Here is a 288,358-nt window from a genome sequence, read left to right as displayed (position 1 = left end):
AAGACTCAACCTGCCCTGAAGAGAAACGAGGATGGAACCCAGAGTTGCAGAAAAACGGCGAAACCAAGGTAGCCGAGCTGGCCCGATTATTAAGGGCGAACTCAGCCAAAGGCAAAAAGGACACCCAGTCATCCTGATCAGCAGAAACAAAGCATCTCAGATATGTTTCCAAGGTCTGATTGGTTCGTTCGGTCTGGCCATTAGTCTGAGGATGGAAAGCCGAGGAAAAAGACAAGTCAATGCCCATCCTAGCACAAAAGGCTCGCCAAAACCTCGAAACAAACTGGGAACCTCTGTCAGAAACGATATTCTCTGGAATGCCATGTAAACGAACCACATGCTGGAAGAACAATGGCACCAAATCAGAGGAGGAAGGTAATTTAGACAAGGGTACCAAATGGACCATCTTAGAGATGCGATCACAAACCACCCAAATGACTGACATTTTTTGAGAGACGGGAAGATCTGAAATAAAATCCATAGAGATATGTGTCCAAGGCCTCTTCGGGACCGGCAAGGGCAAAAGCAACCCACTGGCACGAGAACAGCAGGGCTTAGCCCGAGCACAAATCCCACAGGACTGCACAAAAGAACGCACATCCCGCGACAGAGATGGCCACCAAAAGGATCTAGCCACTAACTCTCTGGTACCAAAGATTCCAGGATGACCAGCCAACACCGAACAATGAACCTCAGAGATAACTTTATTCGTCCACCTATCAGGGACAAACAGTTTCTCCGCTGGGCAACGATCAGGTTTATTAGCCTGAAATTTTTGCAGCACCCGCCGCAAATCAGGGGAGATGGCAGACACAATTACTCCCTCTTTGAGAATACCCGCCGGCTCAGATAAACCCGGAGAGTCGGACACAAAACTCCTAGACAGAGCATCCGCCTTCACATTTTTAGAGCCCGGAAGGTACGAAATCACAAAATCAAAACGGGCAAAAAACAGCGACCAACGAGCCTGTCTAGGATTCAACCGCTTGGCAGACTCGAGATAAGTCAAGTTCTTATGATCAGTCAAGACCACCACGCGATGCTTAGCTCCTTCAAGCCAATGACGCCACTCCTCGAATGCCCACTTCATGGCCAGCAACTCTCGATTGCCAACATCATAATTTCACTCAGCAGGTGGAAACTTCCTGGAAAAGAAGGCGCATGGTTTCATCACCGAGCAATCAGAACTTTTCTGCGACAAAACAGCCCCTGCTCCAATCTCAGAAGCATCAACCTCGACCTGGAACGGAAGCGAAACATCTGGTTGACACAACACAGGGGCAGAAGAAAAACGACGCTTCAACTCTTGAAAAGCTTCCACAGCAGCAGAAGACCAATTGACCACATCAGCACCCTTCTTGGTCAAATCGGTCAATGGTTTAGCAATACTAGAAAAATTGCAGATGAAGCGACGATAAAAATTAGCAAAGCCCAGGAACTTTTTCAGACTTTTCAGAGATGTCGGCTGAGTCCAATCATGGATGGCTTGGACCTTAACAGGGTCCATCTCGATAGTAGAAGGGGAAAAGATGAACCCCAAAAATGAAACCTTCTGAACACCAAAGAGACACTTTGATCCATTCACAAACAAAGAATTAGCACGCAGGACCTGAAACACCGTTCTGACCTGCTTCACATGAGACTCCCAATCATCCGAGAAGATCAAAATGTCATCCAAGTACACAATCAGGAATTTATCCAGGTACTCTCGGAAGATGTTATGCATAAAGGACTGAAACACTGATGGAGCATTGGCAAGTCCGAATGGCATTACTAGATACTCAAAATGGCCCTCGGGCGTATTAAATGCAGTTTTCCATTCATCGCCTTGCTTAATACGCACAAGATTATACGCACCACGAAGATCTATCTTGGTGAACCAACTAGCCCCCTTAATCCGAGCAAACAAATCAGATAACAACGGCAAGGGGTACTGAAATTTAACCGTGATCTTATTTAGAAGGCGGTAATCTATACAAGGTCTCAGCGAACCATCCTTCTTGGCCACAAAAAAGAACCCTGCTCCTAATGGCGACGATGACGGGCGAATATGCCCCTTCTCCAAGGACTCCTTCATGTAACTCCGCATAGCGGCGTGCTCAGGCACAGACAAATTAAACAGTCGACCCTTTGGGAACTTACTACCAGGAATCAAATTGATAGCACAATTACAATCCCTATGCGGAGGTAGGGTATCGGACTTGGGCTCATCAAATACATCCCGGTAATCAGACAAGAACTCTGGAACCTCAGAAGGGGTGGATGACGAAATAGACAGAAATGGGACATCACCATGTACCCCCTGACAACCCCAGCTGGACACAGACATCGATTTCCAATCTAATACTGGATTATGGACTTGTAGCCATGGCAACCCCAACACGACCACATCATGCAGATTATGCAACACCAGAAAGCGAATAACCTCCTGATGTGCAGGAGCCATGCACATGGTCAGCTGGGTCCAGTACTGAGGCTTATTCTTGGCCAAAGGCGTAGCATCAATTCCTCTCAATGGAATAGGACACTGCAAGGGCTCCAAGAAAAACTCACAACGCCTAGCATACTCCAAGTCCATCAAATTCAGGGCAGCGCCTGAATCCACAAATGCCATGACAGAATAAGATGACAAAGAGCAGATCAAGGTAACGGACAAAAGAAATTTTGACTGTACCGTACCAATGGTGGCAGACCTAGCGAACCGCTTAGTGCGCTTAGGACAATCAGAGATAGCATGAGTGGAATCACCACAGTAGAAACACAGCCCATTCAGACGACTGTGTTCTTGCCGTTCAACTCTGGTCAAAGTCCTATCGCACTGCATAGGCTCAGGTTCATGCTCAGATAATACCGCCAAATGGTGTACAGATTTACGCTCACGCAAGCGGCGACCGATCTGAATGGCCAAAGACATAGACTCATTCAGACCAGCAGGCATAGGAAATCCCACCATGACATCTTTAAGGGCTTCAGAGAGACCCTTTCTGAAAATAGCTGCGAGCGCACCTTCATTCCATTGAGTGAGTACGGACCACTTTCTAAATTTCTGACAATATACCTCTATCTCATCCTGACCCTGACACAGAGCTAGCAAATTTTTCTCTGCCTGATCCACTGAATTAGGTTCATCGTACAGCAATCCGAGCGCCAGGAAAAACGCATCGATATTACTTAATGCAGGATCTCCTGACGCAAGAGAAAATGCCCAGTCCTGAGGGTCGCCACATAAAAAAGAAATAATGATCCTAACTTGTTGAACTGGGTCACCAGAGGAGCGAGGTTTCAAAGCCAGAAATAGTTTACAATTATTTTTGAAACTCAGAAATTTAGTTCTATCTCCAAAAAACAAATCAGGAATAGGAATTCTTGGTTCTAACATAGAATTCTGAACCACAAAGTCTTGAATATTTTGAACTCTTGCCGTGAGCTGATCCACACATGAAGACAGACCTTTAATGTCCATCCCTACACCTGTGTCCTGAACCACCCAAATGTCTAGGGGAAAAAAAAGGCAAAACACAGTGCAGAGAAAAAAAAAATGGTCTCAGAACTTATTTTTTCCCTCTATTGAGAATCATTAGTACTTTGGGCCTCCAGTACTGTTATGATCTGGTAATTCAGTACCACAATGGACATAGAAGTCAGAGCACATACAGTGACCTGACAATAACCCAAAAACATAGAATGAGCTCTGAGACGTGGGAACTCTGCTGACCGCAATCCCTAATTCTCTCCAACCACACTAGAGGCAGCCGTGGATTGCGCCTAACGCTCCCTATGCAACTCGGCACAGCCTGAGAAACTAGCTAGCCTGAAGATAGAAAATAAGCCTACCTTGCCTCAGAGAAATAACCCAAAGGAAAAGGCAGCCCCACATATAATGACTGTGAGTTAAGATGAAAAGACAAACGTAGAGATGAAATAGATTTAGCAAAGTGAGGCCCGACGTTCTGAACAGAGCGAGGATAGGAAAGGTAACTTTGCGGTCAACACAAAACCCTACAAACAACCACGCAAAGGGGGCAAAAAGACCCTCCGTACCGAACTAACGGCACGGAGGTACACCCTCTGCGTCCCAGAGCTTCCAGCAAGCAAGAAAAAACAAATAAGCAAGCTGGACAGAAAAAAACAGCAAACAAAATAACTTAGCTATGCAGAGCAGCAGGCCACAGGAACGATCCAGGAGGAAGCAAGTCCTATACTAGAACATTGACTGGAGGCCAGGATCAAAGAACTAGGTGGAGTTAAATAGAGCAGCACCTAACGACTTCACCACATCACCTGAGGAAGGAAACTCAGAAGCCGCAGTACCACTCTCCTCCACCAACGGAAGCTCACAGAGAGAATCAGCCGAAGTACCACTTGTGACCACAGGAGGGAGCTCTGTTGTGAATTCTGTGGCTGAGTTCACTTCTGTGGTCACAAGTGGTATTGCAGTCTCTGGGCTTCCTCCCTCAGGTGTTTTGGTGAGCTCGTTGGCTGCCTTGCTATTTAGCTCCACCTGAGTCTGTCTTCCTTGCTCCTTGTCAATGTTCCAGTGTTGGATCTGAGCTACTGCATCTTTCCTTGGGCCAGCTGCTCTGCTAGATAAGTGCTTCTAGTTTGTTTTCTGTTTTTTCTGTCCAGCTTGTTATTATCTTTTGCTGGAAGCTCTGAGAAGCAGAGGGGTGCACCGCCGTGCTGTTAGTTCGGCACGGTGGGTCTTTTTGCCCCTTTGCGTGGTTTTCGTTTTAGGGTTTTTTGTAGACTGCATAGTTCTCTTTGCTATCCTCGCTCTGTCTAGAATATCGGGCCTCACTTTGCTGAATCTATTTCATTCCTACGTTTGTCTTTTCATCTTGCTAACAGTCATTATATGTGGGGGGCTGCCTATTCCTTTGGGGTATTTCTCTGAGGTAAGTCAGGCTTGTATTTCTATCTTCAGGCTAGTCAGCTCCTCAGGCAGTGCCGAGTTGCATAGGTAGTGATAGGCGCAATCCACTGCTGCTTCCAGTTGTGTGAGGATAGATCAGGTACTGCAGTCTACAGAGATTCCACGTCTCAGAGCTCGTCCTATTGTTTTGGGTTATTGCCAGATCTCTGTATGTGCGCTGATTACTGCACGCTGTGTTGCCTGATTGCCAGCCATAATAGTACAAGGAGCCTACCAATGATTCCCAATAGAGGGAAAAAAGAAATCCTGACATCATTTTTTTTTCTTAGCTCTGTCTTCAGTCTTTTTTTTCCCCTAGACATTAGAGTGCTTCAGGACACAGCTGTGGACATGGATATTCAGGCTCTGTGCTCCTCAATGGATAATCTCGTTGTAAATGTACAAAAGATTCAAGATACTATTGATCAGAAATCGATGCTAGAACCAAGAATTCCGATTCCTGATTTGTTTTTTGGTGACAGAACTAAGTTCCTGAGCTTCAGAAATAATTGTAAGCTATTTTTGGCCTTGAAACCTCATTCTTCTGGTAATCCTATTCAACAGGTTTTGATTATTATTTCTTTTTTGCGCGGCGACCCACAGGACTGGGCGTTTTCTCTTGCACCAGGAGATTCTGCATTGAGTAATGTTGATGCATTTTTCCTGGCGCTCGGATTGCTTTACGATGAGCCTAATTCAGTGGATCAAGCTGAGAAAAATCTGCTGGCTTTATGCCAGGGTCAGGATGATGTAGAAGTATATTGTCAGAAATTTAGAAAATGGTCAGTACTCACTCTGTGGAATGAATCTGCACTAGCGGCTTTGTTCAGAAAGGGTCTCTCTGAAGCTCTTAAGGATGTAATGGTGGGATTTCCTATGCCTGCTGGTTTGAATGAGTCTATGTCCTTGGCCATTCAGATCGGTCGTCGCTTGCGCGAGCGTAAATCTGTGCACCATCTGGCGGTATTGTCTGAGAGTAAGCCTGAGCCTATGCAGTGCGACAGGACTATGACTAAAGTAGAACGGCAAGAACACAGACGTCTGAACAGACTGTGTTTCTATTGTGGTGATTCTACTCATGCTATTTCTAATTGTCCTAAACGCACTAGGCGGTTCGATAGCTCTGCCGTTATTGGTACTGTACAGTCCAAATTCCTTTTGTCCATTACCTTAATGTGCTCTTTGTCATCATATTCTGTCATGGCGTTTGTGGATTCAGGCGCTGCCCTGAATCTGATGGATTTGGATTATGCTAAACGTTGTGGATTTTTCTTGGAGCCTTTGCGGTGTCCTATTCCGTTGAGAGGAATTGATGCTACACCTCTGGCCAAGAATAAGCCTCAGTACTGGGCCCAGCTGACCATGTGCATGGCTCCTGCACATCAGGAAGTTATTCGCTTTTTGGTACTGCATAATTTGCATGATGTGGTCGTGTTGGGGTTGCCATGGCTACAAACCCATAATCCAGTATTGGATTGGAACTCTATGTCGGTAACCAGCTGGGGTTGTCAGGGAGTACATGGTGATGTTCCATTTTTGTCTATTTCGTCATCCATTCCTTCTGACATCCCAGAGTTCTTGTCGGACTTTCAGGATGTATTTGAAGAGTCCAAGTCTGATGCCCTTCCTCCGCATAGGAATTGTGATTGTGCTATCGATTTGATTCCTGGTAGTAAATTCCCTAAGGGTCGTTTATTTAATTTGTCCGTACCTGAACACACCGCTATGCGCAGTTATGTGAAGGAGTCCCTGGAGAAGGGACATATTCGCCCATCGTCGTCACCATTGGGAGCAGGGTTCTTTTTTGTAGCCAAGAAGGATGGTTCGCTAAGACCGTGTATTGATTACCGCCTTCTTAATAAGATCACTGTTAAGTTTCAGTATCCCTTGCCATTGATTTCTGACTTGTTTGCTCGGATTAAGGGGGCTAGTTGGTTTACTAAGATTGATCTTCGTGGTGCGTATAATCTGGTGAGAATCAGGCAGGGAGATGAATGGAAAACGGCATTTAATACGCCCGAGGGTCATTTTGAGTATCTGGTGATGCCGTTCGGACTTGCCAATGCTCCATCTGTTTTTCAGTCTTTTATGCATGACATTTTCCGTGAGTATCTGGATAAATTCTTGATTGTTTACTTGGATGACATTTTGATCTTCTCAGATGATTGGGAGTCTCATGTGAAGCAAGTCAGAATGGTTTTCCAGGTACTGCGTGCTAATTCCTTGTTCGTGAAGGGATCAAAGTGTCTCTTCGGTGTGCAGAAAGTTTCATTTTTGGGGTTCATCTTTTCCCCTTCTACTATCGAGATGGATCCGGTTAAGGTTCAGGCCATCCAGGATTGGACTCAGCCGACATCTCTAAAAAGTTTGCAGAAATTCCTGGGCTTTGCTAATTTTTATCGTCGCTTCATCTGTAATTTTTCTAGCATTGCCAGACCATTGACCGATTTGACCAAGAAGGGTGCTGATTTGGTTAATTGGTCTTCTGCTGCCGTGGAAGCTTTTCAGGAGTTGAAGCGTCGTTTTTGCTGTGCCCCTGTGTTGTGTCAACCTGATGTTTCTCTTCCGTTCCAGGTCGAGGTTGATGCTTCTGAGATTGGTGCAGGGGCGGTTTTGTCACAGAGAGGTTCTGGTTGCTCAGTGTTCAAACCATGTGCTTTCTTTTCCAGGAAATTTTCTGCTGCTGAGCGTAATTATGATGTGGGCAACCGAGAGTTGCTGGCCATGAAGTGGGCATTCGAGGAGTGGCGTCATTGGCTTGAGGGTGCTAAGCATCGCGTGGTGGTTTTGACTGATCATAAGAACCTTACTTATCTTGAGTCTGCCAAGCGCTTGAATCCTAGACAGGCCCGTTGGTCGTTATTTTTTGCTCGTTTTGATTTTGTGATTTCATACCTTCCGGGCTCTAAAAATGTGAAGGCGGATGCTCTGTCTAGGAGTTTTGTGCCCGACTCTCCGGGGTTATCTGAGCCGGCGAGTATCCTCAAGGAAGGAGTCATTGTGTCTGCCATCTCCCCTGATTTGCGGAGAGTGTTGCAGAAATTTCAGGCTAATAAACCTGATCGTTGTCCGGCCGAGAAACTGTTCGTCCCTGATAGGTGGACTAGTAAAGTTATCTCTGAACTTCATTGTTCGGTGCTGGCCGGTCATCCAGGAATCTTTGGTACCAGGGAGTTGGTTGCTAGATCCTTCTGGTGGCCATCTCTGTCACGGGATGTGCGTGCTTTTGTGCAGTCCTGTGGAATTTGTGCTAGGGCTAAGCCCTGCTGTTCACGTGCCAGTGGGTTGCTTTTGCCCTTGCCGGTCCCGAAGAGGCCTTGGACACATATTTCGATGGATTTCATTTCTGACCTTCCCGTTTCTCAAAAGATGTCTGTCATTTGGGTGGTCTGTGATCGCTTTTCTAAAATGGTCCATCTGGTGCCCTTGGTTAAATTGCCTTCCTCCTCTGATTTGGTGCCTTTGTTCTTCCAGCATGTGGTTCGTTTACATGGCATTCCTGAGAATATTGTTTCTGACAGAGGTTCCCAGTTTGTCTCGAGGTTCTGGCGAGCCTTTTGTGGTAGGATGGGCATTGACCTATCTTTTTCCTCGGCCTTCCATCCTCAGACTAATGGCCAGACCGAACGAACCAATCAGACCTTGGAAACATATCTGAGATGTTTTGTTTCCGCTGACCAGGATGATTGGGTGTCATTTTTGCCGTTGGCTGAGTTCGCCCTTAATAATCGGGCCAGCTCGGCTACATTGGTCTCTCCATTTTTCTGCAATTCTGGGTTCCATCCTCGTTTCTCTTCAGGACAGGTTGAGTCTTCGGACTGTCCTGGTGTGGATTATGTGGTGGACAGGTTGCAGCAGATCTGGACTCAGGTAGTGGACAATTTGACCTTGTCCCAGGAGAAGGCTCAGCTTTTCGCTAATCGCAGACGCCGTGTGGGACCCCGACTTCGTGTTGGGGATCTGGTTTGGTTATCTTCTCGTCATATACCTATGAAGGTTTCCTCTCCTAAATTTAAACCTCGTTTTATTGGTCCGTATAGGATTTCTGAGATTCTCAATCCGGTGTCTTTTCGTCTGACCCTCCCAGACTCCTTTTCCATACATAATGTATTCCATAGGTCGTTGTTGAGGAGATACGTGGCACCTATGGTTCCATCTGTGGAGCCTCCTGCCCCTGTTTTGGTGGAGGGGGAATTGGAGTATATTGTGGAGAAGATTTTGGATTCTCGTGTCTCTAGACGGAAACTCCAGTATCTGGTCAAATGGAAGGGTTATGCTCAGGAAGATAATTCCTGGGTTTTTGCCTCTGATGTCCATGCCCCAGATCTTGTTCGTGCCTTTCATGTGGCTCATCCTGGTCGGCCTGGGGGTTCTGGTGAGGGTTCGGTGACCCCTCCTCAAGGGGGGGGTACTGTTGTGAATTCTGTGGCTGAGTTCACTTCTGTGGTCACAAGTGGTATTGCAGTCTCTGGGCTTCCTCCCTCAGGTGTTTTGGTGAGCTCGTTGGCTGCCTTGCTATTTAGCTCCACCTGAGTCTGTCTTCCTTGCTCCTTGTCAATGTTCCAGTGTTGGATCTGAGCTACTGCATCTTTCCTTGGGCCAGCTGCTCTGCTAGATAAGTGCTTCTAGTTTGTTTTCTGTTTTTTCTGTCCAGCTTGTTATTATCTTTTGCTGGAAGCTCTGAGAAGCAGAGGGGTGCACCGCCGTGCTGTTAGTTCGGCACGGTGGGTCTTTTTGCCCCTTTGCGTGGTTTTCGTTTTAGGGTTTTTTGTAGACTGCATAGTTCTCTTTGTTATCCTCGCTCTGTCTAGAATATCGGGCCTCACTTTGCTGAATCTATTTCATTCCTACGTTTGTCTTTTCATCTTGCTAACAGTCATTATATGTGGGGGGCTGCCTATTCCTTTGGGGTATTTCTCTGAGGTAAGTCAGGCTTGTATTTCTATCTTCAGGCTAGTCAGCTCCTCAGGCAGTGCCGAGTTACATAGGTAGTGATAGGCGCAATCCACTGCTGCTTCCAGTTGTGTGAGGATAGATCAGGTACTGCAGTCTACAGAGATTCCACGTCTCAGAGCTCGTCCTATTGTTTTGGGTTATTGCCAGATCTCTGTATGTGCGCTGATTACTGCACGCTGTGTTGCCTGATTGCCAGCCATAATAGAGCTCTGCCACAGAATTCACAACAATGATCCCAAACATAAAGTAAAATCTACAATGGAATGGTTCACAAATAAACGTATCCAGGTGTTAGAATGGCCAAGTCAAAGTCCAGACCTCAATCCAATGAAGAATCGGTGGAAAGAGCTGAAAACTGCTGTTCACAAACGATCTCCATCAAACCTCACTGAGTTCAAGCTGTTTGCCAAGGAAGAATGGGAAAGAATTTCAGTCTCTCGATGTACAAAACTGATAGAGACATACCCCAAGCGACTTGCACCTTTAATCACAGCAAAAGGTGGCACAACAAAGTATTAAGTTAAAGGGGCCGAATAATATTGCATGCCCCACTTTTCAGTTTTTGAAATTCCTCAAAAATTTAAAATAACTAACAAATTTCGTTCATCTTCACAATTGTGTTCCACTTGTTGTTGATTCTTTACGAAAAAGTTACATTTGGTATTTTTATGTTTGAAGCATGATATGTGGGAAAAGGTTGAAAAATTCCAGGGATCTGAATACTTTCACAAGGCACTGTGTATATATATATATATATATATATATATATATATATATATATATATATATATATACACATACACAGTGGGTACGGAAAGTATTCAGACCCCTTTACATTTTTCACTCTTTGTTTCATTGTAGCCATTTGACAAATTAAAAAAATTCATTTTTTCACATTAATGTACACTCTGCAGATGGGTCTTGACTGAAAATAAACAGAAATGTAAAAATTTTTGCAAATTTTTTAAAAAAAAAGAAAAACTGAAATATCACATGGCCATAAGTATTCAGACCCTTTGCTTAGACACTCATATTTAAGTCACAAGCTGTCCATTTCCTTGTGTTCCTCATTGAGATGGTTCTACTCCTTCATTGGAGTCCAGCTGTGTTTAATTAAACTGATAGGACTTGATTTGGAAAGGCACACACCTGTCTACCTGGCTAATTTCACATTTGCGTTAGAATCCGCAGCGTTTAATCCGCATCTGCAAGTGCTGGAAAAAACGCATATAAACGTGTACAAACGCGGCAATTTTTAGACGCATGCAGGAATGCATGCGGTTTAAAAAACACCGCGTTTGTACACGCTTATATGTGTTTTTTCCTGCGTTTGCGTTTTTGGTGTGCATGGTGACAAATTTTACAGGAGAAAAATCTAGATAACCAGACACCGCCAATGTGACTACAGAGGGCGTGTATTATGGGATCTCTATATATAGATCCTTGAACAGATGAAATCTTCAGATTTTGCTCCTGTATGCTGTGTCATAATGGATCTTCGCATGGAGAGCTTTTATTTCTACCTGGGTTTAAGCATCAAGCTGTTTCTTGCATGTGCGTTTGCTTGGGAGCAAGACAGAAATCACGAAAGATGGAGAAGGAGACATCGTAGGAGTTTTTGGAGACACCCCATTATCGAACTACGTGAGAGCCGTGGAGCCCATCACACGCTGTATGGCGAGCTTAATGCCAACCAGGAGAAATTCCATGAATATACAAGGATGTCGCAAGACTCGTTCTGGGATTTGCTTGCCCGTGTCCAAGGAGCCATACGGAGACAGGACACCCAGCTCCGTAGAGCGATTCCACCAGATGAACGTCTGCTGGTTACATTAAGGTACGTTCCAAATCTAAACCAATGACAGTCCAAATTTTGGGTTTTCTGACATGTATTTTTTTGTGTATTTTTGTTTTTTCCTTTCTGTTTTTAGCTGAACCACACCATAAATAGAATAGATTGTAATTTTTTTTTTTTATTATTTTCTTCCAGCCGGAGAGAGTTTATCATCCCTCCACTTCCAATACCGGCTTGGAATATCCACCCTGTCCGGAATAGTTGCGGACACCTGCCGGGCTTTGTGGAATGTACTCCGGGATGAGTTTATACCCCTACCCACCTTGGACATGTTGCTTGAAATTGCGGAAAAATTCTGGAGTCTGTGTGATTTCCCCAACTGTTTGGGAGCGGTGGATGGAAAGCACATTCACATTATGAAACCAGCCAGAACAGGATCGGAGTACTTCAATTACAAAAAATATTTTTCTGTTGTGCTCATGGCAATTGCCGATGTGGACTGTCGCTTCATCGCTGTGGACATTGGAGCTTTTGGCTGTGGCAACGATTCACAGACTTTTAAGAACTCTGATATGGGCCGCCATGTGTATGGCAAAAATTTTAATTTTCCACGGCCACAACCGCTCCCCAACACTCAAGGTCCACCGATGCCATTTGTTATGGTTGGGGATGAGGCCTTTCAGATGTGTGAAAACCTACTGAAGCCATATTCCAGTCGGGACTTGAACCACACTAGAAGGATTTTCACAGTACAGAAATAGCTAATTAGAGGTTAATTTTGTAATCGCCGCTAAACTCTAATGTGTGAATAAAACTTCCATTTTATTAATGTCTAAAACAATTAAACACGACAAAGTGAATTAACACCAACACCAATAAACTAAAATACCGAGGCACCTAGAGGAGGTGCCTGTCCCTAAATTAACCTATCTCATCCTGCCTGACAGCGGAGGTTGGCACACTATGACCTGCGCTTTGGCGCCCCCGCTCGTTGGCAGCTCCCCCTGTCTGCCCTAATTGATCCTGAAAATGGCAGGGGGGGTGAAAAAGGATGCCTAAAAGGGTGAGAAGGTAGTAAAGGAGATATGGAATTTGTCTCTTAGTTATTAGCTCTTTATTAAAATAGAACTAGATATAACTTGTTTTCTGGCTCAGCTAAATATATATCTTCTTGTGTAGACACCTAATCACTGGCTTCAGAGTTGGCTCAGCTAAATGTAGGTTGTTAGATGGATATCTTCTTATATGGATACCTAATAACTAGATTCAGAATCCTTAATGGTTCAAAACAAATGCTATTTAAAATTGCGAGCCTATTATTTACTATATGTCTATAGGTAGACGAAACAGAGCAGAAAAAATAGAAGAGATGTCTTATCTTTTTCCTACTGATGGCGTATGGTCCCCATGTGTAATGAACACATACATATATAGGATAACCAATAGGGATCAGCTTAACCCGATATACTCTATGTCAGGGGTGTCAAACTGCATTCCTCGAGGGCTGCAAACAGGTCATGTTTTCAGGATTTCCTTGCATTGCACAGGTGATAATTTAATCACCTGCAGAGAATGATTCCAGCACCTTGTGCCGTGCTAAGGAAATCTTGAAAACACACATGGTTTGAGGCCCTCGAGGAATGCAGTTTGACACCCCTGCTCTATGTTGTATGCTGTTATCACTGTACTATAGTCTGAGTTGACCACCTTTGTGTTGTGACCCAAGGATATAGATCTGGACCTTGTTAATAACACTGATATGGATCCAATATACAAAATGGTTTCAGACAAAGAAAATCAATCATATCGGCTTAGTAGCATAAATGCACATATTCAGCTGCTTGACAGTAGTAATAACCACTGTAACCCCCAGTATCAGCATACCAGAGAAGAATACACTTGTACATATCAGGCCGCCTCAGTAGCTCAGATAGTTTGGTGCACAATAGTACAACATATTCCAATCTCCATACACTATAATAGTGCAGTAAAAATTCAATGTCTATGCACGCTGCATACTACAGTAGTGCAACAAAAAACACACTCAATGCGTTTCCCCTCCACTGAGGTTCATCAGGAGTAAATGGATAATTCATAGCCAGCAATACTTAGCTTTGTTGCAATACTCATGAAGGAGGCTTGATGGCCAGACTACAGAAGACAATCCTCCGTTGCTTTGTGATGGACACTAGAACGATCTTTAACTACAGACTGACCAGGGCCCGAAGAACAGTAGAGTGCACCTTTGGCATTCTAGTCTCAAAATGGCGCATCCTTGCATCAGCCATTAATCTAAAAATGGAGACAGTCGGCGAGGTGGTCAAAGCCTGTGTGGTTCTGCCCAATTACATAATGGCTAAGGAGCGACCCAACATTGAACTGGATGAACCAGTTGCACACCCACTGCCCGATTACCATCATCACCCGCTGCGGTCAACTGCAGCAGTTGGTCACATGCGTGACCAATTTGCCGCCTTTTTTTATTCAGATATTGGACGTGTGTCATGGCAGGACAATGTTGTGTAAATGTCCTGTTGTAATTTTATCTGTACCAGTAATTTTTTAAATGTTAATAATATTTCTCATTAATAAACTTGATTTTTGGTTGTGTTGACCATGTCTCCTATGTATTTCCTCTACAAACCAAGGCTGTCCTAAAACTAGCAGTATTTGGTCTGTATTTAATATCAGTATTTATAATCCAAAACCTGGAGTGGGTGATAAAGGCAGAGGTGCTAGTTATTATGTTAATATCAAAATTTACCTCTAATTGTTCCACTCCTTGTTTTGGCTTACAAATATTGATATAAAACACTGACCACATACTGCTAGTGTGACGGCAGCCATGTTGCTTTAAGCTTGGTGACGTCATTGAGTCCTGATTCTGCTCTGCAGTATCCATTGGACACAGACTGAAGAGACAATGACTGTCACATTAAAGAGATCTATACTCATCAAGTCAGGTGTCAGAAATAATGAATTCATGATGAACCAGTTGCACACCCACTGCCCGATTACCATCATCACCCGCTGCGGTCAACTGCGGACTACACCTCAACAAACCTGGGAAACACACATTCGCCAGAAGACTCGCTACACTCATCAGGAGGGCGTTAAACTAGAAGAAGAGGGGACGGGAAGAAAAACATTAGACTCGAACAAAGACGACCCAGGAAAACATACTCAGAAGGGAGGTAAGAACATTTCTAAAACAATCCACAGTGAGGAGATTGGAACAAAACAAAATCCTCTAAACTGCATGCTCGCAAACGCCAGAAGCCTGACAAACAAGATGAAAGAACTAGAAGCAGAAATATCTACAGGTAACTTTGACATAGTGGGAATAACCGAGACATGGTTAGATGAAAGCTATGACTGGGCAGTTAACTTACAGGGTTACAGTCTGTTTAGAAAGGATCGTAAAAATCGGAGAGGAGGAGGGGTTTGTCTCTATGTAAAGTCTTGTCTAAAGTCCACTTTAAGGGAGGATATTAGCGAAGGGAATGAGGATGTCGAGTCCATATGGGTTGAAATTCATGGAGGGAAAAATGGTAACAAAATTCTCATTGGGGTCTGTTACAAACCCCCAAATATAACAGAAACCATGGAAAGTCTACTTCTAAAGCAGATAGATGAAGCTGCAACCCATAATGAGGTCCTGGTTATGGGGGACTTTAACTACCCGGATATTAACTGGGAAACAGAAACCCATAAAGGCAAAAGGTTTCTGCTAATAACCAAGAAAAATTATCTTTCACAATTGGTGCAGAATCCAACCAGAGGAGCAGCACTTTTAGACCTAATACTATCTAATAGACCTGACAGAATAACAAATCTGCAGGTGGTCGGGCATCTAGGAAACAGCGACCACAATATTGTACAGTTTCACCTGTCTTTCACTAGGGGGACTTGTCAGGGAGTCACAAAAACATTGAACTTTAGGAAGGCAAAGTTTGAACAGCTTAGAGATGCCCTTAATCTGGTAGACTGGGACAATATCCTCAGAAATGAGAATACAGATAATAAATGGGAAATGTTTAAGAACATCCTAAATAGGCAGTGTAAGCGGTTTATACCTTGTGGGAATAAAAGGACTAGAAATAGGAAAAACCCAATGTGGCTAAACAAAGAAGTAAGACAGGCAATTAACAGTAAAAAGAAAGCATTTGCACTACTAAAGCAGGATGGCACCATTGAAGCTCTAAAAAACTATAGGGAGAAAAATACTTTATCTAAAAAACGAATTAAAGCTGCCAAAAAGGAAACAGAGAAGCACATTGCTAAGGAGAGTAAAACTAATCCCAAACTGTTCTTCAACTATATCAATAGTAAAAGAATAAAAACTGAAAATGTAGGCCCCTTAAAAAATAGTGAGGAAAGAATGGTTGTAGATGATGAGGAAAAAGCTAACATATTAAACACCTTCTTCTCCACGGTATTCACGGTGGAAAATGAAATGCTAGGTGAAATCCCAAGAAACAATGAAAACCCTATATTAAGGGTCACCAATCTAACCCAAGAAGAGGTGCGAAACCGGCTAAATAAGATTAAAATAGATAAATCTCCGGGTCCGGATGGCATTCACCCACGAGTACTAAGAGAACTAAGTAATGTAATAGATAAACCATTATTTCTTATTTTTAGGGACTCTATAGCGACAGGGTCTGTTCCGCAGGACTGGCGCATAGCAAATGTGGTGCCAATATTCAAAAAGGGCTCTAAAAGTGAACCTGGAAATTATAGGCCAGTAAGTCTAACCTCTATTGTTGGTAAAATATTTGAAGGGTTTCTGAGGGATGTTATTCTGGATTATCTCAATGAGAATAACTGTTTAACTCCATATCAGCATGGGTTTATGAGAAATCGCTCCTGTCAAACCAATCTAATCAGTTTTTATGAAGAGGTAAGCTATAGACTGGACCACGGTGAGTCATTGGACGTGGTATATCTCGATTTTTCCAAAGCGTTTGATACCGTGCCGCACAAGAGGTTGGTACACAAAATGAGAATGCTTGGTCTGGGGGAAAATGTGTGTAAATGGGTTAGTAACTGGCTTAGTGATAGAAAGCAGAGGGTGGTTATAAATGGTATAGTCTCTAACTGGGTCGCTGTGGCCAGTGGGCTACCGCAGGGGTCGGTATTGGGACCTGTTCTCTTCAACATATTCATTAATGATCTGGTAGAAGGTTTACACAGTAAAATATCGATATTTGCAGATGATACAAAACTATGTAAAGCAGTTAATACAAGAGAAGATAGTATTCTGCTACAGATGGATCTGGATAAGTTGGAAACTTGGGCTGAAAGGTGGCAGATGAGGTTTAACAATGATAAATGTAAGGTTATACACATGGGAAGAGGGAATCAATATCACCATTACACACTGAACGGGAAACCACTGGGTAAATCTGACAGGGAGAAGGACTTGGGGATCCTAGTTAATGATAAACTTACCTGGAGCAGCCAGTGCCAGGCAGCAGCTGCCAAGGCAAACAGGATCATGGGGTGCATTAAAAGAGGTCTGGATACACATGATGAGAGCATTATACTGCCTCTGTACAAATCCCTAGTTAGACCGCACATGGAGTACTGTGTCCAGTTTTGGGCACCGGTGCTCAGGAAGGATATAATGGAACTAGAGAGAGTACAAAGGAGGGCAACAAAATTAATAAAGGGGATGGGAGAACTACAATACCCAGATAGATTAGCGAAATTAGGATTATTTAGTCTAGAAAAAAGACGACTGAGGGGCGATCTAATAACCATGTATAAGTATATAAGGGGACAATACAAATATCTCGCTGAGGATCTGTTTATACCAAGGAAGGTGACGGGCACAAGGGGGCATTCTTTGCGTCTGGAGGAGAGAAGGTTTTTCCACCAACATAGAAGAGGATTCTTTACTGTTAGGGCAGTGAGAATCTGGAATTGCTTGCCTGAGGAGGTGGTGATGGCGAACTCAGTCGAGGGGTTCAAGAGAGGCCTGGATGTCTTCCTGGAGCAGAACAATATTGTATCATACAATTATTAGGTTCTGTAGAAGGACGTAGATCTGGGTATTTATTATGATGGAATATAGGCTGAACTGGATGGACAAATGTCTTTTTTCGGCCTTACTAACTATGTTACTATGTTACTATGATGCACATATAACAGCCTCATGAATTCTTTTTTTCTGACACCTGTGCAGGTGAGTATAGATATGCCGTGTATGACCACCATCGTCCCTTCACTTTGTGTGGAATAGATTACGTACACAGAAGAGAAAATGGAGGTTATCATACAAGGCAGTTCTCTACTCACCAGGTCAGGTGTCCTAACTAATTAGTTTTTTGACACCTGACCTGTTGATTATAGTTCTGCATTGTATTTCCGCCATTTTCTCTTCAGACTGCAACACTAGTCACAGACTAAGCAGAATGAAGAGATTATGGAGATAATACATAAATTAATTTTTTTGCCCACCTCATATCTCTATACTAAAGACACACAAAGCTGCAGTATTTTATTTGCTAACTCCTGGAGATATGATGTGGCCAAAAAATAAAGTGTGTGGCAAAGTTTCTTATTTGGCGCACGGTGTGTGTTGCCGGCAGCGATAGACACAATAAACCAAACATAATTGGGGCAAAAAAAATTGCATTTATTTTTTAACAACAAAAAAATTTCTTTAACTGCGTCGGCTTGGGGTAGAGTGATGTAAACGGGGGTTGTGAAGCACTGAGGCCTGGCAAACCGTGGATGACGCTGAGGTGGCAGGAGAAGGGGCAATGAAACTAGTGGGGTCTGGTACTTCGGGGATGGGGCTTGACACATGAGAGGTTTGAGATGCAGAAGGGTGAGACAAACCTGACATTACAGACACACTGGGAGGTGAAGGGGGAGGAATACTAAAAGTCTGCTTTTTTTCTTTTTTTTTTCCTTTCTGGGATTGCCGGGTTCTGGGAAGCCTCGGTGGGCTCATATGTCATGGCATGGTCGTGGTGGGTGACCTGTCAGGGTCCGGCTGCACTGTGTCAGAGTCCATAGTGCTCGTAGAGCGTGCAGCCATGCTAGAGTCCATAGTGCTCGTAGAACATGCAGCCATGCCAGAGTCCATAGTGCTCGTAGAGCGTGCAGCCATGCCATTGTCCATAGTGCTCGTAGAACGTGCAGCCATGCCAGAGTCCATAGTGCTCGTAGAATGTGCAGCCATGCCAGAGTCCATAGCGCTCATAGAGCGGAAAGCCATGCCAGGGTCCTGCTGCATCGTGGTGGTGGCGGTACGGAAGGCCATGCCAGGGTCCTGCTGCATCGTGGTGGTGGTGGCGGTACATAGTTACATAGTTATTAAAGTTGAAGGAAGACTAAGTCCATCTAGTTCAACCCATAGCCTAACCTAACATGCCCTAACATGTTGATCCAGAGGAAGGCAAAAAAAAACCCATGTGGCAAAGAGTAAGCTCCACATTGGGGAAAAAAATTCCTTCCCGACTCCACATACGGCAATCAGACTAATTCTCTGGATCAACGCCCTATCAAGGAATCTAGTGTATATATCCTGTAACATTATAGTTTTCCAGAAAGGTATCCAGTCCCCTCTTAAATTTAAGTAACGAATCACTCATTACAACATCATACGGCAGAGAGTTCCATAGTCTCACTGCTCTTACAGTAAAGATTCCACGTCTGTTATTATGCTTAAACCTTCTTTCCTCCAGATGTAGAGGACGCCCCCTTGTCCCTGTCTCAGGTCTATGATTAAAAAGATCATCAGAAAGGTCCTTGTACTGTCCCCTCATATATTTATACATTAAAATAAGATCACCCCTTAGTCTTCTTTTTCCAAACTAAATAGCCCCAAGTGAAATAGCCCATCTTGGTATTGCAGACCCCCCAGTCCTCTAATAACCTTGGTTACTCTTCTCTGCACCCGCTCCAGTTCAGCTATGTCTTTCTTAACCCCTTCATGACCCAGCCTATTTTGACCTTAAAGACCTTGCCGTTTTTTGCAATTCTGACCAGTGTCCCTTTATGAGGTAATAACTCAGGAACGCTTCAACGGATCCTAGCGGTTCTGAGATTATTTTTTCGTGACATATTGGGCTTCATGTTAGTGGTAAATTTAGGTCAATAAATTCTGCGTTTATTTGTGATAAAAACGGAAATTTGGCGAAAATTTTGAAAATTTCGCAATTTTCACATTTTGAATTTTTATTCTGTTAAACCAGAGAGATATGTGACACAAAATAGTTAATAAATAACATTTCCCACATGTTTACTTTACATCAGCACAATTTTGGAAACAAAATTTTTTTTGTTAGGAAGTTATAAGGGTTAAAATTTGACCAGCGATTTGTCATTTTTACAACGAAATTTACAAAACCATTTTTTTTAGGGACCACCTCACATTTGAAGTCAGTTTGAGGGGTCTATATGGCTGAAAATACCCAAAAGTGACACCATTCTAAAAACTGCACCCCTCAAGGTACTCAAAACCACATTCAAGAAGTTTATTAACCCTTCAGGTGCTTCACAGCAGCAGAAGCAACATGGAAGGAAAAAAATAACATTTAACTTTTTAGTCACAAAAATTATCTTTTAGCAACAATTTTTTTATTTTCCCAATGGTAAAAGGAGAAACTGAACCACGAAGGTTGTTGTCCAATTTGTCCTGAGTACGCTGATACCTCATATGTGGGGGTAAACCACTGTTTGGGCGCACGGCAGGGCTTGGAAGGGAAGGAACGCCATTTGACTTTTTGAATCAAAAATTGGCTTCACTCTTTAGCGGACACCATGTCACGTTTGGAGAGCCCCCGTGTGCCTAAAAATTGGAGCTCCCCCACAAGTGACCCCATTTTGGAAACTAGACGCCCCAAGGAACTTATCTAGATGCATAGTGAGCACTTTGAACCCCCAGGTGCTTCACAAATTGATCCGTAAAAATGAAAAAGTACTTTTTTTTCACAAAAAAATTTTTTAGCCTCAATTTTTTCATTTTCACATGGGCAACAGGATAAAATGGATCCTAAAATGTGTTGGGCAATTTCTCCTGAGTACGCCGATACCTCATATGTGGGGGTAAACCACTGTTTGGGCACATGGTAAGGCTCGGAAAGGAAGGAGCGCCATTTGACTTTTTGAATGAAAAATTATTTCCATCGTTAGCGGACACCATGTCGCGTTTGGAGAGCTCCTGTGTGCCTAAACATTGGCGCTTCCCCACAAGTGACCCCATTTTGGAAACTAGACCCCCCAAGGAACTTATTTAGATGCCTAGTGAGCACTTTAAACCCTCAGGTGCTTCACAAATTGATCTGTAAAAATGAAAAAGTACTTTTTTTTCACAAAAAAATTCTTTTCGCCTCAATTTTTTCATTTTCACATGGGCAGTAGGATAAAATGGATCATAAAATTTGTTGGGCAATTTCTCCCGAGTACGCCGATACCTCATATGTGGGGGTAAACCACTGTTTGGGCACACGGCAGGGCTCGGAAGGGAAGGCGCGCCATTTGACTTTTTGAATGGAAAATTAGCTCCAATTGTTAGCGGACACCATGTCGCGTTTGGAGAGCCCCTGTGTGCCTATGCATTGGAGCTCCCCCACAAGTGACCCCATTTTGGAAACTAGACCCCCCAAGGAACTTATCTAGATGCATATGGAGCACTTTAAACCCCCAGGCGCTTCACAGAAGTTTATAACGCAGAGCCATGAAAATAAAAAATAATTTTTCTTTCCTCAAAAATGATTTTTAGCCTGGAATTTCCTATTTTGCCAAGGATAATAGGAGAAATTGGACCCCAAATATTGTTGTCCAGTTTGTCCTGAGTACGCTGATACCCCATATGTGGGGGTAAACCACTGTTTGGGCGCACGGTAGGGCTCGGAAGGGATGGCACGCCATTTGGCTTTTTAAATGGAAAATTAGCTCCAATCATTAGCGGACACCATGTCACGTTTGGAGACCCCCTGTGTGCCTAAACATTGGAGATCCCCCAGAAATGACCCCATTTTGGAAACTAGACCCCCAAAGGAACTAATCTAGATGTGTGGTGAGGACTTTGAACCCCCAAGTGCTTCACAGAAGTTTATAACGGAGAGCCATGAAAAAAAAAAAAAAATTTTTTTCTCAAAAATGATCATTTAGCCTGATTTTTTATTTTACAAAGGGTAACAGGAGAAATTTGACCCCAAAAGTTGTTGTCCAGTTTCTCCTGAGTACGCTGATACCCCATATGTGGGGGTAAACCACTGTTTGGGCACATGCCGAGGCTCGGAAGTGAAGTAGTGACGTTTTGAAATGCAGACTTTGATGGAATGCTCTGTGGGCGTCACGTTGCGTTTGCAGAGCCCCTGATGTGGCTTAACAGTAGAAACCCCCCACAAGTGACCCCATTTTGGAAACTAGACCCCGAAAGGAACTTATCTAGATGTGTGGTGAGCACTTTGAACCCCCAAGTGCTTCACAGAAGTTTATAATGCAGAGCCGTGAAAATAATAAATACGTTTTCTTTCCTCAAAAATAATTATTTAGCCCAGAATTTTTTAATTTTCCCAAGGGTAACAGGAGAAATTTGACCCCAATATTTGTTGTCCAGTTTCTCCTGAGTACGGTGATATCCCATATGTGGGGGTAAACTACTGTTTGGGCACATGCCGGGGCTCGGAATTGAAGTAGTGACTTTTGAAATGCAGACTTTGATGGAATGCTCTGCGGGCGTCACGTTGCGTTTGCAGAGCCCCTGATGTGCCTAAACAGTAGAAACCCCCCACAAGTGACCCCATTTTGGAAACTAGACCCCGAAAGGAACTTATCTAGATATGTGGTGAGCACTTTGAACCCCCAAGTGCTTCATAGAAGTTTATAATGCAGAGCCGTGAAAATAATAAATACGTTTTCTTTCCTCAAAAATAATTTTTTAGCCCAGAATTTTTTATTTTCCCAAGGGTTACAGGAGAAATTGGACCCCAAAAGTTGTTGTCCAGTTTCTCCTGAGTACGCTGATACCCCATGTGTAGGGGTAAACCACTGTTTGGGCACACGTCGGGGCTCAGAAGGGAAGTAGTGACTTTTGAAATGCAGACTTTGATGGAATGGTCTGCGGGCGTCACATTGCGTTTGCAGAGCCCCTGGTGTGCCTAAACAGTAGAAACCCCCCACAAGTGACCCCATTTTAGAAACTAGACCCCCCAAGGAACTTATCTAGATATGTGGTGAGCACTTTGAACCCCCAAGTGCTTCGCAGACGTTTACAACGCAGAGCCGTGAAAATAAAAAATCATTTTTCTTTCCTCAATAAAAAAAATAATAAATGACCCCCCCCCCCTTTGTCACCCCCATAGGTAGGGACAATAAAAAAATAAAGAAATATTTTTTTCCCCACTAATGTTAGAATAGGGTTAGGGTTAGGGTTAGGGGTAGGGTTAGGGTTAGGGGTAGGGTTAGGGTTAGGGGTAGGGGTAGGGTTAGGGGTAGGGTTAGGGTTAGGGGTAGGGTTAGGGCTAGGGTTAGGGTTTCGGTATGTGCTCCCTCACTTCCGAGCCCCGACGTGTGCCCAAACAGTGGTTTACCCCCACATATGGGGTACCAGCATACTCAGGACAAACTGCGCAGCAATTATTGGGGTCCAATTTCTCCTGTTACCCTTGAGAAAATAAAGAATTGCTTGCTAAAACATCATTTTTGAGGAAAGAAAAATGATTTTTTATTTTCACGGCTCTGCGTTGTAAACGTCTGTGAAGCACTTGGGGGTTCAAAGTGCTCACCACATATCTAGATAAGTTCCTTGGGGGGGTCTAGTTTACAAAATGTGTTCACTTGTGGGGGGGTTTCTACTTTTTAGGCACACCAGGGGCTCTGCAAACGCAACGTGACGTCCGCAGACCATTTCATCAAAGTCTGCATTTCAAAAGTCACTACTTCCCTTCTGAGCCCCAACGTGTGCCCAAACAGTGGCTTACCCCCACACATGGGGTATCAGCGTACTCAGGAGAAACTGGACAACAACTTTTGGGGTCCAATTTCTCCTGTAACCCTTGGGAAAATAAAAAATTCTGGGCTAAAAAATTATTTTTGAGGAAAGAAAACGTATTTATTATTTTCACGGCTCTGCATTATAAACTTCTGTGAAGCACTTGGGGGTTCAAAGTGCTCACCTTACATCTAGATAAGTTCCTTTCGGGGTCTAGTTTCCAAAATGGGGTCACTTGTGGGGGGTTTCTACTGTTTAGCCACATCAGGAGCTCTGCAAACGCAACGTGACGCCCACAGAGCATTCCATCAAAGTCTGCATTTCAAAACGTCACTACTTCACTTCCGAGCCCCGGCATGTGCCCAAACAGTGGTTTACCCCCACATATGGGGTATCAGCGTACTCAGGAGAAACTGGACAACTTTTGGGGTCAAATTTCTCCTGTTACCCTTGGGAAAATAAAAAATTGCGGGCTAAAAAATCATTTTTGAAAAAAGAATTTTTTATTTTATTTTCATGGCTCTGCGTTATAAACTTCTGTGAAGCACTTGAGGGTTCAAAGTGCTCACCACACATCTAGATTAGTTCCTTTGGGGGTCTAGTTTCCAAAATGGGGTCATTGTGGGGGATCTCCAATGTTTATGCACACAGGGGCTCTCCAAACGCGACATGATGTCCGCTAATGATTGGAGCTAATTTTCCATTTAAAAAGCAAAATGGCGTGCCTTCCCTTCCGAGCCCTGCCGTGCGCCCAAACAGTGGTTTACCCCCACATATGGGGTATCTGCGTACTCAGGACAAACTGGACAACAACATTTGTGGTCCAATTTCTCCTATTACCCTTGGCAAAATAGGATATTCCAGGCTAAAAATCATTTTTGAGGAAAGAAAAATTATTTTTTATTTTCAAGGCTCTGCGTTATAAACTTCTGTGAAGCACCTAGGGGTTTAAAGTGCTCAGTATACATCTAGATAAGTTCCTTGGGGGGTCTAGTTTCCAAAATGGGGTCACTTGTGGGGGAGCTCCAATGCTTAGGCACACAGGGGCTCTCCAAACGCAACATGGTGTCCGCTAACAATTGGAGCTAATTTTCCATTCAAAAAGTCAAATGGCGCTCCTTCCCTTCCAAGTCTTACCATGTGCCCAAACAGTGGTTTACCCCCACATATGAGGTATCAGCGTACTCGAATCCTATTGCCCATGTGAAAATGAAAAAATTGAGGCGAAAAGAAATTTTTTGTGAAAAAAAAGTACTTTTTCATTTTTACGGATCAATTTGTGAAGCACCTGAGGGTTTAAAGTGCTCACTAGGCATCTAGATAAGTTCATTGGGGGGTCCAGTTTCTAAAATGGGGTCACTTGTGGGGGAGCTTCAATGTTTAGGCACACAGGGTCTCTCCAAACACGACATGGTGTCTTCTAACGATGGAGATAATTTTTCATTCAAAAAGTCTAATGGCGCTCCTTCCCTTCTGAGCCCTGCCGTGCGCCCAAACAGTGGTTTACCCCCACATATGAGGTATCAGCGTACTCAGGACAAATTGAACAACAACTTTCGTGGTTCAGTTTCTCCTTTTACCATTGGGAAAATAAAAAAATTGTTGCTAATAGATCATTTTTGTGACTAAAAAGTTAAATGTTCATTTTTTCCTTCCATGTTGCTTCTGCTGCTGTGAAGCACCTGAAGGGTTAATAAACTTCTTGAATGTGGTTTTGTGCACCTTGAGGGGTGCAGTTTTTAGAATGGTGTAACTTTTGGGTATTTTCAGCCATATAGACCCCTCAAACTGACTTCAAATGTGAGGTGGTCCCTAAAAAAAATGGTTTTGTAAATTTCATTGTAAAAATGAGAAATTGCTGGTCAAATTTTAACCCTTATAACTTCCTAGCAAAAAAAAATTTTGTTTCCAAAATTGTGCTGATGTAAAGTAGACATGTGGGAAATGTTATTTATTAACTATTTTGTGTCACATAACTCTCTGGTTTAACAGAATAAAAATTCAAAATGTGAAAATTGCGAAATTTTCAAAATTTTCGCCAAATTTCCGTTTTTATCACAAATAAACACAGAATTTATTGACCTAAATTTACCACTAACATGAAGCCCAATATGTCATGAAAAAACAATCTCAGAACCGCTAGGATCAATTGAAGCGTTCCTGAGTTATTACCTCATACAGGGACACTGGTCAGAATTGCAAAAAACGGCCAGGTCATTAAGGTCAAAATAGGCTGGGTCATGAAGGGGTTAAGGATGATTTTACATATAGACACACCCCTCCCCCTCGCCTATCCATTCGGTCATTTCTGAAAAGGCTATAGCCCTGCAAGTTAACAGCCCAGTCATGGCTCTCATCCAGCCATGTTTCAGATATCCCTACCATGTCATAATTATGCTCCAACAACATTAATTCTAATTTGTCCATTTTGTTGGCGAGGCTTCTAGCATTAGTATACATGCACTTGATGTTCCTCTCTGGACCTCGATTCTTTCTTAAATTATTAACTATTCTAACCCCACCCCCCATGCCACCGCCACCCCCAACTTCCTTATTTGTGCCCAGGTCTCTATCTGCACTATCTTCCCCTCCTATAAATTGAATACCCTCCCCCCAATCCCTAGTTTAAACACTCCTCCAACCTTCTAGCCATTTTCTCCCCCAGCACAGCTGCACCTTCCCCATTGAGATGCAGCCCGTCCCTAGCGTAGAGCCTGTAGCCAACTGAGAAGTCGGCCCAGTTCTGAAGGAACCCAAACCCCTTCTTCCTACACCAATTCTTGAGCCACTTATTAACCTCCCTAATCTCCCGTTGCCTCTCTGGCATGGCACGTGGTACAGGCAATATTTCGGAAAATACCACGTTGGAGGTCCTTGCTTTCAGCCGAATTCCCTGAAATCATCTTTAAGGACCTTCCACCTACCTCTAACTTTGTCATTTGTGCCAATGTGCACCATGACCGCTGGGTCCTCACCAGCCCCTCCCAGTAATCTGTCCACCCGATCAGCGGTGTGTCGGACTTGAGCACCAGGTAGGCAGCACACCGTTCGACGATCCCTGTCTTTGTGACAGATTGCCCTATCTGTTCCCCTAATAATTGAGTTGCCCACTACCAGCACCTGTCTGGTCTGCCCTGCTCTCCTATTTCCCTCCTTACTGGAGCAGTCACTCCTCCGGCTTTCAGAGGACATGCCTGGCTGCAGCAATGCTACCCCTGTACTGGCACCTCCCTCATCTGCCAACTTAGCAAATTTATTGGGGTGTGCCAGATCAGGACTAGCCTCCCTGGCACTCTTCCCTCTACCCCGCTTCCTAACTGTCACCCAGCTTGCTACTTCACTGTCCTGCAGCTCCATCCTACCATCCCCCCTCATCTATCCCATTGAGTGTCTGCTCAGTGAGCAGAAGACTCCTCTCCATATTGTCTATGGATCTCAGTGTTGCCAGCTGCACATTTAGATTCAGAATCTGGGCTTCCAAATGCACAATGTGCTCACATCTCACACAGCAGTATGCACCCTCGACCGGCTGATCAAGGACTGCATACATGTGGCAAGATGTGCACTGGATGGCATTAACAATAGTGGAGCACATTTCCTAATGGGGATTGCACCAGACAAAAGCGTTAAATAAAAATAAATACAAAGTATTAATAAAATACAGACAGCAATTCAGCAATTCCTCCCTTGGAAACTCCCTGAATCCAAAGTCACTGAATCACAAGTCACACTTACCGCCGTTCACACTTACGCTCAGGTCACACTCAGCTCGCTCACACTCGCTAAGCTGGAGATTTAAAGATTTTTTTTCTTTATCCCCTCAGCAGCAAACCACCTTGCTGTTCAATGCACTTCCAAAAAGGGAAGGCCATGCCAGGGTCCTGCTGCATTGTGGTGGTGGCGGTACGGAAGGCCATGCCAGGGTCCTGCTGCATCGTGGTGTCAGTGGAGGAGGTCCAAGCAGGAGCAGCGGTTGTCATGGTGGTGGTGGTGGGCTGTCCAACAGCACTCGGCATGGTGGTGGTGCTGCACTGGTGTCCGACAGTGCTAGGAATAGAGGTGGCCGTGCAGTGGTATGCAGCAGAGGTCGGCATTGAGGTTAATCGTGACAGTGAAGGCACAGGTGGATATCCCACCACTGTCTGCTGAAAATACCGAGTCTGCTGCATAGCCTGCACATAAGCAGCATTGCAGGCCTGCATGACACTCAGCTGGAGATCAGGAGTAAGGTGTTCCGACATGCCCTGCTCAATTTGGTTAAAAAAATTATGTGCTGGCCTCTGGAGGTCGGCTTTTACTTGGTCAAGGTGACCCCCTGGATACGTGTATTCATATGGCTAAGTGAAATATCCATTCGGTCACCCAAAGCCTTGAATCCTTTGTGAAAAACCGAGCTCAAATGCAAAAACTCGGGCATGAGGGACCTGTCCGATGCCCTCCGCCGCTGCCGGGAGGAGCCCAAAAAAAGGGGCAGTGGCAGAAGACTGGGAAAGGGGAACACCTGATGGACCAGCTTCCTGGTCTCCAGTTAGTGTGGCAGGCCCACTTGCTGCAGCGCTGCTGGATGGCTGGGACGGGTCCGTGGCTGTCTGATGAAGGACAGCTCCAGAACCTGGGCCAAAAGTAGTGCTCCATGTGCTGTGAAAAAAAGTAAAAAGGAAATTAATACCAAAAAATAACCATACGCAAAATCCTGTGGAATAGGAACATACAGATTTTGGCAATACAATACAACCTAATCCAAGGCAAAAATACTTCCGTTCTCTGGGCAAGGACCGGTCTTAAAAATTACAGAACACGATGGTATTTATATCTTCGGATCCCTGCTCCTGAACCACTGGGAACATGGCTCTCTTGATGCAGGTCCTTGTTGAAGCGGTCCTTCATCGAACGCCAAAGTGTTTTGACTTTGGCCACTGTTAAAAAACCCCAAAAACATTATGGTCAGAAAATGAACTTTTGACCATGCTCACACAACTGTGTGTGATGAGAGAAACTCCTGAGAGTTTCTTTCATCACACACAGTTGTGTGAGCACGGCCAAGGCCTCTGCTGCTTCACACTGCATTGCAATACTTACCAAATGCAGTTCGGACCAGAGTCGGGGCATTGTCCCAGCCATCCCACATCGCTTTGGCCACCTCATTCCATAGGCGCCGGATCGTTACATTGTTTGAGTGCAGTGGATCCCGGGTGTCCCACAACGGGACTCGCTCCTGGACCAGGGAGATGAGGAAGTCATTCTCTATTATTTCTTCATCCCGTTCTGGAACCTAAAAATGAAATAAAGACATTAATGTTGGGTCAATTAAGGAAAAGAAAGAAAACAGAGGCTGAGAAATGGCATGAATAGGAAAGTCAAGATACAAAAGGATTCCAGAAGAAAAATGTAAAGAAATAGGAATGTAAAGAAAGGAAGATTCAAGAATACTAAAGTGAGGATACAGTAAACAGTCAGTGGAACAAATAGAAGAGAAAATCCAGCTTCCAGAAATATCCAATTTATTAAAGTTAAAATCCAAGGTCCAAAAACATGGTTCACAGGAGAGAAGATAGCAGCATGCTACGCGTTTCGAACACTAAGTTCTTTTTCTTCTATTTGTTCCACTGTTTCACGTGAAGACTGCACGTCATCCGGGCTTCCCCACAACAAATGCCTAGTAGGTGAGCTGGTTTTTTCTGTCCATTTTTTTTTCCTTTTGCTTGAGTCCAGTAAACAGTCAGCCTTGTATACGTACACGCTGCCGCCTTGTCACCCGACCTTGACTCCGCTGCTCTTGCCCAGTCTCTGCCGCAGTAGAAGAAGAGCTCTAAAAAATTAAAAACAAAAATTGTCATATGTGTTGATGTGACAGTGAATACTTACCAATCTGAGGAGGCAAGTACTCACTTCACTGACATGTTCTACTTCAGAAGGCCCAAGACGTTGCTCCTCATCAGAAGAAGAAGACATTCTGATGCATACATGCAGAAAGAAATAGCAGAAATCAGGACATGTAGAGACAGAAAATAGAAAACAAAGGCATTGGCTAGGATATACTCACATTGTTCAGAGGCTTGGTTGCTCCAAGGTGCTGTGGTCCGTCTGTTCTGCTTGGCTGTCTGCTGAGTAGTGACCTGCAAATGTCCACTCCCTCCCTTTATCATCTTGTATGTGGGGGGTGGCTAGACAGCAATGCGTTTTTTTGGCACATTCCTTGCGCAATCGACCACATACGTTTCCAGGCGGCAAATTGACGCCTCTAAAAATTACTACTTGTTGCATTTCCGCGACAAGCCGCAGACGATGAAACGAAGCATGCGTTGTCAAACGCGGCAAAACGCGAACGATCGCAGACGCATGCGTCCCTAATGTTAAAGATAGGAATACACAATGCATGTGGATATTTGCGGAAGAAACGCTGCGGACACAACCGCAAATGTGAAACCGGCCCTTACAGCTCACAGTGCTTGTCAGAACAAGTGAGAATCATGAGGTCAAAGTAACTGTCCAATGAGCTCAGAGACAGAAATGTGGTAAGGCACAGATCTGGCCCAGGTTACAAAAGAATTTCTGCAGTACTGAAGGTTCCTAAGAACACAGTGGTCTCCATAATCCTTAAGACGTTTGGGACCACCAGAAGTCTTCCTAGACCTGGCTGTCCAGCCAAACTGAGCAACCGTGGAAGAAGAGCCTTGGTGAGAGAGGTAAGGAAGAACCCCAAGATCACTTTGACTGAGCTCCAGAGATACAGTAGGGAGATGGAAGAAAGTTCCACAAAGTCAACTATCAACTGCAGCCCTCCACCAGTCGTGGCCCGACGGAAGCCTCTTCTCAGTGCAAGACATATGAAAGCTGGCATATTTGCTAGAAAACACATGAAGGACTCCCAGACTGAGAAATAAGATTCTCTGGTCTCATGAGACAAAGAGAGACATTTTTGGTGATAATTCTAAGAGGTATGTGTGGAGAAAACCAGGCAATGCTCACCACCTGCCCAATACAATCCCAACAGTGAAACATGGTGGTGGCAGCATCATGCTATGGGGGTGTTTTTCAGCTGCAGGGACAGGACGATTTTTGTCATTGAAGGAAACATGAATGCGGCCAAGTACAGAGATATCCTGGATGAAAACCTCTTCCAGAGTGTTCTGGAACTCAGACTTGGCCGAAGGTTTGCCTTCCAACTAGACAATGACCCTAAGCGCACAGCTAAAAATAATAACAAAGGAGTGACTTTAGAACAACTTCTGTAAACATTTTTGACTATCCCAGCCAGAGTCCTGACTTAAACCGAATTGAGCATCTCTGGAGAGACCTAAAAATGGCTGTCTACCTATGTTCACCATCCAACCTGACGGAACTGGAGAGGATCTGCAAGGAAGTATGGCAGAGGATCCCAATAATAAGAATAGCTTAAATCATGCTGGCCTTTTGGTTCAATCTCAGTTTCTTGTTATTGATTTATATCCATTTTTATCACTTAATATTGGGCAAACTTAAAGGGAACCTGTCAGCAGATTTTGCTGCTATAAGATGCGGCCACTGCCATTCAGGGCTTATCTACAGCATTCTATAATGCTGTAGATAAGCCCCGGTCTGACCTGCAAGTGAAGAAAAATAAGTTATATTATACTCACCTGGGGGGAAGCGGCCCTGTGCGGTCTGATCCGATGGGTGTCGCAGGTCCGTGTCCGGTGTTTCCCATCTTCTTGCGATGCCGCCCTCCTGCTTCTTCATCGCTTCCCGGCTTTGGCGGTCCTATGCAGGCATATTTATCCACCCTATTGAGGGCAGAGTAAAGTACTGCAGTGCACAGGAGCTGTGCCTCTCTGACCTTTTCCAGCACCTGCGCACTGCAGCACTTTACTCATACCCACCCTGGCAATGTGGGCAGAACAAGGGTGCACCTTGAGGGTGCCAACTTTGTACAAAGACAGGTCAAGACAGGTATCACTATAGCCTGATGTACTTGAGTCCAAGACTGGGAAAAATCTCCAAGAACAGTATGGATTTTCTTTTCTTCTCCTTCTACAGGTTGAGAAATACTGGGGTCCTTTTCCTCGTCTCTCAATTTGTCAGGGCATACTTTGAGATGATCTCTGGATACCGTTGAAGTTTCTCCTCCATCTTTACTTATAAGGCATACTTTCGTGTTGTCGAAGTTGGAAGGTAGGATAGTATACGGTTCTGCTTCCCACTGGTCATCAAGTTTGTGCATTCTCCATTTACGTTTTAGCACTTGTTCACCTGGTGACAAGGGAATTGTAGGAGCACGTTGTTTATAGTCTCTCTCTTGTTTTTGTCTCGCCTGTGATAGACTTCTTTTGAAACACTCTTGTACTTGGCGGTACTTTTGTTGTCTCTCAGTATCCCAAACTGCATCTGGTCAGGTTGTTTCTTGGGTTAGTTCTCCCATGTCTAGATCAACTGGTAGTTTACTAGATCTTCCTCTTATCAGGTATGCTGGAGTGCAGTTGGTGGAATTGACTGGAATGTGGTTGTACAAATCTACCAAGTCTGGTAACTTTTCTGGCCATAAGTTTCTTTCATTCAAAGGCAAGGTTTTCAGTAAGTCAATCACCACTTGGTTCATCTTTTCACACATTCCGTTGGTTTGTGGGTAATACGGTGTTGTTCTGATCTTTTTGCATCCATACTGGTTGCAGAATTCTTGAAACACTTCCGCTTCAAAGGCATCCGTGTGGTCGGCAAAAGTGTTGCTGGAAGGCTTTGGCTTCTGTCCTTGCTGTCTGGTCCTTGACAGGTACGACTACCAGGAATCTGGAGTAATGGTCCACAATGGTCAGAGCATAGACATAGCCTGATCGTCTTGGAGTTAGCTTCACATGATCTAGCGTCACCAATTCAAGTGGCTGTTTGGTGACTATGGGCTGTAGGGGAGCCCTCTGGCTGTCACGGTCCTTTCTATGCAGGCTACATGGGCCACACTCTCGGCACCACTTTTCGATGGCTTTTCTCATGCCAATACAGTAAAATCTTCCACGAAGTAGGATCTCTAACTTCTTCCATCCGAAATGTCCTGCTCCATCGTGATACGCTTCCAGAACCATTGGCGCATCTTGCCTTGGAACCACTATCTGCCAGACCAGTTTGTGAGTGCATGGGTCAATACTCCTCCAACACAGCTTGCCATCATACAGAAACCGTTTGCCTTTCTCTTTCCACAGCTGTTGAGTCTCTTGTGGAGCATCTGGATCAGGGTGCGAATTGACTTGCGTCAGCAGCTCCGTGACCGGACGGCCCTCGGGGCACTATCCTGCGTCTCCGTCCATCCATGATGAGACAATGGATTCAGCATGGTTTCTTGCTTGTCCTTGCGCCTGTTCCTCACATAATGGGAATACTGAGTCGCCCTGGGGCGAAGGAAAGCTGGTAACTCTATCTCTTCGAGTGTTTCTGAATCTTCTCCCATCTCTGGCAAGTTGGGCATCCTGGACAATGCATCAGCATTCGCATTCTTGTGCCCTGCACGGTACGTAATGGTGAATTCATTAGACAACCGGGCCATCCATCATTGCTCCAAAGCACCTAGTTTTGCTGTCTCCAGGTGTGTCAGCGGATTGTTATCCGTGAAGACGGTGAATCTTGCTGAGGCCAGGTAGTGCTTGAACCTCTCTGTCACCGCCCAGATGATAGCGAGGAACTCCAGCTTAAAGGAACTGTAGTTCTCGTGGTTCCTTTCGATGGGGCGGAGTTTCCTGCTGGCGTAGGCAATTACTCTTTCTTTGCCTTTCTGTACCTGGGACAAGGCGGCTCCCAGGCCCATGTTGCTGGCGTCTGTGTACAGCACAAACGGTTGTTCATATTCAGGGTAAGCCAGTACCTCATCTCCCGTGAGAGCCAACTTCAATCAAGTTAAGGATCTCTCCATCCCATCGTCCCAGTCAAATGGGGTATTATTACCCTTGGTTTTCTTGGATTGGCCCACTAACAGGTCTTGTAGTGGTGCAGCTATCTTGGTGAAGTCTTTGATAAATCTTCTGTAGTAGCCTACCAACCCGAGGAACTGCCGGACTTCATGGAGGTTGCTGGGCTTCGGCCAGTCTCTGATCGCGGTGACCTTGTCAGGGTCTGGTGCCACTCCTTCGGTGCTCACCACATGGCCCAGGTACTGCACATTGGGCTTTAACAGATGGCATTTGGATGGTTTTACCTTTAGCTCAAAGTTTGACAGATCTTCGAACACCTCGGCCATGTGCTTCAGGTGGTCCTCATAAGTCTTGGAGAAGACAATGACATCGTCCAGGTACAACAAGACGGTATCGAAGTTCTTGTGCCTGAGACAGCACGCCATCATCCTCTGGAACGTTCCTGGGGCATTGAACCGTCCGAACAGCATGTAGTTGAATTCACAGAGACCCATCGGTGTGGTGAAGGCCGTCTTTTCCTTATCTGCCTCTGCGACGGGAACCTGCCAGTACCCACTGGTGAGATCCAAGGTAGAGAAGTAGTTAGCAGATTTTAAAGCAGCTAATGACTCTTCTATTCTGGGCAAAGGGTATGCATCTTTGTGTGTAATGCGGTTTATCTTCCTATAATCAACACACATTTTCATTGTGCCATCCTTTTTCCTGATGAGGACCAATGGAGCTGCCCAGGGGCTACAACTATCTCATATTACCCCAGCCTCCTTCATCTCTCATAACATGTTTTTGGCACACTGAAAATGAGCTGGAGGTACAGGCCGGTATCTCTCCTTAATGGGCAGATGAACTCCCGTGGGGATATGATGTTGAATCCCTTTTACCTGCCCAAAATCTAGTGGGTGTTTGCTGAATACCCGCTCATACTCATGGACCACCCGGTAAGCCCCTTGTTTTTGGTGTGATGGGGTAGAGTCAGTGCCCACGTGTAATTTTTGACACCAATCCTCCAATTGTCCTGCAGAGCCATTGTCCTCCGCCTGGTGGGACGGACCAAGGGTTCGGTTGCCTTTATTACATTATTATCAACAGTAAACAGTTTGGCAAGTGTGGCATATCTGGTTAGGTGGACCTCTTTCTCTCCATAGTTAAGGACACTTACTGGTACCCTCCCCTTGCGGACTTCAACCACCCCTCTGGCTGTCAGGATTGTGGGCCTACTATCTGAATACACAGGTTCTACTAGGGCCTGGTAGTCTTTACCTCTAAGGCCTATTGCTGCCTGACACCATATTAACATTTCACTCCTGGGGGGTATTGCGATGGGGATCGAATCACTCACTGTGGCACAGCCAATTTCTCCACCAGATATTTCTACCTGCTGTCTCTGCAACAGAGCTCTGATTTCTTTCTACAGGACACATTGTTCACTGGAACCAGCAGTTTCGGCCACCTGCTGTAATAAGACAACCTCTGTAAGACAATTTTCTATGACATTAGTACCAATGGTCATCATGGGGTTATGTTCACGTCTGTCAATATCAACAATCACCATTCCTTGGGCCTTCAATTGTACTGGCCCCACCTTAATGGTGACCTCTTTGTACCCCACCTCTGGCAATGGCTGACTGTTACTGGCTACTATTGTCAAATCATCATCTGGGCCACGAGTGATGTCCTTGTCAGCCCAGTACCATTTATATAGAATGTAAGGCATAGTTGTCACCTGAGAACCGGTGTCCAATTAAACATTCATCGGGATGCCGTCGATCCCAAAAGGGAGGACTGGTCGTCCTCCGACGTACTTGGCTCGCCAATTTTTTGGTTCTGGTCGTCCTACTCCTGGGGGCTGGCCCTCTGCCTCAGGGGTCGCTCGTTTAAATGACATTACTTCACGATTTGTCCTGCCTGGTCGCAGCGGCGGCATATGGGTCGTCCGTCCTGATAGTCTTCTCTCCCTCTGGTCGGCGGGATCCTCTTCTGTCGTCGCCAGGGGATATCCTCCGGTCTGGAAGCCAGCTTGATCTTCTCCTTTGGAGATTCCTGCAGGGACTGCATGGTCTTAGCTAGTGCAGCTACGCTTTTAGTCAGTTCCTGGACCTGGAGGCGCAGTCCTGCTGAGGGATCATCATCAAGGATCTGTGCGTCAGCCTTAACTGGGACCTGATGGCAGGGTTATACCTCCTGGTGTTACATGAGGGCTGGATGCCTAGGGGGCACTGTGTGGCTGGGCTGAGGTTCGTGCAGCACCCAGATGGCCCTGTCCTTAAATTGCGCAAAGTTCAGGTCAGGGTTTTGCAAGGCCAGGATGCGTAGCTGGGTCCTGTGGGTGCTGGACAGGAGTCCCTCAATGAATTGCTCCTTTAAGAGTTTGTCTCCCTCCTGCATGCTGTTAGGGTCAACTTGTTTGATGGCCCACAGTGCCTCTTGCAGATTGTATTTCTGCAGCGGTGCGGGTGTCAAAGGTGGTTTTAAGTTTAGCAAATATCTGCTGCACAGTTCTTTTTTCCATATTTGGCCAGGATTTCACTTCTCTTAGGGCTGCACCTATCAATTATCCAATTAAAATGCTGACCTTTTGATGCTCGGTCAAGGGGTATACCTCAAATAGGCTGCAGAGTCTTTCCTTAACGTCACAATGTGCTCCCCGAAATATTGTGGAAGTCAGGCCGCTCCAGGAATAGAGGGCATGGACAGCGGCATGATGGGTGCTGCAGCTGCAGCAGAGTTTGGCCTGCGGGTAGAAGCTGCGGGGCCTGGTGGCAATATGGGGCCTGCAGGTGTGTCTGCAGCGGGGCCCGGGGTTGCCATGAGGCTGGCGGCTGCATCCTCCACAGTGTCTTGGGGTATCACAGGGGCTGCGGCTGTGTGCACCGCCATTTCTCCCCCCTGGTCTGACATAGCTTCTCCCCCTTGCTAATGACGCGCCCACAGGGCAGTGGGGTACTCGGTACCAGGTCTGGTCGCAAAGGGGGATGTCACGGTGGCTACGTCCCGGTCCGTGGCCCTGGGCATCAACGTTAAAGGGGTTAATGTTCAATGTTTGTTGTGACGCCACCTGTGGAGTTCGGTCAATAGAGGGACTGACACTGCATTAGAGGGGTCCCCTGGGGGATGCTGCAGCAGCCCAGATGTTACACTTCCCACAGGTGAAGCAGGGTCCCCAGGGGTCCTATGGTGTGTGGCGTAGATGATGTAGCCAATTAATAAATGCAGGAGGCAGGTTTTAAGTATTTACCTGGTTTACTGGCCACAGTCGAGGGTACCAGGCACAGTTGATAGTGGTCTGGCCGGCTCAGAGGCAAGTTAGAGTTCTCTTTCCCCAGTAGAGGTCCATGAGCCTTTCCTACTTTCGCCTTTCTAAGTGAGATCCTTGCTGCTATAAGCTTCCTACAAGGTCCTCCAGTTTTCCCGTCCTGGGACAGGTACCTGCACAGCAGGCAGCTTGAGCCTTTTTACAGGGGCTCTCAGATGTCCCGGGCTCCTCAGGTGCTGCTGCGTCTCAGGCGTGGTGCGGGCATGTGACGTATGGTGCCCTCCAGTTCTGCTCTGTGTATTATAATCCACATAAGCCTCGGGCTCCCGGTTCCCGGATTCTGCATTTCAGCTCCGAGGGGGCCCTGCCACAGTTCCCCTCTGAGCTATGTCTCTCTCCTGTGCTCCTTCCCTTCCAGCTGCTCCACGTGCAACCCAACAGGTTACTCCTTCCCAGAGGCTTCAGCTCCTTCGTGGCTGCCAGGCCTCTCATGTCTGCTCCAGACTCCTTCTCCTTCAGTGTTTCCCTCCAACTCACCTAGCTCCTCCTCCAAACCAGGAAACATAAAGAATAGGGAAGCTCCCCTGAATCCGGGTCTAGAGCTCCCCCTCCTGGCCTGGATTCAGAATGTGTTGCATGTAAATGCCTTACCTAGTGAAGAGAACTCCTTTGCCTCTGAGCATGACATCACCTTCCCTGAAGGAAAAGCAACATCACTGCAGCAACCGGTCACCTGGGGTGCTGCACTAACCTTATAGGGGCCAGCGTCTTTCCTCCGGAGTTTGTAGCAGTTCTCTTATCAGCGGTCTGCAGCAGTTCCTTTGCATGCGGTTGGGCGCTACTCCGGGCCCTCTGCCCAGGGCCTCTGCACTGCATCTTCACTTTCGACCCTGCTGCACGGTGCCCTCACTTTTCGGCGTTTCTCTGGCAGCGCGGCACCTGTTTTCTTCTTCCCCCTCTTTTTGGCTGGCTCCGCCCACGAAGGTATGTCCCTACTTCCCTCGCACTCCTCGTGGCGCAATAATGGCGGTAGTTTTGGCGGCAATTCACAATGCACAGTCTCTCAGCACAACAGTCTTTTAGGCACACATGACCCGATTTGCTGGGTCAGTCCATCCTGTTCGTGACGCCGAGAGGAGTCGCCCGCCAGGGCCGTGGGGTACCCGGTCCAGTATTCACAGGGGGATGTTACGGTGGCGACCCGGTCCGTGGCCCTGGGCGCCCATGTAAAAGGGAAATTGAATTCATGTTTGTGACCCCACCTGTGGTATTCGGTCAGTGGGGACCTATGCTGCTTTAAGGGTTCCTCTGGGGTGATGTTATGGCAGCTAGATGGTATAACTTCCCACAGGTCAAATATATCCCCAGGGCCCCCGGTGTGTAGATTGAAAATGGTGAATGGCACAGTAAAGAACGAGGACACAGGTTTGCAGTCTCTTTACCGGGTTTACTGAAGACTTCAGGCAGCCACAGTACAGGGTACCAGATCACATGATAGGCAGAGTCCGGCCAGCTTCGAGGCAAGTTGGGAGTCAGCTTATCCAGGTGGAGTTAAAAGCCTTCCTCTAGCGCCATGGTGTTGTAGTCCCTTACTGCCTATGGCTTCTGATAAGGTCCTCACAGTACTTCTCTCTGTCCCTCATATAGGATAGGACATAAACCTGTATGACAGGTGTCTCGAGCCTTTTTACAGGGTCTCTATCACGACACGGCCCGGGCTCTATGTGTCACTGTGCCTCCTGGGTATTGAGGCGGACAGGTTAGGCCTCTTTCACACTTCCGTCTTTGTAGTCCCATTGAGATACATCGTTTTTTGAGAAAACAGGATCCTGCAAAAAATTTGCATTTTCTCATAGACTTGTATTAGCGACGTATTACGACGGATGGCCACACGTTTCGTCTGTCGTGCACTGGATCCTGCGGAATTTCCATGAAACTTTTTTTGTCTGCAGTGGAAAAACGTTCCCCGAAGCCTCCTGCGGCATACGTCGTTCCACAGAATGGGAACCTATGGACACTGGATCCTGCGCACACTGTGAAAGTCAGGAATCCAGTGACGGATGCAGTTTTTACATCCAACGTCTCCATTCGCATATGTGATAAACTTCCGTTTCTGGAGAACAGGGGTAGCGATTACAACACTAAAAGTGCAGTTTTTATATGCGCTATATCCCCTTCAAGTATATGACAGTATATGCTGTCAGTTTTGGCTTTCAGACTCCCTTAAAGACTCACTGAAATAGTGGAACTATCTGCTGCTTTTTGACTATTGTACTCCATCTAGGTAATGGCATATGAAAAAAAGGATAATTCTTAAAAATGACTCAGGCAGAAGGCACAAGCTCCTATGTAGGCAAGTCTCTATTTACCCTAGACACACGTTTTGCAAAGTGGAAACATGGAGCAAAGTTCATGCTTTGTTCTTTTAGGAATGATGTCATTATGCGGATCTGACCTCTGTGCTGAAGAAAGGAACAGTGGATTCATTATTTACCCATTTAGTTCCCCCATGGAGAGTGTTTTCCAACCCTCATAACATGGACTGATCTGAGATCTGGGATCTTTTCTACATATTGATACTTAGTTCATTCACACTGACATATTACTGGTACTGTATCTCCATAGACAGCATAGCATAGTTTACTAGGCCATAAGAAAGGTTTCATACAAGTATTATGTGAAAAATGTTTTATGATCCTGACATGTCTACAGAACTGTGCGGAAGCACACAATCGCCGGAGCCCGATACCACGGTGCCTGTACAGATGCGACTCTGGACACATAATATTCACAATACTTTTTTTTTTTCAATTTTTCACCTTAAATACATCTGACCCCTGCATGCTATGGAGACATATTGAGCTACAGTAATGCTTTAAAGACTTCTTTGGGTGTTGTGTGAATAATAATTAAAAAAATAAAGTGTCACAAGTTAAATATTCACCATATAACGTTCTTGTCATTTCAAGTGACTTTTCAGAAGAAGCGGTCATAGTTACCCAGATAATATGGTCCATCAAGTTCAACCAAGGGATAGGAAATTATAAAGTGCAGTCGTATATGTACAACCATTATAGATGAACCAGTCTGCCCTAAAAGAGCAGGTTTTTTCCTCCTACTCTAGTTCCAAGTGCCAAAGTGTCAGAACAAGAATTTTACACATTTGGATAAGGATTTTACTCTAAATCAAAAGCAAACAAAAGTCTAAGCCCTTTTTGAAACCATCGATGGTTCCCACTTTGACAAGCTCATGAGGTAGACCATTCCACAGATTAATAGTCCTTATGTTTTTACTCCAGATGGAGGTAGTGTCTTATTTTTTTGTTTTGCAGAGGTTTTATATGACACAGCTTTTTACCATACTTTTTGTATGGGTGATGTGTGTACTTGAATAAATAATCATGTCCGCTCTTTAGACCTTTCTCTCAAGACTAGATAAATGTAATAATTATTTCAATCTTTCCTCATAACTAAGATACTCCGTGCCCCTTATCAGATTTTAGGCTTTTCTTTGTCTTATCTAACTCCAGGACATCCTTTCTATGAAATGTTGCCCAGAACTGGACTGCATATTCCAGATGTGGCCGCAGTAACCCTTTGTAAAGTGGTAGTATTATGTCTGTGTACAGCAAGGTCCTACCTCAAGAAGACAATATCCTTCTGGGTGTAGAAGCTGCTAATTGACATTGTATGCTGTTATTTAGTCTGTGATTTACAGGTGCAAGATCCTTCTCTACAAGTGACTTTCCTAGTTTTACTCACTCCAGAACAGTGCTACACAACCTTACTTGGTCCAAAGGCAACATTGTCATATTAAACCACTTCTAAGTGCTGCAATAAAAGTGGTAGGGGTATTACTTTTTTAGCTGTTTGTGACATATCAAAAGTATATCCTATAAATGTGTAAGAGATGATGTTGCACTACCAAGACTCCACATATTTGGAGAATTGGGATCCTCTTCTCCCTCAATCAGTACTCTAGAGACCAAGAGACCCCGGCACGCCTGTAACTATGCGTGTTGTAGCTGGCTGCATTTCACAATTCCCATTTTTGGGATTCATTTTGCTTTCCTTGCCTACCTGCTGTTCATTTTATACCTGAGCTAAAATTATTACTTTTTTAAAAATTTTTTTGTAGATTTATTCAGCTCTTGTCGTTTTTATAGTTTCCAGCTAACCCCTCAGATTTATTTTCTCAATCCTCTTTTTTGTCTTTAACAACCTTCCTAAATGAAGTTGTAAGCCATGTGGGGTTTGATTTTGGTCGTCTATCATATATATGACAGTAGCTGTTGCTAGTCAATGTCCTGAAGTGCAGTCTTCAACTTGGGAATTTTGCCCTTTTGGAAATTTAGTGTTGCCCAACTTACTTGAGTTTGTTTTCCATAGTTTCAGAAATATGAAATGACATTGTGGTCACCGATACCAAGTTATTGTTACAAATTAACAGATTGAACAGTGCACCTCCTCTTGTGGGTTCTTCCACAAACTAGTCCATAAAATTATCCCACAATAAGCTGAGGAATTTCATCCTCATTGTAGACGAAGAACCACGACCCCAATTAATACTTGGGTTGTTAAAATCTCCCAGAACCACTACTGCACTGGCCTGGGCCACCTTCACCATCTAATTACGCAGTTGACCCTCAGTGATATTGAAGGGGGTGGGGTAACTATAGATTACACCAAAAATATTTTTTCAGTCTTTACTGAACTTACCCTTTGCAATTCCTCCCACAAGGCTCACACTTCCCACCCCATTGTGCCTATCATGCTCACTTTCATATCTCCTCCTCCTTTCCGATTTGCCATCTGTCCGAAAGAGAATATATCCAGGAAGATTTACAGCCCAATCATGTGAAGAGTATACCCAGGTCTCCGCCACAACAACGAAGTCAATGTGTTCCTCCAGTACCAAAGCCTCAAGCGCTCACTTAGGGTCTGTGCACATGTTGCGGATTTGGCTGCGGATCCACAGCAGTTTTCCATGCGTTGTACAGTACCATGTAAACCTATGGAAAACCAAATCCGTTGGGCACATGCTGCGGAAAAAAAGTGCAGAAACGCTGCGGTTTATTTTCCGCAGCATGCCAATTCTTTGTGTGGATTCCGCAGCGTTTTAAACCTGTTCCATAATTGGAATCTGCAGGTGTAAAAACGCATGTGAAATCTACACAAAAACCGCGTTACCTGTGGATTTTTTAGAATCTGCGTGGAAAAATCCGCACACGAATCCGCAGCGTGTGCACATACCCTTAGAGGGTGATTCATTAAGGAGCATAAGCACCTTATTAAGTTCCATAATTTTTGTGCAACTTGGTAGTTGTGCAAAACTATTATGACTTTTGGTGCTAACATGCCAATCTCGACCACTTATGCCAATATGGGTGTGTTGTGGGCAGGACGGGACATGGTCATGATCACCTGTAAAATTCATCATAAGTTACACCACTAGAATGGCGTAATTTACTCCACAAATGTATGCTAGTACCTTGTCATAACATACATTTCTGGTGACAGCACACGCTGGATACCAGAGGCACGAAAATGTATTAAGTGGCAAACAATGAATCAGGTTGATGTACTCCAGAAAATGCTTTATTAAGTCTTGCATGCGCTATGCCAGTCTCATAAATTACCACCTTTATGTCTTCTTCCAGTTTTCCCACATTCACTTTCAGAAATGCTAACTCTCACAAATTTGTGGACACGTGTTGTGACAACACAGAGTTTACCCTTAATTATGCCAGACATATTATCCAGTAGGTCAAGGGACACGAGCCATTGTTCATATGCACCTATAGCATACTCATGTTGTATGTTAATCTGTGGAATGCCTGCGGATTACGGTAGGTATTCTATCAGCTCCCTCCAGCCCCTGCTGTTTACTAGAGGACAAATATGCAGGGTAATTGAACAATAGAACAATGAGATATTACCTCCTCCTCACTTTTCCCCCAATCACTTGGAATAATGGCCTGAATGACAGTTGTGAGTATAAAAGGAACATATCTTCCTCTCCAGTGAGACTCTACAGAACGGCCGAGGAACTATGGCTTCAAATGGTGGCATACAGATATACTCCACTGCCCATCACTGAACCCATAAAGACATTTGGAGAACCCAAGGTGGGACAATCAGTTCACCTAGCCACATACCTCACTGTACTCAATCAGGTTCCTAATCTTGCCCCTACCTGCTGTCTGTGGGTGGCCATCAAAAGCAGGGTGCTACTGGTTGGGTTAGTTGGCTCTGTATGCCCCGAAGTTGCAGATGTTCAAATACCTGGCAAGCCAGTGGAATGGTGAGACACTGGCATTTATACCATCTTGTTTATTTGCTGGGACTGTACTATATGTTGTTGACTGCTCATGATCCAATAAAGTATTACTGCAGTGTGTTATTCTCATTCTGTGTCATCTGAGTAGTATTATACCCATGGGGAGGCGTACAGGCATTCAGTGGGCTGAGCTCTGGCCCATGCGGTCTTTCTAAAGACAGCCAGACCAGCGGACAAGACCCTTGTGTCTCCATTGGTTGCTTGAAATACATGGAACAACCTGTAGTATAAGAAGACACACAAGTGCTAACGCCCAGAAATAGCCCTCAGGAATCAAGACAGGTAGGTGCCACCACTGTCAGATAAACTACCAATAATAATAATACAGCTGAAACCACGCTCGAGGGATTATTGCTCTAACAGCCGTGCATATAAAGAAAAGTTACAAAGGAATAAACCTGCTGTGAACTCACAAACACATCAAACAAATCCCTGTGCTGCGCACGAATCCAGGAAAATAAATAGTGGTATAGTAATATAATAAACCCAAATGGGTTGATGATCGACGTATTTAATAGATCCTGCAAGCCGCATAAAGTCAACTTATGAAATGCACCTGAGCCTGTACAGCATATAGAAGCAAACCATACTAGGCATCTAGGACACAAATACTAGTGCACCAGGCAAGGACTCACAGAGGTCCGGGTATAACGGTATATGATGCAGCAGTGTCCGGTTCTGCGGTGGAGCGCCCGGCGTATAGGTAGTGAATGAAGAAGCAAGCAGCCAGGAGGAATCAACTGCAGCACAGCGGCACCATGGGAAGGCTGCGCAGAGCCAGGCTCAGGTGCATTTCATAAGTTGACTTTTTTTGTGACTTGCATACACATCTGTCCATGAAATAGCCTTGGAGTCAATTGTCCAATTACTTTTGGTCCCTTTAAAAACAGGGTGGCACATGTTAAGGAGCTGAAACTCCTAAACCCTTCATCCAATTTTAATGTGGATACCCTCTAATGAAAGCTGAAAGTCTGAACTTCAACTGCATCTGAATTGTTTTGTTTAAAATTCATTGTGGTAATGTCTATAACCAAAATTAGAAAAATGTTCTCTGTCCAAATATATATGGACCTAACTGTATGCATGTGTGATAAGATATCCTACTGTGTGATAATAAAAATGTGATTATAACTGTGGTACTGCTTTTGAATGTAAAGAATTACTGGAATTAGGCCTCATTTAGACTTCAGCTTTTATTGTATGTGTGCTGTGTTTTTATGGATGTAACACATACCCATACTATTCTACAGGCCTTAACAAAAGTGTGTTTTTTTATTTTATCTTTTGTCCACAAGAATAAAATAGAATAGGGATATATTTTCTATGGATCTGGTTACTAGATTAAAATCACTCATTCAACTCAATGGGTTTGTGAAAAAAATACCATGATCCCTCACGATTGTCATCTGAGTACTTATTTTTCCCATGTGCAAAAAAAAATAAAATGTATATCTGAATGGCACCTAATTTTACCATTAGTAAAACAATATTAATATATCTAAAATATGATACATAACATATAGAAGGTGGTGAGCTCTTCTGTTTAGCGATGGATAAACTGAAATTGGCCAGAGAAGACTTTAGTACCAAAAATCAAAATTAAAATTCTGCAGACAATAGATAATGACACACGTGCATATATATCAGGATAGGCGCCGAGAAAATCAGCTTTTACAGACAGATCTCGTGCCCTCTCTAGAGGTATAAAGCTACTGAAGGAAGTACGGATCACAATTAGAGGAAACTAAACAGGAAACTGGGACCGTGTGAATGATAATAGAGGATGCTAAAGACTTGTCATATGGGAGTTTGGGACACATTATTAGTGTGACCTCACAGAAAATGCAAGTCGTAGAAGTCTTTCTACACTTGAGAAAGAAAAAAGCTTTTCCACTTTACCCGGGTTAAATGATAAAATGGAAAGAGTCTGCCAGTGTTATATTACAAATTATTCTCATTGTAGGATTTTCTAGCCCTTTATCATTCAATGTCCCCACAGAATATTCTTGAGGTGCTGAAAAATGACAATTTTTCTAGTTGAAAAATACTCCTCCTTTGGAGAGTTTTTGGTGGAGATATCATGAAGCGGTTTTAAAGAAATGTATAAAGTGTTTTGGAAGTCCCCCCCCCCCCCCACTGAATCCCACCACCCACAGATTTATTTGCAGCTTTTACATTGGACAATGCCTAGTTTGGAGCAGATTCTATCAAGAGCCAGGGATGAGGAAAATAAAATGAAAAAGAAACGCTGAATGTATGAACAAGGTGGTTTTACAATAAGCAATAATTCAGGTTACCCTTTTTTTAAAGCAATTTTTCATGTTTTCATTAACTCATCATCTTTCCTTCATCTCATAGATCTTCCTTACCTGACCAATCTATCGCAATTAACGACATCATACTCTCCCCCGTACCGGAAGTCCGCTGCCTCGCAGTAACCCTTGACTCTGCCCTGTCCTTCAAACCGCACATCCAAGCTCTTTCTACCTCCTGTCGCCTCCAGCTCAAAAATATCTCCAGAATCAGTCCTTTCTTCAACCGTCAATCTACTAAAATGCTTGTGTATGCCCTCATCATCTCCCACCTTGACTACTGCTGCATCATCCTTTTCTGTGGCTTCCCTGCTAACACCCTTGCACCTCTCCAGTCCCTCCTTAACTCTGCTGCCAGACTAATTCTCCTCGCTGCTCCTCCGATTCCCCCTCTGCAAATCTCTTCACTAGCTCCCATTCCCTCAGCGTATCCAGTTCAAATTACTAATACTGACCAACAAAGCCATCCATAACCGTTCTTCTCCTAATATTTCTGAACTAATTTCCAGATATCTTCCCTCACCTAATCTCCGATCCTCCCAAGACCTCCTTCTCTCCTCCACACTTATTCGCTCCTCACCCAACCGCCTCCAAGACTTCTCCCGAATATCCCCCATCCTCTGGAATTCTTTGCCCCAACACATCCGACTATCAACCACATTTGGATCCTTCAGCTGGAACCTGAAAACCCACCTTTTCAGGAAAGCCTACAGCAGTGTTTCTCTACTCCAGTCCTCAAGACCCCACAACAGATCATCTTTTCAGGATTTCCTTAGTATTGCATAGGCGATGGAATTAATGCTTGAGCAGGTGATGAAATTATCACCTGTGCAATACTAAGGAAATCCTGAAAACATGACCTGTTGTGGGGTCTTGAGGACTGGAGTTGAGAAACACTGGCCTACAGCCTGCACTGACCCTGCTGCCTCCTCACCACTACTGGAGCTACTGCCTCACCAACACAGGAGCTCCTGCAACCCTCAACCTACTGTCTCCTTCCCCATAATCCTGAAAAATGTAAGCCCGCAAGGGCAGGGTCCTCGCCCCTCTGTATCAGTCTGTAATTGTTAGTGTGCTTACTGTAAGTGATATCTGTAATTTGTATGTAACCCCTTCTCATGTACAGCACCATGGAATCAATGATGCTGTATAAATAATGTTTTTGAAGCAAACGCACTCCCCAAAAAATTATTCAAAAAAGTGTGCACTTATATTTGGATTCCCAAGTAAAATTTTCAGAAACTCAAATGAGAAAACTAGGAAAATAAACATTTCTACAACAAACCTGACGTGTGATTCCACCCTATGCATTTCACTCGCCTGTCTGATCAATATTGGCTGTTGAGGCACGGGGGCACGCTGGCCAGTACAGCTGCTGTGGCTACCATATGTCACCCGGCTTCTGGCAGTTAGAACAGGATTTGTTCACAAGACTGTGGAACAGTTGCCTCAACAACTTCACCATGGACTTTCTGTATCCAACATGAAGTTGGGCAGGAGAACTGCATTATAGAGACTTTCAGATACATGAATGAAATAAGCTTTTCATAGTGTAGGACATAAATATATATTTTTTGACCACCTTTGCAACCATATTTTTATTTTCTCAAAGAATGTAAAATGCTAATTGCTGCAACCTTGGCTGAAAAAAAAAAATCAATCTAGTAACAGATTCTATGGTAAGAATAGGTAATTCTGACTGTAAAGAACCCTTTCCTATATAACTGTCAGACTGTGGAATGCCCGACTACAAGAGGTAGTAATGGCAGACTCTAGGACAGCTTTTTAAAAAGGGCTGGATGATTTCCTCAATACACATAACATTGTGGGTTATAATTACATTAGTGACAAATGTACAATTGGTGGAGAAAGGTTGAATTTTATGGACCGAGGTCTTATATCAACCTACATAACTATGTAACAAACTCCTTGAAAAGCTTCTCACTTTTGAACCGAAACGTCACCATGATGGGCTGTTTAACAAAAGCGGTTTTTCACTCTGAATAGTGTGCTGCCTCCAATTTGTGAAACTGTACATAAGGCCGGTTTCACACGTCAATGGCTCCGGTACGTGAGGTGACAGTTTCCTCACGTACCGGAGACACTGACTCACGTAGACACATTAAAATCAATGTGTCTCTGCACATGTCAGCGTGTTTTCACGGACCGTGTGTCCGTTTGGAAAACATGGAGACATGTCAGTGTTCATGGGAGCGCACGGATCACACGGACCCATTAAAGTCAATGGGTCTGTGTAAAACACGTATCGCACACGGATGTTGTCCGTGTGCCGTGCAGGAGACAGCGCTACTGTAAGTGCTGTCCCCCCCGCGTGTGGTGCTGAAGCCCCATTCATTTCTTCTCTCCAACAGCGTTCGCTGGAAAGAAGGAATAAATCTTTTTTTTTTTTTATTTATTTTTGTTTTTAAAATAAAGTTGCCGGTAATCTGCCCCTGTCACTCCCTTTGCCCCCCCCCCCGCTGGCATTAAAATACTTACCCGGCTCCCTCGGCGCTTACATCCTCTCAGCGTCGCTGCTTGTCCTGTATGAGCGGTCACGTGGTGCCGCACATTACAGTTATGAATATGCGGCTCCACCTCCCATAGGGGTGGAGCCGCATATTCATTACTGTAATAAGCGGCCCCACGTGACCGCTCATACAGGAAGAGCTGCGACGCTGAGAGGATGTAAGCGCCGAGGGAGCTGGATAAGTATTTTAATGCCAGCGGAGGGGCGCACAGGGGGTGGGAGGGGGCAGATTACCGGCAACTTTATTTAAAAAAAAAAAAATAAAAAATTATTCATTCCTTCTTTCCAGCGAACGCTGCTGGAGAGAAGAAATGAATGGCGGCTTCAGCACCAGATGCAGGGGACAGCGCTCAACTCTAGTGCTGTCTCCTGCACGGTCCGTGTGGTCCTCAGTCGGCACACGGCTGCCGCACGTGTGCCACACTGATGTTCAACGTAAGCACACAGACAATTCCGGTACCGATTTTTCCGGTACTGGAATTATCTGGACGTTTGAGACTGGCCTTAGGATTGGTCTTTGCCTGTGGAGTATTTGCACCCAACTTGCGATTTTTTAGTGCTGCTCTTAGTCTTTTGTTTTTTCGATCGCCAGCCAGTTCAGTGAAACTGAGAAAGTCCAGCTGATATACAATGTATATAGCCATTTTAAAGCCCCCATGCACATTAGGCCTCATTCACACGTCAGTGTTGCATGTACATTGTTGGATCATTTTTTTTTTTGTCCACAGATACAGTCATCCCCAGACTAACCTGTGGTGCTATGCGCATGTCCATTTTTCTCCGACAGCACACGACGTTCGTGTTTAACATTGCAAACTATAGCAGAAGCATTATGTCAGTCATTTTTTTTTTCCATCTGTGAAAAACACAGATGACATTGATGGTAAAAACGGTCACACAGATGACACTGGTACAACTAAACCAGATGATTTCTGCTGGATATGACAATCATGTGTCTGGGGGTCTCCAGAGTCTCCCGATAAAACATGGTCAGCGGAAAGTTAAAGCATGTTGAATTTCAACATCCGATCATTTTATTTCCATGGAAGCATTGTTAGAGAGACAAGTAAGCTGCCATTTTCTTCCCGCCCCCGCTCCCCCCCCCCCACTGGTGTCTGAGTTTTATGCCAGACACCATAGTTGCAGACTTTTGACTCCGGTTGCCTCATTATACTGAAAAAGGTGTCATTTGGGTTCTGTCTGATGTTTTGTTTAGCTTTTAGATGGAAGCACCTGATGGAGAAAGCAAAGAAAACTGAAACAGCGAAAAACGAACTAAAAAAATAAATATCACACGGTGCCCCTAGAAATCAGTAAGCGGTATGAGGGATCTGCATTCTTTAATAGTTATATGGAAAGGGACTCAATATACATGAGATGCAGTTTATGGTCACATGTTAACTAAATGAGGCAACCCTTTGAATATTTAATTATTGTATTTTTAGCATTGCAAACAATGTTTTTTTTTTATTTTTTGTAGTGTATATGGTTTATATTTCTACGTATATATTTAATTTGTAAATTAGCCTGTAGGTGGCAGTGTTATTGAAGTCAATGATTTTGGAATTATTTCATTCATGTGACAAGCTCACATTCAGATACACAAAAAAAAAAAGCCATTAAGATAAGCAGAATGAATCGAAGATTGGCGAGAAATTAGCCTTTGCCACAATTTTAAACCTTTCATATATAATCAGTTTCACAATTAAATAAACTTCCCAGGATATACTAGAGCAGCATAAAGGGGACTAATGTAAAAGGCAGATTTAACTTTATAGATTGTGTAATAAGTGTTCAGTAATTTTTATTTTTCTTGATGCAAGATTTTTTTTTTAAACATTTAGGGTATGTGCACACGTCCGGATTGTTAGCGTTTTTTTTGCGGAATTTCGCCATAAAAACGCTATAAATCTGCTAAAAAAACGCTAACATTATGCATCCTATCATTTAGAATGCATTCCGCATTTTTTGTGCATATGTTAGCGTTTTTTTTCCGCAAAAAAAAACGCATACCGCAAAAAAATCCGGACATGCTCTATCTTTTTGCGGATTTTCTGCGGATTTCCTATCAAAATGGACATTCCGGAAAAATCCGCAAAAATTCCGCAAAAAATCCGCGCAAAAAACGCGTCAAAAACGCGCAAATTCCGCGAGAAATCCGCGCGAAAAAAGCACGTGGATTTCTGGCAGAATTCTCAGGATTTTGTCAGGAAAAAATCCGGACGTGTGCACATACCCTTAAAGCCTCAACAAAGTCTTTTTGTGAAATGTACATATTCCATGTGATCATGCCATGCTTTGTGTCCAGAACATAGTCCCACTTGTTGTTTGGACAAGGAGATAAAAGGTCAAGTTTATCATCCTCCGTCCATGGCAGATGGAAACTTGGAGATATTCTCCCCAAACAGAACATCCGAGAAAGGTTGTTATTGACCAAATTTTGCATTTATGACTTCCTTCTTTGTAGATAATTTTACACAATCTGTTTTGCCATTTTTTCCCTTGTGAACATGTAAACATTCATGGAAAAGCGAACGGCATAACCAGTTCTTCCCACTTGAAACGACAAGAAATCTGAGCAGAGCAACCGGACTTGTAAGAAACAAACAGGGAGGCTGCATCCAGTCACTTGACTCTCTGCAATCACAGCTGCTGACAGATGCATATCCAAGTCACTAAAAATATCACAGCCTCCTGGTGTCCAGTTGTCAAACTACTATGCTTGCTGCCAGAACTATTGGAGGTAAAAGCTATAAAGCAAACTAAGCCCCCCAGACAGCCAGGATGTCTCAATGTATTAGCTGCAGCACAGGGCCACATCCCCAGAAAGTGACCTGCCTGCAATGTTAATTACATAGCAGAAGTGTCAGAATTGTCACTGGACAAAAATAGGCTCTCTCCTTAAGCCCCCGTCACACACAGCGAGATCGCTAGCGAGATCGCTGCTGAGTCACAAGTTTTGTGACGCAACAGCGATCTCAGTAACGATCTCGCTATGTGTGACACGTAGCAGCGACCAGGCCCCTGCTGTGAGATCGCTGGTCTGTCGGAATGGCCTGGGCCATTTTTTGATCGTTGAGGTCCCGCTGGGTAGCACACATCACTGTGTTTGACACCTTACCAACGACCTCGCTGACAGGACGTCCCATTGAATCATCATGAAATAGCATCGTTGTACAGGTCGCTACAGGTCGCCGCATCGCTGCTGCGTCGTTGGTGAGATCTCACTGTTTGACATCTCACCAGCGACCACATAGCGACGCTTGAGCGATCCCTGACAGGTCGTATCGTTGTCGGAATCGCTCAAGCGTCGCTATGTGTGACGGGGCCTTTAGAGAGATACGGTAATTTGTTACCAAATCCTTCCTTAAAACAAAAATATATGCAAGAGCTGCAGTTACATAGTTAGTAGATCTAAAAAGTTCAGCCAAGAAATAGAAAAGGACAAAGATATAAGGAAGGAGTATCGGTAAACTTAAAAATTCTGTTTCCTCATTTTGATCAAAAGGCAATAAAAAAAAAACAAAAAAAAAAAACGTAAGAATATCCCTTCTGATTCCAAGTAGAGATGATATCGGAAAGACATTAAAGGTAACCTGTCACCCCAAAAATCATATATGAGCTAAGGCCACCGGCATCAGGGGCTTATCTACAGAATTACAGAATGCTGTAGATTAGCCCCCAATGTAACCTGAAAGATGAAAAAGCATTAAGCTACTTACTGGTAGCAGCATTTTTCGGAGGCCCATGACAGCACTACGAGAGAGGGGATCCGCCCTTCAGGAACAGGAAACCTACAGATACAAAAGGGCGGCACCTCTCCCCCTGCATCAGTTGTATATTAGAGCCTGAGAGGACTACCGCGGTTAGTAGCACACAAACATACATTATATACAGTTTATGTACAAAAATAATCCATCATATTGAACTATATACCACACGTGAGATCTATCTATCTCATTATATACATTATAGGAAGTGCAACCCCCACGTGAATAGGGAGGGAACTAAGGGTGCTGTCATGGGCCTCCGAAAAATGCTGCTACCAGTAAGTAGCTTAATGCTTTATTCGGACTCCCATGACAGCACTACGAGAGAATTACAGAGATGTAAACTACCTTAGGGAGGGACTATAGCCTGTAGCACCCTTAACCCGAAGGTGAGATCAGAAGAGAACCCCAAGTCCAACCTATAGTGCTTGAAAAAGGTGGAAGGGGATGACCACGTAGCCGCCTTACATATCTGGTCGATGGAAACTCCAGATCTTTCAGCCCAGGATGTAGCCATGGCCCGGGTGGAATGTGCCCTCAGATTCTGCGGAACAGGACCTCCACCTGCAGTATAAGCCAGAGAGATAGCCTCCCTAATCCACTTCGCTAACGTGCACTTTGACACTCTAAGACCTTTCCTGGGACCTTGGAAGGATAGAAACAAAGCCTCCTCTCTCTTCCAAGCATCAGTGACTGAAATATATTCTAAGAGACATCTCCTAACATCTAACGTATGGAGTAACTGTTCTTTGGAATTAGAAGGATTAGGGAGAAATGATGGTAGAACTATCTCCTGAGATCTATGAAAATCTGAGACCACTTTAGGTAAATAAGCTGGATCTGGTCTGAGGACTACTCTGTCCTGTAGAAACTCTGTATAGGGGGACAGCCTAGAAAGAGCCTGTATGTCTCCTACCCTACGAGCAGATGTAATTGCCACCAAAAATGCTGTTTTGAGGGATAGTAATTTAAGTGAGGCTGAATGTAAAGGCTCAAACGGTTCTTTAGTCAAAGCAGAGAGGACTAGATTGAGATCCCAAGGCATTGACCTATTCCTGTGTATAGGTCTGGACCTACTAGCTGCTTTGATGAACCTTGATACCCAATAATTACCAGCAATGTTACAAGAAAATAGGGCCCCTAGGGCTGAGACTTGTACTTTTAGCGTACTCGTGGATAGATTTAGCTCTATCCCTCTCTGCAGGAATTCTAGAATCTGGTTAATTGGTAAACCCTCTTCGATATTAAAATTTGAAGAGGCCAGAAACTTCCTCCAAGTTCTAGAGTAGATCTTAGTTGTTATGAGTTTTCTACTCTTCATAAGGGTATCAATGAGATTTGGAGAAAATCCTCTGTTTTTTAACAGTGACCTCTCAAAGACCATGCCGTCAAATGGAGACCCTTCACTTGTGGATGGTTGATCGGACCTTGATGAAGTAAGTCCGGAATGTCCGGCAGTACCCAGGGGTCTTCCACCGACATGGTCCTGAGCCAGGAGAACCAAGCTCTTCGGGGCCAGAACGGAGCGATCAGTATGATTCTCGCTTGATCCTCCCTTATCTTTCTGACCACCAGAGGCAACAGGTTTAGCGGGGGGAACGCATATGCCAATCGGAAATCCCATCTGATCAGGAAGGCATCCACTGCCAGCGGATATTCCCTGGGATTCAAGGAACAGAATATTTTCGTTTTTCTGTTGTCCTTGCTGGCAAATAAGTCCACCTCTGGATGACCCCACCTGCGGACAATTTGGTTGAAGATTTTTGAGTTCAGAGACCATTCTCCTTGTCTTAAGGTGTTTCGACTTAGAAAGTCCGCCCTTATATTTTCCTTCCCTTTTATATGCACTGCTGTTAAAGATAGAAAATGGTCTTCCGCTATCCGGAGCAGGCGGTCCGCTATTTCCATCAGGAACTCGGAGCGTGTTCCACCTTGGTGATTCACGTAGGCCACTGCCACCTGGTTGTCGGAGAGGATTTTGACATGGTGACCCTGTAGATACACGAGGAGTTCCTTAATTGAGAATTCAATTGCCATCAACTCCTTCTGATTGGAAGAGGCTGATGTTTGGGGGTCCCATAGACCCTGGACTACCACGTCACCCATGTGTGCCCCCCACCCCGTGGGGCTGGCGTCTGTTGTGATTACCCGAGTCACCTGAGTCACCCAGGGAACTCCTGCTGACAGATTGTCTTCCTCTAGCCACCATCTAAGAGATGTAAGAACCCCTGGACTCAATGTCATCTGACCCTGCAAGGAACCCTGTAAGACCCTATCATAATGTAGTACGTCAAACTGTAAAGGCCTGGAGTGGAACTGGGCCCAACGGACGGCGGGGATACAGGAAGTTAGGGAACCTAACAAAGACATAGCCTGTCTAAGGGTCATGGATGGTTTATTAATTGCTTTTAACACCTGTTGTTGGATATGAAGCAATTTATCAGGCGGAAAACAGCATTGTTGGGACTCGGAATTTAACAGCAGCCCTAGGAACCTCTGGGTCTTTAGGGGTTGCAATCGGGATTTATCATAATTTATGATCCAGCCCAGATTTTCCAGTTTAAATATAGCTGTTTTAACCTGAGCCAGGCAATGGTCTACTGAGTTCCCCACTATTAGGAAATCATCCAGATAAGGAACAATGAGAATATCGGATTCACGTAAGTGCGCCATAACCTCCGCAACTACTTTAGTAAATACCCGGGGAGACGTTGAGAGGCCGAAGGGAAGGGCTCTAAATTGAAAATGGCGAACAATACCTCCCATAGACACCGCCACACGTAGAAACTTCTGGAAGTTTTCGTGGATAGGAACATGATAGTATGCATCCTTTAAGTCCACAACTACCATGAAGCAGTGTTTAAACAACATCTTTATTGCAGAACTGATTGACTCCATTTTAAACGTGTTATTAACCAGGTATTCATTAAGGGATTTAAGATTGATAATAGTCCTGAACGACTTGTCTGGTTTTTGAATCAAAAAAAGAGGAGAGTAGAATCCTCTTCCTCTCTCTGACTCCGGAACCTCAATCAGTACATTTTTACGGCATAAAGTCATGACCTCTGACTCTAAGGCCGTCTGCTCAATAGTGGAGGAACGCAAGGGGGTTAACATAAACTTATCACGAGGCCAATGAACAAATTCCAATTTTAGGCCTTCCGATACAATACCTCGGACCCAGACACTATTCGTGATGTTAGTCCAAGCGGAAGAGAAGGTTGACAATCTCCCTCCCACAGGGATTGCTAGTCATTGGTCTGGTTTCTTACGTTCTTTTGAGGAACGGCGAAACATGTAACCCGTACCTCTCCTGCGTCTATCCTCCCATCTAAAATTTTCTCTAGAGGGTGAGGATGCGCGCTTCCTTCCACGACCAAATCTCCTTCTGTTAAATGGACGCCGGTAAGAAGCTGATGACAAATTAGGAAATTTCTTCTTATCATCTCCAGCCTTTTCGAGCAGCTCATCCAAGGTTGGCCCAAAGAGATATTCCCCTTTACATGGGATAGCGCATAATTTGGATCTTGACTGGATATCCCCCGACCAACACTTCAACCATAAGGCTCTACGAGCCGCGTTGGAGAGTCCTGCTGCTCTGGCCGCCATTCTGACCGAGTCCACCGACGCGTCCGACAAGAAAGCCGCAGCATCCTGAATCACTGGAAGCGCACCTAGAATAGAATTCCTGGAGGCGCCTTCTTTAAGCTGGGATTCCAACTGTTCCAACCAGACCATTAGGGATCTGGCTGTACAAGTCGCAGCCACTGCTGGCCTCAAGGATCCGGCTGCCATCTCCCACGTACCCTTAAGGAAGATCTCCGCCTTCCTGTCAAGAGGGTCTTTAAGGGACCCCATGTCCTCGAAAGGTAAAGCTGCTTTCTTAGATGCCTTCGCCACCGCCGCATCTAATTTAGGGGCCTTGTCCCAGGTATCCACATCCGTATCTTCAAAGGGATACCTGCGCTTTAAAGCCGGTGGCAAAGAACCTTTCTTCTCCGGTTTTTTCCATTCCCGGAGAATCAGGTCTTGAATCTTATCAATCACCGGGAAGGATCTGCGTTTCTTGTGTTCCAAGCCGCTGAACATTAGCTCCTGACGGGAAAGCTGAGTCTTAGGCTCTTCTAGGCCCATCGTACCTCTGACCGACTTGACTAACTTATCCACCCGGTCCAGAGGCAGACAGAATCGGCCAGATTCCTCTTCTGATGACGAGGAAGAGAGATTTGAGCGATAAGAACCTTCCTCTTTATCTTCCTCTGACGAATCAGAGATCACCGAGGCTCTCTGTTTTGAACTTCCCGCCTGGGACATAGACCGCAGGGATTCCCTTACTTCTGTACGGATCATCTCACGCAGATTAGCCGTAGAAGCAGATTCTTCCGCTACCTAGGGGAGGACAATAAGGGAGATACCATCTATCTAGCCTGATGTCACTCAACCCTTCCACTCCTGTAAACCTCACCGTCTGTTGTATACAGGAGGCACACAATTTTTTAGGGTAGGAATCTGGTAAGGGAACTTCACATAGGGCACACTCCTTATGTTTCGACTTTGCACTTCTCTTCCCCTAGAATGACAAAGTATAAGGGGCCCGCGTCACTGAGTGAACATTCACGTAGGTCACTTACCAGTGTACGCCAAAGAGAAAGGTACCGGAACACGAGGGGGCTCCTTGCCAGTCGAAGCTCTAGATCCTTGCCTGGACGAGCTTTTACGGCTGGACTGGTCACTTCTGATATCCTTTCCCACGGCTTCCTGCCGTACTTTATCCAGAAGTTGAGGCTGCTGCTCACCATCATCTGCCATGATGAAGCTGTGGCCAAAAGCAGGGTTCTATCGCCAACACCTGCTTATATCCCCCTGTATTCCGGTCAGCAGGCCATCTGGCGTGTCCCCATTGGTTCCTGATGATCAGGCTGCAGCTGGGAGGTTAGCGGTGGTAGTACAGAAGAACCGGCGACCGGACCATGGGCGCCGCCATCTTGGAAAGACCGCGCATGCGCAGTCAACCCGCAAACCGGAAGCGCCTGCCGGCTCCACCCCCGGCGCCCCAGCGTTCCGGAAACGCTCAGTGAGCGATGCAGGACGCCGGGAATGCCCAGCAGTGCTCCGGACGGCGCTCCACTTCCGACGCCGCAACCACACCACCGCACCTCACTGCCGCCGTCTGCTCAGGGGGGGGGGAAATGAAACTTACCAACGCCGGCTTCCGGAGACAAGGAATCCTCCGGACCCTGCTCCCTGCTGCCAACGCCACTGACGTGCAGTCCAGCCTGGACCACCGTGGCGTCTCCAGGACTTTCCGCACCGGTCGAGGTAGGAGACCCCCCCGCTACCAGATTCGACCGGCCGGCCTGGGCTCCTTACGAGATGAAATCTGTAGGATCCTGTCCCTCCAGGAACAGGAAACCAACTGATGCAGGGGGAGAGGTGCCGCCCTTTTGTATCTGTAGGTTTCCTGTTCCTGAAGGGCGGATCCCCTCTCTCGTAGTGCTGTCATGGGAGTCCGAATAAATAAAGGTTATATTCTACACACCCAGGGGCGATCCCACTGTGGTCCGGTCCGATGGGCGTCGCGGTCCTGGTCCGGCGCCTCCCATCTACAGAATGCTGTAGATAAGCCCCTGATGCGGATAGCCTTAGCTCATATACGATTATGAAAAATAACTTCATCTACAATCACATAGAAACTTGGCAGAGAAATCATCAAAGTCAAAGGCTTACGAGTGACAATATTGTGTAGATTGCTTCCATCATCTACGATGCTCTTTGCAATTTATATCACATAATCCGGTGGCAGATCAGATTTATCCAGTAAATGCTTTCTTAGATGGGTCCATTAGAACTGATGAAACCACTGTACTTACTTTTATAAACCATGTTAAAATGGCTGTATAATCCTGATAATACAGGTCTTAAGAGTCCAGCTAAAAAGTGAAGGAGTCCAAGTGTATTCTGTACCCATGCAGCCTGACAGCTTATACTAAGCAGTGTGAGGTCAGTAGCAGGGAGGAGGGATACTGAGCTTTTAATCAAGCTAGATGGAAGGGGAGTCAGTGTAAGATTTCATGGAAAAAAAAAAGTTTATGCTGCCATTCTAATGTAGATTTTCAGTTCTCACCCTCCCTGCTGCTGCTGAAATCTTACAATGTTCAGTACAAGCTGCATCTGTCATTCCAGCTTGGACTCCACTTTTTACTGGACTCATAGTATAATCAGGATTTTACAGCCATTCTAGCATGGACTTGTCAAAGTAAAGTGCAGCAGTCATATCTAAGTGATCAATTTAATAATGTAAGCAATTTGTATTGCGAAAACTGATGACATATGCTTTGAAGAGAATCTGTCATCAGGATTTCACCCCCCCCCCAAAAAAAAAACTATTTTGATCTGTATTTAACTCTTTCAAAGACAAACCCAGCAATAACTTTACATGGGCACTCCGTTCCTTCCCAGGTTTTGAGTTAATATACAAATGAGGCTGAAGGACTATGGTAGATCTGAAGTCTGTCACTCCAGCTCTGTTCTTCGCCAGTACCAACTCCTTCTACTTGACAGTCTCTATGCTGTGTGACTTCAGGCAAAGGAGCGGTCAGTGAAACAGGAGGAGTTGGTGCTGGGCAAGGAAAAGAGCATGAGTGTGAGGGTGAAATCCTGCTGACTTCTTCATATTGGATGAAATAAGGAAGCTCCAGCCAATTTTCCAAATAATAATAAGTCCTCTTTTCCTCAGAAGAGGCAACTTGCATACCAAATAAAATGGTAAACTTTGCAACATTCTCCAGTGTGTCCAATTGAATTGAATTTTGTCCTACACATTTCAGACCATAACTAGATCATTTCATGAATAAGGACCTAGTTATGGTCTGAAATGTTTAAGAAAAAAAAAGCGATTCATTTAAACATACTGGAGAATGTCGCAAAGTTTACGTTGGAATAAAGTACTATTCTATTTGGAAAACGGTTGGAGTTTACTCATCCATTAATCTTCACGGAGCCAAACCGGGCAGGAATGGCTTTCTCCGTCCAGAGAATTTTACAATGGCCTTCACAGGGGTGAGCTGGTTATCATTCCTTACTATTGTTGCAGGACCAATATGGTCGCCCGGTGGGTTTGTCGCTCAACTTTCTGAAGGCAGAGACCACATTCAGACTTTTTGCAGCATATTAGCAAATAGTTGTCACTAGACCATGGTAGTTGATTGGAATATTTTGAGATGTATTTACAAGAAATTGCAAAAAAAATTAAAGATTTGAAGTCCCAAGAAATAAATGAAGTGTTTATGTACAAGCCAGCAAATGGAGAATAAGGAAGCATTTGTTCCCAAAAAATCAGCTAGTGAGAAGAGGCTGCCAATCACCTGCCAAATTAGGAAAACAGGCGAAAGGAGTTTTAAGCTTGCTTCAAAATAATCCTTTTTGACAGAAGATCATCTTAATGTCCTCAAAAATGCATTTTTGAACATATTGCCTTTTTCTATTTTCCTAAATGGTTGTGGCAAAGCCTTCTTTGTGCAGACCAGACCCAGCACTGTGAGATAAAACTCATGAGTAGGTTGGTCCATGTGGGTGGTATGCTAGATGTTAAATGTGAGATTCTGAACCAGTCAATGGAAAGTTTTGGGCTCTTGATGTGTTTTTAGCAAACAGCTTAAAGGGGATATCCGGAACGTTACAAAAAAAACTAAAAATGTATCTACGCACTAACAGGCAGGTAATTGCAACTTACCTGCCCGTTGTGCACGACCCAATTCTTCCCAGGCTCACAGCGGTCACAGACTGCTCCTGCCGGGGATTCAGCTGTCTCTGCTGACTCGACGGGGCAGGACTTCAGAGGTAATCCTGATTGACAGTTGGCTCCCCCCAGTTAGGCAGCAGGGATCCGGCTGTCAATCAGAAAGACCTCGGAAGTCTTGCCCAGTCAACAGAGCGGACTGGAAAAGAAGCCTCTTCTCTGTGACCGCTCTGTGCTGGGGAAGAACGGCGCCGTACATAAACAGGAAGGTAAATTGCAGTTAGATACAAATTTAGTTTTTTGTTAATTCCTGGATATACCCTTTAAGGTGTTCACACATACCGCTCACACAGTGATGTGGCACTGTAAAGTAAAATGTTAATTAAATACAGTCTCCAAAGCTAAAATTGATGATGATAAGTGTAAGAAATTAGTACGCCTAACAAAGAAGAAAGAAATCAGTGTAGTTTAATATCAGCCGATAAGCAGTCTCCAGTCTCCTTTGCTCCAATCCTGACATAGAAACTTATACAACATAATGCCTAATGCACACATTTACCAACACAATAAAATCTAAAATTACACAAAAAGTCAGTGCATACACCAAGAGCACTACCATTAAGAGGTGTAGAAGAAATGCTTAAAAAGTGGTGAAGTGACTGTGACGTTATTTCATCAATTTATATGTATCTGTGCATAAATAGAAAACAAATGATCTTATCAGATCGTGGCATCTACTATGAGGGTGCAAACGATTAATTCAGCCACAGTAAAAACATCAATGCTCAGAACTCAATGGGAACAAGTCAGCTCTCCTGACATATTGCATTAAAAATATTTCTCTGCAGGGTTTAAAGCTTGTTGTGCCGTCTCTTTCGGAAATGTATTTATACATTCCAAAAGATATTACCTGTGTCAATACATACACACGCCAATCATTGGCGACAACGTTAGACTGTGTAAAGACACATTCTATTGACCAGGTTTATGCCTTCTCGGGAAGAATAAACAGAGAAAAATATAATACCGAGATCTATGAAAAGATGCTCCAGAATGGTTATTTTAGAATAATAAAATAGATAAAAAAGACATATGTCTAGTTTTAAAATAAAAATGTAAAAATTAAATATAACTCAGAATATGCATACGCATGGTAAATAACTATAACATGTCGGCTATATCACTTTCATACAAGAATATATTTAGGTTTGTGATGACAGTCAAGTGGCATAAAATGTGCTGTATTCTTAATTAGCTACCCAATATCATGGGAGTAAAACTTGATTCTGTATAAAAATCAGTATACATAGCCATTTCATCAGAGGTCTGTTCACGTGGTTAATATTGGCACATGGAAACCCTGCAAGTCTGGCCTCCAATAACAAGAGGGCACACTGGAAAATAGAGAATTTCCATTCTGTTATTTGGCTTGTGCTTAACATCACTTTTAGTCCAGCTCCTTTTGCACTGATTGGGATATTTTACAGGAACCTTAGATAATTGTAATCTGACTTGGAAGACACTAATATAGTTTATGCTCCGTGTGGTAGGTGTAAAATAAAAACAGACCTAAGACCTCTTATTAAAGAAAAAAAAACAACTAAAAATGAAAAAGAACAAAGCTGCAGTGCAATCACTTTCCCAAGAATGAAGTGTGTCCCAGTCCATTAGCACCAGACTGCTCATCACAGTATTGGCTCACTTCCGTGACTCGAAGCCGCTCTCTCTAGACTTTTCATTTCCTTGCAGCACAGGCTTGGTTGGTTTCCGATGGCTAGACAATGAGCCACCAGGGTGTCATTCAGAAAGACTGCAAACCTAATCACAGCACATGCAGAGGTGACAAAACCAACACACACCTCCATTTTTTGTCAAAAATTAACTGTCAATGGTTTTGTAAAAAAAAAAAAAAAAAAAATAGAGTGGTCTGAGCACCTTGTCGACATTCCTGCTTATCTGTCTCTCAGAAAGCAGGCCATGGTGTCAATCATAAGAAAGACGGAAAGACATGTTGTTAAGTGGCTGCTGTGATGAGATGAGGCTGAATGGAGGAAACACGAAGCAGTCGCTGTTTAATGAATGAAAACCACGACCAGGACAATCCACGCTGGATGCAGATTCACTCAAAACGTCGTAGGTGGTTGTAGAGAGACTGCACATAGGTGAACACACACATCGGGTCCGGCTTCCTGCCCATCATCAGCATGTCATCTACTTCAATGAGTCTGTCACAATGAGCCATTTTTCTGAAATAAGAAAATAAAATCATTAACTTGACCATTGATGTATGGGAACAGAATGTAAAACACTGGGAACAGCAACCCATTCTAGCCTACCAGACTGGGAAAAAAAGTACTGTATATGGATGCTCCTTATTAAACGGGATCTGTCTTACAAGTAATCTATTACGTCAGTACTTGGTGTAATGTAATTAATACATACATGTGCTCATCAATACAGGTCACAAAGAAAAAACATGACGGTCTTGGCTTGGGAATCACAATTCTACGTAAAGTACACTGCAAAGTTCATTCAAAATGATTGAACCGAAAACCACTATTAGTGCTGTTACACGTGTGTCCGAGCTGTGGTAGGTGCACGGTTTTGCATCTGAGCTTGCACCTTGAACCATGGCAGGTACAGGTGTTCAAATACAACCATCATTCCCTATTCCCCAGTAGATTGTAAGCCCGAGGGGGTAGGGTCCTCTACCTCTATGTACCGGTCTGAAAAAGTCCTTTATGTATGTGATATGCATGAAACCCCTCACATGTAAGGAACCACAGAACTAATGGTTCTTTAAAAATAAAATACTCCCCCAAAATACCAATGTGTGAAAGTGATCTCAGGGTGTAATCTATATATGTGCAAATCAAATTTGCCTCAATTTTTTTGCAACTAAGGGTACCGTCACACTGAAACGACGCTGCAGCGATACGACAACGATGTCGATCGCTGCAGCGTCGCTGTGTGGTCGCTGGAGAGCTGTCACACAGACAGCTCTCCAGCGACCAACTATCCCGAGGTCCCCGGGTAACCAGGGTAAACATCGGGTTACTAAGCGCAGGGCCGCACTTAGTAAGCCGATGTTTACCCTGGTTACCATCGTAAACGTTAAAAAAACCAAACACTACATACTTACCTACCGCTGTCTGTCCCCGGCGCTGTTCTTCCTGCACTGACTGAGCACAGCGGCCGGAAAGCACAGCGGTGACGTCACCGCTCTGCTTTCCGGCTGGCTGGCGCTGACAGGATGCAGGAGGAGTGCAGAGAAGCACAGCGCCGGGGACAGACAGCAGAAGGTAAGTATGTAGTGTTTGTTTTTTTAACGTTTACGCTGGTAACCAGGGTAAACATTGGGTTACTAAGCGTGGCCCTGCGCTTAGTAACCCGATGTTTACCCTGGTTACCAGTGAAGACATCGCTGAATCGGCGTCACACACGCCGATTCAGCGATGTCAGCGGGAGATCCAGCGACGAAAGAAAGTTTCAAACGATCTGCTACGACGTACGATTCTCAGCGGGGTCCCTGATCGCAGGAGCGTGTCAGACACAGCGAGATCGTAAGGATATCGCTGGACCGTCACGAATCGTGCCGTCGTAGCGATCAAAATGCCACTGTGTGACGGTACCCTGAGTGAATCAAGTGCGTCCCACTCCAGGCTTTATTGGACAATCTTCAGCATCTCCTGTGCTGAATAGAGACATGCCGGCAGGTGTCGGGAGACGCTGAATGCTGCTCAGCATAGACCCCACCGGAGACCGGGAAGAGGCTGTATGGCTGGACAGATGAGGCCCACATAAAAGAATAAAACTGATTTGCATTTAATCCAATTTTCTTGCCAAATTCAAGACAACTGCCAAATCCTAATTTCAGCAGATTCACTAATAACTAGTGGGTTCCCATGGAGTGGTTAAGGTGCAAAACACACACAAAAAAACTACAAGGTTTTACCACTGTGAGCTGCAATGTGGTAGGTAATTGGCTGCGCACTTTTTTTTTTCAAGCTGAAAAAATTTTATATGCTAAATGGCAGTAAAAACCATGGAGAACACGAAAAATTAGCACATCACAAAACTGAAGCCAACAGTGGAGAAACAGCATGTGGTTTTTCAGATATGATCTTACCACCCCTGAACCATTAAGTGTGAATACACCTTCCACCAACCATACCCCTTATGATTGACTGCTCCATGTCTTGGTTCTGGATTGATTATTATTAACAGTTCATTATTTGAAGTTCCTATAAACCTTCTATTATGAGTAATACAGGACATGACAGGTTTACAGCTCTTCCTTCTAACCGCTATTAATTACATCAAACCAATATTTCAGCTTTCGCTTTTATATCAGCTTAAGAACAGCAATTTTGTCCAACAAACTTCTTAACTTAGTTAATGAGATCTCAGCATTTATCTTTTTCTCTGGAAGGTGAATAAACATAATGGTCTCTTTGAAATGCGGCCCCTCATTAGCAGAAGACTGGGTACTGTGGTGTAGATTGTTTTATCCTGTGCCACACTGCTCATTTAAAGCTCAGTGACATCAGTTCAATTCTGACCCAAGCTGCAGATTAGGATTCATAACTGCTGGATTTATGACACCGAGGGCTCCCAAATCTCTGATTACATGGAGGGGATGATGATGAGGGTTGATGAGGCGTTGATAACAATGCCGCTTGCGTCCACCTGCTCTTCATGTGCTTGGATTTAGCCAGTGCTGACAGAGCTCAAGTCTGCAAAATTTAGAGATTTTTGTCATTTTAGATTAGAACAGGCAAGTCAATCTCACCTTAAAATAGGATGCAATCCTATTAGATCTAACAAAAAACCCTAAACCATTTGTTAAATGGGTTATTAACTTTGGACCCTGTGTTTTTGTTAGAAGGCTAGCCCAAATGGTCAGAGATTGCTAGGCTACCCGAATGGTCAGCTGTGAGTCAGGTTGAATTCTCTTGCTGTGCTGTCTCACGTGTGGTGCACCATAGTCTATGGGCTGTATGTTTAACCCCTTAGTGACAGAGCCAATTTGGTACTTAATGACCGAGCCAATTTTTGCAATTCTGACCACTGTCACTTTATGAGGTTATAACTCTGGAACGCTTCAACGGATCCCGCTGATTCTGAGATTGTTTTTTCGTGACATATTGTACTTCATGTTAGTGGTAACATTTCTTCGATATTACTTGCGATTATTTATGAAAAAAACGGAAATATGGCGAAAATTTTTAAAATTTTGCAATTTTCAAACTTTGTATTTTTATGCCCTTAAATCAGAGAGATATGTCACGAAAAATAGTTAATAAATAACATTTCCCACATGTCTACTTTACATCAGCACAATTTTGGAAACAAAATTTTTTTTTGTTAGGGAGTTATAAGGGTTAAAAGTTGACCAGCAATTTCTCATTTTTACAACACCATTTTTTATTAGGGACCACATCACATTTGAAGTCATTTTGAGGGGTCTATATGATAGAACATAATGAAATGTGACACCATTCTAAAAACTACACCCCTCAAGGTTCTCAAAACCACATTCAAGAAGTTTATTAACCCTTTACGTGCTTCACAGGAACTGAAACAATGTGGAAGGAAAAAATGAACATTTAACTTTTTTTTGCAAACATCTTAATTCAGAACCATTTTTTTTATTTTCACAAGTGTAAAAACAGAAATGTAACCATAAATTTTGTTATGCAATTTCTCCTGAATACGCCAATACCCCATATGTGGGGGTAAACCACTGTTAGGGCGCACCGCAGAACTTAGAAGTGAAGGAGCGCCGTTTTACTTTTTCAATGTTGAATTGGCTGGAATTGAGATTGGATGCCATGTCGCGTTTGGAGAGCCCCTGATGTGCCTAAACAGTGGAAACCCCCCACAAGTGACACCATTTTGGAAACTAGACCCCTTAAGGAACTTATCTAGATGTGTGGTGAGCACTTTGAACCCCCAAGTGCTTCACAGAAGTTTATAACGTAGAGCCGTGAAAATAAAAAAATCGCTTTTGTTTACACAAAAATGATCTTTTTGCCCACAAATTCTTATTTTCACAAGGGTAACAGGAGAAATTAGACCACAAAAGTTGTTGTGCGATTTCTCCTGAATACGTCGATACCCCATATGTGAGGGTAAACCACTGTTTGGGCGCACCGCAGAGCTTGGAAGTGAAGGAGCGCCGTTTTACTTTTTCAATGTAGAATTGGCTGGAATTGAGATTGGACGCCATGTCGCGTTTGGAGAGCCCCTGATGTGCCTAAACAGTGGAAACCCCCCACAAGTGACACCATTTTGGAAACTAGACCCCTTAAGGAACTTATCTAGATGTGTGGCGAGCACTTTGAACCCCCATGTGCTTTCACAGAAGTTTATAACGTAGAGCCGTGAAAAAAAAAAAAATCGCATTTTTTCTACAAAAATGATCTTTTTGCCCACAAATTTTTATTTTCACAAGGGTAACAGGAGAAATTAGACCACAAAAGTTGTTGTGCAATTTCTCCTGAGTACGCGGATACCCAATATGTGGGGGTAAACCACTGTTAGGGCGCACCGCAGAGCTTGGAAGAGAAGGAGTGCCGTTTTACTTTTTCAATGTAGAATTGGCTGGAATTGAGATCGGACGCCATGTCGCGTTTGGAGAGCCCCTGATGTGCCTAAACAGTAGAAATCCCCCACAAGTGACCCCATTTTGGAAACTAGACCCCCCATGGAACTTATCTAGATGTGTGGTGAGAACCTTGAATGCCCAAGTGCTTCACAGAAGTTTATAATGCAGAGCCGTGAAAATAAAAAATATTTTTTTTTTCCACAAAAAAGATATTGTAGCCCCCAAGTTTTTATTTTTACAAGGGTAACAAGAGAAATTGGAACCCAAAAGTTGTTGTCCAATTTGTCTTGAGTATGCTGGTACCCCATATGTGGGGGTAAACCACTGTTTGGGCGCACGGCAGAGCTCGGAAGGAAGGAGCACCGTTTTGGAATGCAGACTTTGATAGAATGGTCTGCGGGTATTATGTTGCATTTGCAGAGCCCCTGATGTACCTAACCAGTAGAAACCCTCCACAAGTGACCCCATTTTGGAAACTAGACCCCCCAAGGAACTTATCTAGATGTGTGGTGAGAACTTTGAATGCCCAAGTGCTTCACAGAAGTTTAGAATGCAGAGTCGTGAAAATAAAAAATATTTTTTTTTTTTCACAAAAAAGATTTTGTAGCCCCCAAGTTTTTATTTTCACAAGGGTAACAGGAGAAATTGGACTGCAATAGTTGTTGTCCAATTTATCCCGAGTACGCTGATGTGCCATATGTGGGGGTAAACCACAGTTTGGGCGCACGGCAGAGCTCGGAAGGGAAGGAGCGCCTTTTTGGAATGCAGACTTTGATAGAATGGTCTGTGGGCATTATGTTGCGATTGCAGAGCCCCTGATATACCTAAACTGTAGTAACCCCCCACAAGTGACCCCATTTTGGAAACTAGACCCCCCAAGGAACTTATCTAGATGTGTGGTGAGAACTTTGAATGCCCAAGTGCTTCACAGAAGTTTAGAATGCAGAGTCGTGAAAATAAAAAATATTTTTTTTTTTCACAAAAAAGATTTTGTAGCCCCCAAGTTTTTATTTTCACAAGGGTAACAAGAGAAATTGGACCCCAGAAGTTGTTGTCCAATTTATCCCGAGTACGCTGATGCCCCATATGTGGGGGTAACCCACTGTTTGGGCGCACGGCAGAGCTCAGAAGGGAGGGAGCACCATTTGACTTTTTGAGCGCAAAATTGGCTGTCGTGTTTGGAGACCCCCTGATGTACCTAAACAGTGGAAACCCCCCAATTCTAGCTCCAACCCCTAACCCTAATCCCAACCTGATCCATAATCCTAATCACTAACCCTAACCATAATCACAACCCTTACCCCAAAACAACCCTAATGTCAACCCTAACCATAACCCTAATCAAAACCCTAAATCCAACACACCCCTAATCCTAATCTCAACCCTAACCTCAAACCTAACCCTAATCCCAATACACCCCTAATCACAACCCTAACCTTAACCCTAATCCCAAACCTAACCCTAATCCCAATACACCCCTAATCACAACCCTAACCTTAACCCTAATCCCAAACCTAACCCTAATCCCAAGCGTAACCCTAATGCCAACCCTAACCCTAATACCAACCCTAATCCAAACCCTAAACCTAATCCCAGCTCTAACCCTAACTTTAGCCCCAACCCTAGCCCTAACTTTAGCCCAAACCCTAACCCTAGCCCTAAGGCTACTTTCACACTTGCGTTGTTTGGCATTCCGTCGCAATCCGTCGTTTTGGACAAGAAACGGATCCTGCAAATGTGCCCGCAAGATGCGTTTTTTGCCCATAGTATTGCCGACGGATCGTGACGGATGGCCACACGTCGCGTCCGTCGTGCACTGGATCAGTTGTGTTTTGGCGGAGCGTCGGTACAAAAAAACGTTCAATGAAACGTTTTTTTGTACGTCGCATCCGCCATTTCTGACCGCGCATGCGTGGCCGTAACTCCGCCCCCTCCTCCCCAGGACATAGATTGGGCAGCGGATGCGTTGAAAAACTACAGCTGCTGCCCACGTTGTGCACAATTTTCACAACGTGCGTCGGTATGTCGGGCCGACGCATTGCGACGGCCCCGTACCGACGTAAGTGTGAAAGAAGCCTAACCCTAAATTTAGCCCCAACCCTAACCCTAAATTTAGCCCCAACCCTAACCCTAAATTTAGCCCCAACCCTAGCCCTAACCCTAGCCCTAACCCTAGCCCTACCCCTAACCTAACCCTACCCCTAACCTAACCCTAGCCGTAACCCTACCCCTAACCCTAACCTAACCCTACCCCTAACCTAACCCTAGCCGTAACCCTACCCCTAACCCTACCCCTACCCTAACCCTACCCCTAACCCTACCCCTACCCCTAACCCTACCCCTAACCCTAACACTACCCCTACCCTACCCCTAACCCTAACCCTACCCCTAACCCTAATTTTAGCCCTAACCGCTGTTCTCCTGCCGGCCGGCAGATGGAGACAGATGGCGGGCGCACTGGGCATGCGTCCGCCATGTTCTTCTGCCGGCGGCCAGGAGGAGCAGCAAGAGGATCCAGGGACCTAGGTGAGTATGCTAGGGTCCCCGAATCCCCCTATTTCTCTGTCCTCTGATGTGCGATCACATCAGAGGACAGAGAATTACACTTTACTTTTTTTTTTTTTTTTTTTTGCGGTCGCCGGTAAACAGTTAATTACCGGCGATCGCAAAACAGGGGTCGCTAAAACCGACCCCCGATCATGCTCTTTGGGGTCTCGGCTACCCCAGGCAGCCGAGACCCCAAAGATTCTCCCGGTGCCGGCCGGCGGGCGCACTGCGCATGCGCCCGCCATTTTGAAGATGGCGGCGCCCACCGGGAGACACGAGGAGCATCGGGGGAGCTAGGTGAGTATTGGGGGGCCACCTGGGACCCCTTTTCTCTGTCCTCCGATGTGCGATCACATCGGAGGACAGAGAAATTAAAAAGAGATCGCTTTTTTTTTTTTTTTTGCGATCGCCGGTAAACGGTTAATTACCGGCGATCGCAAATGCGGGGAGGGTTAAAAACCCCCCGAATCATGTTCTCTGGGGTCTCGGCTACCCTCGGCAGCCGAGACCCCGGAGAAAATCGGCCTGTGGGGGGCGCTATACACTTTTTCCACAGCGCCGTTAATTAACGGCGCTGTGGTTTAAGTACCCTTAGCGGCCGCCGTTAAAAGGCGTATCGGCGGTCGCTAAGGGGTTAATGCCGAGTGCCAGGGTGTTACCACTTCACTGCCCAATGCAGCAGCCAATCTTTCCCCTGTGTGAAAGCTCTGATTAAGGCCTCTTTCACACTTCAGTCTTTTAGTTTCCGTGAAAATCCGTTGTTTTGTAAAAAAAAAAGGATCCAGCAAATGTTGCCGCAGGATTGTTTTTTTTTCTCATAGATTTGCATTAGCGACGGATGGCCTTCCGTTTCATCCGTCGTTTGACGATTAGTCGTAAATTCCGTGTCCGTCGCCTGGAGACGGATCCTGCGCTGTCAGTCATTGGCTATAATGGAAGCCTATGGACGCAGGATCTGTCACTGTCCGTCAAAAGACGGAATCCAGTGACGGATTTAGTTTTTTTAAACTGAGCATGCCCGGAAGAATTTCTAATTCCTGTAATTTAACCCATTTTTCCATTCAGGGAAAAAAATTTCTCTCACTCTCTCTCCAGTGCATCAGTTTTTTACAATCTGCACAGGATCCGTCTTTTCAACACTGACAGATTGTGACTGATTCTAAAAAACTGATGTGTGAAAGAGGCCTAATTATTTAGAATAAAGGCCCCTTCACATTAAGCGACGCTGCAGCGATACCGATAACGATTCGGATCGCTGCAGCGTCGCTGTTTGGTCGCTGGAGAGCTGTCACACAGACCGCTCTCCAGCGACCAACGATGCCGGTAACCAGGGTAAACATCGGGTAACTAAGCGCAGGGCCGCGCTTAGTAACCCGATGTTTACCCTGGATACCATGCTAAAAGTAAAAAAAAACAAACACTACATACTTACCTACCACTGTCTGTCCTCCAGCGCTGCGCTCTGCTTCTCTGCTCTCCTCCTGTACTGTCTGTGAGCCGAAAGCAGAGCGGTGACGTCACCGCTCTGCTTTCCGGCTCACAGCCAGTGCAGGAGGAGAGCAGAGCACAGCGCTGGAGGACAGACAGCGGTAGGTAAGTATCTAGTGTTTGTTTTTTTTTACTTTTAGCATGGTAACCAGGGTAAACATCGGGTTACTAAGCGCGGCCCTGCGCTTAGTTACCCGATGTTTACCCTGGTTACCAGTGAAGACATCGCTGGATCGGTGTCACACACGCCGATCCAGCGATGTCTCCAGGGAGTCCAGCGACGAAATAAAGTTCTGGACTTTGTTCAGCGACCAACGATCTCCCAGCAGGGGCCTGATCGTTGGTCGCTGTCACACAGAACGATTTCATTAACGATATCGTTGCTACGTCATAAAAAGCAACGATATCGTTAACAATATCGTTATGTGTGAAGGTACCTTTAGTCACAATCAGTCAAAGTGTTGAAAAGACGGATCCTGTGCAGATAGTAAAAAACTGATGCACTGGATCCATTGATTTGACGGATCTGTCGAAGCAGCCGTTTTACACAGAAAGAAGAGGTATTTGCTGAAAGCATATTGACACCATCACTTCATTACACAGCAGACCCCTAGTAACATGAATTAGCATGTCAATCCTACTATTTAGCACATGCAAATTGCCTCTTCAGAGAAAAAGAGGACTTAAACTCTATAGCGCCACCTGTTGGAAGTAGCGATCCTACAAGTCACAATCAAGCTTTTAACGAGTCGTGCAATATGACTTCAGGTACCTTCACACAACGATTTCTTTAACGATATCGTTGCTTTTTGTGACGTAGCAACGATATCGTTAACGAAATCGTTATGCGTGACAGCGACCAACGATCAGGCCCCTGCTGGGAGATCGTTGGTCGCTGGGAGTGATCAGGACCTTTTTTTTTGTCGCTTTTCACCCGCTGTCATCACTGAATCGGCGTGTGTGCCGCCGATCCAGCGATGTGTTCACTGGTAACCAGGGTAAATATCGGGTTACTAAGTGCAGGGCCGCGCTTAGTAACCCGATATTTACCCTGGTTACCATTGTAAAAGTTAAAAACAAAACAAAACAGTACATAATCACATTCTGTTGTCTGTCACGTCCCCCGGCGTCAGCTTCCCACACTGACTGTCAGCGCCGGCCGTAAAGCAGAGCACAGCGGTGACGTCACCGCTGTGCTCTGCTTTACGGCCGGCGCTGACACAGTTAGTGCGGGAAGCTGACGCCGGGGGACGTGACAGACAACGGAATGACAGTTTCAATGATGCCGAAGTCGTTGGTCGCTGGAGAGAGCTGTCTGTGTGACAGCTCCCCAGCGACCACACAACGACTTACCAACGATCACGGCCAGGCCGTATCGCTGGTTGTGATCGTTGGTAAGTCGTTTAGTGTAATGGTACCTTTAGGATAAAAGCCAAATCAGTATCTCAATTCGCAGACACGGTGTTTTGGGCTGTAGCACATGAATCCTGCACCCTTCAGGTAAGTGGGCACTGAAGAGAGCAGTAATGTTGGATCAATGGTGAGGAGTGATACATAGGAGAGGGCTTCTACCATGCAATCTCTGTTAAAGAGAATCTGCCACCAGGTTAATGCTACCTCATCTAGATGCAGCATAATATAGATGGATATCACGATTCCAATGATGTATTAGTTTACTGGGTGCAGCAGTTTGGATGTAGCAGAGCTAAGAAAGCTGCTCCCGCCCACACCACAGCTTTCTGTGTACACGGTCTACTGATAGTGAGCTACTTCTCAGAGGAGGTGGTGTGGTCGGAGCAAGGCTCACTCAAGCATCAGCCAAGGCAGTGATGAATGTATTTTTTCAGACTATAAGAAGCACCTTTTCCCCCCAAAATGTTGGGGGAAAATGGGGGTGTGTCTTATAGTCCCAATGTAATTCACCAGGAGTCGGGCGATTCTGCTGGCCCTGGGCTGGGAAGAGGGGGTGGTGGGTGGGCTCGAAGCTGTAGGGCAATGATCTGACCTCCATCCCAGGCTGGGATCCCACCCCATCCCAGGTGCAGAGATCTCAATCTGCGCATATGACGCCTCCGGTGGCCATTTTCCCAGAGGCCACTACATTGCCATTTTGTGAACGTACATCCATTGCTGCAGAGGAGCCCGAGCACCAAAGAGCTCCGCTGAACCTGCCGCACAAGCATAGGATGGGAGTCAGATCATCGTCCTGCAATGTAGGACCACCGAACACCTCTTGTGATCCCACGCCACCAGCGTTGCCGATCAACCCCCCCCCCTTAGCACATCAAGATGAATTCAGACAGCAAGTTGGACCCCCATTTGATGCATTAATTTTTTTCCCCCATTTTCCTTCCAGTGCAGATTTGTGTCTGCTTGTTTGTATGCCGGTTAAGTGCCCATTGTCCTGCAGACTTGTTGAATTGGGGCCTAATCTTCATGTGTAGGTCATCAATCACATACAAACTTTATGATATGGGTGCTGTAATACAGTTCCATAAAGCTCAATGCGAGGCCATACAATACAGCCATATGTTTCAGCGTGGATACACAGGCATATTAAGTTTTCAATTTCTGCAGTTACAGTTAAGTCCATATATATTTGGACAGACAACATTTTTCTAATTTTGAATTTTAAACAAAGCAATTCAGATGCAGTTGAAGTTCAGACTTTCAGCTTTCATTTGAGGGTATCTACATTAAAATTGGATGAAGGGTTTAGGAGTTTCAGCTCCTTAACATGTGCCACCCTGTTTTTAAAGGGACCAAAGTAATTGGACAATGGAGTCCAAGGCTATTTCATGGACAGGTATGGGCAATCCCTTCGTTATGTCATTATCTATTAAGCAGATAAAAGGCCTGGAGTTGATTTGAGGTATGGTGCTTGCATTTGGAAGGTTTTGCTGTGAAGTAAACATGCGGTCAAAGGAGCTCTACATGCAGGTGAAACAAGCCATCCTTAAGCTGCGAAAACAGAAAAAAAAACATCCAAGAAATTGCTACAATATTAGGAGTGGCAAAATCTACAGTTTGGTACATCCTGAGAAAAAGAAAGCACTGGTGAACTCATCAATGCAAAAAGACCTGGGCGCCCACGGAAGACAACAGTGGTGGATGATAGCAGAATAATCTCCATGGTGAAGAGAAACCCCTTCTCAACAGCCGACCAACTGAACAACAATCCAGGAGGTAGGCGTATCAATATCCAAATCTACCATAAAGAGAAGACTGCATGAAAGTAACTACAGAGGGTTCACTGCACGGTGCAAGCCACTCATAAGTATCAAGAATAAAAAGGCTAGACTGGAATTTGCTAAAAAAAAAAAAATCTAAAAAGCCAGCACAGTTCTGGAAGAACATTCTTTGGACAGATGAAACCAAGATCAACCTCTACCAGAATGATGGAAAGAGAAAAGTATGGCGAAGGCGTGGTACAGCTCATGATCCAAAGCATACCACATCATCTGTAAAACACGGCGGAGGCAGTGTGATGGCTTGGGCATGCATGGCTGCCAGTGGCACTTGTTCACTAGTATTTATTGATGATGTGACACAGGTCAGAAGCAGCCGAATGAATTCTGAGGTATTCAGAGCCATACCTTGTGCTCAGATCCAGCCAAATGCATCCAAACCGATTGATCGTCGTTTTATACTACAGATGGACAATGACCCAAAACATAAAGTCAAAGCAACCCAGGAGTTTATTAAAGCAAAGAAGTGTAATATTCTTGAATGGCCAAGTCAGTCTCCTGATCTCAACCCAATTGAGCATGCATTTCACTTGTTAAAGACTAAACTTCAGACAAAAAGGCCCACAAACAAGCAGTAACTGAAAACCACCGCAGTGAAGGCCTGGCAGAGCATCAAAAAGGAGGAAACACAGCATCTGGTGAAGTCCATGAGTTCAAAACTTCAGGCAGTCATTGCCAACAAAGGGTTTTCAACCAAGTACTAAAAATGAACATTTTATTTAAAATTATTTAATCTGTTCAATTACTTTTGGTCCCTTTAAATACAGGATGGCACATGTTAAGGTGCTGAAACTCCTAAACCCTTCATCCAATTTTAATGTGGATACCCTCTAATGAAAGCTGAAAGTCTGAACTTCAACTGCATCTGAATTGTTTTGTTTAAAATTCATTGTGGTAATGTCTATAACCAAAATTAGAAAAATGTTGTCTCTGTCCAAATATATATGGACTTAACTGTATATGGAAACAATTCTAATTTAATACATTATTTCTAATGGAAAATACATCCATCAGCAAACCTGTCCAGTCTTGATGCAGAGTCTTTTGGAGTTAGATATGCACCAAGTCCATTAAGGGGCACGCGCCTCAAAAATCTAGCTCATCTTCCAATGTGCATAAGTGTCAGAAGTCTCTAGATTGGAATGGGGGTGAATGAGCACATTTCTACAATAATTTACATTGCATTTGTGACATAAATAATGAATGTGTTGAGGCAGTTTTCAGTATTGCCCCTCCTGCTAATCTCTGCCAATTTGACAAAAAGTTAGTGTCAAGGATCCCCACTCCGTGGTGTCACTAATTCGTCACATGCCCGCGCTCAGCACGTGACTTGGGGTTGCACCTACAAGGGTAAATCTATCTCCCCTCTCTCACTCAGTCCAGCATTCAACCTCTGTCCTATGCTGTAATGGGAGCATAAATCACACACCAACCCAGGCCACACACCTGCTCATACACGCTGCCACCACTCACGAAATACACGGGCGATAAGTCCCGGAAATATTACTACTAATATTGTCTACCACTCACAAGGCTCACACACCTTAGGCTATGGATTCGTTAGAATATTCAAGGTTCAACTTGTTAAAGTTTTATACTTTAACACAAAAAGGTTCAGTGCTTACAGTAAGAAAGGTATAAAAAATATGATAATAAAAAGACATACAGCCATGCAAAACAGAATAACATAAAACAGGAGAAAACTTAAGGTACCGTTACACTAAACGACTTACCAACGATCATGACCAGCGATATGACCTGGCCGCGATCGTTGGTAAGTAGTTGTGTGGTCGCTGGGGAGCGGTCACACAGACAGCTCTCTCCAGCGACCAACGATCAGGGGAAAGACTTCGGCATCGTTGAAACTGTCTTCAATGATGCCGAAGTCCCCGGGTAACCAGGGTAAATATCGGGTTTCTAAGCGCAGGGCCGCGCTTAGTAACCCGATATTTACCCTGGTTACCATTGTAAAAGTAAAAAAAAAAAAAAAAACAGTACATACTCACATTCCGATGTCTGTCACGTCCCCCGGCATCAGCTTCCCGCACTGACTGTGTCAGCGCCGGCCGGCCGTATAGCGGTGACATGACTTAGTAACCCGATATTTACCCTGGTTACAAGTGAACACATCGCTGGATCGGCGTCACACACGCTGATCAAGCAATGACAGCGGGTGATCAGCGACCAAAAAAAGGTCCTGATCATTCCCCAGCGACCAACGATCTCCCAGCAGGGGCCTGATCGTTGGTCGCTGTCACACATAACGAGATCGTTAGCGGGATCGTTGCTACGTCACAAAAAGCGTGACGTTGCAACGATATCGTTAACGAAATTGTTATGTGTGAAGGTACCTTTACAGAAATCATCTAACTTGTAGTCTGCTTTCTGCTCCCTGAGGGTAGGATGAATGTAGATTGTATCACATCAGCTCGGCTGCCCCCATTATGTGAACACGATTCTAGGTATACAGGTCTAATTTATAGCTTTGATCTGGAGGTCAGATCTCTAGACCAGCCCCTCAGGTTAATATCATAATTGCCTGTTTTTGATTGGACCACGGCCGCGCTACCAATGAATATATTATTTTCTCTTGAGATCCTTTGTGTAAATGTTCTCATAGAGAAAGTATCAGGCTGTAATCTTCCAAGAGCTAGGAGGTGTCAAGTGTTAAGCTTTCTACTTGGTCCTAGCTGGACCCCCTGGTGAGATTTGGAGACAGAAGTCTGCTTGTCTCAAGAAAATACATATTAACACCTGGGTGAGACATGCAGCCTTCAGGACAGATGTTACTAGTCACACAATACCTGTACATAGGTCACTGAATGTGTGTGTGTGTGTGTGTGTATGTGTGTATGTGTGTATGTATGTGTGTGTGTGTGTATGTGTGTGTGTGTGTATGTGTGTGTGTATGTATGTGTGTATGTATGTGTGTATGTATGTGTGTATGTATGTATGTGTGTATGTATGTGTGTATGTGTGTATGTGTGTATGTATGTATGTATGTATGTATGTATGTATGTATGTATGTATGTATGTATGTATGTATGTATGTATATATATATATATATATATATATATATATATATATATATATATATATATATATATATATATATATATACACACACATACATATATACCAGACCAAAAGTTTGGACACGCCTTCTCATTTAAAGATTTTTCTGTATTTTGCACTTGTTGGCCCTTTTGCCTTCACTCTGCGGTCCAGCTCACCCCAAACCATCTCGATTGGGTTCAGGTCTGGTGACTGTGGAGGCCAGGTCATCTGGCGTAGCACCCCATCACTCTCCTTCTTGGTCATAAATGATGATCCAACTAAACGCAAATGCATGCCGCTGCAAGATGCTGTGGTAGCCATGCTGGTTCAGTATGCCTTCAATTTTGAATAAATCCCCAACAGTGTCACCAGCAAAGCACCCCCCACACCATCACACCTCCTCCTCCATGCTTCACGGTGGGAACCAGGCATGTAGAGTCCATCCGTTCACCTTTTCTGTGTCGCACAAAGACACGGTGGTTGGAACCAAAGATCTCAAATTTGGACTCATCAGACCAAAGCACAGATTTACACTGGTCTAAAGTCCATTCCTTGTGTTCTTTAGCCCAAACAAGTCTCTTCTGCTTTTTGCCTGTCTTTAGCAGTGGTTTCCTAGCAGCTATTTTACCATGAAGGACTGCTGCACAAAGTCTCCTTTTAACAGTTGTTGTAGAGATGTGTCTGCTGCTAGAACTCTGTGTGGCATTGACCTGGTCTCTAATTTGAGCTGCTGTTAACCTGCGATTTCTGAGGCTGGTGACTCGGATAAACTTATCCTCAGAAGCAGAGGTGACTCTTGGTCTTCCTTTCCTGGGGCGTTCGTCATGTGAGCCAGTTTCTTTGTAGCGCTTGATGGTTTTTGCCACTGCACTTGGGGACACTTTCAAAGTTTTCCCAATTTTTCAGACTGACTGACCTTCATTTCTTTAAGTAATGATGGCCACTCGTTTTTCTTTACTTAGCTGCTTTTTTCTTGCCATAATACAAATTCTAACAGTCTATGCAGTAGGACTATTAGCTGTGTATCCACCAGACTTCTGCACAACACAACTGATAGTCTCAACCCCATTTATAAGGCAAGAAATCCCACTTACTAAACCTCACAGGGCACACATGTGAAGTGAAAACCATTCCCAGTGACTACCTCTTGAAGCTTATCAAGAGAATGCCAAGAGTGTGCAAAGCAGTCATCAAAGCAAAAGGTGGCTACTTTGAAGAACCTAGAATATAAGACATATTTTAAGTTGTTGCACACTTTTTTGTTAAGTATATAATTCCACATGTGTTAATTCATAGTTTTGATGCCTTCCGTGTGAATATACAATTTTCATAGTCATGAAAATACAGAAAAATCTTTAAATGAGAAGGTGTGTCCAAACTTTTGGTCTGTACTGTATATATACACATTTATTATTATTATTATTATTATTTATTTATATAGCACCATTAATTCCATGGTGCTGTACATGAGAAAGGTTTACATCAAAATACAAATATGACTCACAGTAAACAAAACTAACAATGACAGACTGCTACAGAGGGAAATATATATATACACACACACACACACACACAGAAACACACACAGAAACACATTTCACTCCAGTTAGCGGAGCTGCTGTGAAACAAAAACTGTTGCAACATTTGCAAAAGTTTTTGCCCAATGTATTCATTTATATAGCGCCATTAATTCCACAACATCCCTGCCCACATTGAGGTTCACAATCTACATTCCCTATCAGTATGTCTTTGGAGTGTGGGAGCAAACCGGAGAATTTGGAGGAAACCCACAAAAACACAGAGAACATACAACCTCCTACAGATATTGTCCTTGGTGGAATTTGAACCCAGACCCCAGTGCTGCAAGGCTGCAGTGCCAACTACTGAGCCACCCTGCTACCTATTGCCCTAAATGACTACTGCTCAACAACATTTTCATAAGAAATACTGCAGCTACTACACTGCTTCAGATCAAAATATGGAAGTATCCATAGAGTTCTACAGATCAGCAACCCTACAATTCACAAAAACAGTCACCTGGCAGGTGGTCTGTATCTAATATATTCGGCATAGGCCATTAGAAAGAAAAAACAAAACATTTACTGTAACAGAATTGTGATGGTCATCAGTCTTTCACCAAGTTATAGGTAGTTAATAATCATGTTATTCATTCCAAAGATGATCACATTTTGTAAACAGGAGGTTAACGTATAACTGGTTGATCCTGACAAGATCTCGGAATATATTGTATGCCTGCGCCATGCTGAGCCATTTGAGGCCTAGGAACGGTAGTAGTATACGATACATCACACATAGGAGCTGCTGCCGAATGAACAATACTCGGCCTTCAGATGACATTAGGAATAGAGACCCGACAACCGGTCGCTCCTCGTACAACCTACTCATGGTGTCAGTTACACACATCAGGACGTTTATGTCCCACTGTAATGTAGCTGTACTTGACGAAAAGAAAGCGCTCAGAATGGCCACAGACAGAGGAGCACATAGCACACGCATGATCTGCACCTCCTAAGGGAAGAGCGGAGGGGGCTCAGATAGGATGAAGTCATTACGAAAACATTCCTGAAACACAAACACAGTAACGGAGCCCGGAGGCATGTGTACAAAGAGCAAAAGTGATTACATGTGCCAGCCAGGGTTCACACCGATACGGGACAGACTCCGATGCCCCCCTAATTCTGAAATATGTGCAGGTTATGATGGCCCCATAAGATGCTCCATATTAAAATATGCCCCATATAATCCTGCATAAAGGTTAATAATGGCCCCATAAGATGCTCCATAGACACATTTGCCCAATATAATGCTGCAAATGTTGATTATGGCCCCATAAGATGCTCCATAAAGATATTTGCCCCATATAATGTTGCACAAACGTTGATCATGGCCCCATACAGACACTTGCCCCATTTAGTGCTGCACAAAAGTTATGGCCCCATATAGTGTGGCCTGCACAAACGTTATGGCCCCATACAGTGCTGCACAAATGTTATGGCCCCATACAGTGCTGCACAAACGTTATGGCCCCATACAGTGTGTACAAACGTTATAGCCCTATATAGTGCTGCACAAACGTTATGGCCCCATACAGTGCTGCACAAACGTTATAGCCCTATATAGTGCTGCACAAACGTTATGGCCACATACAGTGCTGCACAAAAGTTATGGCCCCATATAGTGCTGCACAAACGTTATGGCCCCATACAGCGCTGCACAAACGTTATGGCCCCATATAGTGCTGCACGAAAGTTATGGCCCCATATAGTGCTGCACAAACGTTATGGCCCCATATAGTGCCGCACAAACGTTATGGCCCCATATAGTGCTGCACAAACGTTATGGCCCCATACAGTGCTGCACAAACGTTATGGCCCCATATAGTGCTGCACAAACGTTATGGCCCCATATAGTGCTGCACAAACGTTATGGCCCCATATAGTGCTGCACAAACGTTATGGCCCCATACAATGCTGCACAAACGTTATGGCCCCATACAATGCTACACAAACGTTATGGCCCCATACAATGCTACACAAACGTTATGGCCCCATACAGTGTGCACAAACGTTATGGCCCCATATAATGCTGCACAAATGTTATGGCCCCATAGATGCTCCATAAAGACACTTGCCCCATTTGCTGTTGCTGCGATAAAAAAAAAAATAAAAAAATCACATACTCACCTCTCCGTCGCTCAGGCCCCTGGCACTTTCAATATTCACCTGCTCCTCGTTCCAGCGCCGCTCCATCTTCAGCGTCTCCTGCACTGACGTTCAGGCAGAGGGCGTGCACTAACCACGTCACCACGCCCTCTGACATGAGCGTCACTGCTGAAGACGAAGCAGCGCTGGAACGAGGAGCAGGTGAATATTGCGCAGCGCTCCCCTCCCCATTATACTCACCTGCTCCTGGTGCGGTCCTTGCACGTCTTTTCCCCGGCAGCTTCTTCCTGTACTGAGCGGTCACCGTTACCTCTCATTACAGTAATGAATATGCGGCTCCACCTCTATGGGAGGTGGAGCCGCATATTCATTACTGTATTGAGCGGTAACATGTGACCGCTCAGTACAGGAAGAAGCTGCCGGGGAAAAGACGTGCAGGGACCGCACCAGAAGCAGGCGAGTATAATTTGACAGTCCCCGCTCCCCCTCCCCTGCCGACCCCTGGGTATGACTCCAGTATAAGCCGAGAGGGGTACTTTCCGCCCCCAAAAAATGGGCTGAAAATCTCGGCTTATACTCGAGTATATACGGTGTGTGTGATATATATATATATATATATATATATATATATATATATATATAATCTATCAAAATTGGAACAGCATCACGTATTACCGCAGGTGTCGTGCAGCGCTTTCCCAACCAATGTTCAAATGGCTTCCAATAATAGAAATAAAAAAAGGAAAACAGCACAAAAATTAAAGAAAAACGGGCTTTAATGCCTGAACGGCATGGCAACGTTTCGGATATAGTATCCTTTCTCAAGCAGTGAACATACAAACATACAAATGAGGTGAGTATATATAGAAAACACACGTTTTTCAATAGAAGATCATTAACAGTTTTTAGCTATTTCAAACATCAGAACAGTAACGATCATTAAGCCAAAAAAGTGCAATCAGTGCCATTGTAGTAAATCTATTCAATATATGACTCATATACAAATATCATAAAGTGCACAGTGATAGCTTTTAAAATTTACCAAATGATCAATCAAATCAATTCAGGTGTCCCAAATCTGTGAAACAAAACATATCGCATACAAATGTAGTCTCACATGTGTTTAAGTCTCCAACGCCCTCCTAACACCAGTGCGCATGTCTATGACATCTGCACAAGACCCAATGAATTATGGTCCGCATTTGCGCACTAATGTGCTGAAGGCACCACATTAGAAGAGGTGCATACCCAATTGTACTCTAACATATTGTTCCAGCCTTCAGCATCTTCTTAATACAAGTGCGCATGTCTGTGACATCTATGCAAAGATCAAAAGGATTATGGTCCGCATCTGCGCACTAGTGCGCTGAAGGCGGCGGCGCCACGTTTTTCTTTAATTTTTGTGCAGTTTTCCTATATTATAATATGTAACAAACAATCAAGATTTCTGGCTCTCACAGACCTGTAACTTCTTCTTTAAGAGTCTCCTCTTTCCTCCACTCATTACCTGTAGTAATGGCACCTGTTTAAACTTGTTATCAGTATAAAAAGACACCTGTGCACACCCTCAAACAGTCTGACTCCAAACTCCACTATGGTGAAGACCAAAGAGCTGTCAAAGGACACCAGAAACAAAATTGTAGCCCTGCACCAGGCTGGAAAGACTGAATCTGCAATAGCCAACCAGCTTGGAGTGAAGAAATCAACAGTGGGAGCAATAATTAGAAAATGGAAGACATACAAGACCACTGATAATCTCCCTCGATCTGGGGCTCCACGCAAAATCCCACCCCGTGGGGTCAGAATGATCACAAGAACGGTGAGCAAAAATCCCAGAACCACGCGGGGGGACCTAGTGAATGAACTGCAAAGAGCTGGGACCAATGTAACAAGGCCTACCATAAGTAACACACTACGCCACCATGGACTCAGATCCTGCAGTGCCAGACGTGTCCCACTGCTTAAGCCAGTACATGTCCGGGCCCGTCTGAAGTTTGCTAGAGAGCATTTGGATGATCCAGAGGAGTTTTGGGAGAATGTCCTATGGTCTGATGAAACCAAACTGGAACTGTTTGGTAGAAACACAACTTGTCGTGTTTGGAGGAAAAAGAATACTGAGTTGCATCCATCAAACACCATACCTACTGTAAAGCATGGTGGTGGAAACATCATGCTTTGGGGCTGTTTCTCTGCAAAGGGGCCAGGACGACTGATCCGGGTACATGAAAGAATGAATGGGGCCATGTATCGTGAGATTTTGAGTGCAAACCTCCTTCCATCAGCAATGGCATTGAAGATGAAACGTGGCTGGGTCTTTCAACATGACAATGATCCAAAGCACACCGCCAGGGCAACGAAGGAGTGGCTTCGTAAGAAGCATTTCAAGGTCCTGGAGTGGCCTAGCCAGTCTCCAGATCTCAACCCTATAGAAAACCTTTGGAGGGAGTTGAAAGTCCGTGTTGCCAAGCGAAAAGCCAAAAACATCACTGCTCTAGAGGAGATCTGCATGGAGGAATGGGCCAACATACCAACAACAGTGTGTGGCAACCTTGTGAAGACTTACAGAAAACGTTTGACCTCTGTCATTACCAACAAAGGATATATTACAAAGTATTGAGATGAAATTTTGTTTCTGACCAAATACTTATTTTCCACCATAATATGCAAATAAAATGTTAAAAAAACAGACAATGTGATTTTCTGGATTTTTTTTTCTCAGTTTGTCTCCCATAGTTGAGATCTACCTATGATGTAAATTACAGACGCCTCTCATCTTTTTAAGTGGTGGAACTTGCACTATTGCTGACTGACTAAATACTTTTTTGCCCCACTGTATGTATATATATATATATATATATATATATATATATATATATATATATATATATATATATATATATATATATATATATATATATTTATATATTTATTAGTAATGGGATAGAAAGAGCAGCATTCCCTCTAAACACAGTCAGGGTATGTGGCCACGAGGCTTATTGGCAGCACTTTGGACGCAGCGGATACTCCACTCAAATCGCCGCCCCCTGTTGTACGCGCAGTGATTCTGGATGTGTTCATTTAGCACATGCGGAATCACCACATCGTATTCATAGACTGAGAATCTCCGCAAGATAAATAGACATGTTGCTCAACACTGCTCAAAACTAAAGACCCTAATCATCTAGCTACAAAAAATACACTCCTAATGTGTACTATCAGGATATGTGCACACATTAATCATTTTCTGCAGACATTTCCGAACTAAAAACGCGTCTCTTGGCAGGGAAAACACTGCATAACAAACGCATGGTTTTCATTAATTATTTTCCCATTCAATAGAATGGCTGAAAATGCTAAAAACAATGGACATGCTGCAGATTGGAAACTGCTTAAAATCTGCAAGGAAAAGATGAGCAGTGTGCACATGAGAGTAATGAAATCATATTCACTTTGCTGGGACAGTAAAATGCTGCGTTTTTCATGGCAAAAACCCGTTGTGTGAACATTCCCTAAAAAAGAAAAACCATTTCATTGAAATTCACCAAAAGTGAACTAAATATACGGTAATGCAATAGTGTATGTCAACATTTACCTACCAGCCATCCATCGACATATGTACCCTTCTATACTATGTGGACAAAAGACTTGGGACACCTACACATTACAGGAACAGGAGCTTTTATCACACCTCATTCTAAATCCATAGGCATTAATTTGGAGTTGGTTCTCACTTTGCAGCTTAATCAGCTTCCACTTTTCTGGGAAGTTTTTCTACAAGATTTTGGTGTCTCTAGGAGATGTGTTGCCCATTCATCCACAAGAGCATTTGGGAGGTCAGACATGGATGTTTGAGGAGCTGTTGGATGCAGTTAATGTCAGAGTTCTGTTCAGACCAGTCAAGTTTTTCTCCTTCGCCTCATTGGGGGACACAGGACTGTGGGTGTATGCTTCTGCCGCCAGGAGGCTGACACTAAGTAAACTTAAAAAAAAAAGTTAGCTCCTCCTCCAACGTATACACCCTGACACTGGCTACCAGAGACTCCAGTTTATGCTTAGTGTCTCAAGGAGGCACATCTCTGGGTCCGGGATTTTTTTTTTTTGGACCCGACTTTCAACTTTTGGATTGAGGGGGCGACGGACCTTTTTGAGGGTCCGATCTCCCCAAATCATCAACGGGCAAGCACGTGTGATACTGCTCCACGTTTCCTTTCCCGCTACGTGGGATTTTTCTCTGGACTTGGCCCTGACCACCCTGAGGTATCTAGACCCCAGGCTGTACAGGTGCTCCTAGACGTCCGTATGTTCCCCCCTGTTTTCTACACCCCTGCCGGGGGTGTTAGCTGGGGTGGAGGACGGTCCCTCTCCTTATCCTGGGATAATGGAGTTTGGGTGCCTGCACCGTCATTTTTTCCACCCCTCGCTGAGTGTGGTGTGTCAGGGGGGGCTCCTGAGTACCTGTTGCGCTGGCCCTGGGTAGTGCGGTGGTCCGGCTCCGGGTGAGGCTGGCGTCCTTTTTTTGTGGATCGGCGGTGGTCCAGCGCTGAGGCGCCTGCGGCTCTCTGGAGCGGCGCCGCGGCATTCGGTCGGCGGCGCCGCAGCGCTCCGGAGCGGCGCCGCGGTGTAGAGAAGATCGGCGCCGCTGTTCCTCCGGAGGCTGCGGCTTTGCCTGGCTCACGGCAGGCGTGGGGCTGTTCCTGGAGCCCGGGACTTCCGGGCGGCAGATCGCGCTGCGGGGCTCCGCCCCTTCCGGCGCGTCACGTCCGGTTCCGGTTTCTCCGGCCTCTGAGGGGGAAATTTAGGCCGCGGCTTCGGGCCTGCTCTAGGCTGCGGCTTGGTTTGGCGATCCCTCCCCCACTATAGCCTGCTGGACATATAAGGCAGCACGTTTGGAGATAGTGCTGTCAGGATCCATTTCGGTATTCGTGGGGACACAGGACTGGGGTAAGTGCTTCTCTCTCCAGCTGGACTGAAGCATTCCTTTTTTTCCCAGTCTCTGGCCCTGGGTATAGCATTACGGATCATTATGTCTAGAAAGGTCAAGACTCACACGGTTCTTTTTACCGGTTGTGTATCTTGTAATGCCCTTTTTCCGCACGCCCAAAGTAATCGCCTCTGTGAGGCCTGTGACCCTGAACATGTCCAGGAGCCCCCCCCTGCCAGTCCTCCAGTAGTCTCTCCAGCCCCGGTCCCTCAGCCAGATGCTGTGGTGGCTCCACCGGAATGGGTCACGTCTTTGTCACAATCCATGGCGTCCCTTACTGAAGCGATCAAATCACTGCAGACCCCGGCGGTCGGGACCGGTAATCCGCCTGTCTCAGAGAGGGCCTCGGGGTCTCAGGAATCTGCGGCCTGCAGGGGGCGCGCTCTCACTCGACAGACGCATGGAAAGCGGATTCGCAAAGCGTCTCCCAGGCACTCAGGTGCTTCCGCATCCTGGAGTTCCGTATCTCGCTCTCCTTCCCCTGCTGAAAGCGGTGAAGTTGAGACTGACTACGAGTCAGAAGGGTCTCTTAATTTTGATAAACCTGGGTTTCAGGAGTCAGTAGACAGCCTAATTGAAGCTGTCAATCAGTCTTTGGGGATAGAAGACGAGCTCGTCTCTTCTTCTGATCATAAGGTCTCATTTAAGCGGTCTAAACGGGCCCATAGGGTTTTTTCCTCTCATCCCGAGTTCGAGGACCTGATTCGACGCAATAGGGAGCACCCGGACAAACGCTTTTCAGGGCAAAGAGCTCTGAAGGCTAGGTATCCTTTTGCTTCGGAATTTTGTAGTGATTGGGCAGAAAATCCTTCTGTAGATCCTCCAGTGTCCCGTTTAGCCTCTAACACGTTACTATCTCTCCCTAATGGCTCATCGATTAAGGATCCTACGGATCGTCTTATAGAGAGCTTGGCTCGTTCAGTCTTTGAGGCCTCAAGCTCAGCACTTTTTCCTTCTTTTGCGGCAACCTGGGTTGCCAGGGCTATGATATCTTGGTCTGACTCGTTATCTAAGGCTCTCCAGGAAGGTAATGTGTCAGCAGAATTGGCTGAAATGTCTTCTCAGGTAGCTATGGCCGGTAGCTATCTGATTAACGCATCTCTGGATGCGGCAGATTGTGCTTCCTCGGCTGCATCTAATGCTATTGCCATCAGAAGGGCCCTTTGGTTAAGGTCCTGGCGGGCCGATTCTACCTCTAAGAAATCCCTTACATCCCTGCCGTATCAGAGTGGTCGTTTGTTCGGAGAAAAGCTGGATCAGCTCATTTCTGACTCCACAGGAGGGAAAAGTAAGTTCCTTCCTCAGCAGAGGGCCAGACAGCCTTTTCGGCGCCATTTTCAGGCTCGCTTTAGAACCTTTCGCTATGTCAGATGGGCCCCAGCATCAAGTTCTCCTGCGCAGGGTCGGCCCAATCAGGACCGAGACGGTCGGACCCCTTATACGGCCAGCCAGGGGGGAAGAATGCGTCCCCAGTCTTCTAGATCTAGAGGATCTAGGACGCAAAGATTTTCGGCCAAGTGACTGGAGGCCTCTTCCGGGCATCTCCAAAAGGGTAGGCGGACGTCTACTTTTATTTCGCCAGGTCTGGCTTCAGGTAATCCACGACCAGAGGGTGGCAGAGCTCATATCTTCAGGTTACAAAATAGAGCTGGTCGGTCTTCCTCCTCCCCGGTTCTTCCCATCCCGTCTTCCCAAGTGCAAATCTCTTCGTCAAAGCTTGTTCAATTCCATAGAGTCTCTCCGTATCAGCGGTGTCATTTCTCCTGTTCCAAAGGAAGAAAGATTCCAGGGCTTTTATTCCAATCTTTTTGTAGTGCCCAAAAAGGATGGAGCAGTGAGGCCTATCCTAGATCTCAAACTCTTAAACAAGTTTGTCCGCGTTCGACACTTTCGGATGGAGTCTCTGCGGTCGGTCATCGCCTCTCTGGAAAAGGGAGAATTTTTGGCCTCCGTAGACATTTAGGATGCTTATCTTCATATTCCCATCTTTCCGCTCCATCAAAGATTTCTCCGGTTTGCCGTAAACAATCTACACTTCCAGTTCACTGCATTACCTTTCGGTCTAGCTTCCGCTCCCAGGGTGTTCACAAAAGTCATGTCGACTGTGGTGTCCATTCTGCACTCCCGAGGTATTGTCGTCTTGCCATACCTAGACGATCTGCTGATCACGGGACCAACATTTCAGTCTTGCAAGGAAAATGTCGACATCACTCTGGACACTCTTTCCCGTCTAGGTTGGTTGGTAAATTTAAGGAAGTCATCTCTACGGCCGTCTCGAAAAATCTCTTTTTTAGGCATGATTTTCGACACCTCTCAAGCCTTAACTATCCTTCCCCAGGACAAGGCCCTAGCCCTTCGGCGGGAAGTGAGGAACCTTCTACAACCATACCCTCATACGATTCGGTCCGGGATGAGGGTGTTAGGAAAGATGGTTGCAACCATAGAGGCGGTTCCGTTTGCACAGTTTCATTTTCGACCCCTCCAACGTGCAATCCTATCAGCATGGAACAAAAATCCTCTCTCTCTCAACCGCAAATTTCGGTTGTCTTTCCAGACCAAACAGGCTCTCGCTTGGTGGCTAAACAGCTCATCTCTACTCAGGGGGAAGCCCTTTCCCCCAACCAATTGGCTAGTGGTCACAACAGATGCCAGTCTCCTGGGTTGGGGAGCAGTGTTCTTCCATCACACAGCTCAGGGACGCTGGTCTCCTCGGGAATCAGAACTCCCCATCAATATCTTAGAGATTCGAGCGGTCCGGCTAGCCTTGTTACGTTTTCACCATCTTCTGGCGGGTCGCCCTGTCCGGATTCAGTCGGACAACGCCACAGCGGTAGCTTATATAAATCACCAGGGGGGCACCCGCAGCAAGGCAGCCATGCAGGAGGTAAAACAGATCCTACTCTGGGCGGAGAGAAATCACTCTGTGATCTCAGCGGTCCACATTCCGGGCGAAGAAAACTGGGCGGCAGATTTCCTAAGCCGTCAGGGTCTAGCCTCCGGGGAATGGTCTCTCCACCCCGAGGTATTTTTGCAGATTTGCCATCTTTGGGGAACTCCAGACGTGGATCTAATGGCGTCCAAGGTGAATGCCAAGGTGCCCAGTTTTGTCTCTCGGTACCGAGATCCCCAGGCTATCGCCGTGGATGCGCTGGTACGGTCTTGGAACCAATTTCATCTCTCCTATCTGTTCCCTCCTCTGGCACTGCTCCCGAGAGTAATCAAGAAGATCAAATCAGAGAGAGTGCCGGCCATCCTGATCGCTCCGGATTGGCCACGACGGACCTGGTATGCAGACCTGGTACAACTTCTAGCCGGGGTTCCTTGGCGGCTCCCCGATCGGCCAGATCTTCTATCTCAAGGGCCGATCTACCACCAGAACTCAGAGGTCCTACGTTTGACGGCCTGGCCGTTGAATCTTGGGTTTTAACTCAGGCTGGTTTTTCTCAAGAAGTAGCTGATACCATGATCAGTGCTCGTAAGTCCGTTTCGGCCAGGATTTATTATCACACTTGGAAGGTGTTTCTTTCCTGGTGTAGAGAACGCGGGCTGCCACCTCTGCGTTTCTCCGTTCCAAACATTCTAGCCTTCCTTCAAGCAGGCCTGGATTCTGGGCTTGCTCCGAGTACCCTTAAAAGGCAGGTTTCGGCTTTATCAGTACTTTTTCAACGCAGGATTGCTCCTAATCGTCAAGTCAGGACTTTTTTCCAGGGAGTCGCTCATAAGGTTCCTCCTTATAAGACTCCTTTGGAAGCTTGGGACCGTAATCTGGTCTTAAGGGCTTTACAGGACGCTCCTTTTGAGCCTCTTCAAGAGGTTTCTTTGATGTTTCTCTCTTGGAAAGTTGTATTTTTAGTGGCCATAACGTCCATAAGACGGGTATCGGAGCTGGCAGCTCTTTCTTGTCGTCCTCCTTTTTTGCGATTTCATCAGGACAAGGTGGTGCTCAGACCAGCACCGTCCTTTTTGCCGAAGGTTGTTTCATCATTTCACATTAATGAAGATATTGTTCTGCCCTCTTTTTGTCCGGCACCTACGCACCGTGTAGAAAAAGCTCTCCATACGTTGGATCTGGTGAGGGCTCTGAGGAGGTACGTTTCCCGTACGGCCCCCTTTCGCCAGACGGATGCTCTGTTTGTCCTTCCGCAGGGTCGCAGGAAGGGATGCGCGGCTTCAAAATCTACCCTGGCCAGATGGATAAGGGCGACCATTCAGGAGGCTTATCGCTCCATGGGCATGACGGTTCCGGCTGGAATCAAGGCTCATTCGACTAGAGCAGTGGGGGCTGCGACCTGGTCTAGTCTGCATACATTTGTCAAACATTATAATGTCCATTCCCAGACCTCTGCAGATGCAAGTCTGGGTAGAAGAATTCTTCAAGCGGCAGTGGCGCATTTATAGACAAACATTATCTGGATGTCTTTTTCTGGTGAGTGATTTTTCCCACCCAGGGACTGCTTTAGGACATCCCACAGCCCTGTGTCCCCCAATGAGGCGAAGGAGAAATAGGGATTTTTGGTTACTCACCGTAAAATCCTTTTCTCCAAGACGCTCATTGGGGGACACAGCTCCCTCCCTGGTAGCCTTATGGCTGCTTTGGTTATATCTGATTACATTAGTCAGTAGGATCTTTTCTAGACATAAGGTTTCTGTATTTATGCTGTTATATTATTTTTTGTGTTTTTTTTTTTTTTTGTTCTCCTACTGCTTTCTGTACCAAACTGGAGTCTCTGGTAACCAGTGTCAGGGTGTATACGTTGGAGGAGGAGCTAACTTTTTTTTTTTTAAGTTTACTTAGTGTCAGCCTCCTGGCGGCAGAAGCATACACCCACAGTCCTGTGTCCCCCAATGAGCGTCTTGGAGAAAAGGATTTTACGGTGAGTAACCAAAAATCCCTATTTTTCACGCCAAACTTCCCCAACTGTGGTCGGCGCTCACAGCAGATGATCCTTTTAGCTACACATGGCAGGGCTGAAGTCCTGCTATGTGCAGCACAGGCCATTGCATGATTGCAGTTTCTAGTCTCCCGTAGAGACTAATGAAATTAGTTAAAAAAAGAAAGTTTTCAAACATAAAAAAAAAAGAATAAATCGCCCCCCCCCCCCTTTCACCCCATTCAAAAAAAAAAAAATACACATATTTGGTATCAGGGAATTCAGAAATACCCGATCATACAAAGCCATCCACAACCTGTCTCCTCCATACATCCGTGACATGGTCTCCCGGTACTTACCTACACACAACCTCCGATCCCCCCCAAGATCTCCTTCTCTACTCCCCTCTCATCTCTTCTTCCCATAACCGCATCCAAGACTTCTCCCGTGCTTCCCCAATACTCTGGAACTCTCTACCCCGACACATCAGACTCGCGCCTACCATAGAAACCTTCAAAAAGAACTTGAAGACTCATCTCTTCCGACAAGCCTACAGCCTGCAGTGATCCTCAACCTACTGAACAGCCACACAGCCAGCTCTTCCCTCTCCTAGTGTATCCTCACCCACCCCCTGCAGACTGTGAGCCCTCGCGGGCAGGGTCCTCCCTTCCTTATGTACTCGTGTGCCTTGTTATCTGCTCATGTTTAATGTATTTGTCTATATTTGCCCCGTATTCACATGTAAAGCGCCATGGAATAAATGGCGTAATAAAAATGTATAATAATAATAATAATAATAAAAATAATTAATCTGATCAGTAAACTGTGCAACAAGGAACAAAATAAATAAATAAAAAAACACCGGCATTACATAATTTTGGTTGCCACAACATTGCAATAAAATGCAATAGCAGGCGATCAAAATATTATATCTACCACAAAATATTATCAATAAAAATTTCAGCTCAGAACACAGAAAATAAGCCCTCACCCAGCCCCAGATTCCAAAAAAAGAGACTATGGGTCTTAGAAAATGGCGTCATTTTTTTCACCACTTAAATAAGGAATTTTTCATGTTTTGTATCCGTGAACTCAATGACCAGGAGAATCATAATGGCAGGTCAGTTTTAGCATTTACTGAACATGGTAAAAAAATAAATAAATAATTGTAGAATTGCACTTTTTTGCAATTTCACCACTGCACTTTGAATTTTTTCTCCATTTTCCAGTACACAATATGGTAAAACCAATGATGTTGTTCAAAAGTACAACTCGTCCCCCCAAAAAAAGCCCAGTCACATGGCCATATTGACGGGAAAAAAGTTATGGCTCTGGTAAGAAGGGGAGCAAAAAAGGGAAAATCCCAAGGTCGAAGGGGTTAAGTTCCCAACTGTTACATTCATGAAAGTTTTTTGAAATGTGTAGGGATAACTGCATGTTGAGCTGCCCTCTTCAGAGAGAATACCCAACTTTCCACCAGGATTCACCAATACCTTACATAAACTAATATTTTAAGAGCCTATTTCTAGGAGAATCAACTTTAATTGCAATGTGCAAAAACGCCACAAGTTTCATCAGTGTTTTGAATCCTATTTTGGTCAGTTTGGTCTTTGTGCCAGTTTTTTACCATCAGGATTTCATCAGCGATTTTCGGCTTTCAGCTTCTCTACATGTGACAGATGTCAAGCCTGATTCACGTTACAGAAGATGCTTCAGGTTGCAGCACCTTTTATTGTAAAAAATGAAATCATCTTCAAAGGCAAAGCAGGGGGTATCCGTGACAGCTCCATGGTAAAAGGATACCAAAGGTATTCTGAGACATGACAAAATGATGTGGAAGGAAACGTTCAGATCAGGTTAAAAAACTATTTTATCCACAATGTTCAAAGGAATTTATTTCCACCCAGTCATGTGTTTTCTATTGCAAAATGTCTGAATCACGATTTGTTTAGCCCAACTTTTTGTTTCTGTAACACAACGACACGGATTTCACATTTCTTATAATGAATAATGATTACATAATATTAAATACACTTTCCTTTAGATTCACTGTCTTGAGTGAGAAATACTTTTTGTCTACTCTACTTTGCACGGATACACGGTCGCCTTCACAATCACAGCAGGAAATGGTGTCAGAAAACAAGTTATTCTTGCAGATGAGGATATTCGGTATCCTTCCATGGATATGTAACAAGAATGTAGCTGAAGGGTGTAGAATGACTTCACTAAGGAATTAAGCAATTTGTGCCTAAACCTGCCTTAGAATGAATATGAACCATTGGATAATCAGCCAATTAGGTTGAAATTTGTAGGTTCCCTTAATCTTTAGATTTCTTCTCTGATACAAAACTCCTTTTCCCCCTGCATACGAAAATCTCCGATTGCTAGAATATATTTTAAGAAACCTATAAATGCCAAACTGACGGATACATTTGAAAAACGTTTTTTGCAAAAATGGGTGACACGTGGCAGCCAGGACCCACAACAAAGGCAAAAATGAGCAGGCCACGTTTTTCTCAGCATCTTTACCCGATGACCGGTTCAATGCGTTTATCTATCTACAAAACGGGTGCTAAATGTTAGATTGGGGAGGCCCAACTGCTGCGGCTACAGTGGTCACAAGGATGGGAGAAGCCACTCCTCGTCTCCTCTGACCATGGCTTACTCGATGGCTTTCATAATTCCTAGAGATTGAGTGGTGACCACGCGTCATCAAGATGGCCTGCTTGTTCTTACTACTAGTTAGATACATAACTTTTACACCATGTTTGAGTAGTGTTATAACGATAAATTCTGGGTGTACTGGAGAGAATATGAGCTGCTGTACATAACTGAAGTTTGCAGATTGCCGTAGGTTCAGATTTTCCAATGATCGGCAAGGTTTTATATTATAAAAAGGTGTTGTCCAGGTGGGACAAGGACTTTAATATTTCTACATTTATAAGACAAATGTGCTCAATCATACCTTATCACAAATAAGATCTCCTGCCTTCAACCTTAAAATAAAATTACTAAACCAGGAAGAATTCCGTATAATAAACGTTTTGCACAATCCAGGGAAATGGTTTTATATAACTGCTGTGACTAAGCAGCCGGGGAGATGTATTTTTCTGCACTTGATTGCATTTCCCATATAAAAGACCATTACGCATAGAAAGTCATAAAATCTTGTTAATGAAAAGCTAAACGATAGATTGGCTTAACAAACAATGATTTTGTTGTGTGACACACTAGATTCCCGCTGATCAGCGCAACGGAAAGAACACACCGTGGAGCCTCTCAGTGCAGCTCATCTTATTGATCTCAACCTTGCGCTCAGAAAAAAGTGCAGCGATCCCCAGATTTGATGCAAAAATTAAAGAAAATAAAATTATCATTCCTCCATCCAAACGTTTTGCCTTACAATACAAAGATCGAAACGCTGCTTGTTTTTTTTGTAAGTGGATGAAGGAACAACATTTTACTAAGAAACCTTGTGAGCACTGTCAATTTTTTTGTATCATTGTTTTATACACCAAATGGATAATTTGGTTTTGTGAATATGGAGCTCGGTCTCAAAAGTGTCCTGCGGAAACCTTTCCTTGTTATCTATCCATACTCCATCATTAGTGTCAAATGCTACAATTGCATTGACATTACTATTGTCATAATTCATGTAATTGGTGCACTGCAAATTCACAATGTTTCCCGCCATAAGAATGATATTAGATTTATAAAAGGAAATTTAAATACTTGTTGTATCATGACCAAATCATCAAGCCCAATTTTACACCAAAGCAGAAAGTCACTGGGTCCAATTCTGTTTTGTCTTTTGTGAACTGAGGTGGCAGAGCAGATGTCAGGCTTACATAAAATATTATCCCGGGTTTTCCCAACTTTTTCTTCTGCTTGGAAAAGCCTGCAATATCACCTTGATTTTCTGTATAAAACTAACTTGTGATACTCAAAAGTCAAAACACAATATAAAAACCACCTACCTATGAGAGGAATATATACGGTTTTAGCTATGTGCAGATACTAAATTATAACCCAATGTGCAAGAAATTCCATCCGATCCTCCACTGCCAAGACTAAATGAAAGCTACATAAAAATGCCAGTTTTTTGTCATGTAAAAAAATAAATAAAACAAATCGTACCAAGAAAAATAATTTCTGCACTTTTCCACCTTTACGGTCACCAATAATCTGTACACATCTATTGAGAAACTCTGAAATCATTTTGATAGGAAAATAAAAACCAAACTAAAATATGGTTGCATAAGTGTGAACACTCTCTTATCATTTATCATTTCCGATTAAGCCCATATAAAGTTTAGCTGTTCTAATAAGGAGTTTCCTGACATTTTCTTAGTTGCATTTTACAGCAAAAAGCCATGGTCCGAAAACCGGTAACAAGACAGCAAGGGCATTTTATTGTTGAAAGCCATCAATCAGGAAAATGGAAGAAAACAAAAATTCCAAAACACCCGAGCCCGGCTATGTTTTGTCAAAGCCTACATCAAATCTGCCAAAAGCATGTGAGAAAACATGGTATAGTCTGCAGTGACCAAGGTTGACCTTTTTAGCTAGAATTCCTAAGCCAACACTTCGCAACACTAAAAGAACACCATACACACAGTGAAACAATGTGGAGGCAGCATTATGCTTTTGGATGTTATACAGCATATGAAACTGGGGCTTTAGTCAAGGTGAAGGGAATTATGAACAGTCTCAAATATCAGTCAATTTTTTATCATAACCTTTAGGTCTCAGCATACTGAAAGGTGAAATGCCTCTTCAGCTTTTTTAGTAAACTACCCTAAGCATACAGCTAATACAGCAAAAGAATGACTCTACCAGAAAAAGATCAAATTTCTAAATGGCCCAACCAGAGCCCAAACTTGAATCCAAATAAAAATCTGTAGGTGACCTGAAGAGGGTACACAGGAGATGCCCCCGCAATCTGAAATATTTGGAGCACTACTGCAAGGAAGATTGGGCAAAGAATGCCAATTCTAGATGAGCCATGCTGATATACTCCTACCCAAATAGAAGGAATGTTGAGGTAACCCTTTGAAATTATGACAGCAAAGTATTAGTTTGAGGGTGTGTATAGTTATGTAAAGAAATTAGTTTAGTGTTTTCTTTTTCCAGCTGAAAAGATTTTAGTTTGCTTTTCAATTGAATTATACAGGTCACATTAAAAAGGTGGAAAAAAAATCTGAAAAGGTTATTCTTGGTAGGTTTTTTCTTTAATTTAACATGAGAAAAACCAGGCATTTTAACAGGGGTGTGAAGATTTTTCAGATCCACTGGAGGAGTACTCACTCAGCTGTAGAGAATGCTTGTTCAAAGTTGTGTCTGTGATTTGAAGGCACCAGGGCATCGTAGTCAAAATCTTCTGGGAAGAAAGAGTGGACCAGAGCACAGAAAGCCATCCCATCACTCCAGCTGGATGAAAAGTTCTGCAGATCAATGTTCTAAAAGACAAAACAAGCTATGGTTTCACACAATTTCAATAAAAAGATTGTGATGGAAAATTGAAATGAGATGCGATTTTCACATATAATTATTTTGGCCAGCACTTCATTATATTGTATAAATTGTGAGTCTAAACAACACCGAGGGCTTAAGGCAAGTATTACCTGTGCATTATGTCTGTGCCATTTATTTAACAAAAAAAAAAAAACTTCCATGGAGGTCAAAGCGCTAATGTCCCAACTAAGATCTTCCCAAAATCGCCATTGGTAAGCAAAGATGACCAGTCCGCAATCACTGGTCCAAGCAAACATGTCACCCATAAGCCAACAGAATAACAAAATGCTTATCTGTCAGCTGATTGGATCATTCATGTGGGCCATTACATATCACATTGCCTCATGTAAACGGTGATGTGCTGCTGACAATACTCGTACTGAACGGGGACAAAATGATCTCCTTAATTATTCTGTCCCCATAAAGTTGTGTTAGTCCTGTTGAACCAAGATAAATGACCACAAATGGAATTCTATATAGACACCACTGTGTGCAGAATAATGCTTACGTACCCAGTGTTTCCACATCTCATCCTTTCTTAAAGTTAAGGGAATTTTTACAATATGGGGAGAAGGGAAAAATAATAATATTACATAAACACATCTGTATCCATGCTGAAAAGACATTTTAAAATGGGAATGTATAATGAAGGGAAATCTCATCTTTTGACACAGCAATTTTATATATATATATATATATATATATATATATATATATATATATATATATATATATATATATATATATATATATATATATATATATATATGTATATATATATATATATATATCTTCATTCTTATTGAATTTTAAAAATAAAGTTACAGAATAGAAAAAAAAAAATTAGAATAGTAGCACATGATACGCAACAGTATAACCTGGCAAGCTACCAATAATAAAGATTGGACTCAACACTGAAGAATCCACACCTTACCAATCATATTTAGACAATGTCACAAGACAATTTCATAACCAAGACTATGAACAATATTTGTACCCAATATGTGTCCCAAAAGTCCAGGCTGCTCATGCGTGCACTGGATCCCAGAAGGGGGAGTACAGCTTTAACACTAGAACCACTAAAAATTTGACATACTTGGAACAACGGCAAAGGGTAATTTTGACCCTCATAAGAAACACACTATAAACTTTCAATTTGGAATTCAATTTTAACCTATTTCAAATTGTCGACTGAATCAACTATAATGACTTTTTTTTTTTTTTTCACAAAAGTTTCACTTTTCTTGTACATTTTCCCACGAGGGCTCACAGTCTGCAGGGGATGGGTGAGGATACATTAGGAAAGGGTAGAGCTGGTTGTGCGGCGGTTCAGTAGGTTGAGGATCACTGCAGGCTTGTCGGAAGAGGTGAGTCTTCAGGTTCTTTTTGAAGGTTTCTATGGTAGGCGAGAGTCTGATGTGTTGTGGTAGAGAGTTCCAGAGTGTGGGGGAAGCACAGGAGAAGTCTTGGACTTGGATGCGGTTGTGGGAAGAAGAGATGAGAGGGGAGTAGAGTAGGAGATCTTTAGAGGATCGGAGGTTGTGTGTAGGTAAGTACCAAGAAACCATGTCACAGATGTATGGAGGAGACAGGTTGTGGATGGCTTTGTATGTCATAGTAAGGGTTTTGAACTGGAGTCTCTGGGCGATATGAAGCCAGTGAAAGGCTTGGCATAGGGGAGAGGCTGGGGAATAGCAGGGAGACAGGTAGATTAGTCGGGCAGCAGTGTGTAGGATAGATTGGCGTGGTGCCAGAGGGGAGGCCAGAGAGTAGGAGGTTGCAGTAGTCAAGGTGGGAGATGAGAATGGCGTGCACTAGTGTTTTTGTGGTGTTGTGGTCTAGGAATGCGCGGATCTGGGAAATATTTTTGAGTTTGAGATGGCAGGAGGATGCAAGGGCTTGGATATGTGGCTTGAAAGAGAGGGCAGAGTCGAGGATCACCCCAAAGCACCAGGCGTGTGGGACTGGGCAAAGTGAGCAGCCATTGACATTGATAGATAGGTCTGGTGGAGGAGTAGAGCAAGATGGGGGAAAGATGATGAATTCTGTTTTGTCCATGTTCAGTTTTGGAAAGCGAGCAGAAAAGAAGGCCGAGATCGCAGACAGATAATGCTGGATTTTGGTAAGTAAGGAGGTGAGGTCAGGTCCAGATAGGTAGATCTGCGTGTCATTGGCGTAGAGATGATACTGCAAACCGTGGGATTCTATGAGCTGTCCCAGGCCAAAGGTGTAGATGGAGAAGAGTAGGGGTCCTAGAACAGAGCCTTGAGGGACACTGACAGACAAGGGCCAAGTGAGGAGGTAGTGTGGAGAGGGAGACACTGAATGTTCGGTCTGTCAGATATGACGAGATCCAGGATAGGGCCAAGTCTGTGATGCCAAGAGATGAGAGGATATGAAGCAGAAGGGAGTGGTCCACAGTGTCAAAGGCAGAAGACAGGTCCAGGAGAAGGACAGAGTAGTGTCGCTTGCTCTTGGCAGTTAGTAGGTCATTCGTGACTTTTGTTAAGGCAGTTTCAGGTGAGTGATGGGGTCGGAAACCAGATTGTAACCGGTCAAAGAGGGAGCAGGAGGAGAGGTGGGAGGACAGTTCAAGATGGACATGTTGTTCCAGTAGTTTTGAGGCATAAGGGAGAAGAGATATCAGGTTATAGTTAGATACAGAGGATGGGTCGAGGGAGGGCTTTTTGAGGATGGGTGTGATCTTAGCATGTTTGAAGAAAGAGGAGAAGACACCTGTTTTGAGAGGTTGAAGAGGTGTGTTAGGGTTGGGATGAAGACCGTGGCAAAGTTGGGTATGAGGTGGGGCGGGAGCGGTTCAAGCGTGCAAGTGGTGAGGTGTGATCTTGACAGGAGGGTGGAGAGCGGATCTTCCATCATGGTGGAGAAGCTGGTTTTGGAGGAACAGGGTTGAGCAGCTAAGAGGGGCATTGGGCGCTGTGACATTCATTTCTGCAGACAACTCCTCTTCCTTTGCACCTTCATTCTCATTTGTTTATGATACAAAATTACCCTCTGAAACAGATACATCACTTTCTGATTTAACATTAAAATTCTCTAGAAAAGATAAAATCGTTTCCCTAGAGATACGAAGTTGATAAGACATGATTGAAGGCAAGATTACAAAGTCTAAATGATAAACTGAACACAATGAGAACCAAGACAAGTTTAGACCTGCTACAACAAGTGTCAACATTCCCTGCTGTCTGAAACATTATACTGTAGCATTCAAAGGAGAAATTTCACTGGGGTCAAATTGATCCCCGACCCACTGTTCTAGTTATAAACAAAAAGTCACAAAGAAAACATATATTTCGTGGGTTGCAATATATATTGTAAAGAAAACAAAAAATAAAGTCACAGTACTTGGAGGAAAATGGTAAAAAACTGAATACATTTTGTAAGAATTTGCTCAGAGAGACAAGCTGCATCAACATGAAGGAGACATTATACAGCAGAGCTGAGCTGTCTTAATCTGAATAAAGCTCTGATGGGAGACAAGTCACAGAGCTCTGCACAATGTTTTTCTGTCTGCCTCTGTGCATCGCCTTCCTTCTCCATAGAGTATAATGGTTTGTGTCACAGGACACCGACTGTCTCCTCTAAGCACAAAGAGCTTGAGCTGTACTATTGATTTATGCAAAAGTTTGTTGAAAGTACAGTTCATTTTTAAATACTTTATCTACTTGATGTACACCAATGTATTCTAGAAGTATATGGTTATGAAAACTCTTCAAAAGTCATATCATAGCAGAGTTTATAGAGTTAAACATGGACCTCTATGAAATAGGTCATGTAGTTAAACCATCATAGTAGCAGTATTTTTGTGAAACTATGTAACAATAGAAAATAAACTAGAAGTAATTTTTGTGTCACACTTTGTTTATATACAGTTGTGAAATAAAAAAAAAACTCAGACAAGCAGCTGGATTACACAGTAGTCGACATCCTACCTTGTAACCAATGGTTTTAGAGCGGCACCATTCCAGGAGGATCTGTTTAATGCTGCTGGCACTGGCGACTCCAAAACTCTGAGACCTTTTCAGCTTCACCTTGGATTCCCCCTTGCTTCTATGAATAGCAACAAAAGGAGATTAATAATCAGAGGCTTGAATTTGCAGCACAGAAAGCTATGCTTTTATATGTTCTTCTGAACGATTTCGTAGCGAGAAGTTTTAGGAAAGAAAAAGCCAACAAATCACCATTTCAATAACTGCCATGCAGGTTGTCTAGCTTAAACACCCTATTAAATGGAAAATCCTCAGTCTGATAATGGAGTAAAAAATGTACCCATATTGCTACAGCTGGGTTAGAAGAGTATATACGGTACTTGCAGACCAAATACTTCTGGACGTTTCCTACAGATGTAACTATCCAGTGTCGGCCATACTCTGAATATAAAAACATTTGAAGTACATATCCCTCACTTGTCCTGATCGTGAAAGAGTAACTGTCGTTTTGATTTTTATTTCATAAATCAACAGTACACGTGAAATTAAGCAACTTAGAAATCTGCTTCTTTCTCTGCCAGAATTGATCAGTCATTATCAAAATTCTCAATTCTTGAGGTTAAATCTGTATTCAGTGAAGACAGACTCTCCCATTATTGAGATAGGAGAGGGCAGTTATTACTAAAGTTTTATCTCCCTCGAAGATCCTTATACAGTCTCATCTGACCTAGCCAGACAATGATTATTGTCTGCAGGCAACAAAGGCTTTATCCATTCTAATATTGTACAAAAATCTAAAACAAAAATGGATATACAGTACAGACCAAAAGTTTGGACACCTTCTCATTTAAAGATTTTTCTGTATTTTCATGACTATGAAAATTGTACATTCACACTGAAGGCATCAAAACTATGAACTAACAGTCATCAAAGCAAAAGGTGGCTACTTTGAAGAACCTAGAATATAAGACATAATTTCAGTTGTTTCACACTTTCTTGTTAAGTATATAATTCCACATGTGTTAACATGTGTTTTGATGCTTTCAGTGTGAATGTACAATTTTCTGTCTTTCTGTAACTTCCGTAACGGAAATCCCGCATCACTGATTGGTCTCGCCAGCTGCCTGTCATGGCTGCCACGACCAATCAGCGACGGGCACAGTCCGATTAGTCTCTCCCTACTCCCCTGCAGTCAGTGCCCGGCGCCCACATACTCCCCTCCAGTCACCGCTCACACAGGATTAATGCCAGCGGTAAGGGACCGCGTTATGCCGCGGGTAACGCACTCGGTTACCGCTGCTATTAACCCTGTGCCTCCCCAACTTTTTACTATTGATGCTGCCTATGCAGCATCAATAGTAAAAAATGTCATGTTAAAAATAATAGAAAAACAAAAAACCTGCTAATCTCACCTTCCGTAGTCCGCTGAGCCGCATGCGGCCTCCGCCAGCTTCCTTTCCCAGAGATGCATTGCGAAATTACCCAGAAGACTGAGCGGTCTCGCGAGACCGCTAAGTCATCTGGGTAATTTCGTAATGCATCCTGGGAACGGAAGATGGCGGCAGCCGCGCAAGCATCGCCAGAGCTTCGTTGGATCCAGGCGGGTGAGTATATATCTATTTTTTATTTTATAGAAACTCAAAAAAAGAGGCAGCACTCCATTTCTTCAGTGAAAATGTGGAAGATTTAATCAACCCACTTTACTGGGCGACGTTTCGGCTCCATCTGAGCCTTTCTCAAGTAAAGTGGGTTGATTAAATCTTCCACATTTTCACTGAAGAAATGGAGTGCTGCCTTTTTTTTTTGAGTTTCTATGAACTTGGTGCAATCGTTGGACTGGTTGCCTGGGGCCTTGCACCCGAAGATAAGTAATAGTGTTGTGCTGTTCCCTTTTCTTACTATATTTTTTATTTTAAATATTTTTTTAACAGGGATATGTGCCCACACTGCTATATACTGCGTGGGCTGTGTTATATACTGCGTGGGCTGTGTTATATACTGCGTGGGCTGTGTTATATACTGCGTGGGCTGTGTTATATACTGCGTGGGCTGTGTTATATATTATGTGGGCAGTGTTATATATTATGTGGGCAGTGTTATATACTACGTCGCCTGTGTTATATACTGCGTGGGCTGTGTTATTATAGTGCATGGGCTGTGTTATATACTGTTTGGCCTGTGTTATATAATGCGTGGCCACTGTTATATATTGCGTGGCCTGTATTAACACATCGGGTATTCTACAGTATGTATGTATGTAAGTAAGTATATATCAGCCACATAGTATATAGCAAAGGCCACGTACTATTTGTCTGCTATATACCAAGTGGCCTGTGCTATATACTATGTGGCTGCTATATACATACATATTCTAGAATACCCAATGTGTTAGAATCGGGCCTCTTACACCTCTCATTTTCTCCCTTACACTTCTCATTTTCCCCCTCACTCCTCTCATTCCCCCCTAACACTTGTCATTTCGACCTCACATCTGTCATTTTCCGATCACTCCACTATTTTCCCTCACTCCTCTCATTTTGCACTCACACCTTTTCATTTTCACCTCACACCCCTCATTTTCACCTCAGTATATACATGTTTGTCATCTCCCTTATATATAGTATACACCTGTATGTCTTCTCTTGTATATAGTATATACCTGTATGTCATCTCCCCTGTAAATAGTATATACCTGCTGTATGTCATCTCCTCCTGTACATTGTATATACCCATGTGTCATCTCCTCCTGTATATATTATATACCTGTATGTCATCTTTTCTGTATATACTATATACACCTGTATGTCATCTCCTCCTATATATAGTATATACCTGCATGTCATCTCCTGTATATAGTATATACCTGTATGTCATCTCCCCTGTATATAGTATATACCTGCTGTATGTCATCTCCTCCTCTATATACCTATGTGTCATCTCCTCTTTTATATAGTATATACCTGTAAGTCATCTCCTCCTGTTTATAGTATATACCTGTGTATCATCTGCTCCTGTATATAGTATATACCTGTGTGTCATCTCCTCCAGTATATACCTGTATGTCATCTTCTCCTGTATATAGTATATACCAGTGTGTCATCTCCACTGTATATAGTATATACCTGTGTGTCATCTCCCCTGTATATATTATATACCTGTGTGTCATCTTCCCAGTATATAGTATGTACCTGTATGTCATCTCTCCTGTATACAGTATATACCAGTGTGTCATCTCCTCCTGTATATAGTATATACCTGTGTGTCATGTCCTCCTGTATATAGTATATACCTGTAAGTCATCTCCTCCTGTATATAGTATATACCTGTGTGACATCTGCTCCTGTATAGAGTATATACCTGTGTGTCATCTGCTCCTGTATATAGTATATACCTGTGTCATCTCCTCCTGTATATAGCATATACATGTGTGTCATTTCTCCTGTATATAGTATATACCTGTGTGTCATCTCCCCTGTATATAGTATATACCTGTGTGTCATCTCCTCCTGTATTAGACCTCGTTAACACGTTATTTGCTCAGTATTTTTACCTCAGTATTTGTAAGCTAAATTGGCAGCCTGATAAATCCCCAGCCAACAGGAAGCCCTCCCCCTGGCAGTATATATTAGCTCACACATACACATAATAGACAGGTCATGTGACTGACAGCTGCCGTATTTCCTATATAGTACATTTATTGCTCTTGTAGTTTGTCTGCTTATTAATCAGATTTTTATTTTTGAAGGATAATACCAGACTTGTGTGTGTTTTAGGGCGAGTTTCGTTTGTCAAGTTGTGTGTGTTGAGTTGCATGTGGCTACATGCATGTAGCGACTTTTGTGAGATGAGTTTTGTGTGGCGACATGCATGTAGCAACTTTTTGTGTGTCGAGTTGCATGTGACAGGTTAGTGTAGCAAGTTGTGTGCAGCAAGTTTTGCGCATGGCGAGTTTTATGTGTGGTGCGTTTTGAGTATGTGCAAGTTTTGTGTGAGGCAACTTTTGCATGTGTTGCAACTTTTGTGCATGTGGCAATTTTTCCTCGTGTGCAAGTTTTGCGTGTGGCGAGTTTTCCATGAGGTGAGTTTTGCACGTGTGGCGAGTTTTGCGTGAGCCTAGTTTTGCATGTGGCGAGTTTTTCGCGTGGCGAGTTTTTCGCGGCGACTTTTGTGTTTCGACTTATGTGGTGAGGTTGGTGTATGTGTGGTGAAATGTGTGCTGAGGGTGGTATATGTGTTCAAGCACGTGGTAGTTTGTGGTGCCTTTTGTGTGTGTTTTCATATCCCCGTGTGTGGTGAGTATCCCATGTCAGGGCCCCACCTTAGCAACTGTACGGTATATACTGTTTGGCGCCATCGCTCTCACTCTTTAAGTCCCCCTTGTTCACATCTGGCAGCTGTCAATTTGCCTCCAACACTTTTCCTTTCACTTCTTCCCCATTATGTAGATAGGGGAAAAATTGTTTGGTGAATTGGAAAGCGCGGGGTTAAAATTTCACCTCACAACATAGCCTATGACGCTCTTGGGGTCCAGACGTGTGACTGTGCAAAATTTTGTGGCTGTAGCTGCAACGGTGCAGATGCCAATCCCAGACACACACACACACACACACACACACATTCAGCTTTATATATTAGAGAGATATATATTATATATATATATATTACAAGATCCAAGTCTTCCAGTAATTTGGGAACTAAAGTCACAAATATAATATGGCAAGTTTTAGCAGAAATTCTAATTAATAGACAGATCTATAGCAACATCTATCCATTTATCGAATGTGTTGTAAGACTAACATATGAAAGTACTTGTGAGATAAACAAAATTAGACTCAATCCACAGCACATTACAATGAAAATCTATTTTATCCCTCAAGCTAAACAATGACCCCAATGTACAAGGAAAACAAACGGCATCACTTGCATTTCCCATAGGATTCAACACCCAAGCGCACACTGAACTTGTTGAAAATGTCTCCAAACACTATAGCAGCTTAATACAAACATGTATGAGAACAATGTAAAGTTTATAATAACCATAAAAAAGGGAAAAGGCCACCCACGGGAGTAAAAGTACAGATGGTTCATATAACTTATGAATGATCAGACACTGTATGAAAAACAATCCAGAACCCAACAGTGAAGTGTACATTACAAATTATGCCAAACACTGCCCTGCCTGCAGGCAGCTCTGTACAAAGAAGCAAACAGGCAAAATACATCATGCAAACTATCATAAGTGGCATTTAAAAAGGTAAAATAAGTGTTGTGTAAAAAGAGTCAGCACCTAAAAGCAACCTTAGGGTATGTTCACATGAAATTATGTTTCCTAGAAAATTATATATATTTATTTCACATCATCGTAAAATCAGGACTGACATAACGAAGCCAGACTTTAAATAGAAACTGTTCCTGTGATACCTCAGATCGCTCCCGAGTAGCATTGTTACACAGAACCATGTGTCAGATAAATAGGTCCCACGTTACAATGTAAACTACACCCAGGGGTGGAGATATAGTGATCACCTACCCACCCTAACTCTTCACTGCTCACAATTAGAGCTGGCCCCAACATGGCCGATTAACCCCAGACACCTTCCAGGCATCACATGCCCCAGAGCCTGTGAGAAATCAGTAGCATAAAGGAAAGCATATAAGATTTCTCAACAAGACTGCTAATATGAGGCATACAGGTAGGACTAGTTTAACAATTCTATTACCTGCATGCCCATATTAATAGGTCATATACATTATAGACCAAAAGTTTGGACACACCTTCTAATTTAAAGATTTTTCTGTATTTTCATGACTATGAAAATTGTACATTCACACTGAAGGCATCAAAACTATGAATTAACACATGTGGAATTATATACTTAACAAGAAAGTGTGAAACAACTGAAATTATGTCTTATATTCTAGGTTCTTCAAAGTAGCTCCTCTACTTGTATTTGCATATTTGGGGGCAGTGTTCTGGATCACTGCGTTGAGAAACACGTGATGGTGTCTCCGCGGTGTTGGATGTTTTGGTCTCCACGAGGTCAATCATCCGTGCCTTTATAGACTTTCTACTAGGCACTGCTCCTGATAGCCAGTTTCCTACTCCACACTGATGAGGCGCAAAAACCCCGAAACAGCTGTCTGTGGATGGATACCATGCTTGGCATAGGTGGTTTTCCTTTATTGGATGTTTTCCTTTATTGGATGCTGCCCTTCCCTTGGTTGTTCCTTCCCGGTGAAAGGCCTGGCTATTCACTGCCTGCGTTGAGAAACACGTGATGGTGTCTCCGCAGCTCCTCTACTTGCATTTGCATATTTGGGGGCAGTGTTCTGGATCACTGCGTTGAGAAACACGTGATGGTGTCTCCGCGGTGTTGGATGTTTTGGTCTCCACGAGGTCAATCATCCGTGCCTTTATCTAACCCATATACAGTCATGGCCAAAAATATTGACACCCCTGCAATTCTGTCAGATAATACTAATTTTCTTCCTGAAAATGATTGCAAACACAAGGTATTATTATCTTCATTTAATTTTGTCTTAAATGAAAAAACACAAAAAGAATTGCCCTAAAGCCAAATTGGATATAATTCCACACCAAACATAAAAAAGGGGGTGGACAAAAGTATTGGCACTGTTCAAAAAAATCATGTGATGCTTCTCTAATTTGTGTAATTAACAGCACCTGTAACTTACCTGTGGCACCTAACAGGTGTGGGCAATAACTAAATCACACTTGCAGCCAGTTGACATGGATTAAAGTTGACTCAACCTCTGTCCTGTGTCCGTGTGTGTACCACATTGAGCATGGAGAAAAGAAAGAAGACCAAAGAACTGTCTGAGGACTTGAGAAACCAAATTGTGAGGAAGCATGAGCAATCTCAAGGCTACAAGTCCATCTCCAAAGACCTGAATGTTCCTGTGTCTACTGTGCGCAGTGTAATCAAGAAGTTTAAAGCCCATGGCACTGTGGCTAACCTCCCTAGATGTGGACGGAAAAGAAAAATTGACAAGAGATTTCAACGCTAGATTGTGCGTATGTTGGATGAAGAACCTCGACTAACATCCAAACAAGTTCAAGCTGCCCTGCAGTCTGAGGGTACAACAGTGTCAACCCGTACTATCCGTCGGCATTTGAATGAAAAGGGACTCTATGGTAGGAGACCCAGGAAGACCCCACTTCTTACCCCGAGACATAAAAAAGCCAGGCTGGAGTTTGCCAAATCTTACCTGAAAAAAAGCCTAAAATGTTTTGGAAGAATGTTCTCTGATCAGGTGAGACAAAAGTAGAGCTTTTTGGGCAAAGGCATCAACATAGAGTTTACAGGAGAAAAAAAAAAAAAGAGGCATTCAAAGAAAAGAACACGGTCCCTACAGTCAAACATGGCGGAGGTTCCCTGATGTTTTGGGGTTGCTTTGCTGCCTCTGGCACTGGACTGCTTGACCGTGTGCATGGCTTATGAAGTCTGAAGACTGCCAACAAATTTTGCAGCATGATGTAGGGCCCAGTGTGAGAAAGCTGGGTCTCCCTCAGTGGTCATGGGTCTTCCAGCAGGACAATGACCCAAAACACACTTCAAAAAGCACTAGAAAATGGTTTGAGAGAAAGCACTGGAGACTTCTAAGGTGGCCAGCAATGAGTCCAGACCTGAATCCCATAGAACACCTGTGGAGATATCTAAAAATGGCAGGTTGGAGAAGGCACCCTTCAAATATCAGGGACCTGGAGCAGTTTGCCAAAGAAGAATGGTCTAAAATTCCAGCAGAGCATTGTAAGAAACTCATTGATTGTTACCGGAAGCGGTTGGTCACAGTTATTTTGGCTAAAGGTTGTGTAACCAATTATTAGGCTGAAAGTGCCAATACTTTTGTCTGGCCCATTTTTGGAGTTTTGTGTGAAATGAACAATGTTTTGCTTTTTGCTTCATTCTCTTTTGTGTTTTTTCATTTAAGACAAATTAAATGAGGATAATAATACCAAATAATTTGTGTTTGCAATCATTTTCAGGAAGAAACTGAGTATTATCTGACAGAATTGCAGGGGTGTCAATACTTTTGGCCATGACTGTAGCTAAAAAGGCTTTTGTAGCAGTCTCATCCTTATTGGGGTCCTGAAACAATATAAACATGGATGAAGACTGGATGAAACAAAGGGCCTGTATCTTCAAGGTATCCATGAAGACAAATCCTAATGTCTAACTAAAAGAGTCACCTCACCCTGAGATTTTGATTCTCACAGAGAGAAGCGAGAAACATCTCTTGGAGTCTATGAAACCTAGTAGCCACGTTAGGACGAAATGCTGGGTCAGGTTTTACAACAACCCTATCCTGAAGGAAAGGTATTAAATAAACAAAAACAAAACACAGCCATGTGAAAAACGCTATTAACCTGCAGATATGAGGATAATCTGCAGGTTAATAGAGCTTTGAAGCTGTGCCGCCACCGCACTGAAAGCCCAGCTACCAGAAGGTAATGAACTTTATTCTTCCTGGCAGCCTAGGACTTTCAGTCTTAGAGGTGCGGCCAGCATAGCTTCAGTCACCGCTCAGTATACAGTAAGCGACGGTTGTAACGCTGACCCGGCACTGACTGACAGTCAGCTCTACAGTGCACCAGTGCCAAGCCGGCTGTCAGTCAATGACGTGGAGTGGTTAAAGCCGCAGCTTATTATGTACTGTGCGATGACTAAAGCTGCGCCTCTATGACTGAAAGCCCGAGGCTGCTGGGAGGAATAAAGTTAATTTCCTCCCGGTAGCCGGAATGTCAGTGCGGTGGCCGCATGATGTAAGAAGGCTATTAACCTGATTAAATTTATTAAATTAGATTAAATCTGATATGACACATTCCCTTTAAGTTTCTTTTCTACATTTCAATTCCTAAAGCTTTTTTTTCCTGAAAAAAAAAACAAAAAGCCTCCAAATTTGGTCACTAGATTTATTAAAAAGTATAAAAAAAAAGGCTACAAAACCCACAAACGTCTTCACTGTATCAATAAGGCCCTTAAAAGATGGCTTGGTAGATATTTTGGGCTTAAGTTCTGAACACTAAAGTAAGGTATATAAGTAGTCCAACTATGCCATATTAATATTACTGAACTAAAAATACGATCATTTACATGATTGCAATCATTTTGCCCCGATTATGTAACTATGCACACAAAAAACCTGGGTAATACTGCTATCAATGGAGCACTGCATAAAAGGGATAAAAACATGAGCACTGCCATCCTGCCAAAACATCTTTATTCAATTCCATTCCTCTTTACATGGTTCGTCAATGAAGCTTGCTGCAATGAGCCCACTACTTATATTTCCCGCTCTGTGCTGACTGATGTATGGCCGTTGCCTATATTTAGGTTTGACAGTATAATCGTAAACTAAGTTTCCAATTTTGCATCAGTCACAAACATTTTTAAAGAACATAAAAACCACTTGTCTATAAAATGCTAAATAAAATGTAGTCTGCCGAAATATTCTAAGCATGTAGTCACAAGATTAATAGCCAGTGCATATTTACCCAAGAGATAATCATCCTTGACTACTCCTGTACCTGTCTCTAAAAAATGTAGTCATCACAAACCATACAGAGCATGAATTCCATTGCCAAGAGGTACGCTTTCTGACATACAGTGCACTTTCTTAAATGCAAGATGAACGGATCAATGAGAGCATTAGAATTTAAAGCAAACCACCACTCAGAGTGGTTGAATGTGCTACTTCTATACGAAGAAAAATAGTTAAAAACTATGGATGATAGCAGTCCAATATACCGTATATACTCGAGTATAAGCCAACCCGAGTATAAGCCGACCCCCCTAATTTTGCCACAAAAAACTGGGAAAACTTATTGACTCGAGTATAAGCCTAGGGTGGAAAATGGAGCAGCTACCGGTAAATGTCAAAAATAAAAATAGATGCTCCATACCGTTAATTATGGCCCCATAGCTGTGCCATATAATGCTCTGCACCGTTCATTATTGCCCCATAGCTGTGCCATATAGTGCTCTGCACCGTTCATTATTGCCCCATAGCTGTGCCATATAGTGCTCTGCACCGTTCATTATTGCCCCATAGCTGTGCCATATAGTGCTCTGCACCGTTCATTTTTGCCCCATAGATTCTCCATATAGTGCTCTGCACCGTTCATTCTTGCCCCATAGCTGTGCCATATAGTGCTCTGCACCGTTCATTATTGCCCCATAGCTGTGCCATATAGTGCTCTGCACCGTTCATTATTGCCCCATAGCTGTGCCATATAGTGCTCTGCACCGTTCATTATTGCCCCATAGCTGTGCCATATAGTGCTCTGCACCGTTCATTATTGCCCCATAGCTGTGCCATATAGTGCTCTGCACCGTTCATTATTGCCCCATAGCTGTGCCATATAGTGCTCTGCACCGTTCATTATTGCCCCATAGCTGTGCCATATAGTGCCCTGCACCGTTCATTATTGCCCCATAGCTGTGCCATATAGTGCTCTGCACCGTTCATTATTGCCCCATAGCTGTGCCATATAGTGCCCTGCACCGTTCATTCTTGCCCCATAGCTGTGCCATATAGTGCCCTGCACCGTTCATTCTTGCCCCATAGCTGTGCCATATAGTGCTCTGCACAATTCATTCTTGCCCCATAGCTGTGCCATATAGTGCTCTGCACCGTTCATTTTTGCCCCATACATGCTCCATATAAAGCTGTGCCATTGCTGCTGCTGCTGCAATAATAATAAAAAAAAGCCATACTCACCTCTCTTGCTTGCAGCTCCTCAGCGTCTCGTCCCGGCGTCTCTCTGCACTGACTGATCAGGCAGAGGGCGTCGCGCACACTATATGCGTCATCGCGCCCTCTGACCTGCACAGTCAGAGCGCAGAGACGCCGGGAAGACAGAGCGGTGCCCGGCGGGTGGAACGTAGACAGGTGAATATAAAATACCTAGTCCCGGCGCTCCTGACGCTGCCCCTGCCTGTCACACTGTCTCCGGGTGCCGCAGCTCTTCCTGTCAGCGGTCACTGGCACCGCTCAGAGGAATGAATATGTGGCTCCACCCCTATGGGAGTGGAGTCCATATTCATTTCTCTAATGAGCGGTCCCACGTGACCGCTGAACAGTGGAAGAGCTGTGGCACCCGGAGACAGTGTGACAGGCAGGGGCAGCGTCAGGAGCGCCGGGACTAGGTGAGTATGCCTCAGCGCCCTCTCCCCCTCAGCCGCCGCCCCTGCCGCCCACCGTGACTCGAGTATAAGCCGAGAGGGGCACTTTTAGCCCAAAAATTTGGGCTGAAAATCTCAGCTTATACTCGAGTATATACGGTAATTATGTACATTTTCAGTGTTCTGTAAGCATACATACAGTGGCATGTAAAAGTTTGGGTACCCCTCTGGTCAAAATGAATGTTATTGCGAACAGTTAAGCAATCTGAAGATTAAGTGATCTCTAAAATGCCTAAAGTTAAAGATGACATTTCCTTTTTTTGCCTAAAATACAAAGGTAAATTTTTACATTTTAAAAATTACAAAAAGGAGAATGGGCCAATGCAAAAGTTTGGACACCCCTGGAGATTTATGGTCTCAGATACCATTGATCAAGGTTTCAGACCTTAATTAACCTGTTAGGGTTATGGCTTGTTCACTATCATTATTAGGAAAGGCCAGGTGATGCAAATCTCTCAGCTTTAGAAAAACCCAGCCTTGTACCTTGTACCAAAAAAAATAGCAGCCATTAGTTCTTCCAAGCAGCTGCCTAGCACTCTGAAAATTAAACTGGTGGAGGCCCACAAAGCAGGAAAAGGTTATAAGAAGACAGCCAAGCATTTTCAAGTTGCCCTTTCCTCAGTTCGAAATGTAATTAAGAAATAGCATTTAACAGGGACACTGGAGGTCAAGATAAGGTCTGGAAGACCAAGCAAAATTTCAGTGAGAGCTGCTTGTAGGATTACCTGAGAGGAAAATCAGAATCCCTGCTAGACTGCAAAAGACATTAAGAAATATTTAGCAGGCCAAGTTGTGAAACATTGTTCTACTGTTCAGAGACACAGCACAAATATGGCCTTCAAGAAAGAGTTTATCAGAAGGAAACCTCTCCTGCTTCCCCACCATAAAATTCAGCATCAGAAGTATGCAAAAGAACATCTAAACAAGCCTGATGCCTTTTGGAATCAAGTCCTGCGGACCGATGAGGTTAAAATACAACTCTTTGGCCACAAAGATCAAAGGTATGGGTGGAGGAAAAAAGGGCACAGAATATCAGGAAAAGAACATCTCGCCAACCATTAAGCATGGGGGTGGATCAATCATGTTTGGGGGTTATGTTGCAGCCAACGGCACAGGGAACATTTCTAGGGTAGAGGGAACAAAGGATTCAAATGAAATTTGAACACATTATTGATGCAAACATAACACCATCTGTAAAAAAGCTGAAGTTGAAAAGGGGATGACTTGCTCAAATGGACAATGATCCTAAACACATGTCAAAATCCACAACAGACTACCTCAAAAGGCACAAGCTGAAGGTTTTACAATGGCCCTCACAGTCCCCTGATCTAAACCACATTGAAAATCTGTGGCTAGACCACAAAATTGCAGTAAATACAAGATGACCCAGGAATCTCACAGACCTGGAATAATTTTCCAAGGATGAAGGGATGAAAATCCCTAAAACAAGAATTAAAAGACTCTTGGCTGGCTGCAAAGAGTGTTTACAATCAGTGATAATTTCAAAAGAGATATATCTATTTTTTTTTTTTAATGATCTACATTTCAAAAATTACAAAAAGAAAAACGTGCTTACAAGTGTTTGTGCATCCTGCATGGTTCATTCATGGTTCAAAAAAAAAAAAAAAAAAAGAATACACATTATATATATATATATATATATATATATATATATACATATATATTTTAGATATTAAAATCTTTATACATTATCATTAATAATATATAACATAATATACAAGATACATATTTTTACTTTAGGCCCTTTAGAGATCATTTCATCAACTTGCTTAACTGTCCACAATAGCAATTTTTCCCAGGGGTGCACAAACTTTTACATGCCATTGAATTGTAATACGCTGGATTTATAAACATGTCTCATTACACTGTCCAGATTAGGAGAGAATGTTGGCAAATTTATGTTCAATGACAGCAGGAGAAGAACAGAAGACCAGTCTGGAAACTTCTTTCTACTGACCAGTGACTGCCAGACAAAAATGTTAAAGATGGCCGAGATCCTGCCAGATGGTGACCATTTGTTAAAGCATCATTCCAGTGTTCTGTTTTGTTTTACTTCAGAACTGGATTGCTGTCACTAATCTAAGTTCGTTGACCCACCTCCATCTTCAGCTCTTTCAAGCACACAGGTCCAGTGTCGACATCTTGTGACCGCAACTTCTCACTGGCACAAAGTCAGAAGTAAAGGTCACATTTTCTCAAAGTAAAGGCCCCGTCACACATAGCGAGATCGCTAGCGAGATCGCTGCTGAGTCACAAGTTTTGTGACGCAACAGCGATCTCAGTAGCGATCTCGCTATGTGTGACACGTACCAGCGATCAGCCCCCTGCTGTGAGATCGCTGGTCGTGTCGGAATGGCCTGGGCCATTTTTTGATCGTTGAGGTCCCGCTGACATCGCTGAATCGGCGTGTGTGACGCCGATTCAGCGATGTCTTCGCTGGTAACCAGGGTAAACATCGGGTAACTAAGCGCAGGGCCGCGCTTAGTAACCCGATGTTTACCCTGGTTACCATCCTAAAAGTAAAAAAACAAACGCTACATACTTACCTATCGCTGTCTGTCCTCGGCGCTCTGCTTCTCTGGTCTGGCTGTGAGCGCCGGTCAGCCGGAAAGCAGAGCGGTGACGTCACCGCTCTACTTTCCGGCCGCTGTGCTCACAGCCAGACCAGAGAAGCAGAGCACCGAGGACAGACAGCGATAGGCAAGTATGTAGCGTTTTTTTTTTTTTACTTTAACGATGGTAACCAGGGTAAACATCGGGTTACTAAGCGCGGCCCTGCGCTTAGTTACCCGATGTTTACCCTGGTTACCGGGGACCTCGGGATCGTTGGTCGCTGGAGAGCGGTCTGTGTGACAGCTCTCCAGCGACCAAACAGCGACGCTGCAGCGATCCTGATCGTTGTCGGTATCGCTGCAGCGTCGCTATGTGTGACGGGGCCTTAAGTCTATGAGATCCTCGTTCTGACTCTCAGACTTACATGGAGTTGTGACTTCCTGAACGCCCAGCAAACACTGCAACAATCCCGCAGGTCACAAACTGCTGAAGATCGACCGGAGCGATGCCGATAGAAAATGAAGACGGTGGCTGATAAGTGATGAAGACTATGGGCAGGCAACTTGGATCAGTGGTATCACTCCACAGGTACAATACAAAACACCCACTGGAGTGGGGGCTTTAAATTTCACCCCACAAACTTTAGTTCTGCTCAAAAACCACTAGGTTTGATCACCTTTGGATTATATGCATGGCCACCTTCAGTTCCTTCTCAAAACACGCAGAGTGTAGAGAATTTGAGCGGATTACAAGCTGCTGTTTACTGCAACCTATTGCTTGTGAATGGTCACAACACTCAGCAGTTTAGGAGAGGAAGCATACTGGCACTTCAATTTATTTTACCAGCCCTTCTGCATCATTGAAATGCTGCGTCTGATAAACAGTGATTTACACTAGATACATTTTTATATAAAACAGTTAAAGCACCACTCCAGCAGTTTTTATTTACTGCTGCACTGGAGTGGTGCTTCTAGACTAAGGTGACCGCAGTTAGTCTTAAGGTGCTTTCACATTGCGCTGTGTTTCCCCGTTGGGGCATAAGTCCGAAATCGCCCTCAAAAGGAGTCCGGACATATGCACCGACTGGGCCACACAGAGTGTGTACGCCTACAGGAGGCGGACACTCAGACGTAGCAGACTGCGTCTAACGACACTTTGGCTAACTTACCTAAATAGGTTTGAACATAAATTAAAGAAACTTAAAAAAAAGGGATAGGTGACAAATGTTAGATAGATGGATACCCCACTGATTGCTAGGTTGTATGCTGGATTGGCAAACTATTAAAACTCTCCTAAGCCGCAGTCTTGGAGATAGAGGGTATTCAAGTCAACAGTTATCGAAAATGGTGCCGTGAAACTCCCTGTAATCTAGTCACATTTAGGTGATAAAAGATTCTGGCTGGAAAACATACTCCATAGGTCTATGAACTTATGCAATGTAGTATAGTGCTACTTTATAAAGGTGTTGCATTTAAGGAACATTTCTCTTACTTGCTACTATCTTGTTCAAACTTCTCAAAGAAGGCTTTACGAACTTGGGTCCCAGAGGATCTTGGCAAGGTTTGTGATCTCATTAACTCGCGCTTCTTCTCAGGTTGACGACTCAGTGCTGGAGGTGGAGAGTGAGATTTCGGAGTAACATCAAAATATCTGTCTGTGCTGCAAAGCAAACAAAGACAACATTGACTACTGAGCTACGTGAACATCACGTTACAATTATTGGATTGCAGTCGGAACAATAAATCCTACATGATCATTGAAAGCACATGTTCCACCTACTGTTACAACAGACCTTTCCACTCTATGTCAGAAATGAATAATGCACACTGTATTACCAGAACATTAAAATTCATAAGAATACATTTTCCAATGAATGTAACCACGCTATTGTGTGAACTGATCAAAATAAAATCTATGCACATGTATGCATGTATATGGGAATTAAACGTAAAAACACAAAACAAATATGGTTGCCTTACTACAGCTAGAAAAACTCACCGTACATCGAAAGTTAGTTTTTATGCCGAATGAAACACATAACATGGCAAGTGCTATGCTTGAGCCCCCTAGCCGCAATAAACTAATGTCTGAACCCGTCGACAGTGATATGTTTGGCCGACAGACCAATGCAGGGGTGGGAAACCTTTTTTCTGCCTGGGGTCATTTGGATATTTATACCATACTTCAGTGGGGCGGTACAAAATCATCAACTTGAAAATGACCCTGCTATATTTGGTCAAACATTTAATTAACTTGTCTCATCGTAATGGCTGGAGCTGCATCTCTTCGGTGTGACGTGTGATGTTAGGGGCTATGGATAATGTTGCTACTTGTAACTGCTTTCCCAGTCTTACATCAGCCTGGAGCGCAGACGACTCTTTGCGATGATAAGTTTTGTTAAGAATTCACAGCAGTAAGTACCGAACACAGATGTATATTACACTGCAGGTCTAGTTACATTGGGCAATCCATCACTGCTCACAATACATTTATAAACTTTAAGCACTGGGAGCTCTGCAGAATACATCACACAGGAGACATGGAGGCTGCTGTATATACATCACCCAGGAGACACCGAGGCTAGGGCATACACATCACTGGAGACACTGGGCTGGGGCATAAACTTCACTGGTGACACTGAGCTGGGGCATATACATCACTGGTGACATTGGGCTTGGGCATATACATCACTGGAGACACTGAGCTGGGGCATATACATCACTGGTGATATTGGGCTGGGCATATACATCAGTGGAGACACTGGGCTGGGGCATACGCATCACTGGTGACACTGGGCTGGGCATATACATCACTGGAGACACTGAGCTGGGGCATATACATCACTGGAGACACTGGGCTGGGCATATACATCACTGGAGACACTGGGCTGGGCATATACATCACTGGAGACACTGGGCTGGGCATATACATCACTGTAGACACTGGGCTGGGGCATACACATCACTGGTGACACTGGGCTGGGGCATACGTATCACTGGAGACACTGGGCTGGGCATATACATCACTGGAGACACTGGGCTGGGCATATACATCACTGGAGACACTGGGCTGGGCATATACATCACTGTAGACACTGGGCTGGGGCATACACATCACTGTAGACACTGGGCTGGGGCATACGTATCACTGGAGACACTGGGCTGGGCATATACATCACTGGAGACACTGGGCTGGGGCATACACTTCACTCGTGACACTGGGATATACATCACTGGAGACACTGGGCTGAGCATATACATCACTGGAGAAACTGGACTGGGCATATACATCAATGGAGACACTGGGCTGAGCATATATATCTCTGGTAACACTGGGCTAGGGCATAAACATCACTAGAAACAAGTGAAAACAAGTTATGTAATTGCTCTGATTTCTCCTGACATAACTGATGCCTTAGGAAACCTGGAGTATGAATAGAGGCCCATCCTAACTAGACAAACCCTTTAAACCCATACTACAATTTTAATTAATTAAAGTAGGTTTCTTCTTTAGTTAACATAGAATCTGCAGAGTTTATTTTAGTGTTCAACAATGTTTTACCCTCCTTGACAGTGTGTTTAGCTTAGGAAATGGCAGTGATAATTACAATTGTGTGCAGGTAAAAGTGACAGGCTGACAGTTTCTGTTTCCTTCTTTCAAAAGGCCTCAGAGAAAAATTAAACACAGTGTAAACTATCCTATGGAAAAAAGGCATGATGCCTTAGAAGCTGAGGCCTGACTCTAGGGTCCTGTAACAATGTCATTCAATATTTTCCATATGATTACATGCAAGCATTCCAGCAGAGAAGGAAATGCTGCAGCACGTAGCACAAACCTCACTATAATTTGGCAGGGAATTTTAACTGCGTTTTTAACAGGCAGCCCAGGACTGTATGTATGTATGAACATAATTCAGAAATCTTTCGACCCTGTAACAGATGATTTTCAAAGCCATCAGCGTTTTAGAGCGGTTCAAACTTTGTTACACTGATGGCAACACTGAATGATCAGCTAATTAAATGGTCAATGTGGTTTCAAAAACACCCATAGTACAAAATATATATATAAAAAAATAAATTTAAATATATCTCAGAGAAATATTTTTTCCCCATTTATATGCCACATCTTCCCACTCCCGACTGAACTCCTTATCAGTTACTTTGAAAAAAAAAAAAAAAAACTTCTGAAATTCATCTTGTTCACGACAGACTGCCAACTGTGGGAAGAGATTACAGCTGCCTATTGAAGTCAAAGAGATTGGAGAGGCACAGCGAGATAGAAAGGTAGAGAGCAGAAGCAGCTTTCTAGTAAATATTGATCTCACCCCAGAGATGGATTCACAGCTACACTGCTCAGGACTGCAGCATGATGTTTTCCATGCTGCTATTGCTTCTGAGCATGTGCTACATGGGATCAGGAGAGCAGGAATCCCTTATGTTTCTGTACAGTATGTATGGGAGATATGACAGAAGCTAGTCTATACCCAAGAGCTCAGGAACAATAATAATCAGGGACGCAGCCTGCAATTAAAACTGGTAAAAAATTCCAGATACAAGTCATATTATGGCCAGAAATAGCATTATTTAAGTCTGAGTAGAATTAAAATGACAAATCGACTTTAAAGTTCAATAATTTCTTAATTGCACTGAGCTCTGGGTCTGGATATGGAAACCATAGGTCCCACCAAAATAATGTTTTTTTTCTAACATACTGTACATATATAATATACAAATCAATAAGTCGTTTTTCAATCCTAATTAATTAGCAAAAATATTTACTGTAGCTAAGAAAAACACATACATTTACGTGTTTATACATCCAGATGATTTCCGAATGCATAAATAAAATTATATATTATAAAAAAAAAAAATATATATATATATATATATATATATATATATATATATATATATATATTATATATACATATACACACATATACACATACATACACACATACTTACGTTCATATACAATTTATGAGGCAACATCATCTTCTCTTAATAAAATTAAGAGTTTCCCCATAACTTTTTTGCACTCCCATAGTGTTTTTTTTCTCTTAGCAACAATGGTTGTTTTTTTGCCATGTTACTATAAAACTAACTGTTAAAGAACCAGGGAAGCAAATTTTGGACATTTATTTCTTCTAAGCAATTACAGCCCTTTTCAAGGGTTTCAACACAAGTGCCCACAGTACATATTTCATCTTTTGGAGGAAACCTTGCACGGTGTCATCTGCTTTAGAATTTTTTTTGATTTTTAAAGATTGGCAAAGTTTAGATTTGGGGTAGAAGTAGGTTTTAACTGTATTTCTATGGTTAGTGATTAGCAGTGCATTGTAGCTTTCCTTTAACAAATAGGTTTTTTCAGTAAGTTATTCATTGTATTACTTTTGCCAGTAAACAAACTATACCAAATCAGTAGTTGGGCTTTTAAAGAGCATCTGTTAGTAGGATCAGCCCTCCTAATCCGTCGATTTGAGCATGTAGATTATAGAAATATGGTACCTTGATATATGTCATCAATGTCTAATTCCAGAGAAATCCAGGTTTTCCTTATACGTAAATGAGCTGTTAAGATCTATGGACCGGACATAGATCTCCCTGAGAGGCTCATTTAAAATAAAAAGGAGAGTTACCAGTGTGAGACAAGTAATGACAGCCTGCTCTCCTGATCTTCATGTATCACACTTGTAATGCCTCCTTTCATTTAAAATAGGGATTTTTGTGTTACTCACCGTAAAATCCTTTTCTCCGAGACGCTCATTGGGGGACACAGGACTGTGGGTGTATGCTTCTGCCGCCAGGAGGCTGACACTAAGTAAACTTTAAAAAAAAAAAGTTAGCTCCTCCTCCATCGTATACACCCTGACACTGGCTACCAGAGACTCCAGTTTGGTGTAAAAAGCAGTAGGAGAACAAAACTCAACAGATAATATAACAGCATAAATACAGAAAATTTTATGTCTAGAAAAGATTCTGACTAACGCAATCAGATATAACAAAAGCAGCCATAAGGCTACCAGGGAGGGAGCTGTGTCCCCCAATGAGCGTCTCGGAGAAAAGGATTTTACGGTGAGTAACACAAAAATCCCTATTTCTCCTTCGCCTCATTGGGGGACACAGGACTGTGGGATGTCCTAAAGCAGTCCCTGGGTGGGAAAAAAATAACTCACCAGTAAAAGACCTCCATATATTGGTTGTCTATAAATGCGCCACTGCAGCTTGAAGAATTCTTCTACCCAGACTTGCATCTGCAGAGGTCTGGGAGTGGACATTATAATGTTTGACAAACGTATGCAGACTAGACCAGGTCGCAGCCCTGCAAACCTGTTCTGCTGAAGCCTGGAGCCGAATGGCCCAGGAGGCCCCCACTGCTCTAGTCGAATGGGCCTTAATTCCATCCGGAACCGTCATGCCCATGGTGCGATAAGACTCCTGAATGGTCGCTCTTATCCACCTGGCCAGGGTAGATTTTGAAGCCGCGCATCCCTTCCTGCGACCCTGCGGAAGGACAAACAGAGCATCTGTCTGGCGAAAAGGAGCCGTTCGGGAAACGTACCTCCTCAGAGCCCTCACCAGATCCAACGTATGGAGAGCTTTTTCTACACGGTGCGTAGGTGCCGGACAAAAAGAGGGCAGAACAATATCTTCATTGATGTGAAATGATGAAACAACCTTCGGCAAAAAAGACGGTGCTGGTCTGAGCACTACCTTGTCCTGATGAAAACGCAAAAAGGGAGGCCGACAAGAAAGGGCTGCCAGCTCCGATACCCGTCTTATGGACGTTATGGCCACTAAAAATACGACTTTCCAAGAAAGAAACATCAAAGAAACATCTTGAAGAGGCTCAAAAGGAGCGTCCTGTAAAGCCTTTAAGACCAGATTAAGGTCCCAAGATTCCAAAGGAGTCTTATAAGGAGGAACCTTATGAGCGACTCCCTGGAAAAAAGTCCTGACTTGACGATTAGGAGCAATCTTGCGCTGAAAAAGGACTGATAAAGCCGAAACCTGCCTTTTAAGGGTACTCGGAGCAAGCCAGAATCCAGGCCTGTTTGAAGGAAGGCTAGAATGTTAGGAACGGAAAAACGCAGAGGAGGCAGCCCGCGCTCTCTGCACCAGGAAAGGAACACCTCCCAAGTGCGATAATAAATCTTGGCCGAGACGGACTTACGTGCACTGATCATGGTATCAGCCACTTCTTGAGAAAAACCTGCCCGAGTTAAAACCCAAGATTCAATGGCAAAGGCCGTCAAACGTAGGACCTCCGAGTTCTTGTGGTAGATCGGCCCTTGAGATAGAAGATCCGGCCGATCGGGGAGCCGCCAAGGAACCCCGGCGAGAAGTTGTACCAGGTCTGCATACCAGGTCCGTCGTGGCCAATCTGGAGCGATCAGGATGGCCGGCACTCTCTCTGATTTGATCTTCTTGAATACCCTCGGTAGCAGAGCCAGAGGAGGGAATAGATAAGAGAGATAAAACTGGTTCCACGACATAACCAGCGCATCCACGGCAATTGCCTGGGGGTCTCGGTACCGAGAGACAAACCTGGGAACCTTGGCATTCATCCTGGACGCCATTAGATCCACGTCCGGAGTCCCCCAGAGATGGCATATCTGCAAAAACACCTCGGGATGGAGAGACCATTCCCCGGAGGCTAGGCCCTGACTGCTTAGAAAATCTGCCGCCCAGTTTTCCTCGCCCGGAATGTGGACTGCTGAGATTACAGAGCGATTTTTCTCCGCCCAAAGTAGAATTTGTTTTACCTCCTGCATGGCTGCCTTGCTGCGGGTGCCCCCCTGGTGATTGATGTAGGCTACCGCCGTGGCGTTGTCCGATTGTATCCGGACAGGACGACCCGCCAGAAGATGGTGGAAATGTAACAAGGCTAGTCGAACTGCTCGAATCTCTAAGATCTTGATGGGGAGATCTGATTCCCGAGGAGACCAGCGTCCCTGAGCTGTGTGTTGAAAAAACACCGCTCCCCAACCCAGGAGACTGGCATCTGTGGAAACCACTAGCCAATTGGTTGGGGAAAAGGGCTTCCCCCTGAGTAGAGATGAGCTGTTTAGCCACCAAGAGAGGGCCTGCCTGACCTGGAGAGACAACCGAAACCTGCGGTTGAGGGAGAGAGGATTTTTGTTCCACACCGATAGGATTGCTTGTTGGAGGGGTCGAAGATGAAACTGCGCAAAAGGAACCGCCTCTATAGTAGCAACCATCTTTCCTAACACCCTCATGCCAGACCGAATCGTATGAGGGCATGGTTGTTGAAGATTCCTCACTTCCCGCCGAAGGGCTAGGACCTTGTCCTGGGGAAGGATTGATAGGGCTTGAGAGGTGTCGAAGATCATGCCTAAAAATGAGATCTTTCGAGACGGCTGTAGGGATGACTTCCTTAAATTTACCAGCCACCCTAAGCGAGAAAGGGTGTCCAGAGTGATGCTGACATTTTCCCTGCAAGATAGAAAAGTCGGTCCCTTGATCAGCAGATCGTCTAGGTATGGCAAGACAACTATACCTCGGGAGTGCAGAATGGACACCACAGTAGACATGACTTTTGTGAACACCCTGGGAGCGGAAGCCAGCCCGAAGGGTAATGCCGTGAACTGGAAGAGCAGATTGTTTACGGCAAACCGGAGAAATCTTTGATGAGGCGGAAAGATGGGAATATGCAGATAAGCATCCTAAATGTCTACGGAGGCCAAAAACTCTCCTTTTTCCAGAGAGGCGATGACAGAACTGAGCGATTCCATCCGAAAGTGACGAACGCTGACAAACTTGTTTAAAAGTTTTAAATCTAGAATAGGCCGTACCGCTCCGTCCTTTTTGGGGACTACAAAAAGATTGGAATAAAAACCCCGAAACCTTTCCTCCCTTGGGACAGGAGAAATTACACCGCTGAGACGAAGGGACTCTATGGAGTTTGTACAGGTCTTGTCGGAGGGACTCGGACTTGGGAAGATGGGATGGGAAAAACCGGGGAGGAGGTAGACGGACCAGCTCTATCTTGTAACTTGAAGATACAAGCTCCCCCACCCACCGGTCGTGGACTACTTGAAGCCAGACCTGGTGAAATAAAAGTAGACGTCCGCCTACTCTGCTGGAGGTACTCCGAGGAGGCCTCCAGTCACTTGGCCAAAAATCTTTGAGTCCTAGATCCTCTGGATCTGGTAGACTGGGAACGCATTCTTCCCCCCTGGTTGGCCGAATAGGGCATCCGAACATCTCGGTCCTGATTGGGTCGACCTTGCGCAGCAGAACTCGATGCTGGAGCCCATCTAGCATTGCGGAAGGGTCTGAAACGTGCTTGAAATTGGCGGCGAAAAGGCTGTCTAATCCTCTGCTGGGGAAGAAACTTACTCTTCCCTCCTGTGGAATCCGAAATCAGCTGATCCAGTTTTTCACCGAACAAGCGGCCACCCTGATACGGAAGAGTTGTAAGCGAGCATTAGCCGCGGCTGCAGAGGCACAATCTGCAGCATCCAAAGATGCATTAATCAGATAACTACCAGCCAGTGCTATCTGAGATGACATTTCTGCCAATTCTGCTGACAAATCACTTTCTTGACGAGCCCTTGATAAAGACTCTGACCAAGACATCATAGCCTTAGCAACCCAGGTTGCCGCGAAAGAAGGGAAAAGCGCCGAACTTGATGCCTCGAAAACGGAGCGAGCCAAGCTTTCAATAAGACGATTCGTAGGATCCTTAATTGCTGAGCCATTAGGTAGCGATAATAAAGTGTTAGAAGCTAAACGGGACACCGGAGGATCCACAGCAGGATTTTCCGCCCAATTACTACAAAGTTCAGTAGCAAGGGGGTACCTAGCTTTCAGAGCCCTCAGCCCTGAAAAACGTTTGTCCGGGTGCTCCCGGTTGCGGCGAATCAGATCCTTAAATTCCGGATGCGAGGCAAATACCCTATGTGTCCGTTTTGCCCGCTTAAATGTGACCTTATGATCTGAGGATGAGGCGAGCTCGTCCTCTATCCCCAGGGACTGATTGACAGCCTCAATGAGGCTATCTACCGACTCCTGAAATCCAGGACTCTCAAAATTAAGGGACCCTTCAGACTCATAGTCTGTCTCAACTTCTCCGCTCTCTGCAGGGGAAGGAGATCGAGATACAGAGCTCCAGGATGCAGAAGCACCTGAGGGCCTGTGTGACGCAGTGCGAATCCGCTTTCCACGCGTCTGTCTAGTGCGAGCGCGACCCCTGCAAGCCGAAGGCTCCTGAGACCCTGAGGCCCTCTCCGAGACAGATGGACTGCCAGCCCCGACCGCCGGGGACTGAAGGGATTTGATTGCTTCAGAGAGGGACGCCATGCGACAAGGACGTGACCCATTCTGGCAGAGCTGTCCCAGAATCTTGAGGGACAGGAGCCGGAGGGATTGCTGGGGAGCTGGCAGGGATTGCTGGGGAGCTGGCAGGGGAAGGGGGGGGGGGAGGCTCCTGGGCGCGTTCAGAGTCACAGGCCTCGCAGCGGCGATTACTCTGGGCGTGCGGGAAAGGAGCACGACAATCTACACAACCGGTAAATAGAACCGTGTGAGATTTAACTCTTCTGGACATAATTATCCGTAAAGCTCTACCCAGGGACAGAGGCTGGGACAAAAAAATACTGCTACAGCAGGTGGAAGAAGAAGCACCTACCCCAGTCCTGTGCCCCCAAGGTTGTAGCAACGGATCCAGACGCACGCTGCGGAGCAATAGGATGCTGCTTTTATCCTCTTCAGAGCCTGGGCTGATAGGGAGCGGTACCGCCATACAGCGCTACGGCCTGTAGTAGGCCTAACGCCGGGAACTCAATTTTTTTCCCCCCAGAGAGGAAAGGCGGAAACCGGAAGTGGACGCGCCGGAAGGGGAGGAGCCAAATGACGCGGTCTGCTGGACGGAAGCCCGGGCCCTGTGCTGCCCGGCCCGCACCAGGAGAAGACAGAGCGGCACAGCCGCACTCTAGCGCCGCACACCGGAGCGCCGCCGCCGCACGCAGGACCGGCCGCATATCAGCGCCAGCCGCCAGGACAATGGCGTCGGAAATGCCACGCTGCAGCGCCGCAGCACAGCCACCGGACCTGGCGCATGGAGAAACCAGAAGCGTCAGGTAATTCAAAATCAATAGCGCCCTGCCAGGAGCCCCCCAGCGCCCCAGCAGAGGGGGAAAGCCAAAAAGAAAAGACGGTGCAGGAACCCTATCTCCGTTATCCAGGATAAGGAGAGGGACCGTCCACCACCCCATCTATCACCGCAGCAGAGTCGGGGTGTAGAAAACCTGGGGGGAAACACGGACGACTACGGGCACCTGTACAGCCCAGGGTCTCAATACCTTAGGGTGGTCAGGGCCAAGTCCGGTGAAGAATCCCACGTAGCGGGAAAGGATACGTGGACATGGAATCACACGTGCTTGCCCGTTGATGGTTTTGGGGAGATCGGACCCTCAAAAGGATCCGTCGCCCCTTCAATTCGCGTTGAAAAAATGGAGTCCAAGAGAAAGGACTCAGAGGTGTGCCTCCTTGAGACACTAAGCATAAACTGGAGTCTCTGGTAGCCAGTGTCAGGGTGTATACGATGGAGGAGGAGCTAACTTTTTTTTTTAAAGTTTACTTAGTGTCAGCCTCCTGGCGACAGAAGCATACACCCACAGTCCTGTGTCCCCCAATGAGGCGAAGGAGAAATAAGCTTTTTAGGCAGATTCTCAGGGAGATCTATGTATGTTCATAGATTTTAAAAAGGTTGTCCGGTCAAAAATAATGCAGTCACTCTGTGTGACTGCAGACTTACGAATCCTCCCTAGTGCATGCACTGTATGCTGCTTGTGTTTGCTGATTTCAGACCCAGGAACGGAAGGTATGTATGTCTTCAACATACCCGCTGCCAGTGGGCGAGACTTCGCTCCATATACTTGTATTGAGCCAAGGCCGCGCTCCATACAAGCACTCCATACAAGTGTAAGTAGAGACCTCTCCTTGGTCCCAGGTCTAAAATCGGTGAATCCCCACAGTGTACAATGCATGCACTGGGGAGATTCATAAGCCTGCAGTTACACAACCCCTTTAACAGCTCATTTACATATTAAGAAAAATGGGGATCTCTCTAGAGTCTGACATTGGATTGCAGATATTAAGATATTTTATTGAGCTTCCTAAGACCTACATGGCCATATAGATGGCTGAGGAGGGGTTATTCTACTGACAGATTCCCTTTCAATGACATTGCCAATTCCCTGCTGCGACATGATTACAAATAGCTCTTCTGGACCCTAATATTTTGTCACTGAATATTTTGTCATCTCCGGTAGGACTTTCTTTAAAATCCTCAAAATGAATGGAAACCAAAAATATATCTTTTATGACAGGAAAGACCATGCCACCGGGTCTAAATGCATCTTATTTTTTGATTAAAAGACCCAATTCGGAATTTTTATCACCTGATCATTCCCCTGACTTCCCAGAATGCAATGGTAGGTCACCATCTTTCTATTTCCGGTTTGTGTCAGACGCAGTACAGGAAAACAGATAGTGTCTCTTACGTGTGTAGATCACAGAAAGCCAACAACCGTGTTCAACATTATGGGGATTTGCAACGTAGAAAAAAAAAATAAAATAAAAATTGACCTTAAAAAAGTTTGTGATAAAAACAATTAAAAAATAAAGAATGTTCTGATTTTACATAGGCTTGATTAAATACATAAATAATGAAATCTTTAATCAAGAATCTTGCGCAAGCATCTTGTTAATGCGCAGTTGTCATTTCAATAAACTTTTGACATATCTTTTGGTACGCTTCAAAAGTTTTGTTTGATGGGGATCCGTGGGTCCAGATTACCGACAAGACAAAGTAGCAGAAGCTCTCAGCCGATCGCTTCAATCACAAGGTATAGTCTTTCTATGGTGTCCGTCTTCACTATGAAGAGTAGTGCTCGGCTCCGGGCTTCTTAGTGATCAGTCAGGATATCACCAGTAGACTACCACGCTCAAAACATCTGACATGTCTCCATGACTTGTCAAAAAATTTTTTTTTTTAAATGACAGTTAAAATTTAATGAATATACAGGGTATTTGGGGAACTTTTCTAAACACCTGTTTTGTTAGATCTGCACCAGCTCTTGGGATCAGATAGAAACAAGCCTTACCAGCTATTTTCATTATGTACGCAGGGCATAGGTAATTTATGCACAGTGCCTCTCAAAATAAAGATATTATGGTATGAATGCTGCATATATTTCTACTCTTCCCTTTAATTACTGTCATCAACTGTGCAAAATATATTACATGTTCAAATAATTGCACAAAACCCTCGTAAAAAGACTATTTCTCTTAAAAGAAGACATGTCCTTATCTTCAGGCCAAGCCATCAATTATTCCCTGTCACTTGCAGCATTACATATTGGCACAGGCGGAGAGTCATATTGATGTCTTGAATATCCAGAATAACCAGTCTTTTGGGTGGAAGTTCCTTTTTGTTTTCAATGTTTTCTAAAGGTTTGATGAAATTGTTGCTTTGTGATTTTTGCAACTACCATCTTCACAGATGAAAGGAGATGGAAGAACAATTTCCTTTGCGACAAGAATCCCGACTGACGGGGTGCAGAGACTTTGTCACCACTTGTGATAACAGGTCTGGGGATCAATGCTGTTATTTTTTCTTTTCACGGGATTTACAGATTTTAGTCTATAGGATGGGATTAGGTACAAATCCGGAGCTCATTATACAGAAAATGGTCATAGAGGCTTCTTATAAACTATGATAACAAAGACAAAATGGAAACCATAGTGAACTTATGTCTTTCAAGTTCTACCAGGAATGATCTGGTGGAAGGTCATTAATAAATTGCGTAAATCATAAATCAATATGCCTTATAAAAAAAAACAAGTAGAATCAACCCTCCAAAGCCATACATATGGGCATGTAGGTTATAAAAGGCTGAATTAAATGATACCCTAAGGCAGTGCTCCCCAACTCCGGTCCTCAAGAGCCACCAACAGGTCATGTATTCAGGATTTCCTTAGTATTGCACATGTGATGGAATTCTTGCCTTTCCAGGTGACGCAATTATCTCCTGGGTAATACTAAGGAAATCCTGAAAACATGACCTGTTGGTGGCTCTTGAGAACAGAGTTGGGGAACACTGCCCTAAGGCATCACCGATATCAAGGTATGTGCACACGTTGCGGATTTGCCTGCGGATCCGCAGCGGATTGGCTGCTCCGGATTTGCAGCAGTTTTCCCATCAGGTTTACGGTATCATGTAAACGTATGGAAAGCCAAATCCGCAGTGCCCATGGTGTGGAAAATACCACGTGGAAACGCTACGTTGTATTTTAAGCAACGTGTCAATTCCGCAGCGGTTTACACCTGTTCCTGTATAGGAATCCGCAATTGTAAAACCGCAGGTGAAATCCGCACAAAAAACGCTGGAAATCCATGGTAACTCCACGGGTAATCCGCAGGTAAAATGCAGTGCGTTTTACCTACAGATTTTTCAAAAACAGTGTGGAAAAATCCGCACACGAATCCTCAACGTGTGCACATAGCCTTATTCTCAAGAAATTCACTTTTTAAAAAAAATATGTAAAGGAGCTGTTAAAATCTATGAGCTAGACATAGGTCTCCCTGAGAATCTGCCTCCATGGATTAGTCTGATTAAAAAAAGGCATTGTAAAGACATGTAATAACAAATTCCGCAGCGCTTTACAGTTTGCACACATCATCATCTTCACTGTCCTCGATGGGGCTCACAATCTAAATTCCCTATCAGTATGTCATTGGAGTGTGGGAGGAAACCGGAGACCCTGGAGGAAACCCACACAAACACGGGGAGAACATACAAACTCCTTGCAGATGTGGTCCTTGAACCCAGGACTCAGTGCTAACCACTGAGCCACCGTGCTGCCCCATGTAGGTCAGGAGAGCAGACTGTCAGTCATTACATGTCTCAAAATGGTAACGCTCCCTTTTTTTTTTTTTAATAAACTTAGGATTTAGATGTCTGCGCCATAGATCTAAACAGCTCATCTACAAATTAAAAAAAAAATTGGATTTCTCTGGATTGCAGATATCAAGGTATCATTTTATTCAACCTTCTAGGACCTGAATATCCATATAGAAAGCTTAGGAGGGCTGATCTTACCAAAAGATTCCCTTTTATTGACTTTTTACAAAAACCAATACAACCTGTATGGGAAAAGAACGATCATTAATACAAATCAATCAAAACAGAGCTGGCTGCTGTGCATTGTGACCAGGCAATTTTGAAGATCCAATGGAGAAGTATGGCCAGTAACAGAATCCCTTTACCAATAATATATAATTGCTTTATGTTAAAGACCTGACCAGCAGGAACTTGCCCGGTGAACTTCCATAAAAAAAAAAAAAAAAAAAATAATAATCTTATGAATCCTTAAAAAAAAAAAAAGAATCGGTCACCACTTTTTCGTGTGAAATAAGCTTAGGATGATGGACAGTTCTTTATGAGGAGCTTGAGAATTATGTCCATTACTTTTCAAATCCCCAAGTACGAGTTGGAGGCGGAGAGGCCGTTTTATCGGCTTTTAGTCTTATTCCTTCAAGCCAAGGAGATGACAGCTGCAGTAGTTTTTGTTTAGAGAGAAAGTAATGTTTCTCCAGCAATGGTGACAGGGCTTCTTCAAATTCATCCTTCAGACACTTTGCTCAAACGTTGTTTTCCCAGGATATGGATGAGTTAGTCTCATTAATCCATTAAACCACATTGCCCCAGCGAGCACTACATTCTGGACGGTCTATAAAAAGAAGAGGCACGGACACGAGCGATGTTACATACCTTTCAGAGATTATTGAAGAGTTTGAAACACTGTAACTTTGTGTGGATTTTGTAGCGGATATGGTTCTTTCTATAAATAATAAAAAAAAATGTATTAAATCTTTGTGAAATGTAAAATAAATATAAAAATGTGCAGATTTATTTAATCAAACAGGAATTCAAATGTGTGATGCAGAAGTATAAATACCTCACACAAAGGAAGTGCCAACATAACTCGCCTGTTAGGCTGCGCTCACACTACAGAGGCACTGTACAGTGAACACCTTCACATAGAACCTACAGAGGATGGTCGTGTAGCCATCACCACCCATGTTAAAAAGGCTTTTGTTGCCCAGTGTAAAATGTTCAAGATCTGTCTCCATTCTCACGGATAGGAACGTGCCATGCAATCTTTTTGAGTGAATGGTTTCTTCATTAGCATTCTGCCAGCACTATTGGTGCAGAAACGTCCTTCAATTCACTTCCCAGCATGCAATGTTCCTGCCATAATCCAATGGTGGCTTTGCCTGCCTCGAATTTAAAAGTCCACCTTTCTGGTATATCATGACAAAAGGTGCTTGATGCACCCAAAATGCATCAGTGGTTTTTATTGTTCTAAGCCAGTATGGATGTTATTTGGAATTTTAACATGTACCAAGAAAGATGACTTTTACATCCGTGGAGCTGGATCTCTCTTCCTTGCTTCCACCTATCCATTATGCCCTTTAAAGCCCTTTGGAGCAGTGGGACAAAGACCACCTTCCTGTAATCGGTCTCGGCGCCTTTGCTGCTATAAGCAGATTATACTTGACAACAGGCAGTGGACAGGGAGTTCGAAAGAAGGGAGACAATTCGGTCTTGATTCATCAGTTTCTACTGGAATTCTTTTTGCGTATTTACACAAATCATGCCTGGCTTCGCCAACTTTATGGCTGATCAGAGTTTACCTACGGCTACGTTCACATTTGCGCTGTTGGGCGCAGCATCATCGACGCATACCGACGCATGCGTCATGCGCCCCTATCTTTAACATGGGGGCGCATGGACATGCGCCGGTATGTGTTGTATTGCATTTTACAACGCATGCGTCAGTTTGATGCACCAGACAGGGCGCGGAGGATGCTACTTGTAGCGTTTTCCCTGCGCCAAAACTCAGGAACATTAGTACTTTATGACAACGCATGCATCAAAAAACGCAGCGTTGTGTATTGTGTTGTTGGTTGCGTCAACGACGCTGCGCCCAACAACGCAAATGTGAACGTTACCTAAGATGGGGCATTGTAGAGAGCGGCCAGTAAATTAATCATAGTTTATGGAACAAAAGAGGCGTAAATTCTGAAGAAAAAAAAATGTACTTCTAGTGATGCTGCCAGGCAGCTGAAAGATGTACCAAACTGAGCTAAAGTTGCACACTTGTTGACACATCTTACTCCAATGTACCTTTCATTAGGACTGGTGAGTAAAACTTCATGGATCGTAGTGTTCGAGTATGGCACTTTGGAGTAATTTTGGGGGTATATGACAGCATAAATTTTTGATGTGAAAACTCTGAAACAAAGCAGGTGATGTATTGTCTTTTTTCTGCTGCTTTTATTTGGGGTAACAGAAGAGTTATTATAGAATTTATTAAATGCTCCAAATTAAGGGTATGTGCACACGTCCGGATTTCTTCAGGATTTTTTGCATTTTTTTTGCGTTTTCCGCGATAAAAACGCTATAAAAACGCTTAAAATCTGCATGTATATGCATCCCATCATTTAGAATGCATTCCGCAATTTTTGTGCAGATGATGCGTTTTTTTCCCGCAAAAAAAACGCATTCCGGAAAAAGAAGCATCATGTTCATTCTTTTTGCGGATTTCCCGCTATATTATGGCATTTGGAGTGTCTGGGGAAAAATGCAAGAAAATCCCCAGAAAATCCGCGCAAAAAACCCGTAAAACAAGCGCAAAAAAACGCATGCAGAATTCCTGCGGAAAATCTCAGGAAAACCTCAGTATTTTCTCAGGAAATTTCTGCATACTTTCCGAACGTGTGCACATACCCTTAATCTGTTTTTAGATTCATCAGATTTTCTGATATTTCAACCTTCGCAATCGCAAAATAATGGAACTATTGCACTGTGACTTTCCAGATCTTCCTTCTACATTGACAACTGGGTGTTAACAATTGGGGGGGTGTGGGGGTCCCTGCGCACTGACATTGTCCAATCATTGACAGTATCTGTATATGTAAGAGAATACCCCATTCACAGGGCAAACAACCACACCCAGCTGGAAATTATTCATAGATTTTTCTAGAAACAAAAGAGGAAGGTCACAAACCTGATAAAAAATGCTTTAGCGTTTGGGGGGTGGGGATCATTTACTAAAATAAACAGATCCTATATGAAGAGGTTAGAAAAAAAGAAAAATATATATAGCTATAAGTATATATATTTTTCCATATGCTGTCAAAGCTTTTTTGTAAGCATGAATAACTACTGACACGAAACACACTATTACATCATAACTTATGCCAGGTTTAGCTGAAAGAGGAGAAGGTTACTAAATGACAAGCACATGTAGACGAATTCCACCTTGCTGGGATTATGTGTTGGAACTCTGATGCCTGCAGCGCGTTAAATTCAGGCATCAACTGTGATGCTAATAGTTTACACATAATGGCTATATTTCACATGTCATCATATAATCCTTCACCTTACGGCACCGATGGAATTAAGAGTTTGAGAAGTAACACAAGTAAGAATCTCACCTGAGTTTGCCGTTACACCCATTGTCCTGACAACGCTGGCATTCCATGTCCTGACAGCACCTATCAGTTACACAAAGCAGAAAAAAAATAGATACAATGAGGTGTTTAGACACCAACACTTAATCTTCATATTAACCGGGTCGTCTGTGACTATTCACAGTGATATCATCCAAGCAATACCTGTTTCAATGCAACGTTTTTGCATAAAGAGAATCGGTCAGCAGGTTTTTGCTACCTCATCCGAGAGCAGCATGATTTAGGCAAAGACACCCTGAATCCAACAATGTATCACTTAGTTTACTGGGTGCAGCAGTTGTGACACAATTAGAGTTCTTAGATGTAGCATGAAGCCGAGCTCAGAAAGATAACCAAACCCACACCAGGCTCTCTATGTATTGTCTATTGACAGTGAGCTGCTCATCACTGGACAATGATAATGTCCTAGTGATAAAACCTTCATTGTAAAGTAAAAAACAGCACACAGCCTTATAAGTGACACATCACTAAATTCAGTGTTTTAACCCCTACCACATGCTGTCCCCATATTACATGGCAAAAAACAGTCTAAAAGATTCCCTTTAAATACAAGGCTATACCCGTGCAGCAGAGTAACCAAGACAAAAGAACGTATTGCAACAGAGGAAGGTACAGGTGCCGGAGCAACCATATGGTGGCCAACAATTATCATGCACATGTCCAATTAATGAAAATGAATCTATGAAACGGAATGCATGAACAATGCTTGTTGGCCACTGTACAGTTGCCTCAGATACGGTGGAGTCTCTCCATGCTCACTGTCATATCAGATGGGAGAAAATGGTTGGTGGGCCTCTGCAATGTAAAATGTACCCATGCTAATCATCATTAACAGTACTACATTTTATGATTAACGGGGGAATAATGGCCCTTATTGAAGAGACCCACCCAGCAGTGTACGAAGTTTAAGGCTATGTGCACACGTTGCGGATTAGGCTTAGGAATTTCTGGTGCAGATTATGCATCTCTTGGCAGAAAACACAGTTGCGGATTTGTCGCGTTTTTTTGCGCGGATTTTGTGCGTTTTTGGTGCGGATTTGCTGCTGATTTACTGCGTTTTTTACCCCTGCGGATTTCTATAATGGAATGGGTACAAAAACGCTGCAGATCTGCAAAAAAGAAGAGACATGCTACTTTTAATATGCAGCTTTTCCGCACCATTAACACGGCGTTGTTGTTTTTTCATACTCATTTACATTGTACTGTAAATCACTTGCAGATCTGCAGCGCTTCTGCACCGCAAAAAACGCTCCGGATCCACAGGAAATCCGCAGCATGTGCACATACCCTAAGGGTAGGTTTACATTACCCTATTTTGCAGCATTAAATGAACGTCCACCAGTCAGTATTTACCGACCAGCGGCCGTTTAATAGCCCGTTTATTCGGGGCAGGCTGTAATTAACGATGCACACTGAACGGATCTGTATTAGATCATTCAGGGAACATAGACCGACGTTCCCAGCAGAGAGAATCCTGGTCACAGAGGACGATGCGCTGCCAAGAACGATGATCTTGTATGAAGACAAGAAGATTATTTCACCAGTTGAAAGAGCGTTTTGCTCGTTCATCGGGTACTCGGCAGAATGTTCACACTGAAAAATAAAGCGGTCCTAGGAACACTTGTGCTTTTATTTAAGGGCAATGCAAGAGAAAAAAAATAAAGTATGCAAAGTAGAGAATAAAAGACGAGACACCTGTGTGTAGGCAGAGTAGTAGAGTTTCTGTCCCTTATTACAGGGCAGGGTACGGTTTGGCTGAAAAAAATACCTTAGAAAAATCAAAGCTTGTTAACAGAAGCCAGCTGTAGATAAAGATATATTAAATGGTAATGTTCAATGCAAACAGAAAAAATGAAATGCAAAAATACCTATTCAATGATAGGTCTTCAGGTGCAGTCAGTGTCTGTCCCCTTTAGCTGCATGTCCAGTGACACATTTATCCAATCAGTGCTTTGATCTGCACTGATAAGGGGTAAGAAAGCCAAAACCGTTCTCCCTACTAATGGACCTTTCTCTTCCTTTGGGAGGAAACTCTGGTTTGGCTGATAAGCTACTGTAATTTACATGATCATTGATTAAAATTGTTCGGTCGAAAGTACTAAAAATGATCTGTAACGACTCCTCATTGTGTTGGATTGCTCTCAGGTTCATGCTTCAACATTTTCTTGTCATTATTATTATTATTATTTATATAGCACCATTAATTCCATGGTGCTGTACATGAGAAGGGGTACCATCAAAATACAAATATCACTTAAGGTACCTTCACACATAACGATATCGTTAACGATATCGTTGGAACGTCACGCTTTTTGTGACGTAGCAACGATCCCGCTAACGATCTCATTATGCGTGACAGCGACCAACGATCAGGCGCCTGCTGGGAGATCGTTGGTCGTGGGGAATGACCAGGACCTTTTTTTGGTCGCTGATCACCCGCTGTCATCGCTGGATCGGCGTGTGTGACGCCGATCCAGCGATGTGTTCAGTGCAGGGAAGCTGACGCCAGGGGACATGACAGACATCGGAATGTGAGTATGTATTGTTTTTTTTTTTTTACTTTTACAATGGTAACCAGGGTAAATATCGGGTTACTAAGCGCGGCCCTGCACTTAGTAACCCGATGTTTACCCTGGTTACCCGATTGCTGCAGGGGGACTTCGGCATCGTTGAAGACAGTTTCAACGATGCCGAAGTCGTTCCCCTGATCATTGGTCGCTGGAGAGAGCCGTCTGTGTGACAGCTCCCCAGCGACCACACAACGACTTACCAACGATCACGGCCAGGTGGTATCGCTGGTCATGATCGTTGGCAAGTCGTTTAGTGTAACGGTACCTTTACAGTAAACAAAACTAACAATGACAGACTGGTACAGGGGGAAGAGGACCCTGCCCTTGCGAGCTTACATTCTACAGGATTATGGGAAAGGACACAGTAGGTCAGGGGTTGCAGTAGCTCGGATGGTGTTGAGGTGGCCATGTGGTCTTTACAGGCTGTAAGCTTCTTTGAAGAGGTGGGTTTTCAGGTTTCTTTTGAAGGATCCAAAAGTAGTGGATAAACGGGCGTGTTGGGGCACAGAATTCCAGAGGATGGCTGATATTCAGGAGAAGTCTTGGAGGCGATTGGGTGAGGAGCGAATAAGCGTGGAGGAGAGGAGGTGGTCTTGGGAGGACCAGAGATTACGTGAGGGAAGATATTCAGAGATTAGTGTGGAAATATACGGAGGAGAAAGGTTATGGATGGCTTTGTAGATCAGTGTTAGTAATTTAAACTGGATACGTTAGGAAATTGGGAGCCAGTGAAGGGATTTGCAAAGAGGGGAAGCAGGAGTATAGCGAGGAGAGAGATTAATTAGTCGGGCAGCTGAGTTAAAGACGGACTGTAGGGGTGCGAGAGTGTTAGAAGGTAGGCCACAGAGGAGGATGTTGCAGTAGTCGAGGCGGGAGAGGATTAGGGCATGCACGAGTGTGTGCGTTGAGGAAAGGACGGAGTCTGGAAATATTTTTGAGCTGGAGGCGACAGGAGGTGGCGATAGCTTGGATGTGCAGTTTGAAGGACAGGGCAGAGTCAAGAGTTACTCCGAGGCAGCAGATTTTGGGGACAGGGGAAAGTGTGATTTCATTTATTTTGATAGATAGATCAGGTACGGAATATATGCGTGATGGAGGAAAGATAATGAGTTCAGATTTGTCCACATTGAGCTTGAGGAAGCGAGAGGAGAAGAAGGAAGATATGGCTGATAGACACTCTGGGATTCTGGAGCACAGAGAGGTGACATCTGGGCCAGAGAGGTAGATCTGAGTGTCATTGGCATATAGATGGTACTGGAAGCCATAGGACCTTATGAGTTGTCCCAGGCCGAGTGTATAGATTGAGAAGAGCAAGGATCTTAGGACAGAGCCTTGGGGGATCTCAACAAAGAGGGGGCGAGATGAAGTAGTATGGGAGTAGGAAACGCTAAATGTGCGGTTAGTAGGGTATGAGGAGATCCAAGATAGGGCAAGGTCTTTGACCCAAAAGGAAGAGAGAGGATCTGTAGTAGGAGGCAGCGGTCAACTGTGTCAAAAGCAGAGGACAGGTCCAGGAGGAGGAGTATAGAGAATTGTCTGTTAGCTTTGGCTGTAACTAACTCATTAGTAATTTTGGTCAGGGCAGTCTCAGTAGAATGGTGGGGATGGAAGCCAGATTGTAGGTTGTCGAAGAGAGAGTTAGATGCAAAGTGAGAGGAAAGTTCAGCATGGACATGCTGCTCAAGGAGTTTGGAAGCAAATGGGAGCAAAGATATGGGGCGATAGCTGGACATAGCGCTTGGGTCAAGGGATGGCTTTTTGAGGATAGGTGTGATTGTGGTATGTTTGAAGGCAAAGGGGAAGGTACCAGAAGTTAGTGATAGGTTGAAGAGATGGGTTAGGGATGGGATTAGTGTGATGGTGAGGTTGGGGAGGAGGTGGGATGGGATGGGGTCAAGTGCACAAGTGGTGAGGTGTGATTTGGAGAGAAGATGAGCAAGCTCCCCTTCAGTGATTTTGGAGAGTGAAGTTATGGGGTTTGGGCATTCGTCTGGTATACAAAGGGGTTGTGGTGGTTTGACAACAAAGACTTGCCTTGTTTGGCAACGATTAGGGAACTCGGAGGGGGCAGTGGTGGGCGAAGTAGGGAGTTAAAAGTGTTGAACAACTGTTTGGGGTTGTGGGATAAGGAAAATACGAGGGTTGTGAAGTAGGCCTGTTTAGCAGAGGTGAGAGCTGATTTGAATGCGAGTGTTGCTTGTTTGAGTGCAGTGAAATCATCTTGCGAATGCGTTTTCTTCCAACGCCGTTCTGCAATTCTGGATACTTGCCAAAGCTTTTTAGTGATGTTATTGTGCCAGGGTTGTCTATTGGTTCGTCGCACTCCATGACAGGGGCGACCGTGTCAATAGCTGATGCAAGGGTGGCATTGTAGAAAGCAGTGGCAGTGTCTGTGTCGTGAAGTGAGGATATGGATGCCAGTGGTAGGATAGAGTCAGAGAGTGTGTGGGTGTCTAAGTGTGCAAGGTTCCTGCGTGGGTGCGCATGTTACTGGACATGGGTGACTGGTGAGGAGGACAGGGATGAGAAAGTGAGTAGATGGTGGTCGGATAGAGGGAGAGGGAAGGTTGTGACGTTAGATAGGGAGCATAAACGGGTGAAGACCAGGTCTAATGTGTGTCCGTTTGTGTGGGTGGCTGAGGAGGAGGACCACTGAGTAAGTCCAAAGGATGAAGTAAGGGACAGGAGTTTGGAGGCTGCTGACTGGTGTGCGTCAATGGGGATGTTGAAGTCACCCATGATGATGGTGGGAATATCAGCAGACAGAAAGTGAAGGAGCCAGGTGGAGAATTGATCAATAAAGGAAGTGGTCGGGCCCAGTGGTCGGTATATGATGGCCATTTGGAGGTTGTAGGGGGAGTAGATGCGGACAGAGGGACTTCAAAAGAGGGGAGGATAAGGGAGGGTAGAGGTGGAATTGGGTTAAAGGTACAGTTGGAAGAAAGGAGAAGGCCCACTCCTCCACCATGTTTGTTGCCAGGGTGAAGAGTGTGGGTGAAGTGGAGGTCACCGTAACATAGTGCAGCAGAAGAGGCTGTGTCAGAGGGTGTCAGCCATGTTTCGGTGATGCCAAGAAAGAAAACATTACGAGAGGTAAAGAGGTCGTGAATCACGTGGAGTTTATTGCAGATGGAGCGGGCATTCCATAGTGATCCAGAGAGAGGGTGCATGGATTTGAGATGGGCAAGATTTCAGGTGTTTATATTGGGTTGGGAGCGATAGGAGGGGGTAGTAATTGGAGGTATGAGTTGTGGGGGCCCAGGATTGGGAGATATGTCGCTAGCAGTGAGGAGAAGCAGAGAGAGACAGAGCAGGTGGGAGAAGAAGTGTGGGCGACTTGTTTTGTGTTTTATTAGGAGAGATCTGAGGTTGAGGAGCAGGTCAGCAGAGGAGGTCAGGTGGGGAGGCAAGAGGAAAGGAGAGATTATTACTTGGTTAGGTGGTGCTGGGGCTTGAGGATAGCGATGGAGAGCGAGGCGTAATGGAGCCAAAACTGTTAGAGCATATGTCAGCATGGTGAGAGTAAGTGTGGTGGAAAGGGAAAGAAATTTAGTACATTTATTAACAGAGGTTAGTCTTGCCTTCCCTTAACGGGATATTTGGCCTCACACCTCAATGCTTCACTCTGTAATGGTATTTTTTTGCGAACAAACACACACAAAAAAAATGTGTTTGATAAATTGTTGGCATAGATGATTGGTTTTATCCAACTGTTGGTGATGAAGCCTGCAAATTCCAGTTTATTTTGCTTCCTCTTATTAAAATATAGGGGTTCTGCCTAAATCAACATTTTAGGTATACTTGTATGCAATCTTTTAGCGGAGTATTAGCTCACTGATGAAATAACCTATGTATCTGACATGGGGTTTATTATCCTAAAATGTCAGACTTGTCAAGTACAGCACAAGCTCTAGAAGTTCAGAATGTGAACAAACATTTTTGTCTGACATTTTCTTATGTGTGAAAGACCGGCTAGCATAATCTGCTTTATAACGTCATTTGTTTCTGTATTACGAACTGAACTTTTCTAGCAGCCACTGACCCATTCGTGACCCAAAGGTACACATGGGTGAGGCAAGAAGAAGAAACTGCCACACGTACAAGTAGGCCATTGGGTTAAATACTAAATCTAGAGTAATACATTAAAGGATTGTCCTGTACTTAAAAAAAAAAAAAAAAAAAAATGGAATTTCTTCAAAAAGGCACCACATTTGGCCAATAGGTTGAGTGTTGAGCTGCAGCTCGTCCCAATTCACTTGAATAGAGTTGCAATTGTGGATATCACCCATGGACAGAGGAGTCGCTGTTTTTGTAAGAAAGAGAAAGCAGTTATGCTTTTCTAATCCAAGACAACCCCTTTATCTGCTCCTTTCTGGCTTTGCTTGGAGGTTGTTTTTTTTACTGCAGCATAGTCCATCTTGGGAGTTCTTCCATGGGCTAAAAAGATGAAAATATATTACAAAAAAGACTGCATGTGATTTTCTTAAAAGAAAAAAAAAAGTATGATTTTATTAATATTTTTCCAACAACAATGCCAGAGCATTGAATTTGAATAGGCTGGCTTTAATAGTAGCCAATGTAGACGACTCTTGCCCCAAGCGTGGCAGTCTCCTAGCCATATATGAGGCTTTAGAGTTCAGATTAGGAGACAAGTGGCCAGTCCTTGCACTGTGGGCCATACTCAGACCACAAAGTTAAGTGTGAATGCAGCCCAAGTCCATCCATATATAACCTGAGGTGGAGACAAGCCGTTGAAAGGGTATGTTATTGGCTCAGAGGTTAACCCTGTTGCTTTATAGAGCCGAGGTTCTGGGTTCAAAGCCCACCAAGGACAACATCTACATTGATTTTGCATCTTCTCCCCATGCGTTTCCTCCGCGTTCTCCAGTTTCTTTCCACACGCCAAACACAAACTGATAGGGAATAGGGAATGTAGATCGTAACAGGGACTGTAAACTACTGCGGAATATTATGGCGGTAGAATATTGATCAAAATTTCCTTTAAAATACCAGGACTTTATAGTTCTCAAAACTTGGCAATAGTATATGTCCTCAGGTTACACAAGCAGCAGAACCTTTTGGTAAGGAATGTTATTCAGCATATTTAGGTAAAATATTGTGTTGTCACAACACAAAGGCCAATCTCTCACGTCAATGAACTAGGATGCCAAATCAACCACCTTTTAGTCGAGGACACTTGAAATCTCTCCTAATGACTGATCATTTCCACCCAATTATCAGATACAGAAGTGTGATCTTTTTTATCAATGTTATCAATGATACTTAACTAGTTCCAAAGGAAAGCAAAAAGGAAGGTGTCGGAGGGAGAAAGTGAAAAACTGGAGCTGCAGACAATGAAAGGTCTTCTAAACAGAAACCGGAAGACTGAAGACTGGATCTGTAATCCACCATTAAAGTGGATTATTGTTCAAAAGTTGTACGCACACCTTTAAAATACTCAATAATTAGACAAAACTATTCTTGGTGGTAACTTTCAAAATTTACAATAGAGGTATAGGTACTGGATAACAGACGAACTACCCTGCAGCCCAGACAGTGTCAATGGGACAAGGTAGAAGAGTAAAGCGGCACCAGCTTTTTGATCTGCAAATAATAATATGGATGGCCATCCATACACAACTTCTTATAGGATATATCTGGGTGGTGAACAGCTCAAAGCATAGCCTGACTTCAAAAGAAAGAATAGAAATGCAGAAGTTTGTAGCTTCTCTTCTCCCCTGCTTGAACCAGTTTTTACCTGCTCGTTTCGAAGAATGATGTCCATGTGTGTGGAATAAAGGACCATTAATTCAATGGATATGGGCGAGTGCTGCATTTCTATTCCTATTATTTGAAGTGTCTATGGACTTATCAGATATTCCTGGAGGCAGTATAGGCAATGCTTATGGGGATAATGTATGCAGGTTATCACTTCTCCAGAAGGAAGAAAATGCTCCATTAGCAAGACCAAAGTTTGGCTAATATGACATTTCCTTCCTTCTAAAAGGAGATCAAAGTGCTAAACAAAGACCTGCCTAATAAACCTTTGGGCCACCATTAAGATATATAGAGGTCCCGTTCCATAAAATTTTTTTTTTGCTTCGAGTTAAAAGGGTTTCCATTTTGGAAAAAAAAACAAAAAACAACTCTTCCAGGTCTGACCTTCCTTGCGCAAATCTCTGCCGCTGCTACGGATTTGTTACTATTTGCAGCGTTGACAAGTGAACTCAGTGGCTCTTCACGTGTAGAAGGCACAAGCCACTTGGAGCCACTGAGCTCAGTGACTGGTTGTAGAACGACTAAAGTGACGGCAGCGAGGCAGGCAATGACACTGGGAGCAGTGGTGGAGACTTGGCGCTGGACCCAGGGAGGGGGTGTAAATCAGTTTGTTTTTGTTAAACTAACTGCGCCTGTGGACACGGGTTTTCCCACTTAAGCCACCCTCAAACCTTTATTAAATGTTAGGGCTGTAAATGAGTGGAACCCACTGGAAAACTTGAAATGATGCCAACTAATTCTTTGGTTGATCCCAATACCATTTATATGGGCAACTGATTCAGGCATGTAACTTTTCTTCTGTCTGCTCACCTTGTGTACTGCTTTGCTTCGATGGCATTTCCATGGAACTTTTTGGTTCTGAGATTGGTTGACGGATGCTGCCATTGGAAGTGGTAGAGTGGGGGTCTCCACATACTTTCGTCACTGCAGTGACCGGCATGTGTGGCATTCTGACTGACATGGCTGGCAAGTGTCCCTGTGTTGGAGGCGTGGGAGCCTCGGAGACAGAATCCAATGGCATCTTCGCTTTCTCTGTTGAATGTGTATGAGAAAAAGTATTAGGCAAAAAAGTAATAACAAAGTAATTCAATTATACAAGCAGCATAAAAAAAGGACCCTCTCGGAGATTATATATGTTCACCTGGGCGAGTCGTGTCAGGCAAAGTGGAAAAGTATACTTGTTCAAGTATTAGGGTGCTGATCACACCCAACGAGTGGAGGACATGTTAAGTGAAGGGATGAAAAGGGGTGGTGAATCCCGGATATGCTGAAAATTATTCCAAGAGGCAAGGATAAAAAAAAAAAAAGTTTATTCTTGTAATGTGTTTTGGAGAAGAATTTACTAAACTGTACTCCAAAACACATTGCGAGAACAGTTTTTTTTATCCTAACCTCCTGGAATCATTTTTAGCAGCACACTGGATTCGACGCCTCTTTCTATTAAGCATGGAGGCACCAAAGATACAAAGGTACCCAAAAACATGATTTAGAGGCTTACTGTTTTTGCTACCTTCATTGTGCAAAGCGAATGAACGATTAATGTTGCGCTACATCTTCTGTATACATACCCGCGTATGGTTGATGTCCATTTTCCACAACTGAATTAGTAGTTGGCTTTGCAGCATCAACATTGTTGTTTGCCTCTGGCACGACACTCTGCCAAGAAAATGAACCAAATGTAACATGAATATGCCAGCTCATAGCCAATTAGTAATCACGTATAAAGCACAAGGGTACAGATTATGTCAACTTGAATAATAGCAGGATTATAGAAGGCTTACAAGCTAATACACTTTCACACTGGATGGCTAGCCAGGGCTTTATGAGATTTTACTGGAGTTATGTAGAAGAGTGCAGGGATTACATTAATGCTATGCTCAGTCAGTAAAAGATAGATTACTACAGCATCAATGTCAAGTAGTAAGAGCATTTGTGGTGATACTACTAATGCTACATAAATCGCTATTTGTAATGTTAACAGCTGAGGCCAATTGTTACTACATGTACTCCGGAATAGTGAAGAAGTGATGTGACTGTGGGCACTATGCCCAGAGCAGAGCCTATGGGGTGCAGCATGACACTGGGGCTCACTCCAGGCCTACGCTAGACATAACAGTATATACACCGAGCAAACATTTTGGGATGTCGGACCTCTATAATAAAAAGGTACATTTTAGTGCTCTTCCCCATACCCATCTGCTTTTGTAAATATGGGAACAAAGTACATGGATTTGTCCAGTTAGCCTGAATTTAACCACATTCTACATGGCTGTCCAACTTCTAAAAAATATGCTTAAAATAACAAAATGATGTATATTTACTGTGTGTTGTGGCTCCACTGCTGGCTACTTAGGTGGTCTCTACCAGATAGAAAGCCATTTCATCCTGTCTGAGTCTAATCACATTCTGCAGCAGTCAAGTGACTGCAAAGGGGCAGCATCTTCCCGTCCTGGCATAGACAACCATGCCGATGCTGGAGTCTACTTGGATAACTTCTTCTCATATCCCAGGCTTGGTCCTGATAATATAATAAAGCATATACTCACCTCCCGTGCTGGCGCCATTACCGTGGAGTGGGCACTCGCTCTTTTTGGGGCTCCAGTGCGGTATTGTGACACATGACCCCAGCGCCCAATCAGCGCTGGCGTCACAGTCCCCACCCCCTGTTGAATTGAACATGCAGAGGAAGTCAGAGTTCAGCTGCAGCCCGGACTTCCTCTTCATGTTTGATTTGTCCAAAGGCGGAGATAGTTATTCCAGCGCTGATTGGGCGCCGGGGTCACGTGTCACAATATCACATGAGAACCCCGGGGAGATCGAGTGCAGACACCACAGGAATGGTGCTGGCACCAGAGGGGAGTATAAGCTTTATTTCATCAGGGCCAAGCATAGGGTATGAAAAGGGGTTGTTCTAGTAGTGGACGACCCCTCTAAGAATAATTTCCATAGATAAAGTGGGCATTGATGCCTAAGATTAGGATATTTTCTGCTCTTTAACAGAAATAAAAACAAAAAATCCTAAATGGGAGAAGGAGCCTACAAAAAATTAAGATTTCTTAAAGGAAATCTGTCAGCTGATTCATGTTGCACAAACCACGGGCATCATGAACCAGACACTGCCACAGTTATTTCAGCAGTGTCTGTGTTACTCTGAAATGCTGCATATCTTCAGAGAAAACATACGTCGTCCGGGAACTATGCGTCTCAGATGGCAAGTCCAAGGCCGGTATCCAGCAGATTCTTCCTGGCAGGTCTCTCACACAGGTAGGGAGACCTGTCAATCTGGAATACTGGTATGGGGAACAGCCGGACCACTCACCAGAAACACATAGACCCAGATTCATCAAGACATACGTTTTGCATGCCAGTATTGATGAAAAGCGCATTGCACCAAGTTCATTAAAAGGTGTATGCCTCTTAGGCTACGTTCACATTAGCGTTACGCTAATGTGCGTCGCTGTTGCGTCGGCGACGCAGCGGCGACGCGCCCCTATGTTTAACATAGGGGACGCGTGCGTCTTTTTGCACGCGTTTTCCGACACGTGCGTCGTTTTAGACGCTAGCGTCGGACGCAAGAAAACGCTACAAGTTGCATTTTTCTTGCGTCCGATTTCGGCAAAAAACGACGCACGCGTCGCAAAACGCGCGCGTTTTTGCGCGCGTTTTTCCTTGCGTCGCCGACGCAACGGCGACGCGACGCTAATGTGAACGTAGCCTTAATGAGTTAAGCGCATTTTTCAGTTTCACACACCACCAAAATACTTGTACTCCATTTAGGCTATGTGCACACGTTGTGGATTTTGATGCGTTTCCGCAGTGTAGTGTACAAACAAGGTTAGTCAATATGAAATTTTAGGATCTACAGTACATTTCGGTCTTAATTTAAGCACATTTGCCATAAACTGTGATAAAACTGTCAACAGTGTTTGGCCTTGCCCAACTGGCCAAGCTATTCCCATTTCTTCCAAGAGTTGGTGGAGAGTGAAAAAAGGTTAAAAATGACAAAAGTCACAAAATATTGCAATATTACACCAGAAACTCCTTCAAAGATCTCGGCCATGGTCCCCAACCAGCTTTTTAAAGTATACTCGTTTCTCCACTCTAGGAAAAACAATGCGAGTTGGTTTATGTCTGTATTATTTATATTGCTCTTTGCTCAACAAGTTGCCCTTACGTATTTCCATTGTCATACGGTTTAACACGAGTCCTTACAGCGATAAAAAAAACGTACACAAGGAGTGATCAATATTTTGAAACTAGGCAACATAATGTAAAGTATATACATTTGTAGCAGAAGGTGGGAGCCTCTGAATACATCTGTTTCCTGTAAAGAAGGTGATGCAGGATTGTATACAAAGGCTGGTAACAAGCACCTACTAGCACAATCATGCAGGACTGTAGAGCGCCGGCCAAGGAAAGATGATGTTATCACAGAAATGCAATGTGTAACACATTACAGCGAATGTGGGTGTTTAAAGCCATGTATACAATATTCAGTGTATATTGTATATGCGTGTAATAATGTAGGTATAGAAAAGTATCAAAATAAGCACAAAACTTAATTCAAGTTTAAAAAGAAATCAATTATAGACAATATATTCCCAACCAGTTGATATTACATGTTCATTATTTTCTGTGTGCGCGCGCATGTGCGTGGGGTTTACAGCATTCATTGCTCAGTAAACATGACCTTGCAATAGGATTCCCTAGTTTACTATGATTATGGCGACACCAAACAAAAAAAAAAATACAAGTGGCAAATTTTTCTTTCCTACAAGTGTGTTAAAAAATAGGATTCTTGAAACAAAAGTGAGGCATATGCTTGACATACAAATGTACCAAACCCTTCATATAACGAGACCTTTTCTAAAGGGAACCTGTCATTTTTAGGCAGGATGACACGGCAAGAGGCTCCTCTGAAGTGCACAGAAAGCCTTGTTTGCTAGGTGGGTTGCCTTTAGCTTCTCCTGTCCGTGCTTCATTTGGTTGTCAGAAATGTCTCTATGAGAGACCCGACAAGTGGAAGCAGATGGGGAGAACTAAGGTCATGTTCCCACGCTGAGCTATTGCCAAGTTTTTCATGTCGCAGATTTTCTGCACCTATTAGGTTACCTGTATTTTTTAGCACATAAGTATTTTTATTGTGTTTTTGACATTAGTTTTTGTCTTCTTGGCATGTCATCTTTTAACCCCTTCATGACCTTGGGATTTTTCGTTTTTCCGTGTTCGTTTTTCACTCCCCTCCTTCCCAGAGCCATAACTTTTTTATTTTTCCGTCAATTTGGCCATGTGAGGGCTTATTTTTTGCGGGACGAGTTGTACTTTTGAACGACATCATTGGTTTTAGCATGTCGTGTACTAGAAAACGGGAAAAAAATTCCAAGTGCGGTGAAATTGCAAAAAAAGTGCAATCCCACACTTGTTTTTTGTTTGGCGTTTTTGCTAGGTTCACTAAATGCTAAAACTGACCTGCCATTATGATTCTCCAGGTCAGTACGAGTTCATAGACACCTAACATGACTGGGTTATTTTTTATGTAAGTGGTGAAAAAAAATTCCAAACTTTGCTAAAAAAAAAAAAAAAAAAAAAAAAAAATTGCGCCATTTTCCGATACTCGTAGCGTCTCCATTTTTCGTGATCTGAGGTCGGTTGAGGGCTTATTTTTTGCATGCCGAGCTGACGTTTTTAATGATAGCATTTTGGTGCAGATACGTTCTTTTGATCGCCCGTTATTGCATTTTAATGCAATGTCGCGGCGACCTAAAAAACGTAATTCTAGCGTTTTGAATTTTTTTCTCGCTACGCCGTTTAGCGATCAGGTTAATGCTTTTTTTTAATTGATAGATCGGGCGATTCTGAGCGCGGCGATACCAAATATGTGTAGATTTGATTTTTTTTTATTGATTTATTTTGATTGGGGCGAAAGGGGGGTGATTTAAACTTTTATATTTTTTTATTTTTTTCACATTTTTTTTTTACTTTTGCCATGCTTCAATAGCCTCCATGGGAGGCTAGAAGCAGGCACAACTCGATCGCCTCTGCTACATAGCAGCGATCTGCTGATCGCTGCTATGTAGCAGAAATGGAGGTGTGCTGTGAGCGCCGACCACAGCGTGGCGCTCACAGCCACCGGTGATCAGTAACCATAGAGGTCTCTAGGACCTCTATGGTTACCATCCTGATGCATCGCCGACCCCCGATCATGTGACGGGGGTCGGCGATGACGTCATTTCCGGCCGCCCGGCCGGAAGCGGTAGTTAAATGCCGCTGTCTGCTAGTTAACTAGTTAATAGGTGCGGGCAGATCGCGATTCTGCCCGCGCCTATTACGGGCACATGTCAGCTGTTCAAAACAGCTGACATGTCCCAGCTTTGATGCGGGCTCACCGCGGAGCCCTGCATCAAAGCAGGGGATCTGACCTCGGACGTACTATCCCGTCCGAGGTCAGAAAGGGGTTAAAGGGAATCGGTCACCTCATTTTTCGTATATAAGTTGCTGCCACCGCCATCAGGGGCTCATCTACAAAATCCTGTAATGCTGCAGATAAGCCCCCGATGTAACCAGAAAGATGACAAAAACAAGTTAGATTATACTCTCTGGTGGGGAGGGGGGGGGGTATCGGTTCGATGCCTCCCATCTTCATGCGATGACGTCCTTTTCTTTGCTTCCTGTCGCGGCTCCTGCGTAGGCGTACTTTATCTGCCCTGTTGAGGGCAGAGCAAAGTACTGCAGTGCACAGGTGCCGGGCTTCTCGGACCTTTCCCGGCGCCTGCGCACTGCAGTACTTTGCTCTGCCTCAACAGGGCAGATAAAGTACGCCTGCGCAGGAGCCGCGACAGGAAGCAAAGAAAAGGACGTCATAGCATGAAGATGGGAGGCATCGGACCGCGCCTACACCCCCCCCCCCCCCCACCCGGGTGAGTATAATCTAACTTGTTTTTCTCATCTTTCAGGTTACATCGGGGGCTTATCTACAGCATTACAGAATGCTGTAGATAAAGCCCTGAAGGCGGTGGCCGCAGCTTATATACGAAAAAGTAGGTGGCAGGTTCCCTTTAAGCAAAGTCGCTTTATTTATGATACTTTCTGGTATTTGGCTTCGACAAAAACGATATTGATACAGTCATGTGTGGATTGCACACATTTTTTACCTGTGGATTTTCCACATTAAGTGCAAGCCTATGAGGGAAAATCTGCACATAAAGCTCAGTGTATCTGCAAGAGAAATTGACATGCAGCGGATTTGAGACACGCATGAATCGGTTAAAAAGAAGCATAGTGGGCATGAGGATTCTATAAATCTCATCCACTTTGATGTAAGACACAGAGTTTTTGGTGGGGCAAAAATAGAATCAAATTTACCAAAAACTTGTCATTGTCACACAGCCCAAATGTCTTTTTCGGAGACACCACAGCTTCCATTAGGGAAACTAAAATTGAGGATTTCTTCCCCGCAACTTCATGCAAACCAGATTAGGGCTCCAATTCATCAAAACTGGTGCTATGAATGCCAGTCTTAACGAATGATAAGCTGAAGTAAAACATGCCAAATTCAATAAGTCTGGCGCTACCATGAGAAATGTACTGCAGTCACAGACACGAGTACAATTGGTAATACTTTATGCCACATGTGTATGTCAAATTTGTGCCAGTAAGATATACCGCCCTAAAAACAAATGTTGTAAAAAACAAAACAAATCAAAACATCCTGTACCGCAAATTGGTATCAATAAAACGCTGGCTCACCATGAAGCAATTTTTGCATTGCTGTAATCGCACTGATTTGGCCAAATCACATTTCAAAGTCATTTGTACCGCACAATGAATGCCATAAAAAACAAACAAACAAAAAAAAAAACAATGGCATTTTTTATTTTACCACTTCATCCTACTACAAATTTTTCAGTACATTGTACAACAAAATCAATGGCGTCATTGAAAACTACAGCTTAACCCCCAAAAAGCCCTCATACATCTATGTTGCTGGGAACAAAAAAACAAAAAAAACAAACAAAAAAAAAAAAAGGTCATGCCTCTTGAAGAAAGGTGAGGAAAAAACAAAAAAGTGCAAAAGAGGAAAATACGTTTATATAGATATTGAAGGCATCTGTCTATATCTAGAAGTTCTAGCCGCTATTAAACATGATGGTAGGTAGATGACCTCATTACAGAATGAAGTCCACAGCTGCTTTACTTCACGTCAGCCTCCTACTCTGCACCAGGACATGGATTACCCATTAGACACGTTTACTCGGCATACAATAATATGACACCCATCATCCTCAGAAGGGGCCTGTGATCCCAGACCTTTAAAAACTAGAATATCTTATAAAACTTTAATATAAATTAAAAACTAAAATATAAATACTATAATATCTAAAAAGGTTACCAAACAGCCAAATGAAAATAAACAAAAATAAAATGTTTTGTTGTCCCAATTTCCCATCTTTCTTCAAGTCCAGATGGGCTATGGATGGCCATTAATGGTTTAATGATTTAGTTAATTTAATGAAGATCATTTAAAGTAATAGGACGTGTTTACTGGGAATATTAATATAAATGTACAACAACGACACACAAAACCTTATATGCACCGTTTTTCACGCATACAAATTACACCAAGCGGAAACATGCAATGTATTAAAAAGGTTCAGGAAAAATGCAAAAAAAAAAAAAGCAGCAGTGGTAAAATAAAATGTAAAAATTAATTAAAAAAGCAAAAATGCTTGTAATAACGGATGAAGATCAGAGTTTGTTACAAGCCAATAAATAAATAAAAGACCAAAAAACAAGTATGTAAAGAAGGCCTATTTCTAGCCCTGATGGGAGGGTCAACTACTATTACACAAAAATATTTTCTATCAGCTCAGGATCCAGAATTCTTTATAAGAGCAAATAGTTTCCAAAATATCTGATTCCACTATCTCTCCGCCATCTATAATGTTAACTAAAAAATACTAGCCCTAGTATTGTGTTGTGCAACCAGAATATATTACAGTATTGTAGATTAATTTATCTCTGACTTTTTGGTTCTGTTCTCAAAACAGGTTTATTCTGAGAGAGCAGAGCATGTAATGGATGGTGGCTGTGTATTTCGGTCAGTGAGCGGGTCCTTAACCTCTGAAACTTAATTTAAAAATACTTCCCCGATTAGGCTTTAGACTCCATCACAATGTGCCCCGTGTTCACCAAATAAATGTACAATTGTGGGTGTTATCAGGACAGCACATACCAGAGGCCCATCCTCCCACTTACACTGACACTTCTGTTTGGAAGCCTGCCGAGCATCTGCAGCCAGACACCCCTGGCTACACGATAGCACCAGCTTCCTTGTCACCACTCCTGAGCCAACTCCACATAATCAAGACCAGAGAGGAGCAAAATGCATGTGTACTCATCTGGTATATGTAATAAAGAGAGCAAGAAACAAAATAAAAACAGATTTAAAAAAATAAAAAAATTTTTTTTTTGAAAACTGCCATAATCATTGAGCTAACATATACATTAAAGTTCATAAAGTTTGTCCACCTGTTTTGCATTTAATACACACAGCAAAGTTATACCTTTGAAAGTACCGGAACATATGAGGGAATTAACACCTAAAATCTCCCCCGAGTAGAACTATTTGGGACATAGAGAGAGAAGTGATTGGAAACGGACTTCTAAGGGTATGTGCACACGTTGCGGAATTTGTGCGGATTTCGCCCGCGTTTTTACACCTGCGGATTCCTATAAAAGGAATAGGTGTAAAAGGCTACAGAATCCGCAAAAAGAATTGACATGCTGCGGAAAATAAACCACTGCGTTTCTGCATGGAATTTTCCGCAGCATGTGCACTGCGAATTTGGTTTTCCATAGGTTTACATGGTACTGAACAACGCATAGAAAACTGCTGCAGATCCGCAGCCAAATCCGCAACGTGTGCACAAACCCTAAAGGCTGCTGCGCATCCTGTATTCCGTGGATGTGGAAAGCAGAAGTCTGGTTTACTCAACCTATTAGCACCATGAGCAGCCCCATCATTTACCCCGAATTCAAACATAGAATCTGATCCTGATGATGGTTAAATGAGGTGCTTCCTTAATACATTAAAATCACAAACCTAAAAATGCAGAGATTCAATTGAATATTGTTGAGTTACTAGTAACGCAACCAAAGAAAATGCCATTGATTAGTTCTTTGCAAGCTTGTGCATGTTAGCGAAACGCGTTACTGTTAACTAGAACATCCAGAATTACTGCAATACTTCACCCATGACAAATAAAAAAAACAAAACAAAAAAAGTGAAAATGTAGACCGTAAAGAGTAAATGAGTTGTCCCAACCCATTTCGAAATGTAGCCACTCACTTCATCATCTCACAGTAATCACTCCATTTGCAGAAATCCATTGAGATTATCGGATATAGCCTTATATTAGTATTGTTAATATGATATATTACACCTCTACTTTAAGGGGTCTCTGCAAAGACCTTATATGATGTGTAAACTAAACATTGTACCACTATGGCCAGCTAAGTGAATGATCACAACCTTAGTTAGTTATTCTTAACTTTTTGGTGGGTGTTTCCATGTCGCGGTGGTATTACTATATGTTTTCCAGTGATTTTATATAGTACCGTGATTTACATTTTTCAGGTGAACTGAACATAAAAAATTGCAATATATTATTATTATTAATTTTTATAGCGCCATTTATTCCATGGTGATTTCCATGTTAAAAAAAGGGGCATACATAGACAAGTACAATAAACATGAGCAATACAAGGCACACACATGTACAGAAGGGTCTACAGTCTATATTATGGATAAATATGCTTCAAAACTGCTCAAATCTGTCTACAAATCTTCAGTGAATAATGAACTTCCACCTGCTGCTTACAGAAGTCTATAGAGAGGGGACGGCAAGTAACTGGTGAGCGACAGGAACAGAGAAAGCCAAAGTGAAAAGGCTCAAGTTTCTAGTGCAGAGGAGAGGAAAATAAAGTGCTTTAAATGCAGAGTACACACAATGTAATGGCCAGAAACAATGTTATTCCTTATATACACATGCCAACTCATCCTTAATAGTCTCTGAAATGACAGTGTACTTTAATACTAATGTCCATATATTTTTATATATTCATTCAAATGAGCATAGCCATGGTTGTGAGCATAGCCATGGTTGTGCCAAGTCATCATGATCGTTAGCTGCAGTTTACAGAGCGCTCACCTTTAAAGGACATATTCACATGTGGCAGATTTATTAGGTCCATCTGAACTGGGCTTGTCAAAAATCGATGCGCTTCCCATCATTTGGTGAAATACTTTACATATTAAGTCTGCTACATGTGAATTCACCCAAAGACTAGAGTCACACGACCGCTTTTATCCCTCATCCTAGAAAATTGGTCCCATTATGCTGATCAGACTCTTTCCAAGGACCAATAGAGTTGAATGGGTGACACCATCCAATTTTCGGTGGGAAATCGTGCGTGCTGCAATTTTAACCTCGGAAGGGGGAAAAAAAACGGGTGCTATCCGGCAAATCATCATAACACTCATCCTAGTTAGTTTTATGGTCGTGTGCCCCAATAGGAGAATCCCAGGTGGGGAGACTTTACCCAAGATGTCCATATGGCATTTGGAGAAGCCATACCTGCCAAGGTATGCAGTCATTTATGACCGTTGCGATAGAGATGGGTCAGCTCACCTTTCTCCTACTCTTGGTGCTGCCCATGAATGACCCTACACACTGGGGATGTTGATACAAGCATAAGTAAACAGTGACTGGAGAAAAGTGATGTAAATCATCTGTTGTAATGCTATGATGACCACACTGATAAATAGATTTGTTAAACTTACATTGCATTAATGAACAACAGCTGCAAAGATCAATGTTTTACTGTGGCAAATAGATCACCGCTCCCTACTGCATAAATACACAAACTGCGACATGTGTTGTGCTGCCACACTATGGACTCAGACTCCATCTCTTTTTGAGTAGACACAAAAGTTTAAAAGGCAATAAACGGCATTCCTTTGTGTTTGTGATCTCTCATCAATGATTAATCGTACCGTCCTCCTGCGTGCAGCGCTGCGTCACACTCAACAATACTATTTGGATACAGGCCGCAGTAATTTACAGGCCGGCTCCAGCGTTGGCGTACATGTCATAACATTCACAAGTGCTGTGGTCGTACTAGAAGTCTGCCTGGAAAAGAACAATAGTTTATTAATGCTATCATCTAATGTCCTTAGACTCCCAAGCATAAATAATCTCGGGACAAATGCACCACATGCTGACGTAACTTACTGACTCATAAGGCAAGCAGCAGGCTACAGCTTGTGGAGTGCCGAGAAATGTGGAATCGCGTAGCATCCTCTACATAAGTCAACTAGGAGTATATTCACACACAGCAGATTTGTTGCAGACATTTCCATCAAATTTATCCCCCTATCCATAATTTACTGAATGTTGGGGGTTTCCCACTGATCGGACCACCACCGATCCAGCGGTAGACTACCATCTGAATTGAACAAGTGATGTAACTGGGAACATTTCAAGCATACAGGAAAAATCACTGACGTTAGAAAGCGCCCTGAACCTTGTCAAAGTTAGGCTATATTGACACATCGGTGTAACAAGTCCCACTGGTGTCACTACTTTTTCGGACAGAATACTGACCACACAGTGTTAAAAAAACAAACAAAAAAACAAAAACAAATGTGTCTCAAGTCCTTGAGAACCAGAGCAAATACTATCCTCATCAGTTTTACGGATCAGACTCGGCCATTAACCCCTTTCTGCCATTGGACGTACTATTCCGTCCATGTGGGGTGGGCCTTACTTCCCAAGGACGGAATAGTACGTCCAGCGCGATCGACCGCGCTCAAGGGGGGGAGCGCGGCCGAGTGTCAGCTGCCTATCGCAGCTGACATCCGGCACCATGTGCCAGGAGCGGTCACGGACCGCCCCCGGCACATTAACCCCCGGCACACCGCGATCAAACATGATCGCGGTGTGCCGGCGGTATAGTGAAGCATCGCGCAGGGAGGGGGCTCCCTGCGTGCTTCCCTGAGACCCCCGAAGCAACGCGATGTGATTGCGTTGCTGCGAGGGTCTCCTACCTCCCTCGCTGTAGCAGGCCCGGATCCAAAAAGGCTGCGGCATCTGGGTCCTGTAGGGAGGGAGGTGGCTTACCAAGTGCCAGCTCAGAGCAGGCGCTTGGTAAGCCTGCAGTGCTGTAAGTCAGATCGCTGATCTGACAGAGTGCTGTGCAAACTGTCAGATCAGTGATCTGTGATGTCCCCCCCGGGACAAAGTAAAAAAAAGTTTTAAAAAAACATTTCCACATGTGTAAAAAAAAAAAAAAAAAAAAAAAAAAATTCCTAAATAAAGAAAAAATATTCCCATAAATACATTTCTTTATCTAAATAAAAAAAAAAAAAAACAATAAAAGTACACATATTTAGTATCGCCGCGTCCGTAACGAACCAATCTATAAAACTGTCCCACTAGTTAACCCCTTCAGTAAACACCGTAAGAATAAAAAAAAAACCCGAGGCAAAAAACAACGCTTCATTATCATACCGCCGAACAAAAAGTGGAATAACACGCGATCAAAAAGACGGATATAAATAACCATGGTACCGCTGAAAACGTCATCTTATCCCGCAAAAAACGAGCCGCCGTACAGCATCATCAGTGAAAAAATAAAGTTATAGTACTCAGAATAAAGCGATGCAAAAATAATTATTTTTTCTATAAAATAGTTTTTATCGTATAAAAGCGCCAAAACATAAAAAAATTATATAAATGAGGTATCGCTGTAATCGTACTGACCCGAAGAATAAAACTGCTTTATCAATTTTACCAAACGCGGAACGGTATAAACGCCTCCCCCAAAAGAAATTCATGAATAGCTGATTTTTGGTCATTCTGCCTCACAAACATCGGAATAAAAAGCGATCAAAAAATGTCACGTGCCCGAAAATGTTACCAATAAAAACGTCAACTCGTCCCGCAAAAAACAAGACCTCACATGACTCTGTTGACTCAAATATGGAAAAATTATAGCTCTCAAAATGTGGTAACGCAAAAAAATATTTTTTGCAATAAAAAGCGTCTTTCAGTGTGTGACGGCTGCCAATCATAAAAATCCACTAAAAAACCCGCTAAGAAAGTAAATCAAAACCCCCTTCATCACCCCCTTAGTTAGGGAAAAATTAAAAAAATTTATTTATTTCCATTTTCCCATTAGGGCTAGGGTTAGGATTAGGGTTGGGGCTAGGGTTAAGGCTACAGTTGGGGTTGGGGCTAAAGTTAGGGTTAGGGTTGGGGCTAAAGTTAGGGTTAGGGCTAGGGTTGGGGCTAGGGTTAAGGCTACAGTTAGGGTTGGGGCTAAAGTTAGGGTTTGGATTACATTTACGGTTGGGAATAGGGTTGGGATTAGGGTTAGGGGTGTGTCTGGGTTAGAGGTGTGGTTAGGGTAACCGTTGGGATTAGGGTTAGGGGTGTGTTTGGATTAGGGTTTCAGGTATAATTTGGGAGTTTCCACTGTTTAGGCACATCCGGGGCTCTCCAAACGCGACATGGCGTCCGATCTCAATTCCAGCCAATTCTGCGTTGAAAAAGTAAAACAGCGCTCCTTCCCTTCCGAGCTCTCCTGTGTGCCCAAACAGGGGTTTCTCCCAACATATGGGGTATCAGCGTACTCAGGACAAATTGGACAACAACTTTTGGGGTCCAATTTCTCCTGTTATCCTTGGGAAAATACAGAAACTGGGGGCTAAAAAATAATTTTTGTGGGAAAAGTTTTTTTGTTTTCACGGCTCTGCGTTATAAACTGTAGTGAAACACTTGGGGGCTCAAAGTTCTCACAATACATCTAGATAAGTTCCTTGGGGGGTCTAGTTTCCAATATGGGGTCACTTGTGGGGGGTTTCTACTGTTTAGGTACATTAGGGGCTCTGCAAACGCAATGTGACACCTGCAGACCAATCCATCTAAGTCTGCATTCCAAATAGTGCTCCTTCCCTTCCCAGCTCTGCCATGCGCTCAAACTGTGGTTCCCTCCCACATATCAGGTATCAGCGTACTCAAGACACATTGGAGAACAATATTTAGGGTCCAATTTCTCCTGTTACCCTTGGAAAAATACAAAACTGGGGGCTAAAAATAATTTTTGTGGAAAAAAGTTTTTGTTTTATTTTTACGGCTCTGCATTATAAACTTCTGTGAAGCCCTTGGTGGGTCAAAGTGCTCACCACACATCTAGATAAGTTCCTTAGGGGGTCTACTTTCCAAAATGGTGTCACTTGTGGGGGGTTTCAATGTTTAGGCACATCAGTGGCTCTCCAAACGCAACATGGCATCCCATCTCAATTCCTGTCAATTTTGCATTGAAAAGTCAAATGGCGCTCCTTCCCTTCAGAGCTCTGTCATGCGCCCAAACAGTGGTTTACCCCCACATATGGGGTATCGGCGTACTCAGGACAAATTGTACAACAACTTTTGGGGTCCATTTTCTCCTGTTACCCTTGGTAAAATAAAACAAATTGGAGCTGAAGTAAATTTTTTGTGAAAAAAAGTTAAAATGTTAATTTTTATTTAAACATTCCAAAAATTCCTGTGAAACACCTGAAGGGTTAATAAACTTCTTGAATGTGGTTTTTAGTACCTTGAGTGGTGCAGTTTTTAGAATGGTGTCACACTTGAGTATTTTCTATCATATAGACCCCTCAAAATGACTTCAAATGAGATGTGGTCCCTAAAAAAAAATGGTGTTGTAAAAATGGGAAATTGCTGGTCAACTTTTAACCCTTATAACTCCCTAACAAAAAAAAATTTTGGTCCCAAAATTGTGCTGATGCAAAGTAGACATGTGGGAAATGTTACTTATTAAGTATTTTGTGACATATCTCTGTGATTTAATTGCATAAAAATTCAAAGTTGGAAAATTGCGAAATTTTCATAATTTTCGCCAAATTTCCGTTTTTTTCACAAATAAATGCAGGCAATATCAAAGAAGTTTTACCACTATCATTAAGTACAATATGTCACGAGAAAACAAAGTCAGAATCACTGGGATCCGTTGAAGAGTTCCAGAGTTATAACCTTATAAAGGGACAGTGGTCATAACTGTAAAAATTGGCCTGGTCATTAACGTGCAAACCACCCTTGGGGGTAAAGGGGTTAATGACTATAGAGAACTATAGAGAACCATGTAAAACAGATGACACACAGAAGACAAACTTTGTACTTCAGTTTTCCATCAGAGTTTTATCAATTCTTAACTGAAATTTTTTTAAGAGTCAATGGGTTTAAGAAAAAAAAAAAACACTTCAGACTGTCTACCAGCTTTAGTGGGGAAAAAAAATGGATGAGAAAAGAAACTGATGCAACTAGTAGGACACCTGACCGGAAGCCATCTTCTAAACTTGCGGACAAGCGCAGTGCATCTCTGAAGCCAGGAAAAATACAGGGCTGGTTAGGCATGGAATTTACTCCTACACAAGTAGGAGATGGAGATCGCGGCGGCCATTTTCCTGAAGACGAGTTTGCATCTCAACTTCAGGAAAATGGCCGCCGCGATCTCCATCTGCGCACGCGCGGCATCCCGCGGCCATTTTCCTGAAGCCTCGAACAGCAGAGGACTCCATATGCGCACGCGCGGCCTCAGGAAGATGGTCGCCCCCACAGATCACCAGGGAAATAGCGCCGATCGCGCGTTTTTTCTTCTCCTGCCCAGTGGATTCAGAAGATGGGCATGCGCAAACCACTACGCCACCAACGGAAATATATGCAAGATCTGGGGGAAGATACAGCGATGTCGCCACGCCCATCTGACCTGACCAGCCCGATTGACAGGCGAAAACGGCGACTTTGGTAAGTTATTTCGGCAGCTTAGGGGTGGAATCAGGGTACACAAAATACACTATAGTAACGCACAGCTCAGGCCTTATTTAACAGTATTTTTATCTCGTACTGAAAAACCGGGGTGACAGGTTCCCTTTAAAATCATTTTTCAAGCTGGTGTTATAAAGTATTCTAATTTACGGAGATAATGACTTTATGGCTTACAGCCAATGAAAACCCAAATCATCAACATTAACAGAAATAAACACTTGAAATAGATCACTCTGTTTGTAATGACTCTATATAATATAAGAGTTTCACTTTTTGTATTGAAGAACTGAAATAAATTAACTTTTTGATGATATTCTAATTTAGTGAGAAGCACCAGTATGTAGTCATTGGGGCCACAACCCAAAGACTCATCACATCCAGCCTAAATAAACGGTTTAGGTCAAGACTGGACACTATGGTAAATGACAACAAGTATGTGAAGTGTAACTTATGCCATAAAATCTAGTGACAATAGAGAACTGTAAAAGAAAAAAAGCCTCAAAGAGAGACTCATTACTGAGTCTTTTGTTCTAATGGAGTGCATGAACAGTTGTAACCTATATTCCAGATTAGATAAGGAATCTACCAGAGATTTAATATTATTTCTGGAACAGTTCAAGAAGTTAATATTTAATTTATGAAATCAAAGAAAAAGATAGAATCAGACATGAACCTGAGCGTGGTTGATGCATAAGGAACCTTTGAGGACAGCATGCAGAGAACAAGCTTCCACCTGGGGAAAAACTGGCAATTTTGCATTTACAATTGCCATGTTGGTGAAACAGAACCAATGTTTCAAGGGGGTTATCCAGGACTTTTTTATTTCCCGAATTTATGCTAAGCACTTATGAGCAGGTGGTTGCTAACTGTGCTGTCCTGGGACGATCTCTACCAGATCAGAGTGGTCGCAGACAGTTCCAACGATTCTCCAGCTGCCTATGACATGTCAACAGCAGTTCCTTCTCTTCTGCTGTCAATGGGGTATCACTGCTGAGGTCATGTTGATTGACAGCTGGCTAGAGTCTAGAGCAGCAGGGAGTCGGCTGTCGATCAATGTGAGGAAACGTAAAGTGTAGCTGACTGAGGTTTTTAATAGAATTTAAAAGGACTGCATAACATCGCCAGAGAAAACATACTTTGAAAAGCTGGCTGGGGACTAGGCATCTCAGATGACAAGTGTGAGGCTGGTCAATGACCGACTGGTCTAACCATTTGTGTACATGGAGAGAGACCTGTATAAGGGCAGAGAGAAGCTGTTGGGTACTGCCTTCGGACTAGGTCAGTTCCTGTTCCACTTTTTTTTCAATGAGTCTTGGATGTCTAGCCTGAAGCCAGTCCTTGGCTGCTTCTACCACCCTGACACCCTTGAGCGACAAGTCTCTCTCTATGTAGACAAATAAGATGAAAAAGTGTCAGTCACGGGAATTTGGGAGGGAAGACGCTGCCAGGGACCAGTGTTGGTCTAGTCATTTAAGACCCAGTCCTCCACTGGCTTTTAAAAAGTATATTTTCTCTGTAATGATACAATGTTTTAGAGTAAAACATATCAGGCTGCACTAACGCAGACCATGTCGGATTCATGCTGCCAGCGGTTCGTCCAGCATAAATCATTTCACAGGATCCCTTTAAAAGGTTGTCCAAAAAAAAAAAATACACTCACCAATCAGACCCCCAGCATTCTAATGCCATTGTCTGACACCAGTCTCCTGGTTTCCTCTTTTGTTGGGGTAACTTCAAGAGACTGCTGCAGCCAATCAACAGCCACTGATGCCGCATACTTTACATCCATCAGTCGGAAGATAGGAATCGCTCTTCTGGGTAAATTTTCGGAATGTGAAGGCTGCAGCCAATTAGTGTCGTCTCATTGGTTACAGCGGTCACAGGATGACCCCTGGCAAACGATAAAGACAAAACTGAGAGGACACAGGCAGTCATGCAGCCGAAGTCTGCTAGTATATGCTATTAGTTATACACTAAAAAAAAATTATACGGCGAGGTATAGATTTATAGCACAACTTTATAGGCACACAGTTGAATAGAATTGTCTATTTGAGCAGTAGGGCTTATTACTACAGCACAGATACACACAAATAGTCAGTCCCCCAAACAGTGCCCATGAAGAAGTTTAAAACTTAACGGAAAAAAAAAAAAAAAGGGAGAAGGCGATTAGGAATATTTAATTAAAATCTGTTGACATGATCTTGTAACGTGAACAAATGACTATTGGTGCTGCAATACAGGTCCTTCTCAAAAAATTAGCATATAGTGTTAAATTTCATTATTTACCATAATGTAATGATTACAATTAAACTTTCATATATTATAGATTCATTATCCACCAACTGAAATTTGTCAGGTCTTTTATTGTTTTAATACTGATGATTTTGGCATACAACTCCTGATAACCCAAAAAACCTGTCTCAATAAATTAGCATATCAAGAAAAGGTTCTCTAAACGACCTATTACCCTAATCTTCTGAATCAACTAATTAACTCTAAACACATGCAAAAGATACCTGAGGCTTTTATAAACTCCCTGCCTGGTTCATTACTCAAAACCCCCATCATGGGTAAGACTAGCGACCTGACAGATGTCAAGAAGGCCATCATTGACACCCTCAAGCAAGATGGTAAGACCCAGAAAGAAATTTCTCAACAAATAGGCTGTTCCCAGAGTGCTGTATCAAGGCACCTCAATGGTAAGTCTGTTGGAAGGAAACAATGTGGCAGAAAACGCTGTACAACGAGAAGAGGAGACCGGACCCTGAGGAAGATTGTGGAGAAGGACCGATTCCAGACCTTGGGGAACCTGAGGAAGCAGTGGACTGAGTCTGGTGTGGAAACATCCAGAGCCACCGTGCACAGGCGTGTGCAGGAAATGGGCTACAGGTGCCGCATTCCCCAGGTAAAGCCACTTTTGAACCATAAACAGCGGCAGAGGCGCCTGACCTGGGCTACAGAGAAGCAGCACTGGACTGTTGCTAAGTGGTCCCAAGTACTTTTTTCTGATGAAAGCAAATTTTGCATGTCATTCGGAAATCAAGGTGCTAGAGTCTGGAGGAAGACTGGGGAGAAGGAAATGCCAAAATGCCTGAAGTCCAGTGTCAAGTACCCACAGTCAGTGATGGTGTGGGGTGCCATGTCAGCTGCTGGTGTTGGTCCACTGTGTTTCATCAAGGGCAGGGTCAATGCAGCTAGCTATCAGGAGATTTTGGAGCACTTCATGCTTCCATCGGCTGAAATGCTTTATGGAGATGAAGATTTCATTTTTCAGCACGACCTGGCACCTGCTCACAGTGCCAAAACCACTGGTAAATGGTTTACTGACCATGGTATTACTGTGCTCAATTGGCCTGCCAACTCTCCTGACCTGAACCCCATAGAGAATCTGTGGGATATTGTGAAGAGAAAGTTGAGAGACGCAAGACCCAACACTCTGGATGAGCTTAAGGCCGCTATTGAAGCATCCTGGGCCTCCATAACATCTCAGCAGTGTCACAGGCTGATTGCCTCCATGCCACGCCGCATTGAAGCAGTCATTTCTGCCAAAGGATTCCCGACCAAGTATTGAGTGCATAACTGAACATTATTATTTGTTGGTTTTTTTGTTTGTTATTAAAAAACACTTTTATTTGATTGGATGGGTGAAATATGCTAATTTATTGGAGACAGGTTTTTTGGGTTATCAGGAGTTGTATGCCAAAATCATCAGTATTAAAACAATAAAAGACCTGACAAATTTCAGTTGGTGGATAATGAATCTATAATATATGAAAGTTTAATTGTAATCATTACATTTTGGTAAATAATGAAATTTAACACTATATGCTAATTTTTTGAGAAGGACCTGTACTAGTTACATTGATATCTTTGATGAAGAAATCCGCTCTGCTATTCTTATATAAATCACAATTCGCAGTTTTCTGGTAATTAGATTTCAGTGCACAGGGGTTGGACTGTACATGGGGGCTCTTCCCCTGTCTGTCTGTGATCCCCGGCCCCTCTGCCTGCCTCCAGTCTATGAATGAGGTGCCTCCTCTGTTTAAGGCTACGTTCACATTTGCGGTGCGTCGGGCGCAACCGCGGCGACGCATGCGCCATGCGCCCCTATATTTAACATGGGGGGCGCATGGACATGCGTTTTGTGATGCATGCGTTTTTTGGGCACAAGCGTCAGGGCGCAGAGGACGCTTCTTGTTGCATTTTTTTGCGCTATAAAAATGAACGCATGCGTCACAAAACGCAGCGTTTTGCTGCATTTTTGCATGCGTTGTGTGTTGCGTCGCCGACGCAGCACACAACAACGCAAATGTGAACGTAGCCTAACATATCAGCAGTGACCGGTCATTCACAGAATGGAGGGGCCGGGAATCACAGACAAGGGAGAAGAAGACCCTAAGTACAGTCCGGCCCCTGTGCACAAATATCTAATTAGCAGAAAACATCAAATGGTAATTAAAGAAGAATCACAAAGCGGATTTCTTCACCAAAGACATCAATGTAACCAGTATTACAGCACCATCACAGCCATGTCTCTACCGTACATTACAAAATTGTGCTGTCAGGTTCTCATTAATATAGAAGTCACTGTCTCTAGTTTGCATACAAGTGAGTGATTGAAGCCAGATAATTGAACATTGGCTAGACAAAGACGATTATGCCTTGATACTTCTGGCAGGCAGCACATGCTTGCCGACTGAAACCGTACACAAATGAACAGGCTGGTCTGTCTGCTCCTCTTCCCTGTGCATTTTAATAAGATTCCTCCTTCCCTTCCAGTTTACAAGACCCTCTGAAACAAAAGCCTCAGGCAATGACAGGTGCAAATTCAGAGAGGCCGAAACATAACACAGAAGGTCCTTCAAAAACACTAGGTTATTGAAAAGGATTTCTGCTGAAAAGCAAATGTAACCTTTCCCATAATAACGGGCTTAACCCGTCACTTACCAGCAAGTCCCCAGCCTCCTCACTCATTATTTAAGTATTTTAGTACATCACAAGAAATTGGAATCTGCTCAAATTACCGCAGTTCATGAGCCGTAAAATAAATGTGGTGAAAACATTATCCTTCTGGTAACTACTGAAGGTTATGGAGGGGGCAGACTGCACGAGACTGCTGAGTAGGCCGGTACTGTATGGCCCTGCTGTGCTATTTGACCTTGTCACTGAAAGTGCAGTCACCAAGAAGAAGTCTACGGTACTTTATTCTGAGCTTTCTGAGGGGGGAGGCAATTGCACATTTGGAACTTTGTGCTGAGATTTCTTCATTAAAAGAGAGTTGAAAGTTTTATTAAATCTGCTACTGTGACGTACAATGTCTGTCCATATGGATATTCACAGAACGAGGGGGAACAGCAACGTACTCCTCATCTGTGCACAGGCTGAAAATGGTACATTCAATTACATCGAATCAGTCAAACATTACGGAGACTCAAAGCTTGACTGTAACCTTACTTCTTATAAGGCCATGCTCACACTTAGCGGTTTTTACCGCGGAACCTCGGAGATTTTGCCGCTGCGGGTCCACTGCAGTTTCCATTACGTTTACAGTAAAATGGAAACCCTATGCACATGCTGCTGTGCACATGCTGCGGGAAAAACCGTGCGGGAACGCAGCGGTTTACAATCTGCAGCATGTCACTTCTTTGTGCAGAATCGCGACGATTCTGCACCCATAGGAATGCATTGATCTGCTTACTTCCCGCATGGGGCTGTGCCCACCATGCGGGAAGTAATGCGGATAATGTGCAGATGGTACCCGGGGTGGAGGAGAGGATACTCTCCTCCAGGCCCTGGGAACCATATTTGTGTAAAAAAAAAAAAAAAAAAAAAGAATTAAAATAAAAAATAATGATATACTCACCTCCCAGCGCTGTACGCGGCCATCCGGTCTCAGGTTGCTATGCGAGCAGGGCCTGCGGTGACGTCGCAGTCACATGACCGTGACGTCACGAAGGTCCTTCTCGCATAGCATCTTTGGAACCGGACCGCTGCGTGCAGCGCCGAGGAGATCGGGACGTCAGAGGGTGAGTATATCATTATTTTTATTATTTTTAACATTACTATTGATGCTGCATATGCAGCATCAATAGTAAAACAAGTGCAGGAGTAAAACCCGCAGCGGAACCCGCAACACAAACCGCGATAAATCTGCTGGGATAACCGTAGCGGGTTTGCCCTGCAGATTTATCAAATCCGCTGTGGGAAAACCCGTGGGAGAACCCGCAGCCCCCTTCCTACGTGTGAACATAGCCTAAGTCAGGGGAGAGCAGATTTTCACATGGCTATGATCACATGGCTATGTTTTTTTTTTTTTTTTTTTTTTTTTTTTTTACAGTACCAGCAAAAGCAGTGAGATTTCAGAAAACTCGCACACTTTTCTGATAAATTTGAGAACTGGATTTTTGTTGCATTTTTTGTTAAAAAAAAAAACAAACAAAAAAAAAAAAAACACACCAAGGTTACTTACCGGTAGCCGTTTTTTCCGGAGCCCATGACAGCACACCTGAGAGAGGGATCCGCCCAGTCAGGACAGGAAACCTACTGAAATAAAAGGGCGGTACCTCTCCCTTGCTTCAGTTGGTTTTCAGAGCATGAGAGGCCCCCTTGGTTAGTTCACATGTCAATCTACCACCACATTATAATAATTACAAAAAACACCCATCTAAAAGTGCGCACCAAAGGGTGAAGAAAGAAGGGAGGGAATATACAGGTGCTGTCATGGGCTCCGGAAAAAAACGGCTACCGGTAAGTAACCTTGGTGTTTTCCCGTCTCCCATGACAGCACACCTGAGAGATTTTTGGAGAAAAAAACACCTTAGGGAGGGACCACCGTTTGTAGCACCCTTCTACCAAAGGTAAGGTCAGTCGAGGAGGATAGATCTAGTCGGTAGTGTTTAAAGAAGGAAGACGGTGAGGACCAGGTAGCGGCCTTACAAATCTGATCAATCGATACCTCTGCTTTTTCTGCTCAGGAAGTAGCCACAGCTCTGGTGGAGTGAGCCTTGATGCCTCCAGGGATCGGGGCACCACGTGAAGCATAGGATAAGGTAATAGCCTCCCTAATCCACCTAGCAATACGATACGATACACTTTATTGATCCCGTGGGAAATTATGGTATCACAGCAGCACAACTTAAATCATAAAAATCATAAAGGAATTACATAGTTGACATGACAGTTTGTTGACAGTGCCAGTGCCTTTGGATACCCCATATCCCTTCCTGCTACCCTGGAAAGCTACAAATAGGGACTGATCCTTCCTCCACTGACTGGTCAAAGATATGTATTGTAAAATGGCCCTTCTTACATCCAGTGTATGAAATTTTTCTTCCCCTGGGTTCTTAGGATTATCACAAAAAGAGGGTAATACAATTTCTTGACTCCTACGGAATTTAAGTACCCCTTTCGGCAAATACGCCGGGTCTGGTCTCAGAACTACCCTGTCCTCAAATATTTGCGTGTAAGGAGGGGAAATAGACAGGGCTTGCAAGTCACTCACCCTACGGGCTGATGTCAACGCTACCAGAAGCACTGTTTTAAGAGTGAGGAGTTTTACCGATGATTCCTGTAAAGGCTCAAATGTACTCTTAGAGCTTCTAAAACCAGATTCAAATCCCACAGGGGAACCCACTGAAATATCACCGGTCTAGATCTACAGTACTACATGATTTTATAAAGCGGGACACCCACCTATTGGAGGCCAGATTACAATTATATAAAGCTCCTAACGCCGACACTTGTACTTTGAGCGTATTGGTTGCCAACCCTAGTTGTAAACCCGTTTGTAAAAACTCTAAAATAGTACCCACAGGAGCCTCATGCCCCAAAGGTTGCCCTGAAAAATCTAGAAACTTTTTCCATGTTCTACCATAAATTCTTGACGTGACCGATTTTCTACTTTTCAACAAGGTGGAGACTAGCCTTGGTGAAAACCCCTGCCGACTCAGTAATGCCCTCTCAAATTCCAGGCTGCAAGATGGAAGCCCTTCACCTGAGAGTGGCATATTGGACCCTGAGTAACAGGTCCGGAATCTCTGGTAGAATCCATGGATCGGTTACTGACATCTGTCTTAGGAGTGAAAACCAAGGTCTTTTCGGCCAAAATGGAGCAATCAGAATTACTCTTGCCTGCTCCATTCTGATCTTTCTTACCACTGCTGGAAGCATCGCTATCGGTGGAAAAACATAAGTAAGACTGAATTTCCATTGGATTTGAAGAGCATCTACCGCAAAAGGTTTCTCTCTCGGGTCTAACGAACAGAAACTCTCCACTTTCCTTTTGTGAAGTGTGGCAAATAAATCTATTACAGGTATGCCCCAGGCCTGCACTATCTATTGAAACACCCAGGGATTCAATGACCATTGTCCCTGTTTTAGTATTTTGCGACTTAGGTTGTCCGCCTTCATATTTTCGACCCCCTTTATGTGAAGTTAAGTAAATAAGGCAGCACACTGCAGCGCTAAAACATGTAAACTTGAAAACACGAAATTTGAACTGCATTACTGCACCAGAAATATGAAAAATGAGAGCTTTTAGCGCATAAAAATGGCCAATTTTATGTGTACCTGGTAGCCCCTTTACGGCATCTCTCTTATACCAGGTCCTAAACTTGCCTTACCTCGCTGACAATAAACGTCTCCATCTGAATGGGTACATGTGAAAACCTCTTACTAGACTAAAATTCTCTCTCTCTGTGGAGGGGTATTGGACCTGCTGTAATTAAAACACCTGAAGCTAGGAGGCGGAGTGCACGATCAGAAGGCTAGAGAATACATTTAAAAAACCTGACCGGCACATCCAAACATAGACTAAGTGTGAACAGGTGCTGAACCTAGAGTCGCCAACTCGTATATAGTTAAGTAAATAAGGCAGCACACTGCAGCGCTAAAACATGTAAACTTGAAAACACGAAATTTGAACTGCATTACTGCACTAGAAATATGGAGACGTTTATTCTCAGCGAGGTAAGGCAAGTTACATGTTTTAATTACAGCAGGTCCAATACCCGTCCACAGAGAGAGAGAATTTTTAGTCTAAGAAGAGGTTTCACATGTACCCATTCAGATGGAGACGTTTATTCTCAGCGAGGTAAGGCAAGTTTAGGACCTGGTATAAGAGAGATGCCGTAAAGGGGCTACCAGGTACACATAAAATTGGCCATTTTTATGCGCTAAAAGCTCTCATTTTTCATATTTCTAGTGCAGTAATGCAGTTCAAATTTCGTGTTTTCAAGTTTACATGTTTTAGCGCTGCAGTGTGCTGCCTTATTTACTTAACTATATACGAGTTGGCGACTCTAGGTTCAGCACCTGTTCACACTTAGTCTATGTTTGGATGTGCCGGTCAGGTTTTTGAAATGTAACCCCTTTATGTGAAGAGCAGAGAGGGATAGTAGGTGGTGCTCTGCTAGCTGTAGGAGGACAGACGCTGACTTCATAGGGGAAAAGGATCTCGTTCCCCCTTGGTGGTTGATATACGCTACCACTGCATAATTGTCTGACATGACTGGTATGGTGACCCTGAAGGATAGGGAGGAAATTTTTACAGCTCTCTCTACAGCCCATAATTCTCTTATAGTGGACGCCTGATGTGATTCTAGTCGGGACCAGGATCCCTGAACCGAGAGAGTTCCTAAATGAGCTCCCCATCCTGTACCGCTTGCGTCTGTGGTGATGACCTGCTCTATTGGAGTTATCCACTGGATCCCCGACGCCAAATGATCTCTTACTGCCCACCATTTTAGGGAATCTGTTATGTCCAATGAAAGGCGTAGCTTCCCCTCTAAATGCCCTTTTAACCACTTTTGTGCTGACAGGACCTCCCACTGTAACGGTCTTAGATGAAACTGCGCCCATCTCACCGCGGGTATACAGGATGTCAGAGAACGTAACAGGGACATCGCCTTTCTTAGTGTCATTACAGGGTGTTGAATTGCTGACTCCACAAGATTTTGAATTTTGACCAATTTGTTTTATGGTAGGAGACAAAGTTGACGCCTGGAGTCCAGAACCAAGCCCAGAAAAAACTGAACAAACTCCGGCGTCAACCTTGATTTGGTGAAATTTATTTTCCAACCCAACACCTCTAGTGTTGCCGTCACCTCTTATTTGTGCCAGTGTACTGCTGAATTCCCTATTATAAGGAAGTCGTCTAGATACGGAACTATAACCACGTCCCGAGAACGGAGGAAGGACATGACTTCTGACATTAGCTTGGTGAATATTCTTGGCGCTATAGACAGGCCGAATGGGAGGGCAGCGTATTGATAGTGCCTGAGTCTTCCTTGGACATAAACTGCTACTCTTAGAAATTTTTGGTAGTCCCGATGGATTGGGACATGGTAGTAGGCGTCCTTTAAGTCTATAGCCGCCATGAAGCAATTTGGGAACAAGAGCTTTATCGCTGTATTTACCGACTCCATTTTGAAGGAGCAGTTTACAACCGACTGATTGAGATTTTTTAAGTTGACAATAGTTCTTAGTGATCCGTCTGGTTTTCGTATTAAAAAAAAAAAAAAGGGGGGGGAATAAAAACCTTTTCCTTCCTCTTTCCCCGGGACTTCTACCAGAACTCGCTTTAACACCAGTTCCAATACCTCGGTTTCCAAAGCTAGCTGTTCTTCCGGGGATTTTCTTTGGGATGTCAAAACAAAAATCTGTCTCGGTGGATAAACAAAGTCTATTTTTAGGCCGTCTCTGACAAACTTCAGAGTCCAATGACTGGGGGAGATATTTACCCAGGCGGGGAAAAAGAATGAGAGTCTTCCCCCTAACTCTGGCCTGGCGTCATTGGGAGGGCTTTTTTGCTGATGTCGAGGGACCCTTAAACATGTATCCAGATCCTTTTCTGTCTCTGGAGTCCCAATTCCTCCTATCTCCCGGGGGGCGGCCTCTACTAAATTTCCCTCTCCGAAAATAAGGTCTTCTAATGTCCACCGGAAAGCGAGGAAAACCCTTTTTCCTATCGCCTGCTTTTTCTAAAATGTCTTCTAGCTTCTTGCCAAAGAGGAAATGGCCGTCACACGGTATGGAACAAAGTCTATTCTTCAAAGGCAAGTCGCCTGGACACACCTTCAACCATAGAGCACGTCTAGCTGCATTGGATAAACTTGCTGCTCTAGCTGCTAGCCTTACGGAGTCTGCCGAGGAATCTGCTATAAAGGCTGCCGCTCCTTTAGCCATAGTCATATTGGTTAGGATCTCTTCCCTCGGTACTTTAGATTTCAGTTGCTCCTCTATCTGTTGTAGCCAGACTATAAGGGAGCGTGCAACACAAGTTCCCGCAATCGCCGGTTTTAAACCCCCTGTGGTTGTTTCCCAGGTGTCTTAGGAACCCGTCCGCTTTTTTGTCTAAGGGGTCCCTTAATATGCCAGAGTCTTCTAAGGGAAGGGATAACTTTTTAGACGACCTAGCTACCGCACCATCAATTTTTGGAACCTTATCCCAAGTCTCCGAATCTTTCTCCTCAAAGGGGTAACGTCTTTTAGAAGCCGAGGGCAGATTACCCGATTTCTCCGGCTTCTTCCATTCCTTTTCTATAAGGGCTTTTACTTTAGAGTTAACTGGGAAAGTACGCTTCCTTTTCTCCTCTAAACCTCCCAACATAATGTCCTCCAGGGATTTGGCCGCTTTCTCATCTTTTAGGCCCATTGAAGCTCTAACGGCTTTTATTAACTTATTCGTGTTCTCAGTTAGAAAGCACGGACGGCCCCCAACATCGCTATCTGAAGAGGAGCCAGAGGACATGGAAGAGGAGGGGAAGGGAGATAACGGTTCCTCCTGACATTTCTCGTCAGAATGAGAGACTTCGGAATCAGAAACAGGTTCTGGGATTTTACTACCCTTTTTCTTAAGAGCTGATTTCACAGAGCCTTCTACTTCTGCTCTAATTATTGCCCTAAGACTAGAGGCAAAGCCAGGGGTCTCTTCCTAGATAGTCTTTTGGATGCAATCTACACAAAGACTTTTCTGCCACTGGGCTGCCAACGGAACTCTACAGAGGGCACATTCCTTGTTCTTTGACTTGGTGCTAGCCTTCCTCGGCGCCTGCCAAGTAAACAGAAAATGTAGCCCATTACCACCAGGGTGACATTCACGTAGATCACTCACCTCCCGCTGGCCATGAAGGGTACCGGATTCTGAGGCTGAATAGAAGCTGAAGAGTCCTGTGACGTCCGGCCAGGACGACTGCCACTCTTTCCACTTGAGCGGCCACTTCTCTTAACATGTTGATGAGCAGGTGCATCACTTGATAAGGGCTCTTGCTGCTACTGCTGTACTGGCCACAGCGCTCACCGCCTCTTCCGTTATTCGCTATGCACCTCTCCCTCTTCCTGTATCCCGGCAGGAAGTCTGAATCGCCGCCGGCGTCCGTGCCATGGGCGCCGCCATCTTGGATCCGGCGCACAGCTCTGACATCACGCAGGCACGCCCACTCCCAGAGTGCATTGCGCGCAACGCCAGCCGCGCGCCCGGAAGTCACCGACAGCAGAGGGGGAGAGAGCGGCATGGCAGTCACAGAAGGGCCCCAGGACCCCGGACTGTGCTGGCCCGACGCCCGCACGTTCGCAAGAGCCCGCAGGATCTGCAAACGGCGCTTCCAGCATCCTGAAGGCCGGCATACAGGCGCTCTGCCTGCCCTTCCAGTGCCAGGACAGGAGTGGGTGATTGGAAATCTTCAATCAAAATACCGCCCTGATTAAGCACAAGGGTTCCCATTAGGACAGGAAACCCAACTAAAGCGAGGGAGAGGTACCGCCCTTTTATTTCAGTAGGTTTCCTGTCCTGACTGGGCGGATCCCTCTCTCAGGTGTGCGGTCATGGGAGACGGGGTAAAAACAAACTTAGTAAAATTTGTAGACAAATCACGCATGTCATCCGATAATGTCTGTGAAAGCGCTGTGGAATATGATGGCGCTACATAAAGTGAGTAGAATAAATAATACAATATGAAACTAATAGGAAATTTACTGCCTTTAAAATCCATGCTGCATATACACACACAGGTAAAGGTGGACTTCGTCTAGAAATACTGCTTATAGAATAGGTCAACTAGGCCTCCTAATAAACAAGTCCGATTGCCAAGTACAATAATCACCAACATCTTGAATAGATTAAAGCTGCACAAGTCATAAGAACGGGTCTTGTTTTGATGCACTATAAATTGAGTCCCATTTATAAAATGAGTGTAAAGCACATGAGCATACTGTTCCCAGAAACTAAGATACTGCTTTCATTTCCAGCAAGCAAACTTGGCAAGAAACAATGAACATTCTTCAATTTGTGCAGCTAATCATTTCGGCTTCATTCAATTTGTGGATTTACACAAGTTTTCTAAAAATTACAGATTTACTAACATGCTCTTTCAGTTGAATGCATTTCATGTCTGTGTGCAAGATTGCTGGCACATGGACCTAGACAAGTTAAAGAGGTGGTCTACTACTCAGACAACCCCTTCTGAATCTCTAGGTTCCCCCCAAATAAAATAATAACACCTATACACCGCTACGTAGTTCCAGTGATCGGCAGTGGCTCTCCCGATTTTTGCATGACAATGTCAACTGTTCCCTGTGGCCAATCAGCGTTGGCTTCACTTTCCTGTCCTTTGGAGAAATCAGACATTCGGAGGAAGTCAGAGCTGTGGATGCTCACCCACTTCATCCGGATGTCAATTACATCTGTAGAAGAGGAGAGTGAAGCCAGCGCTCATTGGCAGCAGGGATTGCATGACATCACAATGTCAAGGGAGCCCCTGAAGAACCAGTGCCGACACCACCGGAACGGCTCCGGCACTGGTATATACGTGTTATTACGTCACATAACAGTCCTTACCGATGGTATATGTATGCATAATATATACAACAAAAATTGCCACACGCACTTTTTTTCCCTGGCCAGACTTGCCCATTGTAAGTAAAAAAACTGATTCCATACCACACAATTATTAGCAAAGAAAAATGTATTTGGCCTATTATTTGTTAATCTAATGGTTAACATCTCTACTTGTGGAGTGTGACATGCCGCTGTGAGAAGTATTGTAAGCAATGCAATATTCCTCTAGGATATAGAAGAGGACAGGAACTCTAGTGTCACATATGGTTATACATATCAAAAGTCCAACTGTGGAATTACCACCTCCAAATAATTACTATTTCTCATATCCACCATGCATGATGCAGGGGAAAAAAAGGCATAAGCAAATTAATATACTATTTAAAAACAACAGTTTTTTTGACATAATTATTAAATAAAACAAAACAAGGAAATTTCACAAAAATTGCTAAGGGTAAACCAGATAAACAAGGACGATAGGGAATGGGATATCAAATATTTCATATAGTATATTTCTCATTAAATGATACTTAATCAAAGTGCATAGTGCTAAATAAATTATAATAAGAGCAAATTGATGTAAATTTTAATAGCAAAATATTAAATAGAGTGCCCAGTGCAAAAAAGTGCCTTAATGAACATTGCTGCCCATATTCCCCTGTATCATCTTGTAAACCATCTCATATCCCTTTTTTTTTTTTGCATATTCCACACTACTAATGTTAGTAGTGTGTAAGTGCAAAATTTGGGCGCTCTAGCTATTAATTTAAAGGGTTAATTCGCAGAAAAAATTGTTGTGGGCTCCCGCACAATTTTCTCCGCCAGAATGGTAAAGCCAGTGACTGAGGGCAGATATTAATAGCCTGGAGAGGGTCCATGGTTATTGTCCCCCCCTGGCTAAAAAGATCTACATTAGTAGTGTGGAATATGCAAACAAAAAAGAAAAAAAAAAGGGATATGAGATAGTTTACTGTATGTAAACCATGTCTCATATCATGTCGGGTTTGGGAAGGAGATAGCAAAAGCCGGATATATATATATATATATATATATATATATATATATATATATATATATATATATATACATATATATACATATATATATATACATATATATACATATATATATATATATACATACATATATATATATATATACATATATATATATATATACATACACACACACACGAGTATAAGCCGAGATTTTCAGCCCAAAATTTTGGGCTGAAAGTGCCCCTCTCGGCTTATACTCGAGTCAAGGTGGGTGGCAGGGTCGGCAGGTGAGGGGGAGAGGGCGCTGAGGCATACTTACCTAGTCCCAGCGATCCTCGCGCTGTCCCTGCCGTCCCACGGTCTTCTGTGCTGCAGCTTCTTCCCCTCTTCAGCAGTCACGTGGGACCGCTCATTACAGACGATGATGTCATAAAGGACGTAGACATCCCGCGTCTCTGATTGGTCGAGGCCGCCAGGCCAGGCACAGCGACGATGATGTCATAAAGGACGTAGACATCCCGCATCTCTGATTGGTCGAGGACGGGCGGACTCGACCAATCAGCAACGGGCACAGCGACGATGTCATAAAGGACGTAGACATCTCACGTTTCTGATTCAGCGACGGGCACAGTATCGACGTAGATGTCATAATGGTTGCCATGGCGACGATGATGTCATGAAGGTTGCCTCGACCAATCAGCGACGGGCACAATCTGCCGCGAATTCTGGAATCATCATTGTCCATATACTACGGGGACATGCATATTCTAGAATACCCGATGCGTTAGAATCGGGCCACAATCTATATATACAATTGTCTAAGGGTTTTTCCGTCTGTCTGTCTGTCTTTCTGTCTGTCTTGGAAATCCCGGCTCTCTGATTGGTCGAGGCCGCCAGGCCTCGACCAATCAGCAACGGGCACAGCGACGATGATGTCATAAAGGACGTAGACATCCCGCGTCTCTGATTGGTCGAGGCCGCCAGGCCTCCACCAATCAGCAACGGGCACAGCGACGATGATGTCATAATGGTTGCCATGGCGACGATGATGTCATAAAGGTTGCCTCAACCAATCAGCAACGGGCACAGTCTGCCGCGAATTCTGGAATCATCATTGTCCATATATTACAGGGACATGCATATTCTAGAATACCCGATGCGTTAGAATCGGGCCACAATCTAGATATACCGTATATACTCGAGTATAAGCCGAGATTTTCAGCCCAAATTTTTGGGCTGAAAGTGCCCCTCTCGGCTTATACTCGAGTCACGGTAGCGGTGGGGTCGGCAGGTGAGGGGGTGAGGGCGCTGAGGTATACTTACCTAGTCCCAGCGATCCTCGCGCTGTCCCTGCCTTCCTCCCCGTCTTCTGTGCTGCAGCTTCTTCCCCTCTTCAGCGGTCACGTGGGACCGCTCATTACAGAAATGAATAGGCGGCTCCACCTCCCATAGGGGTGGAGCCGCCTATTCATTCCTCTAATCAGCGCTGCCGGTGACCGCTGACAGGAAGAGCTGCGGCACCGAAGACCAGGCAGAGGGACAGCGCGAGGATCGCCAGGACTAGGTAAGTATAGCATATTCACCTGTCCTCGTTCCAGCCGCCGAGCGTCGCTCCATCTTCCCGGCCGGCGCCTCCATCTTCCCGGCGTCTGCGCTCTGACTGTTCAGGCAGAGGGCGCGATGACGCATATAGTGTGCGCGGCGCCCTCTGCCTGATCAGTCAGTGCAGAGACGCCGGGAAGATGGAGGCGCCGGAACGAGACGCCGGGAGCTGCAATCAAGGGAGGTGAGTATGTGTTTTTTTTTTTTTATTGCAGCAGCAGCAGCGGCGGCAGAGATTTATGTGGAGCATCTATGGGGCACAGTGAACGGTGCAGAGCACTGTATATGGCACATCTATGGGGCACAGTGAACGGTGCAGAGCACCGTATATGGGCACAGCTATGGGGCACAGTGAACGGTGCAGAGCACCGTATATGGCACATCTATGGGGCACAATGAACGGTGCGGAGCACCGTATATGGCACATCTATGGGGCACAGTGAACGGTGCAGAGCACCGTATATGGCACATCTATGGGGCACAGTGAACGGTGCAGAGCACCGTATATGGCACATCTATGGGGCACAGTGAACGGTGCAGAGCACCGTATATGGCACATCTATGGGGCACAATGAACTGTGCAGAGCACCGTATATGGCACATCTATGGGGCACAGTGAACGGTGCAGAGCACCGTATATGGCACATCTATGGGGCACAGTGAACGGTGCAGAGCACCGTATATGGCACATCTATGGGGCACAATGAACGGTGCAGAGCACTGTATGGCACAGCTATGGGGAAATAATGATCTATTTTTATTTTTGAAATTCACCGGTAAATGCTGCATTTCCACCCTAGGCTTATACTCGAGTCAATAAGTTTTCCCAGTTTTTTGTGGCAAAATTAGGGGGGTCGGCTTATACTCGGGTCGGCTTATACTCGAGTATATACGGTATATATATTTATAGACTGCGCAAGCGCAGTCTGGGCCTCACAGAGTGACGCTCCCAGGAGATCGCGGTATGCATAAACACTGAACGCACACCGCGATCTCCACCGGAGAGTCAGGGACCGCCAGGAGGGTAAGTATATTCACCTGTCCCCCGTTCCAGCGCTGCGTGCGGCTCAGTCTCCCAGGTCCTCTGCTGTGACGTTCCCAGTTCAGAGGGCGCGCAGCGCTGGAACGGGACAGACAGGTGAGTATAGCAAGTGCTGGGGGCCTGAGCTAGCGGTGACTCTGGCGCCTGACCCCCACAGCGCGCCGGTGTCCCCGCCTGCTCAGGCCCCCAGCACTCGGCGCCCAGCGACGATAGGCGAGTATGGTATTTTTTTATTTTTTTTTTATATATGGCAGCAGCATACGGGGCATTTATAATGGAGCATCTTATAGGGGGCATATAATACAATGGTGGCGCAGGATGGGAGCAGCACATGACAGAACGGGGGCGCAGGATGGCAGCAGCACATGACAGAACGGGCGCAGGATGGGAGCAGCACATGACAGAACAGGGGCGCAGGATGGGAGCAGCACATGAAAGAACGGGGGCACAGGATGGGAGCAGCACATGACAGAACGGGGGCACAGGATGGGAGCAGCACATGACAGGATGGGAGCAGCAAATGACAGAATGGAGGCGCAGGATGGGTGCAGAACATGTCAGAATGGAGGCGCAGGATGGGTGCAGAACATGACAGAATGGGGGCGCAGGATGGGTGCAACACATGACAGAATGGGGGCGCAAGATGGGTGCAGAACATGTTAGAATGGGGGCGCAGGATGGGAGCAGCACATGTCACAATGGGGGCACAGGATGGGTGCAAGACATGGCAGGATGGGGGCGCAGGATGGGTGCAGCACATGTCAGGATGGGGACGCAGGATGGAGCAGCTCATGACAGGATGGGGACGCAGGATGGAGCAGCACATACCAGGATGGAGACCATATACCAATATAGATGCTAGCCACCCGGGCGTAGAACGGGTTCAATAGCATATATATAGGGTTTTTCCGTCTGTCTGTCCTGGAAATCCCGCGTCTCTGATTGGTCAAGGCCGCCAGGCCTCGACCAATCAGAGACCGGCACAGCATCGACGTAGAAATCCCGCATATCTGATTGGTCGAGGCCGCCAGGCCTCGACCAATCAGCAACGGGCACAGCGACGATGATGTCATAAAGGACGTAGACATCCCGCGTCTCTGATTGGTCGAGGCCGCCAGGCCAGGCACAGCGACGATGATGTCATAAAGGACGTAGACATCCCGCATCTCTGATTGGTCGAGGACGGGCGGACTCGACCAATCAGCAACGGGCACAGCGTCGATGTCATAAAGGACGTAGACATCTCACGTTTCTGATTCAGCGACGGGCACAGTATCGACGTAGATGTCATAATGGTTGCCATGGCGACGATGATGTCATGAAGGTTGCCTCGACCAATCAGCGACGGGCACAATCTGCCGCGAATTCTGGAATCATCATTGTCCATATACTACGGGGACATGCATATTCTAGAATACCCGATGCGTTAGAATCGGGCCACAATCTATATATACAATTGTCTAAGGGTTTTTCCGTCTGTCTGTCTGTCTTTCTGTCTGTCTTGGAAATCCCGGCTCTCTGATTGGTCGAGGCCGCCAGGCCTCGACCAATCAGCAACGGGCACAGCGACGATGATGTCATAAAGGACGTAGACATCCCGCGTCTCTGATTGGTCGAGGCCGCCAGGCCTCCACCAATCAGCAACGGGCACAGCGACGATGATGTCATAATGGTTGCCATGGCGACGATGATGTCATAAAGGTTGCCTCAACCAATCAGCAACGGGCACAGTCTGCCGCGAATTCTGGAATCATCATTGTCCATATATTACAGGGACATGCATATTCTAGAATACCCGATGCGTTAGAATCGGGCCACAATCTAGATATACCGTATATACTCGAGTATAAGCCGAGATTTTCAGCCCAAATTTTTGGGCTGAAAGTGCCCCTCTCGGCTTATACTCGAGTCACGGTAGCGGTGGGGTCGGCAGGTGAGGGGGTGAGGGCGCTGAGGTATACTTACCTAGTCCCAGCGATCCTCGCGCTGTCCCTGCCTTCCTCCCCGTCTTCTGTGCTGCAGCTTCTTCCCCTCTTCAGCGGTCACGTGGGACCGCTCATTACAGAAATGAATAGGCGGCTCCACCTCCCATAGGGGTGGAGCCGCCTATTCATTTCTCTAATCAGCGGTGCCGGTGACCGCTGACAGGAAGAGGCTGCAGCACAGAAGACGGGGAGGAAGGCAGGGATAGCGCGAGGATCGCTGGGACTAGGTGAGTATGTTATATTTACCTGTCCACGTTCCAGCCGCCGGGCGCCGCTCCATCTTCCCGGCGTCTGCGCTCTGACTGTTCAGGCAGAGGGCGCGATGACGCATATAGTGTGCGCGGCGCCCTCTGCCTGATCAGTCAGAGCAGAGACGCCGGGAAGATGGAGGCGCCGGGACCGGACGCTGGGAGCTGCAATCAAGAGAGGTGAGTATGTGTTTTTTTTTTTTTTTTTTTATTGCAGCAGCAGCAGCAGCAGTGGCCATGGCACAGATATATGTGCAGCATCTATGGGGCAGTATGAACGGCACACAGCACTATATGGGGCATCTGTGCAGCATCTATGGGGCAGTATGAACGGCACACAGCACTATATGGGGCATCTGTGCAGCATCTATGGGGCAGTATGAACGGCACACAGCACTGTATGGGGCATCTGTGCAGCATCTATGGGGCAGTATGAACGGCACACAGCACTATATGGGGCATCTGTGCAGCATATATGGGGCAGTATGAACGGCACACAGCACTATATGGGGCATCTGTGCAGCATCTATGGGGCAGTATGAACGGCACACAGCACTATATGGGGCATCTGTGCAGCATATATGGGGCAGTATGAACGGCACACAGCACTATATGGGGCATCTGTGCAGCATCTATGGGGCAGTATGAACGGCACACAGCACTATATGGGGCATCTGTGCAGCATCTATGGGGCATCTGTGCAGCATCTATGGGGCAGTATGAACGGCACACAGCACTGTATGGGGCATCTGTGCAGCATCTATGGGGCAGTATGAACGGCACACAGCACTATATGGGGCATCTGTGCAGCATCTATGGGGCAGTATGAACGGCACACAGCACTATATGGGGCATCTGTGCAGCATATATGGGGCAGTATGAACGGCACACAGCACTGTATGGGGCATCTGTGCAGCATCTATGGGGCAGTATGAACGGCACACAGCACTATATGGGGCATCTGTGCAGCATCTATGGGGCAGTATGAACGGCACACAGCACTATATGGGGCATCTGTGCAGCATATATGGGGCAGTATGAACGGCACACAGCACTGTATGGGGCATCTGTGCAGCATCTATGGGGCAGTATGAACGGCACACAGCACTATATGGGGCATCTGTGCAGCATATATGGGGCAGTATGAACGGCACACAGCACTGTATGGGGCATCTGTGCAGCATCTATGGGGCAGTATGAACGGCACACAGCACTATATGGGGCATCTGTGCAGCATCTATGGGGCAGTATGAACGGCACACAGCACTATATGGGGCATCTGTGCAGCATCTATGGGGCAGTATGAACGGCACACAGCACTATATGGGGCATCTGTGCAGCATCTATGGGGCAGTATGAATGGCACACAGCACTATATGGGGCATCTGTGCAGCATCTATGGGGCAATATGAACGGTGCAGAGCACTATATGGCACAGCTATGGGGAAATAATGATCTATTTTTATTTTTGAAATTCACCGGTAAATGCTGCATTTCCACCCTAGGCTTATACTCGAGTCAATAAGTTTTTTGTGGCAAAATTAGGGGGGTCGGCTTATACTCGAGCATATACGATTATATATATATATATATATATATATATATATATATATATATATATATATATATATATATATATATATATATATATATATATATATATATATATATATATATATATATATATATATATATATATATACACACACACACACACATATATACACTTATATACACACACACACAGTATATATGTTTTTACGATTTTTTGAGAACATGGATCCATTGTATGTCCGTATGTCGGTTTTGCAAGCTTGCGAGAAAATCTCGCAGTATGGATGCCATACGGATTACATACGGAGGATGCCATGCGCAAAATACGCTGACACACCCTGCCTATGGATGACATACGTACCACTATTTTGGGGACTTTTCTGCGTATTACGGCAGTAAATTACGGACCGTATTTTTATATGCCGAGTGTGAGGCCGGCCTTAGACTTGAAATATGTCAACATTCTCTCGAAACTGCAGCACACAATTTGGTTGGTAAAGGACACATTACACTGCCATGTAGTCATTGCCGTGCCCCCTACTTCACAATAAAAGGTCAGTCTTAGGCTATGTGCACACATCCGGAATTGCCTCGGAATTGCCGTGGAAATTTCCGCAACTCTCTGCCGTGGGAAAACCGCATGTGGAATTGGCATGCATTTTCCCGCTAAACACTAGCGTTTTACAAGAGTAATTAGCTTACAGAATGCTAGCGTTTTCCAAGCGATTTGTGGCATTACTTGGAAAACTGATTGACAGGTTGGTCACACTTATCAAACATAGTGTTTGACAAGTGTGACCAACTTTTTACTATTGATGCTGCCTATGCAGCATCGATAGTAAAAAGATCTAATGTTAAAAAATAATAAAAAAATGAAATAAAAAAAAAAAATCATGATATTCTCACCTTCCGGTGTCCCCCACAGGCTTCCAGCTCCTTGCGATGCTTCCACGCACCTTCCGCAGCGTAAAAAAACACAACATGTGCACAAAAATTGCAGATTGCATTCTAATAGGATGCTTAATGTAAGGGGTTTTTTTCCGCAGTTTTATCGCCTTTTTATAGCGAAAAAAACACGAAAAATCCTGAACATGTGCACATAGCCTTAATCACCCAGCACTAAACAAGTGGGGATTAAGTGCTCCCACTGTCTATTAAGGAGGCATAAGCCATTAATCACAGGAGCAGATATCGCCTCCCATGCTGGAAGCTGTTCCAGCTGGAAGCGCTGCCTCAGGGGAATGCGCAGAGCCAGCTGTGGTGAAGTGATGTCACCGGGAACCAATCGAGGCGGCTCGGACAACAGCTGTCTGGACCAGCAGACTTATTGCAGGATGGAGTTTACATCTAAACCATTTCCTAGAACGAGACTTTGCATATCACAAGTGATTAAGAAAAAAAAAATGTTCCCGAAAACTTGGCGAACGCACATAATATATTTAACCCTTTATTACTTCTCTGTCAAAAGTGCACATAAATACTTAGCCCTGCTACATATTCCATTCATTGTTAGGTCATGTTCAGACATTGAGGATTTTATTGCAAAAGATCTGCAGCTAAACCCATTCGCAGGCATCATCCACTGTAAATTTGAAGGCATACTGTGGATTTTTTAATCCTCAGCTTAATTATTATAGGAGATTTCCTGTGGATTTTTGAAACTTGTGGGGTAAAAATTTGTGTATTTTCCTAGGCAGCATTAAGGTGTTTTTCTGTACATCAATAGAATTATTAAAAAGCAAGAAGAAATGTACCAGTTGCGCTGATGAGCAGCGATTCGTCACTTTATTACTGTGCAAAAACTCCATTTTTTTTCTTCCCACATATATTAGTCACTAAAGGTCTGTTCACAGTAGAGGATTTTGAGGAGACAAAGATCATAGATTGGCACTCACCGATCTTTAAATATCTACCATTGTTCTGGGCAGCGCAAGTCCCATTTACACAGGGGGATGTTCTGTTGAAAATGATGATCTACTGTGAAACTCAAAAGATCATTTCACCCGACCAACAAGCATTTCGATCAACCGTCATGATATTGGCTGGCATGGCTGCCTGTTTAGACTGCAACATTATCATGAAAAGATCATTCCTAAGAGCACTCATTCACGATAATTTTGCAATGCAAATGGACCTTAATACTCCCACAAAACAAATTCCAAAAGCCCTTTGGTAGTAAAATGATAAGTACACAAGACTGAGATAAACGAGAACATTGCAGCACCACAAATCTAGACGTGCCTATACAGAAATCCAAATATTCTTAGATGCTTTCCAAAAATAAACCGAAAGAAAAGCTCGTCAACATATGGTTAGACTTTCTTTACGCTGCCAATTCCGTTTGGCAGATTAGATAGAAAAGAAATTCAGTACTTTCTAGGAGAGTGATTGGTATGTGGAGTGTATAAACCCGGCGATCTACAGTGACAGAACTAAGCTCCAAAGATTCCACACTCACCAAATTTCGTGATTTTCCCCTCTGTGCCCCTCTTTTGTCGGCACATTACCCTTCTGTACAGTCTGAGTGAACAGACATATAGATGCTGTTTGGGTGGGCGACACTGGTAAAGCAGGGTATGACAAATGGCGATGTTATGTATAAGCAATGCTGCATACAGCAATGATGCTTCATGTGCATTAAGTATCACTGATGCTTTCAGAATTAAGTACAATTCAGCAACACCTAAATAGGTTTAAATGGAATCTGTCGGTAGGATAAACCCTCCAAATAGGCCTATATGGATATGCAGGTCATGGGAAGCTAAATAAAATGACATCTTATCTGTGATCTGATGTCTTATGCCTGAGAAATCCATGTTTTTCTTAATATTTTAAGAGGTGTTAAGATTTATAGGCCTGACACATATCTACCTGAGAATCTGCCCCCCAGAGATTATTTTGAATGAAAAGAGGCATTCTCACCTTCCGGTGCCCCCCACACCCTTGTGATGTGTAATGGCCGATTCAGTTTTCCTGATTTCACTGTAGACCTGTGCGTGATTACAATTAACAGTGCAGCAGAGCTCAGCATCACCTCTTTACAAACAAATCTGCAGTTGTAGTTCTCCTCAGTACTTTCGTCTCATCCCATCCGTCTAAGCATGCCACCATACATCCATTACTTAAAAAACCATCCCTCAATCAAAACTGTGCCGCTAATTATAGACCTGTCTATAATCTTCGCTTCACCTCTAAACTCCTCGAACGCCTGGTCCACTCCAGTCTTACCCGCTATCTCTCAGATAACTCTTCTCGACCCTCTTCAATCTGGCTTCCGCTCTTTACACTCTACTGAAACTGCCCTCACTAAAGTCTCTAATGACCTACTAACTGCTAAATCTAATGGTCACTACTCTATGCCAAGTCTCTTGGATCTCTCCGCAGCATTCGACACTGTGGATCATCAGCTCCTCCTCACTATGCTCCGCTCCATCAGCCTCAAGGACATCGTTCTCTCCTGGTTCTCCTCCTATCTCTCTGGCCGATCCTTCACTGTATCTTTTGCTGGTTCCTCCTCCTCTCACCTTCCCCTTACTATTGGGGTTCCTCAAGGATCAGTCCTAGGCCCCCTCCTCTTCTCTTTGTATACTGCCCCTATTGGACAAACAATCAGTAGATTTGGTTTCCAGTACCATCTCTATGCCGACGACATCCAGTTATACACTACTTCTCCTATTATCACGCCGACCTTTTTAGAAAACACCAGTGATGGTCTTACCACTGTCTCTAACATCAGGTCCTCCCTCTCTCTGAAACTGAACCTGTCAAAAACTGAACTCCTCGTGTTTTCTCCCTCTAATAACCTACCTTTGCCTGACATTGCCATCTCCGTGTGCGGTTCCACCATTACTCCAAAGCAACATGCCCGCTGCCTTGGGGTTATAATTGATTCTGAGCTTTCATTCACCCCCCACATCCGATCACTGGCTCGCTCTTCTTATCTGCATCTCAAAAACATTTCTAGAATTCGCCCTTTTCTTACTTTCGACTCTGCAAAAACTCTTACTGTTTCACTTATTCATTCTTGTCTGGACTATTGTAACGCTCTACTAATCGGCCTCCCTCTTACCGAACTCTCCCCGCTCCAATCTGTCCTGAATGCTGCAGCCAGGATCATATTCCTCACCAACCGTTACACCGATGCCTCTACCTTGTGCCAGTCATTACACTGGTTACCCATCCACTCAAAAATCCAGTCCAAAACTAATACCCTCATCCACAAATCCACAAAGCACTCCATGGCTCAGCACCACCCTACATCTCCTCTCTGGTCTCAGTCTACCACCCTACCCGTGCCCTCCGCTCTGCTAATGACCTCAGAATAGCATCCTCAATAATCAGAACCTCCCACTCCAGTCTCCAAGACTTTACACGTGCTGCGCCGATTCTTTGGAATGCACTACCTAGGTTAATACGATTAATCCCCAGTCCCCACAGTTTTAAGCGTGCCCTAAAAACTCATTTGTTCAGATTGGCCTACCGCCTCAACGCATTAACGTAACTATCCCTGTGTGGCCCATTAAAAAAAAAAAAAAAAACACAGGTTCCTCGCATCATGTTCTCATACACTTTATGCAGTTAATAGCCTCTGTGTCTGTACTGCTACATACTTAGGCAGTTAACTGGTTCATGCAGCTTTACATGAACACCTGAGCCTTACACTATGACTGATCCGAATAACTAAAGGAATTGTTACCATCCACCTCTCGTGTCTCCCCTTTTCCTCATAGTTTGTAAGCTTGCGAGCAGGGCCCTCATTCCTCTTGGTATGTATTTTAAACTGTGATTTCTGTTATGCTGTAATGTCTATTGTCTGTACAAGTCCCCTCTATAATTTGTTAAGCGCTGCGGAATATGTTGACGCTATATAAATAAAATTATTATCCCCTCTCCCTACACCATCTGCCTGAGATAAAAGGTTTAAAAGGAAACCGGTGACTAGAAAAAAAAAAAATTCTATTAACCTGCAGATACGGGGTTAAGTTAATTTTCTCCCCACAGCATGCAGCTAAGGGAAAGTGCAGAGCAGGCCAATAACCCCATATTTGCAGGTTAATGGCATTTTTTCTGGTGACCGGTTTTCTTTAAGAAATGTTAGTTGCAGTCAGGGCTTTGAGAGGAGAGCCACAATTGCTGATGCGTTTGTAATGAGAAACCTCCGCTCTGCTGCACGGTGTTAGTTGATATCACACACAGCTCTGCAGTGAAATAAGTAAAAACAGGCTGTCAGTCATTACATGTAATTTAAAATAAATTCTGAAGGCAGATTCTCAGGAGATCTGTGTCGGGCCCACAGATCTTAGCATCTCATTTACATGTAAAAAAAAGGTGGATTTCTCTATAATAAGATTTTGGATTGCAGATATCAAAGTATAAAATGTTATTAAGGCAAGGCGTTCCGGTAAAATAATAAAAGGACCTACACCAAGTCATTCCAATGCTCCTGACTGTTCTTGCATTGATCTGCAGAGTGTCAGAACACAGTTGTGTTTCTTTGCCCATTACATTACTAGTGGTACACTAGGCATCACAATGTGAAGCAATTTAACTTGAATGAAACCACAATGCAGCGGTTACACAGAGTGGATATTGGCCACTAAACCACTGTCGCATCCACAGTCACCATATCGTCTCAGCCAAAACCTTAAAACACCACTTCAGCATGTTTTTTTTTTTTTTTTTCAGTGCTGGAGAGGTGTTTTAAATGCAAGTTCCCTGACCCCGGTCATATACAGCGGTTTACGGCACTGCACAGGTCCCACGCTGCTGTCTTGTGAGCGCAGCTTCTGACTGGTCTGAACTCAGAAGTTACATCACAAGCTCTGAATGCAAGTCTATTAGACTCAGAATGAGGTACTCAGACTTGTACTGAAGAGTGACCTCCGCGTAGCTCCATGAAACAATGGAGCTGCCGGCAGGATAAGTCATCAATGCAAAAGTAGTGGACAACCTTTTTAATAACCTTGTCCGTGCACTAATGGGATTTTTTTCTTTTTTTTTTTTTTAAATGACCCTGAATCCAATTATAGCTTGAGACCCCTATATTGAGGTCTATGTAAACCCGATGGACTGAAATGGGAATTGGAGAATAACAGTTGCATGACTCCAGTTTCTTTTTCCAGGTTCAACAGCAATGGTTAAATCTAAATGTTGGTCTCCAACACAAAAAAAAAAATCACTTGAAGAAGCCACTTCATATATTGCAGTCAACATATAACTTACAATTGCTCATTTTGCTCTTCTACCCAGTTAATTATTCTCTTTTCCATTAAAAACAGACTAGTTGAATCTTTCAAAGCTCTATGTAGAAATAGGACGTCAATTTTCCCTGCACAAGTCATCATTAGAACTAACTGTACCTTACTGCAGACCATGGAAGGGGGGAGCAGAGCATCTAGGTCAGGAGGAGTTTAAGAGGGGGATGACTCATGTAGGGAAAAAAACTTCCTGTTTCTACATAGAGCTTAGAAGGATTCCGATAGTCACTTTTTTTTTTATCAAATGACATCATACACCTAATAGAACAGAATTAGCTGGGTAGACAGGATAAATTAGCAATTGTAAGTACACAGTACTATATAAATTAAGAGGATAAAAACTTTGATGAGAGTGGTTCTTTAAAAAGAAAATATTAGTATCTGTTTTTAACTTGTTTTATTTAATGATGTTAGATAACCTCCAGAAATGAAATGTAAGAAAACACAACTTGCCTGAACTGTTAATAACACTCACATGTAGGTTTTACAGCAGCCATGCGAGCAAAATAAACCTGAAGACTGGGGATGTTCATTGACACGTATGGAAAAGTTTTCTGTGCATGCCCTGTGGCTTGTGCATAGGTAGCTTTGTGCAAGCGGGGAAGGAGACTATGAGCTGTGACTTGGTTGATGCTGCACTATCTATACATAGGTGTTACCTTTCATTGTAATCTGGTATGTGATGATAGTGAGATGACTACCGAAAAGTGAAGAAGTGTTAAGCTGCAGTCACACAACGATATCGTTAACGATATCGTTGCAATGTCACGCTTTTGGTGACGTAGCAACGATCCCGCTAACGATCTCGTTATGTGTGACAGCGACCAACGATCAGGCCCCTGCTGGGAGATCGTTGGTCGTTGGGGAATGATCAGGACCATTTTTTTGGTCGCTGGTCACCCACTGTCATCGCTGGATCGGTGTCAGCGCCGGCCGTAAAGCAGAGCACAGCGGTGACGTCACCGCTGTTACTGCCGGCGCTGACACAGTCAGTGCAAGGAAGCTTCTCGGCAGCAGCGCGTGCATTAGCAGCGCTCTTGCCGAAAGCAGTTTTAAACCCTGTGGACGCCGGCAGGGGACGTGACAGACATCAGAATGTGAGTATGTAGTGTTTTTTTGTTTTACTTTTACAATGGTAACCAGGGTAAATATCGGGTTACTAAGCGCGGCCCTGCACTAAAGGCCCCTTCACATTAAGCGACGCTGCAGCGATACCGACAACGATCCGGATCGCTGCAGCGTCGCTGTTTGGTCGCTGGATAGCTGTCACACAGACAACTCTCCAGCGACCAACGATCCCGAGGTCCCCGGTAACCAGGGTAAACATCGGGTTACTAAGCGCAGGGCCGCGCTTAGTAACCCGATGTTTACCCTGGTTACCAGCGTAAAAGTAAAAAAAAAAACAAACACTACATACTTACCTACCGCTGTCTGTCCCCGGCGCTGTGCTCTGCACTCCTCCTGCACTGGCTGTGAGCACAGCGGCCGGAAAGCAGAGCGGTGATGTCACCGCTCTGCTTTCCGGCTGACCGACGCTCACAGCCATGACAGGAGGAGTGCAGAGCACAGCGCCGGGGACAGACAGCGGTAGGTAAGTATGTAGTGTTTGTTTTTTTTTACTTTTACGCTGGTAACCAAGGTAAACATCGGGTTACTAAGCGCGGCCCTGCGCTTAGTTACCCGATGTTTACCCTGGTTACCTGTGAAGACATCGCTGGATCGGTGTCACACACGCCGATCCAGCGATGTCAGCGGGAGATCCAGCGACTAAATAAAGTTCTGAACTTTGTTCAGCGACCAACGATCTCCCAGCAGGGGCCTGATCGTTGGTCGCTGTCACAAATAACGATTTCCTTAACGATATCGTTGCTACGTCACAAAAAGCAACGATATCGTTAACGATATCGTTATGTGTGAAGGTACCTTTAGTAATCCGATGTTTACCCTGGTTACCCGGGTGCTGCAGGGGGACTTCGGCATCGTTGAAGACCGTTTCAACGATGCCGAAGTTTTTCCCCTGATCGTTGGTCGCTGTGTGACAGCTCCCCAGCGACCACACAACGACTTACCAATGATCACGGCCAGGTCGTATCGCTGGTCGTGATCGTAGGTAAGTCGTTTAGTGTGACTAAAGCTTTAGACTAGCAAGAGGCTCAGTGGCTGGAATGAAAATGGAGATGTCCCAACACCTCCTTGATGGTGGAGGTCAGTGCAAGCAAGAATAGGGTATGCTTGATTTTCATAAGCCTGATCGATTTGTTCCTAGGAATGTTAGGTTACTAGCAAGGATGAACGAACGTGCTCAGTGATCCTCGGATATCACGAGAGTATCTGGGTGCTCGGCACTTGGCGAGCATTAGGGCAGTGCTTTGATTTGAAGCTTAAGGGTATGTGCACACGTCAGGAATTTCTTGCAGAAATTTCCTGACAAAAACCGGACATTTCTGCCAGAAATCCGCATGCGTTTTTTTTGCATTTTGTATGTGTTTTTTGACGCGTTTTTTGTGTGTTTTTTCCAAATGCATAGAATAGCTAGAAAAACGCAAAAAAATCCGCAAAATTAATGAACATGCTGCTTTTTTTTTTTGCGGAAAAAAAACGCATCATGTGCAAAAAAAATTGAAGAATGCATTCTAAATGATAGGATGCATATGTCTGCGGTTTGTAATGCATTTTTATAGCGTTTTTATCGTGAAAAAACGCAAAAAAACCTGAACGCGTGCACATACCCTATATCTCTGCCCCATATGTTTGGTGCCTGTTACACAGCCAATAAACATGCAGGGATTGCCTGCCAGTCACTGTAATGCCGTAGCCATCTCGGTAGTGACATTACTGTAATTGGCAGGCCACATTACATCATTAGTGGTTATAAGGCTATGTGCACACGTTCAGGATTTCTTGCAGAAATTTCCTGAGAAAAACCTGAACTTTTCTGCAAGAAATCTGCATGCGCTTTTGGTGCGTTTGTTTTGCGGATTTTTCCAGACATTTCCCAATGCATTATATAGTGGGAAATCCGCAAAAAATCCGCAAAATTAATGAACATGCTGCGTTTTTTACCGCAATGCGTTTTTTTTCCGCTGGAAAAAAATGCATCATGTCATTATCATGTGCACAAAAATTGCAGAATGCATTCTAAATGATGGGATGCATAATGTATGCTTTTTTTATTGCAGTTTTATAGCGAAAAAATGCTAAAAGAAACGTCAAAAATCAGCAATGTGTGCACACAGCCTAAAAGTACAGGCGCTGCCGCCACGCTCGGCTCACTGATGCCACTGCACAGCTCAGGGACAGTTCGTATTGGAGGGAAAGAGTGCTTTGTCCTGGCCTGTGTGTGCACAGCTTAACGAATCGCAGTCCTGTAGCGTTGATACTTGTGCTGAAGCTAAATCATCATACCAACAGTCCTTCCAAGGACTTATCTTGTTCTTTTTCTGTTTAAAAGCGATCCATTCTGCATTTAGCCTAGGTACAGCTGCATGAGCAGGGAGAGTGGCAGGATACAGCATCTAGGCAGGGCTTAGGGCTTTGCAGTCAGGTGTTAAATATATATCTGCTGCACGTGACCACATTATTATTATTTTTTTTTTTTTTTTTAGTGGTTGGGTGAAAAAATTTACTATATTGTCATCCATACAGCATTACGTGCTTATTGCTAAATTTTGGTGGACTATAACACTCCAAAACAGCATTGAAAAAAAATTTCTGGATTGAATCTGTCATCCATAGAGCATTACGTTGAACCTACAAACAATTGTAGTCGTGTGTGATAATGGCCGGAACTTGGTGGTGGCTGTGAAGCTTGGCATGCTCACACACTTACCATGCTTGGCCTATATGCTCAACTTGGTAATTCAGCAGTTCAAACATACTGTCACGCTCACATCCAGACTGGTTGGCGCGGGTGTGCGGAAGTGTGGCCCCACTGGACCACAGACCAGACTACCCTGGAAGGGGCGTAACTAAGTAGCTTCCTTGGTCTTCGCTGGAGCCTCTGATGGTGAGGTCAGACTTGTGCGGCAGGAAGCTACCAGGTACCACTCCAGGGTGGTGACTGGCTGTGGCTGCTGATCCCACCGGGGAACGGAACATAGACAGGCAAGCAGGCATGGTTGGCACTCTGGCAGACAGGCGGGCACGGCTGGGACACAGGCAGGCGGACTGGTACAACAGAGACATTGGCAGGCGGGCACGGCTGGCTCCCTGGCAGGCAGGTACGGGTATTACAGAGTTACTGGCAGGTGGGCACGGCTGGCTCTCTGGTACGGGTAGTACAGAGACACTGGCAGGCGGGCACAGTTGGCTCTCTGGCAGGACAGGCGGACAAGGCTGGTACACTGGAAGAACCGGTAGGGACTGGTCTGCAGGCAGGTATGTAAAACAGGTAAGAACCTGTTCAGACAGCAGGACTTAAGAATAGGTAGAGAAAGACCGCAAGAGCGGATGCAGAGCGAAAGCACAGGAGCTAGAGCCAAGAACAGAGACGCAGGAGGTGGAGCCAAGAGCAGGAGGCGGAGCCAAGCACAGAAACGCAGGAAGCGGAGCCACATGCAGAAACAGGAGGCGTAACCAAGAGCAGGACGGGGAGCCACGTGCAGAACCGCAGGAGGCGGAGCCAAGAGCAGAAGACGCAGCCAAGAGCAGGAGGCGGAGCCACGTACAGAAACACAGGAGGCGGAGCCAAGAGCAGGAGCCACGTGCAGAACCGCAGGAGGCGGAGCCAAGAGCAGAAGACGCAGCCAAGAGCAGGAGGCGGAGCCACATGCAAATGAAGGAGGTGGAGCCAAGAGCAAGAAACGTCGAACCGCAAGGAGCGGAGTCAGGTAGAATCACAAAGAGCGGAGCCGCAGAGCGAGAACTGAGCGGAGCCGCAGAGCAAAGCCAGAGTGCAGAGCAAGGTCAGAGTGCAGAGCAAAGCTACAGAGAGCAGAGCTGGGAGCAAAGCCACAGAGTGCAGAGCTGAGAGCAGAGCAAAGTCAGAGTGCAGAGCAAGACAGTGCAGAGCCCACAGCAAATCCACAGAGCAGAGCAAGGTCACAGAATGCAGAGCAAGGAGCAAAGCAATGTCGCAGAGAGTAGAGCAAAGCAAGACACAGAGTACGCACAGCAGGGAAAGGAAACCAAGACAGGTATATAAACGGACACAGGAACAGGATTAGGCTAAGACAAAGTCAGGAACAGAACAAGGAACAGAGACATGGACACAAGCCAGGGTACGACGCCACTCTGGGTGGCAGACATAGGCCAGGGTACGAGGCCCCACTGGATGGCAAACACAGGACACAGACCAGGGTTCAACGCCCCCCTGGGTGGCAGACATAAGAGTAACAGAGACAGGGCCTGGCACCTCAGCAGCTAAGAACTGACTAAGGGAGTAAGTTGCACAGGCCCCCACCAATGGGTGGGGATCTCTTAAATACAGAAAGCCTCATGGTGATTGGTCGGGGACTCCTTAACAAGGTGCACACAGTTTCACACAGGAGTTTCCGGCGCCGCCCCCCTATGCACACAGACAGAGCGTGCACAGAGCAAGCAGCAGACATGAAGCACACAGCATGGAGCTGGCAGCAGAGAGAAGTCACAACATGGCACAGAGAAGTTAGTTTGAGTGTAATGCAGGTGGGGGATGGGAGGCCATGCAATGATGCCAGCAGGGTTGTTACACATACCCAGAATTGTTAGAGCTTCTGTTCAAGGTACGTCACGTCAGCGCCCATTCACGCAAGTCAGCTACAGCTGCCGAAGTGCATGTGCTAGCTCACCGACTGGTGTATGACATGGTCACACGCTGGAACTCCACACTGCACATGCTGGCAATACTTTGTAAGCAGCAGAGGCCAGTTGTGGAATGTCAACTTCAAGACACCCGTCTGTGCTTCGTCCCGTCTCTCTTACGTGGATGGTCTCGAGAGGGGTATGAGGAGGAAGAGATAAAGGAGGAGATGGAGAGTAGTCATCATCATGGTAGAGACAGGGAAGTGTTGGCTATAGGAACCTTGGCACATATGGCCAACTTTATGTAGCTGCCTTTCCCGTGACCCTTGCTTTACATTCATCTTGGCAAGGAAAAAAAAAAAAATATTGGTTTTTCACGCTGCTAGATCCACGCGACAAGGAGAACCTTGCACCTCTCCTTCCTGAGTCGGAAGTCTACTAAAATGGTGCTATACCAGAAGACCAGGAGGGAAAAGTTTTTAAAGATGGTCAAGAAATACCTGGCCAACCAAAGCATCATACGCCCTAATTCCTCTGACATCTTCAAACTATTGGGTCTCAAAGTTGAACACTTGGCATGAGCTGTCCCCTCTATGCCTTGGAGGTGTTGTTCTGCCCTGCTGCTAACATCTTGTCTGAGAGGGATTTTAGTGCTGCAGGTGGGGAAGAGGGGGTCATAACTAGAGTTGAGTTAATTTGATCGGGTCCCTGCTTATTCTGCAAGCTATAGCGCTTGCTGAATAAGCTGCAGAGGAGTGGAGTGCGCCAGCTGATCAGCTGTCTAGCGCCGCAGCTGCATGTGTCACAGCTGTGTCACTGTCACAGCACATGCATGGAGAGCCAAACATTCCATTGTTGACACAGCCGCAACACATGCAGTGCCGGACAACTGATCAGCCAGCGTGCTCCAGGTATCCGGGCTCCCTCTGCAGCTAATTAGGCAAGTGCTATAGCTTGCCGAATAAGCTAGGGACCCAGGGGCGGAAATATCATTGGTGTGCAACCTGTACAGCCGCACAGGGGCCCAAGAGGTGAGAGGGCCCATTTCCACATCCAAAACAGGTGGAATTGTGCATTATGATGAGCTATTGGATTGCAAAGGACCCATATATTGTTCTTGCACAGGGGCCCTTTTCGGTCTGTGTTCGCCAGTGAGGGACCCGATCAAATTCACTCAACTCTAGTCATAACAGACAGGAGCTTACGGTTGTAAACAGAAAATGCTGACTGATAAAAAATGAACAAAGCCTAGATTAGTCCAGACTTCTCCACACCACCAGATGACAGCAGCACAAAGTGTATTTTAATCTTTAATATTTTAATGAGGCCTGCCATTTGTTGCCTTTAAGGGTCTATGTATGACCCACCTTAATTTTTCTTGGCTTCGCACAAAGTGCAAAGCCTTTATGAGTGTACGGATTCCACTACATGGCAATTTGAACATAAAGGTATATGAGGCCCTCCTTTATGTCCAATACATCTCATTTTTGGCACATGTGCACTGCGTCCAAAGCCCTGCCGGCTTTTGAATACAGGTGATTCCGCAAGTGTTCATTGAACCGTGCGGAATCATCGCGTCCAATACACTGTACGGGTGACATTTATCTTGCGGCGACGAGTCGCCGCCGCAAGATAGATTGACATGCTGCGGTCTGGAAAGACGAGCCTCATGTCCATCTCCACAGGTAAGCAGCGGGCATCTCTGGACGCATAGCGGAGATGGGATTTCAAGAAATCCCATCCACTATGCTGTAACATCTGGATGCTGCAAATTGGACGCTGTGGATGTATGCAGCGTCCAACCCGCAGCATTTACTGACCGTGGGAACGTACCCTTAGGCTATGTGCACACGTTGCAGATTTGCGTTTTTTTTAGCATTTTTGCGCTATAAAACCGCAAGTAATCTGCATACATTAAGCATCCTATCATTTTTAATGAAATCCGCAATTTCTGTGCACATGATGTGCGTTTTTCCGCATGAAAAACGCATTGCGGAAAAATAATGAACCTGCTTATTAATTTTGCAGTTTTTCGCGGTTTTCCCACTGTCTAATGCATTGGGAAATGTCTGGGAAAAACCGCGCAAAAACCGCGTAAAAAAACGCATGCGGATTTCATGCGGAAATCTGGCAGAAATGTCCGGATTTCCACAGGAATTTTCTGCATTAATTCCTGAACGTGTGCACATAGCCTAAAGGCTCTCACTTGTGGTTCTGCTTTGAATCGATTTCTATACAATAAATGTATCTGAAATGTCCTACGAATCACAGTATGGAAGAAACAGCAGCAGGACTTCCAACCATCTAATTAGATGAAACATTCTTGTGTGTAATCAGAGTTGCCATAACAATGACAAACGACTTCGCAGGAATATCCTATATTTTAGTGCCCCTTTACCAGAAAAGCCAATATGTTACAAAATGTAAATTCACTTATCACCATATTACCTACAATATAACGGAAAGGAAAATCTGACTGTAATATAATACAGCCTCCGCTGTAAATGTAATGGTTGTGAATGAAACACATGCTGGCTCAGTATAATTTCCATTTTGATCACTGGGAACAGTAGTAAAAAGTAAATTAACCCTACAAACTATTCTCAGATGGGGAATGACTATACACAGTGAAGCTTGAGGTGCAGATTTTTCTTCTTAGGGCTCATTCAGACATACATTCTCCAGTACTAGCAGTGTTTAGTGTGCTATCCATAGATCTGATTTTTTTTTTTTTTGTCAGACCAAGTGGTGCTTGCAAAATCACAGACACATGCCAGATCGGGTGTCCGATCGAAATAGCCCAAGCAAGTCTATGGGTCCATGAAACTGTTCTCAACGGAGCAAAACTGATGAAACTGGGACGAAACTGATGACACATTGTTGAACTCGGCCCATTTTTCTCATGCATGAAAATAAATGGGAGTCTGAATGAAGCCTTACATTTGGAAATATTCCCTCTACAAGCATAGCATAACCCACCATGAGAATGAATCCTCTGCAATTGTGCTGTAAACACTGGGATGGTCCTATAGGCGCCTACAGCAGGGTCCTAGGGTGTAGTACAGGAGCTTATGAAGAAACACAGAATTACAGTAGGTCAGATTATTAGGGAGAAGTCTCGATGGAAACATGGACTGGTTCCAATAGAAGTCAAAATAAGGAAAACGGCTGACTGCAGAAATACTTACAGTCTTTTCTGAAAACTGCAGTTTTATTTATCTAACTTAGGGTTTGCATATACACTATGGGGTATTTTACTTTAATGCAGAAAATAAATATAAAAGTAGTAATAAAGGTTGCTAAATGCTTTGCACAATGAATGCACCTTGTATGCCAATGCATAGACCCAGTGTGACTACTTTGTGCCGAGCTGTACAACCTCCTTGTAGGCTTTTAGATTTTAAAGTCGCAAAATTTCGGCACAACTTGGAAGGTGCTCTGGTCAGATTGAGCCCAAAATGTAACTTTGTGACCATCAAGGTAAACATTATGTCTGGCACCAAACCAACATGGCTCATCGCCCCAAGAACATCATCCCCACAGCGAAACATAGTGGTGGTAGAATCATGCTGTGGGGATGTTTTTTTGGCAACATGGACAAGGAAAATGGTCCGAGCCAAAGGAAAGATGGATGGTGTGAAATACAGGAATATTCATGAGCTAAAACGGTTTGTCAGTGATTTGAGACTGGGAAGGAGGTTTACCGTCCAACAAGACAATGATTTAAAGTATACGTTAAAGCAACCATCGAGTGCTTTAAGGAGAAAAGGTGCAAATGTCTTGGAATAGCCTTGTCAAAGCCCAGACCTTAATCTAATTGACAATTTGTGGTCAGACTTGAAGACTGCTGTTCATCAGAGGAAAATCAAGGAGCTGGAGCAGTTTGCCTTGAGAAATGGGGAAAAAAATGGGGCCACAGTCCAAATCTTACACCGATGCCCATCAGAATCTAGTTACGCCACTGCATCTAAAACTCCTCCAAGAACAACTTCTCCAAACAATCTAGGAGTAATTTGGTGATGAACATTGCTTTTTACAGCATGATGAAGATTATGTCACAAAGCACACAGATCACTACCGTAAATGGCTCAGTAAATAAAACATTGAAATTGTGGCTTCATAGCCAGGAAACACCCCCAATCACAATCCCAAGACAACCTGTGGCCAATCCTCAAAAAGCGGGTGAACAAAGACACAGTAATTGTGATAACCTTCAAGCACTGACTAGGTAAGAAAGGGCAGTCATCTGTCAAGATTTTGTCCAGATGCCGATACCCAGCTGTCAGGGTGTATGGCAGAAGTATTGGAAAAAAAAAATATAAAAATATAAAAGAAAAGTATAAAATGCTGCCAATTATACTTCAGTAACCATATAAACATAAGATTAAAAGATCTAAAAACAAGGCTGCAAACTTTGATTTTTCACAAGGCTTGTCAGTTTCAAAACGTTTGGCCCCAAATGTACAATTAAAAAGAACAAAACGTAAATTGGCATTCCAATTGAAGCACACCATGTTCTCAGACCTAGAGAAGTACCATATTTTTTGGACTATAAGACGCACTTTCCCCCCCAAAAAAAAATTGGGGAGGAAAATGGGGGGGGGGGGGGGTGCACCGTCTTCTAGTGCGAACACATCTTGCTGAAGCCATGGGCCGCTGGAGGCCGCACATGCGCAGACTGAGATCTCGGTGGCCATTTTCCTGAAGCCTCCAGCGGCTCACGGCTTCAGGAAGATGGCCGCAGTGAAACCGGTGATGCACTCGGCTCTGCTCACTGTGGACACTGGCCCACGGCGTCGCCACATTTCTGCCACCAGAATCCTGAGGAAGTGACCCTGCTCCATGCTCTGCCTCACCACAGACACCGGACCCACAGCATCGCTCCCCGCAACTGCAGCATTGCCCCACTTCTGCTGCCGCCAGCTTCCTGAGGAAGGAACCATGCCTTTTGTGACCCCGCTGTACCACCGCCGGCCCTCAGGTAAGATACCTTAAATTCGGACAATAAGACGGACCCCCATCTTATTAAAAAAATATATATTTTCTGCTATTTTCCACCCCAAAATTTTGGGTGCGTAATATGGTAGTTCCAGTACTGGGCATTAAAACTAGTTTTTACATTTTGGTTAAACAAACCTTATGCATAACATTACACTTTCACCTGAAAATATCACAAAATGATAAAAAATGTAATGCAACAAAAGCATTGTCAGTTTGAAATTGGATATATCTCCCCAGGGACACCAGACACGAAGTGTAAGCCAAACAATGCAATATTAGCGGCCTCAGGCGACATTACTGTAATGTGTATGGTGGGCTTTAGTGTGCACAATGATACAGCAACTACATTGAACTGACTGGGGAGTCCTGTAGGATGGGCATGTAAACAATCAAGCATTGATGGCAAACAATGTTAAAGTCCCTTAGAAATCTTTTAAATAAAGTATAGATTGTACGACTTCAGGCTCTGAAGTTGTTCGTGAAGGGAACCATCCATAAGCTGAAAATCCATGCAAACGTTGTGCTATTCAAACACAAACAATTGTATCCAATCTAGATAAACCATGTGCACAAAAAGTTTCTTAAATTGAGTTGGATTTTACCGGCGCTGATACATTATATCAATCAGCCTGGAATTTAGGCAGTTATGAAAAGGCATGTGGTTCGAAAGTAGTAAGAAGCCAAACTGCAGAAATGTGTTTTTTTTTTTTTAGAGGCATCTTGGACCAAAGTACAGAACTGCTGCTGTAATATACGGTCTTTACATAAGGCAGCACCAATCAGCTTTAAAACCACTTAAAGGGAACCTGTCCCCCCGAAAATCGCGGGTGAGGTAAGCCCACCGGCATCAGGGGCTTATCTACAGCATTCTGTAATGCTGTAGATAAGCCCCCGATGTTACCTGAAAGAGGAGAAAAAGACGGTAGATTATACTCACCCAGGGGCGGTCCCGCTGTTGGTCCAGTTGGATGGGCGTCTCTGGTCCGCTGCGGCGCCTCCCATCTTCATTCCAAGACGTCCTCTTCTGATCTTCAGCCACGGCTCCGGCGCAGGCGTACTTTGTCTGCCCTATTGAGGGCAGAACAAAGTACTGCAGTGCGCAGGCGCCGGAAAGGTCAGAAAGGCCAGCAGGTACATAAGCGCTATGCAGACTCCCGGCCAGAGGCCGACTAATGGGTGCGCCTCACTCCATACACTTGTATTGAGTCTTGCTGCACCCAGTCTAGAGACAAGGCCGCCCAGGGGGCACAGCCTCACTCAAGAAAAATATATGACGTGAGGCTGTGCTCACTATTTGGGTTCTGGGCGGGAATACGCATAACCCATACGTACCCACTGGTCTCAGAAACCAGCAAATCCCTGCAGAGCACAGTGTGCGCGCTGGAGGAGCTCACAAGTCTACAGTCATTCAGAGAGACTGCAGACTTATCATTTGGACTGGACAGCCCCTTTAAGAAGAATGTCACAAAGCACAGTTGAGGATCACGTTGACTTCGCTAACTAGACTAGATTCACAGGTAGGAGAGAGGAGGCTATGGGCCAGTTTACACGGACTGACCAGTGGCACGATATGACCACCGATCAGTAACCCTTCACTGATCAGTTGTCTTTTAGCCTAATCACACAATCAGATCAAAGTAAACGATTCTGAGCCATCTGTAATAGATCGCTAAGTGCAAATAGGCTGCTATGCTTCTCGGCTGTGTGCACAGGACGATGCACTGCACAAAAGATCATTTCACCCAATGAACGAGTGCTTTGCTTGTTCATAAGATGATCGTAAGCCTGTATAAACATATAGTATGATAATAGGAAAACTACCATTTCTAAGAATGCTCATTCAGAATTAAACTTGTGTAAACGCATTTTAAAAGGGTTGCCGACTAAATAATAATACTGCAACCACCGCGCTAAACTCAGGCTGAAAAAAAAAAAAAAAAAATATACATACTTCTGTTATGGCTGTTTTTGTACTATATGGGGACCCTTATGGGTAAAGGGTTACACCTAATTACAGCAATTCACTGAAAGGAAAAATATACAGGAGGTCGGTATATTGATTGGGGCCGTACAAATAAATTACCAAAGATATTGGTTAAGTAAACTCACTGCTCTTATAAGACTGTATAATGTGTTCCTATGTGGGGTTAAGCGTTTCTCTTTCCACGGTGTGACAAACCAATGCTGGAAGGTAAAATAAAATATACAAAAAAAAAAAAAAAAAAAAAAAAAAAAATCGATATACTGATTTGACCGTATAAATGAATTATCAGTGATATTGGTGGAATACACTTACTCCTTTTATAAGACCATATAGGCTGCACCTGGAGTGTAACTGTGTGGGGTTGAGCGTTACTGTTTCCACGGTGTAGTAAACCAAATGCTGATAAATGGATAAAGCAAAAACAGAGCAAATAATACTAATGGTACCTTAAATCATTGGATTATTGGTACCTTAAATCATTTTAAAAGGGACTTTGTGTACACAGAATAACTGTTTAGGCACTCTCCACTCTTCGCATGGAAAAAACATTTAAAAGGGAACCGGTCACATGAAAACGCTGTTAATCAGCAAGTTAATAGTGTTCTGAACCTGCCCGGCAGCGGCACTTAGAGCACCACTGCCGGGAAGAAATAAATGTTAGTTCTCCAGGCAGCATTCAAATTCAAAGTTCAGTTAGAAGGGCAGCACCGGCGCCGGTTCAGTCACCGCTCTGTGTATAGGGAGCGGCGGCTGTAACCACACCGCCGGCACCGACTGACAGCGTGCACTAATGCTGAGTATGCTGTCAGTCAGATTGCCTTGAAGTGCACCTGTATACATACTTGTTTTCCAACACTCATAAGACATACAGATAGGGAATGTAGATTATTAGCCACAATTGGGACAGTGATGAAAATGTCGGTAAAATGCTGAGAAATATACAAGAGCTATATGGAAAGAAAAAAGTACAATAAATGGTTACAAGGATAACAACACTTGTGTAACACAGAATATAAATTAGTAACTTGACAGATTTATTACAGTAGAATATGTGAACCCTTAATATTTTACAATTTAGGCTATGTTCACACGTTCCTGATTTCCCTCCTTTTTTTTCAGGACTAAAAACCGCAGCTCTTGGCAGAAAACGCAGGTCCTTTTTTTGGTGTGTGGCACCCCTAGGGGTATTTGCCACAAAAATAGTTACTGACAGTAAATGCAAATACTAAAATAGCAAGACTGCACTACCACCTCCGGCCAGAAGGGGGAGCTCCAGAGACTCCCCTTGATCCATTCTGGTCTGAGAGAAGAACTGGCAGTTGGGCTAAGGAGCTGAAAGTGAGAGGTCATACAGTTGAATCTCTAACAGCCCTGTGACTGTTACCAGGCCTAAATCACCGGCCTGAGGAGAAGAGGGATAGAGAAAAAGGACATTGTGAGAACCGGGTAGCATTAATCACTACCCAGAACAGGCGCAAATACGGATACCGGATCCGTGGCTGTATTCATTACATATAATACAGCAACCGGAAAAACGTGAGGTGATATCAGCTTCACTAGGGTCGGACGCAGCAACAGACACAGAGTTCAGCGGTACTCCTGGAGGGGGTAAGCCGATAAAAGGACTCGGGTTGCCCGTCGAAACAAGGACCCGGAGGGGACAGATTGGGCCGGCAGCCAGTTCACATACAGCAGCAGGGCCACACAGATATTGCGTACAATAAGAGGCGAAGACCCCAGCAGGGTCAAAGTAACTCAGAGTTCCCATACAGACTCCGGTGACAGGACTGGTTGTAAATCCTTTTTTGTTAAAGTAAACTGGTTAAACGTTTCAGTGCCTCAGTCTTTCATTTGGACAATAGCCATCTATCCAGGATTGGGATCATCACCGCTGGGAGAACCTGCTGCTGATCAAGTAAGTGCCTGTTCCCTCACGATACCCTTTACACTGTGCATTGCCTGAGGCCACAGCACCGGGTCAAGCCACCCGTGACACCCCCCTCAAGAGACAGACCCCATTGGTCCGGTGCTGGGTACCCCGGTCTCTTGGGCGTCACAGGTGCGTTTTTTGATGCGTTTTTTGATGCAGTTTTCTATGCAGAGTCTGTGTGTTTTCTAGGAAGTTTTTTAGGGTTAAAATGGCTGAAAATACCCTAACCCTACCCCTATTCTAACCTTAGTGGGGGAAAAAAAATAATATTAATTTTTTTTATTGTCCCTACCTATGGAGGTGACAAAGGGGGGGGGGTCATTTACTATTTTTTTTATTTTGATCACTGAGATATGTTATATCTCAGTGATCAAAATGCACTTTGGAACGAATCTGCCGGCCGATTCGGCGGGCGCACTGCGCATGCGCCCGCCATTTTGCAAGATGGCGGCGCCCAGGGAGAAGACGGCCGGACGGACACCGGGAGGCCGGGTAAGTATAAGGGGGGGGAGATGAGGGCACGGGGGGGCGTCGGAGCACGGGGGGTGGCATCGGAGCATGGGGGAGTGGGATTGGGGCGCGGGGGGCAGCCACACTGCAGCGGTTCTGCATCACAAACCGCAGAAAACCCGCAGATTTTTTTTCATCTGCGGGTTTGACCTCACAACGGAGGTCTATGGGTGCAGAACCGCTGCAGTTCCGCAAAAAGAAGTGACATGGTACTTCTTTTTTACCGCGGCTATTCAGTGCGGCTTTTTTCGCGATTTTCCGCAATGTGGGCACAGCAGTTCCTGTTTTCCATAGGGTACATTGTAATGTACCCTGCATGGAAAACAGCTGCGGACCCGCAGCGGGAAAATCGCGGCGATTCCGCATGAAAAAAAGGATGGTGTGAACATGGCCTTAGGCTTTCAGTCTGTTGTACGTGTACCCCATGGTGTGTGCAGTATGTCTCTATGGGTACTTACTTACACAATCCCTATTCTGTCCCCATGCTCCACGGGTGCAGGTCCGTGTGTGACCATAGTCTTGGCGGGTACATTATTTGAATAGAAGTCGTGTGTGGTTTAGGAACTTAGACACTTTTTTAGAACAAGATTTCATTATATAGATTAAAAAAAAAAAAACACACAAAACTACCTTTTTCTTTAGCAATATTATTTCAAGGTAATAGGAGCAGATTTATTACAGATTAGATTACTGGTGTATAAAAGAAAAGGACTAATGAATATGTACATGGTCCTGGTAATATCTCACAGCTATTTTAAGTATATTGACTGACCAAGTTTTTCTCCCCTGATTAGTCACAGATCAATTTTACGTGGAAAGATTGGGCAAGAAGTGAAGCAGAACAGCATGTCCAATGGTAAGTAGGTGACACTGGAGGGTGGGCTGCTATCAGCTTACTTTTGATAGCAAGTCCTTCAAATTTAGCCAGAGCTCTCAGCTCTGATGGATTCTGTATACACATTCCTGTGATCTCCATGCATTATACAGCAGGTGGCTGCATTATTGCGGGGAGAACCGTCATAGTGACAACCATTGACCGACCCACCTGTTTTACCAAGATAAATCAGACAACCTGCAGCGCTGAAACGTGGGAGAAGAGGATGGAACACATTACCAAGCTATTCCAGCTGCACTACATAGAGCACAGCAGGGGACTGTCAGGATGTGGTGAAACAGTTCTTTATGGCAAGGTCATGATGGCGGCACAAAGTGATCATCATAACAGGGGCAGAGTGTGAATCACTACAACATTTACGTACTAGGATACATCTAGGGGGAGTCCGGCATAATAACATACATGCATTATGGTCCTCAATTCCTGAGTCTTCTAGATGACTTATATACACACTGGGAGGTTTTGCTAGTATGGAAGCAATTTTACAAAAGGCATGATTCCCATCATAGGAAAATAAAAATCCCCACTGCGCCAAAAAGTAGACTTGTCCCAATACAATTATAGTTTGTAGTCTAGGCCCGCAAAGGCAGGGCCCCTCTGTGCCAGTCTGCCATTATTAGTTAATGCACGTTTGTATTTTGTACGTAATCAATGGTGCTGTAAAAATAAAATAGTTTTCTCTGCACTTAGAGTTAGACCAACAAACTTAAATTATTGTTAATTTGACTATACAAAATTTAGAAAACTAATCAACACGTATGATAATGTAACACAGGGTATTAAAAATACAGAGCGTTTATAGCCTTTCCAGCACGTTATAGGCAAGAATTATTATTGTTTTAACATTAGAGCAGCTTCTTGAAGCAAACTATGCACATTGGGCAAAGCAAGTATCCTGGAAGCAAATCAAACAACCAATAAATCGTTTTTTTGTTAATGCAAATTGCCTTTCAGAGAGGAAGAGGACTCTATAGCGCCACCAGTTGGAAGCAGCAATCCTACAAGTCAATATCGACCCTTTAACGAGCCTTGAAATGTTACTTGGGATAAAAACCAAATCAGAAACTCAATTTGAAGGCGATTTTATTGGCATTTTTTACGCACTTGTTAAATGCATGGGGATTGTTCTTGTTTTTGTTTAAATTACATGTTTTACAAGGAATTTGCCATAAATTTTCAACTAGGTTTTTAGCAGGAAAAAAAACACACACACATGAAAACCCAGCCTTGAGTTTTGTAATGTTTTGGAATTGAACACTCAGTAACACGTAGCAATATTCTTGTATTACAACAAAAAACATAAGAACATCAATATTTATAGAAAACAATAACAAGCGCTCCAAACATAGAATAATCCCTAGAAAGACTGACTAGTCACAACAAACCCCAGCACCGCTGAGCAGGGACATTGGATTACCTGAAACGCACAGGACATGCTGAGGAGCTTCTGCGTAGCCTCTCTGCGGGACAGTCTGACACAATTACTGGGCAGGGGGCTACTTAAAGTGGTCAGCTATTTTTAACAATGGCATGAAAGGGGGAGGAAGGAAGGAATTCTACACCAAATGTCCAGCAGTGAAAGACACAAGGGGAGCTCTAGATATAGCCACTCCATTACATGAAATTGCCTGGCAATGCTGCATTCTCACAAGACATTCATTTAGGGAACAGGAACATTTTATTGACCGCTTTTTCATCTCACTAATTTTTTTTGAGGGGGGAACTTTGCTTTAATTATACATGAAAATAAACGGCTCCTTTTAATGAGAAAAGACACACATTTTATTCTCACAGCTTTGTATCTTCAATTCTGCATTATTTCATCAAGTTACATTCTAGGCTCATTTATTTCAGACCCTTATTGTCATGTAAGAATTTATTTACACAATAAGAGCAGGTGTTTTTCTTTGCACAATCTTTCAGTTCAAAAGTCGCAATAACGGCGACAAGACCACAACCTGTGAATAAACCCGAAAACCATTAAGGCTATGTGCACACGTTCAGGAATTCATGCAGAAAATTCCTGAGAATTCCGGACATTTTCTGCATGAAATCCGCAAGAAAACCGCATGCGTTTTTGCCGCGGTTTTGACGCGGTTTTTCCGGACACTTCCCAATGCATTTTGGAGTGGGAAATCCGCAAAAAAAACGCAAAAAGATAGAGCATGTCCGGATTTTGTGCGGTATGCGTTTTTTTTGCGGAAAAAAACGCATCATGTGCACAAAACATGCGGAATTCATTCTAAATGATGGGATGCTTATTGTATGCGTTTTTTTTGCGGTTTTATAGCGTTTTTATCGGGAAAAAAACGCAAAAAAAACGCAACGTGTGAACACAGCCTAAAGGGCCACTGTCACCCCCCCTCCAGCCGTTATAAACTAAAAGAGCCACCTTGTGCAGCAGTAATGCTGCATTCTAACAAGGTGGCTCTTTTAGTTTTGTGTTCATGTATTACTAAAATAAAGCGTTTTGAAACTTTTCAAAAATACCTGTCTTTGTCCACGGAGGCGGGTCTGAAGCCTCCTCTGTGAAGCGCCCAACTGCAGTCACTCATCTCTTCTGGGGCGATGGTCGCCGCCCCCTGCGCGCTGTTTTCTTCTGAAATTCGGCGCCTGCGCTGTGCGTGCCTGCCCGGGGCAGGCGCAGTGAGAATTGGCCGTCATAGATCTCAGATGCCGGGTTCCTGCCTGCGCCTGTGCGGGCAGTGCGGCCACCCTGTTACTGAATCCGCGCCCCGCACTCTGTTATGCATTATGCACAGTGCGGGGCTGGGATTCCTGGGCAGATTCCTGCACAGACCGACGCTGGAAGGCGGGGAACCTGGGGGAGCGTCTGACAAGTGCAGTGCGCATGCCCACAAATCCCAGCCCCGGGATGGAACACAAATAATGTAATTCCAAGTCAATCACACTTCTGTGAAATACACCTGTCCAGTCATGAAGCAACACTGATTGTGAATCAATTTCTCCTGCTGTTGTGCAAATGGAACAGACAACAGATACCAATGATAGGCAATTAAACAACCCCTATAAAAGGAGTGGTTCTGCAGAAGGTGCCCACAGACCATTTCTCTGTTCTCATCCCTTTTGGCAGTTTGTCACTTTTGTATTTTTTCATTGCTCTCATCCCCAGAGGTACAATAGCATGAGGCAGTGTCTACACAGAAGTTACTCAGGTAGTGGAGCTCATCCAGGATGGCACATCAATGCGAGCTGTGGCAAGAAAGGTAGCCGTGTCTGTCAGCACAGTGTCCAGAGCATGCAGCAGATGGATTTATGCATCTGCTCAAACTGTCAGAAACAGACTCAATGAGGGCGCTATGAGGGACCGACGTCCACAAGTGGGTGTTGTGTTTACAGCCAAATACGTGCAGGGCTACCTCTTGAAGCTCATCAAGAGAATGCCAAGAGTGTGCAAAGCAGTCATCAAAGCAAAAGGTGGCTACTTTGAAGAACCTAGAATAGAATACACATTTTCAGTTGCTTCACACTTTTTTGTTAAGTACATAATTCCACATGTGTTAATTCATAGTTTTGATGCATATATATATATATATATATATATAATCTTTTAACAGCAGGTGAAGAATTGGTTTTATTAATTTTTTTATGCCGTTCCTGGTGCGGTATGAGTGATTAGATGACTTTATTCTTCGGGTCGGTTGAATTAAAGTGATACCAGTTTCATTGCATTTATGTTTGGCAGCTGTCTCACACACTAAAAAGACGTTTTTTATTGCATTGCCATATTTTGATAGCTATAATTTTTCCATATTTCACCCAACAGTCATATGAGGGTTTGTTTTTTTTGGTACAATTTTCGGGCACATGACATTTTTTGATTGCTTTCTATTCAGATTTTTGGGAGGCAGAATGAACAAAAACCAGCAATTAAGGAGATGCTTTTTTGGTTTTCTTTTCATGCTGTTCCGCTTCGATAAGGCAGCTTTATTCTTCGAGTCAGAACGATTACAGAAATACCTCATTTATACAATTTGATAGAAAAAAATTTTTGGGCATCGCTGTATTCTGGGAGCCATAATTTTTTCATTTTTCTGTTGATGAAGCTGTATGGTGGCTTATTTTTGCGGGACAAGATGACATTTTCATAGATACCGCTGTTATTTACATTTGTCTTGATCACGTTTTATTACATTTTTTATTCGGTGGTATGGTGATAAAGCATCATTTTTCATGGTATTCACTGAAGCGGTTAACTAGTGGAACAGTTTTATAGGATGGGTTATTCCGGACACGGCGATATCAAACAGGTTTTTTTTTTATCATAAAATTATTAATCTTATGTTCAATGCATTATTTTATGATTTAAACATTTTAATTTTTTTTTTCACGTTCAGCACTCTGATCGCTGTTATAAAGCACTAGATGGTAGCCCGATTCTAACGCATCGGGTATTCTAGGATATGTATGCGTAGTATATTGCCCAGCCCACGCTGTACATTTTGCCCAGCCCACGCTGTACATTTTGCCCAGCCCACGCTGTACATTTTGCCCAGCCCTCGCAGTCTATAGCAATGTGGGCACCATATACCTGTTAAAAAAAATAATTTAAATAAAAAATAGTTATATACTCACCCTCCGTTGGCCCCCGGATTGAAGCGGTTACTGATGCTTCTCGCGCGCTCTGGTCTGAAGAGTGCATTGCGGTCTCGCGAGATGACGTAGCAGTCTCGCGAGACCGCACGTCATCATCTCCCGAGACCGCACGTCATCATCTCCAGAGACCGCAATGCATGGAGTGGTCACCGGGGCGTCACGAGGAGCGGGAAAGGCCGGTTCCTGATCCGGAGGGCCACCGGAGGGTGAGTATATAACTATTTTTTTTTTTTTTTTTTTAACATTAGATCTTTTTACTATTCATGCTGCATAGGCAGCATGAATAGTAAAAAGTTGGTCACACAAGGTTAATAGCAGCGTTAACCGAGTGCGTTACACCGCGGTCAACGCTGCCATTAACCCTGTGTGAGCGCTGACCGGAGGGGAGTATGCGGGCGCCGGGCACTGAGGGGAGGAAGGAGAGGCCACTTTCTTCCGGACTGTGCCCGTTGCTGATTGGTCGTGGCTGTTTTGCCGCGACCAATCAGCGACTTGGATTTCCATGACAGACAGAGGCCGCGACCAATGAATATCCATGACAGACAGACAGACAGAAAGACAGACGGAAGTGACCCTTAGACAATTATATAGTAGATAGCAGTGTAGGAGCATTACTATACCCAAGTGTGGTGTAACAAGCTTGCTAGCTCTGGTGACCTGGCTGTCGTTATGATGAAATTGGGTCACCGTGGCAACAAATTGGCCTCCGCGCCGATGCCGATCGAAGAGCAGAGGGGTCCCCCTCCCCTGACTGCCTTCTAAATTCTGCGATCGCTGCACTTAGTGGGTCAAATTGCTGGGAGCCGTGTGGGCACCGATCCTAGAAGTGACTGCCGGGTTTCAGCTGTCATATCAAGTGAACACCCAGAAGCGATCGCGCGTGCACACAGCTTCTGTGCGCTTAAAATCGCCATGATGTATCCACACGTCAAAAGTCAGTAAGTACCTACCAATTTGGACAAATGCGTAAAAAAAAAAAAAAAAACCCAAAAAACAAATGGTGTCATTATCAGATAAGAGATCAATATATTTGGCCTTGTAGGGTACATCCATAAATGACTTAGACGATTAGTCAACTGTTACGTGCCAAATTGTTGTAGATTTTTCTTCACAAAGAGCAAAAGCCATAGTGAAAATCAGGGAGCAGAAATTGTACTGCACTCAGATGTCGTCCAAAGATTTCCACCTACTCATTGACTTGTTTGGCTGAGGGCTATCCAAATATCCGCTCAAGTTTGGGCATGAAGCCATTTTTTTACCCCAGGGAAAAAAAATAAAAAATAAATAAAAGCACAACATATACATTTCCCATGATTAGTTTTCTGATGCCAGGTCCACTGTACTTTTTAAAAATTGTATTAATGCTCTATAAATTTCCCTGCAGAACGTGTTTCAAATCTGCAGCATGTGAATTTCTCTTGCGGGAACACTGAGTTTTATGTGAGGATTTTCGTCATAGATTTGCACTGGATGTGGAAAATCCACAGGCAATATACACATATTCTGTTGCGCAAATGCAGTAAATACAGTGATGTGTGCATTACGTGTGTACCAATAAAGTGGTTAAAGCCAAATACCAGGTAATATTAAAAACAAAGCAGCTTTATTAAAAGCATGACATACCAAAAAGACAAAAACCAAAGAGTCAAAAATGCAATGAGAAAAAAAAAAAAAAAACACAAGCAACCCAGTTTACCTATTAGGTGTAAAAATGCTGCATAAAATCTGCAACATCAAAAACTCACCAAAAACTTTTGTGGGGGGAAAAAAAAAAAGAAGCAAGAAGACTGGACAAGAGACCTAAGCACTAGTGATGAGTGAGTATACTCGATACTCGGGTTTTCCCGAGAGCGCTCAGGTGGTCTCCGAGTATTTGTAACTGCTCGGAGATTAAGTTTATCGCCTCAGCAGCATGATTTGCAGCTACTAGACAGCTTGAACACAAGTGGGGATTCCCTAGCAACCAGGCAACCCCCACATGTACTCAGGCTGGCTAATAGCTGTAAATCATTCAGCGATGAAAACGTAATCTCCGAACACTAAAATACTCGGAGATCACCTGAGCAACGAGTATACTCGCTCATCACTACTAACCACGGCTAGGAGTGGTACTCCCATCTCCAAGATCTGATTTCAATATGTAAGATTATCATTAATAATAATAGCAAATACAATTAGAAATGTAGCATAGTTTTTCTGATTAGCTATGTCGCTTAACCCATGTGCAAGGCATTGCAGTAACTTAGGAATCCATGGTTACGGCCACTCGCATAGTAGTAACAGTTAGTTGTTAGTGGTCGTGACCATGGGGTATTAGACATAGAAAATCAGAAGAACTATACTACATTTCTAATAGGAGGTATTTGCCAATAGTATTATTACACCTACTACGTATTGGGATACGATCTTGGAAACTGGAATACCCCCTTTAACATCTTGACATAGGAATACCCCCTTTAACATCTTGACATATAGACAACAAAAGATTTACCAGTGTGTCCCAATCAAGAGCTATAAATATTTTTTCAAGAAAATCAGAGCAAAAAAAAAAAAAAAAAATAATAATAATAATTCAGTTCCAAGTTTTATCAGGCACACATCAGGATAGAGGAATATAAAAGACTCTTCTGACCCTTCCCCCTCAATCCTGGCGAGGACATAGAGTCTTACAAGGCCGTGGTGACCCGTCAGCTCACTGTGTAATATCCTCTACTTTCCCATCGAGCACCTGGGACGTATCAAGCCTGACGCATCACATGAAATTCCTAATTGGAAGCGGTGTCAGACTTTCCAGACCACATCTGCGAACTCTCCTGCTACAGAACATATTGAGAGTCTGATGCAGGGGAGAACAACCTGAGGACACTTTTACATGAACATATTGGTCATCTGCATATTATACTTTATAATGCGAGGACAAAATACATGCACATAAAATCCACAGAACCTAGGCTAGATTTATCCATTCTGTGGATTGAAACTGATTAAAAGGGTTAAAAATCATGAACGGAGGTGACCGCTGCAGCCAAACACTGGGCTCAGCTGATGTAGACAGCACAAGCCGCTGCAGCCTGTCAAAGAATGGACCTTGGGGAGAGCGAGTAACCTCTGAAGTGTCACTGTATTCTGTATTCAAGCTGTCCATTCCACGGGCGGCATTAACCAGAGCCTGGCTGTGCGACTGCAGCCAGGTATATGCATGCTGCCTATGGTTTAGGCACGTGGAAGCTGATGAGGAAGGAAAAGTTATTTCCTTAATTTCCTCTTTATAGTCTTGGAAAGTGTTTTACATAAGGATTAGTGATGAGCGAGCGTGCGAACAGAGTATCAGCTAAACAGGCAATGCCTGCATGTGTTGTGGCTATCTAACAGACCAGAGACATGCAGCTGCGGGGACCCGAACATAGTATTAGAGCATGCCGAAAATACTCCATAGCACATGAGCATGCTCATATAACACCTTATCCGAACACGCTCGCTCATCACTAATGAGGATGCTCGGTGTGTCATCCTCACTGCATGTGTATTATTGGATACGTTTCATATTGCAGATGAATGTATAATTCGGACGTGTGCTGCCTGATTCTTGATCAGATAAAACACAAACCGCACACTACCCAGTGTTCTTCAGTAGGGTTAAGACAGATGAATGATTTTTCGCACGGTCTGAGAAAAAAAAAAAAAAAAAAAACACGGATCCAACAGAGATTATCTGAGTGGTATCCGATTTTTACGGATACATTTATATTATAAGCCTAGGAAACCTTATATCATCATGTAGATGTATAAAAACAAATCGCACACAGACAAAACACACAAATAAAATTCAATGAAAATTGTCAGGCTTCCGGATCTGGTTTGGCTTTTACCCCAAGTCATGTGACAATGCTCCTTAGGGAGTCGACATTGAGTTTTAGGATCGCTACTTCCTATAGGTGGCGCTAGAGTTCTAGTCCTCTTCCTCTCCGAAGAGACAATTTGCCGTTTTCTCCAATCATTTCTCATACACCCAGCTGCAGACGACATTATACACAGTATAAACATTATTCTGTTTAGTTACAGGGATTGTTACGTATTATTTAGGTTCCGTAACAAATAAACACAGGGCAAAGTCTAGCTTACTTGTATGTGAATATTGGTCAGTTTAGTATATAACCGTGAACAATACAATACTCTATATTTTAGGACATTAGTGGATGGTTACACACCATAATAGCACGAATCCTATAAAAAAAAAAAAAAAAAAAAAAAAAAGTGGAAAACCCACAAATAGATAATTTGCAGTACAAAACTTTATTGAGCATAGTTAAAAAATGACAAAGACTGTTTGTGTCATTTTTAACTATTCTCAATAAAGTTTTGTACTACAAATTTTCGATTTGTGGTTTTTCCACACCTTTTTATGGGATTAAAAGGTGAAGTAGAGAACTATACTTAAAGGGACTGTCCGCACAGAACGACTATTTAAGCCAAGTACAGGCGCTCGGAGCATCATGGTGTGACTACACGTTTACATACATCTTCCCACCTATCTCCTCCCTCATCTGGTTCTATAAAGCCAGAGCTGTCAAAGAAGGGGGGAGGAGATTGAGGAAAAACAAGCAGGTGGGAAGGTGTATATAAACTTTTGGCAGCGCCATGAAGCACTGAACTGGGGATTGTCATCACAGAATGACTGTTCAAACTAAGTACCGCCACTTGGTGCACAAAGGAGTGGCCAAATATTTAAATATATCTTCCCACCTGCTTGTTTTTCGTCCATCACAACCCTTCCCTGGCTCTATGACAGCTCTATGTGCGCATATAGGCAGAGACCTGTCAGTCACTGTCAGCGGGCAGAGAGAAGCCGCCGGGGACCTGCCTGTCCAACTACTCACCCACGCGATTCGATCCCCAACAGCAATTAAAAGTATGTTTTTCGCTGAAATGCTTCAGCGTTTCAGAGTCAAACATACATGGCTGAGATTATAGCCGTGACCCCACTCTGTCGCTGTCTCATTTGGGTATGTCTGCTGAGTAAGCACTTATTACTTGGACCTAGCTTTTCTATTAACCCATCTTACTCCATCATGTTTACATATGCCCTTACAGTGTTTGCTCCACTAATCCTCTCTCTCCTTCACTATCCACAAACCCCAGCACCTTCTAACCAAATAATCATCTCCACTGCACTCTTACCTCCCCACCTGTCCTCCTCTCCTGACCTGCTCCTCAACCTCAAATCTGTCCTAATAAAACATAAAACAAGTCGACCACTCTCCTTCTCCCACCTACTCTCCCTTTCTCTGCTTCTGCTTACTGCTGGCGACATATCTCCCAACCCTGGACCCCCACAGCTCATACCTCCCATGACTACCCCCTCCTATCGCTCCCTATCTAATACGAACTACCGCAATCTTTCCAACCTAAAACCCGTGCCCCTGACGCCCACCCCCCTGCTCCCTCTCTCTGAAGCACTCTGGAATGCCCACTCAATCTGCAATAAGCTTCATGTGATTCATGACCTTTTTCTCTCTCACAATTTTGCCTTCCTCGGCCTCACAGAAACATGGCTAACACCCTCTGACACCGCCTCCCCTGCTGCGCTGTGTTACGGCGGCCTCCACTTCACCCACACCCCTCGTCCCGGCAAAAGACATGATGGAGGAGTGGGTCTTCTTTGTTCTAACTGCACCTTTAACCTAATCCCACCTCTACCCGCTCTTATCCTCCCCTCTTTTGAAGTCCACTCTGTCCACATCTACTCTCCCTCCAACCTCCAAGTGGCCGTCATATACCGACCTCCGGGCCCGGCCACTGCCGTTATTGACCAATTCTCCACCTGGCTTCTTCACATACTCTCTATTGACATTCCCACCATCATCATGGGTGACTTCAACATCCCCACTAATACCCCTCAGTCAACAGCCTCCAAACTTCTGTCCCTTACTTCATCTTTTGGACTTACTCAGTGGTCCTTCGCAGCCACCCACACAGACGGACATACCCTAGACCTGGTCTTCATCCGTCTCTGCTCTCTCTCTCTCTCTCTCTAACTTCACCACCTCCCCTCTCCCTGTATCCGACCACCATCTGCTCACCTTCTCATCCCAGTCCTCCACCGGTCAACCATGTCCAGCAACATGCGCACCCCGGCAGAAACTTGCACACCTAGACTCCCACACGCTCCCTGACTCTATCCTACCACTGGCATCCATATCCTCACTCCATGACACAGACAGTGCCACTGCTTTCTACAATGCCACTCTCGCATCAGCTATTGACATGGTCGCCCCTCTCGTTCATGGCAGAGTGCGACGTATCAATAGACAACCCTGGCACAATAACATCACTAAAAAGCTCCGGCAGCAGTCCAGGGTTGCAGAGGGCATTGAAAGAAAACACATTTGCAAGTCGACTTCACTGCATTCAAACAGACAACACTCGCTTTTAAATCTGCTCTCACCTCTGCTAAACAGGCCTACTTCACAACCCTCGTTTCTTCCCTGTCCTACAACCCCAAACAGTTATTCAAAACCTTTAACTCCCTCGTCCACCCCCCACTGCCTCTCCAACCTCCCTCATCTCTGCTGAGGACTTTGCCACACACTTTAAAAATAAGATCGACAAACCAAGGCAAGTCTTCATTATTCAACCACCACAACCCCTTTGTATACCAGACCAATGCCCAAATCCCATAACCTACCTCTCCAAGATCACTGAAGGGGGGCTTAATTGTCTCCTTTCTAAATCGCACCTCACCACCTGTGCGCTTGACCCCATCCCATCTCCTCCCGAACCTCACCACCACACTTATCCCATCCCTAACCCACCTCTTCAACCTATCACTATCTTCTGGCACCTTCCCTTCTGCTTTCAAACATGCCACAATCACGCCTATCCTTAAAAAGCCAACCCTCGACCCAACAGCTATGTCCAGCTATCGCCCAATATCGCTGCTTCCAAAATCCTGGAGCAGCATGTTTCTTTATGAACTTTCCTCCCATCTCTCATCTAACTTGCTCTTTGACAATCTACAATCTGGTTTCCGACCCCATTACTCAACTGAGACAGCCCTGACCAAAATCACTAATGACCTACTTACAGCCAAAGCTAAAGGACAATACTCTGTACTCCTCCTTCTAGACCCGTCCTCTGCTTTTGACACAGTTGACCACTGCCTCCTACTACAGATCCTCTCCTCCTTTGGCAAAGACCCCGCCCTATCCTGATCTCCTCATACCTTTTCAACCGCACATTCAGCGTCTCCCACTCCACCTCCTCATCACACCCTCTCTCTGTTGGAATCCCCCAAGGCTCTGTTCTAGGACCCCTACTCTTCTCAATCTATACACTTGGCCTGGGACAAATCAAAGTCCCATGGATTCCAGTACCACCTTTATGCGGATGACACTCGGATCTACCTCTCTGGCCCAGACGTCACCTCTCTGCTGTCTAGAATCCCGGAGTGTCTATCAGCCATATCGTCCTTCTCCTCTCGCCTCCTCAAACTCAATGTGAACAAATCTGAACTCATCATCTTTCTTCCATCTTATAGATTTTCCTTACCTGACCCATCTATCGCAATTAACGACATCACGCTTTCCCCCTGCCTTGGAGTAACCCTTGACTCTGCCCTGTCCTTCAAACCACACATCCAAGCTCTTTCCACCTCCTGTCACCTCCAGCTCAAAAATATCTCCAAAATCCGTCCTTTCCTCAACCGTCCGTCTACTAAAATGCTTGTGCATGCCCTCATCATCTCCCGCCTTGACTACTACAACATCCTTTTCTGTGGCCTCCCTGCTAACACCTTTGCACCTCTCCAGTCCATCCTTAACTCTGCTGCCCGAGTAATTCATCTCTCTCCTCGCTACTCCTCTGCAAATCTCTTCACTAGCTCCCATTCCCTCAGCGTATCCAGTTTAAATTACTAATACTGACCTACAAAGCCATCTATAACCTGTCTCATCCATATATCTCTGAACTAATCTCCCGATACCTTCCCTCACGTAATCTCCGGTCCTCCCAAGACCTCCTTCTCTCCTCCATACTTATCCGCTCCTCACCCAATCGCCTCCAAGACTTCACCAGAATATCCCCCATCCTCTGGAATTCTCTGTCCCAACACATCAGACTGTCAACCACATTCGGATCCTTCAGACAGAACCTGAAAACCCGGCTCTTCAGGAAAGCCTACAGGGTGCACTGACCCCGCTGCCTCCTCACCACTACCGGAGATACTGCCTCACCAACACCGGAGCTCCTGCAACCCTCAACCTATTGTCTCCATCCCCACTATCCTGTAGTATGTAAGCCCGCAAGGGCAGGGTCCTCGCCCCTCTGTATCAGTCTGTAATTGTTAGTTTGCTTACTGTAAGTGATATCTGTAATTTGTATGTAACCCCTTCTCATGTAAAGCACCATGGAATCAATGGTGCTATGTAAATAAATAATAATAATTACACAGCCAGGGGCTGATGTATGCTGCTCACAGTTTGGGCAGTAAGTATCAATTGACAGGTTCCCTTAACCGCTTATTGACCACCTATACGTCTTTTAACTGACCAGAGATATAAGAGAATAGCCTCCCCATACAGGTGACAATCCAGCAGCTGCATGTAGAGGAGCTGCGGAGACACCATCACGTGTTTCTCAACACAGGCAGTGAATAGCCAGGCCTTTCCCCGGGAAGGAACAACCAAGGGAAGGGCAGCATCCCATAAAGGAAAACATCCAATAAAGGAAAACCACCTATGCCAAGCATGGTATCCATCCACAGACAGATGTTTCGGGGTTTTTGCCCCTCAACAGTGTGGAGTAGGAAACTGGCTATCAGGAGCAGTGCCTAGTAGAAAGTCTATAAAAGGCACGGATGATTGACCTCGTGGAGACCAAAACATCCAACACCGCGGAGACACCATCACGTGTTTCTCAACGCAGTGATCCAGAACACTGCCCCCAAATATGCAAAAACCCCGAAACAGCTGTCTGTGGATGGATAGCATGCTTGGCATAGGTGGTTTTCCTTTATTGGATGTTTTCCTTTATTGGATGCTGCCCTTCCCTTGGTTGTTCCTTCCCGGGGAAAGGCCTGGCTATTCACTGCCTGCGTTGAGAAACACGTGATGGTGTCTCCGCAGCTCCTCTAAATGCATTTGGGGGCAGTGTTCTGGATCACTGCGTTGAGAAACACGTGATGGTGTCTCCGCGGTGTTGGATGTTTTGGTCTCCACGAGGTCAATCATCCGTGCCTTTATAGACAATCCAGCAGCTGTCGGCTGTGCACTATAGCTGGCAACTTGCTGCATCAGCCACGATCAGCGTTTGCATCGTCCATATCTGGTTAGCCCCTTAGATGCTGCTGTCAGTAATGACTACATCATATAAATGGTTAGAGTGTAGGGGCTTCCTCTTTATCCCAATTGGTGCCCTCAGATCATGATTGTGTGGTCCTGATGTTGGCGATGGCAATTCACGGCCAAATAGCGGCCTTGGAAGCTGCTGGCTGTTGTAACCTTTTCAGAAGTTAGCGGCATTTAGGTGGTAAAAATACGTACGCTACTCACCTGGTAGCAGTGTTTTTTCAGGAGCCATGACAGCACAACGAGAGAGGGGATCCGCCCTTCAGGGACAGGAAACCTCAGACATAAAAAGGGCGGCACCTCACTCCCCCGCCAGTTGGTTTACAGAGTATGAAAGGACCTTCTAGGTTAGTAGCACATAGACAATATTAATATATGGTACAATTCACCCAGTGACTAAACTTAGGAATTAACTAAAGGAAGTGTTGAACCCATAAACAAAGAGGGTAGGGAATATAAGGGTGCGGTCATGGCTCCTGAAAAAACACTGCTACCAGGTGAGTAGCGTACGTATTTATTCAGTCGCCATGACAGCACAACGAGAGACTTTCAGAGAAGTGAAAAAAGTGACTAGGGAGGGATAACCGCCTCCAGCACCCTTCTCCCAAACGTGAGGTCGGAGGAGCCACCTAGATCTAACCTATAGTGTCTAAGAAAGGTGGATGGAGAAGACCATGTGGCCGCCTTACAGATGTCTTCAATCGACACTTCTGCCCTCTCAGCCCAAGATGTGGCTACCGCACGAGTGGAGTGTGCCTTTATGCCTTCTGGAATTTCCCCGCCACCTGCGGTATAAGCAAGAAATATGGCCTCCCTAATCCATCTGGCTAGCGTATTCTTTGATACCCTAAGCCCCTTCCTAACTCCCTGGTAGGATAAAAATAAGGAATGATCTTTTTTCCAGGCGTCTGTTACTGCAATATATCGGAGAAGGCATCTACGCACGTCCAAACAATGAAATCTCTGTTCTTTATTGTTAGAGGGATTAGGACAAAATGAAGGCAAGATTACCTCCTGGGACCTATGAAATTTTGACGCGACCTTTGGAAGATAAAGAGGGTCAGGCCTCATCACCACTCTATCTTCCGTAATTTGCATATACGGACGCTGCCTGGACAATGCTTGCAGATCACTAACCCTTCTTGCCGATGTGAGGGCAACTAAGAGGGCTGTTTTGACAGACAGGATCTTGATCGGGACAGAGTCAATGGGCTCGAACGGAGCTTGTGTTAGAGCCGAGAGCACAAGATTTAGGTCCCATGGAACTATTCTCTGTTTAATAACCGGCCTGGATCTGGTGACCGCTTTGAAAAACCTTGTTATCCAGTGATTACTAGCTATGTTGGAATTATATAGTGCCCCTAGAGCCGAAACCTGAACTCTAAGGGTGCTGGTGGCTAAGCCTAAATCTAGGCCCTTCTGTAGAAATTCTAGGATCTGAGCAATATCAGGTTTCTGATCGATCTGTGCTCCTGAGCTTGATAGGAACTTCCTCCATATCCTAACATAAATGCTAGTCGTGGAGGCTTTCCTACTCTTAAGCAGCGTATTTACAAGGTTCTGAGAGAATCCCTTCTTTTTCAGAAGTGACCTCTCAAGTTCCACGCTGTCAGATGTAAGTTGGCTACTCGTGGATGCAAAACTGGACCCTGGGAGAGGAGGTCTGGAATTTCTGGGAGAATCCATGGTTGGGAAATGGACATGCTTCTTAACCATGGGAACCAAGACCTTCTGGGCCAGAATGGAGCTATTAATATAACTCGGGCTTTGTCTTCCCGAATCTTCCTCAGAACTAAAGGAATTAGATTCAGAGGGGGAAACGCATAGGCGAGACTGAAGTTCCAGGAGATCAGAAGAGCGTCGATTGCGTACGGGTTGTCTCTTGGGTCTAGGGAACAGAATTGATGGAGTTTCTTGTTTCCTCGACTGGCAAACAGATCTATTTCTGGACATCCCCACAACCGTACGATCTGATTGAAGACAGCCGGTTTTAGAGACCAATCCCCTTGTTTGAGCTCGTTGCGGCTTAAGTAATCGGCCATGGTATTTAGTTTCCCCTTTATATGAAGGGCCGTAAGGGAGAGTAGGTGATTTTCGGCCATCTGAAAAATACGATTTGTAACGTTCATTAATGACGTAGACCTTGTGCCTCCTTGGCGGTTCACATAAGCAACTGTCACCTGGTTGTCAGAGAGTATTCTAACATGTCTACCCTGTAGGGGTACAAGAAACCTATCCAAGGCGCGTTCCACCGCCATCAATTCTTTCAGATTGGAAGACGAGTCCTGCTCAGATCGGGACCATAGACCCTGAACGTAATTATTTTCCCAATGTGCTCCCCACCCCGTGGGACTAGCATCAGTTGTTATTACTCGTGATATATGATATGTCCAAGGTACCCCTTTACGCAGATTAGGGATGTGCGTCCACCACCTTAGTGAAACCGTGGCCTCTACGGATAGAGAGAATTTCTTATCTAGGTTGGCGCCTAGTCGCCGAAAATTACGTAGAACATCCCACTGAAGAGACCTAGAGTGAAACTGTGCCCACATCACCGCCGGAAAACAAGAAGTAAGTGACCCCAAAAGAGACATAGCACTTCTTAAGGAGACTACGGGATTTTTAATTGCTCTAGAGGCCAGCCGGTGGATAGCATCGACTTTTGAGTCTGGCAGGCGACATTCCTGCTGAGCTGAATCTACAATAAGACCCAAAAACTGCTGTGATGTGGAGGGTTGAAGACGCGATTTTTTAAGATTGACAATCCAACCTAAGTTACGAAGTGCTACCATCACTTTCTCTAACTGCTCTTTACAGTGTAACTTTGAATGCCCCACGATCAGTAAGTCATCCAAGTAAGGAATTATCAGTATGTTTTGCTCATGAAGGTGTGCCATAACCTCTACCATAACCTTAGTAAAGACCCGGGGTGCGACTGCAACACCAAAGGGGAGTGCCTGATATTGGAAGTGCTCCACTGTGCCGGCAAGAGAAATCGCCACCCTGAGAAAACGCTGGTGATCTGCATGTATCGGAACATGGTAATAGGCGTCTTTTAGATCTAAGACCACCATGAAGCACTTGTGAAAAAGAAGCTTTATTGCCGTTTTCACAGATTCCATTTTGAAGGATGGGATTAGCAAGAATTCATTCAGGCCTCTCAGATTAATAATGGTACGGTATGACCCATCTGGCTTCTTTACCAAGAATAACGGGGAATAGAACCCCCTACCTCGCTCTTCCGTGGGTACCCGAATAAGAACCCCCTTTTGTCTGAGATCCTGAACTTCTGACTCCAACGCCAACTGTTCTGCAGGAGAAGACCGGATAGGAGTTAGTTTAAATTTGTCCTGAGGGATCTGATGAAACTGGAACTTTAATCCCTCTTTAATGATACTGAGTATCCATGGACTGTTGGTGATCCTCAACCAGGCTGGGTAGAAAGCTAAAAGCCTACCGCCCACCTGGACCGCTAGTCATTGAGTTTTCTTCGAGTCCCGAGGGGTGTTAAACATATACCCCCTACCTCTTCTTCTGCTGCTGCTGTAATATCTGGATGAATCTCTATTTGGTTCTCTATCAGATCTGCGGCGATAAGACCATCCCCTGCTGTAGTCACGCCTATAAAAGGGTTTTCTTAATAGAGGGAACCGCTTCTTAGAGTCGCCCGCCTTCTCAAGCAGCTCATCAAGTACCGGACCGAACAGATGGACTCCTTCACAGGGGATGCCGCATAGCCTTGACCTAGCTTGTAAATCACCTGGCCAACATTTAATCCAAAGTGCTCTGCGGGCTGCGTTGGATAAGGCTGAAGATCTTGCGGCCAGCCTGACTGAATCCGCTGATGCATCCGAAAGGAAGGCTGCAGCATCTTGGATCATGGGCATAGATGATAGGATTTCACTTCTAGGAACTTTATCCTTAAGTTGATCTTCCAGGTGGCCTAGCCACACCATCAAGGACCGAGCTGTGCAAGTAGCCGCCACTGCCGGTCTCAGGGATCCCGCAGAAGTCTCCCAAGCTCCTTTAAGGAACACATCAGCCTTTCTATCGAGCGGGTCCTTTAAGTTACCTAAATCTTCAAATGGAAGAGAAGAATTTTTGCATGCTTTGGCCACTGCTGCGTCTAACTTCGGGACTTTGTCCCAAGAAGCTGAAGCTTCTTCCTCGAACGGGTATCTTCTCTTAAATGCTGGCGGAAGTGACCCCTTTCTTTCGGGCTTCTTCCACTCCTTCATAATCAGAGACTTGATTTTCTCCACCACAGGAAAAACCCTTCGGGATTTACGGTCTATGCCCCTGAACATAATGTCCTGAATGGAGCATTCTGGCTGAGCCTCTTCAACCCCCATGGTGTTGTTGACAGCTTTCACCAGATGATTAATCCTATCTAATGATAGACATGTTCGGCTAGACTCTACGTCCTCTGAAGATGAAGATGATGGATGAGAATCCGAGCTCACACTATCGGAATCCATCTCTGATACAGGGGATGAACCTAGTATTCTCTTCTTGGATTGTTTCTTATGAGAACTGGATTTTAAGGAGTCCCTGATCTCCTGTCTGACCATGTCCCTAAGGGTAGACGTCAGGTCAGGGGCCTCCTCTTCGATTAAGTGCTGTATGCAGGATCTGCACAGCTTCTTTTTATGCCCATCTGGGAGAGGCTCTGTACAAACGGCACACTCCCTATGTTTAGCTTTGGAAGCACATTTTTTCCCCTAAATAAGGAGAGAGGGAATACAAGGAGGGACACCAATCAGAAAGCGTACTTTCACGTAGCTCACTTACCCATCCTTGAAGTAAACGGTACCGTGATCGGGGGGTCCTCTTTGGCCGGAGAATTCCTACGGCCCGAGGATTTGGTGGACCTCTGAGCAGCTTTAGCTCCACCAGCACGACTACTGCCACTGGAACGCCGCTGGGAGCTTCTCTGAGACTTTTCTGTTTGTGGCTGCTCCAAAGGCTGCTGCTGTTCACCGCACAGCTGCGGAGTTCCCTCCGGTGACTCCATTAGGAAATGGACAGGAACCAGGATGGCCATCTGTGCGGCTCTTAAATACATCCCCCTGGGTACCACCCCCGGATGGGGGTCAGCAGGGCTTCCTCCAGGTGTCAACGATCGGTATTAACTACCGATAGGCTCTGGCCACTGCACGCCGTGCCCCACGCTGAGCGCCGAACTCCCTGCGGCCAGTATCCTCCCCCTGCCCCTGGGCGCCGCCATTAGCCGGCGAAAGAACGCTACCGCGCGTGCGCGGCCGCGTCACCGCCCGGCGCCGCTCGCTGCGTCATCCGGACACGCCTCTTCCGGTCACAGCTGCGGCGCCGAGGGCAGACGCGCCGAACAGAGGACGGCAGCGTCCTCCGGCCAAGACGGACCACCAAGGCAGGAGTGGACAGACCCCAGAGGCCACGTAGACACGGCGGCGTATACTCACGAGGTAATGTGACACCTAGAAGCTAACCCCTTGGGGTTGCTTCCTCCTGCTCTCACCGACACTAACAGTCCCCCTGCCGTGTGGTGCTACCGGCCTCCTGACTAGGCCGAGGAAGGGGACCCCCGCTACCTGATCCGGCCTGTCAGGAGTGGGAAGACTTCTTTCTTCAACCTTCTTCAAAAAAGGTCTGCCTGAAGAGGTTCCACTGTCAGGGACAGGAAACCAACTGGCGGGGGAGTGAGGTGCCGCCCTTTTTATGTCTGAGGTTTCCTGTCCCTGAAGGGCGGATCCCCTCTCTCGTTGTGCTGTCATGGCGACTGAATAAATACACATTTTCATTTGTATCATGCCATATTACATTAATTCCTGAAAATCACCTGAAGGGTTAATAAACTACCTGACTGCAGTTTTTAATGTGTCAGGGGTGCTTTTTTTTTTTTTTTTTTTAAATGGTATAACTTTTGGGGGTTTCCCAATATATGGGACCCCTAAAGGCACTTCAAACATGGATCGGTCCCTAAAAAATAAATTTTGTACATTTCCTTGAAAAAATGAAAAATTACTGCTACATTTTTAAACCACCTAAAATGCAAACAAAATAAAAGAACATTTTAAAAATGGTGCTGATGTAAAGCAGACATGTGGGTAATGATATTTATTAATGTTTTGCTGTGGTATGACTATCTGGATTAAAGGGATAATCATTCAAAGTTTGAAAATTGCTAATTTTTTTTTACATTTTTCTCAAATTTCTGATATTCTTTTTATCAATATACACAAAACATATTGACCTAAATGTACCATTATCATAAAGTATAATATGTCACAAAAAAATCTCAAAATCACTGGGATTTGTTGAAGCGTTCCAGAGTTATTACCACGTAAAGTGACACTGGTCAGATTTCAAAAATTTGGATCTGTCACTAAGGGGTTAAAAAGGCTCTAGTCATGTGATACAGTGGCTTGCAAAAGTATTCACCCCCTTGGCTTTTTACATATTTTGTTACATTACAACCTGTATTAAATATTTTTGTAATCTATTTAATGCTGATGCATCACACACAAATTACCGTAGTCTAAGTTGGTGAAGCATAAGGCATAAATTAAATTTATGGAAACAACTAAAAAGTAGCATGTGCATATGTATTCACCCATTTTCCAATGAAGCCCTTAAAAACTTCTGGTGCAAGTAATTACCTTCATAAGTCACATATTTAGTGAAAGGAAGTCCACCTGAGTGCAATCTAACACAGTTTATCACCCCAAGAACACTATCCCGCAGCTGTTAACTAGTTAAATGTCACTGTCAATCTCTGACAGCGGCATTTAACTAGCGCTTCCCAGCAGCATGTCACTAATCCCACCCATCGGTGACCCCGTCACATGATCACGGTCACCAATGGGTTGGCATGACATCCAGAGGTCTCCAGCAGACCTCAATGGTTGTCATAGCCATATTGCTATGAGCAGAATTACGTTTTTTTGGTCGCCGTTACATTGCAATAAAATGTAAAAAACGGGCAATCTAAATATCTTATCTGCACCAAAATGGTATCAATAAAAATGTCAGCTCGGTGCACAAAAAATAAGCCCTGACCCAGCCCAAGATCACAAAAAATGGAGACGGGTCTCGGTAAACGGTGCTGTTTTTAACCAAACTTTGGAATTTTTTTTTCACTACTTAAATAAAAAAAGAACCTAGACATGTTTGGTGACTACGATCCCATAATGTCCTGGAGAATCATAATGGCAGGTCAGTTTTAGCATTTAGTGAACAAGGTTATAAACAAAAACAAAAAAAAAAAAAAAAACACACAACTGTGGAATTGCACTTTTTTATTTTGTAATTTCACTGCACTTGGAAATTTTTTTCCTGTTTTCCAGTACATGATATGTTAAAACCAATGGTGTCGTTCAAAAGTACATCTCACCCCCGCAAAAACAAGCCCTCACATGGCCATATTGACAGAAAAATAAAAAAGATTTGACTCTGGGAAGAAGGGGAGGGAAAAAGAACACACCTCCGGTCATGAAGGGGATAAGAGATCCATGCCCTCAATATTCACGTACATGCTTGTGACCCAATATCTTTCTACATAGCTACAAGTAATTCTAGCTTGCAGTCCTAATGTCACGACTCTGTTGTCGTGTGTCTCGGAATCAGGGGCTCCTTACCTGTCCCTAACACTAGGTGCGCCCTAGCAGGCCCTGTTGGAACCATGTACCTTGTGCTCCAGAATCTGCCCTCTTCTGTATCTATCCCCCATACAGGCAAAAGGGAGCAGTAATGTACTGTAATACACCAACCAGAGTAACGAAAAATACCAAACATACAAATATACTCAAACAGATAAAGTAATTCATCGGGGAGTGAAGGATAGGGTTAAACCAAAGTAGGAGAAGAAAAGGAATAATCACACACTCAATACCTGGCAACAGTCACAGATAAATCTGAAACTTCCAGCCATGCAGCATAAGCTAACTCTGACAATGAGTGCTGGCCAGGGCCCAGATTATATAGGAGATTGGAGTGGCTAACAGTGAACAGCTGAGAGCTTTAGGGTATGTGCAAACAGTCAATAATTGGCAGCGCTTTAGAAGCAGCACATGTCCGCTGTGTCCAAAGCACTGCCGGCTTTTGAACGCAGGTGAATCCGCATGTGTTCATTGAACTGTGCATACTTACAGCGTCCAATATATTGTACGGGTGACATTTATCTTGCGGACACTCGCATCTCTGCAAGATAAGTTGACATGCTGTGGTCTGGAAAGACGCGAGACACATGTCCGTCTCCGCGGGTGAGCCATGGGCGTAGGTGCACGCATAGTGAATATGGGATTTGAAATCCCTTCCACTATGTTGTAATATTTGGACGCTGCGGGTTGGACACTGTGGAAGTACGCAGCGTCCAACTCACAGCGCCCAAGCTGCAGCATTTATTGACGGTGTGCACCTACCCTTAAGGCTCCAGGAGCTCTCAAACAGAACAGATTAACCCCTGCACTGCTAAAAAGAAATTTACACCTTTAATTAGGTGAAGTGCTTCTAATCAGTGGAGTAGCAGAAATCAGACACGGCGGTCTTCTGGCTCCTGTCACGGTAAACCTGTGACACCTACTTTAAAGGGTGATCGCCTAGACATTGAAGAAAAAAAAAACTATTATTTTTTTTTTACTACAGCAAATAAAGTGCATTCCCGCTCTGAACCTGTACCTATATACAAGGTCTAACCTAGATAACTGAACTGTTACGGTTTTTCATGGATAGCCCACACATCTATTGTATAGTCTATGGGACTTGTTCACATGCCTGTGTAATTTGCCGTTCAGAAATAATAACGACTGCGACAGGTCTGGTTTTTTTTTGTCTAGTAACGAATCAAAATTGCATATACAAGTCAAGACAGCAGATGGGTGCCATCCTGTGCTGACCGTTATTACTGTTAAAAAGAAGGTGGTTTACAATTTTAATCTTTGTTTTGCATAAAAGAAAATCACTCATTGAACACAGAAGTTAAAAAGTGACACTTGGACACCACACCAATGAAAATCGGATCCAAAACAGATGACAATAGTGTGAACGAGGCCGTACCCAGTACGTCTCCTCCAACAGCTTCTAAAGCATTAGCTACTACTCTGATGCTACAGGCTGAAGTAGGGCTGCACCGGGTTTCTTGCAGAGAATGAACCACATGACAACTTTACTGGTAATTGCTGCAGTTTCGCTGTTTTTATGAGTTTAACCTCTGCTTGCCTCGAAACCACAGAAATTAGCTGCATCACCACTAAGCCACAATAGACCCCAAGGCTGGCCATGTTAGAAAGCTGTCGGGCGAACATCGTTCAGCTAACAGCTCCGGACCCCTTCATACACATGAACGCTCTACAAGTAAAACGGTCTTGTTAAGAAGCTGCTTAAGCGTATGTTCACACTGTGGGTTTTTGAATCCAGAAAGTTTGTTTGAAAAGCATTTTAAATGTAGATTTTGAAAACTTCACAATCTACACCAAAAACTGTGTGTGTGTGTGTGTGTGTGTGTGTGTGTGTGTGTGTGTGTGTGTGTGTGTGTGTGTTGTTTTTAAAACCGTGTGTGTGTGTGTGTGTGTGTGTGTTGTTTTTAAAACCGTGTGTGTGTGTGTGTGTGTGTGTGTGTTGTTTTTAAAACCGTGTGTGTGTGTGTGTGTGTGTGTGTGTTGTTTTTAAAACCGTGTGTGTGTGTGTGTGTGTGTGTGTGTGTGTTGTTTTTAAAACCGTGTGTGTGTGTGTGTGTGTGTGTGTGTGTGTTGTTTTTAAAACCGTGTGTGTGTGTGTGTGTGTGTGTGTGTGTGTGTGTGTGTGTGTGTGTGTGTGTGTGTGTTGTTTTTAAAACCGTGTGTGTGTGTGTGTGTGTGTGTGTGTGTGTGTGTGTGTTGTTTTTAAAACCGTGTGTGTGTGTGTGTGTGTGTGTGTGTGTGTGTGTGTGTGTGTGTGTGTGTGTGTGTGTGTGTGTGTGTGTGTGTGTGTGTGTGTTGTTTTTAAGGGGTTAAATGACTTTGGGCCAGGCTGGAGGGACCTATGTTTGATGCAGGGATCACGATGTGTGTATTCTTAGTGTCAAATCAGTGGCCCAAAGTCATTTAACCCCTTAAAAACATTACTTATTCAATTGAGAAAATTGGCTGTTTGACCACTTTGATGCCAATTCTGATGCCCAGAACTCATTTGGGCCAGGCTGGAGGGACCTGGGTTTGGTCTGGGGCATCACTGCCTGCGTACCCTTAGTGTGAGATCAGTGGCCCAAAGTCATTTAACCCCTTAAAAACACCACATATTCAAATGGCCAAAAATCGTCTGCCCACTTTGATGCCAGTTCTGATGCCCGGTACCCATTTGGGCCAGGCTGCAGAGACCTGGGTTTGATGTGGGGCTCCGTGTTCTATAATGTCTGCTCTGTGATATCAGTGGCCCAAAGTCATTTAACCCTTTCATTGACGCCCTTCGGTGCCCACTTTTGCAGCAGTTTTTAAGTGCATTCACATCAAGGCACCTCGCTGCAGTGTATGCTATTATTGTGATGATTATTTTTTGTTGTTGAACCTAAAAGAAAAAAAAAAACAGAAACGAAAAAATTCCCGAAGACACTGACGAATAAGAACCCAACGTCAGCCTCGTCGGGACTGATCTGCAGCAGATTTTCCACCAGGGTATGAGGGAAACGTTATATTATCTCATCCACACAGCGGAAGATCTGCGGAGACATCTGACCGTGCAGCGATCGTACAAATGTGAGGAACTGATACAAAGGATGAGAAGGTTACAGAGCCGCTGCCCGATCACCGGCAGTGAGGAGGAGCAGACGCCGGACTGACCTGAGCCTTGGCGGACACTGACAGCAGCGCATGGCTGGAGAACCTGGTCTGCGCCTCCGCACTCAGCCCCGCTGCCCGGCTCAGTGCTTCCACCTGGCGGCTGAGTTTCTCCACCTGCTCCCGGAGACGCCGGTTCTCGCACTGCAGGTCGGTGACAGACCGGGAGAGCGGGGCCGCCAGCCGCAGCACGTCCTCCAGCTGCCTCTCCACCCCGCGCCGGAACTCCTCCATCTCTGCCTGCAGCCCCTGGACCGTTCCGTGCAGCGGGCATAAGTTATCCTCGTCCGGCATATTCCTGCAGCTCACCGCCGGCCACACCGACACCTCCAGTCCCTGGTGATCCATAGAGCGGGGAACGGACGTGCAGTCACTTTTCTACCTCCGCGGCGCCGGTCGCATCACACGCTCAGGTCCTGCACTGACGACTGACACCTTGTGCTGCGGCCGCCACTTCCGCCTGAGTGCAGAGAGGTGAAGTGTGCGGAGGTCACTGCGGTGGTGGTGGGCACCTGTCACTGGGTGTGAAGGCAGGAGCTCAGGTGCTGCTGCTGCAGGGTGGGAAACCCCGTGTACCTGACGGTATGCAGCGTGTACAGCGCTCACTACAGTGCTACACTGTATATCACTGCTGACCACTGCGCCTGTATACTGCTCCTGACCACTGCTCCTGTATACTGCTCCTGACCACTGCTCCTGTATACTGCTCCTGTATATCACTGCTGACCACTGCTCCTGTATACTGCTCCTGTATATCACTGCTGACCACTGCACCTGTATACTGCTCCTGACCACTGCTCCTGTATACTGCTCCTGTATATCACTGCTGACCACTGCTCCTGTATATCACTGCTGACCACTGCTCCTGTATACTGCTCCTGTATATCACTGCTGACCACTGCTCCTGTATACTGCTCCTGTATACTGCTCCTGACCACTGCTCCTGTATACTGCTCCTGACCACTGCTCCTGTTTACTGCTCCTGTATACTGCTCCTGTATATCACTGCTGACCACTGCTCCTGTATATCACTGCTGACCACTGCTCCTGTATACTGCTCCTGTATATCACTGCTGACCACTGCACCTGTATACTGCTCCTGACCACTGCTCCTGTATATCACTGCTGACCACTGCTCCTGTATACTGCTCCTGACCACTGCTCCTGTATACTGCTCCTGTATATCACTGCTGACCACTGCGCCTGTATACTGCTCCTGTATACTGCTCCTGACCACTGCTCCTGTATACTGCTCCTGACCACTGCTCCTGTTTACTGCTCCTGTATACTGCTCCTGTATATCACTGCTGACCACTGCTCCTGTATATCACTGCTGACCACTGCTCCTGTATATCACTGCTGACCACTGCTCCTGTATACTGCTCCTGACCACTGCTCCTGTATACTGCTCCTGTATACTGCTCCTGACCACTGCTCCTGTATACTGCTCCTGTATATCACTGCTGACCACTGCTCCTGTATATCACTGCTGACCACTGCTCCTGTATACTGCTCCTGTATATCACTGCTGACCACTGCTCCTGTATACTGCTCCTGACCACTGCTCCTGTATACTGCTCCTGTATACTGCTCCTGACCACTGCTCCTGTATACTGCTCCTGTATATCACTGCTGACCACTGCTCCTGTATATCACTGCTGACCACTGCTCCTGTATACTGCTCCTGACCACTGCTCCTGTATACTGCTCCTGACCACTGCTCCTGTATACTGCTCCTGTATACTGCTCCTGACCACTGCTCCTGTATATCACTGCTGACCACTGCTCCTGTATATCACTGCTGACCACTGCTCCTGTATACTGCTCCTGACCACTGCTCCTGTATATCACTGCTGACCACTGCTCCTGTATACTGCTCCTGACCACTGCTCCTGTATACTGCTCCTGTATATCACTGCTGACCACTGCTCCTGTATATCACTGCTGACCACTGCTCCTGTATACTGCTCCTGTATATCACTGCTGACCACTGCGCCTGTATACTGCTCCTGACCACTGCTGTATACTGCTCCTGTATATCACTGCTGACCACTGCTCCTGTATACTGCTCCTGACCACTGCTCCTGTATACTGCTCCTGTATATCACTGCTGACCACTGCTCCTGACCACTTCTCCTGTATATCACTACTGACCCCTGCTCCTGTATACTGCTACTGACCCCTGCTCCTGTATATCACTACTGACCCCTGCTCCTGTATACTGCTACTGACCCCTGCTCCTGTATATCACTACTGACGACTGCTCCTGTAAACTACTGCACTGCTTCTGTATACTGCTCCTGACTACTGCTCCTGTATACTGCTGCACTACTCCTGTATACTGCTACTGGCACTACATTGTATTTCTGCCCCTATATACTGCCACTACTCTGTATCACTGACCCTATATACTGCCACTACTCTGTATCACTGACCCTATATACTGCCACTACTCTGTATCACTGACCCTATATACTGCCACTACTCTGTATCACTGCTCCTCCACACTGTTGTAGGACTCTGAAGGAGATGCTCAGTCAGGGGAGGGAAAGAGAAGGGTGGGGGGAGTCTTGCTCTCCTGTGTTACTGAGCTGTGCCAAAATAAACAGCCCCTTATCTATCTCCAGAGAAGAATAAGAGGAGGGGTGAGGTGACAGCGATGAGCACAGAGGCTGACGGGACTGATAATAAGAGCTCCTCTATCTCATTGTCATGGGCACATAAATATTGAGGAATATACACACTAGAACTACAGCTCTGGATAATGGATAATACAATAGTATATACACTGCTCAAAAAAATCAAGGGAACACTAAAATCCCACATCCTATAGATCATTGAATGAGATATTCCAGGTACAAATCATTATTCTTTACATAGTGGACTGTGTTGAGATTAAAACATAAACACGATCAGGGTAAATCAAAATTAGTATTCCACGGAGGTCTGGAGTTGGAATGATACTCAAAATCAAAGTGGAAAATCAAATTACAGGCTGATCCAACTTCAGTGGAAATGCCCCAAGACAAGGAAGTGATGCTCAGTAGTTTATATGAACTCCCTGCAACGCCTGGGCATGGTCCTGATGAGGCAGTGGATGTTCTGAGGGATTTCCTCCCAGATCTATATTATCGCATCAGTCAACTCCTGTACAGTCTGTAGGTGGATGGAACGAGTCATTATGTCCCAGATGTGCTCCCTTGGATTCAGGTCTGGGGGAACGGGCGGGCCAGTCCATAGCATCAATGCCTTCTTCATGCAGGAACTGCTGATACACTTCAGCCACATGAGGCCTAGCATTGTCATGCATCAGAAGGAACCCAGGGCCAACCACACCTCTATAATGTTTCATAATGGGTCTGAGAATCACATTCCCAGTACCTCTGGCGAGCACATGGAAGGCTGTGTGGCCCTGCAAAGAAATGCCTCCCATAACATTACTGACCCACTGCCAAACTGGTTATGCTGGAGGATGTTGCAGGCAGCAGAACGTTTTCCATGGCATCTCCAGGCTCTGTCACATGTCTTCAGTGTGAACTTGATCTCATCCCTGCAGAGCACAGGGTACCAAACTGCTTTGTGCTCTCTGGAAAAAAAAAATCTCCATGCACGGTGTTGGGTTACAATCACAACCCCCATTGTGATTGTGGACATCGGGCCCTCATACCAACCTCATGGAGTAAGTTTTCTAACAATTTGAGCAGACACTTGGATGTTATTGCCCTGCAAAATGACCTCCAGCAGGACTCTGGCAGTGCTCCTCCTGTTCCTCTTTGCACTAAGGATGAGGTAGCTATCCTGCTGCTGGGTTTTTGCCCTCCTATGGCCCCCTCCACATCTCCTGGTGTACTGGTCCATCTGGTATCTGCTCCATGCTTTGGACACTGTGCTGACAAACACAGCTACCTTTCTTGCCACAGCTTGTATTGATGTGCCATCCTGGATGAGCTGCACTACCTGAGCCACTTCTGTAGTTTGTAGACACTACCTCATGCAACTGTACATTACATCTAGGGGTGAGAGCAATGACAAAATGCAAAAGTGACCATAAAAAACAGCCAAAAAGAATGAGAACAGAGATGTTATCTGTGGTCACCCCCCCAGCAGAACCACTCCTTTATTGGGGTTATCTTGCTAATTGTTTATAATTTCTACATGATTTCTGGTCCATTTGCACAACAACAAGAGAAATTGATTCACAATCAGTGTTGCTTCATAACTGGACAGGTTGATTTCTCAGAAGTGTGATTGACTTGGAGTTACATTGTAAATTGTGCTTTTTTTGAGCAGTGTGTATGTATATGTACTGACAACAGACACAAGAAAAATACATATTATGGTCAAATATGCGGGGACACCTCCACATTACACCTAGCGGAGATGTTATGACATACCATTTGCTATTCATAGAGCTTAAAGGGAACCTCTCACCCCCCCTGGCGTTTTTAAGTAAAAGAGCCATCTTGTGCAGCACTAAGGCTGCATTCTGTCAAGGTGGCTCTTCTTTTTGTGCTCCCTTCTAAGGCTGCAATATTAATTTTTATAATTTTCGCGCCATACCTTTAGTCTGTCCGGGGGGGCACGTCTTTTCTCCCGGACACAACGCCTCCCAGCCATCAGTCAGCCCCTCAGTGCGCCGGGCGCCGCCTCCTCTGTCGTCAGTCGCATACTTGGCGCCTGCGCTGTGCTTTCCTTTTTTGGGCACACGACGTTTGCGCTGCCCTTCAACTCACATCACCTGATGTATACATCTTGCGCCTGTGGGTAGCTCAGGCTCGAGATCCCGCCCCGCAGTGTGAATAAGAACACACTGCGGGGCGGGATCTCGAGCTTCGGCTACACGCAGGCACGAGATTAATATGCAGTGCCCCAGAGATCTGGTCGTTGCAGTATGACACTCTGCCACTAAGGGGAGTGATGGTACGTCTGATGGCACTGAAGGAATTCTACTGACCAGGTATCACCAGCACACATTACACTTCACACTCCGGCCACTAGGGGGAGCAAAAGAGCCAGTAGGAGTCGTGCCGTGAGACCGAGGCAACATCCTACTGAGGCGCGTAGCCGGTGGCCGGAACACCGAGGGAGTAACTGACTCTACGACTTACTTCAAACTTCGCAGGACAGTTAATTATAGGTTGGCTGTCTCATCTAAACACCTACGAAGACATAGGGGGCAACAGTGGGAGAGGGGTGTCTCTAGGGTCCCGGAAGACCTCCAGGCCTTCCCGTCATACGGGTGCGTCCTAGCCATAACATACCTGGGGGACGTTGAACTAGAAACATCTGGAACCCTTTAGAAAGAACGAACGAACGAGAACAGAAGTTGTGAGGACTATTCCGAATGCTCAGCAGGGTAGCACTACAACACACAAGCGCTATTGGTAGGCAACGATTTCCACCTGCAAAGGGAATTCTGGAAGTGCCCATCGGACCGGCCGGTCTCAGATAGCCCTGTTAAGCGTGCTCTGGATTGCGGATCCTGAAGTCTTCAGTAAAGAGGTAAAGAGACTGCAACCTTGTGTCCTCATTATTGCTCGCACCTCACACCATCACCATCCACCTTACTGGGAAGCCCTGGGGACACACTTCACCTGTGGGAAGGTATACCATCTAGCTGCCATTCCATCACCCCAGCGGACCCCACAGCAGCGTCGGTCACCCTGACCGAACACCACAGGTGGCGTCACGAATCCCTGACAGACTGTACCACCTTTATTGGACGCCCCTTAGCAGGGTCACGGGCCGGATCTAGCCACCGTGACAGCCTCAGAACCGAACCAGAGAGGCCCGGTACCGAGAACTCGTGGCCATGTGTCTGGGGGCGCTCCAACTTGGCGTCACGAACAGGATCGTACTTAAGCCTGAGAAGCAGGTCATGTGTGCCTTGGAACTGTGATTGAAACGTGTTTGGACTGTGATTTATTGCAAGGACTGTGTATTTCTGGTTGCTGCAAGATTCCCGCCAAAACTGCCGCTATTACCGCGCCACGAGGAGCGCAGGAGAAGAAGAAGGGCGTGGAAGTGGGTGTGAAAGAACTGAAGAGCGTGAAAGATACTGGTATTCTGACTCATGGATATGTAAAACGTAGTGGTGCCTGGATAGACCCTTCTTTTTAGGCGCTTCCGTATTCACCTGTACTCACGTTCATACCGATTAATCAGACAGCTTAACTCAGCCACGATCTCATGTAAGAAGACTCCAGGAAAAGAGAGTTGCTTTAACTGAAATTCTTGTATTATGATGAAAGTAGCAGGTAAAAAGGAATATTCAACAGAGGACATGTAGTAGGATGCATACAGATGGAGGAATGATGACAAAATGGAGAATAAGGGCGTGAACAAACATACATCACAAGACTACAGTGAGAGAGTTGGGACAAAATACAGGGAAAGGCAAACTTCTGCCTAGAAAGAAGGAACGAACACAAGCAATGCAAATATTAAATGATTTCTCAAGTCGTGAGACATGACACTCCCCGTCTGAAGTCCTTGGATTTCACGATGTCCGTAATTCTTCGAAGTCGTTCGAAGCTGAAAAAGAAAAACAAGAGGAAAGAAAACATGCATGCAATAATAAACATCAAAGATTTTAAAGTCCAAACTCGTTGTTGTCGACCCGTAGATCAAACCGAAAGATAAGTGCAAATATATTAAACCCATCTTCAGATTGGGGAAGCCGCAAACATGCCAACTCTTCCACCAACCCAGAATCCAATGGGAATGTTAACAGTTCAATCCAATGGAAAATGTCAATATTCAATAAACTGGGAGACGAGGAGGAATGCTCCCCGCCGTGAGCAACGTCCAGGAGCATGTTCAGTTCATGTGATGTCCTCCTTTCGTAGAAGCAGCACGAGTTCAGTGACCGGGCGGAAGAAGGTTCGGGTAGAGCCCCCTTTTGTCACCTTAACTTCTACCTTACGAGTCTTTCCGTCCTCACTGGGTAGGACCTTGGCGATAAGTCCCATTGGCCAGTCATTGCGATGAGCCTCTTTGTCCTTTAAGAGAACGAGGTCTCCTTCTTGGAGATTGGGACTGGGCGTCTGCCATTTGTGACGGTTTTGAAGCAAGTGCAAATATTCAGTCTTCCAGCGATGCCAAAACACGTTAGCCAGATGTTGTACTTGCCTCCACTGACGTTTGTAAATGTCCTTGTTATCGAAATTCCCAGGCGGAACTGTAGCAGCTCCAGTCTTCTGTGTAAGAAGTGTAGCCGGAGTAAGGATCGTTGGAGCATCGGGGTCGGATGATACTGGAACCAAAGGTCTAGCATTTATTATGGCTGACACTTGGAAGGTGAAGGTGTCCCATTTGATATCCCACAGTAGACCAAGGCTGCGCTGTGTTGGAGGAACATCAGAACCCAAGTCGAGGTCTTTTAGGTTTGTGGCATGGTCCTCAGATGGAAACACGTTCATTACCTCTTGACTGTTAGAGATAATCTTGTGGAGTCTGAGGTTTGATGTGGATAGCATTTCCTGTGTCCTGGAGAGTAGGTCAATTGCATCTTCACTTGTGGGTAAGGACTTGAGCCCATCGTCCACGTAGAAGTTCTTCTCTACGAATTGCCGAGCATCGGATCCGTACTCTCTCACCTTCCTGGGCTGTCCGTCTCAGACCATAGATCGCCACAGCAGGTGAGGGACTATTGCCGAAGACATGGACCTTCATCCGGTAGTCTATGACCTGATTGTTGACATTGTTGTCTTTGTGCCATAGGAACCTAAAGGTACCGTCACACTTAGCGACGCTGCAGCGATACCGACAACGATCCGGATCGCTGCAGCGTCGCTGTTTGGTCGCTGGAGAGCTGTCACACAGACCGCCCTCCAGCGACCAACGATCCAAGGTCCCCGGTAACCAGGGTAAACATCGGGTAACTAAGCGCAGGGCCGCGCTTAGTAACCCGATGTTTACCCTGGTTACCATCGTAAAAAAACAAACAGTACATACTTACATTCAGCTGTCTGTCCCTTGCCGTCTGTTTGCTGCACTACTGACTGCTGGCCGCAAAGTGAAAGCAGAGCACAGCCACAGCGGTGAGTCACCGCTGTGTGACTCACCGCTGTGCTGTGCTTTCACTTTCACTTTGCGGCCAGCAGTCAGTGCAGGAAATAGACGGCAAGGGACAGACAGCTGAATGTAAGTATGTACTGTTTGTTTTTTTACGATGGTAACCAGGGTAAACATCGGGTTACTAAGCGCGGCCCTGCGCTTAGTTACCCGATGTTTACCCTGGTTACCAGTGAAGACATCGCTGAATCGGTGTCACACACACCGATTCAGCGATGTCTGCGGGGAGTCCAGCGACGAAATAAAGTTCTGGACTTTCTTCCCCGACCAGCGACAGCACAGCAGGGGCCTGATCGCTGCTGCCTGTCACACTGGACGATATCGCTAGCGAGGACGCTGCAACGTCACGGATCGCTAGCGATATCGTCTAGTGTGACGGTACCTTAAGATAGTTTCTGTTGTCTTCTTTCACGATGAAGCAATGAAACATCTGCTGAATGTCGGCCATTATGGCGACAGGTTCTTGTCTGAAGCGGATCAATACTCCAAGGAGGCTGTTGTTCAGGTTGGGCCCAGTTAGGAGCAGGTTATTGAGAGAGAGGCCTTCAAACTGAGCACTGGAGTCAAACACCACTCTGATCTGATTAGGCTTGCGAGGGTGATAGACACCAAAGGATGGAAGATACCAACATTCTTCTCCCTCCCTCAGTGAGTGGTGGCGCAGGTTCGGCATGATCTCTGTCAAAGATGTTCTGCATAAAGTCAATGAAATCCACTTGCATAGAGAAAAGAAAGAGGCGGCACTCACCCCGATGTTGCTTGAAGGTGATGTTCTTTATTCAATTCATGAATACATGAACACAAGGCAGAGGGCCGGCTGGTGACAGATCAGGTGCGGGAAGGAGGTGAGGGACGATGGCCGTTTCGCGATTGCTCGCTTCTACGGGTCCATGTGCGAGCAATCGCGAAACGGCCGTCGTCCCTCACCTCCTTCCCGCACCTGATCTGTCACCAGCCGGCCCTCTGCCTTGTGTTCATGTATTCATGAATTGAATAAAGAACATCACCTTCAAGCAACATCGGGGTGAGTGCCGCCTCTTTCTTTTCTCTATGCAAGTGGATTGTCAGTATACTTCTGTTTATGGTTGAGCACCACCCTTTAATTGCTGTTACAAACTACGTGCCTACTCACGTCCTGAATTGGATCCAGCATGGTTAATGAAAACGTCTGATATTTAGCCGCTCTAGTGCCGTCCTTTTCTGTTATATTTTGCATAAGTCAATGAAATGCTTCTCCATCTCTGGTTTCCTCTTTAGGGTACGCTTTAAGGATGAGAACCTTGCAGTAGCTAGTTGCAGGTTGTTCGGCAACCTCACTTGGGAAACGAAAGGGTAAAGGAGCTACCCAACTGTTGGAGTCATCTTGAGCAAATTCTTTATCCATAACCTTTATGAATTCTTTATCTTCCCTTGTGGGTGCCAACTTGTTGTCACTACTTGTAGAGTCGAACACTGATGACCCGAGGTTTTCATCCCTGGGCTGGTGCGTGTTCATGTTGTTGAAGGATTCCTGTTGCCACTTGGTGTTGCTCACTTTCTCTTTCACCCAGTAGTGATGTGGGCATGGTTGGAAATGGGTGCTGCGACCATTTGACAAGATGTGTGTTTTGTAAGAGGAGATGTTGTTAGGTCTCTTTATCTTATATATGCAAACATTGCCTACGATTACCCAGCCTAGATCTAAGCGTTGGGCAAATGGTGCATCGTGTGGTCCGTTAATTTGCTGACGTACCTTGTGCGGCCGGAGAATGTCTCTGCCCAGCAGAATCAGGATATCTGCTTTGTTGTTGAGGGCTGGTATCTTGTTTGCTATCCTCTTGAGATGTTGATGATGAAGAGCAGCCTCTGGCGTTGGGATCTCTTCTCGATTGGATGGAATCTGGTTGCACTCGACCAGTGTAGGTAACGGTATCTCGACGGTGTTCTCGAGAGATGTCGCTGTAAGGCCACTGGCCCTTCTCCCAGAAACCTCTGTAACACCACTGCAGGTACCTAAGGTGTAAGGGTAAGCATTTCCCTTTAAGTTAAACATATCAAAGAGTTCTGACCTTGCAAGTGATCGGTTGCTCTGATCATCCAGAAGGACATACACCTTCACGGCTTTCTCTGGGTGACCGTTGGGATACACGTTCACCAGGCAAATCTTCGCACAGGACTTGTCCCAGAGATCTTCTCCGCAGACTTCTGTGCATGAAGAAAATATTGTGGTATGGCTTGCAGTTTGAGCTGCGTCCTCCCCGCTCATGGTGAGGGAAGGAGTAAGTGTAGAGTCGGGACGGAATGGGTGGAGTGCTTGTACGTGGTCCTCACTGTCACACTCCATGCACTTAATTGTAGTTTTACAGTCTTTAGCAAGGTGTTCAGTAGAAGCACAACATCTGTAGCATACCCCAAACTTCTTTAGAAGCTCCTTGCGTTCTTGGAGCGGTTTCTTCCTGAAGCCGATGCACTTTTTTAAGAGATGTGGCTTCTTGTGGATGGGACATTCACGATTTGGGTTCTCTATCTTTTCACCCTTGTTGCTCTTGCCTAGGGCTGATGTTGGTGAGGGAAGAATATCCGTCTTCTTCACTGACACTGGACCCCTGCGGTTTCTGTCATTCGAGCGTGCGCTGACGTACTTAGAAGGAGGTGAAGCTGGGCCACTGGATTCTTCGTAGGAAAAGCTTGGGTCGTTCTTACGCTCTGCCACGTCTTTTATAAACTCACAGAAGTAGGAGAATGGAGGAAATGACACTTGATGGTCTTTCTTGTATTTTGACCCTAGTGTAGTCCACTTTTCTTGTACATTGTACGGTAGCTTGGAGATAATGGGATTTACTCCACGAGCAGTGTCCAGGTAGCTGAGGCCAGGTAGGTGGGTGTCTGCCTTGGCCAGCTGGAGCTCTAACAGCAAGTCACTGAGCTCTAGGAACTTTGAACTGTCTTTGCTTGATATCTTTGGAAAACTCTGTAATCGCTTGAACAGTGCATCCTCTATGGCTTCTGGACTGCCAAAGTTTTTCTCTAGTCTTTCCCATGCAGCCATGAGACCAGCCATTGGATTACTGATATGTACAGACCTGAGTCTCTTGACACGCTCTGTGGATTGTGGTCCTAGCCATCTGATTAGCAGGTCCAGCTCTTTGGTAGCAGTGATGCCGAAGTCACTAGTTACGGTTCTAAAGGCATTTTTCCAACCTCTGTAATTTTCAGGTTGGTCGTCAAACCTTGTGAGACCGGTTTTAGTAAGTTCGCGGCGAATCATGTACCTTGCGAAGTCGGACATGTCTGTTCTTTCTGACTTAGGATGCACAAATGTAGGCTGAGCAGTGTTGTACATAGGGGTGGAAACGTCCTGGCCTTGAGACGTGGGTAAGTATGGAGTGGCATATGCATTTAGTCCAGCAACCGGTTTGGTGGGTATAGTCTCTGCTACATGCGGAGCTGGCACTGCGCGGTTGTCCAGAGTATAATGACCTGCCGGCATATTGGGTTGCGTGTAGATAATAGCCTGTGGAGTTTGGTGAGATGCGGGGTCTTGGCGCATACTGGAATACGAAGGAAGTTCAAGTTTGGGAGCATTGTACTGACCTTGAATGCAGGGTTCTGTAAGTGGATCGGCATCCTGGTGCCCTGGAGAAGCATGAACGCTACCAGGAGTGTTAGTAATGATCTGCGGTTCGCCATTTTGGCTTAGCACGTAGTCTCTTGTGCGTTCAATAGGGTCTTCTGCCTCCACTTCACACAAACTGATGCTGTCTCTTTGACTCCCACTGATAGCTCGCTCCAGGATCCTTAACTCTGCCATGGCTGCCGCGTGCTCGCATTCCTCATCCAGAGCTTCCTTGCGTGCTGCATCCGCATCCATTTCTGCTCTCTTTTGTGCTGCGGCTGCATCCATTTCTGCTCTCTTTTGTGCTGCGGCTGCATCCATTTCTGCTCTCCTTTGTGCTGCGGCTGCATCCATTTCTGCTCTCCTTTGTGCTGTGGCTGCATCCATTTCTGCTCTCTTTTGTGCTGTGGCTGCATCCATTTCTGCTCTCCTTTGCGCAAAGGCAGCTTGTATCTTAGACGTTTCGGCCTTAGCACGTGCTCTTATAAGCTGCTCGCTGAGAGTGGAATATTTTGATGAACTTGACCTAGATGAGCGTTTTGAGTGCTTGGACAATTTGGATGAGCGAGTTGATGCATCTGGTGTCCGTGCAATTTTAGCCTCTAACTTGGTTTTAATGTCACGTACGGTGCAGTCTCTTTAAGAATTAAGCTGCTGGAAACTTTGCAATTCGATTAAAGTCTCTGGCAGATTCAGTTTTTTCAGGAGAATAATGTATTGGTCAGTCTTCTCCATATACATTTGGTATGCTGTGCATAATTGTTCTAGGACTCCCTCAAGTGGTAACTCATGAGAAGCAGGCCTTGATGCAGTGTCTATGTGATTCAGCACTTTCTCCCACAGTGAAGACACATCACTATATACGACACATTTTGCAGTCTCTAAATTCTCCATGACTTTCCATGTAGGTTTGACTGTACGTTTTCCCCTTTCACTAGCTGGTGGATGGGGATCTGGGTCTCTTTCCTGTGTTTGTAAGTCTGGTAGGGACATTGTATTCCTTGCTTCAGACATGATTTGATTGCAGGCAGGAAGAGTGGAGGATGAGGGTTATACTTCTCCCTGTTTATCTGCAGTGTGTGCTTCTATGCACGCTGGGGTCTGGCTGGGAACTGGGTTACTATCTATCTGGGAAATGTCCTTTTCCACTGAGGTTCAGCACAGACCTTGAGTTACTGTCTCTGAAGGCAGGCTATTCCTTTTTACTATTCTGACTCATGGATATGTAGAACGTAGTGGTGCCTGGATAGACCCTTCTTTTTTGGCGCTTCCGTATTCACCTGTACTCACGTTCATACCGATTAATCAGACAGCTTAACTCAGCCACGATCTCATGTAAGAAGACTCCAGGAAAAGAGAGTTGCTTTAACTGAAATTCTTGTATTATGATGAAAGTAGCAGGTAAAAAGGAATATTCAACAGAGGACATGTAGTAGGATGCATACAGATGGAGGAATGATGACAAAATGGAGAATAAGGGCGTGAACAAACATACATCACAAGACTACAGTGAGAGAGTTGGGACAAAATACAGGGAAAGGCAAACTTCTGCCTAGAAAGAAGGAACGAACACAAGCAATGCAAATATTAAATGATTTCTCAAGTCGTGAGACATGACACTCCCCGTCTGAAGTCCTTGGATTTCACGATGTCCGTAATTCTTCGAAGTCGTTCGAAGCTGAAAAAGAAAAACAAGAGGAAAGAAAACATGCATGCAATAATAAACATCAAAGATTTTAAAGTCCAAACTCGTTGTTGTCGACCCGTAGATCAAACCGAAAGATAAGTGCAAATATATTAAACCCATCTTCAGATTGGGGAAGCCGCAAACATGCCAACTCTTCCACCAACCCAGAATCCAATGGGAATGTTAACAGTTCAATCCAATGGAAAATGTCAATATTCAATAAACTGGGAGACGAGGAGGAATGCTCCCCGCCGTGAGCAACGTCCAGGAGCATGTTCAGTTCATGTGATGTCCTTCTTTCGTAGAAGCAGCACGAGTTCAGTGACCGGGCGGAAGAAGGTTCGGGTAGAGCCCCCTTTTGTCACCTTAACTTCTACCTTACGAGTCTTTCTGTCCTCACTGGGTAGGACCTTGGCGATAAGTCCCATTGGCCAGTCATTGCGATGAGCCTCTTTGTCCTTTAAGAGAACGAGGTCTCCTTCTTGGAGATTGGGACTGGGCGTCTGCCATTTGTGACGGTTTTGAAGCAAGTGCAAATATTCAGTCTTCCAGCGATGCCAAAACACGTTAGCCAGATGTTGTACTTGCCTCCACTGACGTTTGTAAATGTCCTTGTTATCGAAATTCCCAGGCGGAACTGTAGCAGCTCCAGTCTTCTGTGTAAGAAGTGTAGCCGGAGTAAGGATCGTTGGAGCATCGGGGTCGGATGATACTGGAACCAAAGGTCTAGCATTTATTATGGCTGACACTTGGAAGGTGAAGGTGTCCCATTTGATATCCCACAGTAGACCAAGGCTGCGCTGTGTTGGAGGAACATCAGAACCCAAGTCGAGGTCTTTTAGGTTTGTGGCATGGTCCTCAGATGGAAACACGTTCATTACCTCTTGACTGTTAGAGATAATCTTGTGGAGTCTGAGGTTTGATGTGGATAGCATTTCCTGTGTCCTGGAGAGTAGGTCAATTGCATCTTCACTTGTGGGTAAGGACTTGAGCCCATCGTCCACGTAGAAGTTCTTCTCTACGAATTGCCGAGCATCGGATCCGTACTCTCTCACCTTCCTGGGCTGTCCGTCTCAGACCATAGATCGCCACAGCAGGTGAGGGACTATTGCCGAAGACATGGACCTTCATCCGGTAGTCTATGACCTGATTGTTGACATTGTTGTCTTTGTGCCATAGGAACCTAAGATAGTTTCTGTTGTCTTCTTTCACGATGAAGCAATGAAACATCTGCTGAATGTCGGCCATTATGGCGACAGGTTCTTGTCTGAAGCGGATCAATACTCCAAGGAGGCTGTTGTTCAGGTTGGGCCCAGTTAGGAGCAGGTTATTGAGAGAGAGGCCTTCAAACTGAGCACTGGAGTCAAACACCACTCTGATCTGATTAGGCTTGCGAGGGTGATAGACACCAAAGGATGGAAGATACCAACATTCTTCTCCCTCCCTCAGTGAGTGGTGGCGCAGGTTCGGCATGATCTCTGTCAAAGATGTTCTGCATAAAGTCAATGAAATCCACTTGCATAGAGAAAAGAAAGAGGCGGCACTCACCCCGATGTTGCTTGAAGGTGATGTTCTTTATTCAATTCATGAATACATGAACACAAGGCAGAGGGCCGGCTGGTGACAGATCAGGTGCGGGAAGGAGGTGAGGGACGATGGCCGTTTCGCGATTGCTCGCTTCTACGGGTCCATGTGCGAGCAATCGCGAAACGGCCGTCGTCCCTCACCTCCTTCCCGCACCTGATCTGTCACCAGCCGGCCCTCTGCCTTGTGTTCATGTATTCATGAATTGAATAAAGAACATCACCTTCAAGCAACATCGGGGTGAGTGCCGCCTCTTTCTTTTCTCTATGCAAGTGGATTGTCAGTATACTTCTGTTTATGGTTGAGCACCACCCTTTAATTGCTGTTACAAACTACGTGCCTACTCACGTCCTGAATTGGATCCAGCATGGTTAATGAAAACGTCTGATATTTAGCCGCTCTAGTGCCGTCCTTTTCTGTTATATTTTGCATAAGTCAATGAAATGCTTCTCCATCTCTGGTTTCCTCTTTAGGGTACGCTTTAAGGATGAGAACCTTGCAGTAGCTAGTTGCAGGTTGTTCGGCAACCTCACTTGGGAAACGAAAGGGTAAAGGAGCTACCCAACTGTTGGAGTCATCTTGAGCAAATTCTTTATCCATAACCTTTATGAATTCTTTATCTTCCCTTGTGGGTGCCAACTTGTTGTCACTACTTGTAGAGTCGAACACTGATGACCCGAGGTTTTCATCCCTGGGCTGGTGCGTGTTCATGTTGTTGAAGGATTCCTGTTGCCACTTGGTGTTGCTCACTTTCTCTTTCACCCAGTAGTGATGTGGGCATGGTTGGAAATGGGTGCTGCGACCATTTGACAAGATGTGTGTTTTGTAAGAGGAGATGTTGTTAGGTCTCTTTATCTTATATATGCAAACATTGCCTACGATTACCCAGCCTAGATCTAAGCGTTGGGCAAATGGTGCATCGTGTGGTCCGTTAATTTGCTGACGTACCTTGTGCGGCCGGAGAATGTCTCTGCCCAGCAGAATCAGGATATCTGCTTTGTTGTTGAGGGCTGGTATCTTGTTTGCTATCCTCTTGAGATGTTGATGATGAAGAGCAGCCTCTGGCGTTGGGATCTCTTCTCGATTGGATGGAATCTGGTTGCACTCGACCAGTGTAGGTAACGGTATCTCGACGGTGTTCTCGAGAGATGTCGCTGTAAGGCCACTGGCCCTTCTCCCAGAAACCTCTGTAACACCACTGCAGGTACCTAAGGTGTAAGGGTAAGCATTTCCCTTTAAGTTAAACATATCAAAGAGTTCTGACCTTGCAAGTGATCGGTTGCTCTGATCATCCAGAAGGACATACACCTTCACGGCTTTCTCTGGGTGACCGTTGGGATACACGTTCACCAGGCAAATCTTCGCACAGGACTTGTCCCAGAGATCTTCTCCGCAGACTTCTGTGCATGAAGAAAATATTGTGGTATGGCTTGCAGTTTGAGCTGCGTCCTCCCCGCTCATGGTGAGGGAAGGAGTAAGTGTAGAGTCGGGACGGAATGGGTGGAGTGCTTGTACGTGGTCCTCACTGTCACACTCCATGCACTTAATTGTAGTTTTACAGTCTTTAGCAAGGTGTTCAGTAGAAGCACAACATCTGTAGCATACCCCAAACTTCTTTAGAAGCTCCTTGCGTTCTTGGAGCGGTTTCTTCCTGAAGCCGATGCACTTTTTTAAGAGATGTGGCTTCTTGTGGATGGGACATTCACGATTTGGGTTCTCTATCTTTTCACCCTTGTTGCTCTTGCCTGGGGCTGATGTTGGTGAGGGAAGAATATCCGTCTTCTTCACTGACACTGGACCCCTGCGGTTTCTGTCATTCGAGCGTGCGCTGACGTACTTAGAAGGAGGTGAAGCTGGGCCACTGGATTCTTCGTAGGAAAAGCTTGGGTCGTTCTTACGCTCTGCCACGTCTTTTATAAACTCACAGAAGTAGGAGAATGGAGGAAATGACACTTGATGGTCTTTCTTGTATTTTGACACTAGTGTAGTCCACTTTTCTTGTACATTGTACGGTAGCTTGGAGATAATGGGATTTACTCCACGAGCAGTGTCCAGGTAGCTGAGGCCAGGTAGGTGGGTGTCTGCCTTGGCCAGCTGGAGCTCTAACAGCAAGTCACTGAGCTCTAGGAACTTTGAACTGTCTTTGCTTGATATCTTTGGAAAACTCTGTAATCGCTTGAACAGTGCATCCTCTATGGCTTCTGGACTGCCAAAGTTTTTCTCTAGTCTTTCCCATGCAGCCATGAGACCAGCCATTGGATTACTGATATGTACAGACCTGAGTCTCTTGACACGCTCTGTGGATTGTGGTCCTAGCCATCTGATTAGCAGGTCCAGCTCTTTGGTAGCAGTGATGCCGAAGTCACTAGTTACGGTTCTAAAGGCATTTTTCCAACCTCTGTAATTTTCAGGTTGGTCGTCAAACCTTGTGAGACCGGTTTTAGTAAGTTCGCGGCGAATCATGTACCTTGCGAAGTCGGACATGTCTGTTCTTTCTGACTTAGGATGCACAAATGTAGGCTGAGCAGTGTTGTACATAGGGGTGGAAACGTCCTGGCCTTGAGACGTGGGTAAGTATGGAGTGGCATATGCATTTAGTCCAGCAACCGGTTTGGTGGGTATAGTCTCTGCTACATGCGGAGCTGGCACTGCGCGGTTGTCCAGAGTATAATGACCTGCCGGCATATTGGGTTGCGTGTAGATAATAGCCTGTGGAGTTTGGTGAGATGCGGGGTCTTGGCGCATACTGGAATACGAAGGAAGTTCAAGTTTGGGAGCATTGTACTGACCTTGAATGCAGGGTTCTGTAAGTGGATCGGCATCCTGGTGCCCTGGAGAAGCATGAACGCTACCAGGAGTGTTAGTAATGATCTGCGGTTCGCCATTTTGGCTTAGCACGTAGTCTCTTGTGCGTTCAATAGGGTCTTCTGCCTCCACTTCACACAAACTGATGCTGTCTCTTTGACTCCCACTGATAGCTCGCTCCAGGATCCTTAACTCTGCCATGGCTGCCGCGTGCTCGCATTCCTCCTCCAGAGCTTCCTTGCGTGCTGCATCCGCATCCATTTCTGCTCTCTTTTGTGCTGCGGCTGCATCCATTTCTGCTCTCTTTTGTGCTGCGGCTGCATCCATTTCTGCTCTCCTTTGTGCTGCGGCTGCATCCATTTCTGCTCTCCTTTGTGCTGTGGCTGCATCCATTTCTGCTCTCTTTTGTGCTGTGGCTGCATCCATTTCTGCTCTCCTTTGCGCAAAGGCAGCTTGTATCTTAGACGTTTCGGCCTTAGCACGTGCTCTTATAAGCTGCTCGCTGAGAGTGGAATATTTTGATGAACTTGACCTAGATGAGCGTTTTGAGTGCTTGGACAATTTGGATGAGCGAGTTGATGCATCTGGTGTCCGTGCAATTTTAGCCTCTAACTTGGTTTTAATGTCACGTACGGTGCAGTCTCTTTAAGAATTAAGCTGCTGGAAACTTTGCAATTCGATTAAAGTCTCTGGCAGATTCAGTTTTTTCAGGAGAATAATGTATTGGTCAGTCTTCTCCATATACATTTGGTATGCTGTGCATAATTGTTCTAGGACTCCCTCAAGTGGTAACTCATGAGAAGCAGGCCTTGATGCAGTGTCTATGTGATTCAGCACTTTCTCCCACAGTGAAGACACATCACTATATACGACACATTTTGCAGTCTCTAAATTCTCCATGACTTTCCATGTAGGTTTGACTGTACGTTTTCCCCTTTCACTAGCTGGTGGATGGGGATCTGGGTCTCTTTCCTGTGTTTGTAAGTCTGGTAGGGACATTGTATTCCTTGCTTCAGACATGATTTGATTGCAGGCAGGAAGAGTGGAGGATGAGGGTTATACTTCTCCCTGTTTATCTGCAGTGTGTGCTTCTATGCACGCTGGGGTCTGGCTGGGAACTGGGTTACTATCTATCTGGGAAATGTCCTTTTCCACTGAGGTTCAGCACAGACCTTGAGTTACTGTCTCTGAAGGCAGGCTATTCCTTTTTACTATTCTGACTCATGGATATGTAGAACGTAGTGGTGCCTGGATAGACCCTTCTTTTTTGGCGCTTCCGTATTCACCTGTACTCACGTTCATACCGATTAATCAGACAGCTTAACTCAGCCACGATCTCATGTAAGAAGACTCCAGGAAAAGAGAGTTGCTTTAACTGAAATTCTTGTATTATGATGAAAGTAGCAGGTAAAAAGGAATATTCAACAGAGGACATGTAGTAGGATGCATACAGATGGAGGAATGATGACAAAATGGAGAATAAGGGCGTGAACAAACATACATCACAAGACTACAGTGAGAGAGTTGGGACAAAATACAGGGAAAGGCAAACTTCTGCCTAGAAAGAAGGAACGAACACAAGCAATGCAAATATTAAATGATTTCTCAAGTCGTGAGACATGACAAATGGCCGCCCAGTCTAAGTACTGTTGTATCCTGAGGGCGGGCCCGTCAGCCCCTGAGGTCCGCCTTCTCATCCTCTATGGAGGGTGGGGACGGAGCCTCCCCCGAAAAAGAGCCCGGGAAGAAGATCCAGAGGAGGGGACAAAGATGGCGACTTCCAGGCCACCACATGGAGACGACCCGGCCAGGCGCAGGCCTGCATCACCCGCGGCAACCCCGGAGTCACCGCCGCTGCAGAGATCAACCGCTGTGGAGTTGCCTGAAGGAAAACCCGGCGGATTGATGGCTGAGTGGCCGCCACTGAGGCACGGTGGCTGGTGCGCTGCCTGGAGGCCCGCGCTCGGATGAGTTCCCGGTTGGGCCACCCGACGGAGATCCGTCTCTCCCCTGTGTCCCCTCCTCTACCCACTCCGACCGCGTCAGGTCCCTGCACCCGACCAGGGAGTCGCGCTCCGCAGGAGCCGGACCTGAGGATCCTGCCGGTGACGGAACACCAGCGACGCCTAGTGGCGGCATGGAGGAAACCGCCTCGACATGTGACCATGATCGACCTCACAGAAGAGGAGAAGGTCCCACCATCACAGTGGGGGGTGGTGGTCTTCTATAACCCCAAGGAGGAGAGGAGGGTCATCCAGGAGATTGGAGAGCCCTTGCAAGTCCGTGTCAATCGGAGCGAGGTGGAGCCCTGTTATGGAACGGTCGATGAGGATCGTGACTTGAGACCTGGGGATGCTGTGACCTACACCCGGTGGCGGAGGGAGACCGGCTGGGTGGCCAGGGGTGTCCAGCGATGCGCAGTCCTTCAGGTTGCAGCTGAGGTTCCAGAGGGTGGAGCCCCTGCTGCGGACCACCAGACAGACCAGGCCCCGTGTGTCATTGGGGGTCCCACCCATTCTCGGCCGAGAGGGGTGGTCTGCGAGGTAAGACCGCAACCGTCGCAGCAATAAACCTCGAAGAACCGAGTATGTACATAGATAACTGTTTGCTGCTTGCTGCTTTAAACCCGTCCAGGGTTAACGCTTTAAGGGGTCCCTTTGTTTACCCGGGATCCCTCTTTTTTTTTTTTTTGTTTATCATTGTTTCCAAAGACTGCCGGATCATGAACAGTGAATGAATCCAAAACTGTTTTGTATATAGTTTGCACCTTCTTAAAGGTGCTCCCTACTGGTTTTACACAGAAAGAAGAATTTGCGAAGATAATGCTTCTGGGGTTAGAGAGAGAGTCCTCCTGAGAACTGTAGAACGACAGTTGGTAGCTGAAAGAGAGACAATGACAGTAGGCCCGGCCCAGGAGCTAGGCGGTCCTGCATTGGTGAAGCTAGAAAAGAAAGACAAGTTGAGTTTTGTTATAGTATTTTATAGTAGGCCTTTAGTGGGTTCAGCTTATACGCCCTTAAAGGAAAGTTAACTTATTGTTCAGAATTTGCACTGAGTAGAATACTCGGTTGGGTAATAAGAGTTATTTATAGTCATAATGTTATTTAAAAATATTTAATCCTGTTTTTGTTTGTAACGTTCAAGTGTCCTCACCTCCCATAAAGGGAAGCATTGTTCTCTTTACTTGTTTTAAGCATTTCAAAATTTTGTATGTCTTTCGCTGAATTGTATTGTTCTTCTTCCCAGTCCAGGAGTACTGGATTTAACCGGGGGGGAGTGCAGCGCCCCAGAGATCTGGTCGTTGCAGTATGACACTCTGCCACTAAGGGGAGTGATGGTACGTCTGAGGGCACTGAAGGAATTCTACTGACCAGGTATCACCAGCACACATTACACTTCACACTCCAGCCACTAGGGGGCTTTATTTATTGGGCCCCTCCTCACACTGGTAAAACTAGGGGTTGGATAGAAAGTTAGTCAGAAGCTGACTGGGTTGGATTCAGGCAACATCCCGTGGCAGGGGGTGTTGCAGGGAGAAGACACAGGGTGTCCCTGTCAGGCGTGGGAACCTGGCAGGCACCTAGCGACCAAAATAGAACATTACGGATCCGCACCTGCACACCCCGCGGTGGTATCCTAAGAAAGAGACGCGAAGCGAAGGATATTGTGAGACAGTGAGAAACAAGATCACAAAGGAGAGCCAGTAGGAGTCGTGTCGTGAGACCGAGGCAACATCCTACTGAGGTGCGTAGCCGGTGGCCGGAACACCGAGGGAGTAACTGACTCTACGCCTTACTTCAAACTCCGCAGGACAGTTAATTATAGGTTGGCTGTCTCACCTAAACACCTACGAAGACATAGGGGGCAACAGTGGGAGAGGGGCGTCTCTAGGGTCTCGGAAGACCTCCAGGCCTTCCCGTCATACGGGTGTGTCCTAGCCATAACATACCTGGGGGACTTTGAACTAGAAACATCTGGAACACATTAGAAAGAACGAACGAGAACAGAAGTTGTGAGGACTATTCCGAATGCTCAGCAGGGTAGCACTACAACACACAGGCGCTATTGGTAGGCAACGATTTCCACCTGCAAAGGGAATTCTGGAAGTGCCCATCGGACCGGCCGGTCTCAGATAGCCCTGTTAAGCGTGCTCTGGATTGCGGATCCTGAAGTCTTCAGTAAAGAGGTAAAGAGACTGCAACCTTGTGTCCTCATTATTGCCCGCACCTCACACCATCACCATCCACCTTACTGGGAAGCCCTGGGGACACACTTCACCTGTGGGAAGGTATACCATCTAGCTGCCATTCCATCACCCCAGCGGACCCCACAGCAGCGTCGGTCACCCTGACCGAACACCACAGGTGGCGTCACGAATCCCTGACAGACTGTACCACCTTTATTGGATGCCCCTTAGCAGGGTCACGGACCGGGTCTAGCCACCGTGACAGCCTCAGAACTGAACCAGAGAGGCCCAGTACCGAGAACTCGTGGCCCTGTGTCTGGGCGCGCTCCAAATACATCAGGTGATGTGAGTTGAAGGGCAGCGCAAAGTTAGCACCACTCCAGCATTTTTTTTATTGCAGCACTGGAGTGTTGCTCATAGTCTACATTCCTTGCCCTTAGTCTTAGGCTAAGTGCACACGCTGCAGATTCCTTTGCGGAATTTTCCACCGCAGATTTGCTAAATCCGCAGTGAAAAACCGCTGCGGTTTTTACTGCAGATTTACCGCGGTTTCTTTTGCGGTTTCCTCTGCGGGTTTTCACCTGCATATTTCTATTGGAGCGTTTTTTTCTGCAGCATGTGCACTGCGGATTTAATTTCCCATTGCTTTACATGGTACTGTAAATGCATGGGAAACTGCTGCGGATCTGCAGCTGCGGAAACGCGGATCCGCAGCAAAATCCGCAGTGTGTGCACATACCTTTATACTTACCAGCCACCATCTTCATCTGTTACCGGCGCCACTCCAGTCATCTTCAGCTGTCTGTGACCTCCTGGATCGCTCCAGTATTTTCTCAGCAATCCGGAAGTCACAACTCAGTGTAAGTCTATGAGAGACAGAATGAGGGTCTCAGACTTGCAATGAGAGCATGTGACTTTGACTTCCAGTCAGTCAAGAGTTGCAGTCACAAGATGGCAGCTAGGGCCTGAAGCAGCGCCAGGAAGAGCTGAAGACAGTGGCTGGTAAGTATAGGGGCAGGGATCTTAGATTAGCAGCGCCACTCCTGCACTGAAATTTAAAAAAAAAATGCCGGAGTGGTGCTTAACCCCTTTCTGCCATTAGACATACTATTCCGTCCATGTGGGGTGGGCCTTACTTCCCAAGGACGGAATAGTACGTCATAGGCGATCGGCCGCGCTCACGGGGGGAGCGCGGCCGGGTGTCAGCTGCTTATCACAGCTGACATCCGGCACTATGTGCCAGGAGCGGTCACGGACCGCCCCCGGCACATTAACCCCCGTCACACCGCGATCAAACATGATCGCGATGTGCCGGCGGTGCAGGGAAGCATCGTGCAGGGAGGGGGCTCCCTGCGGGCTTCCCTGAGCCCCCCGCAGCAACGCGATGTGATCGCGTTGCTCCGGGGGTCTCCTACCTTCCTCCCTGCAGCAAATCCCGGATCCAAGATGGCCGCGGATCCGGGTCCTGCAGGGAGGGAGGTGGCTTACCAAGTGCCTGCTCAGAGCAGGCACTTGGTAACGCTGCAGCGCTCTGGGACAGATCAGTGATCTGACAGAGTGCTGTGCAAACTGTCAGATCACTGATCTGTATTGTTGCCCCCTGGGACAAAGTAAAAAAGTTAAAAAAAAATTTTACAAGTGTGTGTAAAAAAAAAAAAAAAAATTATTCTTCCCATAAATACATTTCTTTATGTAAATAAAATTAAAAAAAACAATAAAAGTACACATATTTAGTATTGCCGCGTCCGTAACGACCCGACCTATAAAACTGTCCCACTAGTTAACCCCTCCAGTAAACACCGTAAGAAAAAAAAAAAACGAGGCAAAAAAACAACGCTTTATTATCATACTGCCGAACAAAAAGTGGAATAACACGCGATCAAAAAAAAGGATATAAATAACCATGATACCGCTGAAAACGTCATCTTGTCCCGCAAAAAACGAGCCATCATACAGCAACATCAGCAAAAAAATAAAAAAGTTATAGTCCTCAGAATAAAGCGATGCAAAAATAATTATTTTTTCTATAAAATAGTTTTTATCGTATAAAAGTGCCAAAACATTAAAAAAATGATATAAATGAGGTATCGCTGTAATCGTACTGACCCGAAGAATAAAACTGCTTTATCAATTTTACCAAACGCGGAACGGTATAAACGCCTCCCCCAAAAGAAATTAATGAATAGCTGGTTTTTGGTAATTCTGCCTCACAAAAATCAGAATAAAAAGCGATCAAAAAATGTCACGTGTCCGAAAATGTTACCAATAGAAACGTCAACTCATCCCGCAAAAAAACAAGACCTCACATGACTCTGTGGACTCAAATATGGAAAAATTATAGCTCTCAAAATGTGGTAACGCAAAAAATATTTTTTGCAATAAAAAGCGTCTTTCAGTGTGTGACGGCTGCCAATCATAAAAATCCGCTAAAAAAGTCGCTATAAAAGTAAATCAAACCCCCCTTCATCACCCCCTTAGTTAGGGAAAAATAAAAAAAAATGTATTTATTTCCATTTTCCCATTAGGGTTAGGGCTTATCACAGCTGACATCCGGCACTATGTGCCAGGAGCGGTCACGGACCGCCCCCGGCACATTAACCCCCGTCACACCGCGATCAAACATGATCGCGATGTGCCGGCGGTGCAGGGAAGCATCGTGCAGGGAGGGGGCTCCCTGCGGGCTTCCCTGAGCCCCCCGCAGCAACGCGATGTGATAGCGTTGCTCCGGGGGTCTCCCACCTTCCTCCCTGCAGCAAATCCCGGATCCAAGATGGCCGCGGATCCGGGTCCTGCAGGGAGGGAGGTGGCTTACCAAGTGCCTGCTCAGAGCAGGCACTTGGTAACGCTGCAGCGCTCTGGGACAGATCAGTGATCTGACAGAGTGCTGTGCAAACTGTCAGATCACCGATCTGTATTGTTGCCCCCTGGGACAAAGTAAAAAAGTTAAAAAAAATTTTTACAAGTGTGTGTAAAAAAAAAAAAAAAAAACCTAAATAATGAAAAAAAAAAAAAAAAAATTATTCTTCCCATAAATACATTTCTTTATGTAAATAAAATTAAAAAAAACAATAAAAGTACACATATTTAGTATTGCCGCGTCCGTAACGACCCGACCTATAAAACTGTCCCACTAGTTAACCCCTCCAGTAAACACCGTAAGAAAAAAAAAAAAACGAGGCAAAAAAACAACGCTTTATTATCATACTGCCGAACAAAAAGTGGAATAACACGCGATCAAAAAAAAGGATATAAAGCTTTTCTCGCTTATTTGATAATGCGTCTTTTTCCCGTGTCAAAAATGCAGCATCAAACAGTTCCAGCAGATTGGATGGGATTTGTAGAAATCTCATGCCCACTGTGCTTATTTATGCTGCGTAAACTCGCCTGCGGTGCATGTTTCAAATCTGTAACATGTCAATTTCTCTTACGGGTACACTGAGTTTTCTGTGCAGATTTTCCCCATAGACTTACATTAGATGCAGAAAATCCACAGGTAAAAAAAATGCACATGCATTTTTAGTGCATTTCCGTGACATTTAAACCTATCAGTAAAGTTCTGTGAAATCAAAATATCAGAAAGTTTCAAAAACAAGGTAACTTTATTTAAAAAAATGACACACCAAACAAATAAGAAAAACGCAGAGTCAAGAACGCGATAAACGTATACTAAAACGCAATGAAAAATCGCAAGTAACCTAACTTTATGGGGTCTGCTACCTTATAACTGAGTTGCTGTGGTTAGGAGGGAACAAATTTCACGTAATGACTTTGATGATATCCAGTTACAGTATTACGCTTAGATTCAGCTTTCTAGAGCGAGCCATTCTTTCACAAATGTTAGTAAAAGGCAGCCTTCATTGTAAGGGGCAGGATTTTATACAGGTATAGGAATGGGACTGAATAAAACTGCTGAATTCAGCGATTGCCTTTCTCTATATAGTGTATCTTCTTCCTCCTACCACTTTTAATTAGTCCATTAGACCTGAACAATTATATCCAAATACACTTATAAGGTCAAAAGTCAAAATTATTTATATGGAACATTATATATCCCAGATATTTTAAGATAAAACATAACTTTTATTATGTCTAGAAATTAAGACATTAGCAAGCATACATAAACCAAATAGCCGTGCTGGCTACCAACACCCTATTAATTGTCACCTATTAACAAGTGCCTACCGAACAGCGGAGGTTGCCACCCTAAACACAAAACGAGAATGGCGCCCCGCTCCTCGGCGGCTATCCCTCAGTCTCCTAGGTGTCCCTATGTTGGTGAGTCACATAGTCACCCATTTATACAGACATAGAAAGGAGTGTATAGAGATTGCCGCTTGGAGGATTGATAATGAGGTAGGCAAAAATGGAAAGCATGTGCAAAAAGGAAGTGAAATAAACACTGCAGCAATAAAAGACAAGTGCATAACATTGGTACCTTGCTAAACTGTTCCCTGATGCTGTATAGCCTTCCTAAAGCAGAGGTTGGCACCCAGCTGGTCAGCGGAATGGCGCCCTTGCTCCACGACGGCTGTCCCTAGGGATCCCTGATGTCACTCAAATGTTAATACAAGGACAGCCATTGCCGACATAAACTCAAAATATGCCAAAACAGATGCCCTAAATGGCATATAAAGCACAGGATAAGTGCTAAATGTTGATGACCGTGAGCTAAAAGGTACTTAAGATTTGATGATGATCATGAAACCTCAACGTGTTTCTCCATGGCAGATCATCAGAAGGTAAGATATACGGATGCTGCATCAGGCGAGATGGGGAGGTGCAGGTTCATCACAGGGTATTACTTGTAGCCCAAGTGGTAGGAATGCCTGTTGCCCAATGATTCCGAAAATGTATTAGTGTTCAGTGTGTGTGACCTGATTTGCCATCACAGAAAAGAACTTCTGGTGCACTCCGCTTACTGATTGTCATATATGCACCATAAATATTGAGAAATATACAGACTACCACTATAACTATTTATGTGACTATCAGTAGACATAATAAAGCAGTAGATTATACTGATAAGGGTTTACAAAGACTAGTAGCAGCACAAATAGGGCTGGGCGGTCATAATTCATTTCTGTGATTTCTGGTTTTGTCAAACGGGAAATAATAGCTGAGAAACAAATGTACTTTTAGCTTTAGACGATTTGTGCTAGGAAGTATTTATTACAGGTGTTTAGTTTTATTCCAACATAGACACCTAAAAGGATGGATCATTATTTTCCACAACCAATATACATGCAGATAATGATCATTTAAAGGGGTTTTCTCCTTTCAGAAATCTTTCGCTTACTGGATGGAAAAAGATAACCTGCTCTTTACATACCTTCCTTTGGACCAGTGCTAAATCTCCAGCGCTGCCCTGATCTCGTTTGGCTGCAGCGGCGACAGCATGTCAACATCAGATCGTGCTGTCTGCATCAGCAGAGTTGCTCATCCTAGTGAGGCTATACCACTGTTAGCGTGATGTTACCAGGGGCGGACACAGACACCTTGGGGCCCCTGTGCAGGAAATTTGTCTGGGCCCCCCTCCTTTTAAGGCGACAAAGCTACATATATAAGATATATATAGCCACCCACACATGTATATATTACATAGTTTCCTTTATTATGTATATTGCCGTCCCTTATTATACAGTGCACTCTCTTGTTATGTACAGCACCGTCCCTTACATATTGGATATTATAGAGTCCTGTTTTTTTTATTACATACCGTCCTGTCTTGTTAGCTGTATAATGCAATGATGGACATATGGACCATACACTGGATAGGTACATAGTGATCACACACATGGACCATACGCGAGAGTCCCCACACTCTGGAGCAGGAATGCTTCACATTCCCTAAGTGAGCCGCCAGACCAGAAACAATAGAGCTGTCGGAGTTCGATAGGGAATTTAGATTGTGAGCCCCATCGGGGACAGCAATGATAATGTGTGCAAAAAACTGTAAAGCGCTGCGGAATATGTTAGCGCTATATAAAAATAAAGATTATTATTATTATGATGGCTGATGAAGTATGGGAAAGCTTCTTTTCTAAAGGAGGAGCTGATGGACTGGTCACCGGCTCCTCCATCAGTAGTCATTTTATATCTGACAAGAGAGGGGACTATGTAATAAAAGAGGGCACTGTGAATAACAAAAATAGTAAGAATACACTATGTAAGAGACAGCACTGTACATAACAGCAGAGGAAGCTATATAATAAGGGAGGGCATCATATATAACTAGAGAGGATGGCACGTAATAAGGGATGGTGTTATAACAAAAGAGGAAACTAAGGATGTGTTATACATAATAAGTGAGTACACTATACACTAAGGGACTGTGCTATACATAAGTGAATACACTATAAACTAAGAGACTGCTATATATAATAAGTGAGTACACTTTATACTAAGGGGCTGTGTTAGACATAATAATCGATAATAACGTCTTCCTCCACCTCCCCTGTTCCTAAATCCATTATAAATCCCCCTTCCTCCCATACCAATCCCCCACACCCCTCATTGTCCTCCTCCCTGTATCCCATTATTGCCCTCTCCCCCACCCCCATGATTGCCCTCTCTACCACCTCCATCATTGCTTTATCCTCACACCCCATTATTGCCCATTGCACCACCTCCATCATTGCCTCTTCCCCATAACCCCATCATTGTCCTTTCCACTGCCACAATCATTGCCTTCTCTCCCACCACCCCATCATTATCCATTCCACCACCTCCATCATTTCTTCCTCCCCCCACCACCCCCATCATCATTGTCTTTTCACCACCACCATCACTGCTCATTACACCACCTCCATCATTTCCTCCTCTCCACCACCCCCATTATTGCCAATTCACCACCTCCATCATTTTGTCCTCCACCACCTCATTATTGCCCGTTCTATCATCCCATCATTGCTTTCTTCCCCACCACCCCATCATTGCCCTCTCCTTCAACCCAATCATTGCCTTTTGCCCCATTGCCCTCTCCATGAACCCAATCATTGCCTTCTGCCCATCACCCCCATCATTGCCCTCTCTTCCACCTACACACACAGACACACACAGCACCATTCACTTCTGCACACACCTCATCTCTGTGTATGGTATCCTGAAGCCGCACCATCGCTGGCAGCTTCCTGTCTCGCACAGCCACGGCGCTGAATGATGATGTCATTCAGCTGCTGCTGTGTGAGACAGGAAGCGTGGGCAGGAGGCAGGACAGATCCATTTCCTGGAGCTTTGCTCCGCTGCCATTTTCACTTGCAGGCAGCGGAGCTGCAGGGATTGCTCCCTGACCGCTGCACATGAGGGCAATCTGGCCAGGGGCCCCCCAGAGCCTCGGGGCCAGATAAACTGGCCAGATTGCCCTCATTATTAGCCGCCCTGCAGGGCCCCCCCCAGAGCCGCATCGGTTGAACAGGCGGTATGTCCGCCCATGGATGTTACCATTGCAGCCTATACGCAATCAAAGTAACAGTGCTGGAGACACATTGTTGGACCTGGAGAGGGTGGTGTTTTACCATGAATGGAACTGACAGGCAAAAGTTTTCTGAAAGGGGACAACACCTTTTTGATCATGTTCACCTACGACACCATGCACATGGATGTTACATGTCGTATAGAGCTGTAATGCGGCACTCAGGAAACATTTATTTATTTTACTTGCTTATATGGCGCCATTATTTTCACTGCGATTTACAGATATCGGCAATGTCCCCTTTGGTACACACAATCTAAATGTCCTAACAGTATGTCTTTGGACTGTGGGAAGAAATCCAAGTATTCAGAGGCAATCCATACATGGGGAAGGCAAGGCAGCAGTGCTAACCACTGAGCCACCATGCTGCTTGTATACAGTATATACACCTTTACTGTACTTCCGTATATAAAGGCTTATAAACCTTTTTTTCCCCGGTCAGATTCCTAACGAATTCAACGGAAATATTTGATTCTCTAGCAATATAGCTTGTAAGGGAAATTTATAGTTATATAGTGTTATAGTTAATATCCTCTGCAATAAAGTCAGCCTTAAAGGTGGCTGAACAGCTGTTCCACCTGTATCCTATGCAGTTGTCTATATGGAAAGCGGCATAAGCATTGACCAGTTACTACTGGGGTCAGTTTCTTTCCAAAAAGATGGACATGCGAAAAGTCAACATACGCGGTTCACAATTCTTTTTTCACCTGACATCAGTTACAAAGGACACACATATTAAATTGTTGGCCAATATTCTGAATCCTCATAGTAGCCATCCGCACCTTTTCTTATTGAGGCTCATATGGCAGTTTCCAGTAATCTTATCTCACTTGTAGTTTAGTTGATGTTAGTTTATTATTATCCATCTTATCTTTACAGCAATTCATGTGTTTCCTGGTGCTTGTAATTACAGTATCCAATGTGAACAGGACAGACAGTCGAACAAAGCAGAAAGGAAGAACAGAACAGCAGCCAAAGGTGCTTTACCAGAGATAGAATAAGCGGCTCTTCGATACATATGAAAAATCAACTTGGCTTCAGAGAGAACTGGTTCGTCCTACTGAAATTGCTTGAGAAAAGGCATTTATGTTCTGAAGGACAGAATTATCCCATATTTTACATAGCCAACTATTTTTTAAAACCAGCGCCACTTGTTAGGGCTCTTTACAGCTTAACAACTTGCTCATTAACGCATTCATGCTACATGAAAAATATATCCTTCATGCCCAAACTAAGAGCAGCATGCATCAGAACCTAGATTCATTATTGTGGTCAGGTATATTTTTGTGCTGGAGCATTTCAGGAAAATATTGTATAGTAGAGATGAGCGGATCCATTTGTCCAGTGTCTGGGTCAATCCTACCTGGCAGCTAGATAGGAGGTCCTCAAATTTCTTACTTTCCATTTGATTTGTCAGGGCTGGGGCAACATCGTCTGTGCGACGTGACGCAAAAATGACCATGCGCCAACCATGGCCAATCAAAAGCCACACTGGAGAAACTTGAATGTAAGAGATTTGTTGGCCTCCCGTCTCGCTGCCAGGTAGACAGTGGACTGAAGTACCATGAATCAATCCCCTGATATTTTATAGGTAGAAAATCTGGCCGGGTACCGTAGCCAGAGATGAGACTAGTCCGGTGCTACAATTGTGTATCCAGGCTCAACCTCAGGGGTGGGGAACCTTAGGCCCCAGGGCCATTTACGGCCCTCGATGACCTTTTATCAGGCCCCCGAGCAGATTCTCATGGACCGCATTCTTGGGCAGAGAGGTGTATTTTGACTACAACCAGCTCATTAATTTCTTCTTGCTCTGTTAGCACACACATGCAGTGTTCACTACTGTACACTGAAGGGCATGCAATGAAAGATTACGTCCTGACACCAGTGCCAGAGTCAGGATGTACTTTGTGGGCGGAGTTTGTACGTCCCCGAAGGATGGTATAAATATCCAAATGACCTTTGGCAGAAAAAAAGATTCCCCACCCCTGCGTCTAGCTCATTCTGTCTGTGGTTTCGGCAACATGATTAAATTGACAGGTCCTATTTAAAAGGTTATGGAATGGGGTTGTCCAGATTTGATGAGCTTTTTACTTGGTACGTTGATATGCAGTATCAAAGTATTTCTACAACTAATTATGGTTGATCAACTGAATATACATATTTTTGCTTTTACGTTATGAAATAATATAGATTGGCTAGAGAAACATACTTAAAATTGTATCATCTTATTCTACACGGAAGATGTAATAATAAATAAAATAATATCTATGGAAAAATAATGTACAGTAAGTGGAGGAGGTAGAAAGTCAATGAAATTGTATGAAATTGTATATAGTAAATTCAATGACAATGTACAGAATTCAGAACAATAGTCAAACAAGCAGAGGAATGTTCCAGTGGGAAGAGCTTTGCTTCATTATAATATTCTGAAGCAGGCGTACAGAATGGTGCATAGTGACTATTTAACTCAGGATAAGAGATATGGAATCAGATCAAAAATTCTTGGTGACAGCTTCAGGACTGTAAACAGAGAAACACTTTATCCATACATGGCTGCCTTGTTCTTTGTTCAAATATTATGGAAAGTAGCTGAAAATGCGATGATCGCATTATTCTAGTGACTAATTGCCATGCCTAATACTACACATAACAATGTTCTACTTTTTCACTCTATACATCTCATTCCCTTTAAAATGATCCCTCCGGAATCCACCTTCTGTCAAGGATTACCACTGTTAGGGTATGTGTCCACGTTCAGGATTATATCCGGATTAGCTGCGGATTGAACGCTGCGTACAGCCACAGCGTTCAACCCGCAGCGTCCAGATGTTACAGCATAGTGGAGGAGATTTTATGAAATCCCGTCTCCGGCCCTGCGTTTACGGACATTACCTTAATTTGCGGTGAGGCGCCTTCTGCTGGTTGTCCGCATATGAACTCGAGCCTGGGAGCTTTCTAGGAAAGTTCCCACGCTCGAGGAACAACCAGCAGAGGGCGCCTTATCGCAAATAAAGGTAAATATAGGTCATTGACCTACATTACCTTCATTCCCCGGGGTTTTGCAGCCACGAGCACCGCTGCATTAGCAGAGCTCCTGGCTGTAAAATATTTTAACCCCTTCAGATGGATTTACATCGTGGGACGTTACAGATCTTCGGAAGGTATGTATATTGTTGGTTTATTATTTTTTCTTTGTTACAGAGCGAGGGTCTTCAGATGGATTGAGCGTACAATAAAATATTACAACAACCTTTGTTTTTATTTCATTAAAATACTTTTTAATAATGTTTGTGTTTTTTCTAACCCTTTACTACTATTGGATTAATAATGGATAGGTGTCATAATTGACACCTCTCCATTATTAATTTGGCTTAATGTCACCTTACAATAGCAAGGTGGCATTAACCCTTCATTACCCCATATCCCACCGTTACACGGGAATGGGAAAAGAATGGCCAAGTGCCAGAATAGGTGCATCTTCCAGATGTGCCTTTTCTGGGGTGGCTGGGGGCAGATGTTTTTAGCCAGGGGGGGCCAATAACCGTGGACCCTCTCCAGGTTATTAATATCTGCCCTCAGTCACTGGCTTTACTACTCTGGCGGAGAAAATTGCGCGGGAGCCCACGCCAATTTTTTCCGCCATTTAACCCTTTAATTTAATAGCTAGAACGGCCAAATTTTGCACATACACAATACTAACATTAGTAGTGTGGAATATGCAAAAAAAAAAAGGGAATATGAGATGGTTTACTGTATGTAAACCATGTCTCATATCATGTCGGGTTTAGGAAGGAGATAGCAAAAGCCGGCAATTGAATTACCGGCTTTAAAGCTATCTCGCGTTGTATGAAATAATAATATATATACATATATGTGTCTCACTGACATATATATACACCTATTCTATGTGTAGACATTTATTCTACCTATTCTACTGTAAGCTGTCAGTGTGATTTTACTGTATACCGCACTGAATTACCAGCTTTTCTCTCTATGGCTGCCGTCACACTAGCAGTATTGGGTCAGTATTTTACATCAGTATTTGTAAACCAAAACTTTTCCTCTATTTGTTCCACTCCTGGTTGTGGCTTACAAATACTGATGTAAAATACTGACCAAATACTGCTAGTGTGACGGCAGCCTAACACCGCTGCGTATTTCTCGCAAGTCACACTGCTGGTCCGTGTGTAATCCGTATTTTTCTGGCTTCCATTGGCGATTTTTTTGCGCAATACGATGACAAACGCAGCATGCTGCGATTTTCTACGGCCGTAGAAAGCCGTATAATACGGATCAGTAAAATATGGCAGATAGGAGCAGGGGCATAGAGAATAATTGGGCCGTGTGTAATGCGTGTTTTCCGGACGTATTTTATGCGCTCATACGTCCGTAAAACTCGCTAGCGTGACGCCGGCCTAAGGCTGCCGTCACACTAGCAGTATTTGGTCAGTATTTTACATCAGTATTTGTACGCCAAAACCAGGAGTGGAACAAATAGAGGAAAAGTATAATAGAAACATATGCACCACTTCTGCATTTATCACCCACTCCTGGTTTTGGCTTACAAATACTGATGTAAAATACTCACCAAACACTGCCAGAGTGACGGCAGCCTAATGAGCGGGACCACGTGACCGCTCACACAGGGCCTGCTGCCGGCACTGAGAGGAGACCGCTGGAGCTGGGTGACGGTGAGTGTTTCCTTGCAAGCGAGGGGGGGGGGGGGGGAGGAGAATCGATTTTGCTTTCCTGGTGGTATTGCACACTACAATTCTGCTGCTCCTGTGTTTAACTGCTTCCCTGCTGCAAGTTATCATATTACATATACTTGCCTACAATTCCTGTGTGCAACCTCAATCCATCTGCTTCTAGTGCTTCTCCCTGACTTTCTGCTGCTTTCCACATTTTTATTAAATATTAGATCCAAACAATACAGCTTCTTATCCAACTCATTTATCCAAATCAAGACTCGCTGTTGGTCTGTGACTGTAAACCGTCTAAGACCTGTCCCACACGTCCAGATAATTCCGGTACCGGAAAAATCGATACTGGAGTTATCCTTGTCCGTGTGTCCGTGAGCTCACGTAGGGCATCCGTGTGGCACACGTGTGCCGACTGGGTATCACACGGAGCGTGCAGGAGATAGCGCTAGAGATAAGCGCTGTCCCCTGCATCTGGTGCTGAAGCCGCCATTCATATCTTCTCTCCAGCAACGTTCGCTGGAGAGAAGATATGAAAAATCCTTTTTTTTTTTTTTGTGTTTAAAATAAAGATCCCTGTCCCCACTCCCCTCCCACCCCCTGTGCGCCCGCCCGCTGTTAATAAAATACCTGGCTCCCTCGCAGCGTCTTCTCCGCGCCGCACCTTCTCCTGTATGAGCGGTCACGTTGTGCCGCCCATTACAGTCATGAATATGCGGCTCCACCCCTATGGGATGTGGAGCCGCATATTCATGACTGTAATCGGCGGCACCACGTGACCGCTCATACAGGAGAAGGTGCGGCGCGGAGAGGGAGCCGGGTGAGTATTTTATTAACAGCGGGCGGGCGCACAGGGGGTGAGAGGGGGTGGGGACAGGGATCTTTATTTTAAACACGAAAAAAAAAAAAGATTTTTCATATCTTCTCTCCAGCAAACGCTGCTGGAGAGAAGATATGAATGGCGGCTTCAGCTTACTGTAGCGCTGTCTCCTGCGCGGCACACAGACTGCACACGGACAGCGTCCGTGTGCGGTACGTGTTTTACACGGACCCATTGACTTTAATGGGTCCGTGTAATCCGTGCGCTCCCACGAACACTGACATGTCTCCGTGTTTTGCACACGGACACACGGTCTGTGAAAACACGCTGACGTGCAGAGACACATTGATTTCAATGTGTCTACGTGAGTCAGTGTCTCCGGTACGTGAGGAAACTGTCACCTCACGTACCGGAGCCACTGACGTGTGAAACCGGCCTGATAGATGGAACTCCTCTTCTATACTATACTAATCAGGCATATGGAAATAGGTTCTTGTGATGATGCAACACCTTTAAAGAGTCAATAAAGTTATTTGTTTTGACTAATGTAGAGCTTGTGTAAAAGATCTTTATTACAATTTCTAGTCAAACACAGACACAGGAAAGCATATATTAACCATATAAACAATTATTAACTTCAGTGGCAGTCCCATCTCTGTGTTGTAATGTTTTACCACTTAGGGTATGTTTCCACGTTCAGGAAATGCTGCGTATTTGACACTGCATAGAGACGCAGCGTCAAACACGCAGCGTCCAGATGTTACAGCATAGTGGAGGGGATTTCATGAAATCCTGTCTCCACTATGCGTGATAACACACATCCGGCGGCCCTGCGATTCCGGACATGCGGCGCGTCTTTTTAGATCGCAGCATGTCCGTTTACCTTGCGGCGACGCTGCGGCGCCGCAAGGTGTAACACAGAGCCCTATGTGTGGGGTGCGATGATGCTGGATGTGTGCAATGAACACATCCCCCATCATCGTGTCTCCAGAAGGGGCGGAGCTTTGGGCGGAGCGAGTTTGCCGTCAAAACTGCCGGCCATCCTGAACGTGGACACATACCCTAAAACAACTACTGTCAGGGTTCCACCTACTTGCAATGTTCTACTGGTCATTAATCGAAATGAGCGAGCACTAAAATGCTACGATGCTTGTTACTCGTACCAAGCAATTTCTAATGCTCGGGTGCTCGTTTCGAGTAACGAGTATAATGGGACTCAATGGGAAATCCAAGCATTTTTTATTGCAGACCCTACAAGGAGGTCTGGGGGGCAGTGAAAATGTTGAAATGGATGGAAAAAGTGCTAAATTGAAGGAGAACACCATGGGGAAAACTGATTCCCCAGACCACTGCTGAGAACAATGGTGCCTCACTTTTACTGCTATTTAAGGACTGACAATAAAACATTCAAAATTGACGAGAAATTGGAGTCTAGAGGAAAGAATGTTAAGAAACATTTTTTCCTGTATAATGACTTGTGTATAAAGCAAAATTGAAAAAGAATTTAAAAAATATATAATATATATATAATATTATTATATATATACTAGATGGCAGCCCGATTCTAAAGAATCGGGAGTCTAGAATCCATATATACTTTATTTATTCAAATGTAAGAATAATACAATTAATAAATAATAGTAAGAAAGAACAAAAATAATAGGCAGTATATGGAGAAAACACCAAACAAAAGTTCAAAATTGGTGTGAAAATGTCACTGAACCACTTCACAACTAAATATATATAGTTTTGGTAAATGGTATTATCATTTTTTTGACGAAATTCGGCAGGAGCTTGAAGAGCAACGTCACTGGGCCCGCCTCCATGCAGTAGAAACTTGCTGTGAGGTAAAAATTCAAAAATCACACCAAAATGGCGGGCGGAGTGTGTCACAGTACGGCACATTTCTGATTGGTCGCTCGCAGCAGGCAGCAACCAATCAGACACTGGACACTGTTGACGTCACTTATCTCCCGACATTAGCTCCGGACATTATCTCCGCACATTAGCTCCGGACATTAGCTCCGGACATTAGCTCCGGACAAAGCCACGGAAGTTGGCACAAATTGCAGGAAGTAGTATTCTAGGCAATTAATCTCCGGACATTAGCTCCGGACATCAGCTCCGGACATTAGCTCCGGACATTAGCTCCGGACAAAGCCACGGAAGTTGGCACAAATTGCAGGAAGTAGTATTCTAGGCAATTATATATTAGATAATATATAATTATACTCGAGTATAAGTCGAGATTTTTAGCCAATGTTTTTAGGCTGAAAGTGCCCCTCTTGGCTTATACTCGAGTCATTGTCCCATGGGGTCAGCAGGGGAGGGGGAGCGGCAGCTGTCAAATCATACTCACCTGCTCCCGGCGCGTCTCTGCATGTCCCTGCTTCTCCGGGGCACGCAGCCCTTCCTGTGTTCAGCGGCCACGTGGTACCATTCATTAAAGTAATGAATATGGACGCGACTCCACTCCCATAGGGGTGGAGCGCATATTCATTACCTTAATGAGCGGTACCAGTGACCACTGAACACAGGAACAAGCTGCCGCCGTCAGAGACCATCGCATCGGAGAAGCAGGGACCGCACCAAGAGGGCGAGTATAACGGGGGGAGGATAAGCATTGCAATATTCACCTGTCCCCGTTCCACCACCACACGCCACTCTGTCTTCCGTCTCTCTGCTGTGACGTTCAGGTCAGAGAGCGCGATGATGTGTTTAGTGTGCGCGCCACCCTCTGCCTGAACAGTCACTGCAAAGAGCCGAAAGACAGAGCAGCACGCGGCGGTGGAACGGGTACAAATTGTCATGTAGTGCTACTCCTAGACTCAAAGGCTATGCACTAAAGGTACCGTCACAAATAACGATATCGTTAACGATATCGTTGCAACGTCACGCTTTTCTGTGACGTAGCAACGATCTCGCTAACGATCTCCTTATGTGTGACAGCGACCAACGATCAGGCCCCTGCTGGGAGATCATTGGTCGTGGGGAATGATCAGGACCTTTTTTTGGTCGCTGATCACCCGCTGACATCGCTGGATCGGCACGTGTGACGCCGATCCTGCGATGTGTTCACTTGTAACCAGGGCCGCACTTAGTAACCCAATATTTACCCTGGTTACCATTGTAAAAGTAAAAAAAAAAAACACTACATACTTACATTCCGATGTCTGTCACGTCCCCAGCCGTCAGCTTCCCTGCACTGACTGTCAGTGCCGCCGGCCGTAAAGCAGAGCACAGCGGTGATGTCACCGCTGTGCTCTGCTTTATGGCCAGCGCTGATACAGTCAGTGCGGGAAGCTGACGGCGGGGGACGTGACAGACATCGGAATGTAAGTATGTAGTGTTTTTTTTTTTTACTTTTACAATGGTAACCAGGGTAAATATCGGGTTACTAAGCGCGGCCCTTCACTTAGTAACCCGATGTTTACCCTGGTTACCCGGGGACTTTGGCATCGTTGAAGACAGTTTCAACGATGCCGAAGTCTTTCCCCGGATCGTTGGTCGCTGGAGAGAGCTGTCTGTGTTACAGCTCCCCAGCGACCACACAACAACTTACTAACGATCACGGCCAGGTCATATCGCTGGTCGTGATCGTTGGTAAGTCGTTTAGTGTAACGATACCTTAAGTGCAAATACTGACAAAACATTTCAAGCAGGGTCATCCAGACACCCTTGAAGGCACAATCTGTAGTGCCTCATTTGAATATTGTAAACAAAGTCTAATTGTGGTGCTCCTAAACTCATAAAAGCTCTGTACACAGACCATTTAGCTTTTGGGCTTGTGTGTGGATTGCTGGATGGCCTTTGGTTCCAAGGACTGTTGTAGGACCAGATGAACGCTGTGCTTGGACAAGGATTTGGAAGTGCCTGATGATGGTACATCAGAATGTGCAAAGACAGGTGCAGGGGGGGAGGCATCTGTGCAGGTGTCATGGACAGGGGACTGGGAAGCACCTAGCACAGGGTAAGAGACAGGGGTGTCACCCACTGGCAGTTCTGGCACCAATCGTGGACCCAGGTGTTCTGCCCACCAAGCCGGGTGCTTAGATGACATTTGCCTGATGGTGCTGGTGGTGGTTAGGCTCTTAGTGGTCAGGTCCCTGCTGATCTTGGAATGGTACAGGTTACAAATGACAATTTTTTTGTCTCAGACTTCTCTTTAAAAAAGAGGAACACCTAAACCTTTGACGGAGAAATTCAAGAGTGTCATTGCTCTGCGGAACAGTTGCCTGCTTCTCCCCCTGGTCAGCCCACTGCCTCTTCCTGCCTGTTTCGATGCTGCTGATACATCGCCCTCAGCGCTGCTGGCCATTCTCTGCATGTCAGATTCAAAGTTTGGGTGACTTTGTCATCCACCACCTCGATTTCCACCGCTGCTCCCTAGTCCTCCTGACTTGGTGACTTATTAATAGTGTTGAGCATTCCGATACCGCAAGTATCGGGTATCGGCCGATACTTGCGGTATCGGAATTCCGATACCGAGATCCGATACTTTTGTGGTATCGGCTATCGGTATCGGATCCATAGGGATGTGTAAAATAAAGAATTAAAATAAAAAATATCGATATATTCACCTCTCCGGCGGCCCCTGGACATCACGCTGGTAACCGGCCGGCTTCTTTGTTTAAAATGAGCGCCTTTAGGACCTGAGAATGACGTCGCGGCTTCTGATTGGTCGCGTGCCGCCCATGTGACAGCCACGCGACCAATCAGAAGCCGCGACGTCATTCTCATTCACTAAACTCCTAATTCTAGGAGTTGAGGACCTGCGAATGACGTCGCGGCTTCTGATTGGTCGCGTGGCGGTCACATGAGCGGCACGCGACCAATCAGAAGCCGCGACGTCATTCGCAGGTCCTAAAGACGCTCATTTTAAACAAAGAAGCCGGCCGGTTATCAGCGTGATGTCCAGGGGCCGCCGGAGAGGTGAATATATCAATATTTTTTATTTTAATTCTTTATTTTACACCTCACTATGGATCCCAGGGCCTGAGAGTTTCCTCTCCTTCAGACGCTGGGAACCATCAGGATACATTCCGATACTTGATGTCCCATTGACTTGTATTGGTATCGGATATCGGTATTGGCGATATCCGATATTTTTCGGGTATCGGCCGATACTATCCGATACCGATACTTTCAAGTATCGGACGGTATCGCTCAACACTACTTATTAACAAACTTATTGGCAACTGTGTCTCATCATCATCTTCTTCCTTAGACAAAATTTGCCATTTACTACCATCATGTTCTTGATGGCATAAATTATAAAAATAAAGCCCATAGCAGGAATAGATTTACATTTATTGTTAATTATTTCTTATGCTTACTTATGTAGTGCCATCATATTCCGCAGAGCTTTACAGATAATGTCATCGCAGTCCCTATTGGGGCTCCCAATCTAAATTCCCTATCAATATATCTTTGGAGTGTGGGAGTGTAGTGAAGTATATATATATATATATATATATATATATATATATACATAAATATATACAGTATATGTGTGTGTGTGTGCAGTGAACTATGTATGGGTTTATTGTGTGACTAGTGATAATGTGACATCTGTCCTGAAGGCAGGTCTCACCCAGGTGTTAATGTGTATTTTCCTGAGACAGCAGACTTCTGTCTCCAAATCTCACCAGGGGGGTTGTGCTGTGATCCAAGAAGAAAGGGAACATTTGACATCTCCTAGCTCTTTGGAAGAGAGATGTCACTTACGGTCTGACACTATCTGTGGGAAGCTTTACAGGAAGAATCTGAGAGAAATAATATATTTATTGGGGGCACGGCCGTGGTCCAATAAAAAACAAGCAATTAGAATATCAACTTGAGGGGCTGGTCTAGAAATCTGACCTCCAGGTTGACTCTATAAATTTGGCTTTTATACATGCAAAAATTGTTCACATGTGAGGGCAGCCGAAGCTGATGTGTTCCACCCCCCCCCCCCCCTCAGGGAGCAAAAGCAGACTACAAGTTAGCTATTTATGTAAGTTTTTCTCCTGTTATTTTGTACTATTTTGCATAGTTGTATGTCTTTTTATTATCAATGTTTCTACCTTTTTCTTACTGTAAGCACTGAACCTTTTTGTATTAAAGCATAAAACTTTAACAAGTTGAACCTTGAATGTTCTAAAATAATCCATAGCCTTAAGCTGTATGATCCGTATCAGTGGTAGACAGTATTAGTACTATTTCCGGGACTCATCGCCCGTGTATTCGGTGAGTGGTGGCAGCGTGTATGAGCGGGTGTGTGGCCTGGGTCGGAGTGTGATTTATGTTCCCATTACAGCAGAGGACAGAGGTTGAATGCTGGACTGAGAGTGAGGAGATAGATTAACCCTTGCAGGCACAACCCCAAGTCACGTGCTGAGAGCGGGTACGTGACGAATTAGTGACACCACGGAGAGGGATCCGTGACAGGGAGGAAACCAGAGAACCTGAAGGAAACCCATACAAACTCCTTGCACAAAGAATCATAGAATGTTAGAGTTGCAAGGGACCTCCAAGGTCATCTTGTCCAACCCCCTGCTTAATACAGGATTCACTAAACTATGTCGGACATGTTGTCCATGGTGGGATTTGAACCCCGGATCCCTGTGCTGGAAACCAACAGTGCAATATTTCACAGGTAGAGAGATTGTCTCGGTATGAAAACCAAAACTAAATCACTGTGTCAACCTCTGTATTTATTGATTAATATTGATTAATTAAAATATAACCTGGTAACTTTTAAGTAATCAATAAGTACAGAAGTTGACACGGTGATTTAGTTAAAGTAAAATCACATTTACCCCGACTAACTTTTGATTAAGACAAGCATTTGGAAAGCCTGTCAAAGATAAAAAAAATAATGTCTGAGAACTGCTATTTTATGTTGGATTTGTATATCATGTGATAAATAAAAACAACATGTAGCCTCCATATGAAATTGTAGCTACTAATTGTAGCACAGTATAGGCTGTACTAACATTGACAGTCAATAGATTTCATCTTGTAAGACAAACCACTTACATCCATCCTATGTTCTATTAAATGAAATTTTTTTCATTACATTGATTGACTCAGTCAGCCTTAGCACGCAGTTCGAGAAACACATATTTAATTTGAGGAAGACAGTTTGCGTATGGTTGAAATATTAATTGTATTTGATATTTGAGTGTCATTAGTACACATGAGCGATGCGGTCTATGAGCTTATGTCTACAGGTGTGTGAGTTTATTTTCTGATGGTCTGCTGAGCATCCACTGCCAACACTAATGAGACCATTGCCACTACAAGCCTTCCATGTTATATTCTGTTCTGCAAAACTAGAAATTCTAGTGTCAAAAAAAGAACGTCGGGTATGACATCATGATTTCCATCATTGTTTACTAAATTGTTTACAATTAGAGCTGATTAACATTTAGATGACTTCATTGGTGTACAGGAAATAAGCTTTAATTTGATGATGTCACTGAACGGACGCAGGATGTATAAATCACTCCAATGTGAGACGAGCTACACATGACTAGCGGACAATTTATTAGAAAAAAATAACTAAAAGCAAGCAACATCTATTTTAACAATAAAACTCATTATAACTATTTCTCTTTTTTGTTGTTACTGTCTCTACAACAAAAAGTAATGGGAAACAATCAGCCCCTAAAAAGTGAGTAACTCCTCCACTTTTCTTTTAAAATTAACTCTTCACGACCATTTTTGCATTTATTTTTACTCCCCCTCTTGCAAGAGCCATAAATGTTCTTATTTTTCTACCAACAATCCTGCACGAGGGCTTGTATTTGGCAGGACAACTTTTAGTTTTGAATAACACCATTTCTTTTACGATATATAATGGACTGGAAATTGAGAGAAAAAAAATTCTAGTTAGCTTATTGTATGGTAAAAATGAACTGGCATCATGATTCTACAAGTCATTAGAACTTTGGCAATACCAAAACAATGTGCAAAACAATTTGTAAGAAAAAAAATTGCTTGTGTAGCCTTTTTCCTGGATCTAATATTTTAATTTTTCTCTTGAGGGAGCTGTAGGAGTTACATAGTTACATAGTTATTAAGGTTGAAGGAGGACTTTAAGTCCATCTAGTTCAACCCATAGCCTAACCTAACTTGCCCTAACATGTTGATCCAGAGGAAGGCAAAAAAAACCATGTGGCAAAGAGTAAGCTCCACCTTGGGGAAAAAAATTCCTTCCCGACTCCACATACGGCAATCAGACTAGTTCCCTGGATCAACGCCCTATCAAGGAATCTAGTGTATATACCCTGTAACATTATACTTTTCCTGAAATGTATCCAGTCCCCTCTTAAATTTAAGTAATTAATCACTCATTACAACATCATACGGCAGAGAGTTCCATAGTCTCACTGCTCTTACAGTAAAGAATTCGCGTCTGTTATTATGCTTAAACCTTTTTTCCTCCAAACGTAGAGGATGCCCCCTTGTCCCTGTTTCAGGTCTATGATTAAAAAGATCATCAGAAAGGTCTTTGTACTGTCCCCTCATATATTTATACATTAAAATAAGATCACCCCTTAGTCTTCGTTTTTCCAAACTAAATAGCCCCAAGTGTAATAACCTATCTTGGTATTGCAGACCCCCCAGTCCTCTAATAACCTTGGTCGCTCTTCTCTGCACCCGCTCCAGTTCAGCTATGTCTTTCTTATACACCGGAGACCAGAACTGTGCACAGTATTCTAAGTGTGGTCGAACAAGTGACTTGTATAGAGGTAAAATTATGTTCTCCTCATGAGCATCTATGCCTCTTTTAATGCATCCCATTATTTTATTTGCCTTTGTAGCAGCTGCCTGACACTGGCCACTGAATATGAGTTTGTCATCCACCCATACACCCAGGTCTTTTTCATTGACGGTTTTGCCCAGAGTTTTAGAATTAAGCACATAATTATACATCTTATTACTTCTACCCAAGTGCATGACCTTACATTTATCCCCATTAAAGCCCATTTGCCATTTATCAGCCCAAGCTTCTAGTTTACATAAATCATCCTGTAATATAAAATTGTCCTCCTCTGTATTGATTACCCTGCAGAGTTTAGTGTCATCTGCAAATATTGAAATTCTACTCTGAATGCCCCCTACAAGGTCATTAATAAATATGTTAAAAAGAAGAGGGCCCAATACTGACCCCTGTGGTACCCCACTGCTAACCGCTACCCAGTCCGAGTGTGCTCCATTAATAACCACCCTTTGTTTCCTATCCCTGAGCCAGCTCTCAACCCACTTACACATATTTTCCCCTATCCCCATTATTCTCATTTTATGTATCAACCTTTTGTGTGGCACCGTATCAAAAGCTTTTGAAAAGTCCATATACACTACATCTACTGGGTTCCTTTGGTCCAGTCCGGAACTTACCTCTTCATAGAAACTGATCAAATTAGTCTGACATGAACGGTCCCTAGTAAACCCGTGCTGATACTGGGTCATGAGGTTATTCCTCTTCAGATACTCCAGTATAGCATCCCTTAGAATGCCCTCCAGGATTTTACCCACAGTAGAGGTTAAGCTTACTGGCCTATAATTTCCGAGTTCAGTTTTTGTCCCCTTTTTGAATATTGGCACCACATTTGCTATACGCCAGTCCTGTGGTACAGACCCTGTTATTATGGAGTCTTTAAAGATTAAAAATAATGGTCTATCAATGACTGTACTTAATTCCTGCAGTACTCGAGGGTGTATCCCATCCGGGCCCGGAGATTTGTCAATTTTAGTGATTTTTAGACGCCGCCGCACTTCTTGCTGGGTTAAGCAGGTGACATTTAATGGGGAATTTTTATCACTAGTCATTTTGTCCATGGGATTTTCTTGTGTAAATACTGATGAAAAAAAGTCATTTAGCATATTGGCTTTTTCCTCATCCTCATCCACCTTTTCACCCAGACTATTTTTAAGGGGGCCAACACTATCATTTTTTAGTTTCTTACTATTTATGTAGTTAAAGAATATTTTGGGATTATTTTTACTCTCTCTGTCTCAATCTTTGCTGCCTTGATTTGCTTTTTACAGAATATATTTAATTTTTTGTATTTATTTAATGCCTCCTCACTACCTACTTCCTTTAATTCTCTAAATGCTTTCTTTTTGTCACTTATTGCGCCCCTTACAGCTCTATTTAGCCATATTGGTTTCCTCCTATTCCTGGTATGTTTATTCCCATACGGTATATACTGTGCACAGGTCCTATCCAGGATGTTAATAAATGTCTCCCATTGTCTTTGTGTATTTTTGTGTCTCAGAATATCGTCCCATTTAATTGCACCAAGATCCTCTCTCATCTGTTGGAAATTTGCCCTCCTGAAGTTTAGTGTCCTTGTAACCCCTCTATTACACATCTTTTTAAAGGATACATGAAAACTTATTATTTTGTGATCGCTATTTCCCAAGTAACCCCCAACCCTTATATTTGCTATGCGGTCTGGCCTGTTGGTTAATATTAGGTCTAGCAATGCCCCCCTTCTTGTTGGGTCCTGAACCAGTTGTGAAAGGTAATTGTCTCTCATAGTTGTCAAAAACCGATTACCGTTGCTGGAAAAGTGCTCCTTTTTTGTGTGGCACACTCACTTCTGCCTTGTTCACCCACTCATGGTTTTGGCTTACGAATACTGATGTAAAATACTGACCAAATACTGAACGTGTGAACATCGCTTTAGTATAAGAATCATCGTTATAGACTTTTAGGCTGCCATCACACTAGCAGTATTTGGTCAGTATTTTACATCAGTATTTGTAAGCCAAAACCAGGAGTGGGTGATACATACAGAAGTGGTGACGTGTTTCTATTATACTTTTCCTCTAATTGTTCCACTCCTGGTTTTGGCTTACAAATACTGATGTAAAATACTGACCAAAAACTGCTAGTGTGACGGCAGCCTTATAGCGCCCTGCTAATTGTACATACAGTGGGGCAAAAAAGTATTTAGTCAGTCAGCAATAGTGCAAGTTCCACCACTTAAAAAGATGAGAGGTGTCTGTAATTTACATCATAGGTAAACCTCAACTATCGGAGACAAACTGAGAAAAAAAAATCCAGAAAATCACATTGTCTGTTTTTTTAACATTTTATTTGCATATTATGGTGGAAAATAAGTATTTGGTCAGAAACAAAATTTCATCTCAATACTTTGTAATATATCCTTTGTTGGCAATGACAGAGGTCAAACGTTTTCTGTAAGTCTTCACAAGGTTGCCACACACTGTTGTTGGTATGTTGGCCCATTCCTCAATGCAGATCTCCTCTAGAGCAGTGATGTTTTTGGCTTTTCGCTTGGCAACACGGACTTTCAACTCCCTCCAAAGGTTTTCTATAGGGTTGAGATCTGGAGACTGGCTAGGCCACTCCAGGACCTTGAAATGCTTCTTACGAAGCCACTCCTTCGTTGCCCTGGCGGTGTGCTTTGGATCATTGTCATGTTCAAAGACCCAGCCACGTTTCATCTTCAATGCCCTTGCTGATGGAAGGAGGTTTGCACTCAAAATCTCACGATACATGGCCCCATTCATTCTTTCATGTACCCGGATCAGTCGTCCTGGCCCCTTTGCAGAGAAACAGCCCCAAAGCATGATGTTTCCACCACCATGCTTTACAGTAGGTATGGTGTTTGATGGATGCAACTCAGTATTCTTTTTCCTCCAAACACGACAAGTTGTGTTTCTACCAAACAGTTCCAGTTTGGTTTCATCAGACCATAGGACATTCTCCCAAAACTCCTCTGGATCATCCAAATGCTCTCTAGCAAACTTCAGATGGGCCCGGACATGTACTGGCTTAAGCAGTGGGACACGTCTGGCACTGCAGGATCTGAGTCCATGGTGGCGTAGTGTGTTACTTATGGTAGGCCTTGTTACATTGGTCCCAGCTCTCTGCAGTTCATTCACTAGGTCCCCCCGCGTGGTTCTGGGATTTTTGCTCACCGTTCTTGTGATCATTCTGACCCCACGGAGTGGGATTTTGCGTGGAGCCCCAGATCGAGGGAGATTATCAGTGGTCTTGTATGTCTTCCATTTTCTAATTATTGCTCCCACTGTTGATTTCTTCACTCCAAGCTGGTTGGCTATTGCAGATTCAGTCTTCCCAGCCTGGTGCAGGGCTACAATTTTGTTTCTGGTGTCCTTTGACAGCTCTTTGGTCTTCACCATAGTGGAGTTTGGAGTCAGACTGTTTGAGGGTGTGCACAGGTGTCTTTTTATACTGATAACAAGTTTAAACAGGTGCCATTACTACAGGTAATGAGTGGAGGAAAGAGGAGACTCTTAAAGAAGAAGTTACAGGTCTGTGAGAGCCAGAAATCTTGATTGTTTGTTTCTGACCAAATACTTATATTCCACCATAATATGCAAATAAAATGTTAAAAAAACAGACAATGTGATTTCCCCCCCCCCCCGCTGTTAATAAAATACTTACCCGGCTCCCTCGCTGGCGCTGCTTCCTGTCCTCGCCGCAGCTTCTCCTGTATGAGCGGTCACGTGGTGCCGCCTATTACAGTGATGAATATGCGGCTCCACCTCCCATAGCGGCTTCAGCACCAGGGGGGACAGCGCTTACTGTAGCACTGTCTCCTGCACGGCACACGGACTGCACACGGACAACATCCGTGTGCGGTACGTGTTTTACACGGACCCATTGACTAATGGGTCCGTGTAATACGTGCGCTCCCACGAACATTGACATGTCTCTGTGTTTTCCAAACGGACACACAGTCCATGAAAACACGCTGACATGTGCAGAGACACATTGATTTTAATGTGTCTACGTGAGTCAGTGTCTCCGATACGTGAGGAAACTGTCACCTCACGTACCGGAGCCACTGACGTGTGAAACCGGCCTAAAATGTTATAAAAATAACAGGATGTGCACATGTGCAGGCTTTTGCAAGTCTTTAACCACTACAGAAGACATTGTAGTATTCAATAGATGCTCTATCCTTTATAATACAACTCAGTGGAAAAGCTCAAAAGACACCCAGATGTTAGCAAACATCTAAAAATTAATTAATCCATACAGAAAAGAAAAAAATTGAAACGTCAGAATTGCTGTTTTTTTGGCACCGTATTTCCCTAAAAAAATACAATAAGAAGTGATCAAGAAAAAAAAAAAGGTCATTAACTTGCCATGCAAAAAATTTAAATTAAAGCCATAACACAGATCCATCAGACAAAAAAAAAATGTTACGAGTCTTGAAAAATGATGTTTGGGGTTTTTGTTGTTTTTTGCAAAATTTGAATTTTTTCTACCACCAAAATAAATTTTCTATAATGGGCATGCATCCCACAATCATGGGAGTGCTTTGTCTAGTTGAAGCATTGGCATTGCAGATGCTTTTTTTCACTGCATAGTGCTCATTGATATTTTTGATATAGATAATAGGGGCATCAAACCGTTGCCTTCTAACAGATATTTTGAGACTTCCGGTAGAGCATCTGACATCCTGGGATTTCTGATAGATATCAAATAAATAACATAGGAAGTGTTGCAATTAATATATTGCTTTATTTGTAACCTAGCATTGTTGCTAAACTAGCAAAATAGTCGAGAAGTATAGAGACAGCATAGCGTGGTGGCTCAGTGGTGACCATTGTTGCTTTGCAGTTCTGGGGTCCCGGGTTCAAATCCCACCAAGGACAACATCTGCAAAGAGTTTGTATGTTCTATGTGGTAAATACTGTAGACCTGCACCAGTTCAGGAGATGGGTAAAATCAGGCACCTCCATCAAACCAAAAGCCCGAATAAACAAAAGGTCGTTGATGTATCTTCTTTATCAGAAAAATCTCACCTCTCAAACCTTGTTGATGATGAAAGCATTTTTTCCAAAAGACCTTAAATATATATGTATATTGGCAAGTGACGGAGAGAATTTCATCCCCATCGAGGCACAACATACCATAAAAAATAAAATTGTGTTTTGGTAAAAAAACAAACAGCAAAACATAGAAACTAATAATCTAGTTGTCTTAAGTATACCTACTATGAGTATTTAAAACAGAATTTTTTGAGTTTGCATGGTCATATCATAACTAATCATTGTGTATATAGCAACATGTTGTTGGCGGTAAGCCAAGCATAAGATAATGCCTATGTGTTAAATGTTGGTGTGCTATAAGTCACATAAGAAACCTGGGATTTGTAGTACCAACAGCTGAAGTATACTATTTATTAATTAATCACAGATTTTACTATGGCCTCTTTCAGAAATCTTATGGCTATAAACTTTGGTGGTTATATAAAAGCAAACTGTGTAATACTTACCTTCCTCGGGTCCAGCCCTGTCTCTGCGCCGCTACCACGGTCTCCGTAGTTAGTGCTGAAGCTCATTGATCTCAGCGGATCTGCCTGTGCACCAGTCACTGAACTCATTGGCCGAAGTTCCGTCGACATGACATCAGCGCTGCAGACAAACAGAGACCGGGCAACAGCAAACAGAGCGCTAGACCTGGAGAGGGTAAGTATTGTTTTTTTTAATAACTACCAAAACTTATAGTCATAAGTTTTCTGAAATTAGAAGACCCATTCAATAAATTCAGCTTGATGTGTTTTTTTAGAGAATGCCTATACTGATTGCATCCAATTCACTCTTATATTTAAACATAGGATCAGATTTTAAATTTTACACAAGTCCAGATAGCAGACGACATGGCAAGGTTTTAGCTCCTATCATCTCATGAGCCAGTGCAATTAGGCATAGTATAAAAAAAAAATCAAATGAGTCACCTACGTATACACAAATGAACAATTAGTGTGATAAAAATAACAAGTTACTGTTTAAAGAACAGATCCAACAATAAACAAAGTGACTTAATAGTAATTCTTTGTCATTTTTTTTACATAAATGTGACTTTTCTGTGTTAAATACGTTGTCCTTCCCTTTGTACTTTAAAAGGTCTGGAGGAAAAAAACATGCCCACCGACTAGGTCCCCATCGTACCTTTGTACTGCTGCCCACATTAATGTCGTCTCCATGCCCAATTTTCAGCAGGGAAAATTACTTGACTGCTGCAGCTAATCTGGGGCTGCATCAGTCACTTGTATGTGCTGTCTAGGCAAAAAGAAAAAGCAAAGAGACAGTCTCCTCTGGATTGGTAGTGGCTGTCACATGACGTTTCCCAGCCAAATGTTGTGAATTTACAAAAACTACTTTTGCATTGACTAGACTATGTAGTACATGGTATGGTCCATGTCTACTTTCCTGGAGGGTATTTCTGTGGTTGGGTGTTTAGACTTCAGACTGTCTCTCTGCTGTGCAGAATCCCAACCTATATTTATTTGCAGCAGGGACCTACCCACCCATAAATACAGGCTTCAGCCTAGGAGAGAGGATTCACATTAGATAGGTTCCCGGCAACCGGAGATCGCCTTGTCGTTGTCTGCCGGGCATGCATGAATTGGCCAAATCATGTGCTAAGTATCTCCATTTTTTCTTTTTATCTAGAGCAATATTGCAATTAAAATTGCATATATTTCATGTTTTCATGCTATAGCGCTACAGAGTGCAACTGTATCTTTTTGTTCATTAGTGATAATAACTGCTGTTATATAGCTCTGGCAAACATTAAGAGACCACCACATCAAAACCCTGTCATGGGCAGCCCAATCTCCAGACCTGAACCCCATTGAAAACCTCTGGAATGTAATCAGGAGGATGATGGATAGTCACGAGCCATCAAACAAAGAAGAACTGCTTACATTTTTGCGCCAGAAGCAGTGTGAAAGACTGGTGGAAAGCATGCCAAGACGCATGAAAGCTGTGGTTAAAAATCATGGTTATTCCACAAAATATTAATTTCTGAACTCTTCCTGAGTTAAAACATTAATATTGTTGTTTTTTTCTAAATGATTAGGAACTTGTTTTCTTTCCATTAATTGAGGTCTGAAAGCACTGTGTTTTTTTTATTTTGACCATTTTTCTTTGTCAGAAAAAAAAATGTATTGCTTGGAACTTCGGAGACATGTTTTCAGAAGTTTATAGACTAAAAGAACAATTTACATTTTACTCAAAAATCTATAATATAACGCTGGGAGCGTCACTCTGTCCGAAGCCTTTATAGACTGCGCAAACGCCGGCGCAGTCTGGACCCCACAGAGTGACGCAGCCCAGGAGATCGCGGTATGCATAAGCACTGAACGAGTACCGCAATCTCCGATGGAGAAGCAGGGACGTGCCAGGAGGGTGAGTATGCTATATTCACCTGTCCCCGTTCCACCGCTGCGTGCCGCTCTGTCTTTTGTGTCCTCTGCCTTTTGTCCTCTGCCTGTGACGTTCAGGTCAGAGGGCGCAATGACGTGGTTAGTGCGTGCCCTCTGACTGAACAGTCACAGCCAGAGGACCTGGAAGATGGAGTGGCGCGCAGCGGTGGAACGGGGACAGGTGAACATAGAAAGTGTCGGGGGCCTGAGCCAGCGGTGACTCCAGCACCTGACCCCCATAGCGTGCCGGTGTCCCCGCCTGCTCAGGCACTCGGTGCCCAGCGATGATAGGTGAGTATGTCTTTTTTTTTTTTTTTAAATCGCAGCAGCATATGGGGCATATTATACTGTGGAGCATCTTATGGGGGCCATCAACCTTTATGGAGCAGCGTACGGGGGCATATGGATGGGAGCAGCACATGGCAGGATGGGGGCACAGGATGGGAGCACCACATGACAGGAATGGGGTGCAGGATGGGAGCAGCACATGACAGGATTGGGGCGCAGGATGGGAGTAGCACATGACAGGATTGGGGCGCAGGATGGGAGCACCATATGACAGGATGAGGGTGCAGGATGGGAGCAGCACATGACAGGATTGGGGCGCAGGATGGGAGCACCATATGACAGGAATGGGGTGCAGGATGGGAGCAGCACATGACAGGATTGGGGCGCAGGATGGGAGTAGCACATGACAGGATTGGGGCGCAGGATGGGTGCACCACATGACAGGATTAGGGTGCAGGATAGGAGCAGCACATGACAGCATGGGGGTGCAGGATAGGAGAACCACATAACAGGATTGAGGCGCAGGATGGAAGCACCACATGACAGGATTAGGGTGCAGGATGGGAGCACATGACAGGATGAGGGCTCAGGATGAGAGTAGCAAATGACAAGATGGAGGCGCACAAAACAGGATGAGGGCGCAGGATGGGGGTGAAAGATGGTAGCAGCACATGACGAGATTAGGGCGCAGGATGGAAGCAGCGCATACCAGGATGGAGACCATATACCAATATAAATGCTCGCCACCCGGGCGTAGAACGGGTTCAATAGCTAGTATACCTATAAACAGAAAAATCAGGCAAACTGAACATTTTGCAGTGGTCTCTTAAATTTTGCCAGAGCTGTAGAACGCTTGTCTACAAAGCCGTCTTTCCCTGTGCGCTGAAAAGAATAGAGCTCACTAGTGAGACATAAAATAATCTATCTGTGACTATCAGCTGTTAGTGGCTCTCTTCCCAGAATAGAGCTCTTTCCATGCACTTCGTGCGCATCTAGTTACACGCAGTTAGAATGTCACGTGCCAGAGTGGAAAAAGCACACAGGATTCATTTCACGGTAACTTAAAATAAATGCTTTGGAAACGAATGGGCTTGGTGAATCAAAATCCTTTCCTAATGCAAATATGTAATACATAATCTGAGGTCCCAAAGGGCACAACTGTAAATACAATCTAATTATGGAGATATTCTAATTGTGTTTTTTTAGAGTAATTGTTTATTGTTGGACGCTTGCCACGTTTGCTATTATTCTTGTATTACAACTATCAATATCAAACTAATATATAATAGCATTGCAGAAATTGTTAAAAATCCTGGTTAAGTGCAGGGGAAAGTGTGATAATTGTTCGATTCTGTAGATGTTCTTTATATTTTGTAATGGTATTAATAATTTTATCATTGTATATTTTGGAAGACTCACCTTGCTAGGTGACAACCACAGTAAAAGCTGTACAGTCATGGACAAAAAATTTTGAGAATGAGACAAATATTAATTTTTCCAAAGTCTACTGCTTCATTTTTTCTAACGACAATTTGCATATACTCCTGAATGTCAGAGTGATCAGCCTACCAGCAATTACTGTATTGCAAAGTCAATATTTGCCCAGAAAATGAACTTTAACCCCCAAAACACATTTCAACATCATTGCAGTCCTGCCTTAAAAGGAGCAGCTAACATCGTTTTAGTGATTGATCCATTAACACAGGTGTGGGTGTTGATGAGGACAGGGCTGGCGATCAATCAGTCATGATTAAGTAAGAATGACATCACTGGACACTTTAAAAGGAGGCTGGTGCTTGGTATCATTGTTTCTCTTCAGTTAATCATGGTTATCTCTAAAGAAACACGTGCAGCCATCATTGCACTGCACAAAAATGGCCTAACAGGGAAGAGTATCGCAGCTACAAAGATTGCACCTCAGTCAACAATTTATCGCATCATCAAGAACTTCAAGGAGAGAGCTTCCATTGCTGTCAAAAAGGCTCCAGGGCGCCCAAGAAAGACCAGCAAGCGCCAGGACCGACAGAACTGTTTCAGCTGCGGGATCGGACTACCAGCAGTGCCGAGCTTGCTCAGGAATGGCAGCAGGCTGGTGTGAGTGCTTCTGCACGCACTGTGAGGCGGAGACTCTTTGAGCAAGGCCTGGTTTCAAGGAGGGCAGCAAAGAAGCCACTTCTCTCCAGAAAAAGCATCAGGGACCGACTGATATTCTGCAAAAGGTACAGGGAGTGGCTGCTGATGACTGGGGCAAAGTCATTTTCTCTGATGAATCCCCTTTTCGATTGTTTGGGACATCTGGAAAACAGCTTATTCGGAAAAGAAGAGGTGAGCGATACCACCAGTCTTGTCTCATACCAACTGTAAAGAATCCTGAAACCATTCATGTGTGGGGTTGCTTCTCAGCCAAGGGAATCGGCTCACTCACAGTCTTGCCTAAAAACACAGCCATGAATAAAGAATGGTACCAGAATGTCCTCCAAGAGCAACTTCTCCCAACTGTCCAAGAGCAGTTTGGCGCCCAACAATGCCTTTTCCAGCATGATGGAGCACCTTGCCATAAAGCAAAGGTGATAACTAAATGGCTCATGGAACAAAACATAGAGATTTTGGGTCCATGGCCTGGAAACTCCCCAGATCTTAATCCCATTGAGAACTTGTGGTCAATCATCAAGAGACTGGTGGACAAACAAAAACCAACAAATTCTGGCAAAATGCAAGCATTGATTATGCAAGAATGGAATGCTATCAGTCAGGATTTGGTCCAGAAGTTGATTGAGAGCATGCCAGGGAGAATTGCAGAGGTCTTGAAGAAGAAGGGTCAACACTGCAAATATTGACTTGCTGCATTAACTCATTCTAACTGTCAATATAACCTATTGGTACTCATAATATGATTGCAATTATATTTCTGTATGTGATATAGACATCAGACAAACACTAATAAAAACCAGAGGGCAGCAGATCATGTGAAAATATAATTTTGGTGTCATTCTCAAAAATTTTGGCCATAACTGTACAGTGGCTAAAATAATAATTACTCAACTTTACAGAATGTAGAAATAGCTAAAAACAAGTTAACTATAACTTTTATCTGCCTGACAAGGGAGACCAGGCTTAGGTTTTATATTTATTCATTATCATTTATACTATAGGGGAAAATTAATGTTAAAGTGAACCTGCAGCAGAATTTTGCTAAGTAAACTACTACAGGCATTGTCAGTTTGGCATTGTTACACTGATTAAAATTATACCTGCGATGGTGAAATCCGTCTTGTGGTTCTTTTGTAATCAGTGTTAGGCCGGGATCACACATACGCAAGATACGGCCAGAGCGGAGCGTGCAGCTCCATGTATTGCTGTGCGGCTGCACGCTCCGCTGTGGAGTGCCGGCGCCAGAGCTGGGTTTTCATCTGCGAGACTTGGCCGTATCTTGTGTATGTGTGATCCGGCCTTATGTGTGATCCGGCCTTACGTTTTGAGTTAATGAGATATTTGTGCTCCCAGGCAGGACTGTAGGCAGAGTCCTATCGTATTGCTCTAAGTCAGAGAAACCAAAGAAAGACCTAACCACCTGCCGCCCCGAAGCGCAAACTGTCTCTTTCTGTTTCTGTGATGAGGAACATGTTTGTGCTTCGGGGGGGGCCTGTGAGCAGGTCCTTCCTTGGTTTCTCTGGCCTAGAGCACCCTTATAAGACTCTGCATACAGTCCTGCCTGACAATGCCTGTAGTTTACTTAGCAAAATCCTGCTGACAGATTCACATTGACAATGTCAAACCCAACGTTAAAACTTATTACTGTAGTATGTCACCATCCATTTAAAAAAAAAAAAGAACCATGCAATGGGTTCTTCAATTTGGAAAAATGAAGACTTAGGGGTGATCTTATTACAATGTATAAATATATGAGGTGACAGTATAGAGATATTTCTAAGGATCTTTTTATATTTAGGTGTGTGACACTGATAACAGGGTATCCTCTACTTCTAGAGGAAAGACACAGATTCTTTACTGCAAGAGCAGTGAGAGTATGGAGATCTCTACCACACGATATTGTGATGGATGATTTGCTACTAAAATTCAAGAAAGGCCTGGATACCATTCTTGTAAAATATAATACAGATTATTAAAGGCACCAGATTTTATTATGATTCAGGGAACTAGTCTGATTGCCATATGGAGAGTTGGGAATTAATTTTTCATCTTTAAAACTGCTATCAGTTTCTTCCTTGTCGAATGGAGAAAAGAAAAAGACCAGAAATCACTGAAAAAGGTAATAAAAAAACACTGGAAAAAACAAGCTGTAAAAAAAAACCATCTAAACAAGTGCTCAGTAAATGACTGAAAAGATGCAAAAATAACTCGCTTCAGTACAGAGAACGCCAACATCTCCTGAAGCTTCTTCATCTTGGACAGCTCGTCGTGAGATTTATCCTATCGTAAAAGATATAGTGTGCACATACTCTATCAGAATAAACAGTAACCCTACCCATGCTCAAAATCACCTCCTAATACTGTACAGTCTAGCAGGCCAGAACTTGAGGGACTGTAGAAGTGATCTCGGTAAGTGACAATAGGATTGCACAATCTGCGCCTTGTGTGGCATTAAAGTAAAATTCCAAGTTCAATTGCTCTTTAAAGGTTTTCTTTACCAAAGACATACACTTCTGATCTGAGCTTTATGCCGTATTGTAATAATATCATTAGGGTTTATGTTCTCACATGTTTCAGATAAATCATTGGATTTAAAACATGTTTTGTTTTATTCGTTATATAATGTAAGTGCATCAAATATTTCTACACTTGTCATACAATAAAGGTTTCTGCCCTTTAGTTAACAAAGGCAAAATGATACATGTAAGAAAGTGCTTTTTACACAGGACAGTGTGACAAATGAGTACACAGGCAATTACAAGAGCCCTTCTCCGAACCTGGTAAATAAAGCAAATACATCAGAAAAGCATAAGTGGTGCTTCAGTTACAAGAATGACAAACTCGAGTACACTCCAGCGCTTAGTAATCACGTCCTGATATGTACAAGGAGTGTTACTGTGCCGTCTAACACCTGAACAAGGTCACTTTATACTTTTCATGTCATTGAAACTTAAAGGACTGTTCCACTTGATATTAAAGCCATTTTTGTTTCCTTTTTTGAGTGTGTACAATGACTAAGATTACTCATATTATAAATTCACTTTTCCTGAGGTTTGCTATATGACGGCGCTCGGAATCGACTACAAGCTGCTATGTAAAACATAAAAGAACACACTTGAGTTAATTCATTAAAGTGTTTATGCCAATTTTCTTGCATTAAACACTTTGAAAAGGCACAATTTTAGGACAACACAAAGTTGCTCAAATGTTTTGTGTGTTTTTTGCGTCCTCACACCAGTACCATCCAGCACTGTCAAAGTAGACGGCATATGGACTGCCAAAGTCATCTAACATTATGCCAGTGGCGTAACTTATTCCAGAAGTGTTATGCCAGTCCTTGACTGAAGTAATATTTCTGGTGAGGTGCAGTAAGAAGATGCCACAAATTTATTAAGTTGTGCAGTTATTCTGAGACTCAACTGTTACAAATGCTAATGTCAAGAGACAAATTTCCATCGACGATGGACTTTAAAGTGAACTTGACAGCTGATACATACTGCCTAATCCACAGGAAGCAGCATTTCAGAGAAAAATGTACTTTAAAAGCTGCCAAGCACCTAGCCGCTCTGGATACCAGTAGGACAGATGGATCTCTGGTGGCTTCTCACACATGGGCAGAAACCAGTCCATCCAGGGATGCGAGTGGGTAGAAGCCGCCGGGGATCCCCCTTTCCAACAAGTTTCCAGCACGACTCCGTTTCCAGCAGATTTTAAACATACCTGGCTGAAAGCCAGTGCCTGATACATGCTGCAAGTGGATTGGAAAGCATGTATCAGCTGGCAGGTTCACTTTAACTCACCACATTTTCCTTTGACACTAGTCTGTCAGTGGTCATCTGGCATGGCAGTTATAAAATGGCTACCACAGATAGACTTAGTGAAAGTAACTTCATTTAACAGATCTCAGGGATGGCCCTGGCCTTTAGTCTTTAAACCCCATTAAGGAATCTAGATTTACATGGTGGTTCCTGTGTTGGAGCCATGGAGACAGCTGCTGGCCATTGTGCAGGCTAGACAGCTGAGGTAGCCAGGTCAGAACCTAGAGTCCAGTAAAGCTACAAAATCCAAAGCTAAACGAATGGTCAGGGCACAGACCCCTCGTGCTAGGCTGGGACTTCAGGCTCCAATCAGTTTAGCACTTGCATACGTAAGGTGATGATGTTATGACCTTACGCATGCTTGAGCAGAACCCTCTCAGGCCTCATCTATGGATTCAGTGCTCGCAACCGTGATAAGAAGATGCATCAAGCACCTGTCGGTTGACGATGAGGATTGGCAGGGTTGGAGAAATAAGGTGAGTATTAGTCTGCCGTCACACTATCAGTATTTGGTCAGTATTTTACATCAGTATTTATAAGCCAAAACCAGGAGTGGAACAATTAGAGGAAAAGTATAATAGAAACATAAGCACCACTTCTGTATTTATCACCCACTCCTGGTTTTGGCTTACAAATACTGATGTAAAATACTGACCAAATACTTCTAGTGTGACGGCAGCCTAAGGGTATGTGTCCACGTGCAGTAAACGCTGCGTGTCTGACGCTGCATAGAGCCGCAGCGTCAGACACGCAGCGTCCAGATGTTACAGCATAGTGGAGGGGATTTAATGAAATCCCGTCTCCACTATGCGTGGTAACACGCACGCGGCGGCCCTGCGACTCCGGACATGCTGCGCGTCTTTTCAGATTGCAGCATGTCCGTATATCTTGCGGCGACGCTCCGTCGCCGCAAGATATAGCACAGGGCCCTATGGTGGGGAGCGATGATGCCAGATGTGTGCTGTGAACACATCCGGCATCATAGCGTCCCAGAAAGGGGGCGGGGCTTACCGCAGAGCGGCTAAGCCGCTCCGGCGATACCGCCGGCCATCCTGAACGTGGACACGCAGCCTAAGTGTTTTTTCTTATTTTTTACATCTTATGTTTATAATAAGGGACGTTAAGTTAGGGGAGAAAATCTACTCTGTGAAATGAATTTTTATAGAAAATTCATGTGAACAGGAAAAATCTAATTCTGACTAATCTGCAAATTACATAATCCCCTAAAAGTGATTAGCTAAATTTTATAGCTTTACAGGGTCAACAAAATTCTAAAAAAAAAGGAAAATGTAGTTACTCCGTAAGCTTTCAGTCAAAGACTTATAAGAACTCTTTTTCAATCTCAATGGTGTCCATATCCTTAAAGAATTACTCTACTTTTATTTTTTATTTCATAAATTAAAAGTACACATGATAATAAGCAACTTTGAAATATATCTTATTAGAGAAATCTGCTTTTTTTCTCCTTCTGGACTGATCTTTCAAGTCATAGCTAAAATCTGAAAATCTGTCTTCACTGAAGACAGATTTTCCCAATGACAAGATCGGAGATGACAGTTGGTGCTTTTAAAATTCTATGGAGAAGGAAGAGAAGGGAGGAGCTAGAGGCAGACACAGACAAGTTCAACTAAAGCAAAAGTTACAGGTCTCCATAGAACTTTGTGAGCACCAACTGTCATCTCCTACCTCAGTATTGGCGAAATCTGCATTCTCTAAAGACAGATATTATCCATGAAATGATAATTTTGAGAATGAAAGATCGGTTCAGGGAGAGAAAGAAGCAGATTTCTCAGATAAGACATATTACAGAGTATCTTATTTTCACGTGTACTATTGATTTATGAAAAAAAGTTAACAATTTCTCTGGAGGTTCTGTAACATGAACACAAGTTTATCAGCTATCCATAGTGATAAGTAGCTAATCCCTAATTATCCCAGTGAGTTTTGGAGTTCTCCTTTTAAAGGCCCCGTCACACATAGCGACGCTTAAGCGATCCCGACAACGATACGACCTGTCCGGGATCGTTGCTGCGTCGCTATGAGATCGCTGGTGAGATGTCAAACAGAGCGATCTTCCCAACGATGCAGCAGCGATGCGGCGACCTGTAGCGACCTGTACAACGATGTCGTTGGTCGTTGTGACCCTGTCACATGGCTGCTATGATAACGATACAGACCTCGATGAGGGACGTCTTGTGTGACGTTGTAGTCACACAGGCGTGCCTTTGTGTTGCCTTTTCCGCCCCCATTCAGTTAATTGGTGGTCGCTACTGCGTTCTGATTGGTCGGCGGCCTAGCCATATGAGGCGACACGATAGCTCTTCCGTCCTTTGTTCCTGAGCGCGTGGTGGTGGATTGCAGATCGTTGTAGAGTTCTCCGGCCTGCGACTTCTATTCGTTTCTATTCTTCAACGGTTCTTCGGATATCTATACTTTGTGCACGGTAGGTATCATTTGGGGTCTCAAATGCGTTTCCATTCCCTTTCCATTCCCTTGGCACCTATTAATCTTATATTATTGCTCAGGAAGGAGGGTGGGAGTGCTTTGTTGGTATCTGTGTATATATACTTTAGCACATGGAGCCATTTTAGGTAGTCTCGTGGGCACAGAGTGACCGCAGACAGGGTTACTAGGCCTTATTTTTTAAATAATAAATTTGGCTCTATGCCGGTTCCATTTGCATGGCAGGGGTACACAGGCAGCATTGGTGTGGTCAGTGGAGGACTATGGGAAGGAGGGACTGCAGACTGGCAGAGATTATTAGCAGTCCAGGCGCATTGTTCTCTATTTTACCTTCACAGTAGTGTGGCTCATACATAACTCTTTTCAAAATGTTATTTAAAATTTTCCATATATGCTTACTGTATGCTATTCTTTCTTTCAGATGTCTTTCAATACCGAGGAATTTGTACGGGAATTGATTGAGATGTATCGATCCCTGCCCTGCCTTTGGCAGATTAAATCCGCTGACTACAGCAACAGAAACAAGAAGAGGGAGGCTTTTGCCAAACTTGTTGCTCTGTTTAAGCAGCATAACCCCAGCGAGAAGGTGGATGAGAGTGTAGTCCGGAAAAAGATCCAGGGTCTACGAACAGTTTATAAAAAGGAGCTCAACAAGGTGGTGAGGTCAAAGAAGTCTGGTGCCGCCACAGACGAGGTTTATGTGCCATCGTTATGGTACTTTGACTTGCTTGGCTTCACCCGTAACCAGGAGCTGCCACGCACAATGGCATCTTCAATGCGGCAGACCCTGGATGAAGACCCTGTGATCCCGACTGACACCCCTGTTGGAGATGTAAGTACCTTCTTTGCTTGCTTCCCTGTAAAAAGCTTTAAAACTTGGTCTCTCATGCCATAGTCGAGTAGAAAATAGTAACTAAGTTTTTCCCTCTTTTATTATGCTGCATTTTATCCAAGTTATCCCTTCCACTTCAGATAAGTACAATCCTTAACTTTTTGGCCCCACTCAGTGCTCATACCGTTGAATGAAAAAAATCCCATCCTGTACTACTAGTTCCTCCACTTAATTCTAAATTTTCTGTTCCTGCAGCAAGATCGGCATGATGATCTGTCCACCCCGACCAGTGAGGACCTGCTGGGAGATGAACCAAGCCGGGTGGAGGCTACTGAGGGGTCTAGTGAAGACCCTGCACCCTCAACCCCCAACACAGCTTATTTACCACGGCGGATTAACAATGGTCGTAAAAGAAAGGACACCGTGTCGCCATCAACAGAGTTGGTCACTTTGGCCAAGCAAATGTTAAGCCAGCAGAGCCACAGTACCGTGGACAGCTTTGCCAACTTTGCCGCTGATCGGCTAGGGAAGCTGCAAGACACACAAAGGATCCACGCCGAGAGGGTGATTTTTGAAACTTTGAGCAAAGCGGCAGCTGGACAGCTAGATGAAAGTTCAAGTGTGCACGGTTTTATGGACCGTGATCCGTGTTCATGGCAGCCAATGAATGAAACGCCTCAGGCAATGCGTGGCACACCAGCACACCTTCAATTTAGATCTCATCTGAACATGCCGCTTGCCCCTCCACCACAATATCCCAGGTTTTCCCATTCTTTTCTTGGGCAATTATCATCTCCGCCCAGCCAAGGATTTTTGAATGGTGAAAACCATTATGAAGAATTATAGTTCCATTAAATATTTCGGGTTATAAGTATAATTGTTATATAGTTAAGTTATTTTATATTAAAGAGTTAAATTTAAATGTTACTTTATGTTAAAAATTGTTATAAATAAAATTGTTTTGATAATTCAAAACTTGCAGCCTGCTTTACTGCTTTACTGAATTCAGCATATAGTTATTTGCAGGTCTAGTAGGCGGGGTAATGGGCTGGGTGCATGTATACAGATGCATACATATAATGAGTGTGCGTGATGAAACATGTTTGTTGTTTTTAACAAAGCGTACACATCAGGGGATATAAACTGTTATTTTGTTTTATAAACAATATTAACATACCAACAACATAATAAACTTTGAACAAAACCATCAACATAAAAAAAAAAAAATTAATGGCTGCCGCTCTGCTGTTGTGCAGCCACAAAACGATCCAGCATCACTCCGTGCTGTTTGACTTGCTCAGCCAGTGTCCCCTGTGTCGCCATCATCCTCCTGTGTGATGCCTGGAGGTCCTCTAATGTTGGGATTTCTATGGAGGGAATGGTAAAACTTAGTTTGTACATGCATCTAACTATCAGGTACGTGTTTGTTATTTAACACTTACGGTTTTCGGGTAAATCGGGTGAGGAAGAACTAAGGGACCACCCGGATCCTCTGGCATCACCGCCTAGGGAAAGATACAACACTTCATAGTACACGACAGTCCTATCCTTTACGAGCTGTATGGACCTTTTTTTTAGTGCAATAATTACCGGGGGACATGACTTCACCCATGTCACGGAGTGATGCTGGCGAGCCAGTTGTTGATGAGCCTGTTGTTGACTCCTGCTGGGGCTCCGGGTCTGCTGTTGCTGGAGAAAAAAAAAATTATTACATTATTACATACCTGAGATGCTGCACTGTAATTACTGTTGTAACAAATGTGCCGCAATATACTGGGCTGGATTTTTGGTCATATGATCAGGGGCCTCATTTGTATGCAGGACTGTGCAGTGCCTGGTGTGCACGAGGAGCACAGGGCTTAGCCGGGTGTGTCCGAGGCGTGCGGAGCCGAGCCTGGTGTGTGTACGAGGCGTGCGGAGCAGACCCTGGTGTGTACGAGGCGTGCGGAGCAGACCCTGGTGTGTACGAGGCGTGCGGAGCCGAGCCGGGTGTGTACGAGGCGTGCGGAGCCGAGCCTGGTGTGTGTACGAGGCATGCGGAGCCGAGCCTGGTGTGTGTACGAGGCGTGCGGAGCAGACCCTGGTGTGTACGAGGCGTGCGGAGCAGACCCTGGTGTGTACGAGGCGTGCGGAGCCGAGCCGGGTGTGTACGAGGCGTGCGGAGCCGAGCCTGGTGTGTGTACGAGGCGTGCGGAGCAGACCCTGGTGTGTACGAGGCGTGCGGAGCAGACCCTGGTGTGTACGAGGCGTGCGGAGCCGAGCCGGGTGTGTACGAGGCGCGCGGAGCCGAGCCTGGTGTGTGTACGAGGCGTGCGTAGCCAAGCCTGGTGTGTGTACGAGGCGTGCGGAGCAGACCCTGGTGTGTACAAGGCGTGCGGAGCCGAGCTGGGTGT

The 288,358-nt window shown here is 44.5% G+C and overlaps 1 protein-coding gene across 1 annotated transcript; it reads right to left on the bottom strand.

Annotated features, from left to right (window-relative positions):
* Positions 1-59,882: 59,882 nt before the first annotated feature.
* Positions 59,883-225,920, bottom strand: SMTNL2 (smoothelin like 2). Its single transcript, XM_069761382.1, has 9 exons — positions 225,282-225,920; positions 141,649-141,736; positions 140,891-141,112; positions 131,697-131,756; positions 128,965-129,034; positions 114,654-114,821; positions 99,385-99,502; positions 95,225-95,376; positions 59,883-61,677 (listed from the first exon to the last, which is right to left on the bottom strand). Exons 1-9 carry the CDS (start codon positions 225,624-225,626, stop codon positions 61,551-61,553), a joined length of 1,350 nt encoding a protein of 449 aa, XP_069617483.1. The 5' UTR covers positions 225,627-225,920; the 3' UTR covers positions 59,883-61,550.
* Between the last annotated feature and the right edge of the window lie 62,438 nt (positions 225,921-288,358).

Source organism: Ranitomeya imitator, chromosome 3 (genome assembly GCF_032444005.1).
Source record: "Ranitomeya imitator isolate aRanImi1 chromosome 3, aRanImi1.pri, whole genome shotgun sequence".
NCBI lineage: Eukaryota > Metazoa > Chordata > Amphibia > Anura > Dendrobatidae > Ranitomeya > Ranitomeya imitator.
This window is presented reverse-complemented; position numbering and strand designations above follow the sequence as displayed.

What these genes read in the sequence shown, in the direction of transcription:
- SMTNL2 (XM_069761382.1), bottom strand. Translation starts at nt 225,626, where the DNA reads ATGGATCACCAGGGACTGGAGGTGTCGGTGTGGCCGGCGGTGAGCTGC. An exon ending in TTTGAACAAGATAGTAGCAA is followed by an intron (nt 99,503 to 114,653) that starts GTAAGAGAAATG and finishes TGCTATTCATAG; the next exon opens with AAGCAAGGGGGAATCCAAGG. An exon ending in CAAGCATTCTCTACAGCTGA is followed by an intron (nt 61,678 to 95,224) that starts GTGAGTACTCCT and finishes TTCTTATTTCAG; the next exon opens with AAAAATGGCTCATTGTGACA.